The sequence below is a fragment of the Macrosteles quadrilineatus genome, unplaced genomic scaffold (assembly GCF_028750875.1).
Source record: "Macrosteles quadrilineatus isolate MER2022 unplaced genomic scaffold, UCM_ALF_1.0 Scaffold_2__2_contigs__length_208266976, whole genome shotgun sequence".
Lineage (NCBI taxonomy): Eukaryota > Metazoa > Arthropoda > Insecta > Hemiptera > Cicadellidae > Macrosteles > Macrosteles quadrilineatus.
Genome location: NW_026542595.1, coordinates 139,573,783 through 139,862,140, shown reverse-complemented (window position 1 = coordinate 139,862,140; position 288,358 = coordinate 139,573,783). Strand labels below are relative to the sequence as shown.

The window sequence follows — 288,358 nt, the reverse complement described above, 5'->3', positions numbered from 1 at the left end:
GTTCGGGGTGTACGTCAGGATTGTAGTGCCGGTCGTTTTGAGTTGAAAGGAGGAATTACAAGATTAATAAAGGAAAGATTGTGTTTTTTGTAATTTTGGTGTGTCCATGACCGTACGTAGTCATTCGATGAAGTGGACATGGTGTTAATTTTTGTTTATAAGATATTTCAATTGCTAGATTAACCTAGAAGTTCACTTTGTATCCTCGAACATGAGGTGCAGGGCTACCGCCAGAATAGAGCCAAATAACACGTAATTTCACGACCAAAGTTTCACGACCATGGCGGTTTTTTCACGACCAATCCAGCCTTATGGATTATAGTGTGTTTGGTCGTGACAATAACTTTATTATAATAATTGTAATTGGAACAGTTTAGTTCAATTTAAACACTTATTTTTATTATAACTAACAGTATAATTGAAGGATTGTTTAGAAAGATTTAGATTATTTCAGAAAATTCACGACCGTACCACTTGTCCCTGACCATCACGTTTATGATTTCTATCATAAAAATTTCAAAAATTAAAATATCGTCATATTTCAATGTTTTATACACAAAAGAAGCACACCTCTATACAAACATAACGATTTTTCGGGTCTCAGGTAAGTTTTTTCGGAGTTATACAAACTTAAAAAGATTTTATTGGCTTTTTTTTAAATTTTTTGAGTTTTTTATTTTTTTCTAGAAAGACCAAATATACCATAAGCTCAGTGACCTTTGTATTGTATAATGGTCATAAAAGTAAATTAGTTTATAGCAAAACATAGTTATAAAAATAATATTAACTATTTTTAATATTCATTTAAACGTCTGTTATGGTCGTGACAGGATTTTGTGTTTTTCCACTAAAGATGCTCTTTGTTTAAAAAAATACCAAAGATATTGCGTTACCATGGACATTTTATAAAACTTCAAATGTTAATGAAATAAAAATAATAATAAAAGTTTTGAAAAAAGGGGGAAAAAATTTGCAAAGTGCTTTTCCTGAAAACGTACGTTTTTAAATTTTCACTCACGGGCCGGAATTTTACCCCCGGGGATTTTTACCCCCCGGAATTTTACCCCCTGTTTAGAAATTGAATGATTGGTTTTCTTATTTCTGTTTTTAATTAATTGTAAACATTTCATTATTTAGTAGCCTATCTTTATTTATTTATTTTTTAAAGAAATGTTCGAAACAATTATCATTCAGTTGATTGTTTATACGTCATATTAACCAACTGTTAGCTTCAAAGATCGAATCCTAATACTAGAATCTCAAAATTAAAATTCAAAACCTGTTCGGTTAGTTTCTTACAAAGAAATTAATATAGGCTACTTAATAATAAAATGTTTACTATTAAATTAAAACAGAATGAAGATAATTAATCATTCTCACTAATTTTTATATCTAGCCAGGGGGTAAAATTCCGGGGGTAAAATTCCAGGGGTAAAATTCCGGGGGGTAAAATTCCGGGGGGTAAAAATGCGGGCCGTACACTCTAGGTTTTTATAATTTGATGTGTTCTGATTAAATTCACAACCGTGAAAATATATGTCTAATTCCGCGTTTAATCCATCGAATTTTACCCCTTGAAGATACCTTGGTTTGTGACGTCACGTTTGTCCAGGGGGTAAAATTCCAGGGGGATAAAAATCCGCTACCCCTTCAGGGTTGAGTTACGACTGAGGAGGGGGGGGCAGGGGCAGGTTCGGCTGTTTCGCCGTATGTGTGTTCATCTCCATAAAGCACAATGCCCTGCTACCCACTGGGCCGGCGGCCCAGCGAAGTATAGAGAATATCCGGCGGTTTCGCCGGAGCATTTTCCCGCCGGACTGGAGAAGTGTATGGCCTTCCCATGCCTTCCTGTGTATCTCAACTTTCTCCGGCGTCCGGCGGTTTCACTTGTAAGTGTGTCCCTAGCCGACTATCACACTTCACAAGGTATTATGTTTGATCTTTCTTGGATATAAAAACATACTCCCTTTGTGTCTTTGGCAATACGTTGCTCCTACTATACTACCATTGACTATTGGATACAGAATGACGTATCTATTAGTATTTTAATGTCTAAAATAATTACAGCTAAGGAGCGCTAAGTAGAGTGATTCGTACAGCGTTTCTTTTTTTGGTAATGGCCACCACAGTGTAAAACTTCAGACTAAAATTTCCGCATAGATTAAAGAATCCCTTTCCCTAGTGGTTAAATTAAGAGACAAACGTTTAGTTGACTTTGACTTATCATTGACTATATTATCACAGACAAGGGCTTAGTCAATGATATTATATACCTACAGAAGACATCCCAGGCTTATGGGCCGGTAGTAGTTTGAGCCCAAGATGCATGGAGTAAAAGAGGTGGGCCAGACATAATTTTGATTTTTAATGTCCCATAAAAACCCATAAAATAACAGAAAAATCGGATTTTCTCAAAAATGGCCCGAACGATTTAGTAAATGAAAATTTTAAAAAATGATATAAATTTAGTATGTTGTAGCCCTTTAAATTCTGAACAAAATGGTAAAACTCCCATTTCTGTAAAAATTACAGTTCAAAAGTTATTGTAAATTATATTATTTTCCCATAAAATAAGAGAAAATTGTATTTTCGAAAGAAACCGGTTTAGATTGAAATTAATGTAATAAATATTCATCTTATCGAGTAAGTTCTATAAGGCCTAAGTAACTTGTAAACACAATAGGCCTACACTGAACACAGATATTTGATAATTCAAAGCAAATACCATGGCTAAAGGTGTCTTTTGCATGCATACAGTTCAAAGGATCAAACAATATCCAAGGCACATCCACAACATCAACTACATCATTTCACATTTACAACTCAAGGGTAAATCAACAACAATAAAATTGAAGTTTGCTTTATTTACACAAAAATATTTGCCGATATTACAGTAAGTAGTTCATCAAAATAAAATTAGAAAACCTATCACAGTACAAAATGGAGCCACACATAAGGGATATTTTGATGTCGATTTAGCATATTGTGAGGTACTACCGATTAATAAAGCACTATCGATAATAGGCCTTAATGTATGTACAACCTAACCTCATTTGCTTGGAACGTGTATACAAAACCTTAACACTGAGTTTGATCCATCTAAAATAGTGTAATAATAACTGTGTTCAATATGAAACAAAATACTTAGTTGAGTTCAAAGGGTAGGTATATAGGTTCCCTGAGGAGTATAGGTGAATTAAAAATAAACAGTCTTAAACTTTGTTAACAACTTAAGAGTAGAAAGCATTTTATTACAAAATATAAATCCCAACCTGACACAAGCTGCGTACGCTTACAACCTACAATTTTGTAACATTTTTTTATAAATATTCACATTTTTAAAGAGTAAAACTGTTTTAAACATTCACTCCTTAAACGGTACATGAAGTAAAACCGTTACTGTAACCAAAAATGTATCCTAAACACAAATCAATATTGCGAGATACATTCTTAACAGCACAAAAATTAAATTGCAAACTCTATACATATCTAAATTATTATCACCCAAGGGCATTAAATGCCCTGCATAAATTAATCAACAAAAAATCAATTATTTTGCCTTTCCTGGTACGGTATGATATTTTGTTCTTAAAATTATTGTGGTAGAAAACAATACTTTATACTTGTTCAGAAGTTATTTCAAATATTTACCTTTTTTTAACTATTTAAAGGATGGGATATAATTTCAATCAATCTTTTCATATACATAAATCATTAAAAAAAATAAAACAAGATGAATTTAATCATTATCAATTTGCTATAGAAAATAGTACGCCAAGTTTGAGTCATGTCATAAAAATCGTGGACATCTAGATTCTAACCAAAGAATATTAATTTTACATTTATAACCACATCTCTTGATACATTAATATTTATTGTTTATAAAGTTTGATTTATTTGTACACCACAGGTTTACAACAAATTACCTTATTTGATTAAGGTAATAAAATGTCAAACTCAAATAAACTACATAAATCGTAGTTTCTACGAATAAGATTATTAGGGAGTTTGATTATTTAAATTATTGGTTTCATATTGCTTTGACATTCCCAATAAATTAACTTTCATCTTAACAAATCAAATCAAATCAAAATCATTTTTATTTCAGTAAGTAATACATTGTTACAATACTTTGTCAGTATCAATTTTATAGCTATGCAATGGTTATAATAATATACTGACTTAGTAATTAAATATGAAATGCCTCTCACATAGGCTACTGCCCGAGCGTGAGAGATTTCCGCTATCAGGAAATAAATATTAGAGATTGAAAAAAAAAAAAAAATAGATATCTATGAAACATGACATGACAGTTAATTGGTATTAATTTGGCTGAAAGAAAAAGCCAATTCAAGAATAACTACAATAAAAAATATTTTTAAAAATACTGGTAAGACAACTTTCTTCTAACAGAATTTACTCTACTGATGAGATGCGTATCAGTACAAAAATGTAGTAGAAAAGTTTAACACAATATAACAGAGTAGATTGTTTGTTTTATTACACTTTGATTGTTGCGGTATTTTAAAGTTGATTTACATAGAGTACCATCAGCGTTCTATCGTAATGGGGTTAAAAGATATCTTTTAACATTAATTTTTAGAAGTTAGTATGATGGTGTAAAGTTAAATTGCTTATGTGTTTAGTTTATTATTTAATGTGAAAGCATCAAATTGATTGTCAAGCACTGAAGGTGGTTAATAGAATCTGTTTAACTACCGATAAGCCTACTCTTTTGTATGTTGCTTAGAAAAATCTAGTGTTTACCTAAAATTTAGTTATTTAGATATTTAAAACCTATTACTTGACTTTTTTATTTTTTTTTGTGACTACCTACAGTATTGTCAATGATAATAGTACAAATGGTATAAAACATTGTATGTGTTAATGGAAACACAAGTAACGAAAGGATCAACATGAACAAATAATTTACCAAACCACTCCTATTTTTTAATTCAGGTAAAATCTGTGGTGTCTATTTCATAATCACATTTAAATTTATAAACACAATCGCTAAATTGTTACATTACCACTAAATAGAGAAGGAAGATAACAGCAAGGAAGCATATTAATTCAAATATATATATATCTTCGAGGGTAAAGTTGGTAAAAAAAGACTCAGTACAAAAATAATATAGGGAAGAGTCAATCTGTGGGAGAAAAGAGAATGAAAATCAATAAATTAGAAAAATTGCTCATAGGAACTAACATAAACAATATTGTTTTCCAAAAACACATAAAATTGGAATCAATGTGAATTTCCAACATTGTATACAGTAACTAGAAACATAAAACAAATCCAGTAAAAAAATTACAGCTTATATACATTTGTTACAAACAAAAACTACGTACAACCTTCAAAACCCACTTGTTCTGTTCGACAAACTATTCGGCTATGACTAAAACAATCTCGGGTAGTAAAATAATTAAATGCTCGCGAGTCAAATTCACATACGGTCAACAATACGTCTACGACGTTGAATCTGTCGGTTAATGTAGCCCGCACTTCACCGTGTTCACTTTAAATATTCTAAATTCTCCGTTTACAAAAGAACTAAAACTGTGATAAGGCGGTTGGCGAGTGACGAGTGGCGAGGCGGTTACCAGATGGTGGCCAACAGGAATGTGAAGAGTCGGAAGTGGACGTAGGAGGAGGTGAGGAAGAAGACGTGCAGTAGGAAGAACCGCAGCGGGTCCTGCAGTACAGTCTGTGGAGGTGCGGGGGAGGCACAGTACTGTGACACGGGGATCTCTCCCGTGCTGTAGAATGTCGACAGTATCTGCTCCTTCTCCTGCCACCGCGAGAACAGCCACTCTGTCATCGCCTCCGTCTCAGTGGGAATCTGCAAAAAAAACAACAGTTACAGTCTTCTGTCATAGGGTTCTTTTCCGTCTATTTCTCAAGATTATTCTGATCGTTATGGGTCCAACCTCTCTTAAAACCATGATAAACTTTATATGGTAAATAAACTATACCGTAATAAACTCTCCAAGGTGGCTTCCTCAGAAGTAAGTAGTAGAATGGCAAAATTAAACTACTGCGAACGTTTTCCGTACTAAAAAATAAGACAGCTAAACATGTGCAGTGGCAGTTTAGCTTTAATCTGTCACATCAATGTTGAGAAATTAGTATTCTGTGTTCGATACTACAGTTTATTAACTCATCTAAGAAAAGAGTTCCAAGCAATCAATATCAAACAAAAAGTCCACAATGGTGTTACAACTTCCATTCTAATTATTGTTTAACTTGTAGAAAATATTTGATGACCTCAGCCAATGAACCTGTGCTGATTTAATATCTGGTATATTTTGGTTGTGATTTAATATTATACTAACGAACCTGTGCGGCTCAATGCCCCGCAAAAACATATGAATTTAGAAAACAAATTCATCGTGTTATATATTGACTCGTCGAAAATTAAATACAGTAATAATAAAGCATTAGAAGGGAAGCAATCCAGCCATTTTCTAGCTGTATGTGTATTATATTTAGTAAATTAATAAGTGTTCAAGTTCAAGTATGTTACAGGGTAGTTATTTTTTTAAGATTTTTAAAAACACATTTAACAAAAAATTTTATTATATCAAACCAATAGGCAGTGAATGTAGCATGTAGGCCTACCTATGTAGCATATTTTGAGGGTAATAAAATGCTGCTTTGAAAAAAACGCTTTTAAAAATAAACACAAAAAAACAAAATTTTCTTTCACAAAAGCACTTCCATAAATACTCCGATTTTAGTCTTAAAGTTACCTTCAGGAATATTACCCTGGTCAGAATTTTCCGTAATGAATATGCTTATCCTACTATTAAAAGATGTAGCCTTACTTAAAACAACATATACAGTATATAGTTGCTCATGACTGAAATTGGTCTGGCTAAGAACATTGCTGCTCTTTCATTAAAGTGCTTGTGCTGCAAATGCCAAAGATAACTGAAATTAGTATCTTTCCATTTTAAAAGGTAACTTTGTTTCAGACGGGCAAATTTTTTATCCTCGAAATCAAAATATGTCCTTACTCACTTGTTCCATGTTAGGACTTTACATTCTACTTTACATTGTTGTTAACCATTCTGATCACATGAAGCCTTGTGCCATTAAAAGGTACTTTGCTTGGTGCTTTCATAACTGCAAACTCAAAATACACCCACAAGTAAAAAAGAATCAAGTTATTGGTAAAAAAAACTATGTTTGTGTAAAGACATGATTCACATGAAGTAGATGATTTGTTTGATTTCTCGGTCAGCTGTTTCGTGTCTAATGAATTAATAATGTCAAAGATTTGTGATTTTAAATACATCAATTATTATAGTAAAGTTTTCTAAATATGGCAACTTATTCTCAACTAAATTTTACTATTCCCAGAATGAAAATAAAGTAGTGAAATCCATTATGAGTAAAGTTTAAGGCACACAATCCTTGATTGAAATGTAGTATACATTAACAGTCATAATACACAACAATTATTATGTAGTAGACTTTGACTATTTTCAAGTAACAAACATATGTTTCTGTAAATAAAAATTATCTCCCTTGTTATCCTTATGGAGAAATACGAAACTTTAAAGGGCCCTAGGGCCCCACTCTCTAATTATTTCCTTAAAAAGAAGGTTTCCTGCACAACTTCACGTTATGCTCTTTCCAATGACACCAAAAACATGTCAATCGGTTCAGTAGTTTCGGAGGAGTAAATGTCACAAAAATCGTGCTTGCGTATTAAATAAGTAATAGATACATGCCAATTTGCTTTAAAATTACACTTGACTAATAAACTATTATTTTGAATCAACTATTTAAATGTGAAAAAAACATCTTAGAGGGGTGAAAAATAAATAAATGTTTTAAGAACTGTTTATGCCCAATAAACTATCTAGGACTCTTTTCTTAGATGATTTAACTGTGCATCAAATCCAAAATAATCATAACTAGTGTACATGTTGCTCGAATTCGAGCAATTGCAAAGTATTACAGGGGTTATTTCAAAACGAATAAGAGTCATATTTGCAATGAGTTTAAAAAGAGTCAACTCAAATATTACCATTGTGTAACTCAGACCCTGATTATCTTCATTATTGATAAACCTAAAGCATTCCGGCTGGTTTTCTCCTTCTCAAAATGCCTCGCTATACAGGCAACACATGTCATTGATAGAGGGTCAATTGAGAACGAAAAGTCTTTTAGGGGTAGTGTTAGCTCCCATTTGTAACCTAATAGTTGAGATTGTCCAGAGTCAGGTGCTGACAATTGAGAACGAAAAGTCTTTTAGGGGTAGTGTTAGCTCCCATTTGTAACCTAATAGTTGAGATCGTCCAGGGTCAGGTGCTGACTGTGATGAGTTAAGCATATTACGCGCCACTGTTCTGTAGCTGCGGTAGTTATCACGATTACGCCTCCAGTCTATGTTACGTTGTCGTCGCGTCGGAGGCATTTAAAAGAAAAAACAACAAATAAACAAATTATAGCTACACAAAACAACGATAAATGCACAAGTTTAAGTTTCAATCGTGCTAACACGATCCGTCATAGCCACACAAAGCAACGATAAATACACAAATTCAAGATACAACCATACTAACACGATCCGTTTTCGTTTTGGGGGTTATGTTTACACAAACTCAAATAGTAAATAAATTTACTTAATGCGTTTCATTAAATCGAAAAATAAATAACAGCAATTAAATTATACAGCTGATCAAAATGTAAACAATTATGTTCATCATAAGGATAACATGGGAACTTTCAAAGCCACTGGGGCAGAACCCAAGGGACTTTGTCAAAAATGTAAGGCCAGTTTGCAAATCTACGCGACACGCTCTTTCCAATGAGACGTCAATGGATAAAATCGGTTAAGAAATGGCGGAGGAGTTCAACCGACAAAGTTTCATGTAGCATATTAATTATATAGATATCCGCAACAGACCACTGAACATTTTAGAAGCACTGTATCTAGCATGCTGGTAGTGAACGGATCAACTTATGTTACTTCAGACACAGGTTAGGACATTTTTCATCCCTGACCTGAGATCCCGGGAACAGTCTGTAGAACATGAAGGTCTGACAGGGTTTGCGCCAGCCCGTGATAATGGTTGGAAGGTCCAGGGGCTTGCCTTCAGGGTAGGCTATTGTGATGTCCAACACCCATCTAAGCTGATAGTCCCCCTTCACTTCTGCAACAAAATCAGAGTTGAAACTGGAATGTCCGTACTCACTGAACTATTTCTTAACACAAGATAAAGCACTTGTAAGACCGGGGTTAAAATAAGAAGGCGCATTGTAATGAACTGAATACCGCCGGTTGACATTAAAGGAGTGATGGAGCATTACATAGTGAAGCTGATGTAGGTAGCGGGCAACTGAGGCCGAGGAGAAGCATCATACGGGACAGGTGGAGAATAGGACGCTATCTGTGATTGGTTAATGTTCAACCAACGGTATTAATTTATTCAAATGAATTATACGTTACAGCACTGTTGCCAATACAAATATTAAATGTTATAAATCAATATGCATATATTACATTTCCTCCCCCTTAACTTTTTGACATAAAAGTTATAATTTTAAAAGTTTAAACATGAGCACCTACAGTGGATTAGACATGACAAAAACATGAACAGTACGGTAATCAAATCAATAGTACACACAACAAATACAATGTAAACACATAAAATGAGGGAAAATATTCCTAAACAAATCAAATAACAAAACAAAGTACATAATAAACGATAAGGATTGTAACAATTAACAATAATATTTACAAGTTTAACTTCACTACTGGTCTACGTTCCCTGACTGGGTACCTACGCTCAGATCTGACAGGTGATTGTTTCCTATCATCAGCTGTTACTTCCCGCTGCGGGCTCGGTGTGGAAATGACGTCACCTTGTCTGTGGTCAGGTACACGTGGAGAGGTGGAATGACGGTTACTGGAACTGGAGGGGCGGGGAGAAAAGGAACTGGAGCGGCGTTTGTTGGAGCTGGTGGGAGTGGCTATTGTTGGACTCATATGTTGTGGAGAGGGTATAGGTCGGGTGATTTCCACAGCTGATTTCCCCCTCTCATATAACTCAGCTGATACCTTTGGCAGCGAATCTAAGTTTACCTCCGGTACAGCTGTTGCAATACCACTATTTAACCCAATTATCTGATCGATATGACGTTTCCAAATAACATCATTTTCCAACTTTACTAAATAAGACACAGTGCTTAGAGGTTTTACGATTACACCTGAAATCCATTTGTTCCAGTCCCTATAGTCTCTTACAATTACGGGTTGGCCCTCACATAAAACTCTTGTTTTACTTCCGCCATAATTACCAATCGCAATAATTGAAAATCTGCACACAACCGCAACTCCCCTGATTTCTTAATTACCGGAACAACCGGACTTCCCCATTCACTGTTACTTACTCTGTCGGTCATGTACAAACTGTGGTAGGTTTGGCCTGATCAAATCTAACCTACACCTTAAGGGTCTATTAAACATCAATTTTGCAGGGGTTTCGTTGGTGGTTAAATGCACAGAATTTCTATAAGCTAACAAGAACTTACACAAGGATAAATCTACACTGTCGTTACTCATAATAGATAGCTTAATTCTTTTCTTAACATTTTTGACAGAGTTTTCTGCTAGACCATTTGTAGGTGTGTGAAATGGTGGTGTCAATGTGTGTGTAATTCCATTACATTTCAAAAAATCTTTAAATTCAAAAGAAGTAAACGGTGGTCCGTTATCAGAAACTATTTGGTGGGGAAGACCAAATCTCGCAAATAGTGGTCTGAGCTTGGCAATAGTTTGTTTGGCTGCCGTAGAGCTCACTTCTTCTACTTCCAACCACTTACTGTGAGCGTCTACTATGATAAGGTACAATTTGCTATTAATAGGGCCCAAGAAATCAACATGTAGGCGTTCCCATACGTTTTTGGGGTGTTCCCACACATGTAAGTTACATTTAGCTGGGCTCTGACGTACCATCAGACAGAGTGAACAGCTGTTGGCTAGATTCTCTGTATCCGCATCTATGCCAGGCCACCAAAAGTACGATCGGGCCATGGCTTTCATCTTCACAATTCCGAGATGCCCACAATGTAATTCTGACAAAAGCAACTTCCGTAAATTTTGAGGAACCACTATTCTATGCCCCCACATAATAATACCGTTCTCAACACAACAGCTAATTCACTTTGTCGCTGGTAGTACGGTTTTAGATTCTCATCAGTACTTGGTGCGTAGTTTGGCCAGCCATACAAAACATAACCTAAAACCTTGTTTAACACAATGTCCCTTTTTGTCTCTTCTCTTACATTATTAAGGAATGTCATTTTCTTGAATGTATTGCAAATACGTGCCAACATAGTTTACATCGTCTGACTCAAAAGGAAAATCTCTTATATTCAAGGGCAATCTAGATAGGCAGTCGGCGTTGGCATTCACCTCTGACCTCACGTACTTAATGTCAAAATCGTAATTAGTTAGGAAGAGCGCGTAGCGCTGAAGTCTGCTGGTTGCGTACGCAGGCAACCCCTTCTTAGGTCCGAAAATGGACAACAAAGGCTTATGGTCTGTAATTAAGACAACTTTCCTACCATACAAATATTGGTTAAACTTTTTAACCCCATACACAATACCTAGTGCTTCTTTATCAATGACGCTGTACTCCATCTCAGCCTTAGACAAGGTACGGGAAGCATAAAAAATTGGCTTAACATTACCATCTTTCTGTACTTGACTCAACACACAACCTAAGCCATAATTTGAACTATCTGTAGCCAACTGTACAGGTAAGTTAGGGTCATAGTGAGCCAGTATTGGCACGGACACTAGTTTGCTTTTAATTAAATCAAAGGCTTGTTTACAAGGAGATGTCCATTCAAATACACTATCTTTTTTCAATAAGTTGTACAATGGTGATGCAATAGTTGCCAAGTTAGGTACATATTTACCGTAATAGTTCACCATCCCTAAGAAAGCTTTCAGCTGTGTGACATAAGTGGGAGTAGGTGCGTTTAATATGGCATTGACTTTAGATGGAGATGTACTTAGTCCATCCTTGCTTAACACATACCCTAAGTACTCTATTGACTTACGGAAAAACTCACACTTCCGTTTACTCACAGTTAGCCCATTTGATTTTAGTCTACTACACACCTCATTCAATCTCTCTTTGTGAACCTCATTATTTTCACCCGTGATCAAAATGTCATCTAAAAAACATACAACACCTGGCATACCTGTAAGAATTGATTCCATTATTTTTTTTTAAATTCCCGGAGCTGAGGCAACACCATAAGGAATTCTGTTGTACTTGAATAACCCTTTAGTTGTACTTATAGTAGTTAATTTCTTTGACTGTTCGTCTATACATACTTGTTGGTAAGCTTGGGATAGATCGATCTTGGAGAAGGTTTTTTACCTTTCTGCAAGGTATTGAAAAGATCATCTATTCGGGGTATCGGGTGTCTGTTTATTATTAATGAGTCATTTAGAGAGGAAGCCCGAAAATCTGCACACAACCGCAACTCCCCTGATTTTTTAATTACCGGAACAACCGGACTTCCCCATTCACTGTTACTTATAGGCGACAAAATACCCTCCTCCACCAATCGATCTATCTCAGCTTCAACTTTGTTTTTAAAGCAAAAGGGATTGGTCTGGGCTTTAAGAATCTGGAACAACATTTTCTTTAAGTACTAAGCTAGCCGGTTCGCCTTTATAACAACCTAAGCTGTCTGTAAACACCTCTGGAAATCTTTTGTAAAGGTCACTAGCAACATTGGATTCAATATCCCCCAAATTACCAAAGGACTGGTTTTGACTATAGCTAGGGCTTACACGATCACTGCTCTGGTTAGGTATTTTAATCACTACCCCAAGGTCACGGATCCAATCCCTCCCCATCAGGGGATTAGCTCCTCTAGGTACTACAATACAAGTTCAATTCTTTGTTGCTCCTCTCATACCTAACGTTTACTTACATTTTGCCCAACGGCACTATTGGTTGATTAGTATAAGAGTTTAATACTAAATTTGTGTGTTGCAACTCGACAAAACTAAAATTATCCTTGTAACACTGCTCATAAATCACAGAAACACAGGCTCCACTATCAACTTCAAAATTAATAAACTTATCTTCTACTTTGACATCTACAGTAATAGGTTTGACTCTTTCATTGTTGCACACATCAGCTTTGTTTAATGAATAAATGTTTATAGAATCGTGAGCCCCTTCCGACTGTTCTCTAGGTAACATTTCATTACTGGCCTGATTAGCCACAAACATCTCATTGCTGCATTCCCCAGACTCGTCAATGTCCACATAGTTCTGTTTGTAATTTCTCTTATTTCTATACTTAGAAAAATTTGGAAGTGACTTACCCCCAGTTGACTGACAAACCTGCGCTAAATGACCGGTTTTGCCGCACTTGTTACACTTATAACCGCGAAATCGGCACTCTGTGGCTTTATGATTCAGCTTTCCACAACAATAACACGTCACTTCTTTCTTGCTCACTCCACTTCTTTCCTCCCTCCTGAAGTTTGAATGTCCCTGACGGACTTGATGATGCTGTTGTTGTTTTTGTCTGCTTGGTGTCATCAACGTGGTGCGGGCGTCGGCGTCCTTCCGCCGTGCGTTGTAGTTCAGCGTGTAACCTCTGTTCGTGGTCCCGGCCGCCGTCAGCGTCGCCGTCTCCCTGTCGGTCATCTCCATGTTGGTAGCAATGGCCACTGCTTTCTCGAACGTCAAATCGGTTTCGCCAAGTAGTCTCTTCTTGATAGCGTCACTCCGTAATCCGCTCACTAATCTGTCTCGTAAATATTCCGCTAAAGTATCTTTGAAATCACAGAACATTGAAAGCTCCTCAAGCTGCACGACGTATTCCACGATATTGTCTCGTGTTCTCTCTGATGACGTAAACTAAATTTGTACCGTTCCGTGATTACTGAAGGTTTCGGGCTTAAATGCATTTCCACTAGCCGAACGATTCCTTCAAAAGTTTTTTCCGTCGGTTTTCCCGGCGCACACAAATTTTTGACTAACCGCATAAACCGACGACTGAGCTTGTACGACTTTCGTTTACAAGTCATAGAACAATTGTTGCCTAAGAAACCAGCCCCATTGGCCATCACAACGACCAGTGGTAGTAAGCACAGACTTTCCCAAATGGACAAACGCAGATCTGATGGAAAGCGATTGACCAAAAGGTGCCGTGTGTGCTACAAGGAAGGGAAAAGGAAGGACACCACCTACTTTTGTGTCACATGCCCTGGTGAACCGGGACTCTGCGAAGTTAGATGCTTCGATAAGTTCCACGAAGATGTCCAAGACTAAATAAAAACAAAATGGCAGCGGGTGGGGATGTATATAGTACAGTAGACTCCCTCTAGTTCGGCTTCGGTTGGATCGGCCGCCGGATGGTCCGGCCCGGTCTCAGGGGGACAAGTCATATGTCACGGGCGAATGACCTTCGACAGGATTGAACTTGAATGTTTAGTTTCCGGCCATAGAAGTAAACAATTCATGTCAGTTTAGTTTAAGGGTGCTTCTATGGGTGAATTGTTGCATATTACAGATAATACATATTTAAAACTATGTTACATAACCTCAAAAATGGTTGGGAAGTGATTGTGTTATCAAGCACCCTCACATGTGCCGAGCCAGTATGTCCAAGAAGCACTGCCTTCCTACTCTCTCACTCTAAGGCAAAACGTGCGCATCCCAACTGGGTACTCCCTGATCCGACTCTTCTTTCAGGACACTCCTTCCAAAGGATCAGGGTGCCAAACTGGCAGGCTTCTTTTCTATTTCTTTAATTTCTCGCTATTTTATTACTACTCTCTCACTGTCGAGTCCTCTGACTCAAAAATCTGCCTCTAACTATTCTTTTCTCAACTTTATCTTCATTTCCCTATCTAATCATCCCAAGTCAAGGTGGAACAGCATACGCCGAGGACTGCATGGTCAAGGGGGAGCTTGGCCACAAGTATGCGGACTCTGGATACCAGGCGACCTCCAGTTTTAAGCAGCCTTCTCCGGGTAAGCGGGGCTCTGCCCGGGGTGACCCACATTTCCCTAGCTACTCGTGGGACCAACATGGAGAATAATTTAAACCGGGAAACCAACAAAAAAGAAGAAGTAAGTATGGAGGTAGAGGAGGGGACAACTCCCCAACGGATGGAGACATCTGAGGCGGCCACAGGGTCCCAAGATGTCATCCCCCGAGAACCTAGCACTCCCGCCCAGGAGGTGCCCGCACCTCAGGGAGGGGATGCAATGACACTATCGGAGGAGGAAGGCCTCCTCAATGAAGACGACTCCGAAACTGTCAAGGAGTTAGAGGTAGAAGCTGGAAAGCTCAAGCTTACATCAAGGAAACCTTGGCAAAAGATGTGCGGTTCCAGAACGAAGAGATTCCTCTGGCTTGTAAGGAGGGGAGTTCCAAGGCAGGAAGCCTATGAGCAGAGCCTCGAACCACTAGGGAGGAATGAAAATAAAGGGGAGACCAGCAGTAGGCCAAAAAGACCTAGGCAGGACACAACTACCCCCGAAGAAGCCCGTATGAGGAAAAACAGGAAGAAAGAGAGCTCAGCAGGGGCAACGCCTACTACCCAGGAGGCAACCAGTCAACCCCACAAACTCTCTTATAAACAGGCGACAGAGGGGATCAGAATTGGAGTCATCCACTCCGACTACCCCGAGGTCCTGCTTACAAGCGAACAGATGGATGCACTTCAGGAGATCATCTTGACTCTCGTCTGGAGTGAGGCTCCAGAGGAAGGCCTTCGGCCTAGATTCAACGCAGTCTACAGCAGGCAGGGCTACATGGTTCTGGTCTGCGCAAATGAGGAGACGGCTGCCTGGATAAGAACTAAAGGCGAAAGGATAAGCCTTGAGGGGGGGATAACCGTGAAGGTCGTGTCTGAGGGAGACATTCCCAAGGCAAAAGTCCTAACGGTCTACTTCCCGAACAGTAGCCAGTACTCGACCCAGCACATCCTGTGGGCACTCAACAGGCAAAACGAAGACCTGCCGGCAGAGACTTGGAGGGCTCTGAGCAGAGTGGAAGTCGAAGGAAATGCAGTGATTTTGGTCCTGTCCATCGACCCAAAGACGGCTGCCAGGATCACTAGGGACCGTCCATTGATTGTGGCCTACAGATTCGGTGTAGTCACGCTCAAGCTGAGGGGCAAAGGTCCGGAGGAGGGAGCTGTTCAATCAGCTCCGGCACCTCGGCCTGAGCCCCCCTCGTCCACCATAACATCAAACGCTGAAGGGGAGGCCACCGTCACTCCAGCGCAGCCAACAACCGCTCCGCCAGCGCAGTCACCAAATGCTCCACCAGTGCAACCACCAACTGCCACCCTGGGGGCAAGGAAAAAGACACCACCCTCAACAACCACTTCCACGGTGAGGTCAGTGGAGTCAAGGAGGGGCGAAGAATGGAGAAGCCAAGACTCCCGGCACTTCCCTATCTTCGACAGGAGAAACTCCCGGGAAAGGAGAGAGGAGAGGCACAGGGGGCCCTCAACTACAAGAAGGGAGCAGTACCGGCCAAGGAGCAGCAACCCTAGACAAGGGGACAGAAGGGAGTCCCATCACCGTGACAGGAGGGGTAAGAGTGACCCCTCAGACAGGAAACGGGAATGAATTCCCGATTCATACAGGCCAACCTCCATCATGCCAAAGGTGCTTCAGCAGCCCTGGGCAGGAGGTTTGCCACCGAAGGGCTCGATTTTGCCCTCCTTCAAGAACCCTGGGTAAGAGGAGGAACAATTCGAGGTCTTCCAACCCAGGTGGGTAAGCTGGTATACGATAGGGGATCTGCTAACCCTAGGGCCTGCATCCTCATGAACCCTAACAACGTATGCTTAGCTGTTACAGAATTCATCAGCCGTGACTTGGTAACAATCCAAGTCGATTTCGACTCCACTGCAGGGAGGCAAAAAGCTCTAGTTGCCTCAGCCTACTTCCCCAACCCAGGAGAAACTTGTCCTCCGGGGGCGGTGGTGCAGTTGGTGGAGTATGCTAGAAGCAAGAGGATTCCCCTAATCCTCGGCTGTGACGCAAACGCTCACCATACCATCTGGGGGAGTTCGGACACTAATGAAAGAGGTAAGGATCTCCTGGAATTTATATTTAAGGTTGACTTACAGATAGAAAATATAGGTAATGTACCTTCAGAAATAGAATAAGAGAGGAAATTTTGGACCTCACCCTATCGTTAAACCTTGGTCACCTGGAAACAAAAGGATGGCACGTCTCTGATGAAGCCTCTCTATCTGACCACTGCCATATCAGGTTTGACTTGATAGCAAGCGTCAAAAGCGTTCTGACTTATAGGGCTCCTAAAACAACAGACTGGGTGGGATATAAGGAATCCCTCAGGGATGAAGTTGAAGAAAAGGTGATCCAACTCATGACCATTGACGGCCTTGACATGAAGGCAGAACAGTTAAACAGGTCAATGCTAAATGCCTTTGAGGAAAATTGCCCTCTCAAAACCAAAAGGACAACAAGAAATGTGCCCTGGTGGAATGAGAAGCTAAACAAGATGAGATGTAAACTCCGTAAACTCCGTAAACTCTTTAACACCCTCCAAAAGAACTAGGGATTGGGCTAACTACTCAAGAGCCCTAACGGAGTACAACTCAGAGATAAGGAAAAGCAAAAGGAAGTCCTGGAGGCAGTTCTGTGAGGGGATTCAAAACCTACCAGAAGCAGCTAGACTGCAAAAAGCCCTTCAGAGAGATGTGCCTAACCCGCTCGGTACATTAAAACGGGAGGATGGGAGTCACACAATAGGAATGGAGGAGACTCTTGAAGTCCTTATGAACACCCACTTCCCAGGGAACACCCCACTAGGCAACTCAACAGGACAACACTTGATACCCTGGAATAGGAAATCACCTAGAGACATTGCTTTGGCTAGAAGATTTTCGAGTAAGCTGTTCAAGCCGGAGGTCGTGAAGTGGGCTGTCGATTCATTCAGCCCTTTCAAGTCTCCAGGCGGGGACGGAATATTCCCAGCTCTCATCCAAGAAGGACTAGAGGTCCTTTTAAATCATATGATAGCTCTGTTCAGGGGCAGCTTTGCCCTAGGTTACATCCCAATTTGTTGGAGGAAATCAAGGGTGGCGTTTCTGCTGAAAAAAGGTAGAGACCAGGCCCAGCCTAAATCCTACAGGCCAATTTGCCTGTCGTCTTTCATGCTAAAGACTATGGAAAAAGTGATAAACCGCCACATTAGGGATGCATATTTAGTTATCAACCCCCTAAGTGCGAGCCAACATGCGTTCATGAAGGGCAAATCTACAACGACGGCCCTAAGCACCCTAGTGGCAAAGATCGAGGAAACCCTAGAACACCAGGAAATTATGGCAGGGGTCTTCATGGACATACAGGGTGCCTTTGACAACGTGAGTTACAAATCTATAGAGGCTGCAGTCAGAAGCAGGGGCATCTCCCCCGACGTAGCAGCTTGGTTAAATGCCCTGCTCAAGAGCAGGGTGGTGACGGCAGAATTGGGAGGCTACTCGACAGCTATCATTGCTCGACAGGGTTGCCCTCAAGGAGGGGTTATCTCACCCCTGCTGTGGGCTCTTGTGGTGGATGATCTACTGAGAGAGGCTGACAGGAGAGACATAGACCTCCAAGCCTTTGCAGACGACCTAGTGCTGACTGTTAGAGGCAAACACGCAGCCACAGTGAACAACCTTACCCAGACAGCCGTTAGCTTCATTGAGGGGTGGTGCTCCAAAGAGGGGCTCACAATTAACCCTGACAAAACAGAGCTAATCTCCTTTACGAGAAGGAGAACTAACCTAACAGCCCCAAAAATTCAGGGGAAAAGTGTAAAACTTGTGAAGGAAACAAAATACCTTGGAGTTTACCTCGACCAGAAACTGACCTGGAGCAGGCACTTTGACTATGTACTCGCAAAAGGTACAGGTGCTTTTGGTGCTTGCAGAAGAACCTTTGGCAAGAAATGGGGACTCAGTCCCAAACTCACACATTGGACCTATGAAGCCATAGTCAAACCAATAGTTACATATGCAGCCTTAGTATGGTGGCCTAAGGCAGAGCAGACAGCAGCTGGCAGGAAACTGCAGCAGCTGCAAAGGCTAGCGTGCTCGGGTATCTGTGGGACCATGAAATCCTGTCCCACAGCTGCAATGGAGGCAATACTCGACATGCTCCCACTAGGGCTGGAAGTTAAGAAATGCGCAGCCATATCTGCACTAAAAATGGGCAGCAGAGGTGAGCTGAATCTACAGAGGCAGTCTGGCCACCTGTCCATCCTGAGGGGATTCCCAAGCATGGACATGGAACTAGGCACACCAGACCTCATGACAATGGAATACGACTTCGAGATTCCTTACCAAGTTGCAATAGGGGGAAGAGACAACTGGCAACAGTGCAACTTCAGCAATGACAGAGCATGCTTGGTCTATTACACCGATGGAAGTCGGAAGGATGAGAGATCAGGGCTGGGAGTGTATGGTAACAAAACCAAAATATCTCTGGCCTTGGGCAGAACAACAACAGTTTTTCAATCAGAGGTCCTGGCGATTGAGTGCTGTGCTAATAATATTATTAGCAAGAATCTAAGAAAGGGTAAAATCCTTATTCTCTCTGACAGCCAGGCAGCATTGAAGGCGCTGGGGTCATGTGTGACACAGCCACGAACAGTAAAAGGGTGTAAAAACACCCTCAAAAAGTTAGCAGAGCGAAACCAAGTCAAATTGTCTTGGGTTCCTGGACATTCGGGGCATGAGGGGAACGAAAAAGCCGATGCATTGGCCAGGAAGGGTGCGGAAGACCAACTGTCAGGACCAGAACCCTACTGTGGTACCCCCATAAGCTCAGGAGTAGCCAAAGTCCAAGACTGGGTCAAGGTTCAAAAGGCTCTGGCCTGGATGAACCACCCAGGTATGAGGACGTCCAAATTACTAATCGACCCCACTGATAAAGGCTGGAAAGACTTGCTGAGCCTTAAGAAAGGGGACATTAGTCTGCTAGTAGGAGTGTTAACAGGGCACGGTCCTATCAGGAAACATCTCAGGACCATAGGGAGGTCACAAACAGACCTCTGCAGGTTCTGTGAGAACGAAGTAGAAACCTCAGAACACTTATGGCTGGACTGTCCAGCGTTGGCCCATAGAAGGCTTATATCTCTGGGGAGGTTATTCCTGGAGATAAGGAAGCTGGGTGTCTTTCAGCTCCTGGGCTACTTGAGGAGCCTAGGGCTGTCAGAATGAATTAAAGGGTGCTACAAAAGGTCTCCAGGCCGAAGTAGCTAGGGGTATGCCATTACCCCAGCCCCCCCCCCAAAAAAAAAAAAAAAAAAAAAAACCTCAAAAATACCAAGAACATTTTTTATAAATAATTTTTCTTCGGTCTAATATGTTGAAATGCAGTGTCTAATTAAATATTTCGGACCACTTTTTTATGCAGTAGGTTCCCCCATTATTGTTTTTGAAACACCACGGTTTATTTGACAAAAATAAATTAAAGCAAAACAAAGAAATAGCCATCGTTAGCTTCAAGGTCAAGCTATCCCCTTGCACTGACAGTCATCTGCTCATACAAACTGATTTCTGCTGTGCACTTGCTTGCTATCTCACAACAGTTTGTGATTGGGTGATTAGTAACTATGGCAACTTGTTGAATGTGTGGATGAAGAGAAACCAAAGAGGCAAAGAAAGAATAGAAGAACAAAGAAGAAAGAATAAGCGGTGTTTTACGTCATCCATTGTTATCTTTATCATATTTTACGACTGTCCTTATTATCTTTAAGAATAAGTACTATAATTTTATGCTGTTTTATGAACTGTCTAATGTTTTTATCAACATTCTTATGTTCTGAAACAACATTTAGTAGTAGCCTATGCTAACTACGGTAGCTTGCAGTACTAGACTTTCTATTGTTCTGTTCTTTACGTGATTTATTGCTGTACGTACAGTGTTGTGTAATTTTTGTTTTGATTGAGTATGTGTGATTTTAAACGTTTCAGTTTTTTTTACTGAACCAAGGTTATTGACTTAACATATCACGATTGCGCAGTACTATAATTTGTATTTTGGTTATGTAAAATGCACTAAATCCGGTTAGTCCGGCCGTTTTGTAGTTCGGCCAGTGGTCCGGTCCCGAGGTGGCCGAACTAGAGGGAGTCTACTGTAGTAAGTAAAGTAATATTAAATTTTTAGTTATAGACTTTGTTATTTTCAAACAAAATATCTCTTTTTACATGTTGTCCTAAATTGCTGTAAACATTTTGTGTCTGAACTAAAACACTTGATACAATGGTTTGGGGAGGGGTTGTAAATATATTTTTTCTCCTAATAATCATTATATACTAACTGTCGACTACAAAATTAGCATTTATTGTGTTACTGTGGCCTTCTGGGACTATTGATGAGTGATGTGCTGACGGCAAGGACAGGCGCTAGGAGCGGATGACTGGAATTCCCGTCACGGAAATGACGTCACGTAATTCAACAAAAATGGACCCTGGACAACTGGAAGTACCATTTGGGATATCCTGACATCATTTCTGAGTAAGTAATCACATAATAATTTTTTAGCTTTTCAGATCCGCAATTATCATAATTATTAGCACTCAATGTGTTAATGTAGGCTTCAGACATTATATTGAAGAAAAATGATTGAAAAACATAACATTCATCTTCAATCTACTTTCTGAAGAAGTCATACATTAAGTGTATAAAGATAAATTGACTTAATCTTATTTAATCCCCTACTAAATTGTAAATGTAATTAGGTCTATACAATTAAAATCAACAGCTCTGTTGTGTTAAATTTACCACATGATGAATATAAATATAAGAACAAATGTTTAGTTAATAATTATCCATGTGCACAAACAACAAATTTACTGGTAACAAATACACACAGTGCAATAATTCAAACCTGTAAACACAACCAAAACACGGGGCTATACAACACCTAACAAGACAATATATGAGTCCTTGGCTCACTTGGTGAAATGTAAAATCAAAGCAGCAATGTTATGGGTATGCTGTTTCTTACAATATCAGTACAGTCCATTCTTGTACTGTATCGACTTCTCACCTCTTAATTTGCTAGATAAATTCCATGACAGGCATCTAAGGCCGGTGTGGATGAACTAATCAAAGGTTAAATAAATAGGCAGCTAACCTACCTTGCAGCTCTTGGAATGCAACTTATTAACTTACTGTTTCAACCTAATAAAAAATACATACACACCACACAAATCAAAATAAAAAAGAATAATATAGCATTATACTCTACTTGAGGAAAAGTGTTTTGAAATTCCTAGAGTCCCGAATGAGGTGAAGCACCACAAATATATACCAGTATGCTAAACACAAATGGTTGAAGCAGTGCCTAAAAATGGCTAGGAAGGAGGTGTCAGGGTTTAGCAAAAGGTAACCAAACAAACCTTTAAACCCCGGTAATGTAAATACACTTAGCTGAATATAAATTACACCTGTACAAAACCATTTGTCCAAAAAAGATTATATATATACAAAACCATCTACAGAATCAGTAAAAAATCCTTAACAATATTGGAAATAAAGGGAACAGCTTTCTGACCTAAATCATCTGCGGGTTTGTCCGTGGGATTTTTTTCGGACAATTTGTCCCCAGCTGAGAGGTCCGAGACACTAGCCTCTTGCACTGTTTTGTGTTCGTCTTTCGATGATTTATCTTCAAACAAGGTTAAAAAAACAATAAAACAAACATAAGGGTTAACGCACAAACAATAAACAATTGTTTAAATAAAGAAATTACCAACAAAAAGCACATGCAGGACAGAGAAGGATATTTAATTTGTTATTGTAAAATAAGAAGATAAAACACAAATAACAATTGACAGGAGAAAACTTACAAATATAATATTATTCTTTGAACTGTTAAAAAACAAATCATCAAAGCTTTTATTCACGCTTATCAATTTTAATCAATTGCATCGCTTTCTTTTTTGTTAGTTTTTTAAATAATTTGAGAAGTAGTTAAGTTGAAATTCTATCCATCCAATTGATTAAGGATTAAAGCAGATGGTTTGGTTTAAAATCTTACAAAAATTATTCTTGCTTCATTATTTAAAAACTCATGCAATGTACCGGTACACTAATAAATTAAACTAATTAGCTTCATTATTTAAATAAATTTCTTACAAAAATAATGTTAAAAAAATTAAACTGCATTATTTTCTCTGAAATATATAATTTATTAGGTCAAGTTATGTTTACAAAAATTAAGTTATAACAAATTAGCTTATACCTTTGACTATGGAGAGAGCTAAAAATTCCATTCCTGTGTAAGATAAAATGAATGTAGTGATTTGAGCCATTGATAAAGTGTGCTATGTAAATTACTGGGAACTATCAAAAAGGGCAACTAACTAGAGATTGTTCAGTGGTCAAAAATTCGACCAAAAACATGTAATGAACAGACTTCTTTATTTTCACCCCATGCTGTAAATATAACATGTGACTGGAGTTTCTTCCATCGGGTTTGATTTTCTGTTTATTTTGATGTTATTTTGTCAACAGCATGGCTACCCATATAAGGCCCATGTTATTTTTTTAAATATTTAAATACAATTTTGGAGTTTATTATGGAGCTTATGTGATTTATTAAGGGATTCTGCACATTTATAGGAAATATATTTCCAACAGTATGCATAGATTTTCCCTGCGGTGCACAAGGGCTGAGAAAAAAGGTTTTAAAGAAACATGCTTACCTATTAATATAGTTAAATCTAATGCTTACTTTAAACCAATCCAAACTAAAAGGAAAACCTTTTGTAAACTAAAACACCTTTTTAACTATCTCAGTAATAAACCTCAAGGAAATTGTATATTTCATAACAAGTGTACAAAAAGTGAGTCATTACATATTTGAGACCATGTTTGAAGTGCGAGATTTATTGAGCACTTTAAATGGTTGAGAATATTAAAACCCACTTTCACTCGTGTTTTGAACATTACTTTTCGCTACACTACAAAGAATAATTATTTTCTTCATTACAAAACCCACAGAATTTTTTAGGTTATGCCTTTGATTTAAAGTTAATATTTACTTTAGTTGTTGAAAGTTGAAACAGTTGATAAAACTATTACAAATATTTGAAGTTGTTGACAGTGGGACATTTTTGGTTGTAAACAATGTTACTTTTGGTAGTAAACAATAGACAGCTGTTGAAAATATGATGTTTCAAAGGTTGTAAACATATAACGAAAACAGCTCAACTCATAGTAGTGTAGTGAAAATATAATTTTACAATTGTAGCACAACCTCACCATTTTCCTGAATGTCCATAAGATAGACATAGATAATAGATAGATAATAGACATAGAACATAGATAATGTTGTTGTGGTGTTGGTACTAACCTGTGTTGTTGTTGGGAGACACTTTGTCGCTCTTACAGCCACAAACATCTATGATGCCCTGCATGGCTCCTAACCTCGGCAACGACACGTGGTTCAGGACTGGCAGGTTGTTTTTTAAGGCATATCTGCAATAAAATTGGAGTGTAAACAAATTTATTTTTGACCTTTATTTTTAGTATTCAAACAAAAGTAGTCCAAAGGAAGGTATCTGCACATACTCCGATAGATGATAGTACCAGGGCTAGAGATATACAACACGCGAGCTCAGAAAGTGATGCCAGGTGGCTCCCCACCACTCCGCCGCTGTGACGTCACGGCGATACCTCGGGCTCCCGGCACCGTATATCTTTGCCTGTGTGAGCGCTGGTATTACCGCACATTTAGCGTTTATTAAGCTCTATGTTGGACATTTTTTATTAGGTATTAATGTATTTTATAAAAGTAATTGATTTTTCAAATAGGATTACGTATAACATCAATTTTAATAAGTAAAAAATTAACTTTAGTAGATATTTAAGGATGGGAGTGGAATGTAAAGCGATGGCTAAGATTACTGTAGTTATTGATCCAATGCATTAAAGTTACTGTGTAATATCTGTGTTCGTATTGCTCGAATGTATCTTAATGTATGGATTATTAATTGTATTTATTTATTACTTATTCATACCTTTTAGGATTCATTGAGGTTATATAAAATACATTGAGGTTGTATAAAAATACATTACCTATACTAAGTATTTTGTAACTTTTACAGGAAGGAAAAGAGTTTCAATTAATCAATTACATTTTTTATAGGCCACATATTTCTATACATTAAAATAACATATAGTAGCAAAAATACATTAACTTGCCTGACTAACTAACCTCAATCTCTGTTGACCAATAACTAAAAAGTCGAGTTTTGGTGTGATTTTACTTTATCAGTTTATATCGTGATTATACGTTGTAAATGTTTGGTTACGATATTATTTATTGTGCCTCGACTGTAATGTGACATTACTTTTAGAAACTTGAGACACTAATTTTTAGCCAGTTTTTGTGAACTTCATTGACTGTTTACCAACAACGAATATCGCGAGTTTGACTTTATCACTTTAATCGTATTTATTAGTTGTAAAAATTGTACTTATTTAGTTTATTAACTGTTTTATGTGGATATACTTACTTAATTTGAGGTCTGGGACATTACATTTAGCCCGTTTTAGAAACATTTCGTCATAATTAACAAACGATTTAATCGCCAAATGAAAAAGGCACAGCAGCATTTTATAGAAAAAACTATAAAATATTTATTTTTGTATATTTGCCTTTATAACTATGTATATTAATGTAGGGGAATAAGTTTACTTTCATTTTCTTTGTTGGTTTGGGTTTTTAAAATAATATATACATTAAAAGTCATAAACATCTATTGAAATGATCAGTATACATAAACAATTCTTACTTCATTATTGATCTCCAATATTATTGCCTAAAAATGTTTACTTTTACTTTATCTCTTGATAATACATTTATTTGGTTTTTATTTTAAATTTGTTGTGCAAAATCGAGAAACTTGTCATTTTATTGTTTTTGGGCCATAACTTTGTATAAATGGTAATTGGAATCTTTTTACATTTCCATGTGTAGGGAAATAAATTCCAAACAATTTGTATATCTTATGAAACATTTTTGGTTCATGCAGCAATTTTTCTACCTACTGACAATATTTTCTACAATATTTTTAATATTTATTTCGTTGCCATTTTCAAATTCTTCATTTCATTACGAACACTTCAAGTTGGAAATAATAAATACGGTTCATAGGTTTGATCTGTTGGTTTAGTTTATATGAATTTTCGAAAATATGACTGCAAAATCGCCAAAAATGCCTTGCCGCTACAGAGTTTGCCCATTGCAAGTTGGAGGGTTAACGAAACCCGCTTTAAAAATCACACTATAAAACTACATTATTATAAACACAATTTTTAATATGCGCGTAGATGCTGGGCGACATATGCACTGCCGTGCTAGACTACCGTTGCGCCTCGCGCCGATGTATCTCCGCTACGTCACTGAGGAGGGGCGGGGGAGGGGAAGTAGGATCAGGCGGCGACCGCTAACATCAAAGGAGTGAGCCAGCCCTTGTATATCTCTAGCCCTGTGATAGTACAGCTTAACTCAAATCATCTCAGCTCAGCTAAAATCGATAGGCATAAGTGAGTTGTTGTCGCCATTTACCCATTTAAAATACCCTTGTTTGTTTTTCTCTCACATTGTTTTTCATTTTTTTCCTCTGACCGGTGAACCCACTGGGTAAAAGTTGATAAGCTGGGAGGATGATTTGTGAATTGCATCTAAAATCAGATTTATTGCTACTTACTACTTACTTTCTCCCCCTATAAATGCCATTTGGGGAAAGTATTTCTTTTGTCAAAGTTTTCAAGTGTGACTTATAGGTGGAAATATTGTAACTGCAAGTAAAATACAAAGTTCAAAATGTAAATATAGTCCTAAGGAGTAATGTATGAACAGCTGATTCACAGCGGCATCTAACCTTTGGCTTATTTCTCTCCGTTTTCTCAGGAAGCCTCCTTCAGGAAAGAGAACCATGAGTTTACGGTCACGTGGAATGTACGAATCTCTTATGTGCTTCTTTAACTGGAGCACTGCTACATCTCTGTGTCGTCTGCCCTGGGGTGAAAAATAAAAACGATAAACTTAAGTATCACCTTTATCAAACTAAAAGTGGCCCCTAAAGATTATTAGAATTTAAAACTAAAACTATACAATTCGCAGAAATATGACTTCCCTTTCAATAAGCCAAATTCAGCTGTCTAATCCAAGTCAACTATAATTGTGGAGTAAAAACTGTAAATAAAAATAATTATGGCAGCAATCGGCAATCCACAGGCACTGATGGTGTAGCTAGACTCAAAGACTTACTTTTCTACCATTGGTAACTTGACATCCTTTCTGCCTCCCAACGCAGAGGAGATAAAAAATAGAAACTAATTTAACTTACAAGCCCTATTTACTACTATGCTTTGCCAACTTTCTATTGTTTATGGTGTTTATAGGACAGGTCTTTGGGACTAAGACAGGAATATTGTAAAATCAAACTCCTTGAATAGTCCATTAGTTTAACTAGTTGATTACAATGCAATAAGCTTTGTCATTCTGTAATTATCATCTTATGACATTGCTTTTCATGCTTTATGACTTTCTTACTTGCGTTTTAGTGGTAGAGTCATAGGACAGCCGTAACTAAAATTTCAATTTCAAATAGATATTTGACTCTAGTTCTTCTACACCTTAAATATTTCTTTTAAAGCATCATCATAATATTGTGAAGGTTTAAACGGGGTTTGTGGGGAAACGGATGGATTTAAAATTCCTATTGCTCTTACAGTTTTTAACATAGAAAAGTTTTATTGACCATAGACATGAAGGAAAAGTTATGCAATCTACAAAATGAAACTGGCTACCTTTTTTAAGTTTTGAAAATTACATCACTAAAATTGTGGCTATTGTGAAACAGACACAAATTTTCAAGCCTTTCTCAATAACGTCCTACTTTGTTCAGTAATTATTCATTGATTAGTTCAATATGGCTTCTGATTGTGGCCGTCAATTCATCGTAAGTACTTCTTTAGTTTTTTTAGTTTCATGTACTTTTTACTGGACAATTAATGTTACTTGACTTAATTTATTGGGCAATTTTACCTGTAATATGTTTGTTTTCAAAACTTAAATAAAATTCTTTACTGTTTTTTTTACAGTGGTTTTTTTTTTAATTTTCTATTTTATTTAGACTCGCCACAGCTGATTTAGGTTTTACAATGGAGACCATACTTTATAAATAGAAATCTAAAAGGAAAATAATTCTAAGTGAGGTTATCTTTGCTACAATAATTTAACAACCAATTTCCAGTTTTACCATCAATTCTAAATCTAGGGTAGAACAATGGCGGAGTACAAGACTTCAGTCCCAAGGTCTCAGGCTCAAATCCCCCCGATCGGTTATAGCTTATAACTATTTGATAATAACACTACCTCGGTATATCTTAATAATGTGTAACACAATTACAACACAACTAATGTGTTTAGACAATTAATAGGTAAAGAATTCCTGGGGCTCTAACTTATTTTAAAGTAGACTTTTACCACATGACTTACCGACAGTATAAAGAAGTCTTCGTGGATGACGGAGACAAACCCGAAATTGGTAAATTTGAAGACCCTGTCCATGATCCACATGATGTTGGGCAGCACCTGTGGTCGTGGGTTGAACGTAGCCATCAACATGGGTACGTCTGCGGTACTCTGATGGTTGGCTATCACTAAAGTCCTCTCCTCTGTACACTGGCGGATGTCATCTCCCACCTCTACAACTGTGGACAACATGCAAATTTCGTTATTCGACAACCAAAATTAATTTTGCTTTGCACGCACAACAACTTTAGAGTGACATTTAAAAGCTTATCGACCAATCACAAAATTAATTAACCTTAGAAAATGCTCCTAAAGAGTATTAAATATACCAAGCCTGTTCATGTTATCAGTTGTTTAATTTTTCCAATTAACTAAATGGTTTTTAGCAAATTTCCCTATGGGGAAGTGGCTATTACCGTAGGTGGCACGGTAAGACCTGGAGCCGACAGATATACCTTTTCATTTTTATGTCCCTAGAGGCCAAAAACACTATTTGTTCAAATTTATATATATGTCCGATAACTTGCGTATTTTTTGACCGAATTTGATGAAATTTTGTTTGAAGGTATAAGGCGGGATGAACTTGAATGAGTTCGCGGGATGAACCAGCATGATCGTACCATGGGAACAGGGTTTTCTGGGGGGTTTTATGGGGTAAAAATTTAATTTTTCTCATTTTTGACCATCAAAACACAAAATTACCCAATTTATCTCTAGACCATTTTAAAAAGCTTAAAAAAAAATTAGTATACCAAAGTGTTTCTGTACGGCTATTGTTTACGGAAAAAAATAAAAAAATTGCAAATTTAAAAAATTCCCTTGTTTTTCTTATGGAGAATAATGTAAAATGGTGTAGTTTGCATGTTAATGGAAATATTTTGAGTCTATACTAAGCTACTAATATTTTACTAAAAACACACTTTATTAGCCTCCCTGTAGCAGCAATCCTAGGTACTCGTTAAACCTTATGTTATTTGAATAGATTTAATTTAAAATCAATTCAGGCAATTGGAAATTCACTTAGTCTGCAGGTTTGCTGCGGCGGGGGTATTTTATTTATTTATTTTTTTTTTTATTTCTGGTCTTGGTGGATTAACAAATACAGTAGGCTAGTCCCTAACAATAATTGTAGACCTTGTTTTGATACAAAACTGAATTCGTCTTCCCGATAGGATCAAATACATAACATAGGGGAAAAATTAAGATTTTAACAGAATGGTTGAATTAAATGAACACAAATAACAATGAATAATCTGTTGGGATGGAATAGAACATATTCAAGTATTTAGCATTGGGAAGCTAACTGTAAGCTGCCTACAAAAAATATTTATGATCTTTTTAACACTGTAGAACCAATCTTAATAAAGTGAAAACTGAATTCACACTCGACAAAATATACAATACACTTCAAACATATACAAGTATTCCATACATAAACAGACATTTTAATTGTTCAAAAATAAAAATAAATCTCATTTTAAAACATAAAAAAACTACAAAAACTCCCTAATTTATAACCACAGAAAAATGATAGGAAACACTTGTAGAGTTTACAAAGCTAAGCAATTTCATTATGAAATGAATGAAACTGAAGAACAAAGGGACGAATACACCTTAGCCAGGTCAGTGGGTGAGACAAGCGGGGGATGAGTAGGGGGTGGCGGGGAATGTCGGTTGAGAGCAACTCCAGAACTGTTGATCCAAGCACATAATCTTTTTAAGAACTCCTCAACTTTCTTGTTCAACATGACAACATTCTGGTGCAGTTGGGTTATATGAGCTGAGCTGACACATCATATTGCTACCAATTGTCAGAATTATTGACAAGTTTACTTTGGAATCGTAACACTGAATTGGAAAACCTTTAATCAAATCCAAGATACTTATACTAACATTGACTACCCTAAAGGATACTTATTTGCTGGTTTGAACTTTCAAACCTAGCACATTTTTGGGTGTTCTAAACTTCTGATGACCTGCGCTTACTTCAAAACAACTTTGAAGAGTTGAATTGATAAGCAGTTAGTACTAACGGTCAAATTTACTGACAAATTTGGAAATTGTGAAAAGTACATCTACTCTAAGAAGTTCAGGTTTGGTTGTACTAATTTCAAGATGCTTTTAAAAATATAAATAATATTACACATTTACGTATTAAAAACTGAATCGGCAGCAGTAAAATATTACCGGATTTATCTTACATTTTAGAAAAGTATTTTTTTGTAAAAATTAATTGACAGGTTGTTGGACAAGTGATAAGAAGATAAAAGCCCTATTTTTTAGATATTTGGTTAGAAAGTTTGAGGTTATTCCAAAAAGGATCTAGAGAACTTTTATTGATGATGGGATTGGGTAAATACTCAATAATTTAACCAAACAAACATTTTGACACCTTTTTCATAGCTATGTAGAACAGTATAATTCGGAGGGCAAAAAATTCTAAACATTGTCAATCGCTGTTTCAATATGTTATAGATAGTTGAAATTGGAAAAATATTTAATATGTTACATGTTTTTTATCAAATTTACATCCAATTTAATTTATATCTTTCTGTAATAAAACAATTTTCAAGTTATTTACTTGGCTGAAGATGGTTCAGCCAATGTTCCTGATACATTGTGTTAGGGATATTTTTTCAATGTAACAATAACTGTTTACAATGATTCATTAAAGTACAGTATAAAACGTTTTGCGAAATGAATCTAGGCCAGTGTCAATAACCCCAAAGTTTTTAATACACAAATATTTTGATTCTAAATCTGCTTAAATGTTTAGACATAGCGATATAGTTTAAAAATAAATTGTTAGTAAACCTAAATATTTTAATCGTTAATCACTTTACCTTTTATGAATGATAGAGTTAAATACAAAAACTAAAAAAACTCTCAAACAAACCAAAAGATATCTTCCAAGACAACCCAACAAACAACATAGTTTCTGTTCTGGTGATGTTGGATATCATAATTCCAATGTACATTTTTTTCTCGTGTCTACGCCAGTACACACTTGACAAGTTACTTTTGAAACTTGTTTGATTGTTAAGCAATATACAATTGATGTATCATTTTTAAACGATTTAACCTAAGATGTTTATGTTGTTCATTATAATTTAGATGACAGAATATTTCTATTCTGATTACCCTTGTAAAAAAAGTTGTGATTCAAGCAAAAACTACCTAAGCTTTAAATATTTCCATGCAAATATTTTTCATGATGAGCACATTTAACTTTTGATCATGACTTGAAAATTGTAATTTCTTTGCATAATGGCAACCGATCAAGGTATTCTTAAAATGCGGGAGAAAAACTGACGAATGAATTGAATGTTATAAATCAAAAAGTGTAGCTAGAGTTATCGTTGTAAGTAGCGAGTAAGTATTGTGTGTTTCATCTTTCTTATCAGCCAAGTGCAAGTGCTTTTATCTATTGAAACATTCAACAGATGAGAAAAAATTGTAAAGTTAACAGGAAATAGATAAATGTCTTCTAACATCATCAATTGTGTTCGAAAGTTAATCATAACTTAACAACATTGTTGTTGTCTATAAATGGAAACAAACAAGAAATCTGTGTGCACTTTGATTCTATTCTGTTCAAATGCTACGTGGTATCAAGTTTAGTAATTCTGAGAAAAATTATAAACAACTGTAGCTATTTAAAGAACTTGACAAAGTCTTTGATCATGTTACCAAGAAACAATGACTAGCCAGTTCATAGACATTATTTCACGCCATTATTACATCACATTTATTCTCAATAATTCTCAATTATATGATAAAAATAATTCACTAGACGATAATTCTAAACAAACTATATATCTTTCACTGTATCTTTTCTAATGGGAATTTAAAAATTGTTAAAGGAAACAAAATTTATAACAAAACGTTTACAAATATTAAATTTTTAATGATTTATAAACTAAACAACATTTTCTGTACTACTTAGAATTTTATTATTTTTATTAGTACCTACCTACCTAAAGAAAAAACATAAAAAAATGTTGAGACTTTTTTCTGAAGCTTTCATTGTCATAATGATTATTAGAGAGTAAATTAGTAGGTGTTGGTCAAAACTGTTTTATTGATTACATGGCTATTAAAGTTGTTTTATAGGTGATTCCCAAGTGTACAATAATAAGTGGCTATGTTTGCGGGTGTTTAGTTACCCTTAAGCTTCTAGCTCAGAACAGTTGGATATCTGAGAGGTTATAGTGTCACGTAAATTATAAGGTTGCCAATTCTGAGAAAAGTCAGTAGCTTGATGGTTCAAACTGGACCCAGTTGTCCTTGATCGTTGGGTACTTAATAGATGATCCTAGCAAGACAGCCGGTCTTAAGCCGCATTCTCCCTATAACGATGTGGACTTGGCCGTATGGCACAGTTGTGCAAACGACACCGTGCTATGCGCCTTAACCTAAAAGTGTAAATGATATCGACAGATTTTTAAAATTCACTTTGAAAGATCGGACCAAAAATGCCTGCGTCTACAGCTTTGCTTGTCCCTACTCCAACATGCCCCTTGGCTTCCTTTGGTCTGGACCAACAACCCGTTGGTTTGGAATCGGCAAGCGGAATTGCCAATCGGCACAAGCCGGCTGCACATCTACATTTGCCGATCGGCACAATGCGCCACAAGCCAACTGCGCGTCCACATTTGCCGATCGGCACAATGCGGCACAAGCCAACTGCGCATAGTGGGGATGCGGCTTTAGTCAGTAAAAAACTAAGGTCACCTAACTCAATTCTAAAGTCCTTTCCTCAAAATTGGGTTAAAATACAATACACTTTTGTTCCCATCTTAGTTGATAACATGGTGCAGTAGAACTCCTACTAACTAAACTTAAATCATCCGAACCAAATGACCTCAAGGAGGAGAAAATCCTGCCAGAATAATAAAGTTAATTGCAGTTAGTGGTAATCCATTACATATTTTAATGAGTGTCAATTGTGGCCATCATGCTAAGAGTCGATGACTTAATCGGCCAATGATACAATTATAAAATATAAGACTTTTTAAAGAATCTAACCATCCAGATGGGGTCCAGATGGGGTGTGTGGTGGGGTACTGAAGCAATAATGATGAGTTTTGTAGTGTCATGGTTGACGTATAATACTTTGGCACAAGAAAACACAAATAAAATAAAAATGTTCCACACAAAAATTTGAGAAGTTTTGACCGCTATTCATTATAAGCATTTATTTTTCTTTCAAAATGCATTGAAACTAAGGCCAAAAACTCACTGTCATATCCGGCTGACCAGCTCCACATAGAGACCATCGCCAGCAGCCAGTGGAAGAACGTTCCCTCTATCTTCCAGTAGAGCTCTGGGTTGTAGCGCTTGAGTGGCAACAACACCAACATCCACACAGCGTACGTGGGGATACAGTAGATGTTGTTGAGCAACACAAACACCGTGCGGAAGATCACCTTGCACGCCAGCAGGATGCTGCAACAACACCATGACGTGAATTTTGTGGAAACAAGAAAGCATTCAAATATTACCTTACAACTTTGACAGCGTTTAGTTTAGTTCTTTAACTCCAGACATGATTTTGGTTCCCTTATTTATCCAAATGGATCTTGTTGATTTTTCATTTCAGCTATACAGGGTGGCTGAAAAGTAACTTGCACCCCCCTTAACTTTTCAACAATTAGAGATATTTGAAATGCATTTGTGGCAACCTTCTTAGACATGAGGGGCTACAATTATTATGGTCATTTTTGAACATTTAGCCCTTAGGGGTAGTGGGGGTAAGGGGTAGCTCAAAATTTTCAAATTACAAGTAGTCGAGTTTGGTACCATTTTACAGGTCTTGACGAAATATACAAATTGACATAAAGAAAACCAAAATCGGCTCACTAATAACAAAATGGCGCCCTAAAACGTTTAAAATCCAAATAACCATGAGGGTGGCTGAAAATTAACTTGCACCCTCTTTGACTTTTTAACTGTTTGAGATATTTGAAATCAGTTTGCGGAAACTTGTTTGGATATGAAAGGCTACAATAATTATGGTCAAATTTGAAAATTTTGCCCTTAGGGGTAGTGGGGTAGGGGTTAGCTCAAAATTTTGAAATAGCAAGTAGAGTCGAGTTTGGTATCATTTTACAGGTCTTGACGAAACATAAAAATTAACATAAAGAAAACAGAAATCGGACCATTAATAAAAAAATAACAGCTACAAATGATTAAGACAATGGTTTATTAAAAGTGATTTTGAACTGCCATTTTGTTATTATTGGTCCGATTTCTGTTTTCTTTATGTCAATTGTTATGTTTTGTCAAGACCTGTAAAATGATACCAAACTCGACTATACTTGCTATTTCATAATTTTGAGCTAACCCCTACCCCCGCTACCCTTAAGGGATAAATTTTCAAAACTGACCATAATTATTGTAGCCCTTCATATTCAAACAAGTTGCCGCAAACTGATCTCAAATATCTCAAATAGTTAAAAAGTTAAAGGGGGTGCAAGTTTATTTTCAGCCAACCTCATGGTTATTTGGATTTTAAACGTTTTATTGCGCCATTTTGTTATTAGTGGGCCGATTTTGGTTTTCTTTGTGTCAATTTGTATGTTTCGTCAAGAGCTGTAAAATGATACCAAACTCGACTACTTGTAATTTGAAAATTTTGAGCTACCCCTTACCCCCACTACCCCTAAGGGCTAAATTTTCAAAATTGACCATAATAATTGTAGCCCCTCATATCTAAGAAGGTTGCCACAAACGCATTTCAAATATCTCTAATTGTTGAAAAGTTAAGGGGGGTTCAAGTTACTTTTCAGCCACCCTGTATAGGTTAAATATTGCAAGAACAGTACACCCTTTAACCCTCCACGGGTGACTTTGATTTTAAAACACGGAAGATGACTCATGGAGTTTTTTGATAAAACTTGTCGACAGGGTCTTTGGCTACCATGACTTTTGCATTCTGACTGGATTTTAGGGTTAGGGAAGATTTTAAGTTGGTTCCCAGAAAGATACGTGTGTGATACAGTGAATTTAGCGCCTGCCAATGGGTAAAAACACAAATTATATTACTAAATACAAGCTCCTGTGAAAATGAAAACTCAGGTTACCACTAAAGGTTGATAGACACTCTAGGCTAATGTTAGGTAATCCTGAAAGGTCAGTTTAAACAAGCAATTAAACACTTAGAATAATGTATTTAATAAATGTATTAATTAATAACATTAATATTATATGAATTAAACGCTCAGCTGCATATGCATCCAGTTAAAGTCATATTGTACCTAGTTAGTTGGAGGGTAATCATCTTGAATTTTGTTAAATGATTGTATATTATTGTATCAAAAACATGTCTGTAAGTTGAATGATTAAATTAAAACTAAACAAGCTATCCAAGTTGTATTGTAATTCTTTAAACAGCCTGTAGTCAAGTCACCTGCAACGTTGAAGATATACATATTACCTCTATAATGCTGAGAAATATCGTTGCACACTTGACAATACATCTGCATAAACAAGTTTGTAGAATATGTTGGTTTTATTACTCATTTATCTTACACAGACTACAGAATATTTGGTCGCTTAATACAACTATTGAACGTCTTATTGAATTTTTTGCACATGTATTGTAGTTTAACATAAATTTGTGACACAAGGCCAAAAATAATGTTTTAAGCATCTTTTAAAAGGCCAAAAATTTAACTTCGGCTCTGACAGTAGCAAAAATTATTTATATTTTCATACAACATATAAGCTTCAAAGTTAGTGTCTTGGAGAATAATTGTATCTCAAGTAGTATTCAAATAAGAAAAAATGATTTTAATCTGCAAAGATTCTAGATAAAAAACTAACCAAAATAATCTATAAATAAATAGTATGTACATTAGACATTTGTCCACACCAATATCCCTCCCACCTCCATATTCATTTGCAGATAATTACAAAAGTGAGTGACATATCTGTACCAAACAAGACAGCTGATTTAGAAAGATGATAGGAAAACAGAGAGAAATATTCAGTTGAGCTATCACTAACTACTTTTGGCTCTGGCACAAATAACATTGGTTCAACAACCTTTCAGGCTGTTGATTCCAGCAAAACAAAACAATTAAATAATAATTTAAATAATAACTGTTGAGTATTTAACACGTAGGTCGTCATCGGAGTTCATAAAAATCGGTCATAATAAGGATAAGAGTGTACTAAACTACTAGAACAGTGTTTCCTGATCTCAGTTATTGTCTCATTGGACTTTATACCACCTCACACCCCTAAACCTGGCACACTACAGTTTGGTCTCGTCCAATGTAGCAGGGAATAATCAAAACCTACACAAAAAATCATCAAGAGCTGGAAAAAGATTAAAGATGGGAATTGGATGATGAGTTTAAAAGAATATTATGATGGGCAATACTGACAGCTGGAAAACAGGTTTTACACAAGGGGCTATAAAAATAAAGTTTCCTAGTGTCCCTGAAAAAATTCCACGAATTTGTTTACAGTATCTGGTAGTTTCTTGGAGGATTGCCAAAGACTCAATACTAATGTACAAATGTAAAATAACTTTAAAAATAGATTGACATTTCCAAATTCATCTAAGCTCACTATAATACAGATTCCATTTAACCATTAACCATTTTATATGATCCTTAAAAGACATTGAGATAAAGAATTGTTTATCTTATTTAAATTTCGTTGTAGCTCAGTAAATGAATTTGAATATTGGGACTAGTGCCAACTCTAACAAAGTTTACAAAAGTGCTGGACGCTTTCCAAACGTTGTCTGACGGCAAAACTTACGTCGGTCAACCGTTCAACTGCGAGACTCAAAACATTGCACAATGTACTCGGTACACCATAAACTGCCAATACAGTAAACCCTCGAGCACTAAATCAAAATCAAGCTAATTGGGGGTTCTAGGTCATCATCATAAGTGGGGGTTGGATTAAATCATCTTCATATTTGCAACTAGCACTATCCTGGACTGTTTTGGTAGGTAGCCTACCTCTAGTTTATAATGAATCACCTTCTAAAAAAAAAACTTGATTAAATATATTCCGAGTTAAAAAATACAAATATTAGTGCAGTAAAATGTACAGCAGCTCTGTAGTTTACAATGGCACATTCCTAGATTAGCTATAAAATATGTATATGAACAGCTGTCAAATAGCTGTCTAATTAAGCAAAGTCTCCTAATCAGAGTGGCTTTAACATAATATCTCAATCTTTGATATGATCATTGTTGTAGATTATCGACGTCTTCCTAAATAATATTTCAAGGTCTGCGTTCACAGTCCAGTTCACATTGTTCATTTTCGTAAACGATTTTTATAAGAGCTTATATCCATCACAATTTCACAAATACAGTAATGTAGTTGCTCACGCTTGTGAGTGAACACATACATTATCTTGATTATAGATAAATGTTTCTAATTAGTGATGTTTTAAATAATGGGTAAGCGTACAAATTTTAAATATTTTTTTTACACATGGTTTTTTTCAAGCTGGTGAAATTCTCAATAATAAGGTACTGTTATTTGTACTAATATATTTAACAAAACGGTCATAATTTTAAAATAATTGTTTCAGATTCTTTGATGAATCTAAAATACAAAAGCCAATTACAATAATTGTTAATTTAAAAAGCTGCGAGCCAGAGCAGAGAGAAACTTTTATAACACAAAAACAGCAGACACAACTTTGACAAAATACTTTCACTAAAAGTCTATTATAAGTTTTAACTTATTCTATTGATTTACATTTTACCTTAAAAGTTACTTTGTACATTATTCAATTATTTAGCCATTACTTGTAATGTTAAAAGATCTTTCCTTTTCACCTAGATGAATGATTATTAATCAACCATTGATGTTTAAATTTTGATGAGAGCTCTTAAATTTGTATTTTATTGGAGTAATTCGATTTTTTAGTCTTAGATGTCTTTGGTACAAGTTGAACAAGCAATTTATTTTTATTTTAAACAACATTGACCAACATTGACTACTTGTGGTGAAAGCAAAACTGTAGGGACAACGAAATCCCTCAAAATTAACGAAATCACTTAAATGTGTATTATTGATGCACAAAATGTGGTGAACAACACCTAATCTTAATATTACTCTAGCATTGAAACTGGTTAATTTAAAACATCTTTTTTCCACTTGGGAAACTTCTATGACAACACATTCTTAAGCCAATCGCTAATTCACGAGAGAACTGTTTTGTTAGATTGTCGTTCTTATCAAAATGTGGTCAGAATGACTAAACAAATTTTCACACTAGACTCAAACCATAAACAACGGAGACTTTGGTGTCCTTAAATAGAATGTTATGTTATTTGGAGGTACTGTAAAACCTACACAAACTGTGCCACTTGTTATAACACACGCTCTTATCTAATCCCTATTTACATACATTCATATCTGTTACCAAATTAGCTTAATGTTACCGTATGGATATAATTTTAATGTTTCATTAGAAATTATTGTTATAATTTTACATCTACAGTAATACCACAATATATAAAATCCTTTTCAATTTAGTCATGTCAAGAAAAACTATTACTCAGCTGACAACTATTGGAAATCTGAGAACAATATGTTTATAGGACGGCGGACATCCAATCAGCTGTTACAACAAGGCAATCAAATCAGCTGATGAGTCAGTAAGTGACTCGAGTGGAAAGCCTCATTACGAGTGTTGTCAAAGGGTAAAAATAAACCAAGTGAAATGAACCCGATCGATCACCTTTGAAAACAAACAAGTCCCCTCTGGAATCCTCACAAGTGTAAGATTGGGCCGCTGAGATGACTTCAGCTATTAATATCTCAGATGTTTTGAAGAGAGGTTTTCCACAAAACAGTTATCACCGGAGTATTTCAGGGCTAGCTGGTTATGACTCATGGAATGACTAATTTTAAATTTGTAAAATCACAAGCTTACACTTGAGTTGAGAATGCAACTAGGCTTATGTTTACCCAAATACGAATAAGGGTAAGTGCAATAAGGAGAGGGATGCCTTGGGTAGTTTTGTTACTGATTAAGACCAGCTGTTTCTTCAGCCAGTTATGTTCAAGGACAGCTGAGCCCAATTTTGAACCATCACAAAGCTACTGACATTTCTCAGGATCGTTCGGGCATCTTTTTGATTACCAGGCGAGCGCTAAAATTACTCAGCTAAATGTTATTGTTTATCTTACTTCCTAAGTTTTTGTCACCATTCCAAAATTATGTCATGAGCTATGTGATACTGTACCTCAAAAATATAAGTACAGTATCAAAAATAACTTTCATATTTTTGAGAATATCTAGATTCCTTTGTACCTACCAGTGTAAAGAAAATATTTGTTCAGATTCAAAGATTTTTCCAAAAAGACTAACTTTCCACTTTTTAAATGGAGTAATGGAAGTTGGAAGTGATCCTATACTAGTAGCATTGAAGCTTCCCTTAACACTCTCTTGTCGGCCATGAGCCTGTGAGCCGACATCAGCCGTTTTGCAATCGTATCGCATGTCGGCTTCCAAAAAATAAATTATGAAATATATTTTTTAATTTTATTTTTATTATTAGTGAAATTAGAAGTTAAATACTGGTAGGCTTAATGACCTGCATGATAAATTAAACTTAGGGCATGGGGCATAGGGCCTTAAAATGAGAGTGGAAAGGGTTAAAACCGAGAATAAAGAAACTCTGTGTGAAGATATTTAAATAGTTTCCATTGAGTATAAAATACTTTTCAACAGTTTGGTCAGGTATCTTTCATACATTATTGATGGCTGGGTTATCTCAATTCAAAATGCATTTGATATTAAACAGATGTTTCATTCATGTCGTCACAATATGGATGTAATTTAAAAATATCACCATCGCCTAGGTAAAATTGAACTATTATATTTTATCCAAGAGGTTTCAATAATTTTTAACCGCAGTAGATTATTTAACACCATAGATTTTCAGAACAAATTATTGAAAATTAAGAATATTAAAAATTATATGAAGAACGGTGTACTTAAGCTTTTGTAAGGAGAACTTAACATTTTCAATCATGCAAAAAACCGTTACTTAATTTAAAGTATGATTAGTACATTACTCCAAATTCAAACCACAGGTCTGTGTATTTATAAATTACATCTCTTTACAAATTCAAGAAAATATCAAAATAATAACTTAGTATTTGAGTCAAGAGTCGGCATCAGTAGTCTAGTTTAATTTAATACCGTTGCATTTGGTTTAAAATGATCATTAATTATAACCACCAACTTCATCCTTAAAATCCTTTAATGTATTCTTTAGCACTTTTGACCCAGAAACTACTGCTAAGAAATAAGTCAAATTTATTTTCAAAGTAGCACTTTGCAAACTACAATACATAGTCAATATAGTTGAAATATGATAAAAATTTAACAAATAAAAATTACATATAAATTCCTTCATATAAAATTGAATGGCAAGGCGAGATTCTTATCTTCAACTCCAGCTTTTAAAAGTTTCACATAGGCCTAAATCACTTCATACCAAACTCAGTTCAATAGCAAAAAACTCATTAATATTCTTTTAGTATAAAAAATCATTCAAATTAAGACAGAATACATTTTGGTTATTTCAAAACCTATTGAAACCCAACCAATTTAATAAATCGATCAATTTTTTAATTCCAGTCTATCAACTCTTCATTAAAATTCTTAATTAAAAACGTGTCCTGTCTGTTTTTGAAGTCATTACACAACTACAGGATATTTTCATGTCAAGGCTACATTAATAAAAATAGATTAATGTATCTGGCAACCTAACAGGTTATAAACTAGGATCATTTTAAGCGTAAACTTCCAAGATGAAAGTGGGTTGAGTTGTTACATCAATTGCTCAACACCTTTGAGAAAAACATAGGGATTCCCAGATTCTCGTTTGCTGTGTATATTCTGCTGCATCGATTTCTCTCCAATAAGAATAACAATAGCCAGTTTACATAGTTATTTTTTAAAGAAAATTTTGAAGAAGTGGGACATGATTGAAATGTACCCAAAAACTTTGTTATGGTCTGTTATGCTTCCTGCTTTCTCAAAAATTCATCAAAACTCCAAGTCAAAGAAAACTCAAGTTAATTGATATATTAAAGGAAAAAATGAGGAAAAACATACACTATTTTTCAAGATTTCAAAATTAAATTGAATACAGTTATGTCTTATTTGGTGTTCTAAAACAAAATAATATGTCCAAATGGTTTTTTTTTTAATTATCTTAATGTTTTAATCTCACAGCTTCGAGAAGGAAGGTAATTGTTAAACTTTAGTCATAGCTTTAACAGGTTGTGTTATTAATTTTTCAAAATAGTGTGTCATCAAAACTTACATTTACAAATTTATCCCTGGAAATGTATTTCTTCAATAAGAGAATAATTAATGTTTATTTCATTTTCACGAACCAAAATTAAAATTTCATAATTCACAGGTTTCTTTATATTCTAAAACTAAAAAAATTTACTTACATGGAAAACATTCTAGGACCTACTTCCAAACTGAAACTCAACACGTATGTTTAGTCCATAGATTAAAGTATATTTACATTGGTCTTGGATTAAACGTTAGTTTCACAAATGATGGAACTAAGATCATTAAAGGGCTTCAACACCAACCAACCAACACTGACGTAAGCCATCTAGTTAATCTAGTTTAGTCGTAAGTCAAATATGTACAAAGCCAAAACCAATAGTTACGAGAGAGCTAGACAAGACTACAACGTCCCAAACCGTGTTTTCTTGTATCTAAAGGGCAAAGGAGAGGTTGAAGGTTCCCACAGTTATTGTTTATGAGAGAGAGAAAATCATCTTGTTTGGCTTATTTGTAGATCATTTGGTGGACCAAAATAAATCAAAATATGGGAAATTTTACATATTAATAATTTAGAAAACTAAAGATGATTACATTTTTAATAAGCTTCCCAACCTATCTCATTTAAGGTTTTGTCCTATCAAACGTATTTATTTGTGTAAAAAAAAACAAAAATGATTATAAATTTCAAACTGATATGATAGCCTGAAATTTATTATATGATTTTAGAGTAATTATTTTATTCAAATTATCATATATTTGTTTCTTACATGCCAAAATTCATTATTAACTTATGTTTTCATACATATCAGGGTATGTATTATTTTATTTTCTGTAAACAGTTCCTAAAGTAAAATTTTACACATCATAATTTAAAAATTACAATTTGTACAGCTACCTTATTAGTTTGAGCATTAAAAACCTCTCCCCACAAAATTAATTTGCCAGGTCAAACTTTACATAGCATTAATTTCAAAAATTGTATTATTAGTTTCCTATTATTTTGCTCATTATAAACCTCTCCCCACAAAATAATGTTTTATTTAGTCTATCACAAAGTTAAAGGACCAAGGTGGGTCGCATGCTAGGGGCAGAATGGTACCTGTAGCCGACCAATCGCAGTCGAGCCGCTAACGTTGGCAACCGCCTACTGCGCGACAACACTCGCAGGTCCTCAGGGTCGAGGAGCAAAATTTCCTCTTCACTCGTGGAGGAGCTGTAAGGGCCAACAAGGATCAAAACTGGGGTACAAGGGAGAATCAGTGGGCAAATGAAATAAACTGGTGGTCTGTCTTTAGAATGAGTAAATTGATAAAACTCTATTTTAACATAGTAAAGGCTACGATTAGCCTAAAAAGTGGACATTACTGATTACATATAGATTATTATTTGATAGGCTGTTGCAATGTTTCAGCATTGGTGAGGGTAAGAATCTGTTTCAAGAATTTCGGTTTGTTAAACAGTTGCGAATAATTTATAGGCAAGTCAAACATTAAATTATGTAAATTTTAACAAAGGCCTAACTTCAATTGTGAAGTATAACAAACTAAAAGGGTTCCTAAATTTTATTTTTGTCAGTTACAAACACTTTATTTCCATAAGTGATACGTTTTCAGCTGTCAGGGTGACAAGCCTTCTGAATTTTGAGATATTAAATTAAAGGTAATTTTTGACTAACTCGCATTCTATTAAATTTTTTTATAAACACTTTTGATTTGATTTGATAAACAAAATCTATTTTTTGTAGTATTGGGGGACCAAGATTCTACGGTTAAGTGGTAAACCTTGAACCCTCTGATTATGATATAAGACCTTCACTGGGTTTTGTTTAGTTACCTACATCAACTGAATCTAAATTACTTGGTTAGACTAACTAACTCCCAAATAGTCAAATGTATGTTCACAAAAGACACATTTATATAACAAAACAAACCAACTGAAACAATAGATAATGTGTGCTCATGATTTCCAGACCAACTGGTAAAAATGTTCTATGGTTTGAACTACAAATTATAATTGTCTTTGTAATTTTTATTTTAATAAGTTGTCTTCATATGTCTGTACACAGGCTCAAGCGTCCTCAGAACCAGGACTACTAACATCAGAACACCAATAATTTCAATTCCTGGTTTGAATATTGTAAAAGTAAAAATTTCATAAAACTATCTTTGGATTTAATGTGGGGACGTGGGTATTCTAATTCAAATATGAATAAAAGATGAGTGAAAACCATTTTTACATTTATTTTCTTTGTAACAGTTTTCTTACAAAACAAAATGTTGGTGGTTGACATTATTTTTTACAGATAAAAGAGACTAAAATCGACATAAGAACATTTTTAGTGTCTAATTATAAGTGCACATTAAAAATCTGAAAATGCTATCTGAAAATCATTAATTTGATAAGTTAATCTCTCTAGCCAGATTAGCAAACCTGATATAATATTTTCATACATGCAAAGCAAACTGACGACTGTCCGTATATTGTGTGTTTGACCAGTCGTTTTTTTTGCACGGACTGCATATAAAAAAAAAAAAAATCATGCTTTCTCTTTTTATAAATTTAAAATAAACCAGACCACCAGTATACAAAAGAGGCAACAAAACATGAAAGAACCAAATTGCAAAAGAAACACTAAACAAACCACAAAACAAAGTTTTCTCCTCATTTCTAGCGGAACAGAAAAGAATCTCTCGGTTCTTAGACAACATACAAAGTCTCATTTGAGATTCAGAACCACAAGTCCAAAACATGTTTGCAGCATCTACAATGGGACGAGTGAGGTTAAAATTCAAACTGCGCTACAACACAACATGAGGTTTAAGTTTTAAAATAAGTTCCAGTTTAAACTTTCTGACTGATTTATTTTTAATAATTCAGCCTCCCTTCCAACAGCACTATGTGCAGGCTAATTTACCAAGCTATAAAAATGTAACTCTGATCCAAGGTTAACCTGTAATTTACACACAATACAACTACTCTACTAGCAATTAATCAATGCCTTGCAATATCCTGGGGAGTTAATTTAGGTTCTATGAGAAAAAGTAGCAAATAACCTGTTGTTTGCATGTGACATGATGTGGGCCCGAGAGATATTGGCCCCAAACACACCTAAAACCTTTTGCGCCCCTTAGCCCATTTACTAAAGCGGCCCTGAAAGTAATTTATAATAATTTACTGCATCAACATTATTCTGTTTTTATTTTTACAAACCTTAGAAACTGAACAAAACTTTTTTTTAATCAGATAATTTAGATACTTGTTTGGTTACCTTAGGAATTTGAATACAATTCTCTCCTACTCCTATTCATTGTTTGGTTATATCATTGTTACAGACTATGGTAATGCTTAGAATCATCTCAATTTTGCTACAGGTATGTTTAATTAGTTAACACGGCACTTTAGAGTATGAATTAAAAGTGAATTACTGGGTGAGTTACTGGGTTTGGTTTTGAAGGGGCAAAAATGAATTAACAAGACTTAACAATTGAAAGAATCTTGTAGAGGTTTAGAAAAAAAGCATCAGAACAGGCAAATACTTATCACTTAGAGTCAGAAAATCTATTTAAATAGTTTGCATGTTCTGTCAACTTCCATCTTCATAGAAATCATTGACCCTGTTTTGCTAACAAGATTTCTCAGAGAGGTTCTACTAGACACTACCAACAATGTTGCTTTCTAATAAAACACCGTTGGAAATTTGTTTAGTGACAATTATATCAAATAAAACTAAATTATAAACGACCATCAAAAACCCCTCTGTATCTCCAAACAAATTCACTATATTTTAGTTCAAATTTAAATGTAGTAATTTGATTACTTATCACTTAGAGTCAGAAAATCTATTTTAAATAGTTTGCATGTTCTGTCAACTTCCATCTTCATAGAAATCATTGACCGTGTTTTGCTAACAAGATTTCTCGGAGAGGTTCTACTAGACACTACCAACAATGTTGCTTTCTAATAAAACACCTTAACATAAGCTGAGCTGCTTTGGAAATTTTTGTAGTGACAATTATATCAAATAAAACTAAATTATAAACGACCATCAAAACCCCCTCTGTATCTCCAAACAAATTCACTATATTTTAGTTCAAATTTAGTTCAAATTTAAATGTAGTAATTTGATTTAGTAACATGCAACTTGTCCAGATCTAATCTAATAGTGTAAACCAAAGGGGGGTAAGGGTAAATTAATTAAATTAATTCAACCCTAGTGGCTTGCAGGAACAGAAGTCCCTAAAAAACTCAAATGTAAAACAAATTATTGTAATATTTAAACAAACTAAGAACCAATAGATCTTTGGGTCACGATATATATCCCTGTACACCATATTTTTTGTGAATAAACAGTATTGGTTGCATTGGTGTTGTAATAAATAAACTTGCATTGGTTGTAGTTATTTTCAAAAGATAATGTAACTTCTTCCAAATTTTATCTCTGCTTAAGGAGAAAAAACTTACAGTATATGGTTTGTAAATAAATACTGGTTTACTAAAGTAGCTTTGGTCTTGAGGTAATAATGAGAAAAAATGCTTTCCTGATTAGAATTTGAAAAATTGTCTTTGTAAAAGTAGAAAAGAAAGTAGAAGTGTGTATTATATGTAAAACTAGAGTCTGTTGAGATTTAAGCTTGTTTATTGGTAATAACCACCACATTAGCACCCTTACTCAGTTATTATTTTTTAAATTGTATACTCATTTTGTAAGGTTCAACAAAATTAGTGTACAAAGGCGCCTCTTTGACCAAACCAAACCAAGACTTAGATTTATGTTTCTGATCTACATCAAAATAAAAACTACTTTTAGTGTAAGTTTATGTGGTCCTATTCCTCCTGATGGTGTGATTGAATTTCCAAATTCTATCAGAATAGGCATGGGCCTATTTAAATGTTCAGTGGGTTAATTGATGATAGTTTCGACCACACTGAAGTATTAATTTGCTTCTCAAACCACATTTTTAAGTATTAGCGTCGTTTTCGTTTATAAGAAGGTGACTAACATTTTGGTAACAATTATTACTACTCCCTTCACCCCCCATATAATTTGTCCTTTAAAACCATTTCCTATACTGTGTACCAAATACTCTCCTTCGTAGTCGCGGTTTGCCCCTAACACAATACATTTCAAAACTGCATTACCATTCTAACCTAAAATAGAACACAAAAATAAATAAACAAATAAATACGCAATGTTTACATCAGCTGGTATATTTAAACTGCTTATAATCACTGTTGTGTACTTCCATTAGAAAATGATTGGATCTTTGACGGACTGTGGGGAAAGTTTTTACACTTCTGATATTTTTCCCACCTTCCTTGGACCTTAAGCTTTAAAATGAACCCCTAAAAGCCATTTTAAAGCTATCATTTTAAAGCCATTTTAAAAGCCTAAAAGCCACCTTTTTCCTAACTCGAGATATTTAGTGGGGACCGATTCGCTTACAGAATTAAATATATAGATGTATGGCATAAATATAATACTGTCAATTTCTGTTGTTTTATTTTTAAACTACCAAAATAAATAAACTATCGAAACGAAGTAACCGTATTAAAGTTAACTCATCCATTTTGATATTTGACACACTGTTGATACAGATGTGCTAGTGATCGCAACACAAACAAAAACTTTAATGCAGACAAATTTGATTTGAAATTCCAAAGTAAACAACTGTGGTTATTTTTTTCAATTCAATTTGTTTTCCTACATCTGTCTATCTGTTATTGAACAAAAATCACTCAACCAATAAGTTGAATTTTGAAAAAAATAATCGGGTTAACCATGAATAGTATATTTTCACAATGATTTGAATGAGACCTTTGAATATTTAAGATGGGGCTTCAGAGATCAAATATAATGGTCTCCATAGACATTATTATAACCCACAAAATGTACATTAGATATTAAAAGAATTTTCCATACAGGGAATAAGATATTACCATGGATCTCATGGTGTGTCCTGGCCCCAGACAAATTTATTTTTCATTTGGTATCCGGAAAAACCCGAAACACTATCCATTTAAATTAATGTTTTTATATTTATATAGCACAACAACATGTTAAAGATCATCCGATTTGGATAGATGAATTTGGTACAAACATGAAACGGTTTTTATTCTAACCATTTTGCCTCTTAAAACATAAGCATTTAAAATTTATTTCCATACAAATTTGTAGAACATAAAATACAAATTTATTTGAAGCATTGTTGTACACTTAAAATAGTTAAGGAGAAAATTACAAAATACAATTAATTTAATATTAACATGTTATTCTCATGGAGAACAAGTAAATTTTCATTTTTTGTTAAATTTTATGGTATAATTCTGATTAAATTTGGCAAGTTGATGTATTTCATACTGAGCTATTAACATTTCACAAATAAAAATCTAAATTAATTTCCCTGTAAGCTAACCTAAGTAGGCCTACTTATAAAATTAAGTTAAAAATTGAATAAATTTTACATTTTAAAGGAAATATTTTAATTTAGATTGAGCCAGGAAAATAGAAACTAATTTTGTCTGCAGGTTTGCTACAGCAGGGGAAAGACTTAAGCCCCTAAAATCACTGGATTGAAACTCTAGTGTAAACAAATCAGATTTAGATTCCAAAACAAACGAGAAACGCGGTGTGTTATTTTTCAATCAAATCTGCTGGCGAACCGGAGGAAATGAGTGACAAATTCATCATCTTTGTATCTCAACAATGAGTGGGTGGGGTGGACTAATGTGTAACATATAAAACAAGACATCACATTGTTAAGCTGACAATGCCACCAACGCTACTATTCTAAGCAGCCTTGGCCTGACTTACACATTCAGGGTCGGCTATCTCTTATCGGCGGAAAGCTAACTGTCTGATAACACAGTAGCTTTTTAACTCTAAGTATTTTTAAATATCGATTTCCAATAACAATGAAATATTCGGAAAATATTTTTGTCAGCATGGTAGAATAGAAAATAACTTGGTTGGAGTTTCAGATACGGCCTGACGATGACATGTGCAACTGATTAAAAATAATTTCCTTTTTAATTTTTCATAAATATTTAACATCTTGTAAATGTTTGCAATACACAAGTGTAGATCTTACTAATATTATAAATGTGAAAGTTTGTATGTTTGTTTCTTTGTTTTAAGATCAATCATGCATTAACTACTGGACGGATTGGGCTGAAATTTGGCATGATGATAGCTCACATTCCCGATTAACATATAGCCATATTCTTATCTCAAAAATCCTTTTTAAAAAGTTATAAGATTTACCTACAGGGTGCAGCACTAAATTTTTTTGCAATTAAAGCTAATTTGAACTAAGCAGCAACAAAAAACCGTGATTCACAATGAGAACTGTCAAAGTAGGATTGTTTACAGTTAGGTATGTTTATGTTTTTAATTTCATGGATAATTTGTGATATTTTGCGAATTGTTGATAATTTAGGTTTCTCTATTGTTTAGGTGAGGTGGTAGAAAATAATGGTTATATGGTAGAAGTGTATTATGGAATATTGTAAATTTAAAAAAGCAAATTTTTCAAACTGTGTCCTATTTTATCGCAAACGCAAAGATTGAGTATAACTGCAATAAGCATTTTATACTTATATTCCAACTAGCCCAGTCAATAAAGGTTTTGTGTCGGAACAAATTAGTGACAAGCAAAACTATATACCACTGGATAGTACACATCAAGATGTACATTTTACCAAAAGTCCCCTAAAATCCCCTCGGTGCTTCCTCCCCACCCCCCTTCAAAGTCAGGAATTGCAAAGTTTTACTAAATCACTCATATTATATCCAATATGGCTCATTCGATTACAATAATCTTCAATTCGTTGTATTCCTTAATAAATTGTCTAGAATAAAGTCCCTTTACACTTTTGCGATAAATCAAATACTTTCTTCTAAATTAAATGATAAATAATGAAATTTAACAAACGTTTACGCTGATTTTTTAATTTTTCTAGCGTATTTTTTTTTATTCGTAGAAAAGCTGAAAAACACTTGCTCTAAAAGGTTGTAGAACATGTCTTTCTAAACACTTTCATATATATAAGTATAGGATTCTGATATAACCATGGGCAGGGGAACGGCCCAAGTAGATGGGAGTCTGAGCCTCGGCGGTGCCACCTCATAGCCGCGAGTGAAGTGATCGACCCACAGTAAAGTACGGATGAGGTGTTTATGCAATATAAACTATATATTAACGAGTTAACTAATATTGTTAGGGATTAAATTAGTTTTAGTGTTGAATAAATATTAATTAATTTCATATATTATATTCATACAGGGTGTCCCGGAACTCTCTACCAATATTGTACGACATTTTTCCTGAATATTAAACATATCAAAATTTCATATTTAAATTGTCCGGAAGTCCTACTCACACAGCCACCATTTAGTTTTTCTCACTTTTAACTTTCTTAAAATTTGTTAAGGATACGAAATTAACACGTTGCACAAACATTTATGACGACTATACAAAGCTACAAAATATTATGACAGTTCATAAAACAAAATGGCGGCTATAAAAAAAATTTGAAATAGCCGCCATTTTGTTTTATGAACTGTCATAATATTTTGTAGCTTTGTATAGTTGTCATAAATGTTTGGGCAAAGTTTCAATTTTGTATATTTAACCACTTTGTAGAAAAAAAATTAATAAGTTAAAAAACAAAAGGGCGACTCTGTGAGTAGGTAACCAAGGACATGCAGTCAATTTAAATATGATATTAAGATATGTTTCTTACTTAGGAACAATGCCATGAAATATTGGTATAGAGCTCCGGGACACACTGTATATTAATAGGCAAGCATGTTTCTTGAAAACAATTTTTCTTAGGTTGTGTGCATCGCTGGGAAAATATACGCATGCTGTTAGAAAGATTTTTTTCCTGGAGATGAGCAGAATCCCTTTACTGCCAGCAACGAATCATTTCGCATTATTTTTGTTCCCTTGAAAGATTTATTGGACATAATTATCATGGACATTATTTGGACTTTATTATTGGACTCTCGATATATTACTTGAAGCCCTTCTAAGTTGCTCTTCATGCTTAAATCGTTGGATGATCTGGATATCCGTTAAACACAAATGTCACATTTTCTCCGTATCTTGATATAACATGGTTACATTAATTATTTATAATGTCTTCATAGATAGAATTGCCGGGCCATTAAAAATAATGGATCGAAAATCAACAACGTGTGACCATTCAATTGTATATGTATGGTCATCAATACTGCAATCAAAGACTTTGTTCCTTTTCTTATGGAAACATCATCAAAAGAAGCTCTAATAGTCATTAAGTATAAGTGGCCAGTTACATTTGTATGTAAACTATTAACTTATATTGAAAGTAGCTGTGACTTCTATTTAAATTAACTGTGACTTGTCGACACCTAATTTTTCGCTTGTCTGTTTCGCCTGTGTTTAACTTCTCTCCTTTGTAGGTGAAGTTTACCAAAGTTGATTTCATGTATTTTCTCTAAAGCTGTTATACCTACATCGTATGCTTGATATCAGTCGATAGTTCAGAGCAATATCAGCAATATAGCACTGGGGGGATTTTAGGGGACTTTTGGTAAAATGTACATCTTTATGTGTACTATCCAGTGGTATATAGTTTTGCTTGTCACTAATTTGTTCCGACATTGGTGGATTTTGTGTCTTTATTGACTGGGCTAAACCCCGTACGAAGGACGGGTACTCTGCTAGTATAGAATAAAAAAAGAGTTGGATGACATTTTATGTTAGTCTAAAATAATTTTGTTAGTGAGCTATTTGGCAATTAACTGATTAACAATAAAGAAAGGCATTATTCATCTGATGATTCTGGAATAGCAACTAAAAAACACCCAATTTGCATAAAAAACCACATTTAGAACAGTCATAGTAAGTCCAAAATCCAAATACAAAATACGATTGTTAAAAACTGCTTCTCAAGTATTCATTTAAAAAACAAAAACCATATGTGAAGGAAAACATGTGAAAAACCACATACTAACAATCAAACAGTCATAAAATTACTTTACATCCAAACACAATTCAAGCTGTTTTAATTTGTCAAAACATACTCTTTATTTTAAATATTGTAAATAAGCAGTGTTATTTATACAATAGACATAATTGTCACAAATAAACATTCAGCTGCAATTAATTCTCTTATCATGATTTTTCTTGGATTTTAATTTTTTCAACGATAAAGTGACCTTTGAAAAAAAAGAAATTGCATTATTCGTTATGCCTTGGAGACAAATCTTTTAACACTATTAATATGAGTAATTAGCACACAGGTCCCCACGTATTTTACACATTAACTAAAACAAGCCTTTTAAGAAAATAACAATTTGTTAAACACAGAACACCAATCCACTTTCAGACGAAGATTGAAGACTCGTCCAGTGATTAATCTAGTTTCGTTGATTGACTGGTCCTGCTTGATGCATCAAATGTAATTACCTTTGTTTTTAAATAATTGACTGTTATTAATTAATTGGGATATTGAGTTAGTAATTAATTGAAAGTAAACATGAATTGTTCATTTCCTACGACCACTGTCTTTTTGAAAATATAATTTTAACGGATACAAAAATGTAGGCCTACAGCAAGTCATTGCTTTCATTGGAATGGATTCTCTATCTCCAACACAGTGAAAGTTATTTTCACTTGTGAGACATTGTTTTCTTGATATGTGGAATTTCAGCTAAATGTGGATTTTGAACCACCATGTCATGGCATTACCACAAAACCATTGGTGTTTGGCCAGATCTAAACCCGGATCTCCAGATCACAAGGTCCACACTCTAGCAAAATTTTATTGGTATTTAGTATGGTAATGGTAATGGTAATTTCTTTATATAAATCTCTTTCAAAGTTGAAAATCTCAACAATGTAAAAACTGTACAGTATCATCCTTTTTTTTTTCGATGTCTGCAAAAAGAGCTTTAACTGAATCGATAAAAGGCCCGGTTAAAACGTGATAAACAATGGACTAAATGAGCCAAAAGAGATAAAACCTCTTAAAGACTCACTTTGTTTCAGAAACTGCTATGTGATAACCTTCCGTCTTTGACATAGAATTTTTGATAATATTTACAATGCATAAAGCAAAACATGATTACAAATTCCACGATATTTGTTAAGTATGACTATGAAAAATACACAGTTTTTTTTTTAACTACTTTTCAATGATTTCCAAATTTCCATTTTATTTATTTTTGTCTGTTATTTGTAAAATATTATCAGGTAGAAGGTTATAAAACTTAATCCCAGCATATGAAGGTTTTTTTTCAAAGAATTTTAAGTTGTAATTTGAAAAACTGATTTTATGTCTGTGCCTTGTCCCATAGCTGTGGCATGAACCCAAGGTCTCGAATTTGGATAAATTATTCTTTACAGCCTCAGACTAATATTAATATTGGGCAAAATTAGTAAGAATATAAAGTTTTTAAAATTGTTCTTTAACTGAAGTTCTCCAATCTTGAACGTTTAACATGATGCGAAGTGCTTCTTTTTGAAATGATGATATTTGTTCCAAATTTTCTTGAGAGATTGTCCCATATAAAATTATGCCAAAGGAGATGTGGCAGTAAATAAAAGCAAAGTAAATTATTGTTAATGTTTCCAAAGGACATAATTTAAACATTTTTCTCAGAGCAATAATCCTTGCAAATTTAGCAAAAATTTTACGGCCAAGATGTTCAATATGAAGGTTCCAATTAAAATTTTTGTCCAATACAAGTCCTAGGAATTTAAAATTTTGCAGTTCTTCTAGACATTTTCCTACCATCCCAATTCTGTCTTGAGCTTGTTTATAATTCTCATATGTTGAGAAAGATATGCACTTTGTCTTATTTATATTAACTATACGTTTAAAATGGTTTAAAAAAGAGTATTTACATTTGTAAATTGGTTATTTGCTATTGACTCTACTTTTTGATGGGTATTACCACATACAAGTAAGCTAATGTCATCAGCATATAGACAGACTTCAGCATCATCTAATACATCTGGTAAACCCTTTGTATAATATATGAACAACAGTGGTCCCAGGATTGATCCTTGTGGCACTCCACATTTTAAAATTTCCAAAGATGATGTAAAATTTACCTTATTGTTGTTTGTGACATTAGTTATTTCTATATAGGCCTATTGTTGTCTGTTATTTAAATACGATTTAAACCAATCTAAAGCTCTATCCTTGATACCGAGACAAAACAAGATATTTACCAGCTTGGAGTGTGACACACTATCAAAAGCCTTGCTACACAAGTTAGAATCTAAAAGCACTGCGACCAGTAAAAAAACTGCAAATAACTGCATTCTCTGTACCATGTTGGAGAGGGAAGTGTGTAAAGCAGTCACCGATTGACTCATCATTTAGTAAAGAGCAGCAACAAAAGCACACCAGTGGTGAGGGGGGAAGTAGGCATTCAGCAGCAAAATGATCCTTAACTCATTCATTGTGGCAGTCAAGCAGGCCAACAGTTTTCTTATGTCGGAGAGTTTTTTGTTTAATTTTCCATTTAATGGATTTATAAGAAGTACGGTACCCAAACTAAATAACAATAACCAAACTCAAAACACTTGAGAAGTTAAGAGTTTTACAACATACCAGTTTAACAAAGAATAAAGCAATCTTGATAAACAAATTAACAAAAACAGGAAATATGGCATACATGAATTTTTTTTTAAAGATTGTATATGATTTTAAAAATGGCAAAAAAAACTGAATGTCTTTAAAAATAATATTGGAACTTGTAACTTTAGAGCATTAACCCTTTTGTAGAATCATTATATAAACATTTAACTTTCCTATTTTTGATCTGAAAGAATATGTATACCAGATTTCAACCTTCTAGCTAGTATCATAGATTAAAAGGATCTATGCTAGTATGGCAGTACGAGAATTAGTGATGAATCGGTGAGTGAGTCAGTCAGAGAGGGCTTTTACTTTAATATACTTACTTTAATTGAACCGTTAAAGCAAGAGCTGTTAGCACCAAACAAGATTAGTAGAAGATGACCGAGCTCAATAAGATGCTAACTGTTCTTTATTCCAAATGTAATTAGGATTAACAGATTTACTCTGAATATTCCCCAGAAATTGGTCAAATCTTTATTTTAATTGCGACCCAGATAAGGCCCAAGCCGCTTGTTCTGAAATGGGGATCAATGTCTACTATGATGCCTTAAGTCTGCTCAAATGTTATTCCATGCATACAAGACCTACATTTTGTTGTTGTTGAATTTTTGGACGTATATGTACGATATATATACATATATATACGATAATTAATTTTAGTACAGTAATTATTTTATTTGATCCTAATTAGTTTTTTTTTTTCAATCGTCAAAGCTATTGCAAAGTAAACGCTTTTGGTTGATTATTCATTAATAAACAACTGGGATTTTGATTAGATCAGAAATTAGTAAAACTTAAGTTGCATATTATTCCACTATATACTTGCACAGCCGTGCAAACAGCTCATTCAGTATCAAAAGACAAGTAACACACGTACATCCCATTAAAAGTACAGCAACACCGTATGGACTATTCATAAGGGAAGGAGAACTTGAAGCCGCAAATTGATTAGATTCTACAAATCCACTGAAAATGGCAAGGACTGTGAAATTGGGTCTTTGTTGTCTGTTCTGAATTACTTACTTGATTTTAATCATGATTTCAATGAAACTGTTACATATTTTACACATACTTGTAAGAGCTAGTTGGATATTCACAAGAGATGATGGACAATACTGTATATATATTCTAAGTAAAATAGAGGTTGTTTCCATGTAGGCCTACCATATTTGTTGTAAACGACAAAATTACTCAATCAACTGGGTTCAAAATTTATACAAAGTAGACAATGGACCCTGACAACACATATACACTTTTTCATGCTTTTAAAGACACTTCGGTTCACGTCCCACTGACATAATAAGTTGAAGGAAAATAGAGAATGAATTTTTTTGTCATAATAACAATTTAGTCAATATTGTATACTGGCACACTTCTGATTGTATTGAACGGAAAAAAATTATAAAAAGGAGGGAAAGAATTGATTTGTGATTCTATAGTCAATGGTGGATGTGTAACTTTTTCGAAAGTAGAACCACCTTGTTACATTATACGTTTATTTTTAAGCATATAGTATAAAAATTATGTATTTGAAAGCCAAGTGCAGTAAATATTTTAGAATAGTAACTTTTAAATGCATTTTCCCCATTTAAATCTCATAGCCAAAAGCAGGTGCCCAAAGTATTAAGTTATCATTAACATTGTGGACTATACATTCCTGAAAGGACATAACTTTGACCTACAATTGCCTTGCAGTATATTTAAACAGCTTTATAACAATGTAGAATGTGTTTTGGTGAGGATTTAGAAGGTAGCATAAATTAATAGTTGATGTGCAGTTGTACCATGCATTTCTGTACATCACTGACAATATTATTGTAATTCTTTCTAGGTTGAGTTGGTACAGTAAACTAACCAGCTTCCTGTTGTATAACTTGTGATTTAATTAGCTTATCTGATATGGACGGATAAGAAAATGCCCTCCTCATACTAGAATATAAGTAGTACAAGTATCACAATATAAATTATGAAACAATTACTGTTCTGTTTTCTGATGATATTCATTTACAACAATTTTGTTGTTATTCTAGATTGAGATATTACAGTCAACTATAGCCTGCTTACTGTTGTAAAGACTGTGATCTGATTTGACTTGACTGGAAGGATTAGATGGATTAGATTAGACACAACCACATATATAGACCACTATGTATCATAGATGAGACATTTCTTTTCCTCATCTGAAATCCCACTACAAAAATCATCTATGAATGAAATTGATCAGTTACTAATGAGTTTTCCAACAACAAAGGGAAATAACTAAGCTTGTTGAGGAAATATCAGTTTACTGTTTTTTGTTAGTTGACACTTTGAATAATAATCAGTTTTGAATAAATGAACAAGACAAGAGAAATATTCAACCATTACATTTGAGTAGAAAGATAAAAATTATTGTTAAACATAAGGAAACGTAGATAATTTGTTCAAGTGCATTAGCATAAGAGATAGCAATTCACGGTAAAACCAACTCCTTTTTTACAATAAAATTTAACAGACATAGAAAAAAATCTAGGAAATCATTTCTATTTTTAAACTTCAACAGTTGAGACAATCAACAAAAAGTTTTGAGGTCAGAGGCTACAGAAATATACTAGATAGTGGGAGGTTATCAAATTATAATTAGTGTTGAGTAATGCAAAAACAACTTCAGATTAGGTCAGTCATCAGGCTATTTAAACTAATTGATAAAATATGTTAAATAAACTTAGAACAGTTAAAAAGTTATTCTTGTGTGAAAATAGATTTCACAGAAGCTATTGTATCTAATCCTAGGCAAAACCAAAATCTGTAAACCATTTTAAAATTCTGTCCACTATACTACCTTTCTTTCATTACCATTCTGAATCAAATCTCAAATATACTGTACAAAACCATCATCTCTTATTTGAACTCAGAACCAAATTCCACATTTCCTTACACATTGCAACAGCTTTATAACGACCTCTATTTAATTTCAGTTCTGAATCGAATCTCAAAATTCCAATCTGCAAAACCACCATACATATTTTATAAGAATTCTGAACCAAATCACAAATTTAGTTGAATATTGCAAAATCCGCCACTGACATATCCACACAAAAGCGGCGCGTATAAAATATCAATGAGTTGGGATAAACTGACAGTGGCTAAAGCGAAAGCCAAAGTTAATCCACAATGTGATGACAAGTCGACAGTGAAGTTGAAGTAGAATTGACACCTTTTTGACCCTAAAACCTTTGTGGAGCTCTCCAACTGATCATGTGAATAACAAATGTATTTCAAAATGCTGACGCAAACATTTTAACAATGTTGTGTCAGTTTCTAAATTTTTATATTTGTTTGCATTTTTAATGGGATTTCTTTTGCACTTTAGAGATTTGACTAGACATTTGTGACAGATTGCAATATTAGTGTTTGTTATATAGTATAGAACAAGGTTGAAATTAGAATTCAAATATGTAAGAAAATGTATGAAAAATGTTTTACCCACCTCATTCTTACATTAAATTTAAAATATACTTTTATACTCCTAACATGGATTTAAAAATACTGAGCAATGCACAACACTTTAGACCTTCTCATAAACATGTTAATTTATGTATAGCGTCTATTCAATTTGTTTGATTACCTATTCAAACCTGTCAAGAAAATAAATTCTCTAAATTATACTCGTTAGTTAGTTTTGCTCTGGTTATATTTTTTAAACATTAGGATCTACTCTTAATACATAATTTGTTTAATGATTCATATTTTGTATCAAAAATACCATATTATCAAAACTAATAGTAAATACAAATAAATATTTATGCATCCCTAATTTTATTGCTAAGCTATCCAAAAGTAAAAAAAAATCAAATGAATAATAATACTGAATATGTATTGTTTTCTAACTGAAAGCGAATCTTTAAAAAGTGACATAATTCACAATTCAACGTCAAAATTTGTTTTCAGCAATAGTTATACAGGTACATGACTTAAGATGTAAACAAATGTTTCTCAAGTATCCGCTGGCTAAATAACTATATAGCCTGCAACAACTTTAACATAGGAATGGAATGCCTACTTCACGCTAGTGTGCCTACCTTGATGTAAAATAAATTTTACTCTACATTGAATTTGAATTTATTTCTACAACATTAATCTTTTTTTACATGTTTTACACTTATTTTGAATACAATCAATAAAACTGATACAGAATGTATATGACTCCAACTTCAGTATTCGAATCTCTCAATCGTAACATCCGAGTGGATGTTCATATTTTACCATGTCCATTATTCTATGGAGCCAAGACAGCCGAAATAACTTATTTCCTTTCACACAACCTCTTGCTTACAACAATAATTTTGTGTCTAGCACTATAGACAATGTAAACAATAAATCTAACTTCAGGCAAACAATTTCAATTTTTAAATAAATGTATTCCTCTTTCTTAAGTTATAGCCTATTGTACAAAATTACCAATAATATTATTTTATGAAACGGTTATAAGATCAAATGTGGTGTATAGTTATTTTGTTGTTTCCTGATTGTAGATGAACATAGCCTACACATAAAGGTGGAATCTTTAACACCAAATCACAACATTATCACATAGTTAAAGCCATTGATGAATGGCAAGATTCGAACCCATCCCCACCAAGACAGAAGTCCCACACTCCAACTACCAGCCTTACCCCTAAAAGCATTAAACAATCAAACTATTTCCCTAACCTGATTATCGTACCCACTTAGTAAAAGTATTTTCACGTTCAATAATTGATCATTTGTACTAACCCCCTTTAAGAAAAAAATACCCCCGCCGCAGCAAACCTGCAGACTAAGCGAATTTCAACTTGTCTGATTATATTTCTACTAAAATATTTCCATAAATAAGACATAGGTTATTTATTCCCCATTTAAATAACATTAGATTTAACGAGTGCTTAAATTTGCTGCTACGGGGAAGATAAAAAGTGTTTTTTGACCATACGTCGACAGTTAGGTATACAACAGCGCTTCCATATACTAAATTATTTCTTTTTTTAAGCTCTACAAAACGATTTAGAAAGAAATTGCAATTTTTTTTGTTTTTAGGGTCAAAAATGGGAAAAACCCATTTTTACCCTATAAAACCCCCCATAAACCCCTGTCCCCATGGTTCGATTATGCTGGATCGCGAACTCGTTCGAATAAATGTAGGTTTACACGTTTGTACCAAATTTCATCAATAACGGATCATTTTTGCTCGAGTTATCGCGCTAACAGACATACATATATATACATCTATGTAAATAAAATTAGAGTTTTGTATGTACATTGCTCAGAATTATATATTTTTAGGTTGTTTTTACGTTTTATACATTAAAGAAGCAGAAACAAGTCTTATCTCTATTTCTGTCTGTCTGTCTGTCTTTCTGTAACACTCAAGATGGCATTTTACGCAATCTTCTCCATGAAAACGAGAGTACCTATCAAGATCCAAGTCATTTTAATGTATTCACTGGATTGGCGAGAGTGTCTTTAGCCATTAAAACATGGCCTCACTACTTTGTAAATAAAATTACGGACGTTCAAAAATGCAGTTTTGTGCGATTTTTTCCAAGTTTTCGCTCAATTTTATCACATAATCATTTATGAAATAACGAACAGCTGTTCGGATCAAGATTATTTTTTCTAGCTGTCACTGATATGTTTACAAATGTTGTTTACAAATACCGCAATCATTTCCGATCACGTTTTGAAAGCAAATCCCAAACAAAGTGAGATTAAAAAAGTTTTTCTTACATTTAACGGATTTAATTAATCGCAAGTGCAATATTATAGTGTAACCGTAAATGAAATTAAATAACTAGGCATCATCCAGGTCAGGAACCAGAGATTATTTGTGTATGAAATTGTTCTTGAGTTTTGATAACCAGAAAAAAGACCTTGAATCAGTGTTTTATAGGACTGGGACACTTATAGCGATCGTCGCCAATAGCTTACAAACAAGGTTTCCACTCACTGACGGCGCTTCAATGGCGATTGTGTAAAGTGTAAAGTAAAAAAATCACAACTGCAGTGGGTGATTGTAAGTAATAGAGGTATACGGATGATGCTAAACTCGCTTTTCCAATGTGTCACTTTCTGTTTCTACTCACCGTGTGATGCAATCGCTGGACCATTCAGCCAATAGGCCCATAGCCCATCTCTTGGGTACGTACGCCTACCTATTTATTCATAACAACCTTTTCGATGACGATCCTTGATACCGGCACTTTTCCATGGAATACATGGCCTACCTACTTAAGAAATAAAGTTACAAATGTCCAAAAACCCAACACATTTTGTGATTTTTGTCACATTCAACTGACTACTATAAGATCCCCGTGCATAGAACGGGCACACAGCTAGTACATAAATATATAGGCTAAATATATATCTCTATATGAATTTGAACGGATTGTGTTTTTGGCCTCTAGGGACCTCAAAACGAAAAAAAAAAAAAATCGGTCCCGCGTCCAGGTCTTACCATGAGTACTACGATAATAGCTTATTCCCTATATGGGAAATTCGCTAACATGTTTAGGCCTATTGTTAGGTACTTGAAAATCAACTGAAAAAGGATCACGCACAAGGATCACTTGGCAGCAGGTAATTTCACCAGTACACAGCTGAAAAATCATGATAGAACACTAGGACGCTTGCTAATGCTCACAGTTTTAGAGAAAATAACTGAATCGTTAAAGCAAGCGCTGTTAGCACCAAAGAAGATTAGTAGAAGATGACCGAGCTATTACAGAGATTACATTTACCACACTTGAGGATTAATAGCACTTATGACAAAACCTCTACCTTGTGCAGACTAATCCTTTGTTTTAACACAAAAGAATTTTGTTTCCTCAACACTCTGTCATTAATTTTAACGTTTTTGACCTTTTGTTTTTTATTCATTACTAACTCGACAATGCAGGAACTTTGGTTACTGTTGAACAAAATGAAACAAAGTTGTATTTGTTTTAATAAAACCACCGCATATTAAATTGTTTGCTGACTCGTTTATAGTATTTATTGTTTGTAATATTTTGTATCTATAAACTGTAAAAAAATCAAAACAATGTGATTCATGAAAGTATATATAAAAATATCCAGACAATTTTTAGCACAATTATTTTGTGGCACAGTTATTTTTTTATAAAATCAACTAATGCCATTAAGTATTTTAAAACCCATCTCTAATTCGCATTAGCCTAATGGCACTGCCAGTATTAATCCTACAATCCATTAACAAGAAGGGTGGAATCGGATCACCAACATTATTGAAAAGGTCTCCAACGTTATTTTAAGATAAAGAAATCCAATACAAAATTTTCTTGAAATAATGCTACTTTACAACAAAGTTAAGCGAATTTAAAAGTTTTAATGTTGAACTTTCAATAAAACTGAAACTTGTAGATGCAATCTTAATAGCAAAAACATTTTAAGACACCATTAAAATTGTTTAAGTAAGCCTACACTCAATTAACAATTAACAAGTAACAAAACACAATAGTATGACATAACTTCCAATCAAAATGCAAAACATGGCTTTCTAACATGAAAACCGCATCGAAAGAGTGATGAGATACTAAAGAAGATATTAGCCTATGTCGTCCTATTTTATCTACATTGTTCCTTCACGTGGAAACAATTATTTGTAATGTATATCAATACTACAATTAACAAAATCTGTGCCAAATATAATTGCACCTTTAGCAACTCGGAGCCCAATGTAGGCCAAATACATTCACTGACACACAAACTTTTCATCCTAATATTTTATAATATAAGGCCTCTTTTATGCAAGTTCATGTCCATGTTTATGTTTCTTCCTAATGTTGACTAAATGTTACTCTCTTATTTCAACAATTTTTTTTCTTATTTTACCCTTTTTTCCATTTCACTCTTTAGTTACAACCCTAGGGTTTTAGTTTATAAATAGACCATTTGATTTATTAAATACTTTTGAAGTCAGAAATAACTTGAAAAAAGGTATTGAACATCAGAACACTCTTCATACAGTATTAATAATATTTATGGTTTTCATATGGATTTTTTCTAGAAGGAATTGTATCTTAAAATTGTCTCCAGCTTATCCATTAGGATAACTCTGTTGTAAATTTAATCTAGGCTTGCAGTTAAAAAACATATTCTGTACATTACTGCTCATCATTGAAATTATAAAGTTATAAGTGCTACCAACATTCAGAAGTGTTCTTGAACACAAAAAACATTTTTACGAATAGTAAACAATAAATCCACTTCAAATGTAGCAAATATGAATTCATACAACAAACTAAGGATTAAGGACGACAACGATTAAGGAATCAACCTATTATTTATGCACCTGATTAAGGAATCAAGTGCAAATGTAACTATACAAGACGATTTAGGGGACCAAAAGGAAAGGTAATCCGAATCTTGTCAGTGAATGCTAAACCTAAGCCTCTTTTTGACTAAATCTTTTGTTTTACACTCAGCCTTAAAACCTTCTCGCATGTAGGTATCCCGTGTAACCCTTTAAGCAGTAAAAGGTAGACTACGTTACAAAAACACCCAATGATTAACATCTTGTAGTTGTAGTAAACGAGGACAATCAAACACACTACCCACTAATTAAAAGAAAATTGGAAACCTTGATCAGGTCTGAAAAACTTTGAACAGTAGTAAACTGAATAAATTTTGTTAGGATAATTATTTCAAATAATTATTGTGAAATTGATCTAAGAAAAGAGGGGATCAATATATATATATTTGTTTACCCTATAAATAGAACGAGATGAAAAACTTGTCATTAGTGATTGAACGAATAATACCAAACTTACCTCATGGTGGTCATTTTTTTGCTAAAAGGATGCCAGGAACTATTCTGTCCTCAGGGTGGGTCTGAAGACAGAAAGTAGGAAACATTCCAGCATTCTAGATGGGTGGACCTGGGAACAAAACCACCAGGTAACATTTCAGAATAAAAAAAGCAAAGTGCAGGACAAAACATTATAGCATACATTCTAAATCTGTAATTATAATGTTGTAGAAGTGGTTTCTGTTATGCCAGTTCAAGTGTTTATTTCAACCTACTGGACTTATTGAAAAATAATGTAGATCACAAACTTGGCAAAAAACCTTAGTTTATTCAAATCCCCTTAAGTTGTGCCATGGATAAAACATACTCCCTTAGTAGATTTCTCATCCTTATGGAACGGCTGAAAAAAATGTTATTGCTAATTCTGTATAGTGTAGGCCTACTGTTGTAGGGGTCGTGTTTTGTTTACAATTTGTTTCTTGCTATTTTAGTAATTCAAAACCTTGTTTAATCAATTAATACGATCTAATCATAAACAATAACCTGCCCCCTAGTTATACAACCAAACAGTATAGCACAAGTGAAGAAATTAACCCTAAAATAAAACAACATTTAGTCGACAGTAGCGCATAGTGTCACCATACATAAACTAGACACAAAAACAAGCTTCAAAATTTACAATGGGATGATAAGTCTACTTGTGTTGGTTAGTCTATGGTTGTGCCTAGTGGATGTCAAAAGTTAACAGAGGAGCATATAGGTAAATATTGATTGATCTCTATAAGGAAATGAAAAATTACAATGTTTATATTTGCATTACTGTATTTACGTTCACATTATTTATGTTCACATTTCGATATTTATTCATTTTAAATCTGCTACACAACTTAATTAAACCAGAAACAAAGTGCATTCTACAAAACTAAGTGGTACAACTGAGTTTTATTTCAACAATCAATTTAGTGGTTGTATCTGTTTCCCACGGTAGATTTGAAGACGCAAATAATTCTCCCTTCCAATAGCCTACCCTGTTGTGGAACATGGGTAAAGCATGTAATGGTGGTACGTAGATGGGTAGTCGTAAGACCGAATTGCTTGCCTCGTATGGTAATACCTCTAACCTACTCCTTGCTTTGTCTCCCAAAATTGTTATCATATTTTGTGTTTTTTTTTTTTAAACCAAGGTTCTAATTATTGTTCACGGCTTGTGAGAATCTTGCTATATTTTGTGGTGGAATTTTAACCTGGTCTTTTTAGAATTTTAACAACAAAGAGTACATTTCAAATATGTTTACCTTTTTATCTATACTAAACTTTTTCATAGCAGTTGTTTAATGGTTTGTAGGACTTTGACCCAGGCGTTGTGAGAAACATTTATGGACCTAACCCAGATAAATAAATCAAAATTTATAGTGTATTTCTTCAAACTACTGATGAGGACAGTAGATGTTGTGCATTATTGATAAACACTTATTTATAGCCTTATCAAAATTTATAGCCAGACTTTTTGCTAATTTTCTCCTACTGAAACTGTTTGGCTCTTTTTTGAAAAGTAAAATTATCAAACCAACCATAAAAAAGGAACCATGAAAAGGGCGGAGTTGATCTTCCAAAAAGTGGGTTATTTTTGAAAGAAATGTGAGTGATTTATTATGTTAGCAACATTGTTCAAAAACAAAATGAGATATGTGGCTTAAGAAACTCTATTCAAATTAAGTTTAATTTGTACATGAAAAGTATGTTTAGAAGTAACTGGTAAAAAAATTTGTTTTCTCTTTTAAATTCTCAGTGAATTAAAAAAGGTTCCAGCAAATCTCTTAGTCAAAAAAACTCTCTTCTGTTGCATAAACATTATTAAATTACTACAAAATGACTTATTTTTGTCAACACATCGGTACAATAATAAATGGAGCAGTGATAAGCTTACATTCCAAATTGCATATTTATGAAGATGAAGAATTTTACATATGAGAATACAATTAATACTAATTGACATTATGTATTTAACTCCAATCAAAATTCAACGACAAATCATAGTTTGACTTTGCAAATTATAATAGAAACCTGAGAAGATATACAATTGACCTATTCATACACTACCTTGACACAAAACTATTTCCCAGCTAAACAATCAACCACGGATCATTTCCCCTATTATTTTCCGCATCGCTTGGTAAGCAATGTAATCTGCATAATTATTTTCCTTGTGCATAAAATAACAAAAATAAATATTAACTGTCAACACAGTAGGCCTACAAGATAATGATTGTTTACTGAATAATTTTGCCTTAATCGTTAGCGGAGAAATGCCACTGTGTGTTTGTATTACCCAAACATCTGTTATGCAAATCAATTGAATCAATCAAACCTGGCTTACCTATTCACCAGAGTTTCCGATTTAATTCCACTTACATTCGCATAAATTTAATTCATGGTATATCTGAAGAAAATATCAAAACCCACAACCAAAATCACCATGACTAAGAGAAGGAAGATAGGTACTAGAATGTGTAAAAAGCGAATCTCAAATCTCAAAAATAGGCTAACTTACTAAAGCTATGGAAATATTTGGGTTTTGAGATTCGACTGGTGAGTTTCAAGATTCAAAGCTTTAAGATGAATTTTATTCATTTCGCATAGGTGTTTTTTGTTTGTCAAAAATTATGTTATTACAGGCCAAAGTTAGATCATTATTATTCTCATTCATTTTTATGTTGTGAGGGTAAAGAGTTAAATTTATTTTAATGTGTGTTGTCTAAACAAATACATTTTTTATCATCAATTTTGCTGTTTGCTCCTTACAGAGGTTCCCTTTCCATTCAAATTTTTGGTTACGGTCATATTTACAACTCGGACTCGTCCAAACTGCCATTAACACTAAGTTTCTTCATAAAATTGTACACTTAGTTGCAGCTTCAGATTTAGAGAGGCGGCTTGTTATCTTGTATTTCGGTATTCAGCGTACAATATAGGCCTACTATTGGAAAAAACTACTATACCTACCAAGCACAATTAGGCTACAGGCAACTTATAACACCCTTAAAAATAAAGTTTGTATAGCCCCGAAGAGGTTACCATTTTAAAAATTACTACACCAAAACATGTCGAACACGCTTGATTTAGCATCACACTGTATTGATTGAAGGATGTCAGGGAGAAACGGCTCTGCTCTTGATTTTACACTTTTAAAAATAGCTTTACGCGAAGACAAAGACGTTCCCTAATCAAGACGGGAAGAAGTGTGCCACGAGTAATGAGAGAGTAAATTGGTCCAGACATCCCGTAACCGTAATTAGTTTCAGTCGCCTACCATTGTTTACACACCTTGTTTACTGCTGTCCCTGTCTTGTTTGCTGGAAAAAAATGTCATCTAAATAAAGTTGTCAATCTCGTAAAATGTATTTCTTAGGAATTTATTAGTCAGCAAATGAGCAACACCAGGTTTTCATGTAACTATACTTACTACGGTCATATAACATGTATATCGGTGATGTTTTCTTCATTTTTAGTTTTATTTGTATTTTTAGGGCGGGTTTTCACCATATAATAGTATATTTTATCACTAGGGCCAAAAGTGACTATTTTTAACCCGAGCTCTACTTTTACGATTGAGGCAAAGCCGAGATCGGAAAATGAGGGAGGGTTGAAGTTGAAAGGACACTTTATGCCGGTTTGATGAACTGTATTTTTGTCATATTGCATCTTTATTTGAACAAACTAGCCTATGTTACAAAACTAAAATAAATTTCATTTAAAGATGATAACCTCTCAAAACTTGTTTTCAATTTAATTTGCTAATGCTTTAAACAGCTAAAAACGCTTTTTACTCCCTAGAGAGTAGAAAAGATACTTTAGACCCATAACGCATCCATTGAAAAAGGCTGTTTTTGCTGCAGTATGATGAAAAATAACAACAGATGTTATTATGTCATTCATTAAATTTGTGTTGTTTTTAACACTGTTTACTTTCGACCCCGGAAAAATTACATATGGTAATTTGTTTCTTTGTAATAAATCCAGTTTAGTTCATGTAATTTGTATTACAAATTTTGATAAACAATTAGATAATCGAAGTCTTTCTTAAAATAAAAAATGTTGATTTAGCTATTACGCGGGTAAGATCTTCCAGTTTTTAAGTATTTGCCAGTCCCTGATATTAAAATGTTGACATTCGTTCCCAACATTCAATTTGAGTCCAAATCAATACATAAAACCAGAAATGTATTTTTTACTCTACTTCAGTTATCTAGTCAATATCTGATTGGTTTTACAGAATTAAAGTGCATCTTATTAATACAGATGCAGTGTGTAGTGTAAGCTAGTACTTGCAATAGACTATCAACAAATCCGCTAGCGTCGATGCATTTGTGGATAAGCAGTAGAACGGCTTAGTTAGTCAAGAACCTACTTCTTGCTGAGTTGCTGAAAAGTTGTCGCTAACACTAAGCTTATTTGATAGTTCGTTGATTTAGAGCTCAAAGCATTTATTAAGATAAAAAAAGTGCAGGCCTAGTTGATTCAATTATCATACTTATTTTTAATATTAATTCACGATAAGCAAATACTTGTTTTCATAGTAATTGAATTAATAAATTGCATACAAATTTGCAGTTTGTAGTCGATATTAATTTTGTGTTGTTGTCAGCATTTTTCTAACCTAGTTTACTTAGTGTTAGCAACAAAATTACCAATCTACAACCTTACTCAATAAAGTTTATTTTCTTTACTAATGGTTTTTGCCGATATAACGTTAACTTAAGTTTTTACTTAAGTAATAATTAATTGCCTAATGCTTCTTATGGGGTGCAAACTGGTCTAGTGGTTAGAGTGTGGAACTTCAGTCTATGAGGTCCCCAGTTGAAACCCTGCAAATCACCAATAGATTTTATCTGCATAATAATGCACCCCTAGGTCTAACCTGAAGTAATGTGAAAAACAATCCTAGGGTCGTACCTTGCGTCTTAAGACAAAAAAATGCTTCTCATGTTTAATAAATAGATAAAAGGATATTCGATTCTAAAATAAGCGAGGTAGAATTTTAAATATTTGTTTAACAAACAGAAACATAACTTTTACCCTGTTTCATATAATTTTTAATCGATTAGAGCAATTATTATATTTACTTCAACACACACACACACCAGCATGTGTAGTTTAAGTGACCGAAGAAAGAGTTTTGAATAAGTTAGGCCTAATAATAAATGACATTTTTGTTTCTTATTAAGATTAGCTGTGTTTGTTCAAATTTGTTTAACCAGAATCATTTGCAGTCCATCCCAAGAACAATTGAGGTAAGTTTCTAATAGAGTTGAGTTTGATGATAATTTTTGTAACACCTCGGATTCTCTACATTCCCCAAACTCCGCTGCACAGATTGTGAGTTTGCTGGAGTTGGCGGTGTGCCCCAGTGGCCCTGGGCACTCAAGGCCACCACGTCAGCCAGATCCTTATTAACTTGGATGATGTCAGATACTGGTCAAGGCCATGGGACATCACAGCTGGTTTGGCACTGCTTGTGCCCAACATCAAAGTTATGTAAAGAGCACATGCTGTGATTAATATCTTTGTAGGGGTACTTAATATATTAAGTCCGGAGTGTAAGAGAGAAAATGAATTATTGGTGATTCAAATATTAATGAACATTAGGATTTGGGGTAGATTTGTATTTAAAATGGCACCAACACTAAACACTCATCACTCATCAACACTGACTTGCTCTATTATCCCCTATATCGAATAATCTTCGGTGTAATCTTTGCTCAATAGTTACAACTGGTGTTTACAACTTTGTAATGTAGTTTTTAATTTTCTAGCATACTGTGGATGGCTTGTTATAAACACAAATGAAGTCTTTTATTTAATTTTACTTGTCATTTTGTTCAACCAACATTGTTACTTGGCCCTCCATAAGGACAATGTTAAAATTTTTTAATTTTCAAATGAGTTGTGTAGCAAAATTAAAATTTTCCTGAGGTAGTGGCTGTCGTCAATCACGTTTTTAAGGCTTTAAGTCCAGTTAGTTGCATGTCAAAAATAGTTTAATAATCCGGTTTAATTTCAACCTTTATATAATTGTCCCTTTATTTTTTACATAAAAGTTAACTAATTAATAAAAATAGAAAAAAAAACATTGGGAACAAGTAGGCTAATAGGTGGTATAAGCAACCTAACACCTGAACTTTGCGTTAAAATTGAACATCAGAACAGCCCACTAGCCCACTTTAAACTATATATTGAAAACTAATTTATACAATATCAAATTTAAAAAGTGCTAGAAGATCTTGGATTAGTACCAACATACCAAACTCCACAACAAATTGTATCACGGACGTGGTTTGTTGCTATAAAATTTCACTGAAGTTTGTGGGTTTTATGGGGGGGGGGGGGGGGGCGATCACAAACATTCTGATAATTTTTGAACCATGATATTTACAGTGTTGGGGGTTGAAGCCATTTTATTCAGGTTTCAAATAACTAAAAATCTAAATTACAATCAAAATTGTTGGAAACATTTTTTTGTTAAAAAAGTTTTTCTATTTTATGGAGTTTTATAGAAAAATCACCATTAGATCATTGACTATACAACACTAGTGTTTATATAGTCAATGATTAGATTCATAATTTTTTTAAAGTGGAAAAAATCCACTCTTGAAAAATATTAGTTCGCCCACATGCCAAATATTTTAAAAAAATCTGACCACAGGAAGACCTTAGAGACAGAGACACAAACCACTTTTTTAGATTGAGCGAAACTCAAAACTGAATTCCTACCCAAAACTCAAACTCAAAAGTTTGGACAACAAAAATAGTTTCTCCTTATAGCCTATTACGTATAGGAGGAGAAAGTAAAAACTGTTGTCTAGGCTTATAATCAATAGCCTAACTAAATATATTCATAGGCCTGCATATGACAACAAGGCTAACTTAATCTTATTTGTTGTGCCATATTTGGGCTACTTGTTTGGAGACGGTACATTTGAAGGTCAAGTGTGAGGGGTAAACAAGGATTAATGAGTGATTGGTCACAACTGTCATCTGCAGCATGTGTTGACCCTTGTGGTTGACTCTTCATCTTTTAGTTGTGATGGCCAAGCTTCGCTTGCAGAAAATATTTAAGTTTCTTATAATAAGTACGCATATACTTTCTAAAGTTACCGAATTAGACTCACGTTGTTGATAGCAATCAGTCTTTGGATCATTACTTTGTTTGTCTCTATACTTTATTTTACAGACTACTATTTTTATGTTAACAAAAGGTGATGGTTTGCTTCTGATAATTTTTCTGACACTTAAGAGCATTTGTAAACCTTTGAAAACTGTTTTCCAGGTGTTTTAGTAACTTTTAGTATCCATTTTCTTATAACTAACCAGCAGATTTTATGATCTTTATCTAGGTTCATGGATGCAAGTTGTCTATGGAAGGAAAGGATCATTTGGGTGGTCATTGGATTGATACGATGAGTCAGGGGCCTACTTAGTCTGTGAACTTTTTGCTTTCCTCAATCAGTACCTTAGCCCGGCCTTAGAACTTGAGCTGTTTGATGAAGAGCAGCATCCTGTCTCTGCATTTATATGGCCAAGAAAGCATATTTTCCTCATGTTTGTCTCTTTAAGCTCGCGGTTTGCGAGATGTGCTATGGGCACAACAGATAATTGAGCATCTCTCCACCTACCACAACTTGTGAGGAAATATTTCTCTTCCTTGCCTAAGGCAATAACTTAAGACCCCTTTTATGCACTGTGTCTGCAGTTTTTATGACACAGCAACAAACATGCGTCTGCGAAATTTGCATAAAAGCACCCATTTGAGTCAATGTACTTATAGAATCTCAGCAGCCACCGCAGTGCAGCGACCGTTGGTGCATAAAAGGGGCCTAAAACTCTCACGCCCCTGGGCCCGAGCCCGTTTATAAAAGCTGCCTCGAGTTAGATTCATAAACTTTAGACATTCCCCAGACAATCAAAATCGGTTGTCCTACATATTATTTTAGAATAATAAATTCTAATTAAATCTAGATATGAGAAGAGATTCGCATAAGGAAAATTCATTTAGAGTAGGGTTACCGATTAGGAGAACGAATATCAGAAATTTCAAATCTCAAAACTGGAACCCAAAATCTGGATCCCAAATCTCGATATGGGTAGTACCAAAACGCAAACTTTCACTTGCCCGGCTAGGATTATAAAAAATAGGGACAGGTAACAATAGCAGCAATGTAGTAGCACAGGTTAACAAACTGGGGAAAAACTGAATCCTCAAACAATTTGTATTGACAATATGGATTTAACCCTATGATATAGGTACTTCCTTACTTCATCGAAATTCTAGCATGTTCCCAGTCCCATTATAGGATGATAATCTTGTCATAGTATTTGCACTTTTAAGTTTTCATGGTGTAAATTGACTGCTGTCATTCATAGTGTGTGCTCAATTAAAGCGGTCATCAAATTTAGAGGAAATTTGCATTCAAATTAACTGCTTTCATTCATTGAATACCGGTAACTAAATATCATAGACAAAAGAATTAAATATAAACCATCAGCCATGCTGTGGTTACCATAGGTTCAGGCGCACACCGCTGGCAGCACCGTGTTGTTAGGTAACGTGTACGCCGTAACTACATGGCACTCCCAGCAGTGTGCGCCAGAACCTATGATAACTACAGCAGAGCTGACAGTCTATATTTAATTCTTTTCGTCTAAGCTAATATCTTAAAAAGAGGGAGGAAACCTAAACGAATCATATGATCAAATAGCAATATTGAGCCCATAACTTAGGAAGTCTACAAAAAGTTTGTAACACTAAATTAATCCAACCAATTGATTAGCCTACAGTCCAATTGTAAATGGGGAAAAAATTATAACAAAGTTTATAATTTACCCTAATGAAATGCCTATAAGGCTAGGCTATCTAGGCCTACAATATCCAAAGTTAACAATTTCACTTAAAAAAAAAACGTTGGAGTAGTTTCAACCAATAGAGGTAGGGGCCTACAGCCTATTCATTTTATAAATAAATAAAATAATAATATGTGATGTGGAAAGCGAAAAAGGACCACTTGTCGGGGATACAAAATTTTCAGTACAGCCCATATAAGTAAGCCTAATGTAAGTAATTAAGGTCAAAAATATATAAATTAGGGTTTTTATCGATTGTTATACCGGTGCCTCACTTAGAATAGGACAGTATCGGTTAAAATATTGAATTGAAGATGTAAAAGGTCAAAATAAATAATTTTGTTAGCCTCTGCATGGTCTGAGAAAAGGTACCTCTTGTCGCTTAATGTTATTTTGCCATAATAACAAGAGGTCCCATTTCTATTACCGGTACGGTAGCCTATTCACTTTATAAACAGATTTAAGTCCAAAAAAAGAATAATACTAAAATCGTTTCTTAGGCCTATAAATAAAAAAAAACTTTCTGTTTTTACGCATAGGCCTATTTGAAATTTTCAAAATGGTTTTTCTAAAAGTGGCTGATACAATGGAACAAATCTATTCAATGGTGCATGAAGTTGATTTTACAGTTGTTTGCTCTCCAAAGTCCATATGGATCATCCAAACAACCATATTACCATTCGAAACGTACTGTACTGTACAGTACTGTAGTATTTAAGATGGGGACCCATTATGTGCGTATTTTAACCCAAATAAGAAGGATGAGTGTAGGATGAGTGGCGCGATCTTGTAGTCTTGTTAGTGACTAAGGCCGACATATTCCTTAGGCACAGCTGTTAATTAATAGCACAAACAGCTTATGGCAACTAAGGGACCAACAGTTTTTTTAATAGTAGAATCCAAACCACATTCTTGCCTTGGTATTAACGAGTTGGTCGAATTATCAGGATAGTGCAGATAGTCTTAGTACTCACTAGTGCGGACGTTAATCCACACCAGGGAGTATTGCATCCAAAATGCATCACTATAAATATCCACAATTTGTGACCTCCTAGTAGCTGGATTACAGGACGACGCCACTGTCCCAGTCCAATGGACCTCAGATGCGTAAATTGTTAACTTCTTTTTACAATTAAGGTAGCCTACTTAAACTTAGGAGTCTTTCCAACAAAAACTAATTGCAATTGTCAGATTCAGTGTGCACAATAACAGACAATAAGTTTATCAAAAATAATGGCGACTACAGTTCCGCAGAGCCTACGATATATTATCGGATGAATAACGATAAACCTAGCCTATATCGAAACTTCTTCGGTTCAATATATCAATTAAGTTATAGACCTGTCAACCCTCGAGGAGGCACTTCACCAGTATAACGGGAGCGGGCGCATGCAGAGTTTTATTCCGCATTACCGTACCTACTAAATAGCCTAGCATAAATTTTACTTAACTTAACTTACCCTCAATTCAATGTTTATAAAAAATTAAACTTATATTTTGGCCTAGGCCTATGCCTAATAACGATAGGACCAAACCCAATCAAAATTGATTTACACTAGGCTATGATAACTTAAATTAAGTTGGGCCTTTTGATATTTTAGCAAATTGATAGGTAATACAACTTAGTAATACAACTTAAACTTATAATAGCAGATTCTATATGGGACTGTCCCCTACCTAAGCCTACCCCTAAATGGGCATATCATGAATAGGTAGCCTAGGCCTGTTAGGCCTAGTCAAATTAGTTTAATTTGAAGTAGGCCTAGCCTAGAAATTATCATGAAATCTGACAAAAATCAGTCCTAAGTTACAGTGATAGGCTACACCCTATGTTAATTTAACTAGGCCTAGGCTAGTCCTCCTGTCCACAAAACGAAATGTATGTTAAGATTAGTCCTAAAGTAAGCTCAATATATTTAGGCCCTACCATCCAACATTACAATTGAACTTCGGCCTATTATTATATAGACAAGGCCTAAGCTTAAGTTTATTTCCAACTTCTAGCCTACAAACAACACTAAACGTTAAGCCTATGCCTCTACAAGACAAAATTGAGACATATTTAAGTTAGTCTATTGAAGAGTTAGGGTCGCCTTAGATAGGCTAGGCCTGCCTATAGCCTACATCACAAGTTTGATTTACCTATGTAGGTAAATATAATTAAAGTGTGAATTAGTTTTAGGTATTTAGATATAAAACATACATAGGCCCTACTTCAGTAGTCACAGGTCTCGTCACACCTCTCAACGAAAGCAACTCAAATACTAGTTGGTCTATGATATTAATATGTACAAAGTTAGGTTCAAAAGAGGCTAAATGTACTTACCAATTATCATCTGCGGATTTTTTTCATTTTAATTCACTAATAATCACTAGAACCGGCACAATCTACAATGCAATTACTGTTCCACCACTGATAATCCAACCTAATCCGCACCAGAGAAATGATTGAATAATTTAGACAAGAAAAATAATCAACACAAACGCCATTTGCAAATCCACAGCCATCATACATTTGAAATCAAATTTGCCACGGCTGCATAAAGCACTTATATTACGTCGTTATATGTAAAGTATGTATGTATGAAAATGTAACAAATGTACATTATATAAAATATTATGGTTGAAGTATAACATATCAGGCCCCAAGCTTTTGGCGTCAGTATGATCTTTGAATAGGATGAGTATTATCGTATTATACAGTGTTAAAACATAACCAGTGATGAGTTTGGAATAGATCGTCTTGAATACAGTAGCATGTTTTTATCTATGACAGTACTTACTAACCATGGCTGTCGAGTGAATCTCAGATGGACCTTCTTTAGTACTTGCTTGACCCTGCTGGGTTTGGTCGTGCAGTTGATGGGAGCCCCCTTTAGGTCGGATAAAGTATTTTACAAAAATTGTGACCCCATCTACACACATCATTATCAAGACATTTGCAATATTTTTCCACATTAATAGGCCACAATGAGTAAAGCGAGTATACCACACGTTTTAAATCGCGAAACCATATACCGTATGTAGAGAATTAGGTTTAATTGTTTGAATATTTTCTTTTGGAAACCATCAATTGCTATGTAGCTGAGAGAAACATTCACTCACTGAGCGTGTTTACATCCACTCTTGAGTATAACTTTTGGGCCACTCAAACGCAAACTGTGTGCACCCCAAATCTAACTATTGCACCTGCTATCCTTCCACTGCTGGCTGCCTTACCACCATACCACCATGTTGATGCTATCGGAAACGAAGTCTAGTCTAGGTCAACACCTGGGGCCCATTTCATAATAAACTACTTTGTAATTTCCATTAGATTTGCATTGGGCGATCAGATGATTTACTAATAATATTAGTTTGTAGTTTATTATGAAATGGGCCCCTGGAGGGGGACAATAAAATCCAAGATACGCCCATAGATGAAGTAATATTACGTATAAAAAGCGTAAACATTCATGAACAGGGCAGTAGTTGGAAATCTTACTATCTAATCATCAGATAGCACTCGCCTAACAATAATCAGCATGCACACTTATTCTAATGAATGGCGCACCAAGAAATCTTTCAGCCAAGGAAAAGCTTTTCAAGAACCCCACACAGTAGGACAAGGAGAAATACTCTGATTTATCTAGAACAAGAACCTCTACAATTAAATAAAAAGATGGAAGCTCCTCATCAGAACAAAATTGAAGATAATAGATAAAAAATTTCCAAATCGTTGAGACAAAAAAGAGAGCTTTCAAGCTAGCCCAGAAACAAACCATTTCTGAGACGAGTAGTGATGATGTGCCAGAAATTGAACATTCCGATATTTTGGGCTCTACAGCCAAAATCAACGCCCTGGCAGAAGAATGCCAGCAGACAATAGTCGACCTGAGATGACTCCATAAGATGTGCCATTAGAACCAATAAAACCATCACCTAATGTCAAGCCGAGAAAATCTGAGGGCACATGGAAAACCTGACTGAAGTGTTTCTTAAATGTACAGACGATTCGTTGAATTACGTGTAGAGTACAAGGAGCAAGCTAATTAAAATAAGAACTCTCATCAAAGAACAAGACAACCAAACACAAGTGACACTCTCACTTGAGTTAGCAATGATGTAAAAGAATCTATAATGCAAGAAACTACAAGCAACATGTCATATGCTGGCGTAGCCAAAGCCGCCCACAGCTATAGCACGGCACAGACTTGCTGAGGATCAAACCAAAGCCCTGCAGATTCACCCGCTTGAAGAAAATTCTCAGCAGACCTCTGAAGAAACCAAAGATACAATAAAGAGTACCATAAAGCCTGGTTTTAACAAGAAGGTTTAAAATTCAAGAGCATTTCTAAAATTAGAAACGTAGAAGTGGCAAATTAAATGTATAAATATCCAATTCCAAGAAATTAGAAATAAGATAGTCAATGACCTACAGACCCGTGAACCAGCCAAGAAACCCCCCAAGATGAAACTATTCGATGTTCCAGTGAATTCGGACCCGATTGAAATTACAGAATCGTTGAGGTTTCGGAACTTTCCGGAGTATGCTAAAGTAATGAAGACTTTGCTGGAAAAGTCAAGCTAATGTTAAAAACTGGGCCGAAGGGATAATCCCCGGAACAATGGAATCTTGAGATCAATAAAGAAATAAGGAAAAACTCTTCCAAAAACGGAGCCACACATAAATCTATAGAACATGTTTTAGGTCATAAACCATAGACTAATAGACTATCTAATGAATCTTCTGTACCCCACTGCCAAAGAGGACATGTGAAAGGACTAGGTATGGCTTATTTATTATTATTATTTTCTTTTATTTTACCTTCCAAAACGGTCAAGAACTAATTTACAAGATGACTTAATCTATCTTAACATTACATACAAAAGTTTTTTTTTATTACATGCAGAGTAAAGTAAATACAATTTGAGCACTATCAAAAAAGGAGAAAAACGGGCTTAAACTGTAGTATTTACAAAATAAATTAGGTCATATAAATGCTTCATCCAACATACTTTTCGATCTTGAGAAACGTATGTAGTTTTTTAATGGTTCTTGGTGGTTTTGATGGTCTTAGTCTCTTTCACTTTTGCTCAATTTGGGAATGCAATACATCTGTGTGGTCCCCTTACCAACTGGGATTGATAAACGAACTCGAAAAGGTCCAGCATCGTTTTCTTGGATTGATTGTAGTCAAGATGGGGTTTCACTACACCTAAGTTGACATCGATCAGATAGGCCAGCTTTTGACTTCTCGCCGTTACTTGATTAATTACTTTACACAATAGTAACGGCCTACTGGACTGTAGGACTGTACTGAGCTGCTGGGAAAGATTTACATACACATCAACAGCTGATTAGAAGATCCCACTACTCCCCCAGCACTTACATCCACCTATCTATATCTTCTATACTATTATATAAAAATCTTGTGGTGTCTGTCTGTATGTGTGTTACTAATAGGCGCATAAACTACTGAACTGACTGGGCTTAAATTATAAAAAAATATAGTTACCATACCAAGGACCATTATAGGACTATTCACACTTCGATACTGACCGTGGGCTTTGCCCCTTTGGCTTTAAAAGTTCTGAGGTGAGGATTTTAAAATTAAATATTGATTGGTCTCCATGGCTGCCATGAGAACACATAAATGTTTGCAATTTGCTTTGCCACCCAAATGTAAACAAGCTGAACTGTCAAACCACATTAATTCACAATTCCACAGCTGGTTTATAAATAGGCATATATAATATTCTCTATAATCATGTGACATGTTATTCTTATATTGTTGAAATTTAAAAGTTTTCACCACTTTTACGAGGTTATAACAGACTCTTGACCTATTCTACATGTAGACGGTTATTAAAACTATACAAAGTTTACTGTATTATAACTGTTATTACTAAAGTACAATGTTACATGAAATTAACAAGAAAAGTTCCAAAAGTCCCATTCTTTATTATTAACCCCCCCCCTCCCTTAAAAAAATGGCGGACTTCTGAAAACGACATAACAAGTGTTTTTAAACTTCTATAACTCAAACCCTCCTATTCAATAAACTCCTATATCAAAGGAATTAAGAATTTTTTAATACGTACCCCACCCCCTCAACAAATAATAACCTCCCCACCCTTACAGTTCTTAAACCACTGTCTTTCATCGGGACAATGGACTTCAAATCTTTCCGGTTCCTAGTATTTGTTTTGAAACCAATGAATAATTTGGAAAAGGGTTTTCTAGATCAGGTGAAAATCTAAAATTTTGCACGATTTTAGTTATTGCGCCCATTAAGAAAAGTTAAATTTTACAAATACAACCCCCCCCCCCCCCGAAATATCAAACCCTCCCCCCAATGTTATTCTTACAGGTGCATAAGTCTAAATAACGTTTACTCATTTCTAGATTAACTTATAACTGAAATTTGGCACGGTTGTAGATCTTGCGCCCTGTCCCCCGTGGCTCATTTAGCGAGCCAAAGGCGAGTCATATTCTCTACAATCATGTGACATGTTATTCTTATATTTGATGGTTCATTATTGATTATTGATTTTATGAAATAAGTGAGATTGTATATATGTTGCTGTATCTAACCCTTATTAATTATTTAAAATTTCGCTAATGTGAATGATTGTATTGAAAGATTTTGGCGTAACAAATAGTGAAATTATAAATTTCACATTTACTTGAATCATTTTAACATTTTTGAACACTTAACATGTGTTTAGAGTATGGCACACACCTTAAAAATTGAAACTTTTATCTCAAGGAGATAATTAATTGTATATTTTCGCCATTTTGAGAAAAATATCGTTCACACCATTTGCCTTTAAAAAAATTGTTGAATCATAATTTCATATTACTACCCATAGATTAGTTATGATGTTTTATACAAATATTTTAATTACAAATAAAAATAAAAATTAAGTTGTATATCCACTTGCCTTTGGTGCATGAATAGTAGGAGCTATAAATAGTAGGGTTAGTATGTTTCTGTTTGTTTAAGTAGTAAGAGTGTACATGTTTTTGTTTGTTCACATAGTATATAATGAGATGTTTTTTATAATCAATGCTAAGTGAGCAATGCTTTTTAGAAGCAAGATCACATCTTTCATTTCATTCAAACCGTAATATTAACCAGATGTTGTAAATTATTGTTTGTCTATGTTTGATTTTATCATTTAAAAGTAAGTAAAAGCTTTGAGTTTTTCATTTTTTTATTGTTTGAAAATGCCTTTTTTATGTAATTAGTGAGTTAAAAGTTTGTTATATGTATTTGGATACATTTATTGGAATTTAATTTTATTTTACACTGTTTTTAATTTCGGATCTAAACATACATCAACCCCGGACGAAAGACGGGTACTCTGCTAGTTTTTCAATAAAATTCATATTTCCCCAGTTATTCGTGAAAATCCGTTTGTCAACGAGTTTTTTAAAATCTCTTTTCTTTGCCTGAAAACCATAAACTTTACTCGTACATAAGACGAAAAGAATTGACTTACAGAACAATGACGTTTATTGTAAAAGTTGCTTTAAATTAGTAAATTTCGAATTCCACATTTAATTATTTTCAATGAAAAAATTTCCACTCTCTAGAAAAGGTGGCATCACCCCCCGGGAAAAAGTAACCCCTGGCACAGGGTGGATTTTGAAATAGAGGGGCAGTTGAAGTAGAACCTAAATACAAATCTTCATACAAATCGGTGCTGTATGGCATGAATACACAGTTCACTCTTTGTATCCGTTACTGACTGGACTATACCGATTTGGTATGCTCAGAAGAGGGGCTCTCAAAACCAGGGAGTGTAAGGGTGTAGTGTACCTATACTTTTTCCGACTAGACCCCGGTATATTATTAGTATATTAAAATTTAAAAAATAAATAATCATGTAAATGTAAGAATACCTTCATAAAATAAATACTTACTACACTAATGTACGTATGGTACCTAATTTGCCAACCCCAAAAATTCCCTCCAAATAATAGTCTACGATTGCGATCGACATTTAAGTGAGTTTTCCTACATTTTGTTTGGCGAGGTTGGAGGAAATGTAATTAGTAAAGCTTTCCCACTGTTCTAACAGCTAGGAAGGTCGCGTACCACTAATTAACTGGTCCAGTGAATCTGACAAAAACAGGATTCTTCCTTCGCGAAACAATACACCAGACGACACTTCGGATAAGGTGCCGGTTCCGTAATTGACTATGGATACTGCAGATATACCTCTCAACCTATTGTGGTCTTCGGGATGACCGAGTTGTTGAACTTGGCGAAAATTCCGAGCGGATTTGAAGACCAATATTTCTACCGCGGCCGTCTATATCGACCATGGAAGGACAGTCTAGATTCTAAGACAGTATACTTATCTTGTTGTAAAATCTGCATCTCTCTTTAGTCAATGAATAATTGTGTATTCATTGATTTAGTGTTTAATTCTACAAACAATCTTTATTGAGTATAAATACACACAATTATCGGACCATTGCCTTACACACAACCATTGCTCACACGGACCATTGCTCATTTAAAATATAATGGAATATGCATAAAATACCATCAAATAACACACCACTAATTCTGAATCACATCAACGAATACTTTGATCAACAAATGCATACTTCATTAATGAATTCCCCCAAGGACTTCTAGGTTTCCCACAGATGGAATTCCGTCAATCCGTGTAAAGCACGTCTCATCAGTGAAACCGGAAAAACTGGGACAACCATAAACACATCTTGTGCATTGTTGGGACCCTACGATCGACAGCTGAAAGAAAGAGAAACGTCCCGTGAAATAAGCGAACTGGATCAGCTGATAAGCGATACGGAGATTCGAGGTTATGAGACACTCACTCACTGTGCGAGAGAGACAGCAAACCTCTCACTCACTCGCGAGTAGATTCGCAGCTCATTCTTCACTTTACCTTCGCGCCAAAAGGACCAGGAAACCCGCGCTTCCGTCGTCTGCACGGTTGTGATTTGGTGCATTTGAAGTTCCATTACTTTTTGTAGAGATTATATTGTGGCATAGTGACTGTTCGGCCTGGAAAATCTTGGAGTTTTAGAAGTGATTTTTTTCGGAACCGTGGAAAATTTGTGGTGTGTTAAAACTATTACTAGATTTTTACCAGGATAATAATGTGTTTCTTATTGATGACACGGGTATGTTATTGACTATGAATTGTCGACATTTTCAAAACTCTTGAGCTAAAGTTATACCATCAGTGTTTATTTTAGTCTTGAATTGAAACTATTTGTTTTTTCAAAGTGTTTCATTTTATTACACGTCAACTAGTGTTTTGTTTTATCGCTTGTTAATAGATGAAAAATACAAAATTTGAACCAGCCTGTATACCTTTAAGGACAAATTTTCAAAAATAGCCATAGCCTACAGTTTTGTATTTACACAAACTACTTACGAAATTGAAAGAAAAGCTACGGTACTGCTTATACACATTAAACGTGTGTCAAAGTTCATTAAATTTGATGAACGCTTGTACTCTGTACAGTTCTTCGTGGTCGACTGTGGACACAGTTGGTCAAGTATTGCCGTTTATTAACTTAGCGTTTGACCGAAGATTGATGAAGACCGAAGAAAAGATCGCCAGCAAGTGTTTGAGATAACAAGATTTTACAGAAGATGACTTCAAGAACTTCAAGACCTACTAGAACTTCAAGAACTTCAAAGGAGTACTTCATCAAGCACCCCCCACATATACTATGTAAGTTTTTACTTATATTTTTCGTGGTTGTGGTTTTAACAATAGGCTAATGTTATTTAATCTTGTTTATTTTTATCAGAAACCACATCATATTGTAAGAAAGTTTTTTAATTAATTTGACCTAAACTCTGGCATTTTTTAGTTTGGACAGACCATTAATGTGGTGCTAATGCTATAGAGATAGGATTAGCGGGTTAGCTTTACTATTTATTTTTTTATTACTCCTATACCTTTTAGTTTAACATTTTATTTCGGTGTAAAATCACGTCAAACTCAATGGATCGACAGGCAATGATTAAAATCATTTGGAATATGTAGTAGGTTAAAATCTATTACAACTACATTTTTCCAAGCTCTAAACTATATTTCACGTCTATAAAAGTAGGATAAAATCATCACTGATTAATACCACAGGCAAACTATATGTGTTTCTTGTCTGTGCCAAGATGAACTTTAAATTCCAGAAATAAATGATATGGGTAAAAAGTAGACCAGTGCAATTGGCTGAGTGCTCAGGAAGAGGCACACATTTATGGATATCTTATGGTCATTTCACTTTAATTGAGTAAAACCTGTAATTTCGAAGAAAGCTCAGAAATGGAGTACATTATGGTATGAAACTGTAGCTAATGCATCGACACTAATGCACACATATATTGCAGACGCTGTTTTTATGTTCATTTCGTTTCTAAGCTCTTGTGCGCAGTTAGGATTTTCAAAATATCGGGAATTTAGGAAGGTAATTTGATCTATATTTTACAAATCTAATTTATTTATATTTATATTTATAAACTCTTCATGCTCTCCATGTTCATGCATCATGACTTCATGCTCATGCATTACCATTTCGTTTCAAATCACCACAAAACTCTGAGAAATTGTTTTAGTATTTATACCTGGACAGGTTTACGTCTTATTCCCCACCCAATATATAATATACCCTTTAAACCCTGACTCAACCGCTGATCATTATTTTATTGATTGATTTCCACGGCAACAAAAAGAAACCAAACACATATTTCATTTATTTAAGTATATTAATTGCTATACACTTTAATCTGTCACACATCTATATAAAAAGCTAATAAGGATCACGAAATATCTAGGAACCCGTAAGCCGAACATCTATCAACCGCATACTTGAATGAACGGTCTTTATATGAAACCCTGAAAATTATCAGTTTTTCAATACGCCTCTCCTAAGGGCACGAACCTTAATTAAAGGGCGAAATTTAAAGTATTTTTGATGTATCGTGTATCATTTCCATTGTATGTGTCCATGTATTTAACAGTACATTTATTTACACAGTACATTTCGGGAAGTACTCTTGCCCCTTTGCGAAGCACGCGAGCAGAACAACTTGTACGATTGAAACAGACTAAATACAGACTAAAACCAGGAAATCAGTTTATTCCTCCTGATTTAACGTCATTGGTAGAAAACCCGAAGTGTTCTATAATAAATGGTGAAACTTGAAAATAATTTTTAGTTTAGGCCCACGTGCACTCCTTGTTAGACGTCATGTATAAAACAACTAGGCCCAATAAAAGCTCAGAAAAGTTTAAATCCAGCAGATTTCGTTTTAAAGTTTCTTACTTAATATTTTTCCAATTATCTTCCATAACAAAAAAGTTTGAAACTTTGTCAACTAAACCCGTTCTTCACTACAGTAAATCATGGTTACTTGGAGATGGCCATGAGGTTGAACTGACTAAAATACTAATAGACGTTTCAGACGCGTTGTAGCTATCTGTATTCTTTATTGACGGACAACCTAAAGCTATTTCATACTTACTTTTAAATGTAAAATAGTTCAATAGTTTGTGTTTTAAGACCAGATGAGGTACTTATAATGTATGATTACCAAAAATAACATAAACTTTAAGAAAGAAAAAACAAGATATCTGTAAGAATTAAACATCTTCTGGAATGCTGTAAGCAACGTACAATCTTCAGTTAAAAATTCTATATAAACTGTACAGTCTAATTTTGACTTTGACCAACCTTACAGTAGTTAAAAATTACTGTAATATTTGATTCTGTCAGCATATCAAACCAATTCCCCCTTAACGAATCCTTTAAGGTTTTCATTAAACAGTAAGAACACAAACCTATCAGTTTTACAGTTGAGCTACTTTATAATTAATTATCAAATTACGATGATAATATAAACAAAGCTCATAGCTCCTTTCTCTGCCTTAACGGTCGAACTATATTCTCACCTGATCAAAGTGCGAGCTTCGTCTTCCACCGTGAGTTAGTTATAGAGTTGTTCATTAACCCCAAAATGTAGTCAGGATCATTGTTTTGAAAGGTGAGTCAGCGCCAGGTCGGAAGACTTGGTTCGCTTGTGACTTGCTCATTGTCTAAATTTCTGGACCGAAACTTCTGGTCGGACTACATTGTGCACTCTCATTAGGTAAGAAGTGTGAGTAACTACTGAATACTGCAGACGAGGAAGACTTGACTGACTAAACATGTAGAAAGGAATTTGAGATACATGTTGTTCGGTGGTATTGTCGCAAATTGATTGAGTTTATTAGTTGTCTCCATCATTACAAAACTCTATAAGACAGTTTATAAATTTATGGCTCACTTTAAATATCAGTGCTGTATAGTCAGTGCCGTATAGCTCTCAGTTCTCAGATAATAATTATTTTTAACTTCTGATAGTTATTATCAGGGAATCCAATAGCTTATTGTGACCCCAGTTGTATTGTCATTGGGCGTTTAATGAAGATCCGTTTGATGGGTCCTGGTTAAAGATTGTTTTCCATTTACTGTACATAGCTATCATATCATTCATTAACACACATCTCCGCAGTACAAATGTAATTACGCACCCTAGTGTGTAAACGCTAAACAAATCCGTGTTCGAGCTTTAAACGTTAGAAAATATCCCATTTGATCGTTGTGAAACTGGGGAGTCTTTCAATATACACAGTTGAATTTTTCTGTCTTCTTCTCGACATTAAGCCCTAAGGGCACTTAATTCTAGAGTTTCAAAGATATCAGGTTTGGGGACTTTTGAAAATAACCACTGATTGTTTTCAAAACAAAATGACTACAATGTTTACTTTTGGGTTTGGCGATCGTTAAATTTGGTTAGTGGTGCACATCTAGTCGAAGCAACTCAAATGGAATATTTTGGAAATCTAGCCCAACTAAATGTAACTGGACATTTAACCAACACTAGTGTACCTGTTGCTCGAATTAGAGCAATTGAGAAGTATTACAAGCGTTATTTTAAAAACGAATAACAATCATAATTGCCGATTACTTTAAAAGAGTCGGCTCAAAGATTATGGATATACTCACGATGTACATAACAGTTACAGTATATATAATCAACACTTCTTGTAAATATCTTTCATTTTTCAAAAGCTGATCCAGTTTTTTAGCGTTTTCTACAAATGGTCCCCACTCATAGCACAGAAAACATACTACTATAGTAGTATGTTTTCTGTGCTCATAGCCGCATTAGGTTGTGCATAACAACGATTATAAACTCTATACACATTATTTATATTTTTTCTACTTGGTGGTGTTCTATGACTTTCCTATAGTTTGCAAATCGGCTCTTTCAATTATTTATCAGCACAGTGTCCAATCCTCCAATCAGTGCTAAATTGAATGTTAAATCTTCAGGCGGCTGTTGGAGAGCACACTTAAACCCAACACGGAAGTTCGATTGCTGTATTCGGCTTTCAACAACAATAGTATTATTTTTATTTCGTTCGCGTCTACCAGTTAAAGTTCGTCGGCCTCCTCCTATTGGCCGTCCTGGTCGACGTCTTATAGTCTCCATTATGTCGAATGTTTGTTTTTTGTTATGTTTTGATTTTGTGCAAATAAAAACTGGTTTAAAACAGTGAAACATCAATCTTTTAACTAATCTTATCAATCCTTATAGCACATGTTTCCAATTTTAGTATAACCAGCTGTTTCAAATATTAGTGTCAATTTCAAAGTATTCATCTGTTCAAATGTAAACAAACATTTTCTCCCTTAGTAATAACATGGGAACTTTGAAGGCCACTGGGGCAGAGCCCTGATGGAATTCCAAAGTTTTTTTTTTTGTTTGATGGCAAAACTACATGCTAAGACCTTTCTAACGACACCTTGGACATGGTGATCGGTAGCACCACCGCTCCAAAACAATTATGACAAAAATGTGCCTAGCGTATTAAATATATAGTTGAAGACTTACATATTCTGTTTAACTTCGTGATTATAGTGCTTGCTTAAGTACTCGCGTCTAGTCGAGCCTCATTTTAGTTGGTAGTATTGGGTGTATTACAATTATACAATTGGACAAGAATCTATTTACAGTATCCTAAGTCAATAGAAATAAGCACTACTACAACGCAGTAAAGACGTGAAGTACATAGAGTAATTTGTCCAGTCAGCGCGAGCCGCGTTGGGGGCGTAACGCGTAACGCGGCAAACACTCAAGACTATTGGACCGAAACGGCGGGAAACTGGGCTAATGTCGTCATTGTTTCTACAGAGTAAGAAACATCCTATGCTGACCAGAGGTCAAGCTGCAGCATACAAGACTATAGACAAGAAGTGTGAGAAAGTCTACCCTTAAGAACAAATTAACTTTTAAAATTTGGGATTGTCAGGTCATTTTAATGTTGATCGTGACCGGATAAGATTATTTGTTCGTTTTAGTTCAATTTCGGAGATGATCTTTTCTGTGCACTATTTTGGACGAACTCGTCGTGGGACATTTTTTGTAAAAACTCGTCTTTGCTAAATACAACTTTTGTCATTTTCTGTGGTTACAAAAATGATTTTGGTCCCTTTTCCCTTAAACATATAGTTTAATCAAACAGGACTGTATTGTTTTAAGGATCATTGCAGAAATGTTTCATTTCAACCATGGAAACACGATGTAACAAATAATAAGATCATTACAGACATTTAGGTTTGTGTACTAATCTTTACGTGTTCTGGCTCTTACCTACCTCATGTCTTAAAAGGTTTATTGCAGATATTTTCCGCCGCAGAGTTAGCAAAACGCAGGTTTCAAGATGCTTCGACTCGGTATCCGAAATCTGACACACGTTGTGCACCTTTTGTGAAACTGTATTTTGCTGATTAGTGATGAAAAATTTATTAACATTAATCCTTCAGACAACGTGATGCAGCATGAACTTTACATTAATTAATGAAGAGCCTGCTATGTGTAATCACGGTACGCTGTTCTGAGGTACTTCTTCCGTCCAAGGTATATACTGAGTTATCTTCCATCGGCACCATTTTCAACTTAAGTTTTGGGACAATTGACAAATGTTCTCAACAGAAATCGAATCTGTGACCAACACAGCCTGAAATTCAACAACGCTTAATGCAAACATTCTATGCATCACTCTCTCTGTATTGAAAGAAAGTGAGTAAGAAAATGGCAAACTATTCTCTCCCTTTCCCACGAAATTCCCTGATGTAGATTTCGCTCAGCATCTTCATACTGCATGACATGGTCCGATGAATTCAGTCACAGCTGACTGACCAGCATTGCCGCGCACCTGTGTGAACAAACAATGTAGGTGGGGAATTTGGAGGGAAATGTAGGTCTTAAAGATCATTTTGTTTGAGTTAAGCCTCCGAATCATTGATCAAAACGTCTTAAAGATCAAATGAGTTTAAATGGAATGTTGCTTTTGAAGTTGGATACCATAAACGTATTTACGCTATAAACGTATACAGAATTTCTAGACGAATTGGCGAATATAAGGAGGCATTCTCGATAAGGAAGACACAAACAAAAGGAATGTTTTAACCAATAGTAATTTGTGTAACTATTAAGCGCACGCGTTACAAATTATATTTTTCCTACAGTTACTATTAAGCATATAATATAAGAGAAAAACAGCCGAGATAAACGCTCAAACGTCATCAACGCAAAATTTAGATTATATATTGTTAAGTACGTATATTTGAGTGGCCAAAATAAATTGCAAAAAAACGAATAACATAGAGGAGGTTACATTTATTGTTAGATTTTCCAGTTAAAATTTTAGAGAGCATTGCTTAGATTGTTCCCAATATCCCACGAAAGTTCATAACAATTGGTTGGCTAGGTAATGGAACACTTTTAGAGTAACAAGAGAAGGGTATCGTACAAGATAGCCAAATTGAAGTGAAATTCAAACGAAAGTCTTTGTTTTTGGACCAAAACAGAAACGTAACTTTTGTTTACAAGTTCAATGAACAATTGGAGAAAATCCAAACGAAAGTTTAAATCACATGTTTGGGAACTTGACTCGTCGGATGTTGGATTTGTTTAACAAGATCGAAGGTTAGTGAAGTGAAATGGTGAATGCAATTGAAAGTAACAGACACGGTTGGTCTAACTCGTGTGGGCTAGCAGTAGTTTGTTGAGAATTAGGCTCATTACTTCGATAGTCAAGACATCAACCGATTGTCAAGAGTGAACGTTCAAGGCTCATGACGATTGGAGAATCGTTAGATCGTTTACTCGATCTAAGTAGCTGAGTGGGTTTGGTTTAGCAATCGCCAAGTAATCATAGAAGGTTACCTGTTCGATTCTGAGAAATGTCTTTAGCATTTTTTCGGTTTGAAAATGAACCCAGCTGATCTTGATCGTTGAGCGTTCAATAAATAATGTCCTGGATATACAGGGTGATTGATATAAGTGTGCCAGCCATTTTATTCGAAAACTATAAGAGATATCGAAAAAAGTTAAATGGTAAGTGCCTTGGATTTTTTATTTAAAAGATTATAGTCAAGTCAAAAAAATTATTTAGTCGCCATTTTTCCAATATGGCCGCCAACTTTGATTTTTCTTACGGAATACCCTGTATTTTATGATGTATTCTGGTAGAAAAAGTAATTTTAAGACGATTTTATTCTTGTAATTTTTTTTCATAAACCTAACCGTTTTAAAGATAATAATGGTTAAAGTTTTGAAATTTCTGTATGAGAAAGAGTTTCGAAGCAAGCATGCCAGCTGTTTTGCTCGAAAACCATTCAAAATTTCACAACTTAAACCATTATTATCTTTGAAACGGTTAGGTTTATGAAAAAAATCACAAGAATAAAAACGTCTTAAAATTACCTTTTCTACCAGAATACATCATAAAATACAGGGTGTTCCATAAGAAAAATCAAAGTTGGCGGCCATATTGGAAAAATGGCGGCTAAAATAATTTTTTTGACTTGACTATAATTTTTTTAATACAAAATCCAAGGCACTTACCATTTAACTTTTTTTGATATCTCTTATAGTTTTCGAATAAAACGGCTGGCAAACTTATATCAATCACCCTGTATAGAACCAGCTGATCTTAGTCAGTAACAAATCTGTAATCTGAACCTTTCAACACTTATACTTCACTTATAACCACCAATACATATCCCGTGTCTGAAAGTGTTGCCGTCATATGAATCTAAAATAGAATATACTATAATCAAAGTTCAAGTATTAAAATATTTTAGGGGTTGTGGTAATTACCTGTCTCTGGTGGCATTTACTTATTTTACACTAGAACTCCTAATGAAACGAATCTTACTTAAGAGGTTGTATTAAATGCCATTTAACATTATAAAGATGCGCCAACTGTTACATTTGTTTTTGTTTATAATTGTTTGTTTACCTACTTTTCCTGAGTTAACCTTTTGATTCTCACCATACACATTATATTCATGATAAAAAGCGGCAGTAGGCCTACGTTTTTCGTGTGATGTGGAGTAGTATTACTTTTAGTCTTCAAACTTTTTAATTCTATGTTATACAAGCCTTTCAATTGTTTTTTTAGTTTTATATTGTAAAAAACATAGGAGGCCTAATTGTTGTTACAGACCAATGTTTCCTATAATTACGTGAAATAAGAATAATTTAGTTTAGAAGAAGGAGAAGTCTTGTGTGTCATAATCGATGAAAATAATTAATCTGTATGGTATTTTTCATTTTGACATACGTTAATGAAATTAATTTATATAAAGAAAAAAACGCCTAATCATCCAGCAGTTCAAATTTAGACGAGGCGATGAAGACCCGCCTCAGCGTTCTCTTCCTGTTGCGAAGCACCGGCATTTAAATAATTGAATGCGATATTTCTATAGTGAGAAAAATCACAATAGCTATCAGAGTAGGGTGTAAAGATGGTATTTTATACACGTACTTTTTATTTTTCCTGGCCACATTTTAACCCACAAAAAATAAAAAGTAGAAGTGTGTCTCGGTCTAACAAATCCAACAAGGAAACCACCTCAACAATTCAACCATACTTTATCTGACTTAACCATTGTATATTGAAGAGATTCGAAGTCCGGACGAAGACGTCATGTCAGCGGATGAAGATGATTCGGACGTGAAAGTGTTGTGATCTGGAGCGAGGATAATCCGCCATTCAGCGCAGGATAAACAGCCATTATGATCAGCTGACCGGAGGCCAAGCACAGAAACAGCTGATTAGTGACGGACTGGGCGGTCAGCTGTCTGTGGTCAAGATCTGATGAAGAAATCAGATGATGGTTGAGTGCAGAGGAAGAAAAGAAGAGGAGTTCAAAGTGTGAGGACATTTTCCATCGCTTCGTAAAACCTTGATTTGAAGTCTAAATTCCTTTGATATGAACCAGATGTATCACTCTTTTAAAGTCTATCATCAAATTGCAAGTAAGCATGTATTATAGTGTTTATAGTTGCTTAAAAAAAACATTTAGGAAATACGTATGGCCTTCCCTTTTCTGCTTTTTACTGTAATCCTGGGAATCGACGTCATAATGTTGGCAATGGCATTGAATACATGTATCGGACAATGCCATAGATTTTACATACAATTTTATATATGCACAATTCTTATAGATTTACTCGGCTATGGATGAGCCGAAGCCAGTTTTGAGGTATGATACTCTCCTGTAAAATGATTTGACTTTTTTACTAACGATGGAGAAAAGTAGCTTTTGTACAGATAATCATTCCAGGTTGATTGGCCAATCAATCAAAAATGATTTGAATACATGTTTTCTGACCTCTCTTATACTAAACAAATATCAAATCACACATTTTAAAGACCTTAAACTTAAAGAAAATCATTTGGCTTTCATCTGCGGACCACCATTGATAAAACAGACTTCAGATTCTACCATATGATGAGGCTTGCACTACTCAAAGTCAATGTCATAACGTAAGCACCTTCACCTTCAACTTGTATCGAAAATAGAACATACAGACGGGTCATAAATCTTCGATCATAGCCTAACTGTTCTTTACAACGTGAAAGCCGAACTGCTGATTGAACGTTAGAACGTTCTACCTCGACCTGTCGTTAGTTGTACTTGTTCTTAGACGTTAACGTGTAAAAGTACAAGGTAGTAGTGGACCTGGGGAAAGTAACATGGTTAATGGTACAATGTGTTATAGAATCTGCGGCAGCAAAGAAACAGGTAGCATTGACTTTAGATTAGTAAACATCTTATCCTGTTGTAAGTAAAAAGTTTCATTTAATCACCTAGATATCTACTTAGGTCGAATACATTTTGCCTCGTCTGTTCAGGGTTTTTGTTAAGTGTTTAATCTTCATCGTTGGTCATTCGTTTTGGATTGTAATGGTCACACACCAAGACTAATTTTGTCTGTGAATTTGTCGACTTGGAAAGGTTGTACTTATCACTCGCTCTATTACTATTGGATATTTCGAGTACACTTTACATGGGACCCCGTCTCGTGTCGCTGTCAATACAGTTGTATCTCATCGACCAAGGGACAACTAGACGTAGATACAACTTAACCGTCATGTTGTATCATTAGATTTTTATACAACTTGACACTTCTCGCCAAAATGTTTAGTTTACAAATTAAAATCATATTTATGATAGAGGGTAAAATATCGGAGAAGCATTGCAGTGTTTTTAACACCTTCAGTAACCACTTTAAGCAATAAAAAGTTTGCAAAAATAATTATATCGACGTGCGAACTCTTCCTCGAGCAAAGCTTGGCCACCAGGAAAAATAGACAGTGCATAATTTCGAAACAGTGTAGTAGAGACATAAAAACCGTCACTCGACGTGCCTTGAAGCTAATTACTGTTATTTAGGCTGTGACAACAAACGCTGTCTTCGGCCCAGTTCAACTACCCCCCCCCCTCTTCTCTCCCACACACACACACACACACAGGTTAGTCAGCTTGACCCGGAACACTGTATGACTAGGATTGTAATGCTAATTCCCAAAAGGATAATGCATATCTCCATTGTAAAGTCACCATTTGTTGTTTTTGTCCAGTTATGTTGTTCACACTTGTTCTACCTTTGAGTGGTGTGAAGTGAGTTGAGCACGATGTTTTCACTAATGTTGAGAAACAGAAAATTTCAATTTCTTAAAACATCAGTTTCTGTTATAAACTAAAACAGCAATATTTAAAGTTTAGTAAAATCAGTCATAGGTGCACCTCTCAGACAAAATAATCCATCACCAAGCGAGTCGTCAAGCTTTCAGTTTACGTCGTTTTCTCCCATCAAGCTCTGTCTGCAAACCAGACGAACATGTAAAGTAAGTGAATGGCGCACTCTCAGTTACTTTCCAATACATTTAGAAGTAGTATAAATAGTTAGGAGTAGTAGAATAAAGCTGTCGTTTGAAAATTGATTTCTTGAAGCCGTCATGATTTCTTCTTATGTCAACTATAAATAAACGGTATCAGCATTCTGACACATACTTTCTCCCATAAGTTTGTCAACAACCTTTATCATGTGTAAGCGGTGAGAGTAAATATACGGAAATGGGATTTGTACAATTTTGTTCGGAATTTAAAGGACTACATACTAAATTTTTATCAAAATTGTTCGGGCCATTTTTGTGAAAATCTTATTTTTCCGTTATTTTATGGGGTTTTTATGGGAAAATAACATAATTTACAATAACTTTTGAACCATAATTTTTACAGAAATGGGATTTGTACTTTTTTGTTCAGAATTTAAAGGGCTACAACATACTAAATTTTATCAAAATCGTTCGGGCCATATTCGAGAAAATCCGATTTTTCCGTTTTTTTATGGGTTTTTATGGGAAAATCCCCATTAAAAATCTAAATTTCAAAAAAATGAAAAAAACGCCTGGAGATACCATGGATTAGAACCTACATACCAAATTTCATCGAAATCGGACCACAGGTGTAGTCCCTAGCTCTGTACACATCCAGACACACACACACACAGACACACACACACACACACACACACACACACACACACACACACACAGACATCACTTCGAAAACCACTTTTTTGGGTCCAGGGGGACCCAAAACGAATATATCCACTCAAAACTCAAACTCGAAAATTTTGACGAAAACAATACTTTCTCCATATAGCCTACTATGGTATAGGGGGAGAAAGTAAAAGAGAGTTTTCAATAAAATCAAATGTGCTTTATCTCTTGAAATCTCAATAACTTGTGAATGTGTTTGCTTGCATGGGGAAGAGTTCAGCGTAAACCACATTTCTAGAATCAGCAAGCATTCGGACGGTTGCCGGTTTGAGCCTGAGAAAATCTTAACTTATGGCTTATCTTACTTATATCGATAATTGGAAACTGGATCTCACTGCCCTTGATCATCAGGATTTTGATAAATGGTCCTGGATTTCCAACCAGCTGATCTTAGTCAGGAACAAAACTGTCATGTCCTTCATTCAACGCTCTTCTTTCACTCACCCTCTTAAAAAATACGCACCCTTTACTCTGGAGTGTCTCCGTGGTATAGAAATCTTGCAGATCGGAATCAATTGGTGTATTTTTTTATATGAAAGCCGTTCATTTTAAAACAGTTAGACCAATCTTTAAATATCTTCTGAAAAAGCAATAATAATTATGCAGCACGGTAGAATGCGAGAAAAAAAAACAAATCTTCCATGTCTTCCATAAATGTTGTCCAAGAATACAATAATCCGAGCTCTTATTTGGTGCGTGTATATTTATGTTCCTCTCTACAGCAGATTTGTCCTAATTTCGCACAGCCGCCATTCAAGAGGCCATTTCTGGGATTTAGAAGGCCAATGCCAGGGTTCTCATTCCACGGCCATGGCCCAAACATATACATACAATGGCGTGAGAACGGACATATTTCCTGCATCTGGGTTCTGGGAGAACCGCCATTGAGGCTCTTCTGGGGGAGAGGAGGTTTGATGAAGAAAATGGAATGGAATTGATTAAATTTGTTGGCATATTCACAATAACGTTGACTCATTTTTTACTCATTTTAAGAAGACGTGTGAGCTCTAGAGTGGTTATAGTACCCCCTACGATTTAAAGGTCACCGATTTCAACCTGAAAAAAAAAGACTCAGCTTTCCTTGATCAATGGGCCTCCAATAAATATTCCCAACTGAAGAAGCTGGCGATATTAGTCGGTATCGTAGCTACACGAGACATTTCACTACATTCTACAATTCTTCACTCATACTCAGCTTAGAATACCCATATAAAGAACATTTACTAAACTTAAAGGTGATAATATACACAAAATAGCATTATAGACTTCAACATTTCGACATCTCTAGAGACATACACAAATATTTCATTCACGTGATTCCCTATCTATGCTAGTGGGCTATAAATATTTTGTTTATAGAACACTTAATCGCTTTTAATGATATTGGCCCAAACTCCTTGAATAATTCCCTTTGGATATTACAAAATGCACGTTAATTGTTAAAATAGGTTGTCTTTTAGAATTGTCTTTTATTTGCAACTAAACACAGAGATAACTTCATATACCAATTTACTTCACATCACGGAACTGGTATACACATTACTTCAGGCCTGGTCTAATGGGTCATGGAAATATCACACAGTGAAAAGACAGTGATGATTGGTGTGATCTGAACCCGAGAACTTTGAGACCGAAGCCCCGCGCTCTACCAAAAGAAAAAATCGCGCCTTTGTGATTCCTTAGGAAACTTACTGTTCAGTGACCTCGCAGATATTAACATTTGACACTCCATATCAGCCTAGATCTCCAGCCTAGGACATGTTAACTACCAGGATGAGTCGAACACTGACTTCCTTCCAACATGATGTCTGCCATTGTAATGATGGCGTCATTATGTTTGCTCGTTGTAATGATAATGTCCTTTGACCCACTTGTCTTAACATTACCTCGTACAAGGTGGAACGGTGGAATTGGTGATTTTTATATCAGACTTGACAAAGTAGGCCATAGAGCGGGAAATGTGAGTAGATGATTTTACTGCGTGGTTCAATTTGATTGCTCCTTGTTTATCTGACTTGTTTGTCTGTTCATTTGAATGGATTTTCAATTCTGAAGTAGCTGAAATACAATACAGGCCTAAATCAGGAGTACACCTAATACCGCTTTTAGAGGTCTTCGATTAGATTCGCATCATGGTCCGTGTTAGAATGCGAAGATGGGTGAACAACGAATGATTTTTTTTACGATAGGGAAATGCTTAATACACATCTAAAGATGTTTAGTTGTGAAGAACGAATGTTGAATAATGAAAAAGCATTGTAGTATACTGTGTATTGTAGTAGACTGAGATCGGCTGGTTTTCCCGGGTTATATATTTTTTTTAAGAGGTTGGCGGCCTCTTTATTAAAACCCAAAGAACAAGAGAAGAGCGTCTGCCTTATCAAGGATCGAAACGTCATTCTTCTGATTACCAAGCGGTTCTTAGGTTATGTATCAAACATTTGTCTTGTGTCCTCTGCCGGAAAATTCGTTTTCCCTATAGTCTACAGTCACTTGACAATGTGCGCTTTCTCGCACTGATTATGGCACGCAAAGTAGCTAATTGCTCAATTTACTTGCTTTTGTCGCACTCATTTTTCCACACTCCAGTATTACAAATAAACAACACAAAACAGTGTACTTTTATTAGGCATGTAATATGCCTACTTGAAAATAAGTTGGCAATACATAAAGGTAGGTCTACTACGAGTACGATCAGCTGGTGCAGCGTTTCTCATTTAGTTCAATACGCCTGGATCTAACCAGTTTTGTTTGAAGGAATACATTTTTGTTTTAGGGATTTTTCTACTTTATAGTACCTGAAGGAAAATCAATATAATGTGTAACGCGAGCGCGATTCGCACAATAGTTACACAAATAACTATTTGTGATAAATCCATATTTCGACGAGTACAATCAATAGTTTGTCGGAGGAAAATATTGTAGGGCCTAACTCATAAAATGCGTAAATAATATATGCATAATAGCGGATAATATTGATCAGTAGAATATCAATCAATTATGACGAAAATCGTAACATTTTAAAGTTTTCACAGTAAATGCTCTCATATATTTATCACTATATTATAGATCAGCTTTATTTACCAATTCCTTTGAATACTACAAGCAAGTAGACTTCTCATTCTATAGAGAAATTTGAAGGCTGTTCGGAAACGTTAAGGCTGGCGTCGATTAAATGTTTCAATGCAGAATTACAAATAGATTGTTCGATTTAGGTGAAGAGAATTTTAAACATGGACCAAATATAAAATACGTAGTCAACATAAAAACGCGCAATCTATATGCATAACTGATTGGAACATTCCGGACAAGGTTAGATAATGCACAAGAGAGTAAGTTAGATTTTAGCCCATCTCAGATAATTTATTATCTCATATGAGTTCAATGTTGCAAAGTGAAAGTAAAACTGCAATAAAACTCAATCACTTAACACCCTGAAATACTTATTAGTGTAACTAGTGTACGAAGTGGCACTTTGCCGCACATTACAAAAATGTTTACGAACGAGCCGCAAGCGAGTGTGGAATGTTTCTCGAGTGCAGCAAAGGCAATTCGCGCTCGTGTTTCACACAAAATTTTCCTACAGTTACAATAAAGTGTAGAAATAATTAGTCTTTCAAACAATATACAAAACGTTTTTAGGTAAGGTTAAATCCAAGCGTTGAACTAAATGAGAAACACTGCATCAGCCGATCGCACTCGTAGTATCTTTGAGTGATGCCAACTTATTTTCAAGCGTACACGTAATACGTGCCTACCAAAAGTAAACTGTTTTGTGTTGTTTGGTTGGAAAACTGGAATGCGGCAAAGAAAAGAGTGCGGTAAACATAAAAAGAGTGCGGCAAAAGTAAGTAAATGCAAGCAAGTAAATTAGCAACTTTCTGTGCTATAATCAGTGCAAGGAAGCTCACCTTTTTAGATGACTGTATGAAAAATTAATTTTCTCTTATTTTTTTACTAAACCTAAACCTAAAAGTCTGGAACCCTATAGTAAACCTTTTAACGCGTTGCAGAAGGAAAACCAAACTCGGCAATATTTACAACATAAGGCATTGTACTTTTTCATCAAAGTTAAAACTTTGCCAGAGCCCCCAAAATGGGGTATTTTGGGGGCAGCTCCAAAATTTCAAATGTAAACACCTATCATATGACCATTTTAAAGGGTTTATCAAGAGAAATTGAATGGCGCAAACCAGAGGTCAATATCACACCCCTAATCGAAATGGCAGCCATTTTAATTGAAGATGAGCAAGCAAGATAAATTCTAGACACCTCCAGTTAACTTTATAACGTGTGGCAGTGGGAAACCCAAACTCGGCACATGTTTACAACATTTTAAAATGCACTTTTTTGTTGAAGTTAGAACTTACACCCTTAGACATACACTTAGAACTTACACAAAATACAAATACAAAATACAAATATATTTATTCTGAAAATTACAACAGCTTGGCCTCACCAAGTTTATAAAACTTGTCGGTGAGGTCCAATTGATACAATAAGGCTAACAAACAAATAATTTACATTTTTTTTTTCTTTTTTTGAACAAAGATTTCTTAATGTCATATATTTCTACGGCGGTTTGTGGCAGGCACTTTAACTTAAAACAAAGTAGTTGGCAGCACACTAAAAAATCTAAAATGTAGTGACATAAATATTTCTTTATAATCTACGGAATTCTTTTGGATTGCTCATATTTGGTCCTCTTTGTTTTTCATGGTTCGTAGACCATGTTTGAACTGTTTGTTTGTTTGCACAGCAGACAAACAAACAGTACACCCACTTAGAACTTACACAATGGAATATTTTGGGGGCACCCCGGGGCAAAGCCGGGGTAAAGTTGTAACTTTGATCAAAAATTGAAATGTCTTATGTTGTAAATATGTGCCAAGTTTGGTTTTCCTACTGCAACGCGTTAAAAAGTTAACTGGGGGGTTCCAGACTTTTGCCTAACCCTGAATACAAGACTGTGAGAACTCACCCAAAAACAAACAAAGGTGTGTGAACAAGATGGCACAAGATGGTGTCCAAATTACATCTTGGTGTTTGAGGTCAAACTGTGCATAAATATTTTACGGAAACTATCGTGAATTTCTTAGTACAGATTTATGAAGAATCATAACATTTTATAATTTGGTAAACATTTAAAACGGTTAAATTTTACCGATGTATTATTTATCCACGTTTTGCCTCCTGGATTGATAAAGAGTAATAATAATAACAAGCTGCTACACCCGTGCTTTGCAACGGGAAGAAAATGTGACCTAGAGAGCTATTAAAGTGCCGCTCATGTGTGTTTTAAAATACAGCAACTCTATGATTTAGTTTGAAAATATAAACTGATTTAAAAGAGTAAACCTACTTACTTTCAAACCCCTACTTTTGATGTTAATAGATCCCTAAGAACATGACAACATACCTTAGTGTAGCAATTGCATCAATTATTGCTTCATATTGATGATTTATGAATTACATGTTTTACCATCTTCTTCAATTTTATTCAAGCCTCTTCACATGTAGCTTACTATATAAATTAAAAAATGAAACGTTGATCAATTCTTTACAAAACTTATACAACATCACTTTAAACCCAAACATAATCTTCCTCAATCCTTATATATAATTCTGTAAGACCAAATTTTTACCAGAAAATTGTGGACGTCTGGTAAGTCGCAGAAAAGTGGGAGGGGTCTTAAATTAAAGGTCTTGACCCCAGGGACTCGGGAAAAATAGCAGAATTCCCATAAAGTTGCCAGAAAACGAGATATAACGTATAATGTTTTCCATAAGAATAGCATTAGAAGCAATTTTACAGCTGATTTTTGTTTACTTCAATACAGCTGATCGTGATTTATCAATTATCATCAAGCCAGTAAGCAATTTTAACATTTGGATTACTTAATTGCCAGTCAATTCTGCAACGTACTATATAAAACCAGGGATAACGTTACCTGTAAAAATTAAGACTTCTTAGTTACGTTATGGAATGGGGAAATAAATAATTTTACTGTGGAACTTTTCAAATTTGTGTATTTTTAACGTTTAACATTAAATAACCACATTGACTAAATAATTAACGATTCAAGATTAAATGGAACACTTCTGCTTTGTTTTTATTTCAAAACATATGTTCTAGATTTATTCTACACTTTCTTTCTTTTAAATTTGAGATTTATTGTAGTGTTTAATCAATACTTTGTATGAAGTGGAATGAATAACCTCAATGGCTTTAGAAAATAACCTAGAAATAAAGATGGAATAGGTTCGTACGGGAAATATATATTTGTTAATTAAGTAAGTACTATGACAAGTTCGAATGGGAGGAAAAACAATATGCTTGGAGAATTTAAACAGGTACTGTCTGTTGCTCGCAAAAGAGTTAAGAATCAGCCAATGATTAGGCTTAATTTGATAGAATACAGTATGTAACGTCAATCGCACCTTTAAGAGGAATACCACCACATAAACTTTCACGAATTGTAGTTTTTTTATGTTGATCAGAAGAAATCTAGGGTTAAGTTTGGTCAATGGGATGCCTTTACTTTACACTAATAAACCCAAACAAAAGAAGTATAAACTTAGAATTATTAACTGGGTAGGGATGCTAATTTAGCGGGTTTGGCAAAGAACTAAGCTTACCTCAAAACACCTTTATTTGCCTTTTCTTATTTGACGAAGACAATTTCCTGTCTTTTTTATGACAATCAACCACAAGACCAAAGCTACCTTAATAAACCATCATTTATTCAAAAACAATTATATGTTTGCTGTCTTTATCAGAGGTAAAAGCTATGTATTTATTCAAATGATTTATTGAAAATAACATCATCAAAGGCAAACAAAGACAAACAACAAACTGTTTTCTACACAAAAGATATGGCGTACAGGGATATCTATTCTGACACAGTGATAATATATTTCTTTGTTTGTTTAAATTTTGGAATAAATTGTTTTATATTATTGAGCTTTTTAGGGACTTATGTCCCTACAAGCCACTAGTCTACATAAAAAGCCACAAACATCTTATTCGAGTAAATAAACAAACACCAGTTCATTGTACTGACCAGCTGTTTCATTAACTAAATTAAATTAAATCATGTAAACATTGGAAGTATGCCAGGCGTAGCCCTTTGGAAATCAGCCTGTGGGGCAGAGCCCTTAGGCCCCGTTTATGCACCAAGTGCGGTAGCGGTAGCGACAGCGGGAGCGATTTCTAACACCATTGAGTTAAATGGGGCTGTTTATGCACCAAGAGCGATAGCGATAGCGGTTGACCTCCCGCTGCGATTTCTAATTCGCCCGCTGTGTAGTTAGGAATCGCAGCGGTTGCTTGGGCTGAAGACAGGGTTGCCAACTTGACCCACGCGCACGTGCACTTAGGACAAATAGTTGTGTTAATTATTTGGCAGAGTTTGAGTTGGCAAGACTGTGTCCCCCTTCCATTCTCCTTTAACCAACCGCTACCGCTATCGCTCTTCGTGCATAAACAGACTCATTTACAGCGGGAGCGGGCCCGCTATCGCACCGCTCCCGCACTTGGTGCATAAACGGGGCCTTTGGGAGTTCGCCCAAATCAATACTTTTCGGCAAATCTACACACTCTAAGCTTCATTTTGATGTGCCATGTGCCTATAATTTTATTTCGTAAATGACCTTAACCGTTTACATAAAATTTTATTGTATCACTTTAATGATATAATAGATAGGTTAAATACCTTATTTACGTCTTCAATCCTAGTAGTCTTTTTATGATTACTATAGTTTCGGGGCTAACAGCTCCATTGTCAAATCTTCTTGTCTTGTTAAATTACTGTGAATAGCGTTGGTCATTGTTGAAGATCACATGTAGACATACACTCACACACGAAACATTAATATACTGTATACAAGTAACATGGAAAATTTGTATTTTGGTCGGCCTAAACAAAAATGATTAGCGTAGTGGTTGTACGGACCGGTACACTAGTTGAATAGCGTAGAGTGTACATCCACTACGCTAAAATCTACGCTAAAAGTTACAAAAACATTTGTTATTTATTTCAACAAAAAAATCTTGTTTAAATACCAAAAATTGAACTAAAAAACCATGTTTTACTTCATGGAATGTACTTATGTTTTCGACATGATTATATTATTACAGGTCGACGTGTACAACGGGTGGTACACGGTTTAATTAGTATAATTATTATCTCATTTTGTTACTGAAACTTTACAGGTAGAGTAGAGTTGATAAAAAGTTAATCATATCTAAAATTTCATATAAACACACTTTTATTTGTTTAATTCTATAGTAATGTGTACACAAATTACTTTTGGCTGAAATTTTCATTCGTGCGGCACCGGTGGCCACGTCAGAGCAAAAGTGTTTTAATGAATAGATTACAACTAATCCTACTAATATTATAAATGAGAAAGTTTGGATCTACCATGAGTACTACGGTAATAGCTTATTCCCTATATGGGAAATTCGCTAAAATGACTTACATTTTGATTAGGGATGCGATATTGACCTCTGGTTTGCGCCAGTCAATTTCTCTTGGCAAACCCTTTAAAAATAAGGGGGGAAAAGCACGTATAGAGCACGTGTAGAGGGGGAGAGAGTTCGTATGAATGTATGTATGTTTGTGACAAGTAAACACGAAAAATACTGGTCGGATTGGGCTCAAATTTGGCATGATCATAGCTCACATTCCCGATTAACATATAGGCATATCTCAAAAATCTTCCCAGTGGCTCTGCAGTTCCTCATGTTAACCTTATGAGTATTCATATTTAAAGGGAATAAAAGAATTTAGTCAGCTGTTTCAACTTAACAAGTTGGTTCTATAGTATGCAAAAGCATTAAAAATTTATAAGATTTACCAACAGGGTGCAGCACTATTATTTTTTTAATTATTTATGAAAACAGCTCATTTGAACTAAGCAGCAACAAAAAACTGTGATACACAATGAGAACTGTCAAAGTAGGATTGTTTACAGTTATGTTTATGTATTTAATTTCATAAATAATTTATGATATTTTGCGAATTTTTCATAATCTATCTTTCTTTATTGTGTAGGTGAAGTAGTAGAACATTATGGCTATGGTAGATGTGTAATAATAGCGCATACCGTAAATTTGAGGGAGCAAATGTTCTCAAACCATGTTTTCTAACATCGCAAACGCAAAGATCGGGTATAACTGCAATAAGCATTTTATGCTTATTTGCCAACCCCGTATGAAGGACGGGTACTCTGCTAGTTACTACATAATTCCATTACTAATCAAGTTCGGGTGCACTAGTTTGCAATAAAATATGACCAGTTTCAATAACTACCCTATACTCTTATGCATTGGCTTTATATGTACACAATTGTATAGTGTATATATAAAGTCAATGCTCTTATGTAATCAATGTTTGCTTGTATGTATGCACTAGCTGTAGCCCGTCGGCTTCACGCGACACACTGTTAGGTATGCTTAATACTTTATAATTTTAATATAATTATTCATTTTTTAGGTCTAATACTATAAACCCGCTGAAGTCTTCGCTACAGAACTTTTCACTCTCACAGGAACAACTTACATAATGTATTTACCAAAAATGCTCTACCTGTTCTATATCCTTTCACTTTATAATAATAACCTTGAACCAAGTTTGGCAATGGTACAGTTGGTTTTCTTATAACTTTATTTAATTGTATTGGAATAAAATCATCAGCTCTTAAATGATCTGCTGGTAGCTTGGATAAGTACGCAGGCTTGCTTACATATCCATGTATTAGCTTTTACCCTGTTATTACAACAAAAGACGAGTGTTTATAACAAACCATCCACAGTATACTAGCAAATTACAATACAGTATACAGTAAGAAGGGAAAACATCGGTTATTATGGAGCAAGATTGCACTGAAGATTACTTGATATTGGGGAAAATAGTTCCAATCAAATACCGATTATTTTACTTGGCTCTCTTCTACCAAAACGTAATTCCTGAAGTACTAAGGCAAATGTTAGCAAACTTTGGTTTAGCAGAGAAATAAATATTTAGTGCTATTTTTTATGTAATTCAGAATTCAAACAAACATGTTTAATTAAATGTTTTAATTTAAAACTCTCAAACTTTCAAAATATGTTCGGCATTTTCAACGAACCAACATTGTCTCCTCCGCATAATGGCCCCTTTGCAAAGCACGGGCACAAGTGGCTATTAGGAAATAATTTGTCATTTTAAAGGTAGTATTTTAGTGAAAATTCATCCAGGTAAATGGAAATTCGCTTGGTCTGAAGATTTGCTGCAAGGGTTTAATGAGTTTTGATACTAGTTCAGTAAATCACCGCTAGATGTAGCTACAGTTGAGGCTCGTGATAGTTCACCTAGTCTCCGCTAGATGTCTCTTAAACCGAAAATACTCAATCAACGGTAACTTATATAATACTAATGGTTTTTTTAATTGTTTACCCTGTGTAAAAAATAGAAACAAAATTAGTTTAAGACAATATGTAGTAAGCTATACATTTAAAATAATCTTATTTTCAATCTAAAGCTGTAGTATATGACGATAATACATTTTTACCGGTTGAGACTCGCAGTGATTTATTAGTATCTCTTACAAGACTACCCTTACCTGAGGTTATTTTAATTTTAATAATACTGGTGGTAATCATATAATCTGATTCTTTTAAAAGCCGAGAGTTGTGTCATAATAATACTTCATCTATGGTTGTGTCTCTTACCTGAGACCGACGATTGGCTTATGATGTAAATAAATAGCTTGTAGCCGCCTTTCACCGGCTACAATTTTTCGACTCGGTTGTCAGTTTGAGAGTTGAGACTTGAGTTCAAATTTGCAGTATTGTATTCTGCTATTAAAGCTCTTTAATTCGATGTACATATCAACCTATGCTCCTTTCTGACTCATTGCGGGACCATGATACGACAGAAAACTGACATTTTCTTCAAAAAGTATATTTTTAGATGCCGTTTTGTTACCAAATCTCATTGATTTATTTGTATCGTTAAGAAAATATTAAGCACGTCCATGACTTTATATACACCCTGTATGGATAATCTAACACTTTTCTTGTTTAAGCTGTCGAAATCGTAACTGTCGTAGCAATTTTTTTTATTTTTTATGCATAGATTACAATTTATTATTACATTCTACTAATCAAATTCGGGTTCAAATACGGCTTTTGATAAAATACACCTAGTTGTAATTATCCTACACTCTTGCTCATGTAAGGCTTTTGATAAAATACACCTAGTTGCAATATTATCCTACACTCTTGCTTATGTAAGGCTTTTATAAACGAGTGATTATTTTAATCGACTGTAAAATAAACTAATGTGTTTCGGATTGCCAAGTTAAAATGTCCATGATAATATATTGAAAATCCAACGACACTAACTAGGTGTACAATAAAGTTGTATGCTTGCAATATTGAGTGGAGCTAGCATATTAATCCAATAGGCCTACTTTTCCAAAGACAATGCCTCATCCGTTTCTCTTAAATTAGATATAAGCTTGCAGGATCTAAAGTCAATCGAACAATCGAACCTCCCAAATACATTTCGCTCTTGACATTTTAAAGTGGCCACGACCCCTGAGCTGTGTGCTCGCAATAGATCAACCGCTAACCGAGGTAGTATTTCATGATCCTTGAGTTGTAATTGTAGTATGGTTGTAATTAGCATAGTGTTTTATGCTATTTTTGTAATGTAATTTACATAAATTTGCTAGTATTAATTATTAACAAGTAGGCAATTTGAGCATTTTTTGTCAAAATATATTAGTAGGTTAGTTAATTTATTTATTATGAATAGATATTTTAAATACATGATTTTCGATCAGTCCCTCACAACAGTAATTGTTAAAAACCCAATTGAGAATAACACACAAACTATAAATCCCCCAATCCAATAGTTGTATTATTCTTATGGGTAAAAGGGTAAGTTTAAAGTTTTCCCATGTAGGTTATACCGCGTAGTTCTCATGATAAAACCTAGACCCGATACCGCTTTACTTTTTCGTTTTGATGCCCCGAGAGGCCAAAAATACTATCCGTTCAATTGCATATAAAATAATAAAAAACTAAAAGTTAGAAGAAGTTAGAAGTTAGAAAGATATTCCCATTTTAATTTATTGGATAATAATTAAAATCTTTATAACACACGTTATTACGTCTTTTGTAGCAGCAAACCTGAGAACTCATATATTTTAAAATGGAATAAATATTTCAATTGAGGAAATAATTTGTTAAAAATCCGACTAGTCAGTTGGGAATTCAGTAAGTCTGCAGGTTTGCTGCGCCGGGAGTATTTTATATTTAGTAACACAAAATAGAACATTTATAAACCACTGCTTATGTTCTGTCACTAAACCCAAAGTCATTGTAACATTTGTCCTAAAATACGAGGGCAATATTCAGCCAACACATCAACGCTGTGAAGCGTTAGCTGACATGAAACATCAAACCAAGCCTCAGATGTTACAATATAGGATGATAAATATTTTGATGTATTTAAAGTCAATGCTCGTATCTAAAATTCCTATTACGGCTTTATGTTATAGAAGCCGGTTATTACGGTTTTTTTTTATAGAAGCTTACACAAACATTGCTCATGTGTTAAACTGTACATCATTAATTTACTATATTACCTTAGTTTTACAGCTTATTAATTTTCTAAAAATTGTTAACAGACCAGAAGGTTTCTTTTATTTACTTTCCGTAAATTTAATAACACGTACAATGCTGATCAACAGGTTATTTAGTAAAAGTCGTTGCGCCAATGGTTTTATTTATCGATAGTTATTAATTATTAATTTATTATTATTGTTGTTGTTGGATTTTATTTTCTGAATAAGCTATTTGAAACGCCATGAAATTGGCCTCCAATATACTCCAATATAGAAACTAGTTCAGTCAATCGCCGCTAGATGTAGCTACCCACAGAGAAGACTTCTCTGTGAGCTACCATTGAGGGTTGTGATAGTTCACCTAGTCTCCGCTAGATGTCTCTCAAACCGAAAATACTCAACCAACGGTAACTTATATAATACTAATATTTTTTTAATTGTTTACACTGTGTAAAAAATAGAAACAAAATTAGTTTAAGACAATATGTAATAAGCTATCCATTTAAAATAGTCTTATTTTCAATCTAAAGCTGTACTATATGACAATAATACATTTTTACCGGTTGACACTCGCACTGATTTTTTAGTATCTCTTACAAGACTACCCTTACCTGAGTACCCATCTCTAATCTCATTCAGTATCTTTGTCTAATTTGATTCTTTAAAGCCGAGAGTTGTGTCTCTTATCTGAGACCGACGATTGGCTTATAATGTAAAAACGAGGTGTTAGCCCGTCCTACGTACGGGAATTCAGTAGTCAGTTAAAATTGTGTACAATTCAGATCAGCTAGTTTACACATGTAGACAAAGTTTCTTGCAGTTTTAATACAAAACAGATCGTAAATAAAACTATGTTAAAAAAATGTTGTAAACATATGTTGTGTGACAAAATATGTTTTATTCCATCATAGGCCTATACGATAGGTATGCATTTCAAATCCGATAATTTTACAATAAAACAGCAATTCTGCAATTTTTACGATGTGAAAAGCGTTGAAGTGAGATTGGCAGACGATTCGCACAGACGCACACTGATTATAAGGAGCCTACAGTAGAGAGAGTAATACTGTAGTCAATTGAGAAGTGTATAGTTGTGTAGACCTAGTGAACGATACCACCTTCCATAGCATACCTGCCTCTTCCATAATTATTATCCCCACAACACAACTACTATACACAATTTCCAGTAGGTCTGAATAGAAACGACCTAAAATAAAACGGTACTATCCAATAAAATTCACAGAACACATAATTTAACTTTGGTGTCCTAACATAAAAACTAATCGTCACACCTATCCTTTATATAAATTTCACTGCATTAATTGCTAAATAAATAAGTGTAAACAAAGAAAAGTAAAAACAATAACAGTTTGTTTTGAAACAGCTGTTTGGTTCAAATAACATTCATTTGAACATTCATTTGGTCACATGTAGCAGGAATATAAAAAGTAAACACGCTAGTAAAGCTAATGACGTAATTGTCAATGTTTATTATCCATACCATTATCAGTTCTATCCTTGATAATTACCCACCCTCATTGAATAAATGTATATCATAACTTCCCATATTAGTTAATTTAAACTACAATATATTCATAGTTGAATAATAATTCATAGTTAGATAAAAGTTATATTTTCACGTTTGGGGGCGCTGATATAGGCACCCCCAAACGTAACCACAATTGAACACGATTTCATAAAAGGATGGTTTGTCTAATTGCAGTATCCTAGGTCAATTTTGACGTTGTGTTCAATCTATGTCATCCATCTGTTTATCTTTGTACGTATAAAACCCGGCAGAGGTTGTGGAGGTAATTTAAAATCGTGATTCCTGATTATTCTTGATCTTCTCTTTATGACATCAATATTTCCGGGCCTAATCCAAACAAAGTTAAAGCAGACAAACATGAATTGTAAACAAAAAGCTACAATGAAGAATTTAAAACATGTAAACATTGTTATTTTTCTATTCTTTCCTTGAAAATTGGAGCAGTAAAATAATTTGCATTTATCCTTTTTTATTAAGACTCGTGTACAGAGCCTCGATTTGTACTGTGGTTTAATTAATTTTGGTCTATAGTATTTTAAACTGTGTTCTACTAATCTTACTTATTTCCTATAATCAATGACAAAATAAGAGTAAATGAAATAACCTCATAGTTCCATAGTTTATATTTAACCAGCTGTTAGTTAAAACAAATTATATTTCTCTAAAGCAAATCGAAGATTACAAAGATTGCTTTAAAAAAATAATTTGAACATCGTAGTATTTTACTATGTATATTTAATTAATCTGTCATCCTCTTACAGAAGAATTGAACGTAATAATGATTAGCATTACACATAGTATAAATAAGTCAACCCTAAGCATGTCTTTACATACATATACATTTTTATCCAAATACTGAATTTGTGACACAAAAGCTGAATGTTTACAGCTGTTATGCTAAGCAAATTATTTTATGCCAAAAGCTAAAACTAAAACTTAATTTCTAAAAAAACTGGGACCCTAAACTAAAATAATTATGGCTTCGACATTCCCTAGTTCTCAAAATTATCTTTCTTTCAACACAAAAATCATGAAAATCCGTCGAGTGGTTGATTCAGAATCGTGAAATAAAAAAAACACTGTTTCGTTTTAATATTATAGATTGTCCACTATACCATTTAGAACAATCTTTGCAATTGATTTGGTATACTCCTGTTTTTTCATATTTGGTGATTAGTTGAGGGAGTCCAAACTTGTCATTTTGTGTTGTTGTTATAACAAGGTCTGTTTGGGTTTCTTTTCTATAAGAGTTAAAAGAATGTTTTGGTTTTGAACTGTTTCTCCCATTTGTCAAACCTAAAAGTTGATAGTATCTTTTTTGTATTTCTATCGTAAATTTCAATTGGTTAAATATTGTGTTCAAGTAATTTAAGAAGTTATTGTATGTACTGTATTTTCATTGTCTCTAAAGAGGCAAAGTTAAACCCACTCGACCTTTCTCTCCCTCTATCCCTCTTTTGGGTTAGATTTTCTGGTTTGAGCTTTAATCTGTTTTTCATTTTAGTCCACGCAATACTTTGCACAAGCTTGTTGTTGTATTCAGGTTTTAAGCGTCAAGGTAATAAACGCCTTCTATGTAAAAAGAACAGATCTAGGTGAAAAGTTGTCTTTCGCTGACCTATGTAAAGAAGGCAAATCTGTGGAATATGTTTTAATCTATGTTAAAACTGTAGTTATTTAAAGTTTTTGATTGCCAGACAATGTCATAAAAAACTGTCTAGTATAGCTGGAGGAGTATACTTATCTAAAATATCCCCGTTACAGCAAACCTGCAGCCTAAGCGAATTTTCATTTGCCTGAATTGATTTTAAATTAAATATATTTAAACAACATTAGGCTTAACGAGCACCTAGGTATATCTAGGTATATATATATATAAAGATTTGAACGAATAGTGTTTTTGGCCTCTGGAGACATCAAAATGAAAAAGTAAATCGGTCCCGGGCCTAGGTCTTAGGTCTTATTGTGTCACCTACGGTAAAAGCTGCTTCCCTATAGGGAAATTCTCGAAATGTGATTAGATTTTTTTTAAATCTTTAAAAAAACGAGCAAATTAGAATTGAGATGAAACATTTCATCACTCTTTTCAGTCTTTTGTCAACTATAAATAGAATGTGGGCAATATTATCATGAAATAAATAAACACCATATTATATTACTTCATCTATGGTATTATTTCAACCGTTGTGCGCCTTCGGACTCGGCAGTGTGCGTTTGCAGCATTCATCTGTGCTGCACACGTTGTTCCAACATTGAAGGCGTTCCGTTCCATGCATGTAATGATGGTATTATTTTCTACAAAAAATTTAAGTCAATAAAAAAATTTATACAACAAAAGGGATAAATCAACGCACTTATTTAGTTGTTTAGAGTTTATTTGAGATAAACTTGAGCTAAGACAGTTACGAGACAATAAAAATCCTCCCCCGCAGCAAATCTGCAGACTAAGCGAATTTTCATTTATCTGGTTGGATTTTCAATAAAAAATATTCCCTTAAAGTTGTCAGATTATCCAATGTTTACAAAACAATTTGTTTATGTTTACTTACGTCTGCAGCTACAGGGAAAGTAATAAAGTGTGTTTTATTGAAATGTAATAGAGTGCTACAAAACATATACATTTATTGAATTTGATCAAAATATATCCACAAACAAGTAAACTACTACTGTTTATCTATACTATAGATGAAGTGTCTATATTATCATACAATTGAGGTGTCTGTCTGTCTGTTCGTCTGTCTAGCTGTCACGAGTAAAATACTAAACCGATACGTATATCCAAAATTAAACACAAAGATTGTCTACCTAACCTATATAAGCGACATACCTAGTCTTGTTAAATTTTTACTGTTAATAAGCCAATCGGCGGTCTCAGGTAAGAGACACGCCTCTCGTCTTCCCAAATAATGTTAGATAGTTTGGAATTTTAATATTAATCGCGACGCGAATGGACGCGTTGAGGTAGTCTAGTATTTAGTCACTAAAAATCGCCCCGAGAGTCAACGGATACAAAGGGGTTTTTGTTAAATACCACAGATTTAATTCAAGAAAGTGTGCGTGATTTTCAATGTATAGCTTGTTTTCATCTTTCTAGCTGAACTCATTTTATTTTCCAAATTGAATAACCATTAAATTAATACTAAATGAATAAACTACAGTGGATAATTAGCGGCGAACAACTGCTAGCGCTACGTAGCGGTGAATGATCAAACTACAAAAGCAGTCGCCTCTCATCGCCACAGAAGCGCTAGCTGTTTTAATCTTCTTCACTCCAGATTAAATACAAAAAATATTAAGATATTATCAAATGTATCCGATGAATTAATTAAATTATTCTATAATTTGCCAGAAAATTATTCACTTTCAACATAAACAAACTTGTTTAGCCTACTAATCTTACTTTTATTATAAATCTGAAAGTTTGTGAGTGTGTGCGTTTGTGTGTGTGTTTGTGTGTTAATCAATCACGCTTAAACTACCTACTTCACGGATTGGGCTGAAATTTTGCATGATGATAGCTCACATTCCCATTTAACATTTAGGCATATTCTTATCTCAAAAATCCTTTCGGTCTCGGCCCTAGTGGCTCTGTAGTTCCCCATGTTAACCTTATGATTATCCTATACTCTAATACGAGCAAGGTTTGCTTGTAAGTATGTATGCTTGCACCAAGATCTCGAAAACGGCTCCGACGATTTTCTTCAAATGTTGTAAATAGTTTATTTCTGGCCTAAAAACGAGTTTACTGCGGTTAGAACTGCCAACAAAAATCTAATTACGTAGAAAAATGAAACTGAAAATCAATTTTTTCACATTAATCTTATGGGTTGCTAGGTAACCATGTTGGCTGAATTAAATAACAAGTAAATACCCCCGCGGCAGCAAACCTGCAGACTAAGCGAATTTCCATTTGACTGATTTGATTTACACTGAAATGTCTACTTAAAAATATAACATTTATTCCCGATTTAAATTGAATTAGTTTAACAAGTACTTCGGTTTGCTGCATCAGGGAGGGCACAACATTTTTTTTTGTAAAATGTTAATAGTTAGTAAGAAATAAAAACATTTTCCAAATTTGATAAAAAAATGTTCATAAACAAGCAAACTACAACAGTTTACTTATTCTCCATAAGAATAACATGGGAATTTTAAATTTAAAATTTTTTGGAATTTTCTCCGTAACCATTAGGCGCATAATAACGTTTCAATATACTAAATTATTTGTTTTTTTAAGCTCTACAAAATGGTTTGGAAAGAAATTGCTAAATTTTATGTTTTTTGGGTCAAAAATGGGAAAAACCTATTTTTACCCCATAAAACCCCCCGTTCCCATGGTCCGATCATGCTGGATCGCGAACTCGTTCGATAAACGTAGGTTTACACGTTTGCACCAAATTTCATCAAAATCGGATCATTTTTGCTCGAGTTATCGTGCTAACGGACATATATATCTTCTATCTATCTATCTATACTATTATAAAAAAGAGGTGGTGTCTGTGTGTGTGTATGGGAAAAGTAAACGCGAAAACTACTGGTCGGATCGGGCTGAAATTTGGCATGATGATAGCTCACATTCCCGATTAACATATAGGCATATTTTTATCCCAAAAATCCTTTCGGGCTCCTCCCCAGTGGCTCTGGAGTTTCCCATGTTAACCTTATGAGAAATGAAATTATTGAATCTTAACAGCTGTTTCAATTAAACAAGTTGGTTCTGTTCTGTGATGTTCAATAGCATTAAAGTTACAAGGATTACCAACAGGGTGCAGCACTAGCACTATTATTTCTTTTACATTTATGACAACAGCAAAAGGTGAGTGAGCGTAGCGAACGAACTTCAACCTGGAGGCGAGTGAGCGTAGCGAACGAGCTAACCTGAAGGCAAGTGAGCGTAGCGAACGAGCTAACCTGAAGGAAAGTGAGCGCAGCGAACGAGCTCCAACCTAAAAATGAGTGAGCGTAGCGAACGAACTTCAAAAAGAACCGAAATTTCTTAAACCATGTCCTCACTCATAACTGCTATAAGCATTTGATACTTATATGCCAACCCCGTACGAAGGACGGGTACTCTGCTAGTATATATATATGAATTTGAACGGATGGTGTTTTTGGCCTCTAGGGACCTAAAAACGAAAAATTAAATCGGTCCCGCGTCCAGGTCTTACCATGAGTACTACGGTAATAGCTTATTCCATACATCGGAAATTCGCTAAAAGTAAACAACAGACTTGAAATTGTAGCATGTGTTCATAATAAGCCAACTACCCACAGTATACAACAAATTACAAATACATACATTACAAAAGGAAAAACATCACATGTTAATATCTAGCAAAGATTATACTGAAGATTACTCGATACATTGTAGTCAAGGGTAGCAGTGCGAAGTCTGGGATCTGTTTATGACGATTAGATCAACGTATCTGCAATTCTTAAAATACTGTAGGAAGGGAAGGAAAAAGGCCCGCGACGTAGGAAGTGGTGAATGAAGTAGTTAATGCTATGGGAAGGGAGGGAAACAGGTCCGTGACGTAGGAAATGGTGAAGGAAGTAGTCAATGCGAGTTGTCCGGAGTGTGGGAACTGTTTATGACGATTAGATTAAGGTATCTGCAATTCTTAAAATGCTATAGGAAGGGAAGGAAACAGGTCCGCGACGTAGGAAATGGTGAAGGAAGTAGTTAAAAGGCGAGCAGTCCGGAGTGTGGGATCTGTTTATGACGATTAGATTAAGGTATCTGCAATTCTTAAAATGCTATAGGAAGGGAAGGAAACAGGTCCGCGACGTAGGAAATGGTGAAGGAAGTAGTTAAAAGGCGAGCAGTCCGGAGTGTGGAAACTGTTTATTACGATAAGATTGAGGTATTTGCAATCCTAAAATGCTATGGGAAGGGAGGGAAACAGATCCGCGACGTATGAAGTGGTGAAGGAAGTAGTCAAGGCGAGCTGTGCGGAGTATGGGAACTGTTTATGACGATTAGATTAAGGTATTTGCAATCCTAAAATGCTATGGGAAGGGAGGGAAACAGGTCCGCGACGTAGGAAGTGGTGAAGGAAGTAGTCAAAGCGAGTTGTCTGGAGTGTGGGAACTGTTTATGACGATTAGATTGAGGTATTTGCAATCCTAAAATGCTATGGGAAGGGAGGGAAACAGATCCGCGACGTAGTACGTGGTGAAGGAAGTAGTCAAGGAGAGCTGTCCGGAGTGTGGGAACTATGACGATTAGATTAAGGTATTTGCATTCCTAAAATGCTATGGGAAGGGAGAGAAACAGGTCCGTGACGTAGGAAGTGGTGAAGGCAGTAGTCAAGGCGAGTAGTCCGGAGTGTGGGATCTGTTTATGACGATTAGATTAAGGTATCTGCAGTTCTTAAAATGCTATAGGAAGGGAAGGAAACAGGTCCGCGACGTAGGAAATGGTGAAGGAAGTAGTTAAAAGGCGAGCAGTCCGGAGTGTGGAAACTGTTTATTACGATAAGATTGAGGTATTTGCAATCCTAAAATGCTATGGGAAGGGAGGGAAACAGGTCCGCGACGTATGAAGTGGTGAAGGAAGTAGTCAAGGCGAGCTGTGCGGAGTGTGGGAACTGTTTATGACGATTAGATTAAGGTATTTGCAATCCTAAAATGCTATGGGAAGGGAGGGAAACAGGTCCGCGACGTAGGAAGTGGTGAAGGAAGTAGTCAAAGCGAGTTGTCCGGAGTGTGGGAACTGTTTATGACGATTAGATTGAGGTATTTGCAATCCTAAAATGCTATGGGAAGGGAGGGAAACAGGTCCAAGACGTAGGAAATGGTGTAGGACGTAGTAAAGGCGAGCCGTGTGGAGTTTGGGAATAGATTTATGTATCTCCAATACTAAGACTGCTTTCAGAGTGAACTAATGACTTTTTCCGAGCAATGCTCGGTACCCAGGTACTTCATATTTAAAGGGAATTACAGAGTTTAGTCAGCTGTTTCAACCTTACAAGTTGGTTGTATGATATGCAATAGCATTAAACAGTTATAAGGTTTCCCAACAGGGTGCAGCATTATTTTTTTTTTTATATATCATGACAACAGCTAGTTTGAACAAAGCAGCAACAAAAGCTGTGATACACATTGAAAACTGTCAAAGTAGGATTGTTTACAGTTAGGTTTGAGTTTTTAATTTAATGAATAAATGCTAATTGAAGTTATACTCTAACTTAGCGTTTGCAATGGGGGAGGACACAGTTTGATAAAATTAGCTTCTTTAAATTTACGGTATACTTAGTATTACACATCTACCATAGCAATTATGTTCTACCACTTCACCTAAACAATAGATAAAAATAAATTATAAACAATTCGCAAAATATCTCAAATTATTCATGCAATTAAAAACATACAAATTTAAACGACCCTACTTTGACAGTTCTCATTGCCTATCACAGCTTTTTGTGGCTGGTTAGTTCAATTTGCTGTTTTCATAAATGCAAAACAATAATAGTGTTGTACCCTGTTGGTAAATCTTGTAACTCTTTAATACTTCTGCATATAATAGAACAAACTTTGTTAGTTGAAACATCAGACTAAATACTTTAATTCCCTTTAAATATGAATATTCATAAGGTTAACATGGGGAACTACAGAACCACTGGGGCGGAGCCCGAAACGAGTTTTGAGATAAGAATATGCCTATATGTTAATCGGGAATATGATCTATCATCATGCCAAATTTCAGCCCAATCCGTCCAGTGGTTAATGCGTGATTGAACTTCAAACAAACAAACACACACACAAACTTTCACATTTATAATATTAGTAAGATTTAAATATCATTAATATTAATGAGTACTTAGGTTTGCTGCTACAGGGAAGAAAATAAGGGGTTTTTATGGAAATATTGATAAATGAAATGATGAAAAAATATTTTATAACTATCATAATCGGCAATTAAGACATAGTTTTAATAGACCAATGGAAAGCTTGAAAGCTATTAGAAGGTCTACATTTAGTTTTGAATACCTTCTAGATTTCAAGTAAAACCCTGACTAAAATAAAATCTCCTGTACAACTTGAGTCTGGAAAGTAATTATCTCGCTAAAATGTTACTCGCTAATAAGTAGGGGTACTACCGAATGTAAATTTGGTGTAACCAACTGCCAACATTGAATGAGTCCCTCACGAATCCATGGTGAAAAGTGAAACCTCTTTGAGTGCCGTGAGAATTGTGACTAGAGACAAAACTTCTCACAGAATTTAATCGCAATTAACAGTATAACAGTACCCTACCGTTGGTATTATTAATTTTTATTGTTCATAAAAAAAATAAAATAAAATACAAAATCGTTCAATTTTTGTTTCGATTAACCTCTACAAAATCGAAACTACAGCGGCAATAATTATGTTGCCAAATTATTTGTAAAACACGTTACTAACGGTTTTAAGACATTTCCAAGTGAAAGCCGAAGCCGTAGACGTAGCAGTTGTCTCGGTCTAATAGAACGCGCCGTGCATTCCAAAAGTTAACAAAAGTTTTATCATCATATTTTTTTCTTCGTGGGTTTTTCGATATCTGAATTTTAACGGTTTAGCAATCAAAATCTGGAACAAACTGCATTGCTGTGTTTTGGAGTGGAATACAGTACTGTATATCAATCATCATCGCCAGCCCGTGAAACCGTAAAGTATTGTTTTTCTCAGCCCAATATAAAACGCCGTGTATTGTAATGGAAATAATTGTCTTGGGAAACAAGTTTAAGCTACTGAACCATATAAAACAACAGTATATGTGTTGCAATTTCCATGTGGTTGGAAATGGCAATCTTTATTTTAATAGTTATTTGTTAATATCAATATTGGTTATTAATAGACTGTATATTAGAGAGAAAATGGACCATTAAAAATTGTCTGTGATATTAATTAATCATTAATCAATGCTATGGCTCACTTATAGTTTTAATTAGGTTGCTTGGTTGTTATAGGTAGGTTGTTGTTTGGTTAACCATGTTATTATATTTATTATTCAATATGTTTGATATTTGGTTAACTAAGGTTGTTCTGCAAAACGACTATCTTCAGTGAAAAGTTGTATTTATAAAAGGATTGATATATTTCAAACAGGACCCAGATTATACAGACGAATGAAAAATAGCCTTGAAGCCAAAACTTATTGCTTCAAAGTCAATAGGCTTTACTCGTAAAGTGTGGCTTTTGTTAGGGATTTGCAAAGAGTGGTCTATACCTGTCTCAACCACCCGCTTTCCCGCGGTTTTCTCTTCCTGTACCCGCCAATAATTCACCGACGTTTCGCCCGCACTGCGCGCGGCGTCGTCAGGGCAGCGGTCACCACAGAGGCTATTTGTTAGTCTGCCCCAGTTCATCGACGCGTGCCCCATTTGACTACTCGTACTACTTATTTCTATCATCTCAGGTGTTTTAACATGATACTGGGCAAATTTTTCGCAAGGTTCCCTTTTCTAAGAAACACTTTTTTTTTAGTTATGTTTAAATTACTGGTTTACTATTGCATTGAACTGTGAAATTAACACCACAGTATAGTTTAAAGACAATTATTAATCTCAAACCATGATATATCATCATAAATATTACACAATTCATTTTCTTTTTTTCTATGATAGTTGATGAAAACATAAAAGACAGCAGTTAGTATAAGTTGTCCTTCCAATTTTGAAATTATGAAAAAATCGTGTAAAATAAAAATAATAAATTTTACAGAATTGCACTACGTTGTTAGCTCTAGTCAATATTATTTTATAAAAAAACTGTCACCCCTTCAACATGAAAGTGAAATGTCAAGACCACAACATCGTACCATCGGAACCAATTGTAAACCTTGAATTACAAGGTATATTATTAAGAATATATTACGCTTGAGTTAAGTTGGTTAGTTCGATTGAGATTATGTTAACCAATAATTCCGATAAAATTATAGACTGTGTTACACTTCCAGTTTGGAATTTTTAGAAAATCCGCGCTTAATAAAGAAAACTTATTTTACTCAATGAACTGTTAAGTACAACCACAGAATAATATCTAAGGTTAGGTCTTTATTCTGTGCTACAGCAGAGATTCTTTTCAGAGGAGACTCTATAAGAAAGGTATCTTTCTCAACACCATGATTTTAACAAGGTAATGAAATGTATACATTACATTTGTACTTCACAGTACCTATAGTGTGTCTGTATCGAATGATAGTCTTTAGCCCACTAGATAACAATTTCCCATGATACTCGCCCTACTTTTCCATTTCCCGGATGACTAAGCATGTCTGATCTTACCGTAGAAGTGTGGTAGTGTCGTCTACAAATCCCTAGTTCCGGAATCCGCCATGATTTAATAGGTTTAGTTATGATCCGTAACTAAGTTAACATGTATTCTGACCTACTTGGGTGATCACCCGATGAAATTACCATTGACGAAATTACCCTGGAGACACTTAAAAATCCCTCATTGTTAAGTTGAATTACCTTTTATACCAAGTCCTAGAACAAAATGTCAACGTGCTTGACAATATCCATTCACTAGAGTCTTATGAGTCTTGATTTTTTGAATACTTGTACTGTGTAATAATTAACAGTTTTTACATTAAAATGTAGAATTTGTTTTCTCTTATCATATTATATTGTTTGTTTATTAGAATGCATAAAGTAATAGATAAATGGTTCTAATTTATATACTTGATTTAAAGTTTATTCATAAAGTCATTGTCCATGAAAAAAATATTCATTCTATGAGAATGATCTAATAAAAATATACAAGCTGCTATACCCGTGCTTTGCAACGGGAAGAAAATGTGACCGAGAGAGCTATAAAGTGGTGATGATGCGTGTTTTAAAATACAGCAACTCTATGACTTAGTTTTAAAATATAAACTGATTTAAAAGCGTAAACCTACTTACTTTCAAACCCCTACTTTTGATTAGATCCATAAGAATATGACAACATACCTTAGTGTAGCAATAGCATCAAATGCTTCATATTGATGCTTCATGAATGACATTTTTGACCATAATTCTTAAATTTTAGTCAAGCCTCTTCATATGTAGCTTACTACATAAATTAAAAAAATGAAACTTTTAGCAATACTTTACAAAACGTATACAACCTCACTTTAAAACCAAACATAACCCTCCTCAATCTACATAAAGAGTCACAAACATATTTTTCAAGTAAATAAATAAACACTAGTTCCTTGTACTGACCAGCTGTTTCATTAACTAAATTAAATTAACCATTTTAACATTGGAAGCATGCCAGGCGTAGCCCTTTGGAAATCAGCCTGTGGGGCAGAGCCCTTAGGAAATTCGTCCATATCAATACTTTTCGGCAAATCTACACAATCTAAGCTTCATTTTGATGTGCCATATGCCTATATTTTTATTTGGTAAATTACCTTAACCGTTTACATAAAATTTGATTGAATCACTTTAATAATATAATAGGTTTTTATAAGTATTTTCTATCATTAAAAATCAGTAGTTCCAATATTGTTTATGTTTTTATTATATGTTTGAGACTCCAAATAATCAGTCAATTGTAGGCTTTAATTTGAGCTATTAGTCGATCGAATCGGCAAAGTTCAAGATACTTACTCAATACTAATCAATAAAAAATCATAAATTTGATTATTTCTCGGATATGATATTTCAGCATGGGTCCTCTAGTATATTTTTAAACGATTGCTTATACTAGATAGATGAGTGCACTGCTTGTATCTGGTATTATAAACAAAAGTATGGAGGGTACAGCATAAAATTCATCTAAAAAAAATAGACCAAAGCGCACTCAAACATAGCTTTCATGAAACATACTAAACATATCTCAGATTTGACAAATCAATGAGGTCTGCTTCAGTATCCCAAGATAAGTGGGAAGTATTTGTTTACTTACAAACAAGTAGTAGTACTTGTCTTTGCTATTACGTCATATGGAAAACTACGTCACTGGCACTAACGGTGAAGCATCAAGGAGGTTTAAACGAAAGTGATATGGGTCCGGTACTTGGGTCTTGGACTGGCTATACCGTTACTGCTACTACCCTTGGTGCAAACATCTACTCATTAGCTTAGTCTACTACTCAGGCTGAAAACATCCGCTACATTCCTATCAGCACCTTCAAGAAGACCCGGCGTTGCAGTCTCCGAAGGCGAATCAAATTTTGATTCGCTTTGATTCTAATATAAATATATCGTGTCAGATATAACAGTACTTGAAATCTATTGACGTTTGAATATCGAAGTAGACATCTCTTCCATTTGACCGGCTGTAAATGTATTTTAAAAATTAAACAGTGGTTGAATGAGCTTACAGATTATTGTAGAATTGGAAATTATTATATCTAACTTGAGTTTTTTATAGGTGATGTGACCAGAAAGATTCTATAGTTTACAAAAAGTTGTCCTTCCAGTTTCGCTTGATTAACTGTTGGCATATTAGACAAAAAATAATAATTTACATCAGCATAATATGTCAATGGATCAATGCTACGTCCATTTTCATTATAGACCTGGCTAACACAAAAAAAATACAATATCTCGTTCTTTCCATAAAAAAGTAGTTTTTACACAACAAAGATGAAAACATCCAATATCTAATCAAGGAATATCGATCCAAATCCAATATCTACTTCATAAAAAGTTTGCAGGACCAAGAAGCTAAAAAAAAACATTTGTTTTGGATTCCAAACCGTCCATCGCATAATCAACTTAAATTACATTTTTTCTTCGTCTCAGTACGTTCCACACTTTCGACATTTCCGTCTTTTAGTGAGAAATATAAGCAAAAAATTACAAAATGCAGTTTTTGCATACGACATGTTTACGTCAAAACAACTCAAACAATTTAACTGCATCGCTTCCCGTAACTAATTAAAAATCTCGAACGCAAATTAGCTTGTCCGGAAAGATTCCATCGACCTGTTCCAGTAGGAAGCAGATTTTGCTTGGCAGTTTGTTTGTTTGTGGTCCAGTTTGTGGTATGCAGGTCAACTAGTTTATTAGTTCTGATAGATTCCGATGAGTTGTCTAGCCTATCCTCCGCCTTCTGCCACCTGACAGGCCTCAGGACGCCCAAGGGAGGATTTGACCTAGTCAGAATCGGAAAACCCCCTACCTTTGCTCAGGAGAACTTCCCTAAACAAACAAATAATAAAACAACTAGAGTTAGTCTCAAGTCTTACCTACTTACTTATGCGGATATTTATGAGTATTTTCACAATTAGTAGGCCTATACATCTTTAGGGGATCTTTGAAATAATCTTGCTCTATACTAGATATCACTTGAATTCAAAGGACCGTACGATCGTTACATAACGTTACAATGAGTTATACAGTATTTTGATATAGACATACAAATACTATTTCAAAAACAAAAAAGTTAATTAAAATAATTCAATTTAGCAAAACAGAATACGATACAAATAAGTAAGAAAAAAATGTCATTAGGCAAAAAATGGATCAATCCCCAGAAATATAGTAACTAGTGTTCATTACATGTGTAAATTGATCCAACACGCGAATATTTTACAATAGGCTATAAACCCTGGCTACCTCAGAAAACATTGTTCGAGGTGGGAAGTATTAAATAATTGGGGAGCTATGAGGGGGCAGGGGCGGAGCCCCCCTCCAGGCACGACCGAGCGACCGCGACCACGGGGCTGCAGTTTGTTCGCTTCTCTCGAAACGTTCGGTGTTCGCTCGAAAAGCTTCGTTCGCGTTCGAATCGCGGTAAGTGTTTGAATTACGTAATATATATTTTAACATCATATCGATAAATGAATTATGTTAATTTAAATTCATATTTTTATTTTGGTTTATTTGTATTTATAAGGGGACTTTAAGTAACTAGTTAGTTCATAAATAGATTTTTTATTGGAAATAGTTTTGAGCTAACTATATTACTGAGATTCTTTTCTACTATTCAAATATGATTGTGTACAATAATATTACGAGACTCGTATGAGAACTTCAGTATGGTTTCAAATAACTAAAGCAAAGATCAATTACGTATTTTAATTCTGTATTAGAATATAACATACTATTTAAATATAAAATCTCTCTTCTAAGTTTTGTAAATTTAAATTTTCTAAACGCTCAAGTATGTTTTATTTAATTAGAAGCTAAGCTGACATTTGGAACTGCATTACAGTACTGTATAAGACAATTTAATGATTTTGTACCGCAATTTTTATTTGACAGCGATTAATTTAGCTGTGAATAATCTCAATAGTGTAATTTTAAAAGTAAATGGACAATAAGAGCCATTATTCAATATTAGTGTTTTTTATCTAGAACAACAAATTAACACTTGTGAATGTCAACATGGAAACTTAGAATGCCCATTGGCCAAAGACCTGAGGATAAATTATTTTAAGGCTGAATGAAACAAGTCTTAGAACAGCTTTAATCATGCCAAACTCAAAGATCAAATTATTGTAAATTATAGCACATTTCTTTGCAGTAATCTAATCCATCTATTAGCAACTGGAAACAGCTGATCAATGTTTATGTCCACTTCAGAAACCAAAGCCAAATGGGTATATTTTGTACTTTGTACGCTTCTGGTACGGACGCTCAAAGATTTCCGACGCATCCTCAATTTCCAGACATGATTATCCTCGTACTCATGATCTTCACGCTCTGGTAAAACAGGAAGCGCTACTTTCTTACCATTTCACTTGCTTATTAGAATCAGAGAGGACCAAATGTTTACAAACAACATCCGCTATTAGTGAATGGGAACAGAATACAAATGCATAGATGCAATGCCTGGCTTTAGGTACTTTAAATAATGTGTTAAGGATTTCTGGATGATTTACAAATTTAACATGCTTTACTATATGTGTATTACCCCTAATAGCTCAAGGCAATTTAAAAGTACGTTTGTATACGGTAACGCTAGAGTGTGTCTTGATGTATTACTTTATTCATTTCAAATAAAATATTTTTAAGTTGAATGACCAACTAGAAGATAATTGTGTTAACTACTGCTAACTCCTGATATTATAGCCAAAGGGTTAAACATTCATAGCAAAACTTACCCTAACACTACAAACAATTTAGCTGTTGAGGTCATCAAGTGTTGCATAACATGATATACAAACAAACTCTACTTTAGGATTTACAATAGGATGAGGAGATTACTTGTACCTTTGACTTGGAATAATGCAAGTAGACTTCGAGTTCTAAACTCTCCTGATTCTGTGTGCGTTTCATGTAATGTTTGAGTGTGCCATTACTTACGACACCTCCGGAAAAAACATACCTTATAACTTTCTTCGGCTGAAATATAAGGATGATAAATCTACAAGTTCAATAGTATGTTTAAGCTATGTTATAATGCCCTATGCCAAAATCTTAATAGATATGAAAAACCCCTAGTTAAATTTTGCCCAAGTTATAATGCCATAAAGGTAAAAAGAGTCCATAAACGTTGTTTGGTCGACAATCTCCAAAATGAAATCTCATCAATCTATAATCTAATTTGACCCGAACCTAACCATCAGACTAGTTCGCGGCGTTTAGACCCACTAACACATACTAGAGCAAGGAGGGGCTTAAACAGTTAAGTATCCAAAAACTAGAACCTTCCATTAGCCCCAGGGCATCTCAGACTGTAATTAGCTTTTGGGCTCCAGCCGAACCCATTGGGTCTAAAATGCCGTCCTAGAACTGGACAGCAGTGTTCTTCCACCCCATAAAACTTGGCTTACATTTTCATAAGAGGTCAAAGAACGAAGAATGTTGTTTTGGCGTTTTCCATTTAGACTTTTAGGTTGTGGAGAAATTTGTAGGTTTATTGATTGGGTGGACGGGCATATTAGCGAATTTCCCATATAGGGAATAAGCTGTTACCGTAGTACTCGTGGTAAGACCTGGACGCGGGACCGATTTTTTTTTTCGTTTTGAGGTCCCTAGAGGCCAAAAACACCATCCGTTCAAATTCATATATATATATATATATATATATTTATATATATATATATATTTATATATTTACTAGCTGTGTACCCGTTCTACGCACGGGGATCTTATAATATTCAGTTGAAACCTTCTTATATAAAGAACAGCAGTTGGTTTGCATATTTTAAGATATGCTGGCCAAACTATTATACATAGCTTCATTTTATGTTGTTTTTTGTTGTTCCGGATCGGTATGACAATCAATAAAAGGTTAAATTACCTCTGTGTCTGCCGGTCGATCCTATAACGGTAGGCTTACTTTTATTTTTACTATCTGATCTCGTTTGCATGGCTCAATCACGTCCTGGTTGAAGTTCGTTCGCTACGCTCACTCACCTGTATGTTGGAGCTCGTTCGCTGCGCTCACTTTCCTTCAGGTTAGCTCGTTCGCTACGCTCACTTGCCTTCAGGTTAGCTCGTTCGCTACGCTCACTCGCCTCCAGGTTGCAAATTAGCTGTTGTCATAAATGTAAAAGAAATAATAGTGCTAGTGCTGCACCCTGTTGGTAATCCTTGTAACTTTAATGCTATTGAACATCACAGAACAGAACCAACTTGTTTAATTGAAACAGCTGTTAAGATTCAATAATTTCATTTCTCATAAGGTTAACATGGGCTTCCAGAAATTCCACGTCAAAAATCGACAAAAACTTGATTTTCAAGGGTTTACTGTTAAATATCTAACTGTCTCATATTCGATGAAATACGTCTAAAACCATCTCATATATGTATAGTATTTGGAAAATAAGTTTCAGGCGGGACAGTGCTATAGTTATTGAGGAGTAGTTGTAATAAAGTGCGTATTTTAGCGTTACCAAGAGAATGACAGATAGACAGACAGACAGACAGACAGACAGACAGACAGAAATTGAGATAAGGTTTGATTCGGTTTCTCTGACCTATGAAATGTAAAAATAACCAAAAAGTTCATTATTCTAAGCAATGTACAGACAAAACTCTAATTTTATTTATATAGATATATATATATATGTGTGTCCGTTAGCACGATAACTCGATCAAAAATGATCCGATTTTGATGAAATTTGGTACAAACGTGTAAACCTACGTTTATTCGAACGAGTTCGCGATCCAGCATGATCGGACCATGGGAACGGGGGTTTACGGGGGGTTTTATGGGGTAAAAATAGGTTTTTCCCATTTTTGACCCCAAAAACATAAAATTTAGCAATTTCTTTCCAAACCATTTTGTAAAGCTTAAAAAAACAAATAATTTAGTATATTGAAGCGTTATTATGCGCCTAATGGTTACCGAGAAAATTAAAAAAAAAAATTGTAAATTTAAAATTCCCATGTTATTCTTATGGAGAATAAGTAAACTGTTGTAGTTTGCTTGTTTATGAACATATTTTGATCAAATTTGGAAAATGTTTTTATTTCCTACTAACTACTAACATTTTACAAAAAAAAAACAAAAAAAAACAGTTTTACCCTCCCTGATGCAGCAAACCTAAGTACTTGCTAAACTAATTCTATTTAAATCGGGAAATGTTATATTTTAAGTAGACATTTCACTATTTCAGTGTAAATCCAATCAGCCAAATGGAAATTTGCTTAGTCTGCAGGTTTGCTGCGGCGGGGGTATGTTGTAATATATGAACGTTACCAGTTCCATCTTCAGAATTTGGATTTTATTCAGTTACTGTCGTTAGAATGTCAATCAGCAATACCAGGTTGGAATAAGTTAAAAAACAATTGTTTATACAGTTCCTTTACAAAAATAAAAACAACGAAACAGTTAAAGAGGTTCTATGTAATTAACAACCACTGAAAAAGACCGAATAAACATTACACGCAATTTAACAATAACAACAGTTTCAGGAAAAGATCAACTTGTCATGCAGGCAAGGAAGAAAATTCAGATATTTCAATTAAAGAGTAGAAAGTGTTGTTGCGGGAAGACGTGTATGGCACATTGACCTGCTTACCTCGACCACAGCCTCCATAACTTGTGTCAATGCCACTGTGACGATCACAATGTGGCTACGAGATCTAGAAGGCCGTCGCAGACTGTTCAACCAATGGCATAACACAAACACAGTGGCCCAATGACCGAATGCCAAAGTCACGGTCAAAGAAGATCACTCCACGCCGATTCGTTCACCCAGATTAAAACGCTTGTTGTCGTCATCGTGTGAAATCTGTTTTGACTACTTTAACTCACGGCTGGATCTAACGTTTAATATTTATAGATGTTCATATGATTTCTCATCAGTCAGATTGTTTTTAACAATCTGACTAATTTGTTGTTCATTGAATTTGTTTCATCCCTTTCTGAGTCGTTCAAGACCATCTGTAGTAAACCGACTTCATCATACAGTCTCTACACCATGCTGTAAATTGTACCAACGGACACAAAATAATTTCAAACATTGCTACTCTTTCATTACGTTTACAAGAAACCAGCAATGCATTATAAAAATCCAAATTGAATCTAAACAATCTTCCACAGCACTTTGAGGTGCGCTTAATTGATGGTGAATGGGCTTAGACACCTTGGATTTTAGAAAACCTACCCGAATCCAGCCAATTAGAAGATCATAAACTGAATCCAGGCTCCCATTTCAAAAACATCTCGAGACAAATTCCTCGTTTGCTGTGCCACTATCCGAGAAGACACCACATCTTTCATCGGGTATTTCGCAGAATCATCAGTGATCTAAGAGATTCCGTTGATTATGAGAAACTAATCTCCGTCTGGTGGTTGTGAGCTGGATGGGTTTGCTGGTTTGCTTGTACCGTTATTGTAATGCGATGGTTCTCACTAGAGGATCATGTGCAGGCGACATTCCATCTGTCCGGAACTGGTTTGACTCTGGCCATGACGGTTTGTTAACTGGACTTGGACCTCTGCGATTATTGCTCTCATAATTCCTTGAAGTGTAGAGCTCCACGCAACTACATAGCTAGGAATCACACGAGAATTTTGATGCAATGAGATACTTGAATTGCGATGGTAAGGTTCGATTGATCTTCTGGGGTTGTTACTCTCTGTATAATTCTCCAAATTCAGAGTTCCCTTCCGAAGCGTAGACTTCAAAACGAGAATTTAGATGTGAATAGATACAATAAGACCTTGACGGCAAAGGTTTTATTATTATAGTTCCTTACCTTACAATTATTTATCTTCACAAAAGTCCTTGAAATGCAGAATTCTACTTCCAAGCTAGGACTACAGCAAGGAAAATTTTCAATGTGAATAGATGCAAAAGAACTTCGAGGGCAGGGGTTAAATTATATTTCTTTTCGGCTATAGCACTCCTCATAATATATCTCAAAATATCTTAAAGTAAAGAATTACACTGGGTAACGAAGAATTTTACCATAGTTTTCTACTAACAGGAAATCCAAAGGGATTAATTTTAATAGGTACTTTTAAGAGTCTCCGGCGTCAAAATATATAAAATATTGAAAGTTTATATAAAAATAAAACTCAGAAAAAGAAGAAAAATATACTTAGTAATACAATATTATTAGTGTTCTAAAAATTCTTATAACGTTTTACACCAGTTTTAAAATTATAAATCACGTAATATAACAATGGTCCATATTATTTCCTCCAAACCTGGACATTGTCCTTCATAAGCGCGGGAACAACGGTCTGCAACTCAACATCTCCGTTAGCGCTCTACAAACGACTGTGAAATTCTCAACAAGCAACGCAAAATGAACCTGTCATGTAAAACTAGCGGGGACAGCTCAAAGATTGTTTGACTGAAACAATTTGTGAATGTTCAAGAAGAATGTTAACTAAGCTTGAAGAATCGAAGAAGCTTTTATATAAGCTTGAAGAAATTTGTTCACAGTTTAAAAATAAGAGGCACCAAACACTAAAACACACTTTCTGCCTTAAAGAAATGAAGCCAATTTAATTTAAACTACCGAATCTTTAATTTCGCAAAAATCGAATGAAAATGCTTATCACTCAACATAACTTCATCAATTATCAAACACTCATTCATAGACTGATCCATATTTTCTTGGTTGCTGTGCAATATTTTTTGTGTGTTTAAAGAATGCTACAACAAAGTCAAGAGAACTAATAAAGTTTTTCTTGTTTTGGGCTATAGTTAATAAACCTTCTTGATAGTTTTAACAATGCAAATCCAAGTAAACATGTTAAAGCAGTTTTGACTAATTAAAATCCCCCCCATTATATCATGAGGTTTATGTAGTCATTAACACCAATACAATAGTAAACAAATCGCACCCACTCAAACAAAATGAACATAATATTTTCCAAAACCACTTCTATAACTTCAGTAGGAGGACGCCAAAACGAATACTTCTTGCACGTTTATACTGCAAATTTCCATGTACTATCCTTTAGGACGGGAATGTGAAAAAGGGTTTGGGCGTTTTTATGTGGTAACCTGTAAAGGAAAATAAGGCTTCATGAAAACTCATAGCTTATTAAAAAGATTCTGACAAATAAAATTCTTGTGGGATGTTTTATACGTCCAATTCCTGAATCTTCATTGTAGGAAAACATTAAAAAATACGTGTTACATAACATTTATTACAATATTACACCAAAAGATGAACTTTAGTTTTTTTGGGATTATTATTTTGCATCACGATTAGTCAAAACACTAAATTAACTTCAAACAAAATTATGGTATGAATTTGAGATTCTAAAAAAACGTTAACTTTGTAAAAAAATTAATTTTGTATGCTAATTGAAGAAGAACCATAATGAAGATTTTCAACGGACCAAACACTAATTAAGCTTCCATGTGAAAGTGCTAATTGTAATTCAATTTACGTTTTCAGCATCCTTTTGTCTGACCAAACAATAAACCTTGCCCTTGGTGATTTGAATGTGTACGATGTGTGTCGCTTTCTTGATTAGCACATGCCAAAATGATTCTAAATATGAATATTCAGGATGGCAAGGATCGAACAATGCAACCTTCAACTTGAGTGACTGACCACAAGAAGAGGTCGTTCACACCCAAGTGTTGGGTATGCCTAAGTGTTTGTCATTCATAAACGCTTGTTGGGCATAAACGTGGTGATTAGGCATGTGTTAAACTTTGTGACTTGGGGAATGTGGCGTTGGAACTTTGTGGTTAGCGGTTGAATACAATGGTTACGGACAATAGTGGAGTTTCCAAGTGTTTACAAGAACTTACACATAATTATACGTGTTTACACTTTTTTATTGTTTACTGAAATTTAAAGTGACGTTGAAAAACCACTGAATTCACATATCATTTGTAATCACCACCCACCTTTAAATTCATAAATGTTCCAAATATTTTAAACTTGTAACATCGAAGTAAATTTAATATTTCTCTTAACACGTTGACAACCGGCTGCAACAATACTTGAGATTGCAAATTGCAACAATGCAAGTATAAAACTCTGGACTATATAACAATTGAATGTTATCGGAAAGCTTATTTACCTCTCATATCCCAACGATTAAAATCAAAGTTTAAGAAAAATCTATTCCAGGTACAGTCCCCAAGAGGCTTTTAAACAAAATCTTACACCTAAAATGTTAGCTCTAGAAAATAAGAATATTCTCGTTTAAACATTTAAGATTTTTCTAATTAAATTCTGAACGAAAAAATACAAAAAGCAGGAAGACAAATTACATTCCGTAGCAACATTTCTTACTCAGAGCCTTAAGCGGGTGGTAATTGGTTACAAGTTGACCGCTTAGCACTGGTCATTGACGGCCTGTCGCTGTCGATCAGTAGAGTTCACGAGAAAGTTCTCTAGTCGCTTCCTTTGGCCAGAAGGGAAGGTGACACACTATCCTCCTTGTTTTCCCTGGTTTCCCTCACTCCATATTCGTCCTTGCCTTGTAGAAAGGATAGTGTACTGTACATTATTGGACTGAAAGTGGAATCCAGATTGAGCCATTGAGTTAATTGACGAGTTTTTTGTGTCTTTGTTCTGTCAGAGAGTCGTGAAGTCTTAGTAGAAAGTAAGGCTACTGAAAACCCAAGCATGGATGGAGAGGAAATGAACATAAGGAAAGAAGAAGAAGAAAATTTGAAAAAGAAATATAGAAGTAACAAAAATGTAGAAAAAATATTAAGAGAGGAAGAAAGAAACACGTAGAAAAATTAAAGAAAAAAAATATATATATACAAAATCCCAAGTTAAAGAGTTACCTGAGTGAAGAAACTGAGATTTTTACAGATCTGGGAAACCGTTACAAACATGTTAATATTATTACAAACAGTTTTGGCACACAAGTCAATACTAATGATCTTAAACAGCGATGTTTAAAGAATAAGGAATCCTAACAACTTTAAAATTACCCCCACCGTAGCAAACCTACAGGCTGCGCGAATTTCAGTTGGTCTGATTGGATTTGTTAAACATTATCAAAAACAAGGCATATTTATTCTCTATTTAAATAACATTAGATTTAACGGATTAGACCTACCTAGGTTGCCATTACAGGGGAGATAAACGCTTTTTTATAAAATGTCAATAGTATAGGATTTAATAAATAAATTTACCAAATATGATTAAAATCAAAATATATGCATAAACAAACAAAAGGAAGCAGTTTTATGTTTAGTCTTAAAAAATAACATGGGAATTTCAAAAGTACAGTTAAGTTTTTAAAATTTCTACGTATCCTTAATTTTACAATAAAGCTCAAATGTACAAAATGATTTGTTATTTAAATACTACACAAAGGATGTGATGAAAATTGAGCATTTCCATGTTTTAAGGGTAAAAATTTCTAAAACAAAATTTTGGAAAATCTTGAAACCCCATAACATTCCGATCAAATTACCTTATCTTTCTGGTTCGTATTTTCAATCAAGTTTATCCAACTCTTCACACGCCAAATTTATACAAAATCGAATGGAAATGACTCGAGTTATCGCGTTAACGAGCACACACACACATACATTCAAACCTTTGAATTAATTGTGTTTTAGGTCTCTGTAGACGTTAAAATGAAAAATTAAATCGGTCCTGGATTTTGGTATTTTCGTGTCGCCTTAGTTAATACTGTAACTACTTACCTATAGTGAAAAATCGCTAAAAAGAGCGAAGATCTCGTCTTATTTTCTATTGTTTTTCACCCAGGGAATGGATTGAAATGGTTCCATCCTTTTTTTTTTACTGTAAATTGGCCTACTTATTTCCAGTTTGGATACATATATTTTCTCCGCTCAACATTTTACTTATCATGCCACTAATTTTGCATAAAATCCTTCCCAAACATAGCTTCACTAATTCCTACTCCATGTTCAATTTTCCTTATATCTCCATATCTGATATTCCATTAGTGAGAAAGTGATCTGGAACAAAGTTTACAGTTAGGTTGTGACACATCAACATTTCACTCGTGAAATTGATACGAAGAACACGGGTTTACGAAAGGATATAGAAAGCTTCAGACGGGGTCCCCCAGAGTAATGTCCAGTCTTCTCGGTTGTGACTTCTTCGGTCCGATTAACATTGGGTAAGCCCTGAAAACATACTGTATGATGCCTCCCTCTTCCTCATGACTGTGTGTTTAAAAAATGTTTGTTGAGAAATCAAATAACTACAATCAACAGACCCAGATTTGTATGAAAGTTGTAGTATATTTGTGGTGAATGCTAGTAGGGTCAAATGAGTTAGGACCAATTTGGTGCACTATTATCTTAAACTATTCGGGGTTATCAAATTTCAATAAATATGAGGAAAATAAACTAATATTAAATAAATATCAAATTTTTGTTCAAACCCAATTTTTTTCAATTATCATCTCCCCAGAATATTTTTTATCTCTATAAATCAAAATATCCTCAGCAAAACTGTGTGTAATATTATATAAATAACATTTCACTTCGTCATTTTGATGCTGGAGCACGTTGGAATTATAGTAAAATTTAAAATCTCTACAAAAAATTGTCAGTAATTTTTACACGGAAGACAACAAGAAATAGACGATCCAGAGGCCATTTAATCATGAAATTGACATCTCTGTACATAGATGTTCACAGCAATGTTTTATTATAAACTACAGTAACCTATGAATATATTGTCCCCAACGTCACCTATTAGCCTGAAAGTCTGATTAAGTTGAGGTGTTAGTTCCAATGATAATCAGGGGTTAGTTCCGATGTAGCACCCAGCGACAGAAGGGAAATGCAGGTTTACTGAACCGAATCATGATCATGGCTGGATGCCCGTGGGGTTTCCGATGACAAGAGCTATAATAGTCATCCGTTGAACCGTTTCAACCGGATCCGTGGGCGTTCAAACTGCCCTGACCTTTCGGAAATCCATCGAAACCCCATATTTTATCATGGCAAGTGTTCAAAATTGAAGCTTGCAGCTGCTTCGTCTCCAGAAGATATCTTCGTGGAAAAGACTTGTACTAATGTACATAATTGTATTTTTTTAAATTATATTCTACGTTCACTGGAACACCAATCCACACACTGCTTTGTATACTTTCGTAAACTTGAATTCATAATGGGATTGATTAAAATTAAATAAAACAACGGCAACACACGATAATAAATTTCTACGTGGTGTGTATTGAACAGAGTTTTCAATGGAGATTCTGAAGGGATGTATACACCATTAAAAGAAGGACGTAAATAATTATTGATGGTCAATTGCCCAGGATAGGTTTGCATTTGCAAGAAAGCACTTTGGGTCCATGTGAGTGCATAGCTCAACTAACAACTGAAACAACATAGTTTTAAATAAGGGTTATCCAGAGATGTGTAGTGGTCAGTTTTCAGTGTCCATCTAGCCCATAACAGGTGTAGATGGACACACGATGAGCAATTCTACACGACTAACAAAGTTTTTGAAGGAGTTTCTCAAGAGGATGGTCAGTTATGCCCAGGATAGGTCTACAAGGAAGCACTGTGGGCTCCGTGTGTGCATAGCTCGGAGGCCGTTATATGGGACTGACGCAACAGGAATGCCCGTACCGTTACCTGCCTCTTGTGTGGGAGGTAACGACAGGTTCGGCCATTTCTTCCGGTCATTTCAACGTTGCCCTTGAGACAAATTTGAACACCTTTGTGAGGCCACAATGGTAGACTAATGATCTGGGGCTCTACAGACTCCAGGGCCGCAACAGTGCTTGAGGTCAGGGCAGTTTGACCTTTTGATGGCACCGAGGCTTTGTAGGTTGGGGTATTGTATTTAGATAGACTTCTTGATTGATTTCACCCGAGTTCATCATTGAGCGTTGAATTGATTTGATGAATGGAGTTGAGGTTAAGATGCACAGTTGAATGATCTAATTGATTTTTCGGGGTTTATAAAATCAAGACCACGTGACTTGGCAGGTTTTTTTTTATAATTCCATTGTTCACACTACTAGGAGGTCACGAATTGTGGATATTTATAGGGATGCAATGTGGATGCGATGCTCCCTGGTGTGGATTAACGTCCGCACTAGTGAGTACTACGACTATCCGCAGTACTATCCTAATAATTAGACCAATTTGTTAATTACGAGGAAAAAATGTGGTTCGGATTCCACAATAAACTGTAGGTCCCTTAGTTGCCATTAGCTGAATGGGCTATTAATTAACAGCTGTGTCTAAGGAACATGTCGGCCTTAGTCACTAACAAGACTACAAGATCGCGCCACTCATCCTACACTCATCCTTCACTCATATTTGGGTTAAAATACGCACATAGTGGCGTCCCCATCTTAAATAATTGATAATTGATAATTGAATTGATAATTGGAACAATAGAAATAAAAACTATTATTTACTTGTTTTTGCAGGTGATTTTTTACGTTTGTACTATTTGCCAAAGATATAGATACGTTTGCAAGTGAAACCATCAACAGAGTACAAACTACCGCCAATGTTTCACGGTAAATTTGTATTCTGGTCATATTGTCTACGGAACAAGGTAGCTCAGTGGTACCGTTTTGCGATGATAAGCCAGACACAGATGATTTTCGTTATCATAGTAGTCACCATTGCCTATCTGACTGAACCGTAACGGTTCTTCCGTGTCTTTCTAACTTGCATATGGTGACAGGCGGTCGAAATTATTTGTTTAATACCAAGCTAATATGTTTTATCTTTTGCTTTTATCTTGTTTTAGGCCTTTTCCAGGAATATACTTACCGCAAGTTATTTTATCCTTTATCTCCTCACTGGCCGCATAGGAACCCCACTGGGTGTGATAGAGCCACTATCAGACCTCTCAAGGTGATGCTTTCTACCAGTCTAGTCATCAAGGACCCTTTCTAAAAGTCTCGAGCTCTTTTATTTATGGTGAAAGCTTAATTCGAATGGAATATTTTCTTTGGGTGACCATATTTTACAAATTACGTCGTACCGTAGAGAGAAACTTTTTGTTTCCATGGGCTATTTGATGTGATATGACTTTTGCACATTTTTGTGATTTGGTCATACAACAATATTCCAGCCGAAAGTGCAATAAAAACTGCTACTCCTATAATAAAGAATCGAAAAGAAAAACATACACTAGGATAATCTTTCACACATAGTTGCTTAGTCCTTGGTTTGGTATGATTCAGTAGTTCCAGAATGTTTTAAATCAATGCTGTTATGTAACAAAATGCATCAAATTTGTTATTTGACTGATAAGGAAACAAGCTCTGTTACATTAGGTAGGGGATTTAAGTGAACTTAATATCTCAATCATTCCATTTTTTATTTCGGGTGCTGAACCAAAACATCGTCGACAGAGTTATATCATAGAGTTTACTATAACCATTCAATGTTATACCATTCAATGTTTGTCTACTCCTTTAGACATATTGTATTACTAAAACTGGACGTAAAATATGCCATGGCTAGGTAAAAATACTAAGCATTTGCAGTTTCACACGATTGAAAATACTGTGTACTAAAAATCAAACTTTGTTTGGTGGTACAGTACCAAACTCTGTTTTATAAATTCTACAATTTGCATAAACTTTAACATGAAAATGTAATGTATACTGTACGATAGTGTGTATTTAGTCATATTAATTTCAAAAGAAACCGCGATGCTGTACTACGAAAGAAAAATCATCAAAATTATACAATTTGTAGTTAGATGCTCTGAAATGCATTATTGATACGACAACTATGCGGAACACACCAATCAGTAGGTGGACACGAATGGATAGTTTAGTAAGAAAGTAAGGAGAAGATTCGTAATTACTATGTAATATCCAGAGCTGGACAGTGGGTGCATAACTAGGGCTACTTTCTATCGGTTACCTAACTCGAAGCTCAGGAGCAACCGGAGTCTGAGTGTGCGTGTATCAGCGCATGTGTGTGAGAGGTCAAAAGAACAGAAATTGTAAGAAAAAGGGATGCTGTAAGGTGCTATTAAAGAACATGTTAAATATTCGAGTTAAAAGCTTGAAACTGAACGTCTAATACTGATGATTTCCTTCTAAATTTGTCAAAATACTACATCAAGTTTATTGAAGATATTCTTATATATATTAGAAAATATTTATCCTTAGAACAATATCAAAACCACAAAGTTCGAGAAGTTTAACTATAATTTCTTTAAATAGCTTGGATCGTAGGATATCAATTTGAGGTACCTATGTTAAAGCAATTCAGAACTTTCAACAATGTAACAAATCAGCTGTTCCAGAATCTATTAAGGAATTTATGGCTTATTCGAATCTAAGTACTGTAATTTTAAAATTCCTACTAACAAACCGCACTGAAAGTCGAAGGGGAACAGTTGTGTAAGTATCGCATGATACACGATTCTCGGTAGATTATGTCGTCTATGTAGGATTTAAGTAATGAGCAGGCAGTCCTAGGGTGGTCTAGTGTGTAGTGGACAGCTGTTACATAATGTAATGAACAACTAAAGTGTCGTCTGTCTTGGGAAACCAGAGAGAAATGTACGGTAAATCATTATAGATCATGTTGGTAAACATGTAAGGGATGGCATTTTTGCAAAGAGATTAATGGAGTGTATAGATTTGATCACTGGTAATGCATTTTAGGGATAAGGTATTTTGTTTAGAGTATGTTTGATTTTTGCAAAATTTTACTAAGAATCAGAACTAGGCTTACCACATTAAATTAAATTAAACTACAAAAACCTGCTATTTTAAAGATGCATTGTTTTTTTTATTTTCTCGGGTTTAGTATTGTTGACTAGTACTTTAATCCATACGTTTGTAATACCAATCACTTGAAAACGGTCCATTAGACAAAATTTTAAATAGAGGTATAGAAGGCAGAAGTTAGAGGGTTGAACACAGAAGATGCAAACAATTGCCTCAACCATATTTGTGAAGTGGAGATTTCATCGCTGGGTTTGACTGAAGTTGCTGAACGCCATTGGTTGTTGGGTCCTCAGATAACTTAAGTCATCCTTGCATACATTTGAAAATATAAGGTAGAATAGAAGGTACAGCAGAAGTTGTTTCCACCATAAAATCAAGGCGACTGAAATGCATGAACGCCAAAATACCGTGTGATATTATTGGGTCCTAGACGATTTAACAACCTATTTATCCTAAAGTTTGACTATACAATACTCCCTACCGAGTTTTACAGCAATATCAAATTATATTTATACTGGAAGAGAGTACAATTATGATCTCCAATATGTTGAGGAAGAGACATCGACGCTAGGTTTGACTGAAGCTCATTTACCACTGAAACCATGCCTACTCCTTTTATCTATGTTGAAACGCTGTACTGTCCAATGGGTCCATTCATCCTTAGCAACTAGTTTCCAATTAGTAACCAGATCAACGAGTCGTGGGATGATGAAACTCATCTCATTTTCCTTCGGTATTTGCATCCGTATAACTGTACTGCAAACCTGTACCTTGGTGACGTCACCGACGACCTTGACCGAGGACCGCTATGTGATAACCGCCATCTTGGACCTCACGTCCTTGGCCAAGTAGTTGGCTGAGGTAGGACTTTAGGAAAATGTAAAAAAAAAAACATTAGTGTTGCAGCAAAATTTTATAATAGGCACATTTGTTTCTAGATCGAGCGGATTATAGAGGATATTGTTCATCTCTAAAATGCTGGTGCAGTAAAAATCGAACCAGCTCAATTTAGTGTTGTATCTGAATTAAGTTAAATCTTCTGTGTCTAATTATGGTTCTTCTTCTGTTCCAGGAGTGTAGCATGAAGCCAGTTCTTTATGCGTGGTGGGGTTGGGGGGTGTGTGTGGCGCTCCTAGTGCTGCAATGTCAAGCTAGACCCAGCCCCGGCTCAGGTAAATATTTATTTATTAAATTAATATATCTTTTGATTTTGATATAGTGCCTTAGTGAAAATACTGTACGCAAAACCATCCAATAGTAGCGTTTGATGGCTTGGATCTAAACCCAAGTGTCAAGAATCACTGGGCTTTTGGAAAAAAATCCTGGCCAAAGGAACCTGATTTTATGAATACTTGTCCGAGATACCGTAGCTGAGTGATTGTATTGCTTTTTCAGTAATAAAACGGGTTTCGATTCGCTACCCAAAAGTGTGTAGTAATTTGATGGTTTAAAACAGTATACTGGACCCTGTTGTTCCTTAAGCGTTTGTCTTTAAAGAAATTATACTGGACAATGGCAGCAGCTGAACTTAAGGACCATTGGTCAAAGATGGCTGGTTAAGTGTAAGTGGGTATTGTTCTCCCTTGGCAATCGAAAGGTTTCTGATTTGATATTAAAAAAAATTGCACCTTTTTCATTTCCCTAAACTGGACCTTGCAGTCCTTGTACTAATGCTTGGCTGAGCGAGCACAAGAAGATGGTGATGGTACTATTTCCCGTAAAACTCTGCGGAACGTATCGCACTCATTAGCTATCCAAGACCGGATGGTGTATGGTTACCATAGTCTGCAGTCACGCTCAAGAAAGGATACGAAGGAATACCTCTCGGTCATTGACTACGGAAGTGACTACCATCTGGTGTGCGCGACTGGGGTTCCGATGGCCTCGGCATCTGGCCTCAACCGAGGAGACCAAAGATGCATCGCATGCACTCGAGAAATTTAATTTATGATACGAGGAGTAAAATATATAGACCGATACGGAAGATGTTTAATATAGTGAAAGATTGGAAAGATTAGAGTTAAAAGATTATCTAGGATTCGTCTGCGAATTACAGCTGAGTTTTAATATTTTAACACAAAAATACACTTAAGATTGCATTATATTCCCATGTTATAATAAAAACAATGACACTGCAGTGCTCGTATGAACTCGAGCAAGTTAATTTTTGGCGTAAAAAATTGCATGAGTCTGATTTATTGTTAAAGTCCAATACATTAGGGTGCGTGGTTGGGTGTTGATTAAAAAGAAAGTGAAATGAAAAAGTGTTAATATCAGCCGAGGATTAGCATTAGGTACTGTTTCTAGGTTAATAGTCTACTTAAAATGATACACTAAAGTTGGGTTTAGTTTGAACCAAGGATTGGACCGGTAATCTTTAAGGTTCACATGAAGCTCAAATGTTACTTTAGATTTTAAAATTTAAAACTAAGCTGAAGCTATCCAATGAAGTAAGATGTCTATTCAGGTTTAATTATTGGATCACCATGAAAAACGACAGCTAGGTTTATTATAAGAATTATTTTATAATATTGAACCAATTTACACTTCCATCTAATGACTTTGGATACGGCAAGTATAATTTTCCTACTGTTAATCAGAAGCCTATTTTGATGTGTGTTTCGTGTTTGGTTACTTTTGAGTGTGCTTTTCCACTAAAAAGATACCCCGTATTATAAATGATCGTAAGTTCATCTTTTCTTAATGAAAATTGTTAAAGGTTATACATTAAAAATAATTCTTTATACCTTGTCAAAAACGTACCTAAACAGGTTGTTGAGCCTGTTAGGGGGTACAGTATTTTAAATTCAGGTTTATACATTTCTTAGGGTTTGAACAGGCGACATGTTTAATTCACATGGAACAGTTTAAACATTTGGAAATCTAGATACAGTATTGGCATTGGAGATCAACATACTGTTTTCTTTTTTTGACATACTGATTTTGCCTCTGAGGAACTGACATGAACACTAATAAGCACATCAGCACATGAAAGATTTTATTGGAATGGAAATAAGAATACATGTGCCCTGATGGAAGGAAGGAAACACTATAGTTGAAGCATTTTACTACAAAAGGCTGAATCTTCTCAGGACGCAGACGAAACTTTTCTAAATACACCAAAGTCGGAACTAACTTTAGTATTGTCTTCAGATGACCCATAAGGATTATAAATCTACAAATTAGTATTTAATCTACGGTCTGATATTCTAAGGGCCTTTGAATTACGGTATAAAATCATGTGTAAAAACACCGCATGATTGGCAGTCATGAATGAAATCAACGTCAACGACCGGCCATGGCAGTGGCGGCTGAGATCAGCTGATTATGTAACAGTTGTTTCCAAGGTTACGCTGACCAGGTCATTACCAGCTGTTTACCTGTTTGCCAATCACTCTGTGCAAACCACTGCCTCCTCAACTGTATCGCAGCAGGGTTGCTTATAGTATAACTGATATTAAGGCAGTGTTCGTCTAATTCAAAGTTGCATTTATGATTTCTCATTCTGATAAAATATTTGTCGTATAATGAGATTTGGGAAGTGCATTTAAAAAAAAAAAAACATCACTGTTGGTAATAATAACCATGGTTCGATGTAAACAATGTAAATATTGTACCACGATATATAATTGTTTGTATTTGGAGATGTAATCACAGGTTAAATAGTAGGGCCTACTCTCTTTAATCTATTATATTATTGTAATACAGTACTGATACAATGTAAATCACATTAGGGGACATTGTAATCACCTTGATCTTGATCGCCATGAAACTTTGAGAAAATTGTCTAGACTTTCTGTCCTATTTGCTCTTTGCTGCCGAGTTGTTATTTTAGAGGATCATTTTATTGATAAATTTCCATAGAAACAAAAGGAAAGTTACAATTTCAACACTATTTTCTTTTGAACAGTTTTTACTGCACATGAAAATGAGAGTTAATGACTTTATTCATCTTGTGACAGCAAAAAAGAAATAAAAAAATAACTCTCATACAGCTGATCCAAAATATGAAATACAAACTGTTGTACGCTGGCACCATTGGTTATAGAAACTGCGTGTGTTCTCTATAATCAATGGTGACTAAAATTAATTCTCTACAGTAGCTTCAAACATTTATTCCGTACCGCGTTCATTCGGTGCGCAGCAAGGGCATGGCTACTAGGTATTTATAAACTGTATAACGGGTTACCATGAAGATTTGCCAGATTTCCACATCCATTTTCATGCGCTCTGTGAGAACGCTAAGCCGGATCCCTCCGAAGTGCATTGTCGCGACTGCCGACCTACTTTTCACGCGCTCCCATCTCTGTAATACTGTAATTTACCTCTTTTGTGTTCGGGTTTCCGGGTAAATAACCCGACATTCTCCCATCACAGCTCGTCCATTACCCTTGAACTTGACGTCAGAGGCAGTGGGTTTGCTTGGGATTTCGTCTTGATTGTGGGTTACGCTGGTTACTTCGGGAATATAACTCGGTATACTTTGATTGTTTTAGAATTTCGGTGTTATAGCCTACTTACTTTGGAAACTGAAATGTTTAATTGAATGTTCTTACTGGTAATACGACATTGATTATTTTAGCTCAATTAACAGAAGCTGAGTCGATATATAGAGCCAGGTTTTAGCGAATTTCCCAATAGGGAAGTAGGTAGCTATTAGCGTAGGTCTCATGGTAAGACCTAGGCCCGTGACCGATTTACTTTTTCATTTTGATGTCCCCAGAGGCCTCAAAGGAACTGTGTTTAACGGGGGGTTTTATGGGGCAAAAATGCGGTTTTCTCGTTTTACCCTTAAAACACAAAATTTTTCAATTTTACTCCAGACCTTTTTTAAAGAGCTTAAAAAACAAATAATTTAGTATATCAAAGTGTTTTTCTACGGTGATTGGTTATGGAGAAGATTTGAAAAAAATTTTAATTTAAAATTACCATGTTATTCTTATGGAGAATATTGTAAAATGTTGTAGTTGGCTTGTGTTATGGATATATTTTGATCAAACTTGGGAGATTTATTTATTCCATACTAAGCTATTGATATTTTAATAAAAAACACACTTTATTAGTTTCCCTGCAGCAGCAAACCTAGGTACTCGTTAAACATAAATGCTAATTTAATATATTAACTAGAGGAACCATGCTGCTCCGCAGCACTAAAATAAATATAACTTCTGAGAAATAATCAAATTTATGATTTTTTATTGAGTAATACAGTATCTAAAGCCTAAGCAGTAAGTAAATTAAAGCCTAATTTTTACTGATTATTTTGAGTCTAAAACATATAGAAAAACATGAACAATACTGGCGCTACTGATTTTTTATCATATAAAAAACTTTTGAAAAATAATTTTTATATTGGTACCTTGCGTTTGCTTGAAACTCGTCCGATTGGAATAACTAATAGCCTCAATGAAAGCCAGTATTTCACTCAAGGTTCTTAGACTAAAATATATAGGAATATAAAATTATAACTGGTGAAGGTATATCTTAAATTGAAGTAAGAATTAGAAAATAAATCAAATTATGTGTTTTGGTCGAATAAAACTGTAGGTAAATATTTGCCGATGCTTTATGTGAAAGCTTGGCGTGCATGCCTTCCATTTAAGACCTAAATCATGAAAATCGGTCGGGTAGAAGAGCCAAACGAACTCGGCAAAGAAAACCCAAATTTAACTCACATAAAAAATACATGGGAAGCAAAAATCGTTTACGTATACACCGAGTGGGACTATAGATAAATATACGCCAATGCTTGATGGCGAGTCTCAATCTGTGCATACATACCTTCAATTTGAGCCCTCAATCATGGAAATCGATCAGATAGAAAAGCCAAACGAACTCGGAAAAGAAAAACTAATTTTTTTTAATATACTAGCTGAACCCGGCAGACGTTGTCTTGCCTTTGACTATTTATAATCCCGCGGGCTTTGCCCCGTTTAACTTCTTAATTTTCAAGATGATCTCGTTCGCATGGCTCAATCACGTCCTGGTTGAAGTTCGTTCGCTACGCTCACTCACCTTTAGGTTGGAGCTTGTTCGCTACGCTCACTCACCTTTAGGTTGGAGCTCGTTCGCTGCGCTCACTTGCCTTCAGGTTAGCTCGTTCGCTACGCTCACTTGCCTTCAGGTTAGCTCGTTCGCTACGCTAACTCGCCTCCAGGTTGAAGTTCGTTCGCTACGCTCACTCACCTTTTGGTTGCAAATTAGCTGTTGTCATAAATGTAAAATAAATAATAGTGCTGCACCCTGTTGGTAATCCTTGTAACTTTAATGCTATTGAACATCATAGAACAGAACCAACTTGTTTAATTGAAACAGCTGTTAAGATTCATTAATTCCATTTCTCATAATGGTTAACATGGGAAACTCCAGAGCCACTGGGGCGGAGCCGATTGGACGGATCACAAAATTGATGGTGTATAAACCTATTCCATGACATTCTACACGTATGTACCAAGTTTCGTGGCAATCGGTTCAGCGGTGTCTGAGTTTATCACTGCCAAACAAACAAACAAATATATATACAAACATCCTCTTTTATACTTATAGATAAGTTTGAAAATCAAACCAGGCAAATGGGAATTCGCTTAGTCGGCAGGTTTGCTGCAGCGGGGGTATTTAATCCGAAGTTTGTTGTTTTGTAGAAAGATGGATGTTTGCTATTCTGTGCTCACTGGTTTAAATGTTCTTTAATACTTTTAATACCGTACTTTTTATCTGAAATGGCGTCCTGAAGGTTTTTAACTTTTTTTGTCCTCAAGGCACGAGCCCGGGATTGTTTTATGATATAAACAACTCAGTAGTTCTTTACATTGTTGTTCACATTACTTCAGGCTATACCTAGGGTTTGCGGCATAGTATCACTTAGATGCTGCCAAATTGGTGGGATTTTAACCTGGGAACTCGGGGACGAAAGTCCAGCGCTCTAACCACTTGACCAGTTCGCTAGCTCGCTCCTTGAAGGTTCTATACTGAGCATCATAAATTATGGACCTAACTGCAATTTGATTTTAGGCCGTTAACATATTATGAATTTGTATCATGTTAATAAGGCAATGAGGACGATTGAGGTGTTTATAGGAATGATGTGTTAAAAAGGTTATTGTGAGGATAAGATAAAATAGCTTAGGTAAAATATGACAGACTATTGATACCTAATCTCAAGGACTTCTTCTTGATCACTGTTTAGCTTTTAATGTATCAAAGGCTCTCTAAGTCCAGTGACCTGATGAATCGTTATTGTCTGTGAGCTTCTACCAAGACAAAGAAAAAGAGCAGCCAGACAGCTCCAAATTGAGGCTGACAACACTACATAGAATACAAATTATTCTTTTGACTTGTTAAATAATTAAACTTATTGTTTTGTTTCAGATTCTGAGTCGTGGCGACCCATCACTGGACACAGAGTCAACAGGTATACACACGGACCTAATCTTACATTTGGGGAGTCAAGCTTACAGCAGGCTAACGCTAAACCTTCTCAAACCCACAGTCTAAGGCTCAGGGAATGTTTCGGGGGACTCAAATATAGAAATGTAGATAGCTTAGAGAACCGTTTGACATGTATAATTTCATCCATACTTGGTTTGAGTGGGAGAGACGATAGTGTAAAAGAAGCTTTCAACAATATGGTTAAGTATTTAGACAATTTCAAACTCAATTATGACAATAAAAAATCTCTCAGAGGTAATGACTCGTCTTTGAGTCGTAAAATCCCGTTAGGTGATCTTCGAAATCTCGTTTTAAATAAGAACATATATTTAAAGGGGTATTTTAAATCTAGGTCGTTGAGACAAAGGCGAAGGAGGCGTTCTGTTTTACGTCCGGGGCGGAAAATAATACAGTCTCCTGTAAAAGTAGAGGCTCAGGTTGACCCAGAAAAGACATGGGTTCCTGTGTCTTTATCTCCTGCGACGCACGACGATTTGGATAAAACAAACGTAGTTACTCATGATTTGGTTCACAACTTTGTCAGTAACTCTTTGCCTGATTTAAGTTTCCCTCCGGAAAATAGTGGCACCTTGGTAAAAATTGTTGCGCCCATGTTAAACAAAGATCCAATAGATTCAAAATGGGAATCAGTATCCCTTGATGATCTAATTTTGTCCCACACTCCAGATCCTGACCATTATCACAAACCTACAACGTGGCACAAAAAACCAACTGTGATCCTAGTACAAGACACTCCTGATGAACTTCTACCCAAACCTCCCAGCTATCATGATCCTCATCCAGAACCTCAAGTTCCATCTCCATCCCCTGAGCCGTTTCCAAGACCAACTTACCATTATCCTAGACCTTCTCCTGAACCCCCTCCTAAACCTAACCATCATTACCCCTCTGCAGAACCTACCTCAAAACCAGTTTACCATTACAAACCGAGCACATTCAATCCACCTCATCATCCCACTCCAATGCCGCATTACCCATACACTTCAGTGGTAATTCAATCATCTGTCCATGATCCTGAACCAGAACCAGAACCAGAACCTGAACCAGAACCTCCTTGGAGTTCCCACGTTCCTTTCCCTGAGCCTGAAGATGTTTATCCGGAACCAGAAGTAATTTTGGGGGATGAAACCCCTGTTCCAGGCCCTTCCCCTGAACCTCCTCAACATGATAAACCCAACAGACCGACTCCTCCTCCTATATACATTGTTGCCACCCAAGGGTCACCTCTCAACCCTGTCACAGTATCTTCTGGGAAACCACCACCTTCCATTTTGATCCTAGCTTCTCCAGAAGACACCCCGTCAGCTCCACCCCCACAGGCTGACCCTTACCCTGGAGGAGGAGGGGGTGGTGGTAGTGGTGGTGGAGGAGGTTTAGTTCCCATCCCTATCATCCCTCCTATAGTTCCTGCTGCAGGTGGTATTGGTGGTATTGGAGGAGCCGCAGGTGTCGGTGGATCAGAATGTGCGCCTGTCCAATTGTTCAACGTCCAGACAATCACAAATTCCCTCGAAAACAAGGACTGCATAATCAACCTGAACTCCCCTGTCCACAATGTAAACGGGGATGGTCAAATAGAGCCCCCAACCATCCAAGATTTTCCCCTGAATGATATCCCTGATTCCTCAACTGTTGCGACCACTACCAAAAAACCATCTGGGGGTTCAATGACTCTTTTGGAACAGATAGGTGCTTTCTTCGCTTCTTTGACAATTTTCAACCCCATTAGTTTATCCTTCTGGTCTTTCCTGTTTGCCCCGATGTCCATTCTCCTTGCCTCTGGTCTGGGAGTGGCGGCTCTAGTCCTTCCTTGGCTCTTCCCCTCGTACTGGTTCGGACGACGGTCTAACAACCTCAGGAGAGTTGATTACAGGCCTCGGTACAGGTTTACAGAACCAACTCTTAGGTTTGAGAGAAGTCTCAGGTCCGGTATGGACCTGGATGATTTCCTGAGAAACATCGGGCTATTATGAGAATCATTACATGAATATAGTTAGTTCAAAAATCATGCCAGTGCCTTAACAAATATATTCTCTCAGTACTTTCAGTCATGATTGCATACCGTATAGGATTAATAAGATGAAATCATAATCAAAATGCTGCAAAACGATGTTACTTTAGCAATTGCATTTGTTTTCAATATTCATTTTTTGGGCGAGTTTACATCTGAATACCTTACGTTTCTGAACCATATACATTTTTCATTAAAATAAGAAATATTGATACAAAATCAGTTACAAACTTATCTATTTTCATGTGTAAATAATGTTGAAATGTATATATTATATACCGGTATAGAAAATCTTTTTCATTCTCACCTAATAACAATTGCTAGAACACAAATTCACTTATATTTTTTGTGTGAAAAATAATATGTTTGCAGGATATCAGTTGGAGATAGGATATGTCTGACGGTCTGACATAGTAGGTGTCCCTTCAAATAATGTGTTTCAGTCATTTTGAAGTTATAATTTCAACAAAACTATCTGTGCAAATACTTATTTCAATTTTCAACACACAGTGACGTCATTTCACTAAAACCTTGGGGGGGGGGCAAACACTGGGGGTTACGGAATACTCCCCAGCAAACAGGGGGGGAGAAGTCTGGGGAAATTTTACACTTTTGAAATAAAAAAAGGCGTTTAAGCTTATTTTAATTGTCAAAAGCACTTAGAATAAAAACAAAATTATGAGTAAAAAGTATTTAAATTTAGACAGAAAATTAATTAAATTAAAAATTATTGACAACAGACAGAAACATAATGATATGTTGGTTAGTCATCTAAGAAACGTGATTAATAGTTCCATGGTGTATTAATATTATTTTTTTTTATTAGATTTATGACCAAATTCTCTTATACAATATTTAGACTTTGGTTTTGAAATAAAACACAAGTATTTAAGTACCTACTTAAAAGCAAATACAATTTGATTATCAATAAAATAATTTAAACACAGTTAATTTGAATGTGCTACTGAGAAACAAAAAAATATTTTTCTTTCGAATTACTGTTGAAGAATAGGCATATTTTTTTTGTCTGCCGTGCTTTTTAGGATTTGACATGAGAAAATATTTGTATATTAGCTAGTACAGCATATTTTTTTCTCTAGCCCAGGAACCAGGGAAATCCCCCCCCCCACAAAAAAAGACGCCCCCGTCAATACGTCAAAAGATTGAGGGTTTAGGGATTTTGGTAGGACAATATAAGAGTGAAAATTTAAAAACGTACGTTTTCAGGAAAAGCACTTTGCAAATTTTTCCCCCTTTTTTCAAAACTTTTATTATTATTTTTATTTCATTAACATTTGAAGTTTCATAAAATGTCCATGGTAACGCAATATCTTTGGTAGTTTTTTTTTTTAAAGAGCATCTTTAGTGGAAAAACACAAAATCCTGTCACGACCATAACGGACGTTTAAATGAATATTAAAAATGGTTAATATTATTTTTATAACTATGTTTTGCTATAAACTAATTTACTTTTATGACCATTATACAATAAAAAGGTCCCTGAGCTTCTGGTATAATTGGTCTTTCTAGAAAAAAATAAAAAAACTCAAAAAATTGAAAACAAGCCAATAAAATCTTTTTAAGTTTGTATAACTCCGAAAAAACTTACCTGAGATCCGAAAAATCGTTATGTTTGTATAGAGGTGTGCTTCTTTTGTGTATAAAACATTGTAATATGACGATATTTTAATTTTTGAAATTTTTATGATAGAAATCATAAACGTGATGGTCAGGGACAAGCGTTACGGTCGTGAATTGTCTGGAATAATCTAAATCTTTCTAAACAATCTATCAATTATACTGTTAGTTATAATAAAAATATGTGTTTCAATTGAACTAAACTGTTCAATTTACAATTATATTAAAGTTATTATCACGACCAAACACACTATAATCCATAAGGCTGGATTGGTCGTGAAAAAACCCGCGATGGTCGTGAAACTTTGGTCGTGAAATTACGTGTTATTTGGCTCTGTTCTGGTGGTAGCCCTGCACGTCATGTTCGAGGATACAAAGTGGACTTCTAGGTTAATCTAGCAATTGAAATATCTAATAAACAAAAATTAACACTCTTAGTTCTTCTTGGGCTTCTAAATAATAACTACACAAAGTAAATTTAAAAGATTTAGTTTGATAATAAAATCAACAGACTACAGAGCACAAAGCTACATTATGGAGATGACACGGAAGTCTTAGTGAACAAGAAGAAGTCACATGAGCTTAGCTTAGAGTAGTTTTACATAGGCCTACAGAGTAGTCTTACATAGGCCTACAATGGTAAAATATTATATATAGTCTATGTATATAACATCTCCCCCCTAAAAATAAGGATTGAGAGTTCATGAAAACAAAATTGAACACACAATATTTACAAAACAAAATTAGTCTTCAAACCTTATTGGTTTTTTAATTACTCTTCCAAACCTTGTTCGGGATTGAGATGGGTTAGGGGTTGCAACAGGAGTCAAGCTAGTTTGGTTAGGTGTTGAGGCAGGAGTTAACCTAGGTGGAACAATAGGCCTATCAGTTTCATCATACAACTGAGTCATTGGATCATCACTTGAGACTAAAGGGAATTTGTTAAAGGATTTTCTCAAAAATACCCTATTTCTTCTTAGTTCATTACCATTACTAGACTTAACTATATAGGATCTTGGTGTCTGGTGTTTTCTTATAATTAATCCTGGTTCCCAAACCTTTCCTGATTTTACCATAACATTATCACCTTTTTGAAAGGGAGGTAACTTATGTGATCCTCTATCATAATAAGCTTTTACAACTTTTTTGTGACTTTCTAACTTTGATTTAATCTCTTTACTGTTTACACGAATAGGTTTTAACACAGAACTAGCAGTTGGTAATGTTGTTTTGACTACCCGACCTAACATTATTTGTGCAGGTGACAGTTTTGTATCTTTTAAGGGAGTATTCCTGTACAACATTAGAGCTACATTAATGTCTTTCTTAGAGTCATTACATTTCCTCAACATATTCTTAGCTACTGAGACAAATTTTTCAGCAAGGCCATTTGACTGAGAGTACAAAGGACTTATAGTAACCAGTTTAAAATTCCATTCATCCGCAAATTCTCTAAACACGACACTTCCAAAAGGCATGTTATCAGATACTAAAACATCTGGTGAGCCAAATCTAGCAAAAATCGGTTTAAGTACATCTATTACATTTTTTGCTGTTTTACCATTTAACAAGCACAATTCAAACCATCTACTGTATGAGTCTGCAACAACCAAATAATCATTATTACCAAATTGTAAGATATCAGCACTTATTCTTTCCCATGGCCTTGATGGAACAGGATGACTTAACATAGGTTCCTTAACATTACTTCTCCTAAACTTTTCACAAGTTTGACACTTTAGAACAAAATCCTCTATATCTGTAGACATATTAGGCCAGTACAACACTTGTCTGGCAAGAATTTTACACTTTTCTACACCTAGGTGGCTTTCATGGATTTTCTTCAACATACTCAATCTAAGTTTAGTTGGCACTATTACTTTGTCATTAAGAAACAATAAACCACCTTCATAGTTAATATCATGTTTAAGATTGAAATAAAACTGTACATTTTTAGGACACGCATTTTTGAACTTGGGCCAACCTAATAAGTGATATTTTTTTAACATAGTCATAGTTTCATCTTCATCAATGGCTTTAATAAATTCTTGTTTCCTTTGTTCAGACATAGCCACATATTTACTAATAGTATGTACAACAAAAGAAAATTCTGGATCATCAGTAACAGGGTCTTTCAAATAAGACCGAGACAATGTATCGGCCATAAACATCAATTTACCAGGTACATACACGAGTTTAAACTGATACTTCAAAAGTCTTAACAATAAACGTTGTAACCTAGCTGACACTTTACAAAGATCTTTTTCAACTATAGAAACTAATGGTTTGTGATCAGTCTGTACGGTAACTAGCCTACCATACGTTAACTGATGAAAACGTTCAAAGCCAAAGACAATAGGAAGTAATTCTTTCTCGATTTGAGCATAACGGGTCTCTGTATCAGTTAATGATCTTGATGCAAAGCCTATAGGGTGACCATTTTGAAGCAAGCATGCTCCGAGGCCATCTTTTGATGCGTCAACCTGAAGGGTTACTGGTTTAGAACTATTAAAAATAGCTAATGCTGGGGCAGAGACTAACTTACTCTTTAACTCACAAAATGATTTCTCATGTTCTGGGTACCATTGCCAATCAGTATCATTTTTAGTTAAGTTGCGCAAAGGTGCTGACAAAGTCGATAGGTTAGGAATATACTGTGACAAATACTTAGTCATACCTAAAAATCTTAACAATTCTTTCTTGTTTTGGGGTCTTTCCATTTTGACAATAGCTCTCACATGTTCTGGATTAGGCCTAATGCCATCACTTGAGACTAATTGACCTAAGAACTTAACCTCAGGGACTTTGTACTGGAACTTAGACAGATTAAACTTAACATTTTTTTCCCTAGCTCGGTCAAGTACTTTTTTCAAGATCATGTCATGTTCATTTTCATCTTTAGCAAAAATAATAAGATCATCAAAATATATTTCACATCCTGAAATATCCCCAAATATTTCTTTACAATGCTTTTGAAAGATCTCTGGTGCTGAGCACAGGCCATAAGGCAAAACATTAAAATAATACCTACCAAAAGGAGTATGGAAGGTAGTTAACAATGCACTACTTTCACTTAGCCTAAGATGCCAAAATCCTTCTTTCATGTCTAACACTGAAAAAACTTTTTTACCATGTAGCCTACTTAAAATTTCATCAGATTTGGGAATCAGATAGTGCTCTCTTTTGATATTTTTGTTCATTTCCCTAGGGTCAAGACATAGACGCAAATTACCATTAGGCTTTTCAACAATCACAAGATTTTGAACCCATTCAGTTGGTTCTGAAACTTTAGAGACTATACCCTGCTTATCTAGCCTATCCAAAGTGCTTTTTAACTTTTCATTTAAACTTAAAGGTATGCGCCTAGGTGGAAAGATTCTCGGTTCAGCATTTGGCTTGAGTTTGATTTCAACTTTGCCTGGAAATTTTCCTAGACCTTCAAATACATCATGGTACTGATTTACAATTTTATCTTTAGGATTTACAAAAATACTATTTACATTTACAACAGGCTTACAACTAATAGGCACTCTTTCAATTAACTTCAGTTTTACACAGGTTTCAAGTCCTAGTAAAGGAACAGAATTGACATCAACTACTACAAATTCAACATTACTGACATTGTTCGCATTACGAGAGGAACAGTTAAGTAGTACTTTACCAATAGGTTTAACTTGAGAGTTTTGACCAAACCCTACCAATACAGTTGGTGTACTCAGCAATTTAGGCTTAAAGAGCAAACTATTAAAAGTTTTCAAAGGTAGCACATTAGCTTCCGAGCCTGAATCTAATTTAAAAGTAACCTCATCATTTTCACTTAAAACAATAGTTTCATACCAAGCCCTATTATTTAACTTGTTAGGCTTTGTTAGACCTTGTACAGAATTAACATTCAAACTGTTATTCTCACCATTATCAGGTGACTTATTTTCTAGAGAGTTAACAAAGAGATCATCAGATTCACTGAAAAAGTCTACGCCTATTGCATATTCATCCTCAACAAGTTGATCCGCAGTCGCAGTGTCTGTTTCAACTTCATAAACTTTCTTCTTCGGTTTACCGTTAGCCTTGTTACTAAATTTAAGTCTATCTTTATTAGGGCAGCACTTAGCAAAATGATGTTTGTCCTTGCACAAAGCACAGTTCTTGTTATAGGCTGGACAGTTCCGAGCTCTATGGGTGTTTGCACACTTCTTACATAAAAAGAATTCATTGTGTTGCTTTGAGCCTACCTTAGAAGGTAACCTAGAAGTATTGTTACTAGACATAGGCCTACCTGTAACTTTGATAGACTCCACTGTATTTTGAAGTTCTCTAACCTGGTTTTGACTTGTTTCACAAGTTCGGCAGAACTCAACGGCTTTCTTGAGAGTGAGGCTTGTATCTCGCAGCAGACGTTCCTGCATCACTTTATCGCGAATCCCTAGCACCAGTCTGTCTCGAATCATATATTCTTCGTCTTTAAATTCACAGTTGGATGCTGCTTTCTTCAGTTCTGTCACGTAAGAATCAACCGACTGACCTTCCTTCTGTCCCAACGAGTGAAACTTAAACCGTTCAAAAATTATGTTTTTTAGTGGCTGACAGTACTTATCAAATTCTCCTATAACTTCTTCGAGTTTGGGAGTTGACTCACTAAACGAGAAGGTATTATACACTTCCAGAGCCGCATCACCTATAGTGGTCAGCAATATAGCTATTTTTCGTCTCTCGGGCATCTTGTCGGATCCCAGGGCTTCCAAGTAGAGCATAAAACGTTGCTTAAATCTTTTCCAATTTTCAGATACGTTGCCACTAAGGTCCAATGCTTGTGGAGCTTGAAACGTTGCCATCGTGGTTTGAGGTTAACCTAATATTCACTAAGAAAATTCACTTGTTACTAAACACTTCACTGTTCAAACTAAATAGTTAACTTCTGACACCATCTTAGTTCTTCTTGGGCTTCTAAATAATAACTACACAAAGTAAATTTAAAAGATTTAGTTTGATAATAAAATCAACAGACTACAGAGCACAAAGCTACATTATGGAGATGACACGGAAGGACGGAAGTCTTAGTGAACAAGAAGAAGTCACATGAGCTTAGCTTAGAGTAGTTTTACATAGGCCTACAATGGTAAAATATTATATATAGTCTATGTATATAACAAACACCATGTCTACTTCATCGAATGACTACGTACGGTCATGGACACACCAAAATTACAAAAAACACAATCTTTCCTTTATTAATCTTGCTATTCATCCTTTCAACTCGAAACGACCGGCACTACAATCCTGACGTACACCCCGAACTAGTCTCTAAAACCAACTGACTCCATCGACGCCAGGCTTGCCACTGTCGTGCTCCAAAGTTGAAAATTTTTCCCAAATGGTCGTGACGCCAAATCGAGGGACAGACTTATTTTGTCATGGTAGTCAGTTTGCAATGACAATAAAATTATAATATGCTCCTTTTATGTAAATTTAATATCCATTGATGACATAAAAATATGGCTTTATATATTTCGGCATGAATAATTAGTCTAAAAACAGCGTGAAAGTTGGAAAATGTACCCTAGGGACACGTCATGGTCGTGAATTTCGGGACTTTAAAAATACGAAAAAAATACCTAGAACCTATTTAAAACCAAATAAATGTGTGTAACATGTTGCCCCCGTCCCAAAAAATATTAAAACACATAATAATAAATTATAAACCCAATAACTACGAAGTAAAAGGCCAGGGACATGAAAACGTACGTTTTTAAATTTTCACTCATAAATGAAATAAGGATGAATGGAAAATTTTACATACTGAGCTTTTAAAAAAAAAAATATAAGTTCCAGGCCAAAGAAACTTATAGAATATTTTCCTTTAATTACTTGACTATATCTCAGAAACATTTTAAATAATTGTCTTCAACTGCACAAACAAAAGATACTTTTTTGTTACATCTAACAACTTAATTTAGTTCCAGGTACCTACCAATTTGACCTGCATTTCGAGCCCTCTTAATGTAGGTTAGGAACAATCACCAAAAAACAGTCCATTGTTTACCACACTACTTTTACAAAACAATAACAAGTCAACAAACAAAGTAATGTAGATAAAACCACAGGATGCCAAGCTTTGGGTTTTGGAACTGTAAAAAATTGAATTTATCCATTGTTTAATGAAATGGTACATTTTTTCTTGGCTTGGTTGTAAAGTTCCCATTGCAACTAAGATAGAAGAAAAAATTGAAGTACAGTGCGGTATTAATAATTGGGTATATTTACAACAACATTAGGCGCTTCTATTCAATTTAGAAATTGTGAAGATTGTTTGTTGACAGTGCTACATTTCAATTTTTGTTTAATTTTCTTACTGATTTGTTTCTTATTATTCATTCAAAAATTCTTGACTGTCTTAGATAATATTTAAAGTCAATTATCTCTTTCCACTAGTTATGATTAATTTGGAATCAAACAAATAGCTGGACTAGGAATTTTCATATCCATTTAGTTTACCTTCAAATGATTTAACAGACAAAGATGTAAAATTGTACTCATAAGTAATATTTTTTTCTATTTCATCGTGGCAATTCTTGGTCTGCTTTTCTAATTGATGGATTTGAATAATTCATGGTGGTTATGATAATTGGGTTTATAAAAATGAATCTATAAAATTGATGTTGAATTAGTCATGAGCAATGGTGGGATATAAATTAATGGGGTTAAAAAACAGGTATAAATAAACATTCCAATTTATTTTAGGTATATATATATCTTGGGTATTCTTTAAATTTAAAATTGTTTGTATCCATACTGAATGATTGGGTTTACTTACTTGGTGTGATTATATGCTGGCAATTTGCAATAAAGTTTCAAACCAATTAAGATTTAATTAAAATAATAAAAAATTATATATTTTTTAAAATTTAAACTGTTATGTTTTTAAAGATCTTCAAAGGTCCTTTCAATCCTCAAATCTTTGGGGATGAATCTTTATGCATAGAAAAAGGTGTTTTGTTCAACATATTTTTTTATGAAGTCCGAATTGGTATTTGTATATTATGAGTAATGAACAATTAAAATGTATATACAACACTTCTTTAACACTATTGAGAACTAGGTAGGCTACTGTTTAAGGAACTTGCGGTTTTGAATGATGTTTAGGTTGCCATTACGCTGACTTGTGTAAAACACAGCGAAATCTTCAGAAAATAAGGGAAATGTCAGCAATGTGTCATGAATACAGTGTTTGCAGTTAGTTGTAAGTTATTTAAACAAAATTAGAAATAAACATTGTAAATAAATGTGTGCACCTGATTATGTTGTACTTTGTAATAAAGCTATTTATTTTTATCATTGAGATCTTGTTTGCTTAATGCCTTTTTTAATATGTTACGTTTACTTATGCCTGATTAGATTACATGTAAGATTTGAGTTAGCAAAAGAGGTATGTTATGATAGATAGGTTAGATGTGACTTAGCCATTAACATTTTTAAAAAATAAGTCGTGTTGTGTACTAAGAAAATAGTTTTGGCAAAAATTTAAATACTATTAACGCTCAGCTCAAATTGTTTGCAACTGCCACTTAAACAATATCTTCCATCTGAAAACAATTTTAAAGTAAAATCAGTATTTTATTTTATATTTTAGTATCAAAATGTGTCAAATTGCCAATCTTTATGGAATCACAGAGAAGTAAGGTACAGAGGAAACACACTTATGGGACAAAAGTGCGCTTTCAGCACTGGTATATCGGAATATACTTGTTATGAGCCTGAGCAACGAGCACTGTACGGAAATTCTTTTTTAGGGTATTCCTCCACCGTGAGTGTTAATTTACAACTATACACTTAAGTGTACCATTGAATGTTTCCTCAGTACCTTTCTTTTCTATGATAGAATTCATGTTTGACCACTGAGTTCTGCACCACAGGAAAAAAGATAAAATTAATTGATTCAAAGCATTATTGACTAAACAGATTTACCTTTCCTTTTTAGGAAGGGAACTTGCCAATGCAGAAAAAGTTCGACTTTAGTACAGATATCTATTATGTATTGGTTCTAAGATGGGCCTAGTTGAATTCTAAAACTAGTTTATAGAATTGTCACATAGCTCGAACCCATTAGTGACTGATGAGATTTGAACCCAGGTCCCCAGGCCAGAAGCCCTAACCTCTAACTTGAAGACCAGCCCTGACCCATGGTGGAAGGAAAAAAACATAGGTTCCGTCATAGGCTGACTTCACCCAGATTGCAAACAGAATATCACCTGATAACTGAGATATAAGTATATATTTGTTTTGATTTAATTGTTAGTTTTTATAATATTTTCGAAAAAGTGAACTGGTGTTTGCAATCTGGGTGACGTCAGCATATGACGGGAATAGCACACCTATGTTTTTTCCTTCCACCATGGCCCTAACCTATAGACCACAATTTTATTAACAAATCAGTCGTTAATATCCATGACGTATCACAAAACAAAATACACAGGAAGAATTCCAACTTCATAAACATAAAAAATTAACTAGTTTCAAATCATCAAAAGTGGTTACTTCATTGGAAAGAATCCTTTCCGGCACAAAAGGTGTGAGGCAATTATTTAGAAACTTCACAAACAACCTCATTCAAATTCCAACACTGTCCCACTTGCACTCACAATGAATGTTAACAGACTTCAACTCCATAGTGCTTCAGACTTGACTCCTAGGTCGATGACCCCAGTAAACAAAACTTGGGCTTCTCAGGTTAGTTGAAGATCAAGAGATGGAGGACAGCTGACAGATTGTTGAGGAAGTGTCTGTTAGCCTGTTGTTAAATATTTGTGTAAAGAATTACTCGACAAATATTGGTGTTGGACCAGACAATTATGTATTAGCACCAAATAAGTGACACCTTTTGCAAACGCCAAGAAAATTACCATAACTTTGGGTTAAAAATGTAAAGAAACGAGTTATAAGCTTGATGTTTGGAATACATAAATTTATACATTCATAACCAGGAACTTTGTATAAATTGATTTAAATGTGGTCATTCATTATACCTAAACTTTCACAAAAGTACCTTAACTAAAGCAATAGGAATTTTAACTAAAGCAAAGGAGTAGGAAGGAACTACATCTTGCATCCTAATCTTGTGATTAAGTCCTATACTAAAAAAGATATCAATAGTATGTCGTGTGACTTTTTGTGTATCTTAAAGAACCTGTAGTTAAATCTTTGTGGTAATACCGTTAAACTCCCATTGTAAATATATTAGTAACAACATGTTTTTAATAAAATACAAAGTTTGGATATATATGTTAGAATGTTGCCCTTTAAGGAAACTGATTTGGCAAACAACTACTGTACAAGTGTTAAAAATTTAGTGAGCAATCAAGCTAAAAGAAATTAAATAACTTCCTCAGATGTTTAGTACAGTATTAGTAATTTTTATAACAGTTACAGAACAGAGTGAACCGTCAAAGCCAAACAATCAACTGAAACAAAAGAAATGCCGTTGCTAATACAAATAAAGACAACTACAATGTTTGTTGAAAGGTTCAAATCTCATTGTCATAAAACAGTCGGTATGTTAACTCAAATTGCAGTTTTACTTTAGCCGCATTTACACTAAGTCAGTTAGCAGGCAGGTTAAATTAAAAATACACTAGGCAGATAATCTGCCTGCCTACAGGCCATGTGTAGATGCGGCTTTACTATTTTCCAGGTGGTACTCTTCAAAGTGGTAAGATTATTCCAATAATATGACTCCTACTTTGAATGGAAAATAGGATTGAAAATGTTGTATTCCCTTTAGAACAAATAAATTGACACTGGAGTGGAAATGCGCTCCATTTTTGTACATGTTCTATACTGGATAAAACAAAAATATTTGGTTTTTCCAAATTTGATGTTACTTCTGTAGTAACCATCTACAACAATTCTTTCTCATGTAGTATCTTGATACTTGCCATGTTACAATTTGTTACATAGTTCATAACTTAGTTGGTGTGGAATCAAAATTTCCTTAAAGAAATATTTCAAAGTTTTACATTCTAACGATGTCTTCAACTTTTGCAGGCCGCTGTTCCGAGATGATGAGGGTCAAAGAGAGAGGAAGAGCCAAGATGTCAAGGAGAAGGTGGGAGGAGTCAGCACAGAGGCAGCTAATGAGGCTCGGGCTAGTCCGACCAGTCCGACACCCATCGGAGAGAGTCTCAAGATGGTGACCAAGCAGCTACTACAGTCTCCACAGGCAACAGACATGGTCGCCACGGACGTCCGCACTCCTCCTAAGATCAAAACACACATCACGACCGAGGAGTTTGTCCCGCTGGGTAAAGGAGAAGCCATCCCGCTAGACCCGGACAACACACACTCGTACCAAGTCACAAACACTCAACACGTCAAAGTATCCACAGCCGAGTCTACCCCTGCCAGCGGAATATCCACCTGGATACTCCTGAATGGCAGTGAACAATCCACTCAAGCATCGCAGAAGAAGCAGCCAACAAAACCCTTGAGTGTTGTGTCAACTCCAGTACCCCTGAAGAAAAAGCAGCCAAAGCCAACCCAAGAAACGTCAAAGCCGACTTATGAAGCTTTGAAAAATAACACGCCTGTGAAAGTAGAAAACAAACAGGCAGCAACCATCACAAAAGTAGACAATCCAAAGAAGACTCAGTCAGTAAATCAAGAGCCGCTCGTTAAGATTCCTGCGGTGATGTTGCAAGATGCAAAATTCAAGAATAAGACTCCAGTGATTGTTGGCAAAGTGCCATCATCTGCTTCTACAAAGAACAAGTCGGAGGTTGTTGCGACATTCAAGAAAGGAAATGCAACAATTGTACCAGTTAATCCGGGCAAGGTGGAAGCTCTTGCTCCTCAGTCTGTGAGAAGGAAGGTCACTGTTGTTCCAACGACTTCAACAACGGCTGCAACCACTCTTCAGACATCAAAGCCTCATTACCAGTACGAGATGGTTCCAACAACATCGGTTGTGGTTCACACGGACATTGTAGAAGCTGAGACAACTGAAGAGGTGGGGACAACTGAACTACCGACAACAACCACCAAACGGACTCGCAAACCAGGAACCAAAAAGAAGAAGAAGAACAAGAACCGCCGTCGTCGTCCAGCCAAGAAGCCTGAAGGTGTTGTTGAAAGTAAAGTCACAGAGGAAAACAACTCGACCAGAATTGCTCCTAATGGTTCTAGACCTCTTTCTACTAGAATTTACAACTATCTGTCAAGGGAAATCATGCCAAGCGTAGGAGTAGGCATTGTCGGTTTGGTGTTGACTGCCGGTCTTGCTGGACTTCTCTTGTATCCGTTTGGAGGACCAGTGGCTGCTCGCAGAACTTACGAGAAGACACCTGGCACTACATCAGATGGACATATGTACTATAATGCTTACAACGACTACAACACCAATGGGGAAGTCGATAATGGACAAGCGGAGGAAACTGTTTTTGGACAAGTGCTTGCAGGAATGCAACAATCAGAGAGCAAATACGAGAAATACCCGAGACCTGCCACTTCCGGTGCAGCTCCAACTTCAAGTGCACATTACTCAGCACAAAGCAAATACAGATATGACCCATCCCATGAATACGGTTACCAATCAAGCTATCAAAATAAAGACAAATACTCTTCATCCAGTGATGTCTCTACTGCTATGGGACGTAACCCAGAAGGATACTCAACTCTACCGGACTCTGCCAGTTTAAGTTCTAAATACAGTCCGTCATACAGTGTTAGTAGTACCGGTAGTCAATACTCAGCTCCTAGTGCAAGCTATGCAATTACTCAGTATGGAGATCCCAAATACAGTGCTTCAATCAGTGCCAGTGGATACGGTGATACTAAATATTCGTCAGCAGTGGACTCAACGAGTGGTGTCGGAAGTGTTCAGTATGATTCGAAATACTCAACTTCCGTCGATTCCACTGGCAGTTCAGATGGAACAAAGTATTCCACTGGCAGTTCAGATGGAACAAAGTATTCCACTCTCACTGGTCTCAGTGTGGAGCCTCAAAGCAGTAAATACACATCAACGTCAGACGATCAATCAGTAAAATATACCCAAGGTACAAAGTACACATCCCTCACAGAAGACCAAGACAACAAGTACCAAAGTCCTACGTATACCTCCATAACTGACGGCCAAAGTACAAAATACACATCTATGACAGAAAACCAAGGCAAATACACTTCAATAACTGACAATCAGAGTGGGAAATACTCAATGACCGACAGTCAAGGAAAATATCCAACATCTGCTGAGTACACAGCTTATAGCAACCCATCCGATATTGGCACTCAGAAAGGATCTTACAGCAGCAATCACAAACAAACCACTTACACCGACATTGAATACGATGATACCAAGAGTCTGCCTTCCATCACAGAGGAAGACAAGTCGGACAAGAGCCAGCCGACATTCAGCGCACTGCATTCAGCAGATGACTCGTACTCCAACATAGACTCCATGTCCATGTTCTCTGGGAGTTACAACAACGAGGTGAGGCACAGACAAGGTGTGTTGGCCGTGGAGCACGGACCTCGCAGCATCAAACTGGACCGACAGAAGCGACAGATCGACACGAAACAGAACGAGGTCGACGGTTCACTAACAGATGAAACAACGACAAGCGAGTCTGCAACAGAAACACAGACTGAGAAAACCACTGAGGAGCCAAAGAACGCATCTCCTTCTCACGAGAACTCTGTGGAAAGCACAACTTGGAGTATGCCGAAGGAAACCGAATCCACGACAAAACTCCCTCCTTCCCGGGAACACACGTTTTTTGGCTTTTTGAGGAGAATCGCAGAGATGAAGCTGAGAATGGGCCTTGAATTGCTAAGGTCGACCACTCATGCGGTCGCCCGATACTTGGACGATGTTCAGAAGCGGATGGAAAACGTTGTGAGAGAGATGGACAAGAAAACGGACAGACATAGACGGGACTTGTTCAAAAAGATGATTTAGATCTTCTACAAGCTCAACACCATAGGGCATTAAGCTGAACTGATAACAGCCTCTAAGTGAAGACTGTTAAACCTCTCTTTTGAGTGATTTTTATCTTTTATCCAGAATCTGTAAAACCTTTTTTTAAATGTTCAAAACTTCTCAGGAGGTGGAGGGGTTGGGAAAACCGGTTGGTATTTCAGATTTCTAAATTATATCAATGTTGACGTATTCCTCAATTGTTTGTACCATATTTTAAACATGTTGACTGTAAAACATCTTTTGCACTCTGACAAACAGGGAGGTTTACTGGGTTTAAAATTGTAAAAGTTGTTCAATAAGTAGACGTGGATGTGTAAACAGGATGAACTCCTCGTAGTTTTAACATGAAGCTTTAATCTGATAAAGAGGGTATCCTGCTGATTACATATCTATCTTAAACTGAAAGAATGATTCTTGTAAGTGCATTTATGATTTAAGGTACTTAACAACTTGTGATAGTCATTTATTTTTATGTTATCCATTTGAGGTGTTATTTATATAGCTTTCACTCGCATTTCTTTCGCATCTTGCCTCTTTACTCAATTACTATATTTAACTTAGACCTAGTGTTTCTGATTATCGATCGCATTAGTTATTTATTTATGTTGAATATTGTAAATATTTTTTATAAGTGTGAATAAATATGTGTATACTACACTTGCGATATTTTCATTTTCATTTCCTCTTTTAACAGACATGTGGTAGGAAACATAATTATAAAGTTGTAGATTGAGAACTTATTTGATCTTCTTTGAATACAAAATTATTTTTTTCATTTTTTCTTCAGGATTGATACAACAACTAAGATCAAATAGATTACAAACGTTGGAGGGCAAGAAAAATTAAACCTACATATTTTGTCTTACTAGAAAATTAATTAGTGGTTTAAATTACATTTTCAAAAGAAGAATAAGATCATTTGAAAAGATCAAAAACATTACCTTGTGTAGTTGCCCGTGTAAGTTATTTCAATCATCATTACTCGTTAACAGATCTGTCAACCCATAGATCAGCTTAACACATTTTTAATTTCCCTCAGGTAGAATGGGTTTTCATGTTTACTAATTATTAATTCACTAACTTGATTTTGCTGATCCTCTGGTATTATAACCAAAGTGTAAAAGTAAATGCAGTAAAATCTACCTTCAAGCGTAACCGGACATGTAACAAACATCGACAGTCTCATATTTTAAAATAGGATGAGAAATGTATTTGCCCTATCCAAAGTCTTTGGTTATTTATACTTAGCCAGGAATTAATCAAGGGGTAACAACACAACAAAAGTAGGTTCCAATTGATTTAATCAATCAAAGACTAGGAGACACATAATTGTAGCAAAACTGCTAAGCAGTTCTTTAAGACACAGGAGTTGTTCTTGGATTCACAAGTCCTTCTAGTGTAAATGTTATTACTTTGTGCACACCTACCCCATACAATAATATAGTGAAGCATGCACAAAGTAAGAACAATTCTACAGTAGTTAACTATATCCTATAAACATTGGAAAATTACTATAGATGAAACTAGGCCTATTCCTTGGCGCCACAAAACTGCTGTTTAAATTTCTTAGGAAATAAAAGCACAATAATGGTTGGACATTTGGGCTTTAATGATGTTTCCTAAAGTTATGTTTTCACAAAAGTTTAAAACAGTGTTAAGATTGTTTTGTAACGTCCAGTGTAACCTTGGTTAAAACATGTGCTAACTTTTTGTTCAGAATTTCTACTCAAAATGTTTTCAATAAAAATTAATTGTTCTTTTAATTGTTGTAAACCTTTGTTTGAAAGACAAGTTGAAAACTCTGGCTTGAACACAGCTTTAGTGCTACATCTCTCAAAGTTGATGAAGATATGGATAACAGAACTAGCAGCAAACAACAATCAATTTTCTTTGACTAGAATAAAGGTACTTTCCATAGTTGGGCAAAACTTGCAAGAAAGTAGGGTGCAATTTTGTTGTTGTGAACATTGCTTTGAAACACCTTTTTAACTTTGGTCTAGAAACGACTTTAGGCATACTTAAGCCTATTTTCCAGGCTTGAAGAATCGAGAGGCGAGGTTTAGAGAAATATTAATTTGCCTTCATGACAACAAAACAAAATGTTTATATTTGATTGTTTGGTTATAGGAAGCATGTAATGTTCTATTAATAATGGTGATACAGTACTTAAAAAAGACAGCTGGGCACCAGAAACGTTAAAGAGCTCGCCTTCAATCAAAAGATTGCTGGTTCGATCCTGAACCCATATGTTCTTTACCATTAGGATTTTAATAAATTGTACTAGCTAATAAAACAGCTGATCTTAGTCAGTAACAAAGATACGCAAGGCATCTAACTGTATTCTACTCTCATCCTTTAGTCTTATTTAAGTTTAAATACGCTCAGTAGTGTTGCCATCTCAATTAGTAATGATGTCTGCAGTGGCTTAAAAGTCGGTACTTTTTAAATTTTTGAACATAAATCATTATAATGAAAACCATTCCAAAATGTAATCTGCAGTTTTGTGAGGCCAGCTACTCATTCTCTCAGCATATACTAGTTACAATTTCAAGTACACAACAATGTTTTAAATCTATTTAAACATCTGAGTCTAAAACAATGTATAGGGTGTGCAAGAAATGGGAAGACCAAGTTCTAGAAAAATTACGTATTTCTGTAACAAGAAAAAATGTCCTCGATAATAGAAAAGAGTAAATTATTGCATTCGAGTTAACTAGGAGAGGTAGAAAACATGAGGAAGAAAATTAGTTTACTAATATAAGTAAATTTTAAGTATAACACTTTCTAAATTTCTTTAAAAGGCAGTTTACACCTAAATTAATGAGTTATTCCATAGCCTCCTCTAATAAAAGGCTGTGTTGGTGTGTGGCAATGTTGCACCGCCCGACCTATTGCCATGGTAACAACAGTAATGAACACGTAAACATAAACATTGCGCAGGCAGTTCATTATGAATTAGAGTAACAGCTGATTCGGTCGCTTATCTTGCTACGGCCTTTTATCAGAAAAGGCCATGGTAATGTGAATAAATTACAACAATTTCATTTTGCAACTAAACGTTTTGCTTTGATTTATTCACATCACTCATTATACATTAATAGAACTATAACAGCTAGCACCTTATAACAGACTTTTAATCAGTTTAAAGCGATTTATTACATCTTAAGGTTATTAAGGTACGTAAAAGATTTGAAAAATTATCCCCTGCGTTTATTAACTGATGTAGGCTATATTTTAATTTAATTTAATTTTTAAGGTTACTAAAAGTTGAGGATAAGAAATTGTAAAATTGGTTTTATGTTACATAGATTTTACGAAGTAAATATGATAAGACTATGTGCTTACACCTCTTTGTCTTCCCAAAGACGACTTGTTTGGCTTTAGTTACAAAATACTTTGGTTTAATGTATTTATCTATAGACAATTTTTCTCATAGTGAATTGAAAATGTTATTAATTGTTATAAGAGGTTTAAACCCATTTAGTTTGTAATACAAAAACTAGATGCAAATATGTTATCACCTCACCACCCCCACTAACCTCACTAATTGAAACCTCAGTTTGTAAACCTAAAACCTTGGGTTGATTTTGATGAAATTTGGAATGAGGGTACTAATACATGGTATATCCAGGCTTTTCTTTGGTTTTGTTTTGACATTTTTACTTTAGAAATGTTCCTATAAAACCAATAATTAAAATGGTAAAATCTGACTTTCACAAAAACGACTCTAATGATTTTGATTAAAATTTGTTATGTTATAGATGTTTTATTAACCTTCAACAAAATGGCATAACTCCAAACGCTGTCAATTTTTCAGTTAAAAAATTATTACAACTTTTGTGATGTTTATTATTTTAACCTCTAAAACTAAAATTTCATACACAATATCCATTGAAATCTTACTGTTTGCAACTTTCTTTGGTTAAAAATAAATGTCCTACACTTTGCATTTCATATAAATGTTTGAGGCCATACTGCATTTGATATCGTACTGCATTTTGTTTTGCTGTTTTAGCTTAACTTTTGTCAAAGGACAAAGGATCATTTTTCAGTAGGTCAGATAATAAATATTGATATTCATTAGTGGCCATGTAAAGTACACAGAACTGTAAGGTTAGATTTTAAAAACAGAATTAAACCAGAATTTTCTCATACAGTTTTGATGGGATCTTTTGAGAACTAAAGCTCTAATATTTCTACATTACATAACGTTAACTTTAAATTTAAAGTAAAATTTAAAGCAAATTAATTTTAACATTGTAACTAGACAAAAAAATAACAAAATAAAAGTGATACTATTTCATTTAAGATTCATAAGATATTCTACCAAAGAAAACTTAAAAATTGCTTTTTTAAGAAGCCAGAATACTTTATAAGAACACACATGGTCGTTCTGACCATTAATTCAAATGAACGAGCACTAAATTACTAATGAAGCTTTTATCATTAATAAAAGTACCAATTTTCATGGCAATCTTTATAATTAATATGTTTACAAAATTTTGAAAGATTAAAAATTCAGTCATAATGTTGGAAGATCAATGTTAAAATTTAAAACTAAAATAGGCTTTACCTTCGTCACTGCAGCTCAAATACTGGTGTAACTACATTACGGTTGTTTCGGCATTACAATGCCATACACCAGTATTTGAACTGGAGTGACGAATGTAAAGCCTATTTTAGTTATTATACAGCTCAGGGGCTAAAACATGGATTTTAATAGTTAAAATTTAATTCAAGCTGATTTGCATTTTACAAGTGTCTGAAATAAATCCATTGTATGAAAATATAGAATCAATAACACATTTAAAAAGACCAAAAAAAAATGCTAAAAACCAATATAAAAATAAATAAAGCGCGACTTACAACTAATAAACGTTACAAATACAAACTAATTGTGCAACATAAAATATCACAGCAAACGATTGTGGAATGTATATATTTGCTTAACGACGTTTAAAATTTGTGCAACGTAACACTACATCGGACAAATATAAAAATAAACTTTGGTGCATACAAGTAAAATGTGTGCAACACAAATATCACAGCAAACATCGTATTTCTACAACTAATATATCGGAAATAAGTGACTAGAGATTCAAAACTCTGTGCGTGGCGAATAGTAAAAATAATTTATACGATTCGAAGTTAACATGATATACGATGTGTAGACGGAGATAAAGCAAATTATTGCTAAGAGGATCTTTGGTTCTCGTATAGGAGGGATTGTTATCTTATCACACCGAGGAGACTAGTGACAACAGGAACAGCTGATCAGGTTAAAGATTTATAAATTAACTGGAGCCACCATGTATGTCTGTTGCTCTCGGGTTCTGTAAAACACATTAAGTTTAGTCAAATAAGTTAGCTAAATTTTGCTAGCCAAAACTTAGCCAGAAAAGTTATAGTAGACTTATTTTTCGTTTGGATACATCAAGTTAAGACATCTGTTCAGGTTGTATGTTTTAATATGCTTGTCTGGTGACCAGAAGGTAGCCTGTCAAATACTGAGAAATGCTAATTGCTTTTTCATAGTTTAAAACCAGACCAAACTCTCCTTGGTTATTGTTATTGGGTTTAATATATATTATCCTGGCTCACAAAACAGATAGTTTTCTTGACTAACAAAGCTCCAAAATGTGTTTCTTTCCATCCTTCACTAAGTAAATATATGCAGCATTAAATTATACAGGGTGAGGCAGTAAAACGGCACGATTTTGAAAAATCACAAAAGATTCATTTAGAAAAAAAGGATAGTTGTTTTAACATAATTCTTAAGTACATGAGTAAAAATTAATGTTTCACCTTAAATTTTTTTTTTAATTCCTTGGTTTTGCACACATTGTTGAATTCTGTGATGAAATGCAGCCATGACGTTTTTAAGTGTTTGCAAAGTGTCTGGAATAATTTATTAGCGCTTTGTCATGCTAGCAGTGGCTTCAAAGTTATTCACCCAAAGGAGGATAGCTTTACTTTATGGCACCAGAACTCGTGGTGATAACTGAACTCACAATGGAAAGTGTGCTAAGCACAAATCACTTAATCATAATATGCCTACAGCAAACGCACGTCATGCACTCGTCCAATGCTCTGTGGCTATTGAAATTTTCACTTGTATAGACGCCCGAGGTCATTTCTCCCATACTCAACTAGCCCCCAATTCCTCGTCACCTGGTGTCAGAATCGTGCCATTTCACTGTGTCACCCTCTATAATGATAAGCCATGTGTAGATTCTTGATGAAACAATTCTGGATACCACCAATTCTTGGACATTAGTATTGAAAATCAATCATCAAGAGTCAGTGCCGATACCGATACCTGAGTGTTATGGGGATCGCAGATCACATCTGCGAAGATCACTCATCGAAAAACTCACGCTTTTTAGTTCACAATATAAACAATACCGCCTAACAAATTATCATATTTTTTTACTTATTTTGACATGACAAAACCAATGAACTATGCAAAACGTTACTAGTGTTTATACTTTTTAGAAATACTTACACTTTGGGGTATTTACCCGGCCTGGGGTAAATACCTGGGTAAAATCCCATTTATAAATACTCTACCCACTGGGTATTTACCCTGCCACATCACTAACCGAGAATTAATTATTTTTTTAGATATTGGTATCAAAAACCAATAAATTTTGGTATTGACACAACACAAATAATGATGTTAACTTCCCAGTCCCCATCACACGCACAGGTAGTCCAGTTATTAACATTTCCATTTACATTATTGTTTTGATAACCGGTGTGATTTTACCCTGTAGCTTACCTGACGAGCCATTCTTTAAGCTTCCGAGTGCGGTCGGCAATGTCCGTAGCTCTCTGTGGAGCGTAAGTGTCAGTCCCCGCGATGGCTCGACTCTCACAGTTCAACACTGGTGGGGGTCCAAGTCCTGCGCACATCATCAATCAATCTGGTTTAAGTGATATTTTTAAGGAAAGCCAATTTGTCTAGTAATTTTTTGGAAAGGAATAGTGGTGAGTATTTTCTCTTAAATGTCTCAGAAGTCCTACTCCAAGATGAAAGATCAGTTTCATGTTTTGCGTTGTTTTATTAAATCTATCTAGTAGCCCCTTGACCAGTGGCAGATCTAGAACAGTCACAAGGGGGAGGGGGCGAACCAGGGGGTCTGGGGTGTTAGGGGGTGCCCCTCCCCAAAAAAATTGTGTAAACCAAGTCTCCAAAATGGCAGTTTTATTCCATTTCTTTGTCCAAAGTTAGTGTGACAAATTATTTTACACAATGTGTATGCACTACTATATTACATGCAGTAAAAAAAAATATATGTATATGTATGCCCGAGGGGGGGGGGCGGTCACCCCCTTCGCCACCCCTCTGGATCTGACACTGCCCTTGACTATATTTTCTCAGGTAAGCTAGCTGAACTCATTTTATTTCCAAAAAAACCTCTAAGTTTCAGTAAGTACTTTATGGGTTTTGTTTCTACTAGATTTAGTATAGGAATATTTATAATATTCTATTAATAGGGGTTTCCACTAGGGATGGTCAAGTCTCGAAATTTCGGGAAATTTTCGGGAAATTTTATATCTCGTTACACGAGACGAGATTCCTTTTTGGCAGAGATTTTTATCGAGACGAGAATAAAAAAAAAAAAAAAAAAAAATTAAAAACGCCTGCAGAAAGTCAATGCAATACCCGCAATACAGGAGCGTGTTGTAGTTGCGTTTCCTTTGCGAAGGCGTTCTTATTTAATTAATTCTTTAAATGTAAATATTACTTTTTATTTGAATAATATTACTTTAATAACATTTGAGAAGTTTTGTTAAGTGTAAGCAGTGTAAGGAATGTTTTATTACTATAAAAAGTCAAAACAAGTAACTATTTTATAAAAATTAATATTGCTTTTATTTTATGATTTATTTTATTTTGGGATAAGTTGAACTCTATCCTAACTGATATCACTATGTGTCCTAATCGTAGGCATTTTTAATAAGTTAGGCGTGATTAATAAAAAAATGTTATGCTGATGTTTTTTAATAAAAGATTGTAAATATTCTTGCCTATTATCATTATTTTTGTATTTAAACAGTCATCTAACAATGTTACAAAATCAGGTAAAAATTTTGAACGTGCATTTCCCGTTGTGTATGAGAAGGGAAATCCCGTCTCGATCTCGTCTCGAAATTTTATGAGAAATAAAAAATCTCGTCTCGTCTCGTCTCGAACTAAAAATCCAATCTCGTCCATACCTAGTTTCCACGTTATGACAAGGAAAAGAAAAGACAAACCTCACTTGTCATACCGCAGAAAAACGTGCTGTTTAATTCAACTAGATGTTGATATGTAAATAGAACCTTCAATGCAACCCCTCAAGAGAATGGTACATTTTTATTAGCCGGTTAAATCTCTCTCTCTCTAAACAAAATTTATATTACCAAAGGATTTAATGTTATTGAAAGAATATTTCTATAGCTGACAGTCCTGTTATAGCTCTTTTTAAACTGCATCTTGTGTCAACTAAATACAACTGACAAACAATATTACCTGGAACTTGTTGTTTTCCTAAAATAGTCCAGATCTCTCGTATTTCGCTATTGATGTTTTCCAAACTCTGAAGCACGTTTTCTGTCCAATAAACCTCTGACCTCGCAACTCCTACATGACCTGCTGATGAAACATTCCTTAAATTTATTATATGCATCTAAAGAAAAATAAGTTCAAACGGCAAACTTGACCTTAAGATAAGAAAAAAAATTCCCAAAAAAGTTGATGCAAATACTGACCATTGGACAGGTCCAAGTCGCTGCCGCTGAACCCAGAAGAGTCTGTGTTGGTAGCAGTGGTGGAGTCGTGAGAGTGGGAGTGGTGAGGTGTGAAAGCAGCAGCTCTGTCTATACTCTGTTCTAGGTACCTGCCAAGACGAGCTCATCAATCAGTGATGGTAAAGAGAGCTAAGATATATATCTATCAGTAACACTATTGACTACTAAAGTAGACATACCATCTGTATGGACCAGCTGTCACCGAATTTTTATCAAAAAAGAACGTAGTTGTGTGATTCAGACACAGAATGCGCTAGTTTCTAGAATAAAATTTCTTGCTGACATATTTTATGGGTCATAACAGTTTCTATAGCTCACATTAAGTTGTTCCATCAGTTTGACTTCGTGAAAAAGGGTGTTTATTCGACATAAATAAGTAATTTACATCAGCACAATCTGTTGGTAGATCATATCAACTACGACGATTTTGATGAAAAAAAAAAACTGGTGACAACTTTAACATCGAAATGGAATCTCTAGTTGTATCAATAGTCAAGGGTAACACAAACACATATAAAAGAACACAGCAGATTTGACAACACAATATTCCATTGCACCTTCGTTTTGCATGGAACTAGCTTCGCCATTCACTAACCACATATTTCAAACAAAAGTCTTTGCAACACCTGTGACGAATACTAGCATACCGCTCCTGTATTTTACTTTATTCTTACGTTTTTTACTACAATACTAATTTTTACTGAAACAAAATCATAAATCATATAGGTAATGTTATTGAGTTATATTTTAAAAGTATAAGGTAAAATGAACAGAAATAAGTCAATTAATTTAAGTATTTTCACAAGGGTTTTGAAGAGAGTTGATGCACCCACATGACAATAAGAAAGTTGTTTCCTGTAACGATCCTAGCACAACTATCTCCCATAAGAATTGTAGACTATGAATGAAGAATTTAGTATAGGGATGGGTCGAGCAAATGGGATGACCCATACATATAAAAGTTTGTCTACAGCTCTTGTCAGATACAGCTATTAGTCGGATAGTTGTGGGTCACGCTTTATAAATCTAGGTCCTAGAGAGACACTTGAGTGTCTGTAGCAGTAAAAGGGTCTTAGACAGGGCAACTTATTTATTTATTATTTTTCCTGGTCAAACCCTACAGGGTAGGTTTGCGATGCTTAAAGAAGGAAGCCTGAAAAATATAAGAAGTGAATAGTGAAGAGGCATAGTTTTTTGGAACCCGTGTGAAACTTCCTATATAAGCTCCTACATATACTCCCATGAAAAGGCATATAGAGGATATCACTTTGCTAGAAGACAAGCAGGGAAAACAGATTAGGGTAAATGAGGGGTCTCCAAACGCTTGCACAAAAAAACAAGATTTAAATACCTTGCAGGCCAACCGGACCACAAAAACCCGTGGGGGGGGGGGTGTCAGGGGGTCGCGAATTTTCCAAAATTAGACTTGCAAAGTCGACATTTAGTGCAATCTGACAAGGAAAAAGTTTAATCTCTTGTAATCTGTTTTGGGTTGGTGTAATTTTGAGTTGTCATTTTCCTGTTGGTTTATACCAAAGTCTGAAAGCTTAGTAAAACAAAACAAACTACAAACACCAAATGACAGTGAATACCTAACCTCACAGTGTACAGACAACAGTGACAACCGGCAACCGGTGTGGCGCGGCGATAACTCACCACAGCCAGAAATGGCCACCAGGCACTTCATCTTGGTTCAGCTACAGCTACGATCATAATTTTATCACACATCGCTCATGCCAACGCGGGCCGTACAAAACCTCTTGATAGTTTGGAGACTCCTGGGGTAGATGATGCAACAAGCATATTGCAAGCAGAAACTACAAAAATCATAATTGATGGGAGAATGTTTAAGATTGTATTGAATAAAAATAGCATTTTTTGATATTACTTATTACGGCCATGTTTGGAGATAGCTTACTCACCTAAGACGAATAATTTTCTCCCCTAGCAAGGCTCTTGTACGATGCAGACTAACTTCCATATCCGTAAGGTCCCGTTCTTCCTGGAATAGAAAGAGAACTTGCATGAAATGTATGATTTTGCTAAATATTAAAGTTGAGAACATTAATGGAGTGTATAAAGTAAATATACAACTTCCATCAAAACTAAAATGTAAAAAAGTATGTCTACAGCTCTTGTCAGATACAGCTATTAGTCGGATAGTTGTAGGTTACGCTTTATGGTTGATACATCGGCCTTTGAGGTTCAAAGGATTGGTGAAATAAATATATGATTCAAGCATCAACCCCCAATGGAGCTACTACAGTACCTGATGAAATGTGTTAAGTGTCTGTGAGTGTTGCCGATGACGCAGTTGTAGTTGTCGGGCCTCAATGTTGAGTCGCTGCTCCGCCAAGGCTTGCTTGGCTCTCCTCACCGCCTCCCGCTCCAGGTGCAGACGATGACGGTAAAAATCCAGCTCACAGCTACCACCCGCTACAACAATCAGTCGGTCACTGATACAATGTAACTTCTCATTACCTGAGAAACAATTTTTTAGTTTTATAGATAAGTAGTCCAACATGTTCTTAAGATGAACAGCTTTATGTGGAATCTAAAAAAAGCAATTGGTGAGATTTGAAACTGGGCCACCAATTCAGAATTCTTTCTCTGTAGGTACTAGACCAGGGCTGTGAAAAAAGTACTGAATTATACAATAACTGTGGATTAAATAAATATTTGGTTGAAATTCAAATAGGTCTATAGTCGATTTTAAGTAAGTCGCCCAGTACTATAACACACACATACAGAAAAAACGTCTATTTCAAAAGGATCATTAACAAAGGAATCTCCTTCAGCCATCCTATAAAAATATCTACTAGTAATTTTTCCAAAATTTTCCTTGTTTACAGTATGGTGGTTTACCTGGGCCAGAGAAGGGGTATCGCAGGTACGTGTCCGTGTGTACAGAGGTAGGGAACTGCTCCTCAAGGTCATCCAGCTTCTCCAGCTGTTTACGCAGATTCTCCAGCGGACTCAACGCAGACTGTACCCACTTGTCGTCTGCACAGTCATCCTGCTCCACTAATCCAACAGACATCACAATTGAAAATATAATGAGTCATATTTCTTTACTATGTTACCCTCTGAATCCTACAATACTTTTGCTTCTACATTAATCTAATAAAATCATCTTTATTCTTTTTGTACAAGTTATGCACAAGAAGAATACAACTGGTGCAATTTTTACAATGATTCTAGAGCTCAATTATGCATAAAAGGTTGTATTTTGTTGGATCGGTGATTATCCAAAATCCAAAATTTCCCTGTTCTATACAAAACTCTGGTAGAATTCACAGACATTTTCCCAGCCATCAAAATTCATGTACAATTCTTGGATTTCCAAGGTTCTAGGACGCAGGGCCGGGGATAGTAGCTAGTAAGGGCTAGACCACTCTTTTGATGTTTGGCAGAAGCCGCTGCGCCAGGTAGTGGGGGGGTCGGCGGCCGCGTGACGTCACGTGGTTGCCTCGCCCAGCGATTCTGCAATGAACCCCTTGTTTGTTTACATTCAATGTGCTAAGTATGTAGTTCAGTTTTAATGTTAGCTGTGGTTAGAAGTGTTCTGAAGTCAAATAATATGTGACTGACTGATAGTTTTTTTATGATTTTCATCTGTTTCCTATGAAATTATTGTTTGTAAAATCCCGGAGAATGTGGCACTGGCACAGAGATGAATCGCGATGGAATACCCGATGTGATCAATTGCAAAGCACGTACAATTAAAACAGAAATAAATGAAAAACTACAAACTGAAGTAGTAATCTTAAAATCGCAACTGAAATTAGCTAGACGAAAAAATAAAGTTTTAGCTAGCATAAAACGTAAGAATATCTTGCAGCTCTAAAAAGCTAAAGAGCACGATTGAAATTGTAGGTGTTTACAAAGTATGAGTTTTGAACAAAAACTGTAAAAAACAAGTACCGTAAAACGGGGTAACTTGAGACAATTTGCAGATGTTTTTTTTACATGTTTTTGTTGGCATACCTGATGAGTTATTGGGAGTTTCCTTAGTGTGATCACGTCATGGAAGTCGATCCCTTAACTACTGCTTATTAAGACATATTGTGATATTCAAGTTAAGATACTTTATTTATTTATTTAATTTGAGTTACAGATGTTAATTTGAGTTAAATATTTCATATTCTTTTCAAAAACATAATTAAAGTAACCATATGTTCAAAGTCTAGGTCAGTTCTTCGTACTTTGATCTTCAATAATAAATAGTAAATAATAATATTCATATGGACAAGTTACACCATTCCATAGACAATTTAATTTCCTTTTAAGAATGCCAGAGGTTAACAAAATAGGTCTTTAAATTTAGCGGGAATTTTAATTCGAAACAGGGCGCGCGCGCTGCAGAGCATTGCCATCATACTACAGCACAGGCACGGCTGACAACCACGTGACGTCACAGGGTGAATCGAGCGGGATGCAGGTACACCGGCGGAGTGGTCTAGCCCTTACTAGCTACTATCCCCGGCCCTGCTAGGACGGCTCTAATGATTACTTTTTGGTGATCGTAAGATGTTCTTAAATGAAACTAGGAAGCCAGTCCCAGAAATTAAACATCTTATATTCTGTTGCATATTTTGACTATCTATGATTCTACATCTAAATTTAAATAAAGTAGAACCTCTTTAAACCGAACTAATTGGGACCGGGGGTAGTTCGGACTATTTAATAGTTCGGATTACAGAACATATTGTTTTTACATAACAATAGGTAGGGAAAAGTGAAAAATGCCTTTATAAAGTAAAATAAAGTGTTTATTTAATACAGTAGTAAACATAGGGAATAAACAGTACTGTACATTACAATTGAAATAATTACGGTGCGTACATCAATAAATACAGTATACAATAAAGAACTACTGTACTGTGTATAGAGTACTGTAATGAGGCGTTTGGATTAGTGGATGTTCGGATTACAAGGGTTTGGATTAAAGAGGTTCGACTGTATAGTTCAACGATTTTCTTTTTTAACATACATAGTTCACTCAGACTTTAGGGCAAATCAGATCACTGCTAATCTTTGACAACTGGAATTACGTTTCAGAATAAATGCTGCAAATATCACAACACAAATGTTGGACTCACATTGTATCTCTTCCGAGACCGAAGTGTGATTGTCCTCAGCCGATGAAACTCCTTCCCTCCTCTGTCGGGGGGAAGGATTCCATACGTTTTTTGGCCGCTGAGGCGGTGCAGAGCTGGACGACTGTTCTGCCGCTGACGAGGTCGTCATCGACGCTGTCAGCTTGGGTCGTCGTTTGATTGTTTTGGGCGTTCCGTTTGCATTGTCACCTGTTCCCTCATCTGACGAAAACGCAGGCACAAGTTTCCTGGGGAACAGATTAGATTTCTTAACTAGATTTCAAACAGAAAATTAGCACCAAAAAAGATTATTAGTCCAACTTTAAAATATTAAATTTGTTATAGATTAAATGTTGTATAATTTTTAATTTTTGTTTCTAGATTTCAGCTCTGGCCCATAGTAAAAAAAACAGGTAGGTTCTTGTACACAAATGTGGTCATACAGAGCAAGGACAGAAATACAGTAGAACAAAAACTGTTGAAACAACCACACACAACTTCTTAGTTTTACTCTAAGTACCACTGTATCTACTATAATGTTAGCTTTTAACTATTTTAACCAACGACCGTTTTTTTTAACTAGCCATTTCTAATCAGTTCTAAGAGTTGAGAAGATTCTCTTAACAGCATTGTTTACTTACTTAACAGCATTGTTTTTCCTAAACAACACGGGTAACGGACCACTGTGGTTCAAGGTTTGAGAGAAAAGAAGTAAAATTGTAATGCTTTGAACTTCAATTAGAATCGTTGACACTATCTTTACGCTATGGTTGCTTAAACTACTATAACAAAATTATTTCAGAGCAGCTAGTCCTACAGTTGCATGAATGTTTTTGTTACCTGCGAGCCAGTGGAGGTTTTCCATGGTCAGCTGAGGTATCCTCCGTAGTGGACGCAGGATCTCGCTGGTGTTGCAGCTGTCGGTTCAACTTAGCCTGACGTTTCCTTTCCATTGACAGACGAACCTGCCAACATTATTTATGGATTGATAAATGGTTCATTAATTCTAATGTGTTTATCTTCTTATTTTAACACTTAATATATCTTATTTAGTTTCATAATATGTCCAGTATTTGTTGGGAACAGTGTGAACCAAAAGCAAGTTTTTCACATTGGGTAGTTAGGAAACATAGTTATCTCCCAAAAGACTAACTACATTTGTGTGTTTCTCACCTGAGCCCCAGATCTCCCCAAAATAAATAGAACAGGTTTATTTAAAACATCGATTAGTTTTTGTTTTTGGCAAACTCGTATCTAAGTCTGATATAATAATAATAATATATCTTTACCCTTACCTCGCTTTTGAGTCGAACATATTTTTCCTTGAGGGATTTATACTTGTCCTCCAAAAGTCTCTTTTCACATCGAACCTTTTCAAACTCTCTGCAAATTGAAAAATATTATTATGTAAAGCAATAACACAATAAAAAAAGTATACTACAATAGCATCATGTAAATGGACATACCTGTAATTAATGAATCTTAAAAATTACAGTTTATCTGAAAACTTTCAGTAATAAGATTGATTAAATTATGTTTTGTTAACTATAGTAGCCTATGATTTAAGCACAACAAACTTATTATAAAATTATAGCTCGTGAATTATTGTCCAGAATGTGCTGTTTTAAATTACTGAAATTATACACTCTTGTCCTAATTTATGTTGTAAAATGTTGTTAAAGAGTAGGAGCAACTCTTTTTATATTAGTTTGCTATGTTACTAAATGCTTATTAACGTTTGTTAAATAATTGAAATAAAAGTTACACTCACCTGTTTAGCTGTGTGACATCCTCTTTTTCAGACGTACGACTAAGCTGGGCATTCAACGTTTCCATTTTTTCACAATGTTTTCTCCTCATGAATTCTTCCTGCAAAAATAATAATAATTTATATAAGAAATTCAATTTCAATTTTAAAATCTTGTATTATGTTAGGCAATTTCTTGTATTGATTTTACTAATTTCATTTCTCAAAAACACAACTACAATTATTAAAACTTTACACTGGACTGGTACTTTCAATATAACTATGTTGACTTCTGGCCTGCTTTTATTAGAAGAGAATGGGGAGATTTATTAAATACTCCATTGTGCCCGACAAGCTGTTAATTAAATATTATGACTAGCCATATTTATAACCCCTAGGCCTACTAAACAGACAACTGCCCAAGTAAAGCTAAAAAATTACTACAGACGAGTCCCAATGTTTATGAACCCAATTATTGAGGCTCCCACCTATGAAGTCCTCCTCCACACTAGAAATCAAATGTCTCGATACTTTTTACGAGTGTTTTTGTAAATTATTGTCTCCATCAAGCGTCCATCGCAGCCAGCTAATCGTTTGAATCTGAGATAAATGTTGTGTTCCTTCCACTACTATTCTAGCCGATTCCCGCCCTTAAAGTAAGATTAGTCTCGTCACACTATTCAAAAATTTTGTCAAACGAACTCCTGCCGATTCAAAGTCAAGTTCTATGTTTAGATTTCTGTGGTTTCAGTCGTCAAAACAAAAAGCTGGAAAATCACAAATAACCACACAGAAAGAAGATGGTGGTCTCGCTTGAGCCACCAACTTGTGAAGACGTGCTGATTCGCTCCTACCCAACTTTGTGACAACTAACCTATTGTACTGTTACACGTTTCATTTTCGTACATTGCTCTGATTTACTATACAGTTTTCTGTGAAGTTATTCTATGTGATTGTACAGATTCAGCTGAGTTTGTTTACTAATCTTGTTATGTCTTAAGTTCTTTCTCAGCTGAGGATGGGAACAGATTCCAGGTCCCAAAAAATCTGAAAACTTGTCTTTTACTAATCGTGATAGAAAATGTCCGCAACAACCCCTCAAATACTTAGTATCCACCATCCACAAAAAAGAACTTCCAAAACATATGACCGGCGTCTTGAATGTTTTATCTTACCTCTTCTCTGGCCTGGTCCTCCAGCTGACGCACCATTACAGTGTGCTGCTCCGCCAGCAGGTCCAGTGCTGCCTGGTGCTGTGCCTTGGTGGCTGCTATCTCAGCCTCCTGCTGGGCCTTAAGTTGTTCCTTCGCTCTCTGCTTGTCTCCCAGAACTCTCTCGTACTCAGCTTCCACAATGGCCAGCTCCTGCAAAGGTTAAGACTACAGTAGCGTCTTGATTATCCATGGACGTGGCGACGTGGCAACATCTCACAAGCGGATAGGTCAAGCAACATGGAAATTAATAAAAATAATTTTTATTATTGTCAAACCTATTCAAAAACATTAAATTTACCTACTTAGAAACCACTAACCGTTTCCGTTCTGAAGGAATCATTACATACTTTAACAAAAAAATTGACTGACCAAAACAAATATACCACTACAGTAGATTCCCTCTTATCCGGACACCTTTTAACCGGACATTGGTTTAACCGGATTACAATCGGCAGAAATGACATCTCTTTAACCGGACAATTTTTATCAGCACATTGGTTTAACCGGACTAGATCGGCAGGAAGTGGGCGGTACTGAAACGACTCTTCTCTTGGTAAAGATTTGAGACCAGTGATCACGTGTCTAAATACAATGCTCCCCTAAATTTATTTCAAATATCACAGTAAACGGTCCGTTTTAACGAGTTTTTGGGGACATCGGTTTAACAGGAAAAACTGTTATCCGGATTGGCCTCGGTCCCGAGGAGTCCGGATAAGTGGGAGTCTACTGTGTTGTAACAATAAAATTCACTATAAGACAAAGGGACACCCATCCATTCCATTTACCCCGCGACTAAGACATAAGGGCCTCAGACAAATTTAAAAAGATCGGGAGCAAATAATGGAATGGTTGAAGCCTCTCAGCATTGGGCATCCTTCGTAGAGTAACAAGTTTTCAATTCTAAAAACACTTTGACAAACACTTTGACTTTCAATTCTAAAAACACTTCACATGCTAAAAACTTTGACTCTTACTTGTTTATGCCTTTTTTCCTGTTCCGCCTGTTCCTCTTCTACTTGTTTGCGGACTGCTTCAAGTTTTTTCTCACTTTGTTCTTTTAGCCGAGCAATTTCTTGATCTTCTTTTTCTTTGAGTTCGGCAACAATTTTTTCCAGCCTAGAAAAATAAAAGAACATTAGTTTTACAAAAAAATCTCACAGTTAACTATATTAGCAGTTTTAAATATTTTTTTTAATTCTAATAATTTGCTTCTTAATCCAGATAAGACAAATTTCATTAATTTTCAAACTCGAGAATTAGGGGATCAAAATAAACCAATCATCAGACTCAAGAACACAGAAATTCTAAGTATGGACAACATGAAATTCTTGGGATTGGTAATTGATAAAAATCTGAAATGGAACAGTCACGTTGAAAAGTTACTTGCCAAAATCACATCAGGATTATTTGCTTTATCTAGATTGAAACCCTTATGTGAAAAACAAACTCTAAAAGTTATATATTTTTCATATATCCACTCAAGTATATCTTTTGGGATTTCACTGTATGGTGCAACTAGTGATTACAATTTTAATTCTATTCTAAAAAAGCAAATGAAAGCTATTAGAATTATCTGCAATTTAGATTTTGAAACTTCTGTTAATAAAGAACATTTTAAATCAGAAAATATAATGACAATTAACGGAATGTACGTTTATGAAACAATTTTATCAGTAAAGGACAGACTTCATGATTTGGAACGAGTTGGGGATAGTCATAACTATTTCACCAGAAATCGGGAAAACCTTGCAATTGGCCACCATAGTCTAAAACTTTTTGAGAAAAAACCCATGTATGCGGGATCAAAATTTTATAATAATCTCCCAATCAAAATTAAATCAGAGACTTCCAAAACAATATTTAAAAATAAATTAAAGAGATTTCTCATCAGCAAGGCTATTTTTTCTTTTGAAGAGTTGAATAGTCTTTGAAGTCAAAAACAATTTCAATTTATGTATTTTTTGTTTAGACTAAAAAAAAAATTAAGTTTGTGAAATTTTGTTTTTATTTTACTATGTTAGAAATGTATTTAATAACTATTAGGCCTACTTGCAACTGTTGACACTATTCAATGTATTATGTACAGGAAATGAATAAAGTAGTTTTGAATTGAATTGAATTGAATATTATGATTATAAAGCTCCAAATCCAATCTCGGTATCGCCTCAGATCATCAGACAGCGCACCCTTTGGTTTATCTTGTTATTGTCTTTTGGCCACTCGATTCTAAGCATGAATTAGTTCAGTTTCTATTTTATGTTTTCATTTTGAACACTACATGCTCAATATTTTATGTGAGCATCGAGTATTGAATGGGTGATGGACTGTCACCTATATTATTTAGCATAGCCTTAAAAGTTGCCCTCCAATAAGTAAGGCAAACAAATAAAGACTTGAAAATGGGGAAAAAACATCCTAGCTTTTGCGGATGATGTAGTCATCCTGTTTAAAAAAACAGAAATGAAATAAGAAAGGAGCTAACCAGACTGTTCATAAAAAAAAAAAAAAAAAAAAACTGAGAAAATGGGCCTACAAATTAATTGATGAGAAGACGAAATACATGCACTTCATGGGCAACCAAATGAAATTAGGGCAAATGAAATTATTACAGAATGTTGAAATAGATATTTAATCTTAATGGACCAGCATCTGTCTGCAAAATGTTTACTATAAAAGAACGCAGTTGGATGAGCCGTTTCCAGAGTCTGCTACAATCTTAAATTCTGTTATTGCCCTTAGTTTTTCTTACTGTTATTCTATATGACAAAAAGGACGTTATAGTTAAGAACAAGTTGTTATTTCAGTTTGCTAAAAAGCTAGCGTAGCATATTCTATAAATAAATCAATAATTTACACCAGCACAACCTGTTGGTGGCTAAATACAACTATGTTCAATAGCCAGGTGATAATGCCACAACTCTGTAGTTCAGACCTCACGTTAGACCACAGGTTTCACTTATCTAGAAGTTGATTAAAGTCAGCAACAAAGCTCTCCAAAGGAGATCTTTCTCTATATTGGAAAAATTACAGTAATTTAAATTTGTAAATAGAATAAATGTATTGTTTAAACCATCAAAACCTCAAAATGCATCAAACTTGAAGAAATTACAACGTAAACTTACTGTGATGAACTTGTATGCATCCTGATCATTTTCTCTTCTTCAAACTGTGCCTTTTCCTCACTTAGTTTCTTTTCCTGATCCTTCATAAACATTTCATGTTCTTCTTTCATTTTCTTTATTTTCAATTCCTTCTCTTTTGATAACATTGCCTCTAGCTCTTTCAGATACTCTTCGCATAAGTTCCTACAACAACAAAAAATAACTATGGATGAAAATAATGAAATTTATTTTTAATTTGATGATTTTGAACTAAAAAAAAAACATGGTCTGGTCGTTATTGATAGGATATTTATTATTTACCTATGTATGGATTTCATTACAAAAAATAGTTTGTAAATTGTAATTTGTGATGGTATTAAAATATTTATTTTTTAAATTAAAATGTTTTGGATTAAGAGTCTTTTAAAATATTACCTAATCTCAGCTTCTCTCTCATTCTTCTCTTTTTCCACTTCTTCTCTGTACTTCATCATGCTTTGCTGTACTTCCGCATGGATTCTCTGACGTTCTATTGATTCTTGCCTTCTCAGTTCATTTCTAATGTCTTCCATTGTGTCATCCTAGGTGTAACAAGAACATGGCTTAGATAAATGTTGTGAAATTGCTGTATTTGCTTAAAAAAGGTATATGGAGAGGTAAATAAAATGCATTTTATATGTAAACAAATGGCCTTCTAAAATTTAGGTTAAGGTTTCTACATCTATGATTCATAGAAAATTTTATCTTGCCCCTTTTTCATTTAACACTTTCCCCCCTTTGTCCCTTTTTGATTCATAGATCAAGTTTAGGAAGTATTTAATTTGTATCTTAATACAGTAGGTTAGCCTAGATTGATAAATTTAAATTAATGATGGTCTATAAAGTAAGTATATTTGTCTATAAAGTAGCCTATAGCTCTAGTAAATAAGGTATACCATGTTTCCTGAAAGTAATTTGTTGTTTTAACGATATCAAATGAAATATTAAATATTAAACCATGAAATAAATTACTCTTCGTTAAGCTTAGGTCAAAAATTCACTTTCATAGGTTTTTTCATAGGTGAACCTATGAAAGTGGCTTTTTCACTTTCATATGTTCAATTAGCTTTAAATTGTAAAATACTTCTTTAGAAAAACTGAGTAACACTTGTAGCAAAACCACACATAACTTCACACTCACATATTCCTGGTACACCACAGACTTCTTCTCTTCAAATACTTTCTTCTGCCGTTCCTTGTAATCCTCAAACTTCCTGTCCTTGTTCCGGTTGAACTTCTCCCAGGTGCGGTCGTCCGTCTTGTACCCTGCTCCGGATTCATCCTCTTCTCCGGGACCAAGGGGACTGGTCTCCATGGGTTCCAACTCACTGTCGCTGTGCTCAGAGCTGTTCAGAAGACTTTCCTTTACACTCTGGAAAACCTGCAACCAGATGTAGACAATGTATCATATTCATAGTCATTGTGCATTTTACAATCATGCAATACAAAGTCTGATACTGTAGTTTTCACGGACATGAGGCTTTACAGACAGGCTTTAGGGAGGCTATAAATGATTCAAATAGTTATCGATCATAGTGGACTGAAAAAAACCAAACACTCAGAAAGGTATAGTGAACCAGGGCCAAGTGAAAAACTGTAAATATCTAACGAATTATTTAAATAAAGATTTGTCAGTGAAATATCAGTTGATGAGGCTATCTAACAAAAAGTTAAAATAAGGTAGGTTAACACATTGCGTGCGTGTAGTGTGCACCCGCCAAATTATTCGGTTTGAGTGCAGCCGCACTCCGGTGTAGGTCGGAGTATTTTTGTCCGTGCTTCGTGTATGACAGTGGCAGTTTTGTGGTGCAATCCGTTTGTATTACTCGTTCCGAAACTATACCTGGTGGATTTTGACTCACTCATTACGTTTGTTAACTGTAATTTTGTAGTTTTTACATTATTAGATGTGGAATTGCCCCTGAACTGGTTTATAGCTAATATAATGGTTTAATTACCTTCAGTCTCCAGTTAACATTTTCGATTAACATTTTCAACTGGAAGCCTGATGATAGCACAACGTCGTGCTGAAACCTAGGTCGCATTAATCTACTTACTTTGAACTGGAGACTGAAGGTAATTAAACCTTTATATTGTAATTTTGTGCTATATTAGTGTGTTTTATTGTAAAATAATGGCATCTACTGTGGGTGTTTGGCAAACTACGTTGACTCTTGTCATGAAACAGGACATCACCACACGTTATTTGATATTCGTCATACCGAAATATGCAAGCCAATCACCCGGCAATCGGGTTTGTTCGACGCTGCGGGCTGCGCCGCACTGGGGCTACGCCTGCCATTTGATGGGCCGCAGCAAACATGTTAAATCTGTTGTTAGATAGTAACAAGACCAGGGTTTGGACCGATACAAAAATCGTGAATAAATGCCACAGATTTAAATATACAAAGAAAATAAAGCTAAAAACGGTTACCCTTTGATCCTGTATTACATGTTAAATTGATGTAGATCAAAAGTTTTTCAAATCTGTAAAACTACATCCCTCCTCTATGTGCAACACCGGGGACCGCCATTCTACCTTAAATCTACAAGAATGATCTTCTTAACCTAGTCCAAAACAAAAACACTAGAGTAAAGTTATATAAATAAGTTCTTTTGATTTAAAAGTGGTAACTAAGTCCAGCCTATTATTATCAACCTTTTCTCAACGCTTTTCAAAAGTTGCTAACTACTGGCCATAGACTCAGCTATCATTGGTTCAAAACAACCCTTGTTAGAAAATCAGATCGATGTCAGGGTCAGGTAAACATGATGAATTCAGTGAGTAGGCCTAATCTTCACTACAAACCCTGGTAAAAATGTAAAGGAATAGGAAATGGAGGAAATAGGAAATAAGGAATAGGAGCATGAGTTAGTAACAGATTAATCTATTTTAATATATTCTTTTGAAGGCACAATACCAATTAAGGGACTTGCTACTATAGGATAAATTTGTAAACATACAACAATCAAAATAATATGCTGAACAGAAAGATGAAACTACTGTTAAATGTTAACAGTTCCAAAATACTAATTTTAACAGCTAAGTTAATAACAAAGCTGGCTAACTTGAATATGGTTGGCTACTATTTTTGTAGGAACCGATAGGTATATAACATGTATAGCTACAAACCTTTTGCAGATCAACATTCGGCATAAGTCTAGACTTTCGGACGTCTTTAGATTTCACAATGCCATCACCAACATCATCGCTCATCTGTTTCAAATCAAAGTCACCTGAGTCTTGTTTCATTTTCTGCACCGACAACTGATATGAATCCATCAGTTCTTTGTTCAAGATTTCCATCTGGGTCTTCTTCACTGGCGAAAGACTGCCTTGTTTTCGTGGAGAAATCCCTTGAGTTTGTGCAAATCCCAACTCAGTCAGATGTTTGTCTATCGGATTGTTTTCTGCGTCCCAACTAATTTTTGTAACATCATAAACATTTTTTCTTAAAGCTTGTATTTTCTTCTCGTTCTGATTCATGATGTCTTCTGTATCCGTCAGCCAATTGCCACTTTCTCTGTTGATGTTGTCGCTTTCAGTATTTGTTTTGGTATCTCGTTTCTTCTTTGAATCCATGCCAAGGTCAGAGAGCCTTGAGATGATGTTTCTGTTGGATTTGTTGCTTCCTGGTGAGCTCATGTCTTTTGTTAGCGACTCGGGCGAACTATCAATTTTTGTATTCTCATTGTCGTCTAATTTCATGTGCAGTTTTAGAGAATTTTCTGAAACACAACACACTCTTTTATCATATTTTGCAAAGTCAAAGTCAAAGTCAAAGTCATCTTTATTGCCACAAAACGTTTTTTTTTTATGCTCTGGCACAGCCAGACAAAACAGGTGACATTGTCAAACTATACTAAAATAAACTAGCTTATATTGGTAAAAATAAATACATAGTAGGTAACAAAACAAACAATTCACATTGATTTATCTTCAAGAAACTGACCAATACTATAATAATTCTTTTCCAATAAAAATTCAAAAATTTTTTCTTTAAAAGATACTAATCCTATTATAGATTTGTAGTACCCAGGCAAATTGTTAAAAAATCTTTTACCCATATAAGAAGGTGTCCTTTCCACAAGATTTAATCCGTGTATAGGATATTGAAAATCTGTATGAAATCTAGTGTTATAATTGTGTCGATTATTTTCACTGTGGAGTTTTTCAAAATTTGATTTCACATACAATAAACATTTAAGAATATACAAATTAGGGACGGTTAGAATCTTTAGTTCTTTAAAAAGTTGTTTGCAAGAATGTTTTACAGGTTTAAAAGTCATAATACTAAGTCAAATCTTTCTATATGAAAAAAAATTTTGTAGACGTTAAGGTCTTCTGTCGAACCACAATACTTTGTATAGCTAATAATTTTACAAAAAATTTAGGTCCCCATAAGCCAGAAACACTATCCATAGACACATTGATTAACTCTTGTAAAAATTTACTGACATTGATTACATTTAGATTAAAAGATTAATATAATATGAAATAAAATTAGGCTTTAAACATCTTTCACTTCCTAAACAGTTAGCCAATAAAAATTTAGATTAGTCTCTTATTTTGAATAAAGCTCTTAAAATCTAAAGCTTACCTAATAGCTTATTTTCCTTCCTAAGTTCGTCGTCAGAGTGCATATTTTCCAAGATTAAATCGTCCAAATCGTTAGAAGAGTCCTGTAATAGAAAACCACGTAAGAAAGGATTATTCACAGTTGCATGAAAAATTCTACACAATAATAAAATTGAACATTACAAAAAATTTGACAATTTATATGACTGAAATCCTTTTCTCTAATACCTAGGCAGAACTTTAAAACTTCTATAAGACTGACAAAAGGTTACATTGTGGAATCAATTTATTGTTTTATTGGGTAATGTTTTACTAGTTTGTTTGAAATACCATGACATTCATGTCCCTATCAGCTGATTGAGATTAACTTGTTGGTATAAAAATATTTTTATTAGCTCTTAGCACTTCATTATTTCAGCTATGATCATAATATCAGGAGATATACCAATATACAAAATGAGGATTCAAGAACTGATAAAACTTTTTGGGCCTATGAACAAAAGAAACGACAGAAATTTAAGTAGTCAGGTTATACCATCAACATTACATATTAAAGTGGACATCTATAAGAATTTTAAGAATTTAAGTACCTATTGGTAGTTTACGCAACGATTGCGTAAAGATAGTGTTAACGACACAAGTAGAAAATTTAAGGTACAAGCCTTGACGAGTGACTTAAAAACTTCTACGAGTGTCGGTAACACTATTTACGCGAGGTGCGTACACTACTTTACCTACGACAGTGTTTTAGTTACTAAAAATCACCACTTATAACTTCTAAGAGAGGTTATGTTTTCGTTTATAACCTCCCATTGCCACTGACAGTGATGCAACGAAATATTGAACCAAACACTAATTTCACCAATCAATAACAATTAAATTGGTAAACAGCTGATTAGTTGAAGTTCGAATCATTACAATTTTACTTTTTCTCTCTCAATCCTTGAACCTCATTGGTCCTTTACCCGTGTTGTTATGAGTAAAACTATGCTGTTATGAAGTAAACAATGCTGTTATGAGATACTTTTCAATTTTAAGAACTGTACTGAAACGGCAACTTTAAAAAACGGTCGTAGGTAAAACCTATTATGATACTGTGTGTAATGAGTTTATATAGTAAAATAAAATATCGTATCAAAGCAAAATATATGGACCAGCTGTAGCCAGTTCAACTCTGTTTTAACAGGAAAATAATTACCTAATGGTAAAAGTCTCAATAAAGGGTGCTATGAAAGTTAAAATATTTCCTCTTTTAGTTTTGCAAACCATGACAGATGATCGAGACATAACAGATGTTTCACTACAAGGTACCCATGCATTTAAACATGGTTAAAAAAGTATGCATAAGAAATAAGGTGGTATCTTGTAGCAAAGTACCCATTGCTACAAACTTGCGACAATTTTAACAAGTGAAAGCTTTTTTAACCTTGCATTATTGTATAGATAATAGTATATGTACAGTTTTTAATTAGTTTTACAATTTACTTGTTTGTAGTAGTCAAAGGTTTTGCTTACGTTTGTCGTTGACTCATCCTCAGAATCTGACTTGGAAAACTCAATGTTGATTGGCTTATTGATGATATCAGCAAATCTAACATTCTGTTTGCGTTCGTCTTTCATCTCTTGAATACGCAGCTTCTCTTTCTCTTCGCCTGGGAGGAAAGAAAGAATTTAAATACATAAATATCAGGTTAGCTTGTAAAACTCTTACACAGTCACAAGTTTTAAACAATTGATAGTTGTAATACTTGTTACCAGAGATAAAAACCAAGGAAGCAGTAAACCTGTAGACTGAGTGAACTTCCATTTGCCTAATTGGCTTTTCTGGCGAAAATAAACTTTCTTTGGTCTAGTTAGCTCAAAATTATGTAAGTGGTGTGTAAAATTTCCAGCCAAGTGTACTTTTGAGCTTTGTGATAGCAGCTATCTAGCGAGTGCAGTATACTAGGCTACTTTACAAGCTGCGTGTAAAAAATAATCCTGTAGCCTAAAACTTAGCCCTGAGTCATCAAGCTTTAAAATATGAATAAAGAATTTATTGATAACAAACAACTTACTGGTAAGAAGGGCTGGATCGACATCCCACAGTTTGGTAGTGGGAGAAGGTTTATCCCTCAAAATACCCCGCAATCCACTTGTATTGGGGGACTTTAGGTCACTCGAAGAAATCTCCAATTCACTCTTCAAACTCGACAAACTCTCCTGAAGGCTCACAAACTTTTTCGATTTGATCAACTTGTCGAAACCAGATTCTCCAAGACTTAAGGAATGTTTGAGTTTTCTATCTTCAACTTCGTTGTTTGGACTTTTCTCATCTGATGAATCTAAGCTGTCTGCTTCGCGGACGATTTCAAAGGACTTGAGACCAGAATCGTCCAAAAGTTTTTTGGCCTCATCTGTAGGACTTGGGCTTTGTTTTTGTTTTGATTTTAAAAATGCCGAGCCTCCACCTGGAAGTTAAAAGTTTATTATTAAAAAAATAAACTAAATATTATGGTATCAAATATTTGTAAGTTCATTTTTTGTGATAATTTTATGTAGAAGGGATTATTGCAAACATTTACCAACATAATTACTAAAAAGATTTCTTGAGATCAGAGTAATTAGAGTTGGAGTTGTTTTCCTCTTGGATTTTTTTTCTTCTTTTGACTACTTAACTGTCTATTCTTAACTGTTCTTGTTGTGATTATCCGGCATGGACTAAGTTTGTGTACAATACTAATCGTCACCTATCTTGCACTATCTCACTTGAAGTCAGGTTCAAATTTCAGCTCTTGATTGTTGTGAAAAAACATTGGTATTTTACCAATCGAGATGAAAAACGTCAACAGCATTTACCCCTCAACCCTACTATCACTATTCCACCAACCAGTTAGCTTAATGCCGGGAGAGCGAGCGCCAGACTTCTCCTTGACGTCCGGGGAAGGTAGACCAGCCGTCACATTGACAGGGACGCCCAGGGAGTCTATGTCTATGCGGCTGGGGGAGGGGGCCGGACTGGAGAGACGCAGACTGAGGCCACGCTTGGGGGAGGTGGAGGTGGCACGACGTTTGGGCGGCAGCGGTGGACGGCCAATAGGGTTGAGCACCTTCCTACCATCAGGGGACGGGGGCTACAAAGAGTTATTTGTAAGAATTATTTTTTTAGATAAGTTTACAGTTATTTAGGATAGAAATTAGTATGTTTTCTCCACAAGCTGAAGATAACACATGGAAAACAAACAAGTATGCTGTTTGAAACTGGACCAGCAATCATTCATCATTAGTTTTTTTTATGAATTATCTTGGCTAAAGAAGTTGGTCTTAGTCAGTACTAAAGCAACACAATGCATCTCATTTGGGTTTAAATATACCGTTACAAATCCACCATAATTGATAATAGTAATAATTTCTAGGAAGAATTATGTTTAAGTAGTTGTGGATGAAATAAAAACATACTGTTACATACCAGCAGTGAAGGTGACTTGATTGGCTAAAGGGAATATGGTAAGGTAATCAAAGAAAAAAAAAAAAAAAATCCCCACCTTCTTTTAAAAATTATTTCATAATAAAAACTTTAGGTCTGAATATTCAGACAACAGACAAAACTAGATTAATCTGTGTTATGTTATAATAAAAAGGACAAGAGGAAGGGATGGTATTTTTCAGGTACTTTTTTCAATGAGATCTAAAAGTAGCCAACAAAGTAACAAGTTAGCAAGGATGCTCAAGGTAGCATGTTTGTTTCATGCTGTTTGTGCCAGACATTTTACAAACAGTAGTAAACTCATTGTCCTTATCAATGAATATAGGAGATCTACTACCACAACAAGTTGTGAAGTAGTTTTTGTATCCACATGTTAATGTGACACTTTACTCCTCCAGATTCAACAATACAGTTTGCTGTTGAATATTAATGACTATCATCATAATTTTACAAACCAATACAAAGGAAAAACATATTAATATTAATTTCCATGCCCCTACCTTGGCGGGGGAGGTAAGTCTAGACTTGTGAGAGGAGGGAAGATTTTTGGATGGCAGCATGTCTGAGGTGGTCACTGCTTCTTCAAAACTTTTCAGATCTTCTTTCATTGACGTTTTTGAGTCGTCATCACCTAGAAAAAGGAATAAAATTGTCAAAGGAAGTAATCAGTGAAAAATAAAATTGCATTTTCCTTAAGAGTCTCCTTATCTGTAGGCTACTACTACCTATGTATTTTATCTTTTGTATTTCTATCGGTTGGTTATGTATACAAAAATTCACCGCAGTGACACAGCAACTGTTTTTTTTATTGTTGCCAAAAGCGTTCAAAACTTTGTTATTATTTAATGCCAACTACTGCTTAAGTGGAAATGCACAATTGTAACTACATTCTTTAAAACTACAATACAGTTCACATCTTCCATTTAAAACGTCAATCTTGCATATCTTTCGTGTTGGATATTGTCAGAAGATGTAAATAATGAAATAGTTGTAACTCGCCTTCCATAAAAGCTGTATCTCATGTATTATTTATTTAGCATTTGGTTGACCTGTACTAAATGTTTCATATTTTGTGTCAATTGGCTCACTATTCAAAACTTCTAAAGTTATTGGTTTTTAGGTGAGATTAATTAGCGAGGGCTTATAGGGGTTGATGTAGTGGTTGGTTGGGTTGTTGTTGTTGTTGGTTGGGTTGTTGTTGTTGGTCTCATAGACTGGTGTGTTGTGTGATTATGAGACTTGGGTGTTTGGTGAAGGTTTGGAAAACGGGTGGAGCAACAGTCAACGTTATCCATCAAACTATTTTATAAGTTGGGACTAAATATTTAACCGAAAGTCTTCTCGAAAGTAACAGAATCTATATCCTTTCATTTTGAACGGCAGATATAGTGTAGTTTACACATACCAGCAGAGATGCTCTCTTCCTGTCGTTTCTTCTTCACTATGCTTTCGAAATGTTCATCTAGGGGATGGGTCCACTGGGTTTGATGGGTTTTCACATTGTAGTAGTAGATGCGGTTCACTCGTTCATCAAGACTAAAAAAACAAAATTACATTTACCTACTATTAATAACTATAATTTTTATTGGCACAAAACATGCCAACTTGTTTAAGGACTGGTGAACAAATGCTGCACCACTTTTTAACCTTTTATCACATGTAATACAATCTATTTTGATTCCTGATTTGGCTTATGTCAGCCGGCCTTAAAAAAAAACCAACTCATCTCTAAGGTAGCAAAAGTTATTTAGAATCAGTCAAATAGTTTGGTCATGAATGAGGAAGTTTTAATAAATAAGCATGTTGGGAAAGATTAAAAAAATTGTAGGCTGACAGAGATTGCTGGTAAAAAGTTTAAGATTTGTCAATTTATTTAGGTTAAGGCTCAAAAAAATAGTAAACAATCTCGATAGGATATGAATATTACTGTCATTATGCATGCTATGATTTTATTTAGTTATAGTAGACAGTAAGTCATACAGCTTTAACAGTAAACCCATCCAACATTCATTTAACATTAACAAACTTGCTTTAACCAAATCACATGTAATATTATTACATCACAAAAATTACTGCAAACAGTATCATTTCATGTATTCAATACTTACCATTAAAAACCTCCTACAAGGTTAAGTTGTACAATAAACGTGAATATAAATAGATAAAATAAGAATTTTGGAAGCACATGTTTTATAAGAGTGTGAGTACTAAACATAATCAGGCAGTTTTTCTGCCGATTTTGTGCAACCAAGTTTTTTCACCCATAACTGTACATCTGTTTCCTGACTGTAGCGCTGCATGCCTGCCCAATGAGTCATTCAAATCAAATCAAATTAACAATAACATTGTTATTGTTATAGTTTTGTTGTTACATGTAAATATTTGCAAGTTATTTTCTTCTTAATTAAGGAAATTATTTAAGTTGTACATTTTAATTTATTTTGTTGTTTTCTGCTCATTGTCCGGCTAACACATATTTTTGCTATGTAGGATTGGCCGCGCTCCTGGGTGGTCAGACATAATTTGATTGTTTGGGTTTCATAAACTCACCAAGCTTTCCACTCCTCGGGCAGTGGTGACATAAGCCCATCGAGTGCGATGGTAAGCAAATGCTTCTCAGTGTCGGGGTTGATGCCGATCTTGATAGCATAGTCCCTCACCTCTGTAACATGTATGGTTATTTTAGAATATACAACATTGTGAGTCTAAATAATGTAATAATAATGAGTTCAAGTTTTGGAATCCGCAATTTGCTCTGATCTTAATGGGGAGGAACACAAACATGTCAACTAGAACACACAATGATTAATACACAAGAGGGAAAAACCATAAACAAATTAGCTAAAATCAACAAATGTTTGAAGCAGCCAAATTAGAAGTGGCAAACAATAAGTAAAAATTAAAAACTGAAAAAAAAAACTTTACTCTTCTTTGGTGGATCTTCCATTTTAAGTTACTAAAGATACTTCCATGTCAGAGATTTTAGGATTAAGGAGTACTTAAGGAGTACTTAGATTTTCTACTTTGGGAAAGAAAAAATAATAGTCTTTCTTTGGAGACATAAAAATGGAAAAGTAAACTGGTCCCGGCTCTAGGTCTTGCCGGGAAATAGGTCTTCAATTAATGTACTAGTGGCCTGTAGGGACATAAGTCCCTAAAGCTCAATAATGTAAAACAAATTATTCTAATATTTAAACATGCTCAGAAATATATTATTTATGTGTCAGAATAGATATCCCTGTACACCATATCTTTTGTGTAAAAACCCGTTTGTTGAATGTCTTTATTTGCTTTTGTTGATGTTATTTTCAATAAATAATTTGAATCACTCCATAGGTTTAATTCTGCTAAAGGCAGCAAACAAATAATTGTTTGTGAATTCCCAGGCTATTTTCTAAGGCCCCTATTAGACGAGGTAGCCTGGCGACGTCGCCAGCGACCAAACTGGCTACTCAGCTTGTCAAGGGTCATTGATTCTTATGGATGTTATTACACGAGGGTAGCCAGCGACGCAGCCACACTTTGGCGACCGACTGGCTACCGAGCCCCGTCGCCACTTCGGTAGCCACTGGCTACCCATATTGACGACGCTGCGTTGTAGCATATGGAGCTTATTACACTAGGTCGCCAGTATCACGTCGCCACTCGGTCAGTTCATATCACGGGGGTACTTGCACACTGTTGTGTTGCGTTCTGTTGTGTTATGAGTGGGGAATTGTTCACTTCAGTTGATAAAATGTCTACATCTGATTCAGTCGAAGGGATACGCGAAGATATAAAGAAAAAAGAAGAACCTCCGACTCCGATAGGATATCAAAAGAAAAAAGCAAATAAAAAGCAAGAAGAGCTCATGAAAAAGTGTCAGAAATTGGCCGACACAAAGGTGAATACTGAAGACTTAAGTAGATACTTATAATCACTCATTATTCACTGTAAACATACCGCTCATAAGTACAAGTGCAAGACAAGCACTCACAACAAAATGAGTAACGGCGGTAAAATTCTTGCTACTCAACTGGCTACTAGGTTTGGTAGCCAGTGCGCCGCCAACTACTGTCGCTGGCGACGTCGCCAGGCTACCTCGTCTAATAGGGGCCTAAGAGTAGCCTTTGAGGTTATTTCACTTCATACAAAATATTGACTAAAGACTACAATAAATCCAAAATTTAAAATGTTAGTAAATGTACAAAGAAAGTGTAGAATAAATCTTGAACATATGTTTTGAAATAAAAACGGAAAGTAAATAGAAACAAAGCAGAAGTTTTCCATTTAATCTCGAATTGTTAATTATTTAATTTAATCGTCAATATGGTTATTTCATGTTATACGTTAAAAATACACAAATTTGAAAAGTTTCACAGAAAAATAATTTATTTCAACATTCTATAACGTACATCCCGGTAACTAAAAAGTCTTAATTATTATAGTTAACGATATTTTATATAGTACATTACAGAATTGACTGGCAATTAAGTCATCCAAATGTTAATATTGCGTACCGGCTTAGTGATAAATCGTGATCAGCTGTATTGAAGTAAACAAAAATCAGGAGTAAATGGCTTCTAATGATGCTATTCTTATGGAGAATATTTTACGTTATATCTAATTTTGTGTTAAAATTTAGGGAATTTCACTATTTTTCCCGCTGTCACGTGATCGAGACCTTTAATTTGAGCTCTCTCCCGTCATTCTACGACTTCCCAGTCGCCCACAATTTTGACGCAAAGAATCGGCTTACGTAATTAATATATAGATAGATTGTGCAAATATAGATAGACTGATTGTCAATATGTTGATGTTGTCGTTGAGTTTGCTGGATTCTAGGTTTCTTGTTCTTATTGGTAGGAAAAAACTAGAAAAATCGCAATCGCTAACGGAAAACTGTCACTATATAACTAAATATAAACCACGCTTAAAACTTAATTTAAGCAAAATATCAAAAATGCTGGCAGCAAAGTGGGTGTTTTTAATTAATTACAATTTGTCTCTATGATTAATGTTTGTTGCAGTGCATAATAATACTGTATCTAAGCTTACTAATATTAATAGTGTATTCTTAAACCTTATAAAGCAACAAGACAAACAATCACACAAAAGTTTGGTAAAAGTTGACTATAGTAATATCGGAAAACTTGATAAATATATCAGAAATGGGGGTAATTTATTGTATTCTTAGTGCCGACACATAAAAATGGTAATCAAGAAGCTAGTAAAAGTAAATTTACTATATATAGCTACTCATAAGAAATGTTATATTGATTTTTAATTAATAACACTTATTATCTTAATAAAATAGTTTCATGGCCAAAATATTTGCATGATAAAACCTAATAATAGACAAAAATATCATTCCGAGATCAAGGGACGATAAACATGAGCTCATCCTTCCATGAATGAGGGTCAACGGATGACCTTTGAATAATTTATCTCCACTTGAAGCGTGGAGATGTGAATGCACCAGCTGATGGTAATATTGATTGCCACAAACCTCCCTCCCTCCCACAACAAATCCTCCTACACAAAGTCAAACTGGCATGCAACCCATTCATAACAACTGTCTATATTAAACACTCAGCATGCCAAACTGAATATTAAATCCTGCTCACTTTATGACAACAAATAAACAAAAAGATTTTTTGAACAGCTATGAAGATTTCAGAAACTACTGAAAGTTTTTTATACAGTATATAGTTTGAAATATCCTACGTGTGATTGTTTTTTACGTTGGTTTTCAAATTATTGTGCATACATTCCTTTCGAACATTTTACATTGTTGGTAAAAGCTAATTTAAATTAATGGTAATCCATACATTCTGAAAAACATTAGAACAATTTAGTTGTACAGTAGAACCTCGATAACAAAACTTTCATTGGGACTATTAAATAAGAATTGTTATCAAGGTTGACTTCTTACCGAGGTTTGCAATATTTAACATGTGATTAGGGGTAAAATTAATTCAAGGGGGTTAGAAAATGACACTTAACTTGTTATCAACATTCCACTGTATTACTTCGATACATTATATAAAAAAAAAAATAAATTGAGCAGCCTCGACACCCTTGAAATTAAATAGTAGATAAGAATTGTCAAACATTTGGCACCTTCTGGCAAATGTAAGAAGATTCTTATCTTTTAAAAAAACATGTTTCAAGATTCAAAATTGTATTTCAATCTATAAATTCATTTTTTGTTAACAGGTTAACCCTTGACAATGATATAAGCCTATTTAAGTTAGCCCTATAATAAAATGTATCAGTTCAGATGATGCAGAGAGTTACACTCTACAGCGACACCGTAAAATTACCAACACAAGTAGACTTATCATCTTAATGTAAATTTTGAAGCTTGTTTTTCGTGTCTAGTTCATGTACGTCTACACTGATCGCTAGTGTAGACAACATTTCATTGTATTATTTTAGGGTCATTTTCATGACCTGTGTTTTACTGTTTGGTTATGTAACTAGAAGGTTATTATTTATTATTAGATTGTTTTATTTGGTTAAACAAGGTTTTGAATTATTGAAATAACAACAAACAAATTGTAAACAAAACACGACCTCTCAAATCAAATCGTCTTTATTTCATATTGTAGGCCTACATAAAACAGTAGGCTACATGGAATATCGTCAAAACTCCTCTACAGTGCGCTGGACAGAACTAACAATAAAATTGTCTCAGCTGATCCATAAGGATGAGAAATCTACTAAGGGAGTGTATTATCTATGGCCACACTTAGGTAAACTTATTAGGTTTACAAAAATATGTCAATTAGGCCTAATGGTCGTAAAAGTAATAAAAATCAACATGTTTCCAAAGCCATTTTTTTTCTTCCAAGTCCCCAAGATTTTTTAAATACCATAAATATAATTCATATAGTATGAATAATTCTGTAAGAAATTAAAAACACATTTTCTTTATTTAGAGCTTTAAGCCTAGATAAGATAACCTTAAGTACTAAAATGGTACAAGGTTTCAATAATAGTGTTATAAGAAAATTATTTCTTTAAGGGTTAAGAAAATGAAAAGTAGCCTATTATTTGTAAAAACCTTGAGTAATAAGCTTATTTTTTATCACAAAAGTTATTAGTCAAAATAGGCAACAATTATTTTGAGGGAAAGGCTTTATCCGTCAGCCATACTGACAGAGTTTTCAAGCAATTTTAAATCTAATTCTCGAACTTTATGGAACAAATTGCTCAATTTATCTGCTCAATACTTGAGGCAACTTAAAAATTTTGCTCATTAATCTAGCTCAATGGTAATTACTGTAACTTAAGTCATTAGAACCAAAAGTACAATGTAATGTATGTTGTCTTGAGTACACATCTTTTTACAAATATATCTTACACAAAATTAATCTAATTAAAATTTAGATTGGATGAAAACAGTTGTGCCAAATATAAATCTCTAAACAAAATTAGCATTACCTCACAGTAAGGCTGCGGCTCCACTTGCCGTAAATTGTCGCGCTGCAAATTGTAGCGCGCTACACGCGACAGTTGGTGGCTCCACTAGCAGCAGAGTACGAACTACAATCTGCAGCGTCCTCATAAGCACCGTGGCTCCACTAGCAGTTTAGTGTAGCGCGGAGGTCAACTTGGCCCAGTATAAAGCCGCAAATTAACATTCGTAGTGTTGTTGTTGTTATCAGTGTACTTCACGATTACTAGTTTCTAGTAATCGTGGTGTACTTTATCAAGATGACGCCGATTACAGCAGGAAAATGGTGGATCCATCCAATATTAAGCAACGGAAAGTCCGAAGGGATGTTCCACACATTGCATACTAAACTACAAAAGTATTCAGACAAGTTTTTTGAATATTATCGAATGTCCCAAAACTAGTTTGATTACTTAATAGAATCAGTATCAACACGTTTTTAGAAGGATACCAAACTAAAAGAAGCAATTGGAGTATAGGAAAGGCTTTCAGTGAAATTAAGGTAATTTTAGTGTAGGTACTGAATTTTAACTAATTAATTTTATACAGTGAACCCTCGCTTCAACAATCCTTGGTGTGTCGAATTACTCTACTATAATGGCCATTTTATCTCTATTTCTATTCTATTTTAATTTTATTACACTCATTCACCCTCAGAAGTAATATTTCTAAGTAACCAATGTAAGGTGAATATCAATGAGTTTCGTGAGTTTTTGTTGTACCTATTACTGTAATAATAATCTAAAACCGCCATTATTAGCTTTTTATTATAGGGCTAATAATTATAACAAAAGTACGACTGCTGCACTTAAAAACATTGAATGTTTTCACGTATTTGTGTCTCCAATCACTACTGTTTTACTTTATAATATAAAGTAGGAAACCCCTACACAACCTCTATAAAACAAGATTCCCAGACTCCCGATGTAATAATTTAATAATTTCTAATGTAATAACTTCACAGTCCAGTTCAGGCTTCATTGATTACAAATCAATCCACAAAAATAAAAAAAGTAAGGACACTTTAAAATGTCTAAACTGATTGTAGCGTGTGTGTCTTGTCCATGTATGCCTGTCGGTTGTACGTGACTTGACGCGGCACTACAATCTACAGCTAGTGGAGCCACCTGTTGGCTGCAAAATGTAGCGCGAAAATGGTCCGAGTTCCATTCCCGCGCGACGCTACATTCTACGGCGCACCGTAAAATGTAGCGCGCTGCAGACTGTCGCTAGTGGAGCCGCCTTCGTTTGATCGCTGCCTTCCCATTTCTTCAACTGACCGGCTACAATTTGCAGCGCTGCAATCTACGGCAAGTGGAGCCGCGGCCTAAGGGAGCTAGTTATTCTTTGTAGCAAGATTTAACTTCATTTTCAGTAAATTGCAATAAATGATGACATAATAACATAACATTGGGAATATTAGCCTAGTTGAATTTGAGTTAAACGGCAACATTAAAGAATTTAAATGAACCCTAACTATCCATCTAATAAACATTAATTTAACATTCAAACTGTCTCAGCTTTTCACTAAACTAAGTTACTAGCCAATATTGAAGAACGGTGGTCATAAATTGAAACAGAAAATTACTACGCTGGGTTTGGTAGACGACAATAAATTTAGCTTTAGATCAATACTAGGTATTCAAACTAGGGACTGTTATGTCCGATTTGGCGCAACTAACTGATACGTCAGAAACAAAATAACCTAATTTAAAATACTATGCCAATTTGATTTTTACTAATAAAAAATTGGGTTCTCACCTTTATTATTTTTGTTTGTCACTATTTTGTTTGTCGGCTATGCGAGCCCGACCAAAACCTGGTTTTGTGGAGATTCCGTAATTTGATAGCTTAGCCTATAACCTAGAGACTATATTTATTAGGAAAATCAAGACACTTAACACATTGACACCAGAATTATTTTTGACTTATTAACTTAATGAAAATCTGTGTAGGTTAGGCCTATGTCCTTTTATGTCTCATATCATATGTAGCCTAATATTTCAACACGAAATGTCCAATTTTAGCCAAAATAAAAGCAAAAAAAGAACAAAAGCCTCCATACCAATGTAAAAAGAAACAAAACATGTGTTGTGTGCCCAGCTTCCTCCCGGACACTGTTTGTGGGCCACAGCTAAGCCACTCTTTAGCAAGCTCAATATGGATTGCTCAAGTACAGGATTCGAACCCGAGCAAGTAAAAAGACCTCAAGGCTACACTCATCAGTGCAACACCTTAGCCAACTGAGCCACCAGGTCAATTGCTACCATAAGGACACAATGACACTAGCGCTCGTAGATTGGATTCGACAAAATATTTAGGGCCAGTGGGTTAGCAGTAAGGCTAGGCCTACCTAGTGGCGGAATGCTATGATGCAATCGCAGTAGGTTGATTGAAGAAGTTTTTCATACAGAATTAACCTATGACAGGAGTGGATCAAAACAAAACTCTCCGAGTTGGGAGGAGTATTTACAGAATCAACATACGGGGTAGAATAAGTACCATGGATGGATGATTGCTTTGTAAACTCTTTCTCAACAACAACAAAATGTTAATAACAACCAGATTAATGGTGTAACTTATTGCCAGCCAAGTGGTTAGCGTTTCGGTCTTTGATCTAGTTAGGGACAGGTTCGATTCACAGCACATACACGAAATAACTCACCCAACTTGTATGGCTTTCAACAACTAACCCTAAATAAGCGTTTGAATACTTTCTCTCTTTCTCTCTCTCTCACTAGAATACCTCCTGTGAAAAATGTCACCAGCTTAAAAGCCCCCCATAGGCTACATAAGGTGATTTTGTTGCCAGTCGATGAGCAGCAATCATATCGCCGGGCGAAACGTTTTTTTTTACTCCAGAAATCAGTCAGAACGTTTTTTTTTTACTCCAGAAATCAGTCTCAGATGACATCATGTGGCAATTAAATCAGTTTGTTGATCAGTGTGAGAATGGAGCTTGAATTTAAGTCACTTAACAGCAATATAACATTAGCCTAAATATTGAAAATGATTTAGGGAACAGAGCTGTTTTAAATGCAGTCAAGGAAATTATAAAGATAATAATACTAGGCTACTTCAGGTGACGCCAGTAAGACATCAGTGTGTATGCGCGAGGAGAATATCGCTCGAGACGATTGCTTGGTCCCACATACTTGAAAATCTTATCCCAGCGATCTCCCTATCACCAACAATTTGGTGGATTGCCAGGAAAAATCTAGCAATCTGGAAGTCGCCGGGCGATTTCAAAATTAAGTTACCCGCAATCCGATCGAAACACCCCGCCATACACTGGGCTATATATTTTAGGCAATATAGTCACCAAATCCAACCGGTAGGCTATCTTTAACTTTTTGTCAAAGATTTTGCTTTGATTGCCATTTCTTCTACTGTACATCTTTTGTTCGAATTTTTGGCATTTATAATTTTATTTTATGAACAGAATTTAACCTCCATTCGATTTTTTCTTTATCAGCAAGTTTAGTTGGTAAGGTTAGGTTATGACAGTAACTGCCAGACGCCTAATCCACGTCCGGTTAACCGACGCATATCCTCCGCGTAACTTAAGTTATATGAGCTAAAAAAAAGGCTGGTAAGAAATTTAATGTTTCGGCTAGTTGATAACCTACCCCACACTAGGGATCATACTAAGCTTTTAAGTTTTAGGTAACTTAGGCCTAACTTTTAAGTTATAATATTGGTTTCCAATTGAAACTACTTTAGTTAAATTTAAAAAAAATGAGAATAAGTAACTTATGCTAAGATAGCCCACTATACAAGTTTAGTGACTACCTATTTAAAGTTCAAATGTACCAAGAGTTTAAAACAGATTTACCTAACTTAACTTAATCTTAAATTAAGTTCCTTGTAAAACTGTTTTACCTTGCTCTGATGGTAAGCTATTTTCATCAAATATCTCGTCACAAATTATGGCTTTTGCAGAACTAGACGACATAATGACTGCATCATTGCATTTTAGAAGATAAAGTTTAACACATTTTTATCACTTTACATTTATAGACCACGGAACTACACATATCTTTATCGGAGATTTCAATTTACAAACAATAATACTTCATATCCGGAATTTTGAAGGATGATACAGTTGTACCTTGACACATTTCACTTGCACTTAATCCTTCTTCACCTCAAAATAAAGTTATTGACGCACGTTTGAAATGTCACCTGCGTTCATACATGCCATCTTGATCGGACAACAAGCAAAAACCACCCTACCGCTACCCAGTGCGCTTTCGTTTTACTTTTCTCCTTTACAATACATTCATGGCAATAGACTTCAATTTTTTAAGCTAAAAAATACACACTTTTAAAATACTTATTTTTACATAATAATATTTTAGATAATAATGTTCACTTCAAATAACAGACATGACCTTTCCATTCATTTTTTTACATAGCATTGAAAAAGCCAAGCTATTATAGTAGCATTGGCAAGGATGCCGCCATTTGATAATGTAATACAGCTGCTTTAAATTCTAACCTATATCATCCATCCATCCAAGTTTGTGTTCTCCAAAGTATGACAGAGGACCTGGAAGGAAAGGAAACAATATGCGATTCTGTAGTAAGTTTACTCCAAGGAATCATTTTATGACTTAAAATACGCTTTATATTATATAAATAAGAGCTTCAAAACTCTAACTTGAGCTTTAAAACTAGCATGTGGAGTATACTTTAAAATCAGTTTCGGTGTACATCCAAACATAACCTATCATAATATCGTCCTCAAACATCATTTTGTACATAAAGAAAACTACAAATTATCCTTGTAGAAAAGTGTAATAAACTATTTTAGACTCAATACTATCACCTACGATTGTATTCATTATGACCTAACTATTTAAGCGTTCAAACAACAATACTATGCACATTGCACATACGCGGGATTTTGTCCGCAATTCGCTCAGGCAACAGCCTAAAATTTATCTTATGACAACAAACGTTTCTGTATGGTAAAACACATTATAATATTACTATTTAATTTTTAACATTGGTTTTGTATACTGCATTGCCTATTAAGCTACGCACCCGCAATTATTTTCTTAAATCAGTAAACATTTACGTTATCCTACTCCAAACAAACATAACCTCAAAATTATTTGCAAACAAAATTATTCATAGGCCTACAGAGTCAAAAAATATTTTAGGGAATGGCTTTTTGTAATTAGGACGTGCCTGCAAAGAGTGCTTATTTAAATTGTGCTCCCTTTCCCAATAAATGTCACATTAAAGATTGTTTATGCTCAAGGCTAACTTACCTAACTATTTAGTTTGCTAAAATAGCCTAGGCCATAGCCTATTTTCAATTTAAAACTTATATTTTGTTATTCAGGATTTTGAAACTAGAAATAATCTAGCCTTCATCAGTAACATTACAACTTGTATTTTTAAATTTACCATAAGTTACTTGTAATAGACTAACTGATGCCAAATGTTGAGTTGAATAGTTTAGTCACCACACATTTTAACTTCAAATTTGTTGTCAGATTGTTTATTCTATATTTATATTGATTGTTTAAAACACTCAGTATCTTGTATTTCAATTATGATCTTGAGAATTACTCAGGCAATGTGTTTTTACCAGTCCATAAGTTATAGACTAACTTTCAACTACGGTACCGACTAAGTAATAACTTAACTTATCTGTTCTGTGTTAGGTGAGAGTTAAATGTAACGACTAGGAAATAATAAACTACGTGCAAAAACGGTAATAAAATAATTAATGCTAACTTATGGACTCAATATTCCATAACTATATAACTTAGCGGACGTAGACTTCCGTATCTGCTGTCAAAAACAACCGAATTAAAATATTGATCAAAATATCAATATTCAATTCGATTAATCGTTTATGGTTAGTTAAGTTTCTTAAACCAACCAAACGATATAGGCCTATTGAATAATTTTTCATTCAGTTGTTTTTGACACCAGATACGGAAGTTTACCCAACTTAGCCCATTCCATATTTCAAATAGGTAGGCCTATTCCATATATGATAATGTAAAACGTAAAAACAAAAACTGAATCGAAATACCATTTACGTGTAACTTAAAAAATAAACTTTTTGTCCTATAATATATTGCAGGTTCTCGTAACACTATAGGCTACCGAAACTCATTTTTTGTTCATTAATAACCCTAAGCCTTTTAAGCTTTGTTAGGCTATTTCATTTCACATTGGCTTTAGATTTGAGAGTCTTTATCACCTACTGGCTATGATAAACTTAGTTGCGTGTTGGGGATATGGCCTTGAGAGAATCGCTGTTATCGTCTTCCCATGACTCTTTTTGCTCCATTGTATATAGGCCTATGATAGATACAGTGTGACCGGTCCAGTTTTTATTTTGCGACGTAAGTTATCTCAAAATACAAACGGGCCGGTCTCGTTTTTATGTGATATATTATTTATCTCTGTTATATCATACAACAATTTGGTAATTCCATTAAATACAGAAATAAATAAAACTGTCTTAACCCAGCAAAGAAAATGTTCAGTTAAATTTTACATTGTTACAGTGTGATGGGGATGGTCGCACTGTATCTATAGTAACTTAGATATGCCTACAGGAATGTGTTTTGCTTAGACGGTGTGAAACATGTATGAAATCTAGGTCAAGAGTTGTTGTATAAAGTCAAATAAAAATTAGAGGGAAAATATAATCATGTCTAAAGTACCGGTACCGGTACCTTCTCAAAAAATTGTTAAAGGAAACAAGGAAACATGTATCTTAGAAACATATTGTGACTGGTCCTGTTAAAAAATAGGTGCGACCGACGGAGGGTTAAAAACATTTTCTACCTTGCTCCTTATTATTTATTCCAATAAGGTAAATAACTTAAATCTCTTATTACAACTGTTCCCGCCTTGTATATTACCCACCAATTTTTTTACGACAACAATTTCTAGGGCTATACTTTTTAACAATATTTTATTCTATAAAATGTATTATTTTTCCAGTGTTCTTTAGTGGAAGGATGTCGCCTACCAGTCAAAATGAGGAGCGGGGACGATTGGCGTGAGTAGATTTATTAAAATCTGACCATTAACTTAACTTTGCTTAGGCCTAATGTACGGTATGTAGACAACTTATAAAACCTGCAATTCTTCCAAACATGATATATTTATATGTCATGGTTTTAAAGGGTGTTAAATTAGAACATCCTTTAAAAACTGATTCTGTAAAATAAGTTCAGTTCCACAAGCCATTTATTCGGCCTACAAGTTTATTTTGTTTACATAGAACCAGTTGTTGTGTATTGTTTTCCATAAAACAATAGACTTTATGACTTGTGGTACTAATTAATAGTTATTTTATTCAGAAAGGGCTTTAGTTTTATGTTTTGTTTAGTTAAATGCTTAAGTTTAGCCTATAACACAATAAATTAATTTAATATATCATTATTTTAAGATATTAGTAGGCCTACCCATATTAAAATAAGCTTCCACACTAGTTAAACATTTAGAGAAAATTACATTCAACCTTTGAATTTGTATTGAAAGTTTTGTTTATTTTTAGCGTTGGCAGAAATTATAAGCATAAAAGAAGCAGAGGGCATGCGGCATTACTACGTCCACTATGTTGACTGTAAGTAGCCTATTTTTATGAAATTGAATAATAGTTACCATTACATAGAGGTTTTCATTTTGAAATGTAAATATGGACATACATGTAACCTAAGTATAAGATTATTGAGATTTATGACGGTCTAAAGATGCTTTGATGCGGTACATGTATGAAGTAAAAATAATAAATAAAACTCCTTAAGAGGAATTTCAAATTCATACCACAACAACACCACCAGTGGAGATATCTTCAACTAAAAGGTGCAGTTCCAGTCATACACAATTTTCAATTTGTTCATAAACCTAAGTAACCACCCTACAGATAATTGTCCTACTGACAATGTGGACAAAATGAGGAAAGCGTCTGCTTTGCAGTCTACTACCTTCGCCGAACCGTCCACGTCGCGTGTTAGGCCTATCATCACTATTAAATCTTAGTCCATGGGCCAGCATGGAATTTAATTACAGTTAATGTTGAAACAATACCGTAATTTAGTATTAACTTCAACAACTGGGCCAATGGAGCGCAATGAGTTATTAACTAAATTAATGTGGTTAGATGATGGGATCGCAAGGTTTAATGCTCTTTGATTTTTCACCCAGACAACAAGAGGCTAGATGAGTGGGTGGAAGAGGAAAGGCTGGACACCCGAAAGGTCCAATATCCACGGAAAGACGGCCAACCTCTGCCAAGCACTGGTGTTAGCACTCCCAAGAAGGTTAACTCTAGTGTAAGTAACCTGCAACACTTTAAAATTAAGTCCTCTGGATGAGTAGATAGCCTTCTTTTGGATCTATGATGAATTTTTGCCAATTGGCATCCAAGTTTTTTGTTAAATCTTTGACTAAATACAACTAGACATTCCATCCCCATGTTAATGTTGTCACCAGTTTTTAATCAAAATCAACGTAGTTGGTGTGAGCTAGCGACGTATAGTGCTGATGTAAATTTAAATTAGGCCTACTGATTTCTTCTGTCAATTACACAAACTGTTTTACCAAGTTATGATGGAACTTATTGTGAGCTATAGCAACTGTTATGACCCATCAACCATGTCTGCAACAAAATGTGGTAGAAAATAGAATTTTAGACGTAGCACATTCTGTGACTGGCTCATTCAACTAAAGCTTATGTTCTTTTTAATAATTTTTTAACCTATGTGACACTGAAATTTATTGGCTTGGTGCTCAATCCGCTTTTTAAAGCTCTATGTTCTTTGCATAATTTGGATTTCGTACCATTTATACCCTCTTCTTAGAAATTTCTACCGTTGACCTTTGGATACTAAAGAATACATCCCATCTATTTGGACCAGATATACAGTTTTGATTAAAAGAACATAGTCGAATGAGCCAATTAAAGTTTTTGTTACTGCAATAGTGCACATGTGACAGAAACATCTACAGTAAAAAGTTTTCCTTTCAGTTTAGTGTAGTTAAAACACTTGGTGTATTCCTACTAAAAAGAAGTAAGTAGTTGACATCAACACATTCTGACATAGACTTGGAATGTGTACATTAATCAATCTTGCAATTTTTTTGGTTATCAGTACAATTTGTCATGACTTAGTTAACTAACAATTTAATCGGCAGGTGGCCAGTGCGGCTGGATCGTCTCGACCGGCCTCTCCCGTTGGCTCAGAACTGGTCAATGGCAGTGCTGTGCTTGCGGCCGCTCTCACAAAACGGATGGCTCGCAAGCGCAAGGCCCCATCATCATCATCTACCTCCTCCGAACCTGCTGAGGTATAGTAGCTCAGGAGATTTTGCGATCCTAGTAATAGTTTCCAATGGTTGTTAAACATGGTAGCGTCCTGGCCTAATAAGCCGAACATTGCTGGATTCAAACCAGCTACCCCTACTATATTATCACTGCCGTCAACAATGATCATTGCCTGTCCATGTAACACATTGGAGGTATTATTCGTTAATACACCCCTTCTAATCACACTCTGCAATAGCCCACATTGACCAAAACAAAAAATGGATAAATTGCAAATTGGTGCAAATGATTGGACAGCTCAACCATGGAATATAGCAGACAACAGCATGTATCTCATAGGCTACAGTAATTTGATATAAAGTTCTGAAAACGACCTTTGACCATTTTAACACTTTTGCTGTTGATTTCTTGTAATTTGCTAATGATGCATTTGTTTCATTAACTATTTTTTTTTTCAAAAATTGATATAAATGACACAGTTCAAAGTTTTAGCTATAAATAAACAAAAATAAATAATTATGCAATTTATTGGATATCTATACTTAGGCTATTTAATACGCAAGCAGGTTTTTTGTGACAATTACTCCTCCGAAACTACTGAACCGATTGACATGTTTTTGGTGTCATTGGAAAGAGCGTAACGTGTAAGTTGTGCAGGAAACTTTCTTTTTAGGAAAATAATTAGAGAGGGAGGCCCTGGGGCCCTTTAAAGTTTTGTATTCCTCCATAAGATTAACATGGGAAACAAACATTGTTATGAGACTCCAGCTGTTGTCAGAAATAAAAAATGGGAAGAAGACCATATGTTAATTGCAAACAGTCAATGTGTAAAAAGCAAACAGAGATGCTTTTTTACACAAAGATATGGTGTACAGGGATATCCATCTTGACAAATAAATAATTTGATTCGTAGTTTGTTCAATTATATCACAATAAGTTGTTTTACATTTTAAGCTTTTTAGGGACAAATATCCCTACATGCCACTAGTAAAAATAAATAGGCACTGCACATACAGCCACATAAGTATAATATCATTAGATTAGCAGTGAATGTGTTTTGAAATAGATTATGTACCTAAAGTTTGTTTAATTATATTACAATAAGTTGTTTTACATTTTAAGCTTTTCAGTGACAAAAAGCCTTGAAATTCTAACCATTGATTTACAAAATAAATTGTTATCCGAAACAGCCTTGCTCCCTTTATTTTGAATAATTGAAATTTGTTATTATAGAAATCGTAATTGATTAAAATACCCCAGTTTCAAACCTTCACAAATGTTTATAACTGGACTATCTCCTATGAGATGTACACTGCACGGTAAAATTTTAATGAAACATAGTTACAGACTTTTAAAATTAGCCATTAACGGAAAAATAATGTCAATTTTAAGGAATTTTTACACAGGATGAAGTCTTCTGAATATTCACATTTCTCATTTGTTATCTACAGAAACAGCTGATCCTAGCAGAGCCAGGGCCGCTGGAGGTGCCAATAGCAACGCCCGCTCCTACCCCTACACCCACCCCTACTCCAGCTCCCTCGCCTGCTCCCCCTCCCTTGACACCCGTTCCTGCCGCAGCAGCAGCCCCTCGCATCACCGGCTCCATGGTCTCCCACAACGACGATGAGGTCACCAAGATGAAGAACATAGAGATGATCGAGATCGGAATGTACAGGATACGACCGTGGTACTTTTCCCCGTACCCTCAGGTCAGAAATATTCTATCAAAAATATCTTGATGAATATCTTGATAGGATGTATACTTCAGTATCCAATAGTCTTATTGATTGTATTATCTGAAATAGGCACTTTACTCTTCAACTGTTTGGACTGTAGACTGTTCTTGAAGCAAAACGTTTAAAATAACCTTTTAAGATCCTAAAAAATGTTCATGTAATTCTTCTTCTTATATCAACTTTTTTTGTCATATCGGTTATTGGTTCAAAAACCAATGGTCAATTAGGTTCAAAATTATTGTTAGAGGATTAAAAATTTGTTACTCAACACTATAACAAAATGCTGAGTAACAAACCATCCCCAACTCTGATCTAGTGATTAGAAATTTTAAAAAAGTACATTTTTTTCAAACAAGTCAGATTTCTTTGATTTTGTACCATAGATAAACATTCTTCCCAATAGTCTAAGTATTCACTCAATAATAGGTTTAATTTTTGTTTATTTTAACTAGTTTGACTATAATAAGAGTGATGTCTGTTACAGGAACTAACTTCCCTGCCATGTATTTACATCTGTGAATTCTGCTTGAAATATCGGAAAAGTCGAAAATGTTTAGAAAGACACCTGGTAAGTTATTTTGGAGAATGTATCATTTTTTTTATTGAGAAAACTTCATTTGATAACAAACTGATCAGAGCTGCATCATACAAACTGTTTACTGTTGCTAATAATTTGTGTATGGTAACAATAAAACAATTCATAATTTATTTATAGACGTTACAGACAACTTTAAATAAGCAGATGTGCTCTTCTTTACTAATAAAATATTTTTTTCTAGGCAAAATGCAATTTGAGGCACCCTCCTGGAAATGAAATCTACAGAAATGGAACCATTTCTTTTTTTGAGATAGACGGCCGGAAAAACAAAGTCTACGCCCAAAATTTATGCCTACTTGCCAAATTGTTCTTGGACCATAAAACGCTGTATTACGACACCGACCCGTTCTTATTCTACGTAATGACAGATCTGGACGAGAGAGGGTTTCACATAGTCGGTTACTTCTCTAAAGAGAAAGAATCAAACGACGATTACAACGTTGCTTGCATACTGACGATGCCTCCCTACCAACGGAAGGGATATGGGAAACTATTGATTGAGTTCAGTAAGTATTTGGTTGCTGGAGTCTTTATAAATACCATTAATATTGAGAATTGTACATCAGAATTCTTGATGATGCTTTTGTTCACTTAAAAGTGAAAACCCAAACAAAAAAGAAGTAGAGGAATAAAATAAAACACTACGGTATATATAATAATCGTTTAAAGTTACATCGTGTAGCACGACATCTGCTCACATTTTTTGGAAATGACAAAGAGATTACATTATGCAATTTTGCTTGACTTTAATTAAAACTATTTTTGAATAGAATAGTGAATTGATAATAATTAATTATTATGGGCTGTACTGAGCCAATGGCAGTAATTAAACCAACACTTGACAGGGTTCACTGCACTACAGACACCTATAGTATTTAACCTGTTTTTCAAAGAATCGGTCCCCAACCAAAAGGAACCCAGTGTACGGAAATTGATGATTCTGTGATACCACTGGGATTGAGGTAATAAGAATTTGTAGCAAACCATCCCTGATTATTTCCATCATGTTTTATCGTCTCAACCCTCTCTGGTATTTACAGGTTACGAACTGTCCAAGTTTGAAGGAAAAACCGGTTCGCCAGAAAAGCCACTCTCGGATCTGGGATTGTTGTCGTACCGCAGCTACTGGGCCCAAACCATCCTCGACATTCTCATCACCACCAAGCCTACAGGCGACAACGATAAACCTCAGATCACCATAAAGTTAGTAGATATTACAATTTTAAAAATTCTGATTGAGTCATATAAATATTGGTATGGAAATATGAATCAGGAGTTGAGAAAGTGTTTTGGCATTAAGGTATGTTTGTACTTTCTCAAATTGAAGATTTTTGGCCTCTCAAACTAGTTACCTTAATATTACAACTTTAGGCACTTATTTTTGTCCCAATAAATTATTACAAGGTAAATAAAAGTTTTTCTTTAATACTGGGGTTTGATTGTCCAAAATATTGTAGTTTTTCATAACACAGAGTCAAGCTTTAAACTTCAGTTTTTGCAACTGGGGAAAGCTTATTGGATACCTTTAAAAAAGAGGTTGCCAGCCTATTTTTTAATCGTTCATTTACCCATCTACATGAGGCTTGGGCCTGTGTATGGAACTCATCAAGCAAAGCAAACGTTAGTCGGTACAGTAAAAGAATGATCTATAATTATAAAGCATTGGGAAACCAACCCATGAAATGATTGCTGTAGATTTGTAGCTTGTCATACTATTGATTGAGTCACTGACTGGTCGTTGTTTCATTAGCTTCCAAAACATCTACTATGTCGAGCATTCAGCATCTGGCAATCTAATATCTGTTGGTGTGCTGTTCTTCCTTTTCACTACATTTGCTGCATAGGATACTTTGAAATAGTACTCCTATTTTATTTAGGTGCGCTGAGATTTCCTAGTGAAAAGCAACTACTATCCATAATTTGTTTACACATACATCGCCCATATAACACCATTATAACACCTGATGCCTGCATAATCCTCATAGTCTGAACATTTTCCTGTTCTTTCCTTACTGCCTATGGTGATCGAGAGAGGCAGATTTCCTAACAAATTGTTATATAATCCTTACAAAATGGTATTAGTTGCTAATTATAAATTTAATACATATATAGGATGCTGTTACTTTATCTTGACCAATTCCAAAAACTTTCTGTAACTCCCTTAAGTTTTAAGACAGCTGTAAAATTAATCCAATTTTGATTCAAGTAAAATGTTAGCACTTGAACAGTGGGTAAACTTGAATGTTTTCTTCATGCTACCTTACTATTTTTTCAATCTCTTCTTTGTTTCAGTGAAATATGTGAGATGACCAGCATCAAGAAGGAAGACGTGATTGCCACCCTTCAAAAGTTGAATCTCATAAACTATTACAAGGGCCAGTACATAATTACGATAAACCGAGAGACGGTGACACAGCATATGGCCGCGATGGCAAAACGGAAGATCAGAATAGATCCAAAGTGTCTACACTGGACGCCCAAAGACTGGTCTAAGCGCGCCGGCTGGTGACGTACTGTGTACGTACTGGCGCGTATCTGTGTCGTACTGTTGTTTCGCTGTACTGTGATATTCTATGTAGTTTTGCTGTCTTGTCAGCTGTTTCATTGTACATTGTCATGTAGTCGTAAGAATGTTGGGCACTTCATGTCAGGCAACGTGTATTGTCGGTGTGTTTGTATAGTTGTCCTCCGATTACCTTCAGTATGTTTTTAATGTGCTCAAATTCTTCTTTCCGCTTCTTTAGTAATCCAGGCTGGTTAGGTTTTGTGAACAGTCTTCTATCAGTTATTGATTTTCTGTTACATCTATTACTTATTTAATACGCAAGCAGATTTTTTGTGACAATTACTCCTCCGAAACTACTGAACCGATTGACATGTTTTTGGTGTCATTGGAAAGAGCGTAACGTGAAGTTGTGCAGGAAACTTTCTTTTTAGGGAAATAATTAGAGAGTGAGGCCCTGGGGCCCTTTAAAGTTTTGTATTTCTCCATAAGATTAACTTGGGAAACAAACAATGCTATGAAACTCCAGCTGTTGTCAGAAATTAAGTGAGAAGAAGAACATATGTTAATTGTAAACAGTCAATAAGTTTGCCAATTTAACAGTTTGCTACAAACATTTACTGACTTGGTTGAAATGAAATATTTACTATTTAAATATGGGTTGGTGTAAATATTACAATGGAAAAAAAGCTAGAGAGCCTGGATAAATTGATATACTAAAAAGAAAAAGAAATTAACACTGTGCTGCATTTCTTAGTAATCATTGAAAGAGCCGGTTTGCAAACTATGGAAACATAGGAAAGCCATTGAACACCACCATGGAGAAGAAATAGAAATAATGTTTTTTTTTTTATTTATAATCGTTATTGTTGACAACCTAATGCGGCTATGAGTAAGGCTATTTGTAGAAACCATTAAAACATGAGATCAGCTATTGAAAAATGATAAGATATTTACAAGAAATGTTGATTATATCGATCTGTTATGTACATCTAGAGTATTTCCATAATCTTTTAAAGTCATCAGACATTATAATTGTTATTCGATTTAAAATAACGCCTGTAATACTTAGCAATTGCTCGAATTCGGGCAACAGGGACACTAGTAATTCATCAATTGGCCACTTACTTCTTACAAAATATTAAATAGCTACGGTATACATTTTGGTTGTAAAACTTGCCTTCAATTGTTTATCGCGATAAAACCTTGTTTACAACAGCAAAACAGCTGTTAAATACAATATTGGGCTAAAGTACAGTAGAACTCCAATAGGGATCACACCACTTTTGGATGGTTTAATTTTTACTGAAACTAGAAAACTACTTTTTTACTAGATTACTTTGAAACTAGATTTTTACTTGATATTTGATAGAAAATAGGCCTACGAAGATTTCACAATTGAAAAATATGTTTGCTTTCACCAAAATCGCAGCGGACATTGATGATATTACGTTCCATCAGAAGATGTTCCAAGATTTTCTGTGGTCCCAGAAGACGATTATGATATTCCTGTGACCACAGTAAACCATGATCTGTATGGGATGTTCAAGATTTTGCCGCAATCACGGGAGATATTTAATATTTTGCCATGATCACAGAAGTTGATGATGATGTTTCCAAGACCGCAGGAGACTGATGATGTCTACACAACTGCAGATGTCAAGGATTTTGCCGTAAAAACAATTTCTGTCATTTTAATGACAATTCTTATTACTGGAGTTCTACTGTTGTTCTTTTTATCCCTTTAGTAAAAATAATCAAACAGAGTCGATAATGCCATAAATGCCCCTTTGTGAACAGGTAGACAGATTGAAATGTTAACATATACTTAGTAGTACAAGTAGCTACAAACACATATTTTAAAAGTTGACTTTTCAAGCCCCAATACCAGCCTGAGATTGCTATTGTTTACAGTATACACTGCCCGTGTGTGTGTATGCAGCCCTTTCGTTCATCAGTGACTCCTAAAATGTTTAGTTCACTAATTTAGTATTACATGTTCATTCCAAAGCTTCGACTCTTCTCTATGTTTGTAATTGTAAATAGTCGTAAATCATTTGACGGTTTTGTCCTGCTTTTCACCCGTCATCTGGTTTTATGTACATTGTAAATACTATACGTAATATATATTTTGAATTGATTTGATTAAATCAAAAGCCACTCAAAGTTTAAGTGCATATTGTACTTGTAAATTTTTATGTGAAATATTTTTAAATGTGTTATTGAAACTGGACATTATGAGTATTAGCAACTGTTTGTTTAAAATTTGCGAAGAATTGTTATTTTACGTTATATAAGTTTTTTTATTTTTATCTTATGGATGTCCATCCTATTGTAGAACCTAACCAATCATGAATCATATAATATTTTGTTGATTTAATTTAATCAAATGGATTTGAATCAATGAGCGGGTTTATATGGAGACCAGGCCAACCAGCAATTGTTTCAACACATGTTACTCAAAGCAGTAATTTAAATACCCTCGCCACAGCAAACCTGCAGATTTCCATCTACCTGGCTGGAATTCCACTAAATTATTCCCTTAATATTGTCAGATTTATTTCCTACTAGCAGAGTACCCGTCCTTTGTACGGGGTTGGCGTATAAGTATAAAAATGCTTATTGCAGTTATACTTGTGTTTTGCGTTTGCAATGGAAGAGGTCACGTTTTAAGAAAAAAGTAAATTTCTCACAGCTTTTTGTTGCTGCTTGGTTCAAATTAGCTGTTGGCATAAATGCAAAAAGAATGTATAGTGCTGCACCCTGTTGGTAAACCTTATAACCTTTTAATGCTATTGAATATCATAGAACCAACTTGTGTAGTTGAAACAGCTGACAACATTCTTTAATTCCTTTTAAATATGAATAGGTACTCAAAAGGTTAACATGGGAAACTCTAGAGCCACTGGGGTGGAGCCCGAAAGGATTTTTCAGATAAGAATATGTCTATATGTTAATTGGGAATTTGAGCTATCATCATACCAAATTTCAACCCAATCCGACCCGTAGTTAATGCGTGATTGAACTTCAAACAAACACACAAACTTTCACATTTATAATATTAGTATGATTTAAATATCATTAATTTTTTGAGTACTTAGGTTTGCTGCTACTGGGCAGAAAATAGGGGGGTTTTTAATTGAAATATTAATTGCTTAGTATGAAGTAAACAAAATTTCATTAAAGTATGTCCATAGACAAGTAAGCTACAACAGTTTATTTATTCTCCCTAAGAATATCATGGTAATTTTAAATTTACACTTTTTTGGGATTTTTCCCTAACCGTTAAGCACACAACAATGCTTCAATATACTAAATTATTCATTTTTTGAGCCCTACAAAATGGTTTGGAAAGAAATTGTAAATTTTATGTTTACCATAAAACACCCCATTAACTGTCCCATACACACTGTTCCCATAGTCCGATCATGCTGGTTCGCGAACTCGTTCGAAAAAATGTAGGTCTACACGTTTATACCATTCACCAAAATCGGATAATTTTTTTCTTGAGTTATGGTGCTAACGTACATATTATGATATATGTCGCGTCGGGACGCTGGTGTGCACACCGCGGGGGTGTGTGCCCGGACAGTCAGTAGGCCCATAGCAGTACCTGACCATCATCTAACCCTACTACCCAGGTGTTGGATGGACCCAGGACCCGCCACCCAACACGGTGAGGAACTACCCTATCTTGTGTTCAATCGTACAATTTACATATAATGAATTTGAACGGATGGTGTTTTTTGCCTCTGAAGACATCAAAACGAAAAAGTAAATCGGCCCCAATTCCAGGTCTTACCATGAGACCTACCTTAATAACTTATTCCCTATATGGGAAATTCGCTAAAAATAGTAGACCTATAATATTTTATGGCAATCATTATAGCCAGGAATCGGCTGTTTTTCTTTTTCCATTTTGCTGCCCTAAACTAAAAATAATAAGTGAAAAATTAACATTATACTATGTCGACAAACAATTTAACTTTTATAATTGCTTGTTTACGTATATCTTTAGTTTAATATTTCTTTAATTTTTAAGCTATAAACTTACAACATTTAAACTCCATATGATAATATTTTGGTTATAGAGACTCAAGACAGTTTGATCTGACTGATCTTCCCAAAAATTCTTTCAACAATTAATATTCAAGCTGAAAGTATTAAAGTCAACACAAACTTATTATTTGACATTAATTACCAAAGGAAGATACAGAATTGTATAATATCCACTTGCAACTGGAAAAATTAGATAATTCTTCCATGAACGTTATATTACATAGTTTGTGTAACAATTACTGTTAAACACAAAAATAGGAAATACGTTTTTTGGCTGGTTAAGGTTCTACTATATCAATTTCAATACCATTCACTAGTATTAATTTTATACTAGCAAATTATTGTTCAAGCAAATTTAAGTTATGAATAAAACATTTTATTCAGCAATAATAATTAATGTTGTTGGATTTTGCCATGTTTCAAAACTGAGTGCTAAAGCTTGCAAGTTTTTATTTTTTGTCAATATTAAAAAAAAAAATATTTTATTTTTTTAATGTAGCAAAGATCTATACAAAAAAGGGATTTTATTTTATGTGTCTATGTTAATTATTTTTTCTGTTACAAATAGTGCACTATGTTTATGGATATTAGATAAACTTTTTTATTGCAATTAATCACAATACTATTTACTTTGCTTGGACAATATTTAGGAAGAAGTACAAATTAAAAAGGTCAAAAATGAATTAGTATCAATTAGACGTAAATAACATATTAGGCCTATCTTATGATTATTTTTATAGAATCGTGAGTTCTCAAGGTAAACTGATAATTTTTCAGTGCCAAATCATTTTCAAATAAACATGGCTGGTCACTCACTGTGCAAAAATTATTTGAATAATGTAACAAATTTTTAGTTGGTTTTTTAATACAACAAGCTACAATCGTTGACATTGGATATTTGATATTTGCAAATAGACTTTTCACCCTACTTCTGTAAAATCTAAAAATAGATTACAGTATAACAATCTCAAAATAGATTTACATTATGTGTTTCATATCCAATTGTCTTTGAGTTTATTGATGTTGACCTATCTTATAAATCACTGTTTGGTAAGTATTAGCGTGTGCTGATAAACAGCACACGTTAATAAATAGCAAGAAAAAATCATTAGTTCATCATGTATCTTTTATTTTTTACCATTTTAAACTAAAGTTTGTAACATGTAAATGTGTGGAAGAAATGTGAAAGTTTGTATTCCAATCCTAATTTCGTAAGTGAGTGGCCCGCTTAATGTATCAACTTTGTTTCCTTATTGTTGGAAAATGTGTGCACATTATTAATTTGTTCAGCTCTGTTTTAGTACAAAATAATTGTAACTTGTGTTCAAATTGTTGTATAAGTTTACCAAGAAAGAAATTTCAAAATCCATTTTTCCTACCACTACATTAAAATTATTAGGCTACATTACCACACCTGTAAACAGTACGCAAAATAGCTAATTTCTTACTCCCTTTTGGGAATGATTGTTCCTGCTCGCTAAATCAGATGATAAACACTGATGATGTTTGTTGATGTAAAACCCTAACATCCGGTAAGCAAATAACAAATAACATAACCTAAAAAAAACCAAATATAACCTAAATTATATGTTTTATACAACCAATAAGTTCACCTGCATGTTATGATAATTTAATTGTGGTGGTAGGAAAAAATCTTGTGTGTAATGTGATCACATACAACAGTCATTGCCGCTCTCGAATTTATGGCCGCACGAAGGTTTAGCTAAGATCTACAGTTCTCGAGTGAAAATTACGTACTTTGCGCTCTTAATACACATATAGCCATTACAGATTGGGGGATATTTGTATTTTTTTAGGAAAATTAATTTTTTAAGAGCTTAAAATTTGAAACTCATTTTTACTTTGCACATAATAAATAGTTGGGTTACAAACAGTATTATTTAACTACAGTAATTTGTACACTACAGCAAAATTTTTTTTCAATATTAAGTGTTTATTTCAATTTCTTCAATTGTATTGTGACATTGTTGTAAGCTGAATTTAGCCTAAATTAGGAGACACTTGAACCATAATTTGTTTTTAAGTTAACTTATTTAAGGAAATTGTGTAAACTATCCAATTAATTGTTTTAATTTCTACAATTGTATTGTGACATTGTTGTAAGCTGAATTTAGCCTAAATTTGAAGACACTTGAATAATAATTTGTTTTGTTTTGTTTTTAAGTTAACTTCTTTAAGGAAATTTTTTAAACTATCCAATTAATTGTTTTATTCTAGAATCCTATCAGTTTAGACTTAGGTGTGTAATAAATTAATCTAAATCATGTACCACCTGCTAAATGTTGATTAAATTTCTCATTCACGGTATAATGAAAATCAAATACTTCTATGTTCTACATATTAGTTGCAATATTAAAATTGATAGTCTGTGTTATCGTTATCTATAGTTATCTAAGAATTTTAACTAAATTATTAAAAATCTTTAAATACATTTTCTATATGTCAAAAGTTTAAGCGTTTACAACTTCTCTATGTGGATTAACAAAATCTAATCGTAATTCAATCATTTTACGAGCTTATTGGAGATTTGTGTGCAACATCTTATCGTGTAAAATGTGGCAATGTTTAATGTACAAATATGGAATCACATGCTGCAGGCAGTGAGGCAAAGGTTCTGTGTCCGTGCTTGTTCATGTGATTTTTAGTAAAAACTTTAAATTTCCTATCATGCTGCCTTTTTTGCAACCCCTCTTCCTCGACTATCTCGCAGAAGGTTGAGTCGTAATAGTGCTGCTATTATTTATCGATCTAATAGTAAGGATTTTCCTGTAACATACCTATTTCTTACGTCCTACTTGACCGATTTTTACAATTGAGGTTTAACGGACAAATAGTCAACCATACGCCTATTTGACAGAGGACTAAAAAAAGGGGGGCCAGGTTGACTAGCACTAATAGACAACAACCATTTAAAAATGGGTAGCAGTCTCAAAATTGCAGGAAAGTCATTCATATTCAACTGCTCAAACGTCATCCCGGTACTAGGGGAGAAAGGCCAACTAAACGCCCTTCGATTGTGATAATCTGGCATAGGGATCGCTCTTGAACCGAAAAAGTTTTCTTCAGAAGATAATCAAGTTACTTAGTAGCTAGAATTTTACATGGAACAGCTGATACTACTTTCAAGATCCAACACACACAATTCCAAATCTTGCAGAAATGTCATATGAGTTCAGTCCATAAAAACGTTATGGATTACAATTTAACTACAGGGTGCAGGCCAGACTTTTTTACTTCAGATTGGGGGAAAAAGTGTTGGCATTAGGGTCTCTGGCCAAATTTGCATTGGTGGTTCTAGGACCTTGTGGGGGTGGGCTAACAGGGGTGGTTTAGGGGGTCCTACTCCAGAAAACTTGCTATTTATTTTTAAAGCCAGTCGGTGACTTTTACAAATCATTTTTGATGTCTAGAGCTGTGTCTAAAAAAAAACTCAGGTACAGTCTAATAAAAAAATGTATAGTTAAATGTCTATTTTTAGAGTCCAATGGGTGGAGGGCTTTAGCCCCAGTAGCCACTCTTGGAACCGCCACTGTCGGAAAGTACTGTAGTTTGATTGATTGATAGTATTGATTATTGGTAGTATTACTAATTCAACAATGAGTTTATACAATATTAAACATCATCTCTCGCAATCTTGAACACCTTCAGCAGTTACGGTGAAATTAAGAACATCTTTCGCAGTCATGGAAAAATCATGAACAACTTTTGAAGTTAGGCCGAAACCGTGAACGTCTTCTGAAGTCAAGGAAATATCATCATCTACCGCAATTTTGGCAGGAAAGTGAACTGCAGGGAAATTGTAATTTTTTTTTCACACGTCTTCTCAGTTACCTTCTGCGGTTGTAAAAATCTAACATAAATCAACGGACCCGAGCTTTTTTGAAATTATTTCTGAACAGCCTAAATTGATTCATTTGGCCAACTGATGGCCTGGCCCAATCAAAAAAATATGAGGGACCTGCAGACCCCTACATTTAACATAATCACTAACCACACCCCATATGTAGCCACTAATTTGTATGTTACATTAAAATTGTTCAAAATGAACAACTTGTAAAGCAGCTCAGACCTTCTTTGTATGTTGTTTTAAAATTACCAAAAATGAATTTACTCACCCTTATTAACCTCCTCAACAAGCTGCTCTTCAGTTTCAATCGTCAACAACAGACATTTTCTTTGATTGAAGAGAAAACTATGTGTTTTTATGTTAAGTCAAAAATCAAAAATGTATGATCATATTTTCTGAGTAAAATAAAATATTACTTAATAAGCTACTTTATCAAGATGTTCTCCAAGAAGCATAAAAATAATAATATTGGGTTGTTGGGTGTCTAATCAAGTACATAGGTCTCAAGATCACCTCCATTGTCGTCATCCCCTTCTTCCTCTTTCCTTTATAAAAGAAGATATCGAGAGGAACATTTTGAAATAATATCGATAGAAGGAAAATCAACACAAGATTGATCTGGGATGAAATCAACTTGATTTATTGTTACTATAGAATTAAAAGCATAATATTTCAACAAATTGCATCTAAAAATAATCAGTTCTTACAATCTTTGGTTGAATAACACTTCATTCTTAGAAATTACAAGTACGGTAATTTTATCATGCACTATAAAACTTTTTATAAAAAATAAAATTGAGATCTATTCAAATATTACTTAACTTTCTTTTTTTATGTAATTAGAATGAGATTAAATTAAATCTCACACACATTTTCGTTTTTTGCAACTACAGTAGAACCCCAAACCCCTCATATCCGACCATGACAGGACCGGACCCGGTCAGACACTAGTTTGACTATTCTGAATGTTCTTATTAAATGGCGACCATACAAAGTAGGTATTTTAAGCCAAGTAAGAATGGAGCTGAGTGGCGCGATCTTGTAGTCTTGTTAGTGACTAAGGCCGACATATTCCTTAGAAACAGCTGTTAATTAATAGCCCATACAGCTAATGGCAACTAAGGGACCTACAGTTTATAGTGGAATCCGAACCACATTTTGGCCTTAGTATATACAAATTGGTCTAATTATCAGGATAGTACTGCGGATAGTCGTAGTACTCACTCGTGCGGACGTTAATCCACACCAGGGAGTATCTCATCCACAGTGCATGCCTATAAATAAATATCCACAATTCGTGACCTATTAGTAGCTGGATTACAGGACGACGCCACCCAGTGGCTAAACGATCACAGCCCTAAAAATATATAAAAAGCCCTATAAAAGAAAGATATGAGGGGTTCTACTGTATTTTCTAACAAAACAAGGTCTATTTAAAACAAACAACGATTATACTACTTTACAATTTAGAATATACCTTTTAAAAATGAATCACTAAATTATATAAATCCAGAGCTTGCAATATTTGTGGATGTTAATTTTGCAAACTCTAGGTTTAGTTTAATAACAAGTAATAATAAAAGTAATTAACTATTCGTAATACTAACCAGGCCTAATTAATATTATGACATGATAAAATAGATCAAATATAATCCTGATCCTCATAAATTAATCTTCTACAAAAATATATTTTAAAAACGTGTAGGTTGGGAACACCTACACTAAACACTTAAACACTGACAACTAAACTCAAATTAACAAAATTGGCTATCAAAGTAAAAACTGTTACTCCACCCCAATCCTTTACTGTAATCGAAAAAATGACATTAATTGGCAAGATTTTCAAGTCTTTCATAGTTAAGAAAACACAACATTTCATTATCAATCAGAAGTTAAAACAAATATGACAAAAGGTTACACTGTATTTTAACATCTGTGAATAATATCATAGATAAAACATACTCCCTTAGTAGATTTCCCATCCTTATGGAACAGCTGAAGCCAATTTTACTGTTAGTTCTGTCCGGGTCCGGTGTACTATAGTCGTGTTTAGTTTACAATTCCTTTCTTGCTATTTTAGTAATTTAAAAACCTTGTTTAACCAAATAAAACTATCTAATCATAAACAATAACTTGTCCCTAAAATAATATAAACAAATTGTAAACAAAACACGACTCTACAGTGCACCGGACAGAACTAACAATAAAATTGGCTTCAGCTATTCCATAAGGATGGGAAATCTACTAAGGGAGTATGTTTTATCTACGATAATATCAAAACAACAACCAACTATTACACAATGATTGTTTTCAACTGTTCTCTATGCCAAAAGTGATTCAAAACCTTAATAATTGATAACAGTTAGTCTACTAAAATCTTTTATAAAAACCAATTCATGTTTTAAAAGTATCATAAAATATGTAATTTAAAATTTGTTAACACTGATCAACAGCTTCATAAAAACAAAACTTCAAAATATTTATCTCCTAAATAACATTTGCACATAAAAATAAGAATCTTTCATACAAAAGAACTTTATTGTTAAACTGAACAAAACAAATAATAACATGAATCGCCTGGTCCAAATTTCAAAAGAATACCCTCAAACATAACATTTTTACTCATGAAACTAAAAAAATCATCAGCTTTGTGAAACATTACACATTTTTGGAAACGTCAAAATCCTAAAAATTGCTCTCTAGTAACAAAAATAATCATTCAAATCCATAACTAAAATACTTTCTCAGTTAACATACCTCAGTAAGTTAAACCAACTAAATAGAAATACAAATTTCTTTCTGCGATGTATCAAAGCCTAATGAATTGATACAAACCTAAACTATAATACATTGTCATAAGAATTTTTCAAGGATATATTTACGAATGACCTCCAGACCCAAGCGATTCAAATGAATCAGATCATGTCTTTTATCTGGACCTCCGAAAAACCTGGAACAAATAAGTGGTCGATGTAAATTAAACATACAAAACTGTTGATATAGTCCTTTTATAGCCAGTGATTCTTTCAAGCTCAAAACTTTTGAAAACATTTATTCCTGCTTTCCAGTGAAATGAACTAATTTTCTGTTAGGAATTCACTGCTGTAAACAAAAGACAACAGAAACACCTTCGTAATTACCGTAGGTGATAAATTCATGGCTTTAATCACAATAACTATATTAGCCATATTGAGGAGAGCGATTGATTCGTTCAGCTAGGGCCATAAGTCGGTTTCTAAAAAAGCAGTTGACACCGTTCTTCTGCCTAAGGGACAAATACGGTCATAAAGTATCCCTTCCTGTCTGTCCCAAGAATTGTTATCTTGGACCGTGTGTAAGGGTGATCTTTGGTATCGATCAGTAGGCATTGTCGCGTCGGTCGAGTAACATTGCTTTATTTGCATAGCATTATACGAGGCATGTTTTTTGACTAAGTATCGTTTTTAAATTTGTCCGCTCCAGTGCTGCGATTGGCATTTTGGTCATTTGCGCTGTGTTATGTATGTATGTATTGCGCTGTGTATTGGAAGCCTGCACCGGAAATTCGACAACAATCGGCTGTGTTTACATCCGGTTTGAGCATTCAAAATGGTGCCGCCAATTGAGACTGACGCCGCCTGTGAAGTGCGCCCTGTAATTAGATTTTTAAGTGCTAAAGGTGTGAAAGCCATTGAAATTCATCGACAGATTAGTGAAGTGTATGGCGAGAACATTATGAGTGAAGGAATGGTATGCAAATGGGTAAGGGCATTGTATTTAAAAACGGCCCCACAAACGTTCATGATGAGCAACGAACTGGGGCGGCGTCATTGCTGTCCCCAGTACCCAGTGCGTTGAGTAGACATTTAATTTATGAGAACCAGATGAAACATAAACTTTGGTTCCTGCAAGTAGACAAATCATTTACGTGAACCAGACGTACAATTGACTGTGGATACTGAAAATGAAAATAGACATTCCATTTAAGACGGTGACACACTATCGATCTTTTCCCCGAACCGAGCAGGGAGAAGGGAGAAGGGAGGTCGAAGGGAGCATGTTCGATAGTGTGTCACGGGTCCCGTACACCGATCCAGACGGCGAACCAGACATCAGGCCGAGCAGGGAGACGAGCGCTCTGGAGGCGGTTTTTTGGTGAAAGATCAAAGAAAAGATCGGTCCGATGTACGGAGTGATGTACGATAGTGTGTCACTTGCCCCGTACGCCGTCGCGAGCGCCGCACCGAGCGGCCGCCTGTGCTAGCGTTGAGTTATGATTTAATATGGCAATTAGACCCTTTAATTGGTAAAATAAATAAATGTTGGGTAATATGTTGCCGTTATATATTATGGCAATTTAAGATGTCATGTTGTGGTTTGTTTGGTCGAGGTTCAAAATGTAGAAACCGTTAAATCAATTATATCAATAATATTAAAGTGAATTAAGTAATTGATGTTGTCTGAAATTCTTTCAAAATTAATATAAACATTAATATTATTAAGGGCAATTAAAATTATCATTCTGTAACGTTATTTCAATTAATAAAACCAATAAAAATCAATACATATAACTAAGTATCCTTTCTAGAATATTTTATTTTTGCGACAAGTTTTCAAAAAGCGTCTTTTAACGCGCTCTCACTCGCACACACTCTCCATCTCTCTCTAAACTCCCTTTTGCCGCGCTCGGTAGAATTCGTCTGGTCTTGGTCTTGTTCGGGGAAATGTTCGGAGTGAAATTTTGCTGAAATTTATCCCCCTTCTCCCTTCTCCCTGCTCGGTTCGGGGTCTTGATCGGGGAAAAGATCGATAGTGTGTCACCGCCTTTATGTGAACCAAATATACCATTGACATTGGATACTGCAAGTATATATCTCATTTACGAGAAACAGATGTAGCAATGACTTTAAAAAAGTGTTGGATTAATCTAGCTCCGCTCAATATTGCAAGCAGACAACTGCATTGTACACCTATTCAATGTTACTTTGATTTCACATGGCCTTGGCAATATTGCTGGGAAGCATAAAGGTCGATTCACAGTCCAGTCACAGGTGTCCCTGTTACATCCAAAATACCCCCGCCACAGCAAACCTGCAGACTAAGCGAATTTCCATTTGCCTGATTGGATTTAGACTAAAATGTCTCCTTAAAAATATCACATTTATTCCCTATTTAAATAGAATCAGTTTAACACATACTTAGGTTTGCTGCAACAGGGAGGGTAAAAGTGTTTTTTTATGTAAAATGTTAATAGTTAGTAAGAAATAAAAACATTTTCCAAATTTGGGCAAAATATGTTAATAAACAAGCACACTACAACGGTTTACTTATTCTCCATAAGAATAACATGGGAATTTTAAATTAACAATTTTTTGGAATTTTCTCCGTAACCATTAGGCGCATTATAACGCTTCAATATACTAAATTATTTGTTTTTTTAAGCTCTACAAAATAGTTTGGAAAGAAATTTCAAAATTTTATGTTTTTTGTGTCAAAAATAGGAAAAACCCATTTTTACCCCATAAAAGCCCCCATAAACCCCTGTTCCCATGGTCCGATCATGCTGGTTCGCGAACTCGTTCGAATAAACGTAGGTTTACACGTTTGTAGCAAATTTCATCAAAATCGGATCATTTTTGCTCGAGTTATCGCGCTAACGGACACATATAAATAAATATATATATATATATGAATTTGAACGGATGGTGTTTTTGGCCTCTAGGGACCTCAAAACGAAAAAAAAAATCGGTCCCGGGTCCAGGTCTTACCATGAGTACTACGGTAATAGCTTATTCCCTATATGGGAAATTCGCTAATTGGTCAGTCATCTGTCAGTTGGTCAGTTGGTTATTTACAGTGATGTTATAGTAATATTATTATGTTACTAGTCCTGAAAATAGGTGTTTACCGGACGAGTGTGGTCGAGTGAGGATTACCATACGAGTCGAATAAACACATTTTGGACGAGTGACATACTATATTTTTGCCATACTACTCTAAGCTAACTTAACTAACTACTTAACTTAACTACACATAACCTCTAAGAGAGGTTATGTTTTTGTACCACTCATTGCCAAATATAATCAGCTGGTTAGTCCGGTAAAAAATCATTACAGTACAGTAGTACGTAATGAAACCCCATTTGATTAAGCAGGCGGCAAACAGGTGTATCTGGACTAAATCCTTGTGTGGGAAATTCATTAAAACAGTGTAGTGTGGCGTAAAGAAATTTAATTATGAGTGAATCCTAATTTGACGAGATGTAATTACCAATGGCTGATTTTAATGTGGAAGAGTTAGATGTGATAGCTATCGCCTTGCATGAAAAAAGTTATTGAAAATGATTGGAAAAAACTATGGATATGGGTTCATGATTTATGAAGAGACTAAACTTTTAATATTTTAGGACGACACAAGAAAGTTAATTAAAGAACTGTAATGACAACTGCCATAAACTTAACAAAACATATGTGAAACACATACGTCACACGACGTAGGCATCAGAACAATCCCAAAATATTGTTGGAAAGAAATCTGAAATTGACTAACGGAGAGTTGACAGCGCAACAGGATATTTATTGAGGTATTAATTTTTGACTGTGGACTGAACTTTGACATGCGGAACTGATGTGTGTGAATTTACCTTGAATGACATAAAATTAGATTTTTTATCTGCTCTGTAATTCTATTTGCTCTATTGTATACTTCCTACTTTCCAAAGTTAGAGTTTATTTCTACTTACAACTCAAACAGATGCATCCTGCAACTTTGGTACGGGGGACAGGTCATATACAGAGGACTGATGTCTCCTATCCTCAGGCTGTCTCCTGTAATTGGATCACAGATTAAAACAGGTTCTTTTCTTGGCATTTTTTATATATGATGTACAATAAAACTTGCTAGGCCTAACACGACAAGTCTTTAATTTTGTAACCCTTTGAGGTCAATTTTTTTTTCTTTTTTCGGCAAGTATAGGTCGCCATTCGAGCAGCAAGCAATACCAGGCTTTTTCATCATGGTGTTCAATGACCTTTGAAAAAATGTAGTTTTAAATTTGTTTCAAATAAATAAATAAGGATGTAGTATAGAGCACAAGGGTCTAGGTTTTTACGATTTTTTGTGAGCTTACATGAATGGGAAAGAGTCCAAACTGGCACAATATAATTTACATTATAAACACAACACATATTTCACTGGCACTGACAGCATTTTCAACTAAGGAAGAGAGAATTTTCTTTTTCTTAGTTGAAAAAGCTGTCAGTAACAAATTCTACTAATGTTTTGTGTATATAATGTAAAGTTGTGTGTCTATTGTTCCAGTTTGGACTCTTTCCCATTCAGGTCGGTTTGCTATTCTCACAAGAGATCTGAAAAATAAATAGGCCTACATAAAATAGTTAACCTCACCCTGCAGTTTCACAACTCGCTAATGTTTTAACTAATTTCTGCAGAATTCAAACTGCCTTAAGATATACCTCATCACAAATACCCAGATTAGGTTAGGCCTTAACTCACCGTTGTCCAGGCTTCTGATGTGTTGGTTGTAAATGTCAAGGAGTTCAAAGTGGTTCGTATTTTTCTTGGCTAGTTTCGGTATCGGAGGCAGAGTCAGTAGGATTATGTTGGATGCGCTCTTCTGCAACGTCTTCACAAGCGCAGAGAGTTCCTCACACATTCTGCTAACGTTCACATTCTGTCCAATGACAACAATCATATTATTACAGTAACGCTCAAATCACTCCGTCGAACAAAATTGTTCTTGTCAAAATCCGATAAGTAAAGAAACTTACTGTTCTAATCCAAATAGGGGTGATAGATACATTTGTCTAGTTGTTGAGAGTGTAGGATTTCTTTCCTCAAGAAATCGTGGTTAAAAAATCAATGGTTTAAGAACCTTTAAATAGGTTATTAATGGCAATTTTCTGTGTGTAATGACATGATCTGGCGGTTCGGAACACACATAAGGTCTAGTAGTGACAAAACTAAGAATCTCTTAGTTGAGAGAACTATACCTCTACATTAAAAGACCTCTCTACACAAAAAGCCCAGTGATAATTAAATTTTAGTAAGGCCTTTGGGCTATAAAGAAAATTTTATCAACTAAATACTTGATTTGTTTATGGAAATGGTGGCATTATGTAAACAACACTACATTACAACTATATTTGTTAAACCACATCAAAAACCGTTGTTTTCAAAACGCGCATTGTGGGACCAAAGAATTTATTTGCACAATTTTTAATTATGTTAAACTGTCCACGTAATAAAAGATGTGATATTGAAAATAGAACAGGGACATGCCTAAGTAAACAATATGTTTAAAGCATATTCAAATTGACACCAATCAAGTGGCCGTGAAGAAACTTACCCTTAAAAAGTCATTTGTGCCAATCATAAGAATGATTTTGTCCGAAATTGGGTAAAAGTTGTCCCTCACTCTTTTATGGAGGTCGGTGATCGTTTGGCCGCTAACGCAGATACCAATTCTGCCGGGACCTGGAATACATGACAATTCAGAAAATTACATAACTATAAAATTTTTGTATTCCAAAATTTTAAATAATCTGTACATCAAAATTATTTTGAATCACCAGCTTAAAAGAGTTGGACAAAAAAATGTGCAGGTCAAAACATTTGTTATTTCAACAATATTATGTTCACAGTTCATAAATAAGTTTCACAAAGTAGAATAACAGGATAGCACTGAATATTTGTCTATAGAAGATCACTGAAGAGCTTAATCTGCAAACTCCTACATACTCTTAATTTTCTCAAGTAAGCGAGCTGAAAGGACATGAAAGACAACTTCTTTTAAGTTCATTTCAAATGCAGTAAAATTACATAAAAAATTACAACAAATTTATATGACTGTTAATGGCTATATGTTGCTCTCGTGATCATGATAACACACTTCATGATCTCTTGCAACATCGGGTTTTCCTTACAATACAACGACTTTAAATACCAATGAGAGCTATTATAAATGGACGCTCGGCTAGAGGCTATTGGCCATCATTCTAAATGTCTCAGTTAAATATAAAATTCATGGACTTCTTCCCACTCATAAAAATTTGAATACAATTCATAGTTTTCTCGGTTTCCCGGTTGGCTGAACATCCTGGTTAGTATTTTAGAACACAGCTATTTTCAATTTAAATACAGCAAACTTTACACTTAAAATGTGGTTTGATTAACCTGGATTAGGGGACTCTAGTGTGCTTGTTTTTTACTAATCTTGATGGAAAATATCCCAGGGTGTATACTATTTTATTAAAGTGACATTCCAGGTTTTTTCCTGGTTTTTTGAAGTTTTTCCAGGTTCCCGCGTATTTGTTGGTTCCACTTAAACTATAATCAATTTAAGACTTGCAGCTTAAGTATACAATATAAACTTACATCAAATTTGTTTCAAAGTCCAGTGAGCTAGTGTTTAAAAAGTAATAATCCTTATTATAGTAATAATTTTCATTAACATCGTCTCTCTCGATAGCAGCAAAATCCTGAATATTATCTTCATTTTTTATGAACACATTATCAACGGCGGCAAAATCCTGAATATTTCCTGCGGTCGTGTGGTCGCTTCCCACAGTGACGTAAACGTCATCACAGTCTTACGTTATCATAGAAAAATCCTGGACATCTCCCGCGGTATGTATACATTATCGCCGTCTCTCGCGATCACGATAACGTAATCATCGTCATCCACGATCGCGGCAAAATCACGAAAATCTTCCGCGGCCGTGTGGACATCATCATTGACTCCCACGGTCACGTAAACATCATCGTCATCGACCGCGATCACGGCAAAATAACAAAAATGTTCCGAGGCCGTGTAGACACCATCATTGACTACCGCGGTCACGGGAACGTCATCGTTGTCGTGCGCGATCTCGGCAAAATCATGAATATATCCCGCGGCAGTGTATACATCATCGTTGACCCCGCGGTCACGGAAACGTCATCGTCGTCTCCCGCGGTCACAGAAACGTCATCGTCGTCTCCCGCGGTCACGGAAACGTCATCGTAGTCTCCCGCGGTCACGGAAACGTCATCGTCGTAGGTCGCAATCGCGGCAAAATCATGAGTATTTCACGCGGCCGTGTAGAAATCATCATCGTCATCTTTCGCGGTCACGGCAAATCATTAAAATCATCCACGGCCGTGAAGACATCATCATTGCCTCTCGCAGATATGAAAACGTCATCGCCGTCGTCCGCGATCTCGGCAAAATCATAAACATCTGCGGCCGTGTAGACATAATCATCGTCGTCTCCTGCGGTCACGGAAACGTCATCGTCGTCGTCCGCGGTCACGGAAACGTCATCGTTGTCATCCGCAATCTCGGCAAAATCATGAATATTTCCCGCGGCAGTGTATACATCATCGTTGACCCCGCGGTCACGGAAACGTCATTGTCGTCTCCCGCGGTCACGAAAACGTCATCGTCGTCGCCCGCAATCGCGGCAAGACGCATTTTACGACTACAATCTTCTACCGGGGCTAAAATAAAAATCCCGGATTCGTTCCAAAAATCCCGGCTTTTTCCCGGTTTTTTCCAGGTTCCTTCAAATTCAAGGTTATTTCCCGGTTCTCCCGGTTGGTATACACCCTGTATCCGCAATAATCGCTCAAATAATAATAAGATAAGAAATCTACTTGCACTATCCAAGTTCATTGCTTTCAATTACCGTACTATTCAGCCCTAATGTTTTGTTTCCATTCCTATATTCTATTATTAATTTTTAAACCTTGAATATCGAATATCATTCTTTAGACAAAAACTTCAGATGATCCTTCATCTATTAACATACTCAAACAAGTACTGCGTCACAAACACTTACAGTTTGGCATGGGCATTCTCTGTAGGCCAAGTAATTGCTGCCCAAACCGACAGAACTGGCTGTCGCCAATCATCTGGTAGCCAATCAACTCTGGCTGGACTCCTTGTTCCGACATGCATGATAGGTTGTGTCTCCAGCTCTGAAAAACAACACCTTTAACACTCAAAATAAATTATGAATACTGTAACTATAAAAGTACAAAATGCAGTGGAACTTGGATCACTCAACTACCAATTAACGGTATAAGTAAGTATACGCATTGAAAGTTGAAAGTCATACTTTAAATTGCACTAAAGTAGTGGAAACAAGTGTATCTGTAAGTTTAAGGGTTTATTATCTATAACCTGAACTTAACACTATGGTTTAGTCTGGGATTGTTTTAACGTAGCAAGCTTGATTTGATGTTTACATTTTTTAGGTTGATAATTATTTATGCTTATAAAAATTCCTGAGGTATTTAATAAGTAGGGATGGTCAAGTCTCGAAATTTCGGGAAATTTTAAATCTCGTTACACGAGACGAGATTTCTTTTTGGCCGAGATTATTATCGAGACGAGAATAAAAAAAAAAAGTTAAAAATTAAAAACGCCTGCAGAAAGTCAATGCAATACCCGCAATACAGGAGCGTGTTGTAGTTGCGTTTCCTTTGCGAAGGCGTTCTTATTTAATTAATTCTTTAAATGTAAGTATTACTTTAATTATTTTAATAATATTACTTTAATAACATTTGAGAAGTTTTGTTAAGTGTAAGCAGTGTGAGGAATGTTTTATTACTATAAAAAGTCAAAACAAGTAATTATTTTATAAAAATTAATATTGCTTTTATTTTATGATTTATTTTATTTTAGGATAAGTTGAACTCTATCCTAACTGATATCACTATGTTTCCTAATCGTAGGCATTTTTAATAAGTTAGGCGTGATTAATAAAAAAATTGTTATGCTGATGTTTTTTAATAAAAGATTGTAAATATTCTTGCCTATTATCATTATATTTGTATTTAAACAGTCATTTAACAATGTTACAAAATCAGGTAAAAATTTTGAACGTGCATTTCCCGTTGTGTATGAGAAGGGAAATCCCGTCTCGATCTCGTCTCGAAATTTTATGAGAAATAAAAAATCTCGTCTCGTCTCGTCTCGAACTAAAAATCCAATCTCGTCCATCCCTATTAATAAGTAAAACAAGGCTAATAATAATTGGCTGGTGTCCGGCAAAATTCATTACAGTACCCAAGGCCTAATGGATAATGATATCCCATTTGATTAAGCAGGTGGCAAAAAAGCTTATAAAACAGAGTACGGTAGTGTGGCAAAAAAAAAAAAAACTCACTGAAGATGGTGAATTATAGTCGTGGCTGAGTGTGTTTGAGTCGCTCCATCTTATTTTCATTCTCTTTGCTTTATTCTGAAAAATAATTGATCAACTGAGAAAAAATGAACCAACCTACAAAGTTTTTTTGAACCACATACTAATACAGTACTTACATAGGTTAGGGTGCATTTAACACCATAATGAAAAGTGTGATTTGACCCAATATTGCAAGGTCTGGGGAAAAGTTATATCCCCCTTATTCTTCAATAGGTATATGAGAGATGATTTTATACATGAATATTAGTATTAAATTATGATACTACTCTTTTTTCATAACTCAATAACTCGTTTATTGAACCAAGTAGACACAAGTACATGTATAGGTTAGGTCAAAATAATATAATATGCATTGGAATTGAACTTAAAATAATAAAATTAACTTAAACATACTTTTTACAAATCATTCTGTCTAAAGGAAAATTAAGATTCTAGCCGTCAGTCAGGAAGTCACGGACGCTGTAGTAGCATTTATTTAATAGAAAAGATTTTAACTTTCTTTTGAATTTCAGATGGTCTGACTCTGCCTTTAGATGCGTTGTTATAAGAGTTTGTTTTGCAGGGAGAAATAGGGGGCAATATTTTATCCAACAAACACTAACACTAAATAACCATTCAAATGCAACAATTTATGACTAAAATAACCAACATATAAAAATTTGTATTTATAAATAATCTCTTCAAACCTGAGTCGCAAATGTAACTGTTTTTGTTCAGAATAAAACATTAAACAGGTGATTGCTAACGACAGTGAAAGAGCGAAGTGAACCTACAGTCATTTTAAAGCTTTCAGACTGAACTGAGACACTAACCAGCCAATAGGCCCACGACACAGTTGATTACTATGTGACATATGATAATTCACTCACGACAACGCTCACGCCAAAGCCGATAACCACATCTTTGCTATGGGGGACGCTGTAGCACTAAGAATGTTAAAGTTTTACGTTACTATGAATAAATTATGTTAATCATATTAGTAAAGAAATAACATGAATAATTCTAAAATACACTCACAAATTCATTTGGTGTGCCCTCTGGAGTTTGATATATCGAGCTGTTACAACTGGAGTCGTTGAAACTGGAGTTGTTGGATTGGGATTCACTTTGAGAGTCGTCATTTAAACTCCTCTTGATACCTGAACTCTGCCTCTGAAAATTTCAATTTCAATAAGTAGGCTATCTGGTAGATGATAAAACAGTGTGTGGATAAATACTAATCATTGTGGTTATCGATAATATGCCAGGGGAATTGTTCTAAATCTCATCATGTCAATATTTGAGGCAAACCCTTGTGTACCTTAACAAATTATGCCGTACTGTTGTAGAATGTTATTAAATCAATTAATATTTAAATGATCCACTTAGGCTATAGTTTGCAGGTGCCAATAAATTAAATTTTGTCTTTCATCTGACGATCCTTTGAATTAATGTGGCTTATAGATTAGTATACATTACAACATTCTATCAGTTTCTAGTTTTAAAGGTTGGAGTTTTTGATAGAAAAAAACAAATACGTTATTGATCCTGTCTGCCTGTGGCTCTATTTAACTAATCAGGTCTAAATGTTTTCTCACTCTGAAAATGACATCTTTAATATGGGAAATGAGATGTGTACTTCTTACTTCTTACAATAATGAAAACCAAATGGTTGTCTATTTTAGTATTTTACTTGAAAAATAGCTTTTAATTTAGACTAATTTATTGCAAAGATCCATTTAACTCCTATAACTCCCCCTCCCACCAAAAATTTGTATCCTGACTGTTACAGTGATGGGTCAATAAAATCCCATACATAGTTTTGTTTCTATGTACCGGTACTAAACAAAAAGTTGTGGAAATGCAAACCATTACACAAAAAAGCGTTTTACAAAATAACCCACGGAAATAATTTTTTTACCAACTTACATTTTCAGCTTCGGAAGACCGTATATAAAATGGCTTCCCTTCAGGTGTTACGTAAATAGTCTTGTCCGCTTCGCTATCATCAGGATCTGCATCTTTTGAGGAGTGACGGAACTTTGGGTCATAGCTTGAGCTTGAATTTCTTGACAACATTGAATCGCTGGTTTGTGATAAACTACTTCTAACAGGTGAACTCTCTCTATACCTATGTCGTCTTGAGCTACTATTTGTATTGTGATCTGCATCGTCTGCGGGTGATAGTGATTTTCTACTTGAATGTGATCTTCTGTTTTTTAAGCTGTGTCTACTTCTTGATCTATATGGGCTTGGGCTTCTGTGTCTTCGAGACGATCTTGTGCCTTCTTCCAGTTCTTCTGGACTTCTATCTGATCGAGAAGGGCTTCTATGATTTGAAATGTGTTTTCTTGTTTCTTTTGATTTTTTCCTACATTCTTCTGGACTTGGAGATCTACTTGGTGTGTATTCACTTCTGGAATTTGATTTTCTACTTTCTTCTGAACTTTTATCTCTCTTCAGTTTCACTGGTTTTGTTGACGTTCTTGACGATTCAGAATCGTTTGCCATCTTTTCTGGTAGAGTTTCAACAGTTGGAGTACAAACGCTGCTATTTATTGACGAATTTGAGTGAGATCTTTCTTTTGTCTTCTTGTGAACCTGATTAACATCAAAACACTTTTGTAATTTCTTATTAAAATATATTTTTAGATCTAATCTTAAAACATCCAACTATAATTCTTATAATTTGTAAGTTAAATAATATACTTAGATTCAATGTTTCCTCAATGTTGTGGGTACCATATCAAAAGTTTTGTGGAATCGAGAATCAGTACCTATTGGTCCATCCCTATTTTCAAGGTTTGGCAGCAAAGTTTATTGCTTATTTTAAGTTTTTTTGCGGTTGACAAAACTAATATAGTTATGGGTTGGACACAACGAGATATCTGTAAGTCCACGAGATGAAAAAAAAAAACAAGAAATATAATTTGTTTTGTTAAGTAAAAAATATACATCCTATGTATATTTTATCTTTAAGAGAATGGAGGCTAATGGCCTTCTTACATTTGCCCGCCATAAGAGCAATTCAAACAGCCGCTGAAGAGTTATTTACAATCCCAAAATATTTATTTGAATATCAAGGTGATTGTGATTTAGGGAAATATCAAGGGCACTATGAGATAGGAAATGTTGTTTGTAGTTTAATGAGTTATCAGGATCATGATCAGTTGATTAATTATGTGTTACTGGTACTGTTGTAGAAAAAAAAATCTCAATTTGGTTATTGTCCTCACTTAAAAGCCTATGATTGTATGTCTACATTAAAAACAACTAGGCCTAACTACAGTTCAAAGGGATAACATATGAAAACCAAGGACAGACTATTGATCAAAGAACAATACACAGAATCATAGGGAACTTATCATTGGGAAAACTATCATTTGCTAATGCCAATCTTTTTGTTTTGTTTTTCACTGGCAAAACAACAGCATCTTTGTACGTTCCGCTCAGTCCGAGGAAATAAAGACTGCATACCCAAACTGTACACAGAGAATATTAAAATGTTTCTAATATTTTTATGTGGTGGATAGGCCTACAAGTTTGCATCCCCATTCCTAAACTAAAATTATGATCGCTACAATTGGACAAAAAAGCAGTATTAGATAAATTTTTCACAGTTGAGTAGTAGGCCGAACTCTGGATGACTACAGTCGTTAACTTAGGTTTTTTACTGTAGGTAGAGACTTAATAAACATAGACCTACTAACAAAATACCCTATAGAAATTACATCCATGATCGATCTATTAAAACATAAATATTATATGGTTTAAGCCTCCCCTCAAGCTTTTATGGACAGCTCAGAAATTTAAGGTTCCTTCTTTTAGAACTTTAACTTACTCTGTGTACTTGTATTGGTGTGAATCTCAGGGAAGAGGTCTTGGCGTTCATTGATGATCGTTTTGTTTCTTTCGTTAGTGAAATCTTTATTCCACCTAGTCCATCCTTTTTTGATGATGTGCTGACGGTCAAATCAGCAGAAGATGATGATATCTATTAACAAGTTAGGTAACTTAGTTAGAAAACAAAGCTTAGGCTATATTGCACAAATTTATTGTATGCAATATAGTGTATTTGGTCCCTGGGGACATCAAAATGAAAAAGTAAACCAGGTCTACTTTCTGTCTTTCCGTGCCGCCTACAGTAATAGCTTCTTCCCAACCAATAGGAAAATATTTGCTAAGTTAAAAGGAGTAAACCATTAGACAGGAACATGACCAGGTTTGGACCACTTCCTTATAAAAAATACCCCCGCCAAAGCCAAACTGCAGACTAAGCGAGTTTCCATTTACCTAATTGGATTTTCAATTAAATCTCTTTGAATAGCATGAGTTTAAACAATGTTCTGTACTTAGGTTAGCTGCTACAAAATGAGTAATAAAGTGTGTGTTTTTTTTTTTTTTTTTTTTTTGTAAAATGTTAGCTTCCGGAATAAAATAAATAAATTTGCCAAGTTTGGTCAAAATATCCATAAACAAGCATTTAAACTAAGTTACAACAGTTTATTTATCCTCCATAAGAAGCTCGTCTATCATAAACAGTTAGAAGGAGGATAATGCATGTGACACGCAGAGGCGGCTCTATAGGGGAACAAGCCTATAGGTCACTGGGGCCCCGCACAGCTGTATTTCAGGTACCTTAGAGAGGCCTGCTATTTAACTTTGCCTTAGGCCCCACAATCTCTAGGGCCGCCACTGGACACGCTAAGTTATGGGCCCGAGATATATTTGCCCCACTCCCCCTATCTTGTGAGGGAAGTTTTACTTTTGTGCTCCCAACCCAACAGAATATTTGCAACAGCAGCATGAACATGATTTGTAACAGCATAATAAGCATTAATATGTTAAATAAGCTTGCAAATAGTACGTTAGGCTATAGAACCTTGGTACCGTAGGCCTATGTCGATTTTTAATATAGGGTATCAAATATATCAGGCCTAGATTTTTAACTTTTGACCGATATTTAACTTATTAGGCCTAGGTAACATGTAAGTTAGATAACTTAGGTACTTTTTGTTCCATGACTTAGGCTACATCTAAAAACCAATATAAGTTACACTTAACTTATCAATAGGGCGAATGTCGGGAAATTTTGCCATCCCTAGGCCTACCCAGAGCAGTTTTTCCATTCGCGGAATTAAGTTATTATCCCGAAAACAGGACTTTTAGACCTTGAGCGGGATTAAAAGGGGATGCGGGATAAAACTGGATTTTCGGCTATGACGACTACGGTATAAGTTATTTTTTTATACTTAAGTTAAGTTAACTTAATTTAAGAGAAAACTAGGCATTGCGCCAATTAATTAAAATACTGTAGCAAAATATATTAGTAGCTAGTAGCCTAATATAACAACTTTTTAAACATGATAACTTACGTTAAATAAAATACTAGGGATTGAACGGGAAAAAACATGTGGGATAAAACGGGATTTTTCACAATTTAATAGCGGGATTAGCCTAAACGGGATTCCTCAACTCGTAGGTTTAACAGGGATTATTTTTTTTGGTTGTGTGGAAACACTGACCCAGAGACTAGCCCCAGGGCCCATTAAGTTGCCTTGATGATGGTAGGCCTAGGTCTAACTTATCTCCAAAGGCCTAGGAGAACTCTTAAGTAAGTTGCACCTGAGATCATACGTTAATTAATTATTACAATGTAAAGTAAAATATTATTAACTTAATCCAGCATGGACAAAAATAACGAACATTACAGTAACTTAGCTTAATAAAACGATAAAACCCTAGTAACGTACCTAAGTTACCTGTCTTGACTAGCCGATGTTACTCCATAAATGCGTGTAGGTGTATGTAACACTGGCCCTAGCCCTACTTAAAAACACACCTTAAAATTTCTTTGACATCTTCTCTTTTAATCATCAAGCAAAAAAGTTGAGGGCTGAGGAGCTAGCAGGAGATAACTTAGCGACATTACTTAAGTCAACAATATAGCGACAACGACAGCTCGTAAATAGCATCTGATTTCAAGGTTACCATGTGCCACGCACGAGAAGTTTAGTTTGAGGTTTAAAGATTGAGAACGAAACGAAACGAACTGGACTGAACCAGAAAACGAGAAAACCATTGAACGAACGAACAGTGAACACCCAGACCAAGTCACCACTCACCAACAGGAACAGTGTTCACTCACTATACTAGTCAGTCAGTCCTCAGTCGCTGTTCAGTTTGCCACCAAATTCTTTTCTGTCTGAAAGGTCCCTGAGTTGTCAGAAAGGTTTGTTTCTAAAATACCAAGAAGTCCCAAAAGTTAAAATATCCCTCCCTAGGCTTACAATCAGTATGGCATTAAGTACATGTTCTTCATTATAATTTGAAAAAGTGTACCGGTATTTGAAATCTATAACGGATTATATCTTCCTCCAGTGCCCATCCAAAATAATTTGTTGTCCTAAATTTCGAGCTGATACAAAAAATTGTTGTTGTTTTTCTAATCGGATAAACAACCCACCCGGAAAATCAGAAAACCCCCGAAAACCTTTTTACGGAAAATAACATTGTGGGTTGGGTACTCAAATTAACCGGCAGAGAGAGCTGAAAAAGAATATTCCAGAACTTTCACGATCCGATGGATATTGAAGGACCGGAGGTGTTCCCGATTTTCCAGGTAAACATATCGGTTCCGAGAAAAAAACAAAAATTTTTGGAATCAGCATGCAACTTCAAACATTTTGGAAAAAAAATAATTTCTGGTGATGTCTGGAGGTCGATATACTTAACATGAAACCAACCAAATTAGTATATTCTAAACTGTTCTAAAATTAATAATAATGTAAGTTATAAGATATCATAGTTAGACTAAATAACACAAGTAGACTTCTCAGGAGTGGTCCGCCCCAGGCCCCAAATACCAACAATAGGCCCCAAAATCAGGGCCGTATTCCGCTCCTAACGGCGAACATATGACGATTGCAGAGGGCCTCGGCCTAGGAAGAGGCCTCACCTGGGTCTTTAAAAAATGTTTTTTTTCTTTGGGAAAGTAGATTTTGCTGTTAGAATATATGTAAGAACTAGCTGGCCCGACAGACGTCGTCCTGTCCTAATGTGGTTTTATGTCAATGTTCGTTCATTTTCAAGATGTGCTCGTTCGCATGGCTCAATCATGTCCTGGTTGTAGTTCGTTCGCTACGCTCACTCAACTTTAGGTTTGAGCTCGTTCGCTACCCTAACTCGCCTCCAGGTTGTAGTTCGTTCGCTACGCTCACTCACTTTTTGGTTGCAAATTAGCTGTTGTCATAAATTTAAAACAATAATAATGCTGCACCCTGTTGGTAAACCTATTAATTTTTTAATGCTATTGAACATCACAGGATCAAATTGTTTAGTTGAACCAGCTGTTAAGATTCTTTAATACCATTTAAATATGAGTACTCATAAGGTAAACATAGGAAACTCGAGAGCCACTGGGGTGGAGCCTTTTTGACGGATCTGCACCAAACTTCGCACAAACCATCTTTGAATAATCTTTAATAATGCCTGAAAGTTTCATTACAACCTGTCGAGCGGTTTCGGAGTCCATAAAGGACAAACAAACATACATTGGATTTTAGATTACACTTTCCAAATCGAACTTATATTTCCACGATCGCCGAAAGCGTCTGCAAAGATCGTGCGATCGAAAACTATGACCATAGATAAAACAGAGGAGTATGTTTTATCTATGCTATGACGATAATCAGGTCTCGCAACTGCGTAAGTCTCGCTTCACCGCTTCACCCACGGTCACCTTTAACTACAGGCCACGGCCAGGTAGGAATTGGCATCGGACATCAACACATCAAAAACTGTCAACATAAACTTTATAGCATCGAATCAACCTGGCCATAGCCCACCGGCAAACTGCACCTCGATCACAATGGCAACAGAAACCAAATTCCTCGGTATCACCCTGGACAAAAACTTGTCCTGGCACCTACGTATAGAAAACCTGGAAAAGAAATTGTCAACAACACTCTTTGCAATAAGAAGGATTGGGTCAGTGACTGATAAAGGTACAGCCAAAATAGCATATTTTGCCCTATTCGAAAGTCACTTGTGGTATGGCATCATAGCCTGGGGCTCAGCAACAGACTACCATTTACAAACGCTACTAATACTTCAAAAGAGAGCTGTGAGATCAATTGAACAACTGCAATATAGGGAACACTGCAAACATTTTTTCACAGCTAACCAAATACTAACTCTACCCTCCTTGTACATCCTGGAAATAATGAAATTCCTAAAATATGACCCCCCCTCCAAACCAGAAACAACTGTCATGACTAACAACCTCAGAAATTTACAGACAAACTACAATCTACAACCACACAGACTCACAAAAACTAGCAGAAATCCAAAAATAATAGGAACTAAAATATTTAACACATTACCAAACAACCTAAAATCAATAGGTTCAAGCACTCTTTTCATAAAAAAAAAACTGAAACAATACTTAATCAATAAACCTTACTACAGTCTAAATTAATATTTCGAACACCACACACCCTACAACAATACATAACAGAACCCAAAGAAGAAAGAAAAAAATTACGATTCTCTGGTCTCAACGACTACGGAGAAGAGGACCTAGGTAAAAGGTAAAAGGTAACGTCGCTAGTGGTGTTGTTTATTTATTTATTTATTTATTTATTTTACATTCCAACGGACAGCTCCATTTTGATATTTCGTACAAATTAGTGCAATACAAACAAGACTTCCTTAAAGCTAGTTATACAATAATGTTGAGTGAAAACAAAGAATTACAATCAATTGATAACAACAACAACAAAAAACGGCAACAAGATGGCAAAAAGACAGCGGTTGACACAAAACAAGTGAAAATAAACAAAACAGTTACAACAAAACAAATCAGTAAAAGCGTTACAATGGATAACAATTGTGTGTTAATAACAATTGTTGTTAACAACAGTTTAGTGACAGACGTCCCATAAGATAACATGGCAGATATGTGACGTCAGCTCATTAATTCGCACTTTATCAGTTTAAATTTATGAACATAAATTTATTAAAACATTGAAAATAAAACATACAGTAATGAAAACCGAAACAATATGAATTAAAAAAATATATCTTTACATTTTAAGCGGAGTCAATATTGTCATAGTCCAGTAACCGGTGGGGCACACGGAAGATTTATCAGGTGCCGTTTGACGTCACTAACTGCCTGCGTCTGAAGAAACAGACAATTTGATAATTTTTCTATTATTAAATTAAACTGTCATAACCTAACCAAACGTGCTGATAATGGAAAAATCGAATGAACGTTTAGGCATACTAATCGAAAAAATAGTTTTGTTCATAAAATAAAATTATAAATGCCTAAAATTCAATTTTATAAGTTTTTAATTATAAAATTAAACTGTCATAACCTAACCAAACCAACCAAACTTGCTGATATGAAAAAAATTGTTGAGAAAAAAATATTGCTACCAGCGGGATTTGAACCTGGTACATTTGAATTATCAGCCCGCCATGTTATCCACTACACCACCCAGGCCGATGGCTCAAAACCGTATCGTTGCGGTATTGGTGACGTCAGCAGTTAGTGACGTCAAACGGCACCTGAGAAATCTTCCGTGTGCCGTTTTGGTCCACCACCAATCTTTCGTAAATACACAAATACCAGCTGCTTCCAAACAAAACAGCTGTTACAACACAACACCACTTGCGACGTTGCCACTTCGAAGGCCGCGCCTGGAGTTAAAGGCGGCCGTGCTTCACCTCTCTCGCCCAATGCCCTCTATATTTCTATTCTGTGCTCACTGATTAATGGTGGTCGCTTCTTCTTGTCTCTGATTGTTCTTTCTCTCGCTCTGCTCTCGGGCTCGGCTGCACGATTTTTATTTCAGCTGCAGTTTTTTAATACGGACAAAATGAAAGTTTAAAAATTAGAAATTAAAAAAAAATTATTGTAGGCCTAAAACAAAAAAATATATAGTTAATTTTTTAATTAAACTGTCATAACCTAACCTAACTAACCAACTTGCTGATAATGACCAAATTGAATGAAGGTTTACTAATAGAAAAAATAATTCTGTTCATAAAATAAAACTATAAATGCCTCAAATTAAATTTTATATTTTTTAATTATAAAATTAAATTATGATAACCTAACCAAACTTGCTGATAATGAAAAAATTGAATGAAGGTTTACTAATCAAAAAAAGTTCTGTTCATAAAATAAAACTATTAATAGCTCAAATTCAATTTTATAAGGTTTTAATTATAAAATTTAACTGTTATAACCTAACAAAACTTGCTGATAATGCAAAAATCTTAGACAAAAAGTTTGTGCCCCCGATGGGTTTCGAACCGGTACCATAAGTTTCGAAGCCCGGCTCGCTATTAGTGATGTGACGAGTCGAGTACTTGACTCGTTGAGTATCGAGTCCAATGAAGTTTCGAGTCGACTCGATACCGAATCGGCGATACTCGAGTACTATTACTCGTGAACTAAAGCTTACTAGATCCGCCGCTACGAGTCCATAGCGCTTGGGTTGGGTGCATGTCTACTACTCGAGTCGAGACTCGGATGTTGTTCTAGATTTTGCCACTACGAGTCGACAGCGCTTGTGTGCTTGACACTGACAGTTCGTACACTGCTGAATGTTCAAGATATAGTTTCAAAACTATCCGCTACGAGTACATATCGCTCGAGTAATTTGCTTGCTTACTCGAGTCAAGACACTGTTTGTTATTAATCTAAGTTTTATAATGACGAATAAAATCCATAATTAATTATCAACTCAATGTGAGATAAATAACCTATCTCGCTCTCATCTTAAATCTACACAGAGTATAAAACGAGTCCGAGCCAAGTCTGTCCGACTCGAGTAAAGGGACTCGAGTCCGAGTCAAACAAGTTCCATTTCCAGTATTCGCACGGCAGCTACGAGTCAACAGAGCTTCGGTGCTATACAGGTAAGAATCGAGTCCAGTACTCGAGTACCGACTCGAGTAGTTGTGGTATCGAGTCGAATTGACTCGAGTAGGGAAAGTACTCGACTCGTCACATCACTACTCGCTATCAACTAGAACACCGAGAACGATGGCTTCATTCCGTTTCATTGCGCTAATGGTGTTCCCTCAGCCAATAGAATGCTCTCATTTTGTTCTTATTAAAATAACTGCAGCTGAAATAAAAATTGTGCGGCTCGCCTCCGCTCGGCTCTAGCTGTCTAGCTAGGTTTGGTAGCTTTTGGTAGCTAGTTGGTCGTTGGTGTTGGTCCTGGTTGTTTTGGTTTTGTTGTGTTGTGTTGTTGTGTTGTGGTTGTGTTAGTTGCGTTGCGTTGTTGTTGCTGTTTTTGCGTTGATGTCGGCTTTTTAGGTATCTGTATTAGTTAGTATTTTGTAATCGCTTAAACTTCCAGTATTTATTTATGTTAACATTTTTACAGACTTGTAATGACAGTGATAATGAAAGTCATTGACGATGTCTAATTTAAGTGACATTTCTACTCCTCTCAAGCTGGAGAGTAAGACTACGTTTTCTCCGGTATTAGGTTAGTTTCAGTAGTTGGGAAGTGGATCGCTCTAAATTCAAAGGATTTTAAGTTAACTTTTATACTTTATACTTAAGATGGGACGCCACTATGAGCGTATGTTAACCCAAAATATGAGTGAAGGATGAGTGGCGTGATCTTGTAGTCTTGTTAGTGACTAAGCCGACACATTCCTTAGATAGATACAGCTTTAATTGCCCATACAGCTAATGGCAACTAAGGGACCTACAGTTTATAGTGGAATCCGAACCACATGTTTGCTTTGTTATCAACAAATTGGTCTTTTATTATTTTATGGCCTAAGTTATTATCAGGATAGTAACCTAAGTTACTGCAGATAACCTAGTCGTAGTACTCACTAGTGTGGACGTTAATCCACACGATGGAGTATCACATAATCTTAGTAGGCCTACTAGCCTATACTTGTTTACCAACTATTCCTACCCTAGGCTATTTAATTCAGTTAACTTATTATTCACTTTCCCCAACTCACCCAAAACACCCTTTTAGCCTATTAGGCCTTAGACGTTTTTAAACTGTTCCTAGACACCATTACCGGTACTACAACTTTATCAAATGAATTTTTGGTCACCGAGACTTACAGTAGACACCATGCCTATATTACTAGACACCACCCTTGAAAAACTCGCTTAAACATCATGACAGGGCAGTTTACTACTTTTACTAGACACCTCACCAAGATTACTAGACACCAACCTTAGATTACTAGACACCATATCTAGATTACTAGACGACAAGCCCAATTTACTATACACCAGCCCTGAAAAACTCGCTTAAACATCGTGACAGGGCAGTTTACTATACTAAACACCTCACCAAGATTACTATACCACACCCAGATTACGGTTAGTTTCTAGGTTATGGAGTCTAGTAATGGTAATGGTGTCTAGTAATCTAGGCGTGGTGTCTAAAGAAAGCCGCGGCGACAAAAAAGTCATTTAAGAAAGTGGAAATTATTGCAACTAGGGTTACCGGTACCAATTTTTTTTTTTTTTTTTTTTTAAGGGAGAGGAGGGAAAATGCTTTTACGCACACAGGTAGCCAGCCTGTAGTGTGAGACTGCTGAATCTATCGCAGGCTACTCACTAAAAACCCCCTCTACTCTGTTGGACACAGACCTGGAATTGTTTGTCACATTACTTCAAGTCAGGCCAACATGTTACCTCACCGGGCTCTCACCGTTTTTGGCATTTGGATACTTCATGACCTACACCGCATCCCGGTCAAGGTCGAGCTTCTTGGCGCGGAGAATACCCTGGATGTAATGTGACACACAGGTCCAATTGTCCTCACCCCCCTGTCATCATCGGTGTGACCGTGTCCACTGACAGCAGTTCTACTAACTGTTGAGCCTCCAGGCGGGGCCTTTCCCAACGCTGGCAGTGGAAAAAGGTATGTTCCACGTCATCGGGAATGCCTGGGCAGTATATGCAATCGGGTGACACGGCTTTGCCCATCCTGAAAAGGTACGACCGGAAAAAGCCGTGACCCGTCAGAAATTGGGTGAGGTAGAAGTCCACCTCTCCGCACCGCCGATTAACCCAAGGTTGGACTTGCTTTATCAGTCGCCTGGTCCAGCGTCCCCGAGTCTCCTGTTCCCAGCTCTCCTGCCACAGCTGGTAGGTGCGGGTGCGTTCCTCTGTTCGTGCCTGGTCCTCCCCACGGCGCTGATAAATTGCTTAAATTGCTCCGCTCCCAAAAGTTTGACGGGGATGACTCCAGCAACCACCAGGATGGCGGGTTCGGATACTAGACTTCGGTCAGGATGTTCGGTAGGCGGATGCAACTCTAAGTGCTGCCTGACGCTGCACTCGGGCGAGCCGCATCCTATATACCTTCTTATTTAGAGCGTCTGCCCACACCTCAGCACCGTACAAGAGTACGGACTGGACAGAAGACATTAACAGCCTTCTACGGCTGGACCGAGGCCCTCCGACATTGGCCATCAACCGGCTAAGAGAGGAGACCACCCTAGCGGCCTTGTTCGCCATACGGAAAATCTGATCCCGCCAGCTAAGCGTGCTGTCCACCATAATCCCAAGGTACTTGGCAGAACGAACGGTCTGGACTTCGACGGCCCCTACCCTCAACGGCACGATGGTGTCAATCCGTTTTTTTGTTAATATCACGATCTCAGTTTTGCTCAAAGCAACCGAGAGACCGTGGTCTGTCATCCATGCGTTTATAGTACGCATAACTCGGTTCAGCTTTAGCTGAGCCAGCTCAATGCTACGTGCAGCTATCAAAACTGTAACGTCCGCGTAGGGTGCCAATAGTACCATAGTAATTTCTATTATACTAGCAGAGTACCCGTACTTCGTACGGGGTTGGCGTAAGTATAAAATGCTTATTGCAGTTATAGGCCTACTCGATCTTTGCATTTGCAATGTGAGAAGACACGGTTTGAGAAAATTTGCTTCCTCAAATTTACGGTAGGCCTATGCTATAGTATTAAACATCTACCATAGCCATTATTTTCTACCACTTCACCTACATAATAGAGAAAGATAGATTATTAAAAATTCACTAACTTAAACATCACAAATTATTCATGAAATTAAAAAAATAAACATAACTATAAACAATCCTACTTTGACAGTTCTCATTGCATATCACAGTTTTTTGTTGCTGCTTCGTTCAAATTAGCTGTTTTCATAAATAATGAAAACAATAGTGCTGCACTCTGTTGGTAATTAATGCTTTTGCATATCATAGAACCAATTCTTTTGGTTGAAACAGCTGGTTAAATTCTTTAATCCCTTTAAATATGAATACTCATTAGGTACTCATAAGGTTAACATTGGGAACTGCAGAGCCACTGGGGCGGAGCCTGAAAGGATTTTTGAAATAAGAATATGCCTATAATCGGGAATGTGAGCTATCATCATGCCAAATTTCAGCCCAATCCGACCAGTATTTTTTGCGTTTACTTGTCACAAACATACATACATCCATACATCCAAACTTTCTCATTTATAATATTAGTAGTATAATTAGAAACTAGATTTTTAGAAACTAGCCTACCTGAAAACAATGGTGCAAGGATTTTTCTGCGTTCACAAAAACTAAATAAACTACGATCATTTGAATTTTATTACGGTACTGTAATGCCTCTGTAATGTCTGCTGGTCTCTGTTGCCATTACCTACTGTGAATTGACTAACACAAACATGAATGATAGAAAGGATTGTCTAGGGAAGAAGAAGAAACCTAAGATGACAAACATTTAGTTTGTACAAAGAGGTAGAGTACCAAAGAGGTAGGTATTCTATTTTCTACTTCATGAAAAATAGAATCCTTTTTAAAAATAACACGAATGCGTATAACACAAGACGTAATTTCATAATATATCCCTCGCACTCAACGGCAAAATTTGAAAAATCTCCTGATTAGGGTATATGACTCGTAGGGTAATTAATAAAATTCTTATCAAGCTATTAGAAAAAGACACAGACTTTAAAAATTGTTTCTTGAAGAAGGTCAGGCAATACTTGTATGCCAATGCATTTATACTTTGAATGAGTTTTTTAACAGTACCTAGTGCTAAGTTAACTTAGTCTAAGCTTTGAGATGACATTGTACTTACTCATCATTAATTTATGACTATTCTCTTTGTACATATTTGTATATTTATGGAGAAATAAAACTCTTTCTTTTTTCTTTTTTAGAGACATTTGTAAATTCAACTGAACGTTGATTATGAACATTGATTATGATTATGAGGTACTTCAGTTATTATTTAGACATGTGAGGTAGGTAGGTTGGGTGTTATGCGGATTCGTGACTGTATTAAGGGTTTTGAAGTTAGGTTAGATTAGGAAGGTAGTTTAGGTTATGATGAATCAAGTTGTTGATTTATGTTATCCCCAGACTGTTTATGCACTTTGTAAAAAGTGCTAAAACACGATAAATAATCATTTAAAAAAATGCACAGCTACTATTAACAGTTAATAATTTTGAATTCTGAAAATCTGGAGGTACAAAGTAAACTAGCAAATGACAATAAGAGCGCTGGAGCCTATACAAAAACTTGTATCATCGAAACTTATCAAGATGCTCAAAATTAAGATTAGGCCTATACAAGACTATACAGCCAGTGTTATTGTATGGAAGTGAATCATGGGTCCTCTCCAAAAAAAATGAAGGTCATTTAATGGTTTTTGAAAATAAGGTTTTTTTAGCGAATTTCCCTTTAGGGAAGTAGCTATTACTGTAGGTGGCACGGTAAGACCTAGACCCGGGACCGATTTACTTTTTCATTTTGATGTCCCCAGAGGCCAAAAACACCATTCGTTCAAATTTTTATATATGTATATATATATATATATAGACTTATATATATATACGTCCGTGAACGCGATAACTTGAGTATTTTTTGTCCGATTTTGATGAAATTTGGTTTAAAGGTGTAAAGCGGGATAAACTTGAATGAGTTCGCTAACCAGCACGATCGGACCATGGGAACGGGGCTTTACGGGGAGTTTTATGGGGTAAAAATTGGTTTTTCTCACTTTTGACCCTCAAAACACAAAATTTCCCGATTTCTCTTTAGACCTTTTTAAAGAGCTTAAAAAAATAAATAATTTAGTATATAAAAGTATTTTTGTTCGATTATTAGTAACGGAAAAAATTTAAAAAATTGTAAATTTAAAATTCCCATGTTATTCTTATGGAGAATATTGTCAAATGTTGTAGTTTGCTTGTTTATGGATATATTTTGATCAAACTTGGCAAATTTATTTATTTTGTACTAAGCTATCAATATTTTACTCAAAAACACACTTTATTAGTTTCCTTGTAGCAGCAAACCTAGGTACTCGTTAAACCTAATGTTATTAAAATATATTTAACTGAAAATCAATTCAGACAAATGGAAATTCGCTTAGCCGGCAGGTTTGCTGCGGCGGGGTTATTTAATCTTTGGCCCAGTTTATGAAGAAGGAGTTTGGCGCATAAGGAAAAATAGAGAGCTGCGTGTCCCGTGTCCCTTAAAAAGATCCTGATATAATAGCGCTTATAAAAGCCAAAAGAATTAGTTGGTTAAGTCATGTACTTCGGAGACAGGATGGCACAAGACCGAAGTAGGTTTTTGAGGCCGCACCTTATATACATAGTATACAGAGATAGAAGCTTATTGTTATCTTAAAAAAATTATAAGATTGAGTGGATAATGGTTACAAGTGAAAGACTGATTTTAGTCTATTTACAAATTTAGAGATAACCTAACATATAGAGATTAAATTAATTTAAAAAAGGACATACATTTCTGAGAAAAGACATTTACCACCTAACCTAAACAAAAATGATCAAATGAAATATTCAAGTTTACTGTATAGTGGGTACTTATCCGTAGTAGGCCTATCTATAGGCGTTTTATCAATTTTTAGAATTTTAATTGTTAATCGTGATTTTTTATAAAACCCATAGCCTTAAATAACAGAAAATAAGATTTACAAAGATACGGCTCAACTGGGTTTGATTCAAATTCAGTTTCTTATGCTCCTTTTAACCCTAAACAAAATGGTACAATCCCCATTGCTGTAAAAAATATTGTTAAAATTATATAACTGCAACGTTTGTGATTTTCCCCATCAAAAATTATAGTTACCTACTCCCACTGCTTACCCATAATAAGGGTTGTTTAATAGCTAACAGTAGAAAGTCAGATTGCTGATACCATTAATTTTACATGCGGAAGTAACCCTCGCATATGCCTCAAGCATTACGGTTCAAAATCAATTATGCCCGATCTAGAGTTTACTGCAAGACCCGGAACATTCATTCATTCATTGCTTTCAGTAAGTGAGAAACAAAAACTTAACCTACACCTACAACCTAATAAAAAATCAGACTCTATTCATATCAACAATCCTATTTAGGCAAATACATCTGGTTACACTAATTGACTTGCTTGGAATTGTGAATTGATTTTGCACTCATAACAATTTATGCATATATCTTACTATAAACTTAATTTTTGCTTTAACGTATATGAATTCAAACGGTGCGCACACGATTCAGAAATCTTTTTTACTTTAAGGGAGTAAAAAATATGGTGAGATTAATGTAGCAGACAACTGATTCAGATTCTAGAAACATTAGTGAATTTTTCAGATGTGGTTATATAGCCGGATGTAGATTAATGAGGAGAGGCATATTGTATGCGACATTGCTGCCAGTGGATTGTGCCAATATTATTACACAGTTTATGATTAGTAGTATTTACTGTAGATTTTGTGCATTTTATATAGAAAGAATGCCATATTCACTCAGAAAACTAATTGTGCAAAACTAAAAAAGCAACCAACAGGTTTTAATTTTTTACAATATAGGCTATGCTATTTTCTAGAAACCTAGCATTTTTACATCAAAATATACCTGTGTAGCACGTCTCATAAAGTAATTTTAGTTAACTTTAATGTATTTTAGTTTCAGAGAGCCCAGTAAATAAAACACCACGACGAGGAAATTTAACAGGGAATCCAAGAAAAATCAGAGATTCAGCGGCAGATCTTTTCAATCAAATTCAAGAGTGGAACAATCTTTGCATTAACGGCTCAACAATTTTGTTTAAGATAAACGCTGCAAAAACAAATCCTCAGTGAGTAACTTACTTAAGTTGCATAAGGTACATTTCTTCGTCTTGTAATATGTTTTCAGTTGAACCTCTCTTATCTGTCATATTGAGTAAAGAACTTAAAAAACTCAACCCTTACTAAAATATTACGTTAAGTTTAAATCTTTTACCATTTTTTTGTTTGTTGGTCATATCTTATCCTGTCCAATTGTATTTATAACAATATCTAGCACTAAGTTAGTTTAACATACAACACATTGGGGAAGGAATTAATGTGCTGCCTGCAGTACCCTCTATCAGCAATTAATTTTACCGAATTTGTAGACTCTAATTGTTATAGAAATAGCTACTTCCCTATAGGGAAATTCGCTAAAAAAACCTAAGGTAATAAATTAATCATTCTTTGGCCAATTTGTTCATAGTAAAATTGACTACAAAAAAGTAGTAATTAGATAATCAAAGTTTAGGTCTAAAATGAAAAATTTTAAAAATTATAAAGATTATAAAAAAAAATTTCAAACAATTTTTAAAGTAAACTTGATTTACAAATTCACACACCGAATTAAACTACTATTATAAAGTTCACTTGATTCCCCATGTAAAAAAATCACAAGTTGTTTACTTTTATAAGTAAATAGCTGTTGTACCCGTGCTTTGCAACGGAAGAGGACACAAAATAGAAACATTTTAATCTTTACATCTGCTGCATATAATAGTTACACATCCGCCAACACTTTTAGTAGCCCAGTCAAATTAGCTTTAAAATTCATAAAGAAAAACAAAAAATGGTATAGTTTTGCAAATTGGCTCAAAATGTCAGTTAAGGCTTCTATTTTATCATACCAAAAGTCCCCTAACGTGAGACTTGAGCTTTCGCCGCCATCTTGGATTTTAGGTACAATTTCCTAGTTTTTCTAAATTTTCTGCTAAATTATTAATATTTTATATACCACATGCAATTAGAAAATTAAAGTACACAAAATTTACTACAAAAATTGTGTTTACAGTTTTCATGTAGCTCCAACTGTTTCAGAGAAATATCTTCCTAAATATGTAATTATATTAATTTTTAGGTACAATTTTTTTTGTTTTTCTTAATTATCTAAAAATTTATTAATATTTTACATAGCATATATAATTGCAAAGTTGAAGTACACAAATTTTACTACAAAAGTGCCTTTAGTACTGTTTAGTAACTGCGTCTGTTTTAGAAATATATGCACATTAATATGATAATTTAATTCGTTTTTTAATTTTACCCTGTATGTGGGCTATTAAAAAATATACAGGGTGTTCATTTGAAAACTTTCCATATCTGTTGTGTGCAAAGGTAAGGCTTTTAACACTTGTTTGTTCTCATTTCCCCCTAATTTGGACATGCCAAATCCAATAAAATTATTTTCAATTTCGAAAAATGCCCCAAAAGGGCCCAATTTGGGGGGTAGGGGTGCTTTTTGAGAAATTTTCAAATGTAAACATGGGTTGTGTGATACATCAATTTAAAGGTCTAATCACCCCGACTATTTTGGTGCAATAAAAATGTCATTATCTTTAACCGTATTTACAGGGTGGGTCAAAACGTTTTTCAAAAGGACTTTGAAGTTAAGTGCCGTATTACCCGAACTACTGAACGGAACAGCGCCAAATTTCTTTCCAAGCTTATTCTTAATCTACTCTTTAAGATAACTTGTAATAAGGGCATTTTCCATGTTATCTTCTAATTTTTAAAAAATCTCAAATTTTAAGAATAAAAGAAAGGTGAAAACTCAAAATTCTTAAATAGCAAGGTATAACAAATTTCATACCACGTGAAAGGTCCTTTTTTAACAAACATTTTACGTATTTAAGTTTTCTTTCTATCTCTTACCGTTTAAAAATTGCAGTAGAAAAACTGAATTTTCTATGGTTAAATTATAACTAGTTTTCTAACAAAACACATTGCACTTTGCTCAACGATGTATTATAATTAATTACAAATTGATCAACTACTTTTACTTGTGTCAGTTCATCTTGGACCCTTCATCCTGTTTTTTTCTCATTGGGAACTGAGCCAGTTTCAGAAATTTCTTAACCAAATCATTTACAGCTTTATGACTTAAGGTCTTACCTGGATATTTATTGTTAAACACTTTGCAGTTATCCTGAAACACTTTTGTTCTGCCCAATAAGTAAAAAAAAAGTCTATTTTTTTAAGTGTACACCATATTCGATTAGATGCTACAGAAAATAGTACTTTTTGAAATTAGTACTACCGTTGACTAGTCAATGGTACTACAGAAAGCAGCCCACATGTAGGTTGTCCTCATCAGCTATAAGACTTGTTTTTCACAAATTAAAACGTAACGACTTGTTTGTCAATCAGGGTATCAATAATTATGAATTGTTTCCTTCAGTTAATGCACCATTAAATGTGTCTAGAGACGAATTTTGGCTGTTTTATTAGAAAACTAGTTACAATATTACTATGGAAAATTCAGTTTTTCTACTGCAATTTTTAAACGGTAAGAGATAGAAAGAAAACTTAAATACGTAAAATGTTTGTTAAAAAAGGACCTTTCACGTGGTATGAAATTTGTCATACCTTGCTATTTAAGAATTTTGAGTTTTCACCTTTCTTTTATTCTTAAAATTTGAGATTTTTTAAAAATTAGAAGATAACATGGAAAATGCCCTTATTACAAGTTATCTTAAAGAGTAGATCAAGAATAAGCCTGGAAAGAAATTTGGCGCTGTTCCGTTCAGTAGTTCGGGTAATACGGCACTTAACTTCAAAGTCCTTTTGAAAAACGTTTTGACCCACCCTGTAAATACGGTTAAAGATAATGACATTTTTATTGCACCAAAATAGTCGGGGTGATTAGACCTTTAAATTGATGTATCACACAACCCATGTTTACATTTGAAAATTTCTCAAAAAGCACCCCTACCCCCCAAATTGGGCCCTTTTGGGGCATTTTTCGGAATTGAAAATAATTTTATTGGATTTGGCATGTCCAAATTAGGGGGAAATGAGAACAAACAAGTGTTAAAAGCCTTACCTTTGCACACAACAGATATGGAAAGTTTTCAAATGAACACCCTGTATAGAAACTTTCTGTTATAATATAATTCACCCTCTGATGCAATTTTTTTACAATAGTTATAAACATTAATGTATATTACTTAGATTTAGGGTTGGTCGACCATCATCATTCATTACTATTATTCATAAAGTACGACTGTATTTATTTTTAGCTGTAGAAAGTAACAACCCTGTTAATTAAAACCCCTGTTAATTAATTTAAACCCTGACAACAATTAATTAAAACTTATTTGTTTTTATATTTAGGGCAGAGCCCTAAGTGAATTCATTCATACCCATATTTATTGGCAAATTTACACACTCTGAGCTTCATTTTGATGGGTCATATGCTTTTACTTTTAATAATTGGTTAATGGTCTCAACCATTTACATACAATTTGATTGTATCACTTAAATAATATTTGGAAATCGGCCTGTGGGGCAGAGCCCTAAGAGAATTCGTTCATACCAATACTTTCGGAAAATTTACACACTCCGAGCTTCATTTTGATGTGCCATATGCCTACATTTTTATTTGGTTTATGGCCTTAACCATTGACATTTGATTGTATATCTTTAATAATATAATAGATAATTTTCAAAAAAATGGAAATAAGTGAATCATTGAAATTTGTTATTTGTGATCAATGTATAGTGGACGGCGAAAGTTGTATTAGAGTTGGTGCGAAAGGTTTGGCAGGTTAGGTAAATGCAAGCGAAGAAAGGTAAGATTGGAAAGACATTATTTTTGCTGGGCTTATTGCAGTATATGTCCATACATACTGCCTTGAAACAAACATATATCATCAGACCATCATCTATTGCTGCAGCCAAAACCAAGGATAGTACACTTCCTCATAATGATACCTAGAGCACAACCCTGCGATCATCACAGGTACAATTTGATTTCCAAACAAAGTGCTTATATTGTTGTGAGGTTATTAGTAAGTCATACTTTGAGGGTGGAAAAAGCCTCTTTGGAAAAGAAACGCAAAATTTATATGGTACGAAGCATGGACTTTTTATGTTTTCCAATCTTTCCTTTCTTCATTTGCTTTTACAAAACCTGCCAAACCTTTCGCACTAACTTTAATACAAATTTCGCCGTCCACTATACATTGATCATAAATAACACATTTCAATGATTCACTTATTTCCATTTTTTTGAAAATAATCTATTATAATTATTATTAAAGATATACAATCAAATTTTATGTCAATGGTTAAGGCCATAAACCAAATAAAGCTCAGAGTGTGTAAATTTTCCGAAAATTAATTTTCCGCTCTGCCCCACAGGCCGATTTCCAAATATTATTTAAGTGATACAATCAAATTGTATGTAAATGGTTGAGACCATTAACCAATTATTAAAAGTAAAAGGATATTATCCATCAAAATGAAGCTCAGAGTATGTAAATTTGCCAAAAAATATAGGTATGAACGATCTCTCTTAGGGCTCTGCCCTAAATATAAAAACAAATAAGTTGTAATTAATTGTTGTCAACAGGTTTGTTACTTTCTACAGCTAAAAATAAATACAGTATAGTACTTTATGAATAATAGTAATGAATGATGATGGTCGACCAACCCTAAATCTAAGTAATATACATTAATGTTTATAACTATTGTAAAAAAATTGCATCAGAGGGTGAATTATATTATAACAGAAAGTTTCTATATATTTTTTAATAGCCCACATACAGGGTAAAATTAAAAAACGAATTAAATTATCATATTAATGTGCATATATTTCTAAAACAGACGCAGTTACTAAACAGTACTAAAGGCACTTTTTTTAGTAAAATTTGTGTACTTCAACTTTGCAATTATAAATGCTATGTAAAATATTAATAATTTTTTAGATAGTTAAGAAAAACAAAAAAAATTGTACCTAAAAATTAATATAATTCCATATTTAGGAAGATATTTCTCTGAAACAGTTGGAGTTACATGAAAACTGTAAATACAATTTTTGTAGTAAATTTTGTGTACTTTAATTTTGTAATTGCATGTGGTATATAAAATATTAATAATTTAGAAGAAAATTTATAAAAACTAGGAAATTGTACCTAAAATTCAAGATGGCGGCAAAAGCTCAAGTCTCACGTTAGGGGACTTTTGAAAAATTCAACTTTTATGGCCTTAATAGAAATGTTAAGTTATGACTTTTAAATCTGTTAAGTTGTCGATACCACCATTTTGGTTTTGATTCATTTTAAATCTTGTGTAGGATAAAATTGTTTGTTTTACCTTACCACAGCTGATTTTGGGCGATATCTGGTTTCCATGGCAACACAACGTTGTTTGTTATTCACAAAAATAAATGAGTAAATATGCAAAACAAAAGCAAGATATTTATAAACATCGTAAAAGTAAGAAGAAACAAAAATGGGGGGGAAATAATAATAAAATAACTATAGTGACAATGCGTAGCTGTGACACAAGCGGCACTAGTAAGTCAGCCACTGTACGAGTAACGCTCGTAAGTTGGCGCAAACGGGTTAAAGTGAGTCGTGTTGGTCATTTTTAACTTAAAAGTATTGACCCTTTTGAGAGAACTTTTTTCCCTAGGATGCTCAAGGCACAAGCCTGGGATTGTTTTTCACATTACTTCCGGCTAAACCTAGGGGTTGCGGCATTATCACTTAGATAAAATACATTGGTGATTTGGTGGGATTTGAACCCGGGACCTCGGGAACCGAAGTCCCACGCTCTAACCTTAGATCTGCTTGCTCCCCATCCTTTTGAGAGGATAGATGTTCAGAATCTCCTATGCAAAAAAGAGTAGCCCATTGCTAAAAAACTGACTTAAAGAGGTAAGAAAAACAGTTTCTTACAGTGCTAAATCTTGATTTTTTACAAAGATATCAAACAAAAGTACTGTAGAGGGTTTTAAGAGGTCCAAAGAAGATGTTTACTTTTTACCAACTGTTTTGTAGGTTTGAATAATCACAACATTCAGTATTAGTCATGATTTGAAATAGTGCCACACTATTTCCATAGAATGCAGCACAGAAAACTATTTTACTTTTGGATATGTCCAAATATATTAAACCCCAATCTCAGCACACCTGTGCACTCAACAACGTTTAAATTCTTTACAATTAAATATGTAAACATGAAAAGTAAAAACATTTAAGTATCATAAACAATAAAAGGGATGGCAATGCTTTAATATTGTTATCTTTTCTTCTATATCCACACAATCTAACATGAATTATTACTAAGCGAATAATAATCGTGCTAATCTCAGGTATTCAAATGCCTTCCAATTTGTCATCAACCCACCACATTACTGTCTTTAAAAGAAAGAACTCCAATAATATTACTGTAATACGAAACTGAAATCCACCCAAGCTGTGCAACGGAACCAGACTTACGATTTTAAAAATTACAAAAAATGAGCACCTAATGAAAAAACAAAAAACATTGTTTATCTACAGGCAACTAAGTAAAGTAAATATTCTATTTTTGTTTTTGGTTTACATTTTTATTATTTGACGTAAAAAACAAATTACCATCCTTATATATAATTCTGTAAGACAAAATCTTTACCAGAAAATTTTGGACGTCTGGTAAGTCGCAGAAAAGTGGGAGGGGTCTTAAATTAAAGGTCTTGACCCCAGGGACTCGGGAAAAATAGAAGAATTTCCATAAAGTTACCAGAAAACGAGATATAACGTAAAATGTTCTCCATAAGAATAGCATTAGAAGCCATTTTCTGCTAATTTTTGTTTACTTCATACAGCTGATCGTGATTTATCATCAAGCCAGTACGCAATGTTAACATTTGGATTATACTTATTTGCCAGTAAGTTCAGCAATGTACTATATAAAACCAGGGATAACGTTACCTATAATAATTAAGACTTTTTAGTTACGTTATATAGAATATGGAAATATATTATTTTACTGTGAAACTTTTCAAACTTGTGTTTAACAGGAAATAACCACATTGAATAAATAATTAACGAGCTACCTTAATAAACCAGTATTTATTCAAAACCAATTATACAGTGTGTAAATTAAGTATGGAAACAAATCTGTATTTTTAAAACCGAAATAGATAGAAATATTCTATTTGTGGCAATAATAGTTAACAAAGATTCCGCAATTTTTCACATGACAAATATTTTTTTACCCCCCTAACAGGGTAGGTGGTAGGGGGTGACTTATTTTTTTCAAATAGCAACCCCTATTGAGTGACCCCTCATTTTGAAGGGTTTGTCAAAAGAAACACAATGACGCAAATCCGAGGTGAATATGTCACTCCTAGCTAACATGGCGGATATTCCAAAATGGGCTTTTTTTTACAAAAATTAAATTTTTCATTACCAACCATTTAGGCTAGGGGTGAAATATCTACCTCGGGTTTGCGTCATTCTTTTTCTTTTAACAAACCCTTCAAAATGAGGGGTCACTCAATAGGGGTTGTTGTTGAAAAAAATAAGTCACTCCCACCCCCTACCCTGTTAAAGGGGTTGAAAAAATATTGTTGATTAAAAAAATTGCGGAACCTATGTCAACAATCAATTCCACAAACAGAATATTTCTATCTATTTCGGTTTTAAAAATACAGATTTCTTTCCATTATTTGTGAAATTGGTGCTTTTCACGTACAATAAATCAAATTTTGGAATATCCGCCATTTGGGCTAGGAGTGAGATATTCACCTCGGATTTGCGTCATTGTGTTTCTTTTGACAAACTCTTCAAAATGAGGGGTCACTCAATAGGGGTTGCTATTTGAAAAAAATAAGTCACCCCCTACCACCTACCCTTTTAGGGGGGTAAAAAAATATTTTTCATGTGAAAAATTGCGGAATCTTTGTTAACTATTATTGCCACAAATAGAATATTTCTATCTATTTCGGTTTTAAAAATACAGATTTGTTTCCATACTTAATTTACACACTGTATGTTTGCTGCCTTTATAGTGTGGCCTTGCTTTAGCAGAGTTAAATCTATGTAGTGATTCGAATGATTTATTGAAAATAACATCAACAAAGACAAACAACAAACTGTTTTTTACACAAAAGATATGGCATATGTACAGGGATATCTATTCTGATACGTAGATAATATAATTCTTTGTTTGTTTAAATATTAGAACAATTTGTTTTATATTATTGAGCATTTTAGGGACTTATGTCCCTACAAGCCACTAGTATACAATAATAGACCTAGTTGTTAGCTCAGCAACGCGCGCCGGGTAACTGTTAGTATGTTAGTAGGCCTATATGAATTTGAACCACCATGTTTTTGGCCACTGGGGACCTCAAAACAAAAAAAGTAAATCGGTCCCGAGTCCAGGTCTTATCATGAGACATACAGTAATAGCTTATTCCCTAGGCCTATATAGGGAATTTGCCTAAAATGGCAATATTTAGTAAAAAATACTGGCTTTAAATTATGAAAATTGGAGTGAAAATACTGTATGAGACTGAAGCAAAAATTTGATCTGAAACTAAAATGTTAAATGATTAATTAGATTGAAAGATAATAATGTTTTACAGTTAAATGATATCAGTGAACAGGAATTCTAGAAATAGATCAAAAAGGGTAGAGCTTAAAATCGTACAAAACTACAGGATTTGTACATTTACAAGATTTTAGGACAGTTACCTTTTTATGACGTTTACTTTTGCTGGATCTGTTAAGTGAACTGTTTTCTTTTGAAGACTTTGAATTGGGTTTAGTTTTCTCTCCACTTGTCTTCTCTTCTGCAGTTTCACAAAAAGACTTTTGCATATTATTTTCAACACTAATTTCAATTTTCAGCTCATGAGTACTAGAATTTTCCTTAGGTTTACGTAAGCTTTCCCTCCAACTAGCCAATACCTCTGGATCAAGATCACCGCTCATTTTGTCGTGGTTGTAATTTTCTTCGATCTCCTCATTTTCTAAAGATTCATCTGTCAGGTTTGGTTTGCTTGAATTTATCTTGGAAGGTTTTGAAATTCGTTTTTTAGATTTAGTGGCCTCTATATGTATTTTTATGACTTCCGTAACATCGGCACTCGAACATTGCAAATTAGATGAAAAGTCTTCACTATTTAAATTATGGAATGGTGAGGGTAGTGGTGGGAGGAGATTAGTTTGTTTCAGCCGGGTTGAGTTGCAAAAGAGGTGAGAGCTTAGGCTGGCATGCCAGTCTATGGTATGTGGGCTGGTATACACAGGTCTGTATGGTATAGGGCAATGAGGAGGAACCCAAAATCCTCCCAACGGAATCACAGGTCTGACATAAGGGCCGAACCGAGCAACAGCTCTGAAACAATCCAAAATGCCTAGTTATGATTTTCTATTATTTTAATCGCTATTCAAATCAATTTTACTCTAAGTGCTATGGATGAAGTCTTACTGGTTAGATTGTCTTTAAATTTATTTGGTGTTAAAAAATAAAATTGGTTAAACTGATTACTGTAATTTGTAAGGTAGGCCTAACCAAACCATATTTATTAAAGTTAGATTAAATTAAAACTACTCATGTTTCCAAAATAGAGATTGGTTGTAAATTTTGAATACTTTTAGACCTGTACCTAAAATGCCTTAGCACACACATTGTCAACATTTCACACCACTTTAACAAATTATATTTGATTTATTTTTAACGTTATATTTTATGTAATGGTCAGCAACGGTTGGGGTTGATAAGACACGCTGAAATGTGCTTTTTTACAAATTTATACATTAAGTCATTTTTATAGAATGATATTTTAACTGTAAAACATTTTTTCAGTAGAGGATTTTTTTTAATCTTCATTAATATAAATTTTATTGTATTTTCAGTAGCTGGTAGTGTCGTCTATTTCATAAGAAGCCATTTTCAAACAACTCAAAAAATGAACCGAAGGAAGAAGTTAAGAGCAGGTGGTGCAGAGGAGGTAGAAGAAGAAGGGGAATCTTGCAACGCCAGCAGTGACATGAAACTAATATCATCTGACAAGAAAGTAAAAGAAACTGAAAATGTGGAGGAGGTTGAAGAGGAGGAAGAAAAAACACCAACGAGCAATCAAAATCCTACTACTACAACTACTACTCCTCCAAAACCAGAAAAAGAGGAAGAAGGAGAGCAGGATTCAGAACAAGATGATCCCACTGGCTTGGAAGGGGCAGCATTTCATAGCAGATTACCATTTGACAAAATGTCCGCTCTGGAAGCTGCGTGTTTCCCCGACGTCAATGTAGCTCCACCTCAAACTCAAAAAGTTTTCCTTCACATTCGAAACCGGGTTCTTCAACTCTGGTTGGACAACCCTAAACAACAGCTTTTGCTAGAAAATACAATACCAATGGTAGAGCCGCCCTACAACAGCGATGTCAACCTTGTAACTCGCATTCACTCTTTCCTCGAACGCCAAGGGTATATTAATTTTGGAATTTTCAAAAGGCTGAAACCACTTCCGACTGTCAAAAAAGGAAGAGCAATTGTGATAGGGGCTGGAATAGCTGGGCTGGCTGCTGCTCAACAGATGCAGCAGTTTGGAATGGAAGTTGTTATTCTAGAGGCTAGAGACAGAGTCGGTGGGAGGATTGCAACGTTCCGCAAGGGGAACTACATCGCTGACCTTGGTGCAATGGTTGTTACAGGACTGGGAGGAAACCCTGTTACTGTTCTGTCTAAACAAATCAACATGGAACTCCATAAAATTCGTCAAAAGTGCCCACTTTATGAGTCTAATGGTGGAACTGTACCCAAAGACAAGGACGAAATGGTTGAAAGAGAATTCAACCGGTTATTAGAAGCTACTAGTTATCTGTCTCACCAACTAGATTTCAATTTTGCAAACAGTAAACCTGTTTCCCTTGGTCAAGCTTTAGAATGGGTTATCAAACTACAAGAGAAAAATGTTAAGGAAAAACAAGTTCAACATTGGAAAGCTGTTATAGCACTTCAAGAACGTTTGAAGGCAAATCAAAATCGAATGCTCACTGTGAAAGAACAGGTTGAAGAACTTCAACTGCAGCATAAAGAATTGCTGGAATCAAAAACAACTAGAGATATTACACAAGAATTTGTAGTTCGCTCAAAGCAAAGAGATCTCAGTATCGCTTGTAAAGAATGGGATCAGTTGCTGGAGCAGCAAAAAGAGATAGAAGAAAAGCTACAAGAGCTTGAAGCATCACCTCCAAGTGATGTGTACTTATCTTCTAGAGATCGTCAAATCCTTGATTGGCATTTTGCAAATCTCGAATTTGCTAATGCCACTCCTCTTAGCACTCTGTCCCTAAAACACTGGGACCAAGATGATGACTTTGAGTTTACAGGAAGTCATTTAACAGTGCGGAATGGCTATTCTTGTGTACCAGTAGCTTTATCCGAAGGTCTGGACATCAAGTTGAACACCGCCGTTCGGCAAATCAGATACTCCAATAAAGGAGTTGAGGTTCTCACATCGAATGCTCGCAACCACGGGAATCCAATGACTTATAAAGGAGACGTGGTGTTGTGCACTTTGCCTCTAGGAGTACTTAAGCAATGCACCGCTTCTAACTCCCAGGGAATGCCAAACTCTGTTCAGTTTGTTCCTCCACTCCCCGAATGGAAATTATCAGCCATTCAACGCCTCGGTTTTGGAAACCTCAACAAAGTTGTTTTGTGCTTTGAACGAATATTTTGGGATCCAAGTGCTAACTTGTTTGGACATGTCGGTAGCACCACGGCAAGCAGAGGAGAGCTTTTCCTCTTCTGGAACCTTTACCGTGCCCCAGTGTTGTTGGCTTTGGTAGCTGGCGAGGCAGCAGCTATCATGGAGAATGTGAGTGATGATGTCATCGTTGGTCGTTGCATCGCTGTACTAAAAGGCATCTTTGGTAACAGTGCTGTGCCTCAGCCTAAGGAGACAGTAGTTACTCGGTGGAGGGCTGACCCTTGGGCTCGGGGCTCATACTCCTTTGTAGCTGTCGGGTCCTCGGGTAGCGACTATGACATCCTGGCTACACCAGTGGTGCCACCCTCCACAGGTCCTGGCGACACCCCTAGCAGTCCACGATTGTTCTTCGCCGGTGAACACACCATCCGCAACTACCCAGCCACAGTACACGGTGCTTTCCTCAGCGGGCTGCGTGAGGGAGGGAGAATATGTGACCAGTTTTTGGGGATACCATACGCACCTCCCACCACAATCCCTGAATAACTCAGAACTGACGATTAAAAGTTTTGAAGATTTTAGATTATAAACTGACTGATGACAAATTTAATATTATATGTTTGCTAACTTAGTCTACTTTAACTATAGTACCACAATTTAGTAGTTTATCCACTAGGTACAATTTATACTTTCATGGATTTAATATCTAATTGACTTGATCTTACTACTCCTTTAAATGATATTTTTGTATGAATGTTCATAAAATGTTTAGTCTTATGTCTTATGTTTGAGTTACTTTTATATTTTGTGAATAGCATTGTGGTCATCTGAAGTTTGTCAATGTGTGTGATTCCTGAACTAATCAGTGTTGATCGCATGAATAAATTGCACAAGTATTGTTATTAAACGTTTTCCATCCTATGACCTACTTAGTAGGATGTCACTATTTGATCTCAATTAAACTAAGTTTTGCCAGTTTTTCATAGTAATACTCTACTTTATAATAAACCATTTCAAAAAATCAAATGTAACCTTTATTTTATGACATTTGCTACTCAGGATATTTGTGAACATACAGTTTAACAAATCAAAGTGTGTTCGTATATCAATTTGTTAACTGTTGTTTTTAAGGTTTGGTCAGATTAGCCAACTTACGTTTAAGCTTAGAAGTTAGGTGCCACCAGATCAAATCTTATTTGTTTGTTTTGAGATTCAAACTAAAGATTTTCACGTGAATTAGGTCCGGTCTTAAACAATTTTAATAGAGAGAGGTATAGGGCAACATTTTTTGCAGTCAAGTTTATTACTGAGATAGCCTAATCCAACCAAAGTGCCAAAAACGCAGTCACTACATACCCAATGCTATTTCCATAACAGACAATTTAATTGTTATTTCCTTTCTGCTTGTTTTAAAATTTAAATGGGGCAAACTTTGTAGAAGCTAAATTTCTTGGTGAGCTTTTGATTTTGCTGTTGACCTATCTATTAAATAAACACATAGGCCTATTGTTTTATTTCTGGGGAAATGAAAAATTGGAAACCTCATCCAACCAAATTTTTTTACAAACTCAATACACCACAAATTTGCTTCATTATGTTTAGATTATGTTCATTTACTGCCACATATATGTTTAAACCATCAGTATTGTATCTACCAATTACCAATACACTATCATTAGAAAAATGTGATTAGATAGGTATAGGAAATGAACTCAGCAAGTAGAGACAGATAGTTTACTCATTCAGTAAAAGACAACCTGTAGAAGCATCTTTAGGAAAATAATTCGAGTAGGTTTAGGAATTTTGAATACACAGCAAACTGATGGGCAATTTATTTGCAATCTACAACCATTGACTTTTTACAACTCTTAGGTATTTTTGTTAGTTTTTAATGTAATCCTAGTCCATCATACCTGGAATTAACATTGTGTCCGTTGTTATAAAAATGCTCAGGAGCGTAAGTGATATGCAGGCGTCTCTCCATTAACTAAATTTTGAACTGATTTCCAAATTAACAGTTAAAAACAATCATTGATAACTTCATGTTCATAATTTTTTTATGTTATGTAAACTTTTTCAGAAAATTAACAGCTGAAATTACCATGGAATCATAAAAAAACATGCAGACTTTTTGGGTTGTAGCTTTGATTATAGGTATATGACTGAAGTAATCATTTCATTACATGTTTTTAGTATTGATTAAGAAACTAAAGAAGCAAACATTGTAAGGCTCAGAACACCTCAAGAAAATTTCCCACATATTTTTCCATTTTTGTATAATGACACTGGAATTTAACAAGAGACTGTAGTAAAATGTGAAGCCAGTTTTCATGTATTTTTCATGTCATGTTTGATTGAATGTGTTGCTGTAGACTGAATTTGTGTTCTCTTCTTTGAGAGTAGGTAAATTTTACTGCTTCTTTGGTAATGATGCAAGAGAACAAGTAATAGTAAATAAATCTTTGTATATGGATCCAATCTTAATTATCAATCATTGAGAATAGGTTGCCATGCGTATCTTAACCCAAATATGAGTGTAGAATGGTGTGAGATGACCTGTGTAGCTTTGTTAGGCCGGTGCTCCACTAAGCTGTTTGGACGCGCGCGGCAGAACCTCGCGCGGCGTGGCCGCGACTATGATTTGATGCTCCATTGAGCGGTTTTAACGCCAATTGCGGACCGCGCTCGCTACTTTGTTGACTCACCTGGTGCAGTGATGACGCGTGTTTTTTTGTAGTGCAGAGTGATGTCGTTAGTAAAAGTTGTGTGTGCTCTCGAAGCCTGTGGTATGCTGGAACCGAAAAAGAAGCGGTACTGGGTTCACCCCTTCACTGCGGAACGCAGACAAGGAAACAATTTCTTTAAATTTTATGAAGAAATCCGGAAGGAAGCATGAGGACAAGTTTTTTCAGTACTACAGAATGTCGATCAAATCATTTGATGAACTACTTGATGAACTAATTTGGAGTAGACAGGCCACGCCACAACCGCACAGTGGAGCTCACCTCACAAGACTTAATGTGGCGCCGCGACTGCGGCGACGCCACGCTCGCGGTCGCGCCGCCGCGCATAATGGAGCCGGTCCGATTCAAATGCATCTGCTGTCACAGGGCGGCAGCACCGCGCGCGGTTACCGCCCGCGGCCAAACAGCTTAGTGGAGCACCGGCCTTACTGACTACGATCAGCTGTTTCATTAGCCAGGATCATTTATTTAATGATCAGGGACAGATAGGTGCAGTTTTTAACCCATCAAAAAGCTACTGTTTTTTATCAGGATCAAATGGTGACCTTTTGAAAAAAAAGTTAAATTGATTTACCTGCCAACAGAGTATGCTGCTTCAAAATACTGTTTTCTTTCTTATAAGGGTGAATTATTGTAAACCATAGCAATTTGTATACATATTAATCGATTGCCATGTATGAAAAACCAGAATAGGAAATTTACCTTCAATAGTAACGTAGCAAACTCATTGCGAAGTTCAACTGTGGTCAATGTAGATTTGATGTTTACATTTACATCAGTAAACAAAGTTAATCATGCAAGTCAAAGCAGACTCCTACATTTTTTGCTGTAAAGTGGGCTTATGTCAATGCTCATGAAGACAGTACCGGTTCATCAATACTGCTAGCAATTTTTTTTTTTGCTGTGAACAAAATGTGAAAACTCTAAGCGACAGAACTTTAGAAATAATGGCTTCATCTGGTCTATGTGGTTAAGTCTTATGGTTTTAGCATGCTTATGTTTTAATTTTTTAAATCGTTTTTACTGCTTTCTTTTAACAAGGTTTCAGTTTTGAGAAATGTCCTTTGACTCACTTTGAGACAGTAAAAGTAGTTTTTTTTTCTATATTTCTCATAGTTTTTGCATAAGTGACTTATAGTCTAAACTTTTGTCCTTTCATTAAGTGTAATTCCTAATAAACATCATGTGCTCTTATTCTATGATAGCGGTCCCAAAATAATTGTTATATGGGGGGGGGGGGGGGGTGTTTTCATCATATAAGTTATGCTGTCACTACTCTCTTATGTATATATTATTGTTTTTCTTTCCAACAACCATATTTTGGAACATTCTTGAATTTTTTAGAGACAATGGACAGACAAGTATGCAAAATATCTATCCTGATGGACTTCAAGAGCTATGCGACCAGCTTGAACCAATCCACCACCAAATGGTAAATAATTGTATCAAAATAGTAGGTACTTGAGCAGGGGTCATCTTAAAATTAATAAAACAATCTACAGTAGACTACCTTTTAACCGGACAATTTTTGTCAGCACATTGGTTTAACTGGACTAGATCGATAGGATGTGGGTGGTACTGAAATGACTCTTCTCGTGGGAATGATTTGAGACCAGTGATCATGTGTCTAAATGAATACAATTCTCTCCTAAATTTAAGTAAAATACTGTCAGTATTCATTTTAACGGTCCGTTTTAACGAGTTTTTGGGGATGTTGGTTTAACCGGAAAAACCGTTATCAGGACTGGCCTCGGCCCCGAGGAGTCCGGATAAGGGGGAGTCTAATGTAGATTTAAATAACAGCATAGATAAAGCATACAAGGCTGAAGCTGAAATGTTATGATAAAACCAAGGTTTATTTATTTGTATTTTTCTACACCATCGTATTGAAAACTATGGTGTCTATAGGGAGAGGCCAGGGGATGTGTCTATCCTTCCCTGACAAAGCTATATCTAAACATTCTTTGAGCATTGTAAGGTTTTAACAAATCAACTATGTGAATTAAAATAAATCTATGTAATTTAGGCATATCATAATTTAATTGGAGGTATGTATCCTCAGGTCTGCGGTTTGCTTGTGACGCACTATGGGCCCGAGAAATGATTGTGCCTCTCTCCACCTACCTTGTGTGGGAATTTTTTATTCTTCAAACTAATGGGAAGGTTCTTAAATAACTGAATACCCCCTGCGCAGCAAACCTGCAGACTAAGTGAATTTTCATTTGCCTGATTAAATTTCAATTTAATCTTTTTAATCTATGATAACACTAAATCTCGCCCCGTGGTCAAAAATTCGGCCAAAAGTATGTATTGTGGAAGCTTCTCTATTTTCACCCCACACTGTAAATAAAACATGTGATTGGAATTTCTTGCATTTGTTTTGATTTTCTGATAATATTTTGTTGTTATTTCGTCACCAACATGGCAACCCATTAAGCCCATGTTAATTTTTTTTTTAATATTAAATTCATTTTTTCTGCCTATCTTTTAGCATATTTTAATTAATAAAGGGCTTTTGCACATCTACAGGCAAATGCAAATATCTTTCTAACAGTATGCATAGATTTTCCCTGCGATGCACAGGAGCTGAGAAAAAATGTTTTCAATAAACATTAAATCTCCATGAGAAAAGTTTAATTTCCATTTTTGACCCAACTAATTAATATTCTCAAAATACTGAGAAAACAAATAAAGCCTGCACATATAGGGCCTATACAGTACCCTTTCTTTTGTTAAAACCGGCGTGTAGTTTGGTCCAGTAGTATGGTTAGGCTAGTCTAGCTGTCATAAGTTTTGCAACAGTTTTAAGATTAGGTTTTAGCAAATACCTGGGTTTGCCGCTACATTTATGGAGGGCAATAAAATGTGTTTTTAGCGAATATCCCCTATAGGGAATAAGCTATTACCGTAGTACTCATGGTAAGACCTGGGCCCGGGACCGATTTACTTTTTCGTTTTGAGGTCCCTAGAGACCAAAAATACCATCCGTTCAAATTCATATATATATTTATATATGTGTCCGTTAGCGCGATAACTCGAGCAAAAATCATCCGATTTTGATGAAATTTGGTACAAACGTGTAAATCTACGTTTATTCGAACGAGTTCGCAAATCAGCATGATCGGACTATGGGAACAGGGGTTTATGGGGGGTTTCATGGGGTAAAAATTGGCTTTTCCCATTTTTTATCCTAAAAACTTAAAATTTAGCAATTTATTTACAAACCACTTGTAGAGCTTAAAAAACAAATAATTTAGTATATTGAAGCATGAATATGCGCCTAATGGTTACGGAAAAAATTCCAAAAATCAGTAAATTTAAAAATCCCATGTTATTCTTATGGAGAAAAAGTAAACTGTTGTAGTTTGCTTGTTTATGAACATATTTTGATCAAATTTGGAAAATGCATTAATTTCATACTAAACTATTACATTAAAAAAAAAACACCTTTTTACCCTCCCCGTTGCAGCAAACCTAAGTACTCGTTAAACTAATGTTATTTAAATAGGGAATATATGTGATATTTTTATAAGGAGACATTTTAGTGTAAATCCAATCAGGCAAATGGAAATTCGCTTAGTCCGCAGGTTTGCTGAGGCGGGGGTATTTTTAATAATAATAGCTTAGTATAAAATAAATAAATTTCCCAAAAATAGGCTACCAAGTTTGATCAAAATGTACGGTATCCCTAAACAAGCAAACTACAAAAGTTTACTCATTCTCCATAAAAATAACACATGGGAATTTTTAATTAAAATTTTTTTTAGATTTCTCCGTACCTAAATAATTGTAAAAAACACTTAAATGTACTTAATTATCTGTTTGTGTAAGCTCTCAAAATGGTCTAGCGAGAAATAGAGAAATTTTATGTTTTGAGGATCAAAAACGAGAAAAGCCAATTAATTTTTACCCCAAAAACCCCGTTCCCATGGTCTGGATGATGCTGTTAGCGAACTCGTTTGAACAACGTAGGTTTACACGTGTGTACCGTACCAAATTTAATGGAAATCGGGTAATTTTTGCTAAAGTTATCTTGCTAACGGATTATTTTTAACGGATTGTGTTTTTGCCTCTGAGGACATCAAACTAAAAAATAAATCGGCCCCAAGTCCAGGTTTTACCAAGAGACCTACGGTAACAGCTTTACTCCCTAACTTATATGGGAAATCGATAAAAGAAACCTTGATAAAGAAGTTCAGTCACATTTTCCTTAAAAGTGTTTTTGTCAGAAAAACTTGATTGGCGAAAGCTTTACAGGCCCTAAAATATTTCCTACAAAACCAAACTACAACATAATAGTATATTTCATCACTAGGGAGGGCCTAAAGTGACTCTTTTTGGGACGAGGTCAAGTTATACGAAAGAGGCGAAGCCGAGGTCGGAAAATGAGCGAGGGTTACAAAATCACTTTTTGCCCGTGTGGTTAACTATATTATTTTTTGTTATATTGCACTATATTATAACTTTTGGACCGTAGTCGGACCGGACTGGAATTGAAATTGAACACTGAGCTATATAGTTTTAGAGTGGTTTTAGCACGACCGTCTCGCCGCAGTAATAAATCCTACTCTTTTTTTGGAACTTTAGGAACATGTTCCTAGGGTCTGTAACAGACCACAGCTTTCTCATTCCGGTAAAAAGGAACTGAATAAAGGTCGATTCACACACATCAGTTACGGCACGTCACAGTTAACAAAAAAATTCTTTAATGGATTTTCCATTGCGCTATCTACACTCCACCTGTTGCAGTTCCGTCAGTAGCTCTGCAGGCGTCCATCAGCACAGTGTCCATCAGTCAATTTCAGTTTTCTTTTCACCGATATTTTTGGATTGTTCGGGCGCCTGACTGACGTGTTTGAGGTTAGAAATTAGTATACTATTTAATTTAAATGATGGAATGTATATTTTTAGTAATGTTTGTATCAATCAACAACACGAACGATGAAAATTTGATAGAATATTGTGTTTTAATTAAACATTTTTGACTTTAACAACACTGTAAATAAAGTGACGGAAGAGTGACTGCAACCAAATGTGACTGGCAGTATGGTATGACTGAGACTTTGCGGATGCAACTGTTACTGGACTGATATGTGGAATCGACCTTATGTAACAGTTACAAGAAGAAGCATTCTTTAGTCTGCCCTTTTTTTGTCCCTTGTTTTGCTAACTATTGTTTGTGTATTATGTTGGTGTTTTTGCCTTGCCGTCACTCCTGTTATAATTATCTCCCTCTTCATAATTAATTAATTGTTACAATTCAAATCATACCAGCATAGTTTGAGATACAAGATTCAACCCTTAGATGGTTGACTGATTGGATTACCTACTTTGCCAGAGCTTAAACATTTCAAAATACTACCACTATAGTTCGGCCGCTTAGAAAACGACCTGCGCGCTAATGCTAAACCAATGCTGGAGGAGGTCGCTTTCTAAGCGGCCGACCTACTTACCCTAGGCACTTAAGTACATATAATCACCCATACTACTTCTTTAATTTTTGGAAACAAACATCAACTATCAACTCATGAGTAGTAAAATAGGACTATCCCAATAGATAAATAAATATTACAGGGATTCCTTTTCTCTCCGGTCTTATACATAAGGGAGTTATATGTGCTTTAAAGCTTCCTGTAGGCAAAGTCCCGAGTCACGAATGGCGAAGGGATGGACGAGGGACTATTCAGGAACGGTTCCATCAAATCTGTTCCACAGAGCAACACTTAACGCAAATGTAATAGTTGCAGTGAAAAAAGTAGTATTTATTACTGCAGCGAGACGGTCGTGTCTTCGCTCAGTGAAATTAAACGATATGGAAGATGTTCCGGACCCGATTAGATTGACTAGTTAACTTAAGTTTGGTTTGAGTTTTTTTGACTACGTTTTATGTAGTCGTACTCGTAGTCCGTCCGTTAGTCAGTCCGTTCAACGTTTTTATTTGTTTGAGTTTAGTTAGTTTGAGAGTTAACCTCACAGGGGTTAGTGCTTCTGTTGAAAATTGTGTAAATGCACAGTCTTTAACCGTTGCTAATGCCTCTCAAACTCGAATCATGCTTAAGAATGCCACTAGCGTATTTGTACTCCAGTAGGTATTGTTAAGTGTGGTTCTTCCTAACCTAACAAAAATTTAATATTGAAATAATTTCCTTACCAAAAATTGTACACGTAGGAGTCTAAGGATCTTAGCTGCTGCAATGTGCTATTTTAGGTGTAGGAATCACATTAACTTGCATTGTGTTGTTGGTTTAGCAAAGTTGTGAAAGACCATGCTATCACCGACGCACGATAATGCAGACATTTCCACTTTCTAATAAAGGAGCATTGCTTTGCTGGTGTATGCCATCCTAGGCCTACTAAGCCAGTAACGATACCTAGCTATTACCATAGATAAAACATACTCCCTTACCAAATGCTAATGTAATGCTATCGAGCAAGATAACACTTTCTTCTTAGGTCTTGCGTATTCATTTATCATGACAGTTAACATATGTTTTGGAAGATTTATTTAAGCAATGTTAAATAATGTTTATTTTCGGGCCAAAAACGTAATTTGTTTATGTTGATCCATGACTTACTAACTTACTGGTTCTTTTCAAGTATTCGTGGTTTTAACCATAACCAACCAATAGGCTTGATCAAACTCAAAACAGAAAGATAAATTCATAGTAACATTTGCCTATATAAGTTACTGAAGTACCCAACTTGGTTTATGTTACAAATAAAACTATTGATTGGTTAAGTTAAGCTGAAATAAACTAAACAGATTACAGCATTACAAACAAATCACACCAGATTTTAATAAGGTAATTTAAAGAATAACATACACATAAGAACAGCTGAGGTATTTTTAACATCAAGTACCGGTATATGGAAAGTTCCCCTTGAAAAGCAATTATGACCTTAAAGGGCAATTTATGAAATAATGGATAGTTTTGTGCATGGGTTCTCGTCATGACGAACATTTTAAGTACATGGTTTATGGGAGTGTGACTTATAGTTTTCTCAAAAGGTCATGGGTACTTTGGGCTTTATATATAGCTTTTAGGTACTTTCCTGTTAAAGGGAACATTCATTACTATCGATGATTTTTTTTCTCGATATACCGATATTAACGATTTCAAACATATCAGCTGACAACTACAATGAATAAATATTATTCAGTATTAACAAACAATATTAATTTTAAAATTAAAAAAACTGTTCTAAACTAACCTAACATAACCAACAAAAATAGAATTCTGTAGGTTTTAAAAAACATGCAAAGACTAGAGCAATCTTGAAAACGGGCGCAGTGTGTATACAATACAATAAGTTACAAGCAGTGTATAAATAGTTTCATAATCATTTGCAGAGACAAGTAAACTAGAAAAATATATTTATTCTTCATAAACATAACATGGGAATTTCAAATTTACAGCGATTTTATCCGTTAACCATTAAATGTACAACAACGCTTCTTTAAGCTATATTTTTTTTTAGTTAAAAAATAGTTTTACAAAGAAATTAAAGCTTATGTTCAAGGAAGGGGCAAAAATGTGAAAAACTAATTTTCAATATGGTTGTTGTATTATGTTTGTTAACCAGAGTTGTTTTTTTACCCATCCTGATTCTGTCAGGACAGTCTCGACTTCGGCCCTTATGCCTGTGTTTATCCTGGGGAAGGGCCAATCAATCCCCAACAATATTTGTTGATAGGGTACATCACATCATGAAAAATGTTTTTGACAGTCAGTCACATCCTCATAGAAAAGCTTTCTAACAGTCAGCCATATCCTTGTGGAGAAGGCTTGTGATAGTAGGTCATATCCTCATGAAAAGGTTTTGTGTTCGTCACATCCACATAGAAAAGGTTTGTGATAGACAGTCACATCATCACGGGAAAGGGTTGTAATGATCATTCACGTCCTCATGGACCCAACAGTCAGCTATTTCTCTGCTTATGCTAATAAAAAGAGTAGGACCGTTGTTGGAAATTATAAGAGGAAACAATACAATTTATTTTATTAATTTTCTTAATAAGCTCAGTTTAATAGCTAATACAATTTATTTGATTTATTCTCTTAATAAGTTCAATTTCATAGCTAATTACATTGTGTTTGTTAACGTTCCAGTCTGTATGTGTGGAGAAAATGATGACTACCAAATCTGAAGTTATGGGTGTGGTCAAACTAGAAGTTTTGAAGAAAACTGGCGATGTTCCAATGTTCCTGACATGGCCAGCTCAGCAATTCGGTAAGTTAATTGTTGCTATCTTATTGGGGTATGACTGATCAATGGCTTAACCACAGGACTTCTTGAGGTTCAGATTCAAATCCCACAAAACAATAATTTCTTTTAACTATGATGTTGCCATGACCCAGTCTTTATTTTATAACCAAAACAATTTTACGTCTTATAATTCACTCATTGGTAATCATTAATAATGTTGGAGTAAATTCATGCCGAACAAAAATTTTCTTACTTTGTAGGTGTGTTTAGTAAACAATCCTATTTTGTTACAGGGGAAACGTGGACCATTATAACAAGTGCCTACAAAACAGAACTTGATTTAAAGACACACATAAAAGAAAACATTGCTCACACAGCAGACGAAGACCAGCGTTTGTTCTTCATAACCGCTTGGGTTAACCAGCCTTATGTCAGCACCAGCGTGGACACAGCAATTGAGGCCTTACTTAAGGAAACAGGCCACCGGTAGGAAGAAAACAAAAAAGGAGTCGTGATGTTAAGTTACTTAATGTTCTCGTTTTACTTATTAAAATTTTATTTGAAGCCATTTTAAACTTTAAATGTTTCACTTATATCACCTGTTTGCTAAATCCTAATTGATGAGTCAGTACTAGCTCAGTTGGTAGCAAACTTCAAATCCATGACAGCAATGTCGTGGGTTCGGATCCTGGTACCTGCTACTAAATTGTACTGTATTAGTACAGTTCGTTACCCAGCCTGACCCCTTGTTTTGCTGGATTTCTTTAAAAAATGCAGTTCAAATTTATATATTTTTTGTACTTTAATGTTGGGAGATAAGCTAACTGAACTCTATACCTTAAAAATCTTTAAATCCTAGCATTGTGTGCAATTTAGATCAACTTTAGATTGACTATAGATGTAAATTCAGTAGGCATTTCATTGTAGTATTAAATTAACATATTTTTACACTGCATCAAAACCGGTGGTTTTCAAAATACAGCAGAACTCTAATTATACTGATCAAATGGAACCAGACCTCATCTGTTAATAAAAAATCTGAATGATTGGATTTTCAAGGCAGATGTGTTCAAGAAAGACACGAGGCACTGGGCTTATCACCCGCCAATTGATATAATATTACAATTGACTTGCCACAACATGAATAACTTGTAATGTACAATGAAATATCACATGATTTCCAGGCAATAACTGAGGAAAATACAACTATATGATTTTATTTACAAAACCTAACATTTTGCCATCAAACTAAACAAATGTTTTTGCAATAGCTAGTAGCTTAGTATAATCTACACCCTTGACTCCCAAGTTCTTCTTCTTCAGGATTGTTCTCAACATGATTGGTATTGGAAGAGAAATGCGAGTGCCCAAAGGAGATCCAGCTTCATCTATCAGTACAATATTGTTGGTGTCACACGAAGGAATATTTTTCGGTTGTTTCTTCTTCACGCCGACAATAATGGCTTTCTGTTTCTCTCCTTTTATGGCCACTAAAATTTTATCCCCTGTAAAATAGTGAAATTAAATTATTTTGTGTATAATAAAATAGTGATTTACTACATGTGAAGTATCTTCAGCCCATTGCACTACTGGATTGATTTTAATCAAATCGGCTCATCCGAACCTTTACCTATTGATACAACTAGACATTCTATCCCCAAGTTAAAGTTGTCGCAAGTTCTTAAATGAGAAAACTGTGCTCATCTAAATTACTATATTTACTATATATAGTAATTCTGTCAAATATACAAACTACTTTTCCCAAGTAAAAATAATGTAATGTCTTATTATTAGCTATAGCAACTGTTATGACCCATCAACCCATCTACATCAGCAACAAAATATAAGGTAGAAAAATAATTTTAGACACTAGCGCATTCTGTAACTGGCTAACACAACTGTGTTCATTTTTCCAAATAAATTGTGACAGCTGGTTCGTCGATGTCCAAACACACAGAGTGAGACGATAAACTTGAGTCATTGTTATTCCATCTGTTGGCAAATAATTTTCATGGCTCAAAATATCTTGCTTCTAGTAGGTATATTGATTGAGTTATTAGACTATTTACTCATTGATAATTTTACCTGTGACAACAGAAAATACTTGCTAACAAACGTAGAAGAGAGTCAGACTTCATTATATTGAATTTTAGCCTCCTGATCGCATTTAAATACTATAAATTGGTGTAAAATACCTGCATTTATGCGATCTTGTGTTGTAGCTGAGTTGCTACCGGTTTCAACTCACATTGGAGTCATCTACAGGCAGTTATAAGATGTCTTCTCGCTTCATTCGAAGGTCGTCAATGGATAATAAATAAATAAACAAAACACAAACACGTATAAGGACATAAAAAAGAACATTTAAAGCTGTAAAATACTGAAAACGGTAGGCCTACGGGACACGACACGACGTGATCGGGCGAAAGTTATGTCTAGACTGTCCGTATACGTGTTTGTGTTTTGTTTATTTATTTATTATCCATTGACGACCTTTGAATGAAGCGAGAAGACATCTTATAACTGCCTGAAGATGACTCCAATGTGAGTTGAAACCGGTAGCAACTCAGCTACAACACAAGTTCGCATAAATGCAGGTATTTTACACCAATTTATAGTAAGAGAGTCAGAATTGATTATAGTAGGGCCTATATTAAGAATTTTTTTCAAACAAAAGCTAAAAGATTATAGAATGGTGGCTGTAGAAATTTGGATTGGTCTAACTTAAGGGTGCGCTCTACCCCTACTTGCAACCGAATGCAAGGGTTTGCAAGATTACAGTTTTCACCTGCTACATTGAACGTAGAATCAAAGTTAAGGTCTCATATTAAAGAGGGTGAAATTTTCTATAGTTCTGCGTTTCATTATTTCATTTATTTTTAATACACACCTTATAAACTTGATTTGTAGGACAAGAAAAAAGGTCTTTTCAACTAGCCCAAACTTATTGAAAAAACTTTATTTTAAAATTTTAAAAACCCACAGTTTGGTATTTGCACTACTATAAGCCGTTTAGAGTGCGTAGCTATCATTATTGGTTAATTGGAAACCTCTGCAAGCGCTTCTCGCGGCGCTGTCCAATGGTGCAACATAGCAACTGAAGCCCGAGCTGAGGTAGAGCGCACCCTTAACAATAGACTTCTAAGCTCAACTTGAGATCACTTCAGTCAACAACTTGTTATAGTTAGGTATTTAGTAAAGTGATAATTATATTGTTTAATTATATATACACATAACAAATATATACATATAAATATCTAAATATATACATATTAATAGCCATGTTTGATCATTGCATGCGATGTTGGCAACGCCATAATAATTAATTGCAGTCACTTTATTCGCGTCTTACACAATCACAGCAACATCCGCGATAATCTACTGTGATTATCTCAGCATCAATGACTATAGGCCTATTTGTGATTGCGGCCATATCTCTGATCATATCTTAATCGCGGCGAGATTCGTCATGATTTTCCTTATCGCGGCAACAGCCATGATGATTTCTGGCGATTGCCATTTGATATATTCAATGCTAATTCGTAATGATTGTCATTCGAAAGTCTTTGGAAAATTACAAGAAAACATATAATTTGGTAAAATAAATAACGTTTTTCTCGCACTGACGTCACTATGCACACACCTTCTTTCATAGGCCTTGGGTTTAGTCCTATGGCATTTGATTAAAGAACTAATAAATTAATACATTTTAATAGTAACGTAAATAAATAAACTTAGCCTATAATGGAATCATAATGATGACATATTTTTGTTTACTATCAACAAAACAAAAGGACGACGCCATCTTGCCTCTAGTATTTTGAAACAAATTTAGGACATACCAAAGGGGCGTGAAATGAAATACTGTACCGGTACCACTCATGATAAAATCTATTGCTGGCTGTTTTCGGAAAAATACAGCTGTGCAGCGTAATACCTACAGGGCCAGATTTCCCAATAGGCCCGGGCCTATGGGCGCGAGCTCCCAGAGGGCGCAAGGCGGAGAGAATTTTTTTTTTTAATATCTAAAAATAAAAATAAATAGTCATAGTTGATTAAAAAAACTCTGGCTAATAAATCATTCTGATTCTGAAGTTCACAGAAAGAAATGATTGTTAGAAGATTTAAACTATTTCTCAGAATTACGCATCAATTTCGTTACAACATTGGTACGGGAGGCTGTAGGGATGTTGACGAGCGCCCCAGCTGTACGCATCGTATTGCCACTGCACTGCTACTATGTTGGCTCGGTGCTACTGATCGGAGTAATGAGGGGCGCATGCGTGCTAGACACTGTTACCACAAAACACGCAAAACAAATAACTCACAAAACAAAAGTTATTGACTAGTCTTTCGATTAGTTTACAACAATCTGCAGGATCAAGTTAAAATATATAATAGGCTACGTTGTGTTGAATATTTAAAAAATGATTCATTTATCTTTAAAATTAACAAAAAAATATTAATTTCAGTTTGCAACAGGGTTTTGACTAATTCAATAACCTCCAAAGCACCATTAGCTGTAATTTTCTCCTCAGACCTCGGATCGGTATGGTTGGCCGGAATATTGCTCTGTAGTCTGTTTTGCTTTGGAAAAATAACCTAGATGCAGTACCACCATAGATTAAATATAACTCAACTCGACTTCCTATCACATTGTTGATTCAAATTCTTTTTCATGTCTAGTTCACGTTGGTGACACTGGGTGTTAGTTTTGACGTACGGTACTTTTGTTTCTATTATTTTAGGGTTAGTTCTATGATGTGTTTTAATTTCTTGTAATACTGTATAACCAGGAGACGACCTATTGTTTATGATTATATCGTTTTATTTTGGATAAACTAAGTTTAAATAACAAAAATTGTTTTCAGCGAATCCATAATGATGACGAATCTACTAAAGGAGTATGTTTAATCTATGGTATCACGTAGGCTACTGTGTAGTATGGAGTTCATGTTTTTAGGTCTGAAATTGGAATCAATGGCCATGTTTTTTGCAGGAATGCTCGGTGGATTGAGTTGAGTTGTTTAGTTGTTATGTTTCAGTCCGTCAAACGTGAGCATATACTAAAAGCATAAGATTGCTTAAAGTGTTTAACACGGCATTTTGTTAAGGCTAAATTAGTCAATTCTTAAAAAAACTTGCAATGATAAAATTCCGACGAGGAGTGGTATTCAAGGAATTAACTTAGGCCTATGGGTATGATAACTTTGACCAGACTAGGGGGCGGAAAATGATTTGGGCCTAGGGGCGCCGAAATGCTGAATCCGGCCCTGAATACCAATATGGTCAAAGATAATGGACACTTTCGCTCACACGACAGTATCAAGTTCATATAGGCTCTACCAGGAACAAAAATTGGTCATACAAAAGGGGCGTGGAATGAAAAACCACTCATGTTAAAATCTATTGCTGGCTGTTTTGCGGGAAAATACAGCTGCACAGCGTAATACCTATAGTCGTGTAATAAATGAAAGCTTCACGCACACGACAGTCTCAAGGTCATATAGGCTACCAAGAACAAATTTTGGTCTTACAAAAGGGGCGTAAAATGAAATGAGAGGGTCGATAGATTGAAAATAGACAAAGTGCTCAAATATCACTTTGTTTATAGTAACTTACCTTTACAATAGGCTATGTGATTGTCTTTTATTACATGACTATATAGGTATTACGCTGTGCGAGTGTATTTTTCCACAAAACGGCTAGAAATAGATCTTAACCAGGGACGTATTTAACTATTTGCCGCTTCTAGGCAGTGAATAAGTTAGCTGGGGTATCCCATACCCCTTAGGTAAAAGGGGGTCCGGGAAAAATTTTAAAAATAGGCCTATAGGCCCTAAAACAGTCTTTTTTAGCTCTGAAAATAATCAACCCCAACGTCAATACAGTATGATTATATAATTTTACATTTAATTTAATGAAAGAAATATTATATTTAAGACCAGAAGGGGGGTCTGGACCCCCAGGACCCCCCCCCCCCCTGGCTACGTCACTGGGTATATGACCTTGACACTGTCGTGTGAGAGAAGATGTCCTTTATAACATGGATGTATAGGTATTACGTTGCATAGCCGTATTTTTCTGCAAATCGTCAAGCAGTAGATTTTGGTAAAAATTCACTTTCCACAACTCACTCATAACGCATTTCTTGTAATGTGAAACTGTGTAAAAACTGTATTATAATTGAAGTCTTGCACTTGACTGAGGGGCGGAAAGGTCATTTAACAAGTTCGCTACTGAGCTGCGGTCATTACCACAGACCGAGGTATACATTTGAATCTTACACATAGACCAGTTGTCACTTGGTTAACAGTACACACAGACCACGGGTGAAAACCTGTAAAACAGTGATCATTTACATTGTAATACGCTGCAATGCTGCAATCATGTTTGTAAATAATTTATTGTTGATTTTTTGTATTTTTATAAAATTTTGCAATGTCACATATTTACGACGCCCGGTCTGTAGCGATGACAATAGTCAACATTTTTATAATTTTCTTGAAATAGCCCAAACGCCGCATATATGCGACAGTTCACTTTTGTTTTTGTTATCAAAGAAACTCACTTGGACTCTTGGACAACTAAAAGTCACTAATTAAACATCACGGAGACTCACTAGGCTAAACAAAAGCACGCTCACGTTCTTTGAGGTTATACGCACAACAAGTGGAAAGTGATGCAGCAATGTAAACAAAGTTTTTCTAACTGTCGTATGACGTCACTAATCATCATATCCACAGACCAAGCGACGCAGATATGCGACAGACATCCCTGTAGACCACTGCAGTGAATTCATGGCCTTCAAATAGACCGTTGCAAAGATAGACGCATTTTAATAACATTAGAACGCCGACGCAAATATACGACGGCAGTCTATTATAATGTGACTAGCCGTCGCATATGAGCGACGGCAGTCTATGGGTAGAAACCGGCCATCGCATATGTGCGTTGCTGGTCCATGTGAATGAAAAATTTCGTACTATTGCAGTAGGTAGCGAACGTTTTAAACCAAAAAATACGACCAGAAAACTGTATTAATTTCGTAATTATGTCCATAACATCATAAGTACACCATTTTACACAATTCCACACTTCAGAAAAAATATAAATGTAAACTTGACTACCGTACCAATAACCAACACCTAACGTAATTAGAAAGTGATAACAAGCTATGAAAACACTTAGGCCTACGCAATCAATGCCTTCTTAGAGTCAATGACACAATCAACGCTGGGTATGGTAAAGCTGGCCGGCAGCTTTGAAAAAATGGTGGATGCGTTCCAGTGGCGAATAGCGTTTTTTTTTACTGGAATCCCACTAAATATTGCTAAATATCCCACTAAGTGGTGGACAAGAACACATATCTGGTCAACAGATAAATGAGAGTTCTCTAGGAAGGTACCTGCCCGTGTGGAGACATTTAACGGGACCACTGCCGCTTTCTCTTCTTGTTAACTGACAACCGCAAGTGACAACGAAAAGTGAGATCTTCCACGACCAGCGGGCACAAATTACCATATTGAGTGCTAGCACTTTCCCGGCTCATCACACCGTGATTTACCATAAAACGATACTACCTGTCAGTATGCGATCTATACACACAGTCCGAAATCTTTACGTTGCACTGAGGTTCGATCACCACAGCCATCTTGAACAAACTACTTAAACCAGCGAAACCAGTCCAAAACGAAGAAAAGGCACTACAGCCAAATACCCCAAAATATTGTATTGCCAGGTTCACACAAGTCCTAACCTGACGAGCTAACCTAATATAACTTAATTGACAAATAGCCTAACTTAGATAGCAGGAATTCCTTACCTATTGTTCCAATTCCTTTCTTGTTGTAGATGTGAATGCACTTAGGCGGTTTCCCTTCGGCCATAGCTTTCTGTCCCAGTTCACTGTTGTCTACCACCCTTAGCCTGGTTAGTTTCATAATGTGATTTTTCGGAGCCGAGAAATGAAATGCTCGAGAATAGAAACTGCTGATGAATGCCATTTTAATAGAGCGGTCCTCTCTTTAACCTGTAACATAAAATACTTATGACCTTTTAAGTCATTGCAAAGGTCTAAAGTTTAAGTTATTTAATATTTTAGCCACTAAAGTTAGATGACAGGAAATGCCTAACTTAAGTTAAACCGTCATCTGTTTTTTGATTGAAATAGTTCTCACAAATTACCTAAACGATGGTCAAATTCTAAACCAAGGACAGACTAGGTATTAAATAAAAATATCATTAAATATAGGCCTACATTAGACAACTAAACTTATTACAGTTTTTATGGTGAAGTAGAAGGCCTTAGTAAGGTTAGTTTTCACTATTTCACTGTTGTGTTTTCTTTCAGATTCGGTAAAGAACAGCTGACCACTTCTAATTTTTTTTTCATATCCCTTCTCAATCCAATCCTAGTATAGACAGTGAAGCTGTCGAGTCAGGAAAATTTTAATCTGTCTATAAACTTTTCAAATCTATATAATTAATACGCTACATGAAAGTTTGTCGGTTGAACTCCTCCGCCATTTCATAACCGATTTTATTCATTGACGTCTCATTGGAAAGAGCGTGTCGTGTAGATTTGCAAACTGGCCTTACATTTTTTTAAAGTCCCTTGGGCTCTGCCCCAGTGGCTTTGAAAGTTCCCATGTTATCCTTATTAAGAACATAATTGTTTACATTTTGATCAGCTGTATAATTTAATTGTTGTTATTTATTTTTCAATTCAATGAAACGCACTGAGTACATTTGTTTACTATTTGAGTTTGTGTAAACATAACCCCAAGGTGAATCGTGTTAGGATGGTTGTACAGTATCTTAAATTTGTGTATTCATCGTTGTTTTGTGTCGCTATGACGGATCGTGTTAGCATGATTGTAACTTAAATTTGTGCATTTATCGTTGTTTTGTATAGCTATAATTTGTTTATTTGTTGTTTTTTTCTTTTAAATGCCTCCGACGCGACGACATCGAAACATAGACAGGATGCGTAGTCGTGATAACGACCGCAGCTACAGAACAGTGTGTCGCGTAATAGCATAGATTAAACATTTTAACAGGCTTAACTCATCACATTCAGCACCTGACCCTGGTCAATCTCAACTATTAGGTTACAAATGCGCCCTAACACTACCCCAAAACGACTTTTCGTTCTCAATTGGCCCTCTATCAATGACCTGTGTTGCCTGTACAGCGAGGCATTTTGAGAAGGAGAAAACCGGCCGGAATGCTTTAGGTTTATCAATAACGAAGATAAATATGGTCTGATTTACACACCAGTAATCTTAGAGTTGACTCTTTTAAACTCATTAAATATGACTGTTATTCGTTTTGAAATAACTCCTGTAATACTTTGCAATTGCTCGAATTCGAGCAACATGTACACTAGTATTATATTATTTCATCACCCGCATCGCCATGGTGGAAGGAAAATTGGAAAATTCACTTCTACCATGCCGCATCCCATTATAGAAAAGTTATAAGTAGATAACTTATTCCATTGATTATTCATCTTCCAATGGAACATCTCTTGGGAGATGTGTAACCGTTAGGCCTATATTACTGATAAAGTTATTAGTATATTACTAACTAGCTGCAACCCGCGGGCTTTGCCCCGTTTAACTTCTTAATTTTCAATATTATCTCGTTCGCATGGCTCAATCACGTCCTGGTTGAAGTTTGTTCGCTACGCTCTTTCACCTTTAGGTTGGAGCTCGTTCGCTACGCTCACTCACCTTTAGGTTGAAGCTCGTTCGCTGCGCTCACTTGCCTTCAGGTTAGTTCGTTCGCTACGCTCACTCACCTTTTAGCTGTTGTCATAAATAAATACCCCAAGTCGTTGTCATACATGGCTATCCTATAAAGCATGACAATCATAGTCTATAGTCTATTTAGATAAAAATATTGATTCCATAATACCTATAGTTTTTGAAACTGCTGATTCATGTAGTTGTTTGAATTCCCAATCACATAAGATAAATATTATTTGTTATAACCTAATTTAAGTTATAGAAATAAAACCTGTAAAATACTGTAGGTAGGCCTGCCTATTCAATAAGTGGTTGTTTCCAAATGGCGTGTAATAATTTCTCTGTAGGCCTATTATTAGATCAGTGGTCATCATCTGAATGTTTATCCTTTGTACTGTGTTTAGGTCCTATATTGGCTTGATTTTGAACATATGATATGATTATTGGTTTTGTTTACATTTACGTCATTTGTTTGTAAACCATCATATAAACCCATAAGGCCAATGTTAACATTTAAAAACTTTCAGTTAGGTCTACTTTTATTTTTATTATCAAAAATTGAAATTGTTTCGTCTTAAACCTTCCAAAGATTAAATGTTTCGTTGTTGTCGCATTAATAGTAAAAAAAATTTCATTCATATGGACCAGCAATGCACATATGCGATGGCCGGTTTCTATCCATTTGTCAAAACAACCTTGGTAAGATTGGCTAAAATATGTTCAGCCGTTATTGAGTGATAGTGTTAGAAAGTTTTCATTGAAGCAGATCCCAAAGAGCTTTGCTTCACTCCGCTAAATTAAACAAATCAAATAAAAGTCTGTGAAAGATAATATTTTTGGGAAGAGTTCAATAAGGAACTTAATTATTTTTCTTATTACTTTTATGCTTAAGTAGGTATTTGGTGTAAACAATGAAATATATAAGAGGCAATAGCTATTTGTGTATTAAGAGCGCAAAGAACGTAATTGCCGCTCAAGAACTGTAGATGAAAGTTTCGTGTAGCCATACATTTCGAGAGCGACAATGACAGTTTGTACTCATAGACACAAGATTTTTCCTACCACCATGCATTTTTTCTTTGGAAAAAGCAGTATTTCAGCTCCACCACACCATGCTAGGAGTACATATTGATGGAAATACAACCTCAATTCTAATTATGTAGAAAATATCAGATATGTACCATAGGTACAGTAATTTAGTTGTATATGTAGTTCAAATAAGTTTTTTCTCATGTAAAAAAAATGTGTTTTAAAAGGAGTTTCAGCTTTAACAAAGCTATTAAACTTATGACATTCAAATCCATGTTTTTTAGCCCCTGAGCTGATCTTGTGACTAAATCAATAAATAGAGTTACCTTCGTCAATCAGCTCATAGTAGTTGTAACATTGTTTGTTACGGCCATTTCAGCATCTCCGTGCCATCGTCATCAGACATTCAGCCTTAGTGGCGTCGTTAATATACAAAAACACAAACTGTCACACGCGATGTATACATACATAAACATAAACGGGGGTTTTTTAATAAACAGGCCTGTTGATTACACATATCCGCACTTGAGCAAGTACAGTAACTGACTGAGACGATATGCAATATGAAATATGTTTATCACGTCCTAAACTCTATAAACATGTTTAGCGATAATAGCTCTAAGATCACTTGGTCATCCGGCTAAGTTACAGTAACTAAAGTACCAAAGGTTTAGTAGGTATGTTGTGACAAAAAGATCTGTAGTTTCTTCAGTGAATGTATGGAAGGAGGGGAAAACCTTTTTTACTTGTGAGTTGTGAATATGACTGCTTTTGCCGAAGCCAAAAACCAGCTAGGGATCCAATGGTCTCAGTAGTAGTGAAGTAGACTAAATTTGTAAGATTTATATTACAACAACCCGTGGTCCGAACGGCAAAGCAATAAATCACAGGGCCGAACTTACCTAGGGGCGGACGGGGCGAGTGCCCGGGGCCCCCGGGCCTAGGGGGCCCCGAAAGGGGCCCCTTGCACAGTAGTTTTTATTAATATCTTCGAAAATTAATCAGACACTTACCGAATGGCCTTCTTTTTTAACAGCTTTATTGTTGTTATCCTATATGTAACGTGCCTGTTTTGAGGGGGGGTCAAACTAGCCTATTCCTATGTCTAGCCTATCCCTAGGCATAGCCTACCAGCCCCTAACTAAGGTTATAGGTTAGAAGGCTAACCTTAGTTATAACATCATCAGTAAAGTATAGGCATGATACACTGTTGTGTTTGGTAATAAATAAGTGTAGAACGAGAGTTATTAATACTGTTTAAGGTTATTGTTCCAAAATTCTTGACTCTAAGGGACTTTTCCTCAGGGTTCGCGCTTGTTAGACCTAGTTAACACGAGCATAGCTGCTAGGATGTGACGGACCAGTTTGAGTTTCAATGAAGCCGTCCACACAAACGTACGGCCGCGGCGATCGAGTTGAAGGGGGCCCCTTCGCTTGGGGCAAAAAATACAATAAATAATATGAAGACTCTTGTCCTAACGTAGAACGTAACTTGTACAATTATGTTGGGTTAAATGGAGATTCAATGGAGTTCTAATACTTTTGAAAAATAAAAACATTGCTCTGTTTATGTTTTATTAGATGTTATTATTTTACCTCTAATTATATGCCAATCACGATTTTAAGGGGCAGAAGTATTATATTAACCATTCAATAAAAGGTTTTGTAAAATAGTAATTAAGTTATACGTCAAAATTTGGATCTTCAATTTAGTCGTTAGAGTCAAAATCATACAGCGCCAGTAGGATAAAAAAATCTATATAGACATTTTATGACAACTAGGGTGAGTTGTTTATATCGATGGGGTCGTCTGATGTTAACAAAAATTACATTATTTGGGAGCGGGCGAGAGTTGTCGACTGAAATCGTAAAAAAACAACAAGCAGCTGCAACAATAAATGATAATGAGCTGATAAGGGATCCTGTCTAGTCCTGTCTGTCTCACGCACGCGCATACACATACATATACAATGCCTTATCGCCTATCCAAAAAAAAACTCCTAGTGTGTTTTTGGTTGACATTGTCGTACTTTTGTGTTGTATTTTATTAATAATTCTGCAAACACTACAAAGAACAAATTAATGTTGTATTGAATGTTATGTTTGTGTTGTATTAATCTGAGATATTGAATACATTTAAACATCTTTCAGTTACTCATATAAATGGTTAGCTTGTGATTGGTTATTAGACTTGTATTGTAACATTTTACTCGTCAAGAAAAAACTCAAACTCGTTAAACTTCTTAATGGTACTTTTCATGCTAGGGCTTTAACATATTATACAAACGAGAATTCCATGCCAAAACCACTATGAAAATAAACATAAGTCATAGTTTATGGTTTTAGTGCAGCCAAGAAATGTAGGAAAAGGGGGTTTTAATTGCCATGCCAAAGTGACCAACGTATCAGAGTGGGAAGTGACATTTTTTTTATAGGGAAAATAACTATGTTCTAAACCTTATAATGATTAATCTATAAAAAGTAAACTTTAAAATTGTTTTGACTTGTATCTTATAAACTTAGTAAAAGGTTTGTTAGTAAAATTATAGTAAGTTATAAAATATATCAAAGCTTTAAAAGTTTACATAGCGGTTTTAAATATTAATAGTTTACACTATGAAAAACGACAATAAAGCACTTCATTTCATTTCATTTCATTTCACTTCATTTCATTTTATGCATTATCTCTGACTTACATCACAGGTTTAAATATAACTTATTCCATTAATTAATGTTAGTTATTTTTTATTTGTGTTTTCATTCAAGCACCAAATAGAATGTGTATTACAGTAAAAAAATTAAATTAAACCTTTTACAAGTACGTGTTATTTTATTTTTATTTTATCTATAGTTTTCATTATTTGTTGCAAAGGATATTACATTTTAATGTATTGCAAAAAAATGTGTAAGGTACCTGCTAGGTATATTAAAATTTTATAAATACAATTACAACAAGAACAAATCATAACATAACACCGTACATTGTAGCTATTTTCAGACTTACAATATTACATAAAATTAGTTTATGCAAAATACAGCATACTATTCTAACAGGTTTACATATTAATTCACATTGAAATTGCCTATTTAAAATTAGTGTGCATGTTATATGCGTTACATTGTGTACTGTATTTGTTCTCGTATAATCATACTGGGGGCCCCATCAGCAAATTCGCCCGGGGCCTCTGAAGTCCTAAGTCCGGCCCTGATAAATCACAAAACAATTTAGCAAACTCCCCAGTAGAAGTGGTATTTCTGCTGATTGCAAGGAGTAATGACTTTCGACTATTAAAAATCTAATTATTTATTATACTTTTTCAGACTTTGGTGCCTGCTTTTCCTTCCAAGAGGATGGCAAGAAATGTACAAAACTGGAGTCTATCTTGCAGTATATCTTTCTTTATTCACAAGAGTTGTTATATTATTCCCTGTCACTCAGGCACTCAGGTATGATTTGAAATATGGTAAATTTTTACTCTCTTATCTTATCAGGGGCGGCTCGATCCAGAGGGCTGGCCTACCCAAAAGTTTGGTAGATATTTCAAAATTATAAATAAAAAAAGAAATTTAACCGTGTTTAAATAAAGGGAAAGCATTCAAACTAATTATTTTTCATTTAAATTTTCAAATTACCCCTTTTTGCGGGTAAAGCCCTTCAAATTTCTTGTCCCCCCCGATCAAAATCTTTCTTGATCCTTGTCAGGCCTACCCAAAAAACTATTCCTTGAGCAGCCTCTGTTGGATAATCATCTTATTTGCTCCCTCCACATGTTTGGTAATCTCTGTAATATGCATGATTTTTCTAGTTACTGCTCTGGAAAAGCAAGACGCTGTTATATACGTTAGTACCAACTATGAGAGTTATTCAATACCATCGCCCATTAATTGGCTTATGACTTTATGTATGTACAATACCATATGCCCTACTACACAAATAAATGACAAATGTCTGTCTCACAATTTTCTCATTCAGTGCTATCTCCAGTTGTGTCCAGTTTAGTGGTCCACTGAAACACACAAGTAGACATCCTGTCTAGATATACCAGCTGTAGATTGTTTTTGGCCAAAGAGTAATGCGCTCTCCAAGTATGAGCCTCTCAAAGAGTTCACTTTTCTCCTTTAGGATATCACACTACAAGAACTAATTGACAACTCTTTATTTTTTGCACTTCCAGTTTGGTATGGTACCGGTAAGTAAAGTTAGTGTGAGAAAACGAAAAACAGCTGATTTACTGCTGCTCTCTCTGTCTGTGACTGTGTTGAACATTGTTAAGTGTTGTTGTCAGATTAGGTATTGAACATAGTTGTGAACTAGCCACAATAAACCATCAAATTTATCTTCCTTTATCTACGTCACTAACTGATTCTATGAATAGTTTTTCAAAGCTAACACCTAGAAAATGTGAATGCCATCTTTTAAATCTATAAAGGGTTCAAATAAAAAGATATTTTTTTTCTTTTTTGCAGGTACTTTAATGTCATATAATTATTGGTATATATAATATTTAACATAATATTAATATTGTGACGATCAAATCACTATACAGTTGTTCGTCGGTAACCATTTAAATTTTGGTACTTAACATAGTCTCTATACAATAGGCTATAGTAAAACAAATTCATTGTAAAAATATACAGTACGATATTAAAACAAAACTTTTCATTGACACAAACTATACAAAAATTGAAAGATACAGGGTAGCACGAAGAGTGTGCTTATTTAGGCTGTTATCACAGAACGCTATCTTGGGAGAGGAGGAAGAAGCTATGGGAACCGACACTGAATCACTGAGGGGGAAATGCTTCATGAAGCAACTTAACATAAAAATAATCACTAACAATAACAACACATAACTTGCAATATAAATGGATAACATTGTAACTGAATGATTGGGACTTTTTGGGAGTTTTATTGCGATATTGCTCCTCTAAGTTGGATACATTCATATTGCTCAGAGTAATTGAACATAGAACAACTAGATTATACTACACATTTACTGGAGGTAATTGATTTTAAAACCTGTGGTAAATTGACTTGTAATTTGACTTTTAGAAAGGTTAAATAAAAAAAAAATAGTTTACATTTTTAAGTACATTTGTAACTACTGAGGAGCTTATTTCAAATAATGAAGGTGACTTAAACAAATTTAATATCAATTGATTAAAAATAACAAAAATTGTTACCCTAAAATTAACAAAAACAAAATGCAAGTGAACAAAAAAATTATATTTCCTTAAACATATAATGATAAAATTAATGCTACTTAACAGAATTGCAAATATTCAGTAGTCCAGTGATTCAGTAGTCTCATAATAGCTGAAGGAGCCAAGCTCAAAAAAGAGAAAGAAATTGTCAACGATAAGGCCCAAATAAAGATAGGCAAACACGTGTCGACGTGCTAAGATCATGATTGTTTAGGCACCACCCAAGAAAGAAGAAGTGAAGTTCTACACATTCAAAAAATACACATCTCAAAGTGAAAAAATAACGCCTTCCAGGCGAAAAGCAACAATTAAAAACAGCTATGACTACGAATCTGAGTTACTTTCTCCAACGAAAAAGTAACTGAGATTTCATTCAAAATGGACACTGAAAGCCATTTCACTAAGTCATCTAAACAATGAGATGTTTCGCAAAATAGGGAGCACCTAAGTACTCCAAGCTATGAGAAAAAAACACTAACAGCCTCGCGATTGGTCCACTTTCCATGGGAAACAGAAAGAAAGGAAACAGATCGGCGGATGCTTTTGTGAAAATCCCTCCACGTTTTAGAATCTCTCGTTTTAGAATTGCTTTAAAACTATCTTTCCAATTCACTGTAGGAAAGTGTACCAAAAATATACACGTATATACAAATATTTTACAATCTACTTTCAATCGTATGTACACTGCTTATAACACCAGGGCACTTAAGTAGGGAGACGGAGGATTATTGTTAACAGCAAAAACTAACTGTTAACTTTGCTTCACAGTCTGTGAAATTTAAATTTTAATCAATTATTCAAAGATAAGGTAAAGTTATTAAGCTATAAAATAAAATATGTATTTTATTTTGACTACATAGAAAAAATACAAATTTCAACAAAACTAATCAGATTTATCATAGAAGATTAACTTTATCGATCATTCCAAACATCCCTTATTGACAAGCAATACCGATTAAATTCAAGTTAACTCTAATCCTCAGTCAACCTATTTGGCGGAAATCCAACGGATCACCATAATTATATATTACTTTATTCGTAGGTAAATTAAAACCTAAGAGTCACTTTTTGTAGAAATGGTGTTCCCTAGGATAAGGCTTGGGGAAAATATAATTTAAGTATCGTATAAAAACAAATTACAATCTGTTTCACACAAAACAGGTTTTCGGTTTAGGAAAACATATAAAAATGGGCAAGATGCACCTTTGAGCTGTAATTGAACAAAAGTCTATAAAGAAAGGCAATCTTTCAAATGAGGTTCACGGACGTAACAAAATAAAACATTTTATATTATATTTCCGAAATATAAATATGTATTGGCCATATCAAGAGTTGATCATTACAACCACAGATGGTAATACTGAAAGGTAATACTGAATATTACACTAGAAATCTCTAGTTCATCGTCGTATTGTTAAAATCGACTCGGTGATCAACTTAGTAAAACAAATTTATTTGAAAATTCATACTTTTTTACTGCAAAACACTTAAATTTGAAAGTCTCATCAATGGTCAATTTGGTTAGAGTCTTCATCACCCATATCTATTAGATTTAGTCCTATTAAAATTATTCATAATTTTTAATTTATTAGTTTTTCTTAACATAATTCAACATTTTAAATTAGAATAAAGACGAATTAAAGATACAACATTACTTTATGATGTGATTTTATCGACTTTCTTTCAACAAATGACAAAAATTGATTAAGGTTCTGTACTATAAGTTTGTAAATTTATTTGGTGGGAACTAAAAAAGTCTTGTATGGGATTTTTATGCTGATAAAGACATCTGAAAATACAAATTTTGAAGTCTTCCAAAATTAGTGAAACAAAAACAAATCTAGAAAAGCAAAAAAACAACAAAAAACAAAAACAAAATTTAGATCTTTTCCCAAAATTAGTTAAATTCCAAAAGAAACAAATCGTATAGGCCACTGGAATACTTAAAACTACGCTGTGGACCTCACTGAAAGACTGCCGAGTCTAAGTACGAGGTTTACAAGGGCCAGACCGACTGCTACGTCTCCAGCGACGCGATCAGACTGTGGTAGACGACAGACTGGAGCTCGTTGAAGATGGACGAGTGACCGCAGGAGTAACTTGGCGTATCTCGTAACCTATCCGCCTCCAGCCGCGGCCTCTTGTCCGAGGGCGTGTCTAGGTCGACTACGTTAACGTCTTCGTCTTCATCTTCGTCAAGCGACGTGACCATACGGGGTGTCGGAGGCAGGTAGAACTGGGAGAGGACGTCTTGAACATCACAGTCTTCCACATCGTCGAACGATCTGCGGAAAAAACTGGAGGTTAGCAGGATTTGAGATTGGTGTACACCTTAGTCATGTGAGAATTGTCAACATTTTATAATGGTTTGATTGACAGAATTGCCACTTGGAGAATAATTAACTGTCATACTTGACATTACTTGTTAGTTCATGACAAGACCTGGAACTTTACTCTTTTGAAATGTCAAAGTAGCCATATCCGTATTTTAGTAAGTGGTGGTTAGCATCTTCAACAGCATTGGTACAGTTTCAATTCTCAAAATGTT

At 35.0% G+C, this 288,358-nt stretch overlaps 7 protein-coding genes across 19 annotated transcripts in view; 3 read left to right on the top strand and 4 right to left on the bottom strand.

The window, feature by feature from the left end:
* Window positions 1-2,844: 2,844 nt before the first annotated feature.
* On the bottom strand, window positions 2,845-74,706 carry LOC128985658 (acyl-CoA:lysophosphatidylglycerol acyltransferase 1-like). 3 transcript variants are annotated; one of them, XM_054405415.1, is made up of 10 exons: window positions 74,546-74,706; window positions 63,344-63,451; window positions 43,000-43,113; window positions 33,837-34,042; window positions 28,559-28,773; window positions 26,937-27,073; window positions 24,401-24,525; window positions 22,598-22,711; window positions 9,020-9,168; window positions 2,845-5,843 (listed from the first exon to the last, which is right to left on the bottom strand). In XM_054405415.1, the coding sequence occupies exons 2-10, from the start codon at window positions 63,355-63,357 to the stop codon at window positions 5,601-5,603; spliced, it is 1,317 nt and encodes a 438-aa protein (XP_054261390.1). In that variant the 5' UTR covers window positions 63,358-63,451; window positions 74,546-74,706; the 3' UTR covers window positions 2,845-5,600. The 3 variants fall into 3 exon arrangements, with proteins under 3 accessions (XP_054261390.1, XP_054261392.1, XP_054261391.1); XM_054405417.1 differs by lacking the exon at window positions 22,598-22,711 and having other exon boundaries at window positions 74,546-74,705; XM_054405416.1 differs by lacking the exon at window positions 43,000-43,113 and having other exon boundaries at window positions 74,546-74,704.
* Window positions 74,707-81,850: 7,144 nt separating this feature from the next.
* LOC128985874 (mucin-5AC-like) lies at window positions 81,851-160,035 on the top strand. 2 transcript variants are annotated; one of them, XM_054405827.1, is made up of 4 exons: window positions 81,851-81,927; window positions 136,383-136,482; window positions 142,679-142,721; window positions 156,447-160,035. In XM_054405827.1, the coding sequence occupies exons 2-4, from the start codon at window positions 136,392-136,394 to the stop codon at window positions 159,355-159,357; spliced, it is 3,045 nt and encodes a 1,014-aa protein (XP_054261802.1). In that variant the 5' UTR covers window positions 81,851-81,927; window positions 136,383-136,391; the 3' UTR covers window positions 159,358-160,035. The 2 variants fall into 2 exon arrangements, with proteins under 2 accessions (XP_054261802.1, XP_054261803.1); XM_054405828.1 differs by lacking the exon at window positions 81,851-81,927 and adding an exon at window positions 121,004-121,053.
* Window positions 160,036-164,301: 4,266 nt separating this feature from the next.
* Window positions 164,302-260,921, bottom strand: LOC128985741 (centrosomal protein of 164 kDa). Of its 6 annotated transcripts, none has more exons than XM_054405567.1 (36): window positions 260,786-260,921; window positions 255,904-256,549; window positions 232,946-233,098; window positions 231,034-231,705; window positions 230,143-230,277; window positions 229,087-229,161; window positions 227,755-227,893; window positions 225,282-225,409; window positions 224,429-224,606; window positions 223,656-223,740; window positions 219,811-219,884; window positions 217,203-217,283; window positions 189,970-190,081; window positions 188,825-188,955; window positions 187,920-188,050; window positions 186,823-187,066; window positions 186,011-186,403; window positions 185,469-185,605; window positions 183,976-184,057; window positions 182,508-183,103; window positions 180,516-180,755; window positions 179,771-179,916; window positions 179,357-179,539; window positions 177,209-177,350; window positions 176,196-176,384; window positions 175,045-175,142; window positions 174,569-174,656; window positions 174,114-174,238; window positions 173,277-173,521; window positions 171,040-171,198; window positions 170,444-170,655; window positions 170,097-170,176; window positions 168,136-168,263; window positions 167,897-168,019; window positions 166,160-166,283; window positions 164,302-164,711 (listed from the first exon to the last, which is right to left on the bottom strand). In XM_054405567.1, exons 1-36 carry the CDS (start codon window positions 260,854-260,856, stop codon window positions 164,666-164,668), a joined length of 6,591 nt encoding a protein of 2,196 aa, XP_054261542.1. In that variant the 5' UTR covers window positions 260,857-260,921; the 3' UTR covers window positions 164,302-164,665. The 6 variants fall into 6 exon arrangements, with proteins under 6 accessions (XP_054261542.1, XP_054261543.1, XP_054261544.1 ...); XM_054405568.1 differs by having other exon boundaries at window positions 167,897-168,016; XM_054405569.1 differs by having other exon boundaries at window positions 170,444-170,610.
* Window positions 199,375-209,825, top strand: LOC128985743 (histone acetyltransferase Tip60). The gene is made up of 10 exons (XM_054405576.1): window positions 199,375-199,445; window positions 201,839-201,896; window positions 202,398-202,466; window positions 203,048-203,175; window positions 204,038-204,190; window positions 205,619-205,879; window positions 206,391-206,474; window positions 206,686-207,010; window positions 207,545-207,707; window positions 208,797-209,825. Exons 1-10 carry the CDS (start codon window positions 199,401-199,403, stop codon window positions 209,011-209,013), a joined length of 1,503 nt encoding a protein of 500 aa, XP_054261551.1. The 5' UTR covers window positions 199,375-199,400; the 3' UTR covers window positions 209,014-209,825.
* LOC128985742 (lysine-specific histone demethylase 1A) lies at window positions 240,374-270,399 on the top strand. 2 transcript variants are annotated; one of them, XM_054405575.1, is made up of 5 exons: window positions 240,374-240,620; window positions 247,071-247,242; window positions 262,961-263,048; window positions 269,728-269,848; window positions 270,118-270,399. In XM_054405575.1, the coding sequence occupies exons 1-5, from the start codon at window positions 240,551-240,553 to the stop codon at window positions 270,312-270,314; spliced, it is 648 nt and encodes a 215-aa protein (XP_054261550.1). In that variant the 5' UTR covers window positions 240,374-240,550; the 3' UTR covers window positions 270,315-270,399. The 2 variants fall into 2 exon arrangements, with proteins under 2 accessions (XP_054261550.1, XP_054261549.1); XM_054405574.1 differs by lacking the exons at window positions 240,374-240,620; window positions 262,961-263,048; window positions 269,728-269,848; window positions 270,118-270,399 and adding exons at window positions 243,481-243,900; window positions 257,071-259,877.
* A 626-nt stretch (window positions 270,400-271,025) lies between these two features.
* LOC128987031 (39S ribosomal protein L14, mitochondrial) lies at window positions 271,026-278,342 on the bottom strand. 4 transcript variants are annotated; one of them, XM_054407693.1, is made up of 3 exons: window positions 278,322-278,342; window positions 277,650-277,856; window positions 271,026-271,329 (listed from the first exon to the last, which is right to left on the bottom strand). In XM_054407693.1, the coding sequence occupies exons 2-3, from the start codon at window positions 277,828-277,830 to the stop codon at window positions 271,073-271,075; spliced, it is 438 nt and encodes a 145-aa protein (XP_054263668.1). In that variant the 5' UTR covers window positions 277,831-277,856; window positions 278,322-278,342; the 3' UTR covers window positions 271,026-271,072. The 4 variants fall into 4 exon arrangements, with proteins under 4 accessions (XP_054263668.1, XP_054263664.1, XP_054263666.1 ...); XM_054407689.1 differs by lacking the exon at window positions 278,322-278,342 and adding an exon at window positions 278,107-278,206; XM_054407691.1 differs by lacking the exon at window positions 278,322-278,342 and adding an exon at window positions 278,085-278,202.
* A 6,731-nt stretch (window positions 278,343-285,073) lies between these two features.
* Window positions 285,074-288,358, bottom strand: part of LOC128986961 (uncharacterized) — a 15,308-nt gene continuing 12,023 nt past the window's right edge. Inside the window, exon 4 of the mRNA XM_054407593.1 lies at window positions 285,074-288,095. Coding sequence (XP_054263568.1) covers window positions 287,828-288,095 — 268 coding nt within the window. The 3' untranslated portion in view covers window positions 285,074-287,827. The remainder of the gene's footprint in view (window positions 288,096-288,358) is intronic.

Excerpts from the sequence above, each read along its gene's own strand:
- LOC128985658 (XM_054405415.1), bottom strand. Across the intron at positions 34,043-42,999 it reads CTGCGATTGGTCGGCTACAG|CATCCTGCTGGCGTGCAAGG; the intron begins GTACCATTCTGC and ends GTGTTGTTGCAG. Across the intron at positions 24,526-26,936 it reads CGGAGAGAAATAAGCCAAAG|ATATGCCTTAAAAAACAACC; the intron begins GTTAGATGCCGC and ends ATTTTATTGCAG.
- LOC128985874 (XM_054405827.1), top strand. The coding sequence starts at position 136,392 with ATGAAGCCAGTTCTTTATGCGTGGTGGGGTTGGGGGGTGTGTGTGGCG. Across the intron at positions 136,483-142,678 it reads TAGACCCAGCCCCGGCTCAG|ATTCTGAGTCGTGGCGACCC; the intron begins GTAAATATTTAT and ends GTTTTGTTTCAG. Across the intron at positions 142,722-156,446 it reads ACTGGACACAGAGTCAACAG|GCCGCTGTTCCGAGATGATG; the intron begins GTATACACACGG and ends CAACTTTTGCAG.
- LOC128985743 (XM_054405576.1), top strand. The coding sequence starts at position 199,401 with ATGACAGAGGACCTGGAAGGAAAGGAAACAATATGCGATTCTGTA. Across the intron at positions 203,176-204,037 it reads CCAAGAAGGTTAACTCTAGT|GTGGCCAGTGCGGCTGGATC; the intron begins GTAAGTAACCTG and ends TTTAATCGGCAG. Across the intron at positions 204,191-205,618 it reads CCTCCTCCGAACCTGCTGAG|AAACAGCTGATCCTAGCAGA; the intron begins GTATAGTAGCTC and ends TGTTATCTACAG.
- LOC128985742 (XM_054405574.1), top strand. The coding sequence starts at position 257,124 with ATGAACCGAAGGAAGAAGTTAAGAGCAGGTGGTGCAGAGGAGGTAGAA.
- LOC128985741 (XM_054405567.1), bottom strand. The coding sequence starts at position 260,856 with ATGGAGAGACGCCTGCATATCACTTACGCTCCTGAGCATTTTTATAAC. Across the intron at positions 176,385-177,208 it reads AGGAAAAAAGGCATAAACAA|GAGCTGGCCATTGTGGAAGC; the intron begins GTAAGAGTCAAA and ends TAACCTTTGCAG. Across the intron at positions 170,177-170,443 it reads CACTTAACACATTTCATCAG|GAAGAACGGGACCTTACGGA; the intron begins GTACTGTAGTAG and ends TTTCTATTCCAG.
- LOC128987031 (XM_054407693.1), bottom strand. The coding sequence starts at position 277,830 with ATGGCATTCATCAGCAGTTTCTATTCTCGAGCATTTCATTTCTCGGCT. Across the intron at positions 271,330-277,649 it reads GAAAGGAATTGGAACAATAG|GGGATAAAATTTTAGTGGCC; the intron begins GTAAGGAATTCC and ends ACTATTTTACAG.